At 40.4% G+C, this 288358-nt stretch overlaps 3 protein-coding genes and 1 pseudogene across 9 annotated transcripts; 3 read left to right on the top strand and 1 right to left on the bottom strand.

Moving 5' to 3' along the window:
* Positions 1 to 522: 522 nt before the first annotated feature.
* On the top strand, positions 523 to 3234 carry LOC112985167 (claudin-8-like). The gene has a single exon (XM_026103596.2). The coding sequence runs from the start codon at positions 1060 to 1062 to the stop codon at positions 1732 to 1734; it is 675 nt and encodes a 224-aa protein (XP_025959381.1). The 5' UTR covers positions 523 to 1059; the 3' UTR covers positions 1735 to 3234.
* Positions 3235 to 13836: 10602 nt separating this feature from the next.
* LOC112985171 (claudin-8-like) lies at positions 13837 to 27887 on the top strand. 2 transcript variants are annotated; one of them, XR_010392412.1, is made up of 3 exons: positions 13837 to 16182; positions 19733 to 19854; positions 20660 to 27887. XR_010392412.1 is itself a non-coding variant. In XM_064523991.1 (1 exon), exon 1 carries the CDS (start codon positions 14005 to 14007, stop codon positions 14671 to 14673), a length of 669 nt encoding a protein of 222 aa, XP_064380061.1. In that variant the 5' UTR covers positions 13837 to 14004; the 3' UTR covers positions 14674 to 18294. The 2 variants fall into 2 exon arrangements, 1 of the variants encoding a protein (XP_064380061.1); XM_064523991.1 differs by lacking the exons at positions 19733 to 19854; positions 20660 to 27887 and having other exon boundaries at positions 13837 to 18294.
* A 54404-nt stretch (positions 27888 to 82291) lies between these two features.
* LOC135327185 (tigger transposable element-derived protein 1-like) lies at positions 82292 to 84065 on the bottom strand (annotated as a pseudogene).
* An 8227-nt stretch (positions 84066 to 92292) lies between these two features.
* GRIK1 (glutamate ionotropic receptor kainate type subunit 1) lies at positions 92293 to 261203 on the top strand. Of its 6 annotated transcripts, XM_064523955.1 has the most exons (18): positions 92293 to 92472; positions 180370 to 180537; positions 182738 to 182995; positions 190541 to 190722; positions 200950 to 201003; positions 202728 to 202901; positions 205921 to 206064; positions 221296 to 221403; positions 222740 to 222784; positions 227268 to 227381; positions 228559 to 228762; positions 229372 to 229595; positions 234924 to 235042; positions 239212 to 239429; positions 245065 to 245290; positions 249712 to 249962; positions 252471 to 252636; positions 260714 to 260883. In XM_064523955.1, exons 1-17 carry the CDS (start codon positions 92346 to 92348, stop codon positions 252618 to 252620), a joined length of 2766 nt encoding a protein of 921 aa, XP_064380025.1. In that variant the 5' UTR covers positions 92293 to 92345; the 3' UTR covers positions 252621 to 252636; positions 260714 to 260883. The 6 variants fall into 6 exon arrangements, with proteins under 6 accessions (XP_064380025.1, XP_064380036.1, XP_064380014.1 ...); XM_064523966.1 differs by lacking the exon at positions 222740 to 222784 and having other exon boundaries at positions 92294 to 92472; XM_064523944.1 differs by lacking the exon at positions 252471 to 252636 and having other exon boundaries at positions 92302 to 92472; positions 260714 to 261203.
* Positions 261204 to 288358: the final 27155 nt, after the last annotated feature.

Genomic DNA, 288358 nt, shown 5'->3' with positions numbered 1-288358 from the left:
TATACTTTTCTAAAAAATGATGATTTTCTAAAATATTTGTTTGTACATATATAGCTGTAATAGGTTTTTACTTGGAGAGCCAACACTTTCCATTGCAGTAGATCATGCAGTAATTGCTGCGTTCGTTTTTGCGCAGGAAAACAACTTGCTACGTAGCTTAAATCACCATTATGTAGGTCTGATTCTGCAACCATGTGAGCCTGTGGAAATCTCCGTAAGCTTGCCTATCCCCATAATACTCAGTACAGCAAAGCATATGTAGCAGGACTGAGGTCTTTTATTGTTCCTTTCTACCTCTTAAATGGTCTTTTGCAGCTTTGATTATCCTCTGCAGAGACATCTATTTCAAGTTCAGAGTTATTTTATCTTCAACCTTTTGATTTGCTTTGTTCCTTGATCCTGTCACTGTAGTACTCTCCTTTGAGCTTCAGAACAAAAGTACTTTTGCGAGCAGAGGCCCTGTGGCAGGGAGCACAGCTCTGCTTTCCTCCTGGCAATTTGCCACCTCTCCTGCAGGAACCAGGACTGAGCAGGATTCAGTGGCAGAAAATTTTCTGCTCATTCAAGGCAACGGCTCCAGTAACCGCACCAGGGTGCACGTAAGACTCCTTACAGAGACCAGCTCATTTCCTTAGCACAGTAAAACCTGTAGAAAATAGCTGGGGTTAAGCGTAGCATAGGACTTTTTTTCTTTTTTTCCTTAAAAGAGTGACATTGATGCAAAACATTTTCCTCAGAAGGTGCATTTATCCTAGGTGGCTCTTGCCGGTTTACACACGCACCCTGTCCTGTCTCTTGCTTTGGAAAGTTGCTCCACTTGATCGCTCAGTTTGCCTCTTCGAGTCAGTGGTAGCAGGGGAATTACAAAGACAGTGAAGGCGCAGCCAAATCTCAGGTAGCGCGTGCCAGATTTAAGCAGATTTAGAGTTGTGCGGACTGACTCTGAAACTTTCCTTGCACAAGGGACAACCATTTTTGGCAGAAGCTGCTTGCTTACCACCTGTGGTGTGCGCGTGGTGCAGGAAGCCTGCTGCAGTGCACTTGCCTCGCAAAGACAACATGGCCAGCGGTGCTTTGCAGCTGGCCGGGCTGATAGTCGGCGGCATCGGCGCTGTTGGGACTTTCGCTGTTGTGGACATGCCTAAGTGGCGGGTGTCCGCCTTCATCGAGAACAACATCATTGTGTTTGAGAGCATCTGGGAGGGCCTGTGGATGCACTGCATCCGGCAAGCCAACATCAGGATACAGTGCAAGGTCTACGACTCCCCGCTGGCGCTCTTGCCTGACCTGCAGGCCTCCCGGGGGCTGATGTGTGCTGCCGCCACGCTGTCCTTCCTTGCTTTCACCCTGGCCGCCGCGGGCATGAAGTACATGCGGTGCGCACCAAGCGGCGAGCAAGCCAAGGGCCACCTCCTGCTAGCAGCTGGCCTCCTTTTCGTCCTCTCGGGTGCCGTGGAGCTCATCCCGGTGTGCTGGGTGGCCAACACCATCATCAGGGACTTCTACGACCCCGTGGTCAACGTGGCGCAGAAGCGGGAGCTGGGGGAGGCCCTCTACCTGGGCTGGGGGACCGCCTTCTGCCTCACTGCTGCCGGAGCCATGTTCTGCTGCTTTTGCTGCTGCCAGGAGAAGACCCGAAGCTACAGATCTTCCATGCCGCCCCACCACCCTGCTTATGACCAGCCTTGCCACGAGAAGGCTGAAAGCTCCTACTCCAAAAGTCAGTACGTCTAGCCGCCTCATGCCTTTTCCTTTTCTTCACACATGTGGTCTCCGTGGCTGCATTTCTGCGTCCGCACTGAGGAGCAGCTTTTTGCCTCCTGTCGTGACCACATTTCGTAGCTGCAGTCACCGCCAGCAGGCCCTGCTGCGGCCACTGCTGCAGCACGGACAATTGCCATGCATGGAAAGGTGAATGTTTAATACTACTTTAATAGCAACTTGAGATAGCTTTTGGGTGACATGGCTTTGCTTTGGGTTGCAATTTATACAGAAAATAATAATAAAGGGCTTAAAGTTCCACTGTGGCATGAAATTCTGGCCTGTTGCAAAGAAGAGGGGAGTTAACTGTCTGGTTCTTTTTTTCCTCTCCTGGGAAATAAGGGATAATAGTGAATAAGGACAAGATAATAGAGGTTTAAAAGAAAGGTATTCACTAAGAGATTGATTTACTGTAGGTTTAATGAAGGGTTGCATGAAGAATTTATTCAGCTGAGGAAGGGTAAGCTGAAATTTATGAAAAATGTCCCTTATTTCAGAGAATAAACATTGCTCTACACTTATCCTAAATATCATCTTTTTGGTGAAAGTCAATATTTCTTCTGAAATCCATATGAGGTCAAACTCATTCTTATCCTTCTTTTTAGAAGCAACAGCATTCCCTTGCAAACTCCTTGTGGCTTACAACATTTCACAGTTTTGCCTAGACCACCGCAAGAACAATGTATTGGCTAACTGCTACAGGATATTATGATATATATATATATATATATATATATATATATATATATTTAAATAAGGATATTTTGTGCAATATCAGGCCCATATTTTTGCTGATCCCACTCACACCAGTATAGCTGACTGACAGGCCTAAAGAGCAAATATGCTGATAGTATTTTCTCGCAGTTCACATGAAAACAAGCTAAAGAATATTTTAAATAAGATAATGCTCCCATGATAAAGAACATGGTAATGATATGAAGTTGACTGAGAGATAAATAGAACTCCATACAAATTAGTTTAATAAATGGCTGAAATTAATTGATAGTGGCAGTATTTTAATAGAATTTTGTAACCAATGAGTAAGGCGTAACCCCAGACCCACAGAAATCAATGGAAGTTTGTCTTTGACTTAACTGAGAACAAGATTTAATTTATAGTGTTTAATGGAGACCGCATTCTCTTTTTGGAGTTTGATTGACTGTTTTAAATATTTTATAGAAAGATTATTACGTGATCCATAATTCTCTAGTAAATTCCTTAGGCTATTTCCACTTTAAAAGTCAGAAACAAATTCTTCTCTTACTAAGATGCAACTGAAGAAGCTAAAAGAAATCAAAGTCTGTGCACTACTGCTCTAGAACTGTCTTTTCACAGTGTTTCTAAACTGCATATTAAGCTGTACCTACCTATATGTAATTTTGTTTTTCCTCCTTATTTTTAGGAAAATTTTTTCTACCTATGTACCTGTGTGATGTGCACGACACTTCTGTAATATAGCAATGTGTGGCTACATTTCCTTTGTGTTCTTTTCTTAAGGTATATACTCCAGTCCAGTCTCTTTTTTAGGGGGAGAGAGTGGAGGAGCAGCCCTGCTCTTTAAAATGCTGTGTGAATATCCTGCACAGAACTTATAGCTGGAACATCATGGTTTATAACAATGTCTATAGTAAAGTCACTTGCTTAGTTCACTCTTCTAAAATGTAGATACAAGATCTTACTCAGAAAACTACAGATATATGTATCCGTGCACCGTAGTTATCTCTGCTGTTGAGACACAGAGCGACTCATACGGGATTCATCTACGTGTCTGAGGCAAGTTTCAGTAAAAAGTGAGATAAACATGACACATCCGTAAAAGCCCTGTATATATTGTACACTACTGCTACATCTGATAGTATTATCTGTTTCTGGTAAAGCACCCAGCAGTCCAAGTTGTACAACACAAAAGAAGATACAGGAAGACTTTCAAAAGTGCCCATAGGACAAACGGGAACACCAGTCCCATGAACGGTGAGTGGGACTCAGAAGTTTCTCAAAGTTTCTCTCAGAGATCCTGTATATGCTGCAATTTTCACCTCAGTCTACATATTCATACCCCTCTCCAGTGCCTCCCAATCACATCTAGCCAGTTCCTTTAAGTTGTATCCTACCTGTATACCATATCTTCAAGAGAACTAAAAGCAAAGCTTCCATTTAAAACAGTCAGCCTCCCCCACATTTATGCATTAACTAAACTCTTAGTAGCCTGAGCAGAGGGTCCCGTACAAGGGGGAATATGCAAGCACAAATCAACTACCTACAGCAATAAATTTTCGTAGATGGTATCCTGTAATTTGGAATTTGTTTTGTTGCTTAGAGACTACAGAGATTCCTTGGAAAAAAAGGAGTTTTGTCTCCATAAATGAAACCAAGGTTTTCTAGCTTCTTCACCTTTGCCCCACACTTCGGGCACCTGTATATGTTCCTGCAATGTAAAATGGATTTGGAGCACTGCCAAATCCAGCTGGCAGCCTTTGTGTCATGTAAGTGACTCCACAGCTTGCAGGTCAGAGGAGAGTAAGGCTCCGCTTAACTCAGGTGAGTGAAGGTTCAAGAATTCAGTGAGCCTCTTCAGAAATTCTCCTACAGCTGGTGCAACTGCTGTGGAGGCCTAGAAGGCAGAGCTGCCAGCCGCATTGCCGGGCACTGCTCTGATCAGAGCTCGGCAGCGGCGGGGTGGACGCATGGGCGGCAGGGCTGCTCCTAGCAACCCAGGTCAGGTTATCACCAGCAGAGCTGCAATTTCAGGAGCTGCTTTGTGTGGGCAAGGCAATGCTGTAACAGAGCCTGAGAGCCTCTGTAAAAACAGTCTGAGCACATCTTGAGCTGCTTTGCAATTTTAATCATCTGACACAGAAGGTTATCACACATCTGTAAATCCAGTAAGACCAGCTACTTATAATGGATTTGTCTCTCTGTTTCAGGTATGGTCCTGAATAGACGCTGTACTTTCCCATGCTTTTGAATATACATGGTGCCTGTATGTGAGAGTTGATCCATAGGCTGCTTGCTTTCTGTTCAGCTCTCAGACATGACTAGTAATGAATAACGGAAAATGGAGCAGGGCAAGACTGGAAGAGGCCATCTAATCTTGGACCTCACAGCCAGTAAGGCTCATTAATGAAATGTAAGGCCTTACTGAGTCCACACAGAGACGTACGGAGATCTGCATGCATAGAGATCTACACACTGCCTCTGATGGGGCTGGTGGCAGGTGCCCGGGAAGGAGCAGGGGACCAGGACCAGTGGCCAGAGATGCTTTGGGGTACCCTCCCCACTTCCAGCCTCCTGTCCTCGGTATCTTTGTGCTTTACAAAGCAGCAGGCTGGTCTGGGATGTGAGACCTCCACCAAAGGCCACTCCTTCACCACCCAGCAGATACAGAGTGGGCTTCTGAGTGTGAGGCACGATGTGCAGTGCTTTCTTCCCGTTGAGCTAGAGGAAGGGCAGTGCTGGGTAACTCCAGCTCTGTGAAGGCCCTGGGCAGTAACTACAGTCCTGACACAGACATGTCCCCCATGACACCAGTCATGCCTGGTGGAGTGGGTTTGAGCCGCTGGACCAGCTCCTGCCTCCCTGTGGCAGTCTGGGACCCTTCCAGCCCTTGTGCTTTCCCTATGGCTCCAGCACGAACCAGTCCCCTTGCTGCTTTGCCAGCCCCGGTTCTCTATGCCCCACTGCTTTGAGGAGCTGGTAGCCGCGATACTTTTGTGCCACACCTCAGCAAGGACCTGATGCTTAAAGGCCATGGCAGTCCTAAATATGTGTCGCTTGAGAATTTTTAAGGAGGCTGACTAGCCAAACTAGTTTCCTGGGCGCAGCTGAGAGCCCCATCGACAGCATCAGTTACTTTCACTAGTAGAAGGTGGTGCTTGTAGGGCTGAAGAGGACAAATAGGAAGAGAAGGTCGTGTAAGTGCAGCTCACTCCAGAAAACATGAGAGACACTACCCAGCCTATTGCTTTGCTCCAGCACAGAAATAAAAAATTGTTCCTGAGAGATGTTTGTGCAATACATCTTCTAGAGAGAGCTCTTCTACAGTGTCCTTAGCAATCTATCCCAGTGCTTAATTATAATCTTCATTAAAAAAGGTTTTCCTAAATCTTAAGCTAAATGTCCCCACTGCAGTCCAAGGCTGCTTCATTATTCCGTCTTCCATCACAGTAGGCATAGAAAACAGATTTCTGCCTTCCTTTAAAGCAGCCATCTTTTCCATTTTTCAGGACTGTAACCATCTAACCTCTTGAACTTATCTTGCTTAGACTAATCTTCTCTCATTTTTTCCTCACTGGCATGTTTGTTAGGCTCTCTGCATTTATCTCCTCTGGCTGTCTTTGGCTGCCCTACCTCTTTCTTGAAGCTTAATGCTCAAAAAAGGAAAAAAGGTCCCTGATGAAGGCTCACCACTGCCAAGCACAGTGGATACACTTACTGCACGTTATCACAGCTTGGGGTAGATGATTCAGGAAAACAAACAAATATCTCACTTGAATACCTCAAATGCATTGCATTTCTATTATTCCAGGCCTCAAAGTCACCAGCCTTCCTGTCCTGTATTCTTAATCTCCTCTATGCTGACAGTGCATCGACCAACTGGGTGTCTAATGCAAATATCTGGGTGCAGTTCTTCCATTAATGCCAAATCCCTGAGGCAAGTAAGATGAGACCCAAGAGAAATCCTTGGTTCCACCAGCAGCAGAAAGGAACACCCAGAAATAGGAGCCTGATAGTTGTCCTTCCAGTATTGCCTTCTGCTGCTTTACTCATCCATAGATTCTGTATCCACATCACATTTTTTTTGTTGTCACTGATAATTTCAATTTGCTATGTCAGATGCTTTAATATGGTCCAAATGCATTAGACTTGCTCAACTTCTCTTTTCTGGAAAACGTTATCGAACAAAACTGAATCTATTTTTGTTTAGTTCCTCCTGCTTTTTTTTTCTAATTTTCCATTTACTTCCAGGTATTTAATTATTCTTTTCTTCATAACTGGTTTTAAATCCTCTTACTATTGAATTCTGACTAATGTATTTCTAGTTGTACACAGTACTTTCCACCTCTCCCCACTATTCCCTTAGATTCACTGTTCTCCAGGCATATGGTACTACTCCTGTTTTGACACATGTACTAACAGTCCTTACTACCAGATTTGTAATTGCATGTGCTGAATTTCCCTCTGAGGAAATTACCTTCTTTCTTCAGTTTGTGCTCATGAAAACTTTGAGAAATTTTGTCTATCTTGGTCAGTAATTCTGTCTTACACTCCTTCTTCTATATTCTTGTTGTGATTTAAATTCAAAAAAGAAGAATAAGGGCTAACTACCTTTCTTAGACTCATACTCACTGCCCAGCACTCCTCTTCCCTTGCTGTTCTATTTTACTTGTGTGTCTGTAGCATCTTTTATTATCTTACTTTTTGAACAGCCTAACCTGAACTGACTTTTATTGACTCATTTTTCCCTTACACTTCTTGACCTCTCAGATATAGTTTCTTTGCTGGTCAGCTGCCTTTTCTATTCTTTCATTTTACCAAATACCTTCTCTGCTGAGTTATTCATCCAGTTAAGTTTGAATGTTTCTCCTACAAGCCTCTCTCCTCCTTCTCTGTGGGATTCACATTTCCAGACAGTACATCCACATTCAAGTCCCTAAGCACTTCAGCCTAATTAATAGAGGAGAATATGATCAGGAACAGAAGAGTTGTTGTTCGTTACCCTTCACATACCATTTTCTGCCATACTGGACAGTGCAGTAACACTCCACTCCACAATGTGAATCCTGTTCTCACATAAAGCTATAAAGTTATCATCAGATTTGCTGAGGCCTTCTCCTGCTCCATTTTGTAGTTGCTTTTAAGTGTTGCTGCAAATGCAGCAACATTCGCAGCTGCCTTTTTCACATCACCTGATTCCTCTTTTCTGTCTTTTTTCCTCTCCCTGCCTGAACTTGCAGCCTCTAAACTCAATACATACTGGTAGTAACAGTTACTAGACGTTCCTCTTCCTTCTCCTAAAGCATCGTACTTTATGCTAAACTGCAAAGTCTGTGGACATTTCAGAACTGGAGTGAAAGCAGCCACAGCTTGACCATGGACAAACATGCTTATGTTTTGACTGAGTACATAGTGCACTGCGATTTGGGACAGCACTGGATTGTCCCTGAGTGGAAGCAGTGTGCCCAGACTGGTGAAGCATTTGTGCCTCTGCAAGAGGTGGGCTGTCACTGGGAAAAAAGGGACACATCAGCCCCAGGAACATGCATCAGTGCACAAAATCATGGTGACAGTGGTGCATCCTTGGCGCTGCTACAATTCACGATGTTGGAGAGAGCATTCTGAGAACATGCAGCAAGAATTAATTGCTTCCTGCAAAATACCCCCACTTTCGCCTCCATGCCAGCACAAATTCAAAGTGATTTATGGCTTCCAGGAAGGGATCTTTTGTATGACTGCAGGAAGAGCTGGTTTGCTGGGCAGGGCTTGCTTCTCCTTCTCATCCCCTCCTCTCCCTCTGTTTGGAGGGGACTGAGCTAGAGCAGGAATGAACAGTACCAATTATGCAGGCCCAATGGGAAGGGGCTGTGCTGCTCCTTCCTCAGGGACCTTCAGCTTGCTGGCTGGAGAAACTTAGCTGGGATGTCCTAGGAAGTGGTGAATCCCATGGGAATCTTAAGCAGGGGTGGGGGAGGAATGGGAACATCCTGGCTAGAAGGATGGAGTTTTGGGAAAGGATTTGGGTAGAGAGAGCAAGAGGAGAGCATGGGGTAGAGGATGACCCTGCTGAGGTCTGAGATATTGGGTTTGGGGGTTAATTGGGCTGGCAAGGCTGGGGTCAGAGCTTGTACTGCTACGTTTTAATTTGGAGGGTGGAAATTAACAGTGTGTCTAGTTACATTCAGGAGGTGGGGACTGGTAAAGGGCAGAAAGTGAGGGTTATATTTATATAAGACAAGACTGGACAGGGAGGATCCCAGATTAGGACTGAGAAAGAAGAAGAAGAAAATGCTGTTCTTAAAAGTTTGAGATCTGCTTGTTTAGTGTGCTGAGCTGCTTTATTACTGGAAAGCTAGTTTAAGGATGTATTATTATGTTGTGCTCTGAAAGCAATCTTTCTTCTGATTCTGAGCCTGAGAGTTTCTTTCTAACTATATCAGGTAGTCTAATAAAAGCTATTACCTCTTTCTATGAACCTTGCCTCTCATCCATCCTTAGACCATCACTGCCGTGATGTCCTTCTTCTCTTTTATTCAATCACAGTAAATCATTTAAATAAAGGAGTTCCACTGTGCTTCATGCAGTAATAGCCTAACTATGTACACTGCTGCTAACCCTTACAAAACCAGTCAATACTGCCTTGGGAATTTGTCACTGTTACACTTTCAATGGCTTAATATGAGCTGCAAACTGAGATGCCCCCCAAATTTCTAGGCTTTCTAGAGGAATCCTTTGAGGTCCTGTTGTTAAACAGTAAAGCGAGATAGCGTATTTTCTGGCATATTCTATTTCCATCAGGATGGCTGCTCCCTGTACATAGCTACAAAGGTGACAAATACCTTGTAAAAGTCTGAAGCAGTTTAGATGGATTAAATACTCAAAGGAGTATTTAATATTTTATTACTGAAGGATTTTATTACACTCAAATCAAGTTCATTCACAGATTGTCCAGAAGTCAGACTTCTTCAGACATGGAATATCATTAAGACTTTGGGAGTTTTGGCAGGCTATGAACTTCAGGCTTCCTGAGGAAGAAGACTAAAACCAAATATCATTTCTTTTAAAGTCTGTCTGTTCTTTTAAAGTCTGTCATTGGTTGTCTCAAAGCCAGAATTAGAGGTCAGCACCCCAAACTCACTATCTGCTATGTGTCTGGGAGAAATACTTCTTTAAACTAAGCTGAACAGATGTTCCTCTCACTCCAAAATGTGCCACCCTCAAAGGGAGGGGGGAAAGAGACATGGCTTCATCTTTTAGCATGAGTGCAGGCAGCAACACTAAAGTTAGCACAAAGGAAAAAGCATCGATAGGCTTCAATCTATCTTTTCTTAATCAAAACAGAATCAAAATAACCTTTTGCTTAGCCAATAGGCTCAAAATAGTCAATCATCAAAGTCACATAGAAAGTAATGGAACCATTAGCTTGTGTATGGCTTCATTGATCAACCCCTCCAGATAGTTAAAAACAGTGATCAGCATGATCATGTGATCAACATGTGATCAACAGTGATTAACAAATAGATGAAAATAGTGAAGTGATCACTCCAACACATAATGAATCATCTTGTTGCAGCCACATGCATGGAAGCACTCTTGCCATGTCCTTCAAAAACAGATGGCCTGACCTAACCCTATTTGCCATACACTTAATGCAAATTTTGCATGTAGACAATGGTTTAAGTCTGCGTGGCTTCAGCCAGCATCTCTGCCCAAGGTGACACGACGCCGAGGGGCTGCAGAACCACAGCATGCCAGGCTCCCCATTGCCAGGAATCACGGCTGCTGTTAGATAGCTTTGCGGGCTTGCGAGGTAACTACAGTCTCGGGGAGGTTAAGCAACTTAAGTGTAACCCATAATAGACATTAATCTAAAATGGGCCTTTGATAAACCTGTGTATCTGCTTGTCCCCAAAATTCTCCTGAACCTCCAGTTTCCCTCATTAGCCTCTAACATAACCAACCTATTCATTCTTGACAGGAGCTCATAATGAACTATGTGCATTATTCTTATCTATAGCTTTATCTAAAGTATATTTATCTATATATAGGGGTGTGTGCATGTCTAAGATCTGTAAGATTCAATGTATAGAGAAGGCATAGAAAGAGGAATGAATCCTGTTTTCTAGGAGGCAATGAAGTACATACATGATTGATGTCTATAATTAATTAAGCCCTGGGATTCATTGATGTGATCTGTTTATCACCTGGACTGAAGATGTTCCACTTCCTCCTTTTCAAGGAGCATCAACATTTTAAAAGCTAGGCAGGGAATACTCCTCCAGGAAAAGTTTCAAAAGAACTTCCTCATTTGAAGTGAAAGGAAGATTTAAATCTGAATATAGATCCACAGAAAGACTGACATAAAGGCTATATGCTTTCTCAGCTATCTATTTTCTTCTTTGAAGGCAAATCTTCTTGGGGAGAGCGTTTGCATACGAACAGATGTTCTAGTCACGAGGCAGGTAAGCTTCCCAACAGCTGGATGCTATGCTGAGTGAGAAGACTTCTAAAGTCTAGACAGGAACAAATGGGGTTTTCCTTTCCTTTCTGCTCAGCTGGCTCTAAAGCCATTGAATCTTTCTTGTCCATCATGTATACATTTTTTAGAATTTACTTCTACTTAAAGCACTGTCTGGTGTTCAGAGCGATTTTGAAGTAACTCAGCCAACTAAGCATTTCTTTCTTAGAGGTGGAATGAGCCTTGAAATGGAGATACAACCCAGCCCCTGGGGGACGTTCCCCCATGGGGGGAGCATGCAGGGCATGCAAAGATATTATTCAGACATGGGGCTTTTCTACAAAATAGAAACCTTTCCGTGATTAGCAAAGCCAGGGCCTCCCTGGCAGTTAGCAGGTCAATGAAGAGATTTCCCAGTTCTCATGAGTTTCTGAGATTTGGTTAGTGTTTCTGATTTTTTTCAGCCAGTTTCCCATAGCTTATTTTCTGTTCCCAAACTATCTTCAACACCGCCATTTATTGATTTTCCTTTCCTGCTTCCTTCCTTTCAGGTTTCAAGAATGAGAACCATCATACCACCACACTGTGCATGTGACAGTGAGGCCCTGGTGTTCCTGTCAAACACATACCTCCTCATGTCACTCGCTGTAGGTACTACTTGCAATTAAAGATCAAAAAAAACCCCACCACTCAACCATTTAGCACTCTCTGGAGAAAAGGCTACACCACCAGCAGGTGATGCATTTTTATAGTATCTGTGGGAGCAGTTTATCTTCTCTACCAACCACACCCTGGCTGCCACAGAGTGTAATTTTATGCATAACCTCAATGTCTGACCGTCCCAGAGTCATATAATGAAAAAACGATTTCAGAGCAATCCCATTAGATAAGGCAGTCAGATAAACAGATTCAGGGCATTAGGCATGGTCTGCTCTCCAGTGTACACATTCAAGAGCTGGCTGAAAATGTTGCACAAAGACTTTTTCTGTTGGAAAAAAATGGCATTGCAATGCTAGTTTTGAGAGTTTTTTCCATAAAATGTTGTTTTTTAAAAAATATTCTTAGACGGATTCTGATTTTTTTTGATTTTATTAAAATAACAAATCAGAAAAGACCATGTTTTAGAGTTTTTGATAATTTTGTAAAAAATTTAAAAAGTCCAATAAGCAGAATGGAGACTGGGATTCAAGTTAAATAGGACAGGTCTTGTGTGCAGACAGTCTGCTTCTAAGAAAGCAAGCTCCTGCCAGCGAAAGGAGTTTGCTTTAGACTCGGAGTCATCTATGACTCCTGAGTTTATCTCTGCCACCTCCTCCTTTGTGGGACTGAGCAAAGTGCCTTAAAAGGCTAAGGTACTTCCATGTCTGCAGAAGTGTGATGCAATACTCATGTCTCCACAAGAACAAATTTGATAGCACATTTAGTTTCTAAGGGTTACATTTCATACCTTAGCTAAGGAGCCTCTCCTTCCTCTCCCTGAGATTCCTGCTGGGGATCTTGAAGGCAAAAATGAATTGTCCAAAGCTCTTGGGAGGATTTTCCACATGGACTCATAGCATTATATTATATGACTCACATTATTTGATACTCCTTCCTTGCCCTTAGTGACTGTAGGAAGGGCAAGATTTTGCAGGCTGTGAATGGTCTGTATGGGCAATTCATTTTTCCCATGGGTTTTAGCTTTCTCTTTCAGTATGTTATACAGCACCTAAGGCTGCAAATAAATTAATATAATCAAAGACAACATCTGATTTCTCCAAACATACACAGCCCACAACACAACAATCCACAGTCAGTCTAAGAGTATGCCATTCCTGGACTAGCACTTCTGGGGGCCTTCATTGTCTTCAGTGGGCCCCACAGTGTTTTTGCCAGTCCTATAGATCAAAGAGGTGTGGTAACCAGAAACACACCACTTTTAACAATGCCCGTGAGTCTTCATCATATAGTATTATCTCAAAGTAGGAAGAAGAAAGTAAAAAAAAAAAAAAAAAAAAGCAGCAGTTATTCCTAACTTGCCCAAGGCAAATCAGTCTTTGGCGTGTGATTTTTGTCTAGGCTTGTAGTTCTCTGTGCAGGCCAAGATACGTGTTTATGGGAGGGATCTCTGACTTATTTCAAGGTGCACTGAACACTGAAAAAAGCCTCATCATTTTGTAATTGGATGATTTCCCCAAACCCTTCCTAATATTACCTTGAAAAAATTATTTGAATGGAACATAGTAACAATGCTATCTTTCTAATAGGAAGAGCATCTCATAGAGGATTATTTCCTAACAATGACTTTAATTCTGTATTCAAAGAAGAAGCTGTGAAACTCTGCCAACTATTTTCTTTGCCATCCTTGTGAATTATGCAGCTAGTAGAGTAAAGCTTTGATGTTGATTAGAATACTTGACTTTCCTGTACCTGTCTAGTATCGTGATTATACTTTCATATTTGATCAAAATGAGGAATCTACATTAAAGAACTACACTGAGTACCTCCTAGTTTGATTTTTAAAAATGACATGTTTTCTCTAGGCTATAGCATTTAGATGGTAAGCGCCACTGCAAGTCCAAGTTTAGCTTTTGTCATAACAACTATAATGACTTAGTTTACATTCTTTTTTTCTAGACAGAAGTTTAGATTTTCTGTACTAAATTTCAACATAGCTGCAATCTTGTAGTTAAGAAATGATTAGATCTGCAATTAGGTGCCTACAATTGAATCCCTGACACTTATTTAATTATAGCATCATTACAGACACAATATGAGAAGCAGTGAAATCAACTGTGACACATCCCTCCCTAGTTTCCCATTGGCTGGAAACTTGTTAGGCTTGATGGGTAAGCACTGTAGTCACAGAGGATTTCAAACCAAATAAATAGCAAGTCCTAGCCACATAGAAATGGATTTCCACCTGTCTGAACTTCAGACTGGAGCTGCCTTTAAAAGAACCCAACAACTTGCCATATGAGGAATCTACTAGACAAAGCATTCACTCTAATGTTTTATATTACTTTTAGCAAAAACTGATTTTGGAAGACTTCCTAGGCCACCTCTTTTGAGGCTCCTCTTTCAGAAGAAGCATGTCTTGCTGCGCATTACAAATCACTGGCCTAATATTCGGAGGTGTGGGCATGGTTGGGACTTTGGCAGCCACAGTTATGCCACAGTGGAGAGTTTCTGCCTTCATTGAGGGCAACATTGTAGTGTTCGAGACCATTTGGGAAGGACTATGGATGGACTGCATCAGTCAGCTCGGGATCAGGCTGCAGTGCAAATTCTATGACTCCCTCTTGGCTCTTTCCCTGTCCTTGGAGATGTTCAGAGCCCTCATGTGCATTGCCATGGGACTGTCGATCACTGCCTTTTTGATGGGCATTGCTGGTGTGAAGTACACTCACCGAACCAAGGAGGATCCCCAGGGCGTCAGCGTCTTCATGCTGGCAGCTGGAATCTCTTTTCTCCTGACAGGCATTCTCGTTCTGATCCCGGTGTCCTGGACTGGTGGTAGCATCATACGTGACTTCTATGATCCGAACGTCCCCGTGCCACTGAAGCGAGAACTAGGAGCTGCTCTCTACGTAGGCTGGGTGAGCTCTGCACTTCTTATCACTGCAGGAACAATGTATTGTAGCTTCTGGTGCTTGGCTGATACATCCCAAAAATCCAGCTATCCATCACCTTCCCATCACAGATGGCACAAACGTGACTTTGCAAGAGGGAAATCCCTAGGCATGCAGGCCTACGTGTGATCTTTCTGCTTAGCATGTTGATATGTACTGACTGACTTTCATGCCTAATTAAACTGTGAGTCTGCAATGGAGGAATAATTTTGTTCATTTGCTATTTACTATTAACTGTGTACATACATATCTACTCTCTAACATGCCTATAGAAGATGCTATTATACAGATATTATGGCAGAACTCAGTCAGAAGAAAAATCTCACCAGTTCGTAGGAGTGAAATGTGGCATGGGAACAGCAGCAGCTGGGAGTCTCTCATAGACAGACAACAAACAGAGCATGGCTGGGCTGGAGGGAAGGTGGCTACTGCGCAATAGCAGCGTTGCCCCCTCCCCACCTCCCCATAACCCATGATGTGTGAAGGCTGCAGTACCTTTTACTCTAAGCTAAAGTCTTTGTAAGGACAGCTCTAGGACGGTGGTGGGAAGCACGGAGCTGGTGGCATGGCTGATGCAATTGCTGAATGACAGGAGAAGTCACAAACAATGCTACCTCCAGTATTAGTACACCAGTGTTCATGCTCCTCCATCAGAGACCTGCACGACTGACTGTGGATTTCATAGGTGTTTGTAGGGTTGATGTATCCTTCTTATTCTTTCTGCAGGGCACAGAATCCAGTTCGTGATTTAATCACTTCACCAGACTTTGCCCTAAATATATTAGCTTTTCCATTGCTTGCTACCTCTTGTCTTTTATGGCTTCTCCTGTTCTATAGGTAGCATCTCCTGATCTTAAAATTCAGGACAGGTCATCCGTCTTTAGCCACTTTAAAGCACTGTGCTAATGTCAAGTATAACTAAACAAGCCAGGAAATGTAAATGTCTAATCCCCACATTCCCCCTGGAGGATCAAGAGTTCCTCCCCACATCTTCCATCACACCCACAAAACCCAAGCCCTAATGTTGTTCCGGCTGTTTTGTGTTTGCAAGAGTTATTGTAAAATGCAGACTGAGAAGCCTGATGCCTCTCTGTCCGTTGTGTGGAATTCAACAGTATTTGCAGCTGTGCATTTCTTTTACATCTGAAATTGTGGAGCCTGCTTCTGAAAGTATGCATGTCACAATGTTAATAAGCGAAGAACCAAAGGAGGCCAACTTCAAAACAAATTTTCTGTCCACTGGTTTGTCACACAGCAGTAATGGATTGTACCATTCATTGATAATTTTATGGCACAGGTACTCAGTTTGATCCTTTTCTGTGTCTGTGACTGGTATCTGAAAACCTAGTTTAATGACTTTTCGAGTTGTGCAGAGCAATGCCTCTATATATTCATTTGACTGTTCAATTTGAAGAGGAACATGAAAAGCTGCATTTAATTAAAAAAGTCTTTTATTAACTTGACTTCAGATGAACCTAAATGAAATAGTGCTGTCGAACGCGGATATTCATTACATATATTAGCTAATGTGCATTTACATTTAAGGCAACTAGCTCAGATCTTTTAATGGGAATTCTCTAGTCACCAGAAAACAAGTTTAATGTATCCTAATCACTACTTGAAGAGTCAAATCAGCAGGTGAGCCTTTAAGAGAATATTTTTAAGTAGATTCTTTAGTACTAGAATTTAATTTTTAATGTTGATTTATAGTTGCTGATGCCACCATATGTATGGTATACACTGTACCTGCCACACCAGCTGTCCATGGGTGGGACTGACAGCTCATATCAGTGGTATCACTCTGTTGGTTTTGATAATAACTCAGATTGTCCTGAGGCTCTCACCCTATTACTTTATTGTATTTATGTCCTATAATAGCTAATTTGTTTAATAAGTTATTATTCACTTAGTAAGCAAGAATTCCACTTTTTTGGATTCATTTAACTATTACATTTGTCATTAATCCACCAGAGGATGAAGACATTTGCAATGCAAATTTGATACATATTTATATGTAGGCACATGAATTAAAATGGTGACATATGCAATGTAATACACCTTTATGTAGATACAAGTGCTTAAGAAGTAATTAAGTGTAGCTTTCTGTAACATTAATTAAAGGATCCTGAATGCTTTCACTATCAGTGGGTTAATCTAGAAATCAAATTCGAACTGGGTGTGCCATATATAGTAGGAACTTTATTTTCAAAGAGTTAAAAGATAAAATTGATTTATCTGAAGCATTTAATATTCTTTCCAAAGAAAACCTAAGCTTTTATGTATAACATTAAAACCCGACAACTCCATGTTGCACCATCTTTCTCTTTTACCAGTTGATGCAAAGACGAGCTCAGACAAAATCCGTAAGCCCAAACAAGCTCATCCTTGTGTGTGGGTTTGGAATCTGACCTTGATTCCAACTGTACAGCCAGGCTGGGCTGCTGTTTGGCTGTCTCGCCTTTTACGGACACAAATGGCAATTTCCGGTGATGTGATTTAGCAATTTAGACTCACCCAAACACATTTAATAGATTGGGCACTAAAATTTCTGAATTTGATGCAGGAACAAATTTCTCATGAGGGGCTCACCCCCAAGTGTAGCAAGGGAAGTAACACACTGGTGGACCTTCTGCTTTTGAACAGAACAGAAATTCCTTTCTAGGGCAGGCTGGCAGGAAAATCCCTTTAAAATGATTTTACCTCTAATGGTAAATTACCTCTCTACGTGAGGAATGCGTTTGGCTGAGCAAGCTCTATAGGTGCACCTGCATCTATAAAGAATAATCTCTCTGCACAGCTTCTAACGTATTGGAGAACCACACCAGTGCCAACCTCTCTAGCCTTGCATGCTGACAAGAGGTTATCTACGAGCTGCTTTTTAAGAGCAGAGCAAATGAGCTTTTTCTTTTCCCTTTTTCCCTATTCAAAACCTGATTAGTTGGGAGCTGCAGTGTGGAGGTGTGAGAAGGAACAGGAAGATTTAAGGGCTTTAATGTAAAACTGTGAAGGAGCTTTGAAAATAAACTGCAGCTGTTTGTTAATTATCTGAGGGGATCGGTTAGGAAGAACTTTGCATGAGGGGAGCAATGAAGGTGCTTGCACAGGTCACTGGTGCCCGTGGTTGCACCTTCTGGCCTGCTCTAGAAGGGCTCCTGTCCCTTTGGGGTTATGTCCAGGCAGACCACTCTCAGGTACTCTCAAGTGCCAAAGACAGCTCTTGCTGCTGATTTAGATGGCTTATTTAGACCTTCCCTTGGCCTGTGACGTGGGCGAGGGACACGATGCTCAGGAATGTCAGTGATGCAATGAAGACATTTAGGGACAAGTGCCACCTCTCCACCCCAGGGCCCAGGGAGGCCGTGCAAACGAAGCAGCGGTTACATGCTATGTGACAGGGGACTGAGAGGAAGCAGGGCATGAATAATGCTCATTCACTGGGCTTCTCTCTCAGAAGAAAAGGTCTAGCATGTGGGTGTCATTTGCACGGATTACTAAAATGTTGCATTGGGTTTTCATGTGCTGGACTTCAGCTTTGATTGAGGAGTGGAGGTGGTAAACTTGCTCTAGAGATGCTATGTTCACATTCCTCTAGGCATAAGTGTCAGAAACTTCAGGCCTGCTGTATCTGTTATTAACAGCTGATTAAATATTGTGTTTAAATATCTAGTTTAATATCCTGATTCTATCATCTTCTTTAATAATTTGTGATTGCAGGACAGAATGGTGTTGGAAATAAAGGAGGACAGCTGAGATTTTGCTATGTATCTGAAATATGAACCCTTTTGGGTGCTCCCCCTGCCCCATTCATCATTGTTTCTTTTTTATTTTAAAGTCAATTAATGTATTTCCCCAATGCCAGGGAAAGACAGCTTCAGCCTTTTTATAATGTCCTTTCCTGTTTCAGTCTTGTCTTCTACATTATGTTTTAGGTTTTAGTAGATAATAAACAAAGTGGGTCTGATTCCTTGGGAAGTAAAATATACAAATCCAATTTAGTGCTGGCTTCCAACACTTGCTTATGAGAAGTTTCTTGAAGCAGATCAATATTTCAAGAGCTGGTCTTGATATGTATATTCATCTCAGAGATTAAAAGAAAATATTCTGGAGTAAATAATCCACCATTAAGATGCAGCCAAGGGAACATATTTATGGCAAAAATGACAGCTTAGCAAAACATTTCATTATAACAGAAAGATGAATCGGACAGGTTTTGAGACAAACAAATGCATGCAAGCATCAGTCCTGATATGCACAAAGCTCCTTGGGAGGGCCATTAAAATGAAATGAGTTTATGTTAAAAAATACTACGACTGTCCTGAAAATCAGTGGGAAAGCTCTCAAAGCCAGAAAAGGGAGCTTGTGTCCTACTGATTCATTATAGCTGTCCTTTGGAAAAAAAGCACACGATATCTTTTCATGGGAGCCCTGTGTCACCTTTGAAACATGGGACAGGGCAGACACCAAATAAACAGTCCCTCTCCTCTCTGTCTGATATGGAAATGCTCTCTGACTTACCCCTTTTGCTTTCCTGATTTGGATCTCAGAGTCTGAGTAAGACCAGCTTGAAATTTTGTGACTATTTTGAGAAACAAAGAATAAAAGAAGACAAGAAATGCCCTGGCAAGTAGAACATTTTTAGCCAAAGAGATCTGTGGCAGCGCTTATTGTGTTCTGTTGCCATTTGCAGAAAATGTTCCAGCTGTCAATGAGGGCAAACCAAAAATATTCTAAAGCACAAAGATTTCATTTTTAGCAACATCAAGGACCAGAAGTGGTTCGGGAAAGGACTGTGGGGGCAGTGCTTAACAAGCCACATCCACCCACAGAGTCGGCACCAGTGACCGGTGGTCAGGTTGGAAGGAAGCTGATGTGTCCTCAGCGACAGTGTAACCGATTACATCATTTTAAAAACAACTGCAGTGAAAAGGGAAAGTACTATATTGAGCTTAGCTGAGCTTAGCTCCAAGAAGATATGCAGAATACAAAGGCTACCTGAAATACTTATCCCTACACTTCCAGACCTTTAAAATGGAAAGTGTTGTCATTACCCATTTTATTCTTTTATCTAGTCATTTGCCTGTCCCTCCCGACAGGTTTCTCATCTGAATGTGTCACCATCTGAACAGTGCGAAATTTTGAGGCTTTGTAGAAAAGTAAACTTTGCTGTGCTTTTACTTCCTGTTGCTAGCTGGTTCGTGTAACGAGACCTACCGCGTGTGTGCACTGACACAGATATTCTTTATCAAAGTGATGCTTCTCTTCAAAATACCTCCTGCATGCGGGACCTGTAGACCTGAACAGATCTTGCTGGTAAGATGAGGTTTAAGAAGAACTGTCATTTTAATCAGGGATTCAGGATCTATCTGTTATCCCGGAGCACTCACTGCTTGAGTTGTAATGATTGCTGCTGGGACAAGGGAAGCAAAGATAGAGAATCTGGATGCGGCTAGGTGTGTTGAGGAGGGAATTGACAAAATCACCCCAAGATGTTTGAATTGATTGCCATTAATCCTAATGCATGTACACTTCTGTTGCCCCAGTGGTATCCAGCAAACACTATAGCCCCAGGAATGAATTTATCATGCAGTTCCCCCCAGCATTGCCTTTTTATTTAAACACCTCACTTCACCTAAACAACAAAAAAAGCTCACAACAATTTTACTGACAAATCCAACCTTTGTGCAAAAGAGACATTTTAAAAATAGAAACCACAAAACCATCAAGTTCTGTTCCCTCTATCAGCCAGACTGAATAATACATAAAACTTTCTAAATCTCTGCTGCCCATTTCTGCTATGGACCTTAATCTGTGGTCTTTGTCTCAGTTACTGTAAAGTAGTCCCTGATTACCAAATGACAAAGATGATGAGTAAATTAGTGTTTCAGCTTCTATCAGATGGGTCAGTGACTGACAGAATGATAAGTAATGTTTATTCATTCAGAGTTTCCCACTGTAATGCCAGATGGTGCTGGGAGGTAGAACATAATCTCTAGACCCCAATAATCATTGCCTTGCATACTGTCAAATTCATTCTGAATTTAGCAAAAATTGGCAACAAAACTTCACGTGTTGAAGAAAAGTAAGTTACTACCTAAATACTTTTTACCATGTTAAGTTTCGTAGGTAAAGCTCTAAGGTCCTGGTTTTTCAAGACCCAGCCTGCTGCCTATTGCCACATCCAGAAGTGCTGCCCAACCTGGCTGCAAGTGCACACTGCCCCAAGGAGCTCTTCTTAAAATGACCTGACCGGCTTCAACAGGTGAGCAAAAGGAGACTCTGGAAAAGCCAGTGCTGGTGCTAATCTCCTCCTTGCAGCCCTGAGACAGAAGATGCATTACAATATAATGGCCTTTCCAAGGATCTAGGGGAATAATTTTTTCCTTCTCTTGCCTGAATGTATTCACAAGCTGTGGGACCAGATATGTGCTTTCTGAAGGGGCTGACTGACAACACTGACTTGTTCTTCTGTGGGCCCCAGACTAAATGTGATCAAAATGCCAGTTTATGCTGGAGATGTGATGCTGATGACATTGTGCTGAACCTCATTACACAGGAACATGCAATGGCTCTCAGGTGAGCTGGAGGTGGGGGAGAAGGAGTGTCGATTTGCTGGGGGATGCGCATGATATGAGGAAGTGTTGGTTTGGAGTAGGTACCAAAAAAGTCTCCCAAATGTCCCTGGGCAGAGCAGCAGCAGCTTCCTCTCCTGGTGGCTGGGCTCACTGTGCCCGTTATGCAGCTGGAGCGCCGCCCAAAAAGCTCTTTGGCATCACACAGCTGGGAAACACTCCACTGCCAACAGGTAATTACACACTAACCTTTCTTTGAGTGGTGCCAGCACCAAATTATCTTTCAAGAGAGATCGAGCGTTCCCATGTAATGCAGCGTTCACAAGCCCATGACTCAGCTGGTACTGGCATGTTATTTCAGACTGGTGCCATTTCACAGGGAGTCCCAAAACACCCCTAAACCCTTCCCGAATGAAACAAAGGTTTCAAAGTGGAGATAATATCTTTTATTGAACCATTTAGTTTAGGGATGCAAGAATTTGGAGATAACGCTTCAACTGTTCAGTATACTCTTGCATGAGGAATGATGGTCCAGTTCAAACAGTGTTGAAGCCAATCGAAAGGTTCATGTATGACCAATAGAGTTTGGATAAGATTTTTTAAGCATCTGACATTTTAATATCAGCTATATTTATTCAGGCTCAGCTGTCAGTGGTCTTGGAGATGTTTGTTCAGTTGCTCAGGCTCATAGAGGGAGAATACCCTGCAATTGCTGAAACACCCTGCCTGCTGAAATCTGCTTTTTGGTATTCTTTCTCCTTCAGCATTTCTGGAATGTCTCCTCAACTCCTCGTGCATGCACATGTGCACACACACAGTGTAGCACATACACAGTGGCAGAGACTTGATGGCCATGTTCACTGTTATTTCCCATGTATTCACATGTTATTTCCTATAATTTACAATGTGTTTCTAAACTACACAATCTATTTTATCATTGGTAGAGTGGAATGCTTCTAAACATCACGTTTTTTTGAAGACTGGGAGAACATAATCAAGTACACTTTTTACTGATTGTGTGCTTACTTCCCTAATTAATACCAGAAAGTCACCACTGTTTTGCCTTTCCTTTAAGACATAGCTTGGGATTTTCTTTTAAGGATGTTGTCCTGTCAGCAGGGAAGTTAATGAATTCAGGTTCCTCCAGGCTGCTGTACTATTGCCCTGCCAGTAGCTACCCCCTTAGTGCAAGATGCCAGACATGTTTGCTGTGGCGGCCCCACTGGGTAAGAGACATGGACCTCCATGGAGATCTGCTGCCCACACCACCGGGCCACTGAGTCTCCCTGCCTCTCTCTCTGTGGCAGCATTATTTTGATCTTGACTCCCTCTGACCATTTTTCCTGAAATTTGTATTAACTTACTTATCCTTGAGGCTTTGACTCCTCTTTCAAATTTGACGGAAGTTGGCTGGCAGGTACCGGAGTTACTGCAGATGGCTGGACAGACAGATGGATAGAATAATTGCATAAAACTAGTTTTTGTGAAGAGTAAAGCTGAAAATGTGTTTTAAATGAGGTTTGACCCTGCTATATTTTCTTATTTTATTTTTGTGGTAGAATTACTGTTGATTCTAGCACTGCTGTGGGAATTGCCCTAATCAGTTAACTTTAACTGCCAAACCAGCCGGCGACAAAAAATAATCTGCACAGGATCTGGATTAGTAATGGGTATTGATGTGTTTTTTTCTCTTTCCAAGTGATTTAACAAGAATAGATTCTTTTCTAATGCCAAAGTATTGCAGAAGAATAGATTCTTTTCTAATGCCAAAGTATTGTAGAAATCTTTCCAACAACATGATCTAAAACTCTCATATCTGGTCTTTTTAATCTTCCCATCACATTTTAAATAACATTTCTCTGTATTCATTATTGAAATTTCAATTGCATTGTGTGCCTATGACTGCATGCAGTTGGCTGTGTAAAAAGATATTAGTTGACATCAGCAGAATAAAATAATGGTGTCTACATGCTGGAATAATGTAACGTTTTTACTCTGCAGCCTGTTTCATTAGCAGAGCAGTGCTGCTCCAGGAAATCAATGCAATAACACTTTAGAAATGCTTGCTAATATTGCATTCTAAGAGAAGGAAATACAGAAATAGAAATGACCAGGTTTTGTTTTATTGGACTTGATCTTTTTAGGTGAAATCTCATTGGCTTTATGGCTTTCATAAAGGCATGATTTATGTAAGACTTCAGGGCCTAGTGGTACCATTATAGAAGGAATGGTGAGAAATAAAGCTTTTTTAAAATACGTAAGAAATTTCACAAAGCTTTGCTAAAGTAGAATGCTCAAATTATTAGATGGATTAATAATTAAAATTGCAATTGGGATTTAAAAAGTTCAATAATGTGATTTTAGAACCGCTAAAATACTGTTTTTGCACTTCTCTAGAATGTTTACTTTTTTTTTCCAATTCAGTACAAAATGATTAATTGACATTTAATTAAGTGGAGTAAGCTAAGATGACCTGGGGGAAGTGTAGAAAAGCCAATTGCTTCTAACATTCATGACATTGTCCATAACATCTAACTATGAAAGGTTCTTAACTTTTGCAACAGAAAATAATTAAATTTTACTAGGACAGAGTTATTTTATTTTTCAAATTAATTGCAGGATGTGTGAGCATGCGTGTACTTGAATGAATTCAAATTGCTATTTATCTTTTCAAAAGCACTTTTAGCTGTGGCAATAATGCAATTACTAGCCACCGGAAGTGTATTTATTGATGTCTAAATCAATAAATCTTAATAATGACTGAAAACTAGTCAACTTTCATCATTATAAGATACTGGAGTTCTTGTTAAAAAAGATGAATATCCTTCCCCTTTTTAGCTAAAAAACTGCACCCATCTTTTATTTATAAGTTTATTCTTTTTTTTTTATTTACTATTAGCACTATGGCTTAATACATCTTTTCTCTCCATTGTCAAATGAAAAATCTTAGGCTCCTCAAATTCCCAGTGCAACTGTTCATTCAGGGAAACCAAATGTTCTTGGATTACTCCACACTTTTGTGACAAACTGGGTGATCAGATTAATTTCAGAGAACAATTTATTTCTGCAACCCATCTTCTAACAGAAGTATTAGAGGATGCCTTTGACTTTACTGAAATCCATACATAATAAAAGCACACTTTGAAGGCAAGGTTATCTGATACAGGTAGAAGCAATAATTATGAGTGGATAAGGACAGAGCAGGGCAAAAACCTATTTTAAAAGGATAATGACTGAGCAGAGGGAAGCTGGAAGGCTTAGAGAGTGCAGAAAAACAGCACTGGTGGCATTTGCAACACTGTAATAAGAATTACAGTACTACACTTGAAATGTCAGTGCATACATAGTGTTTCCTAGCAAATAATAGCCAGACAACTTCAAAAATGCTGCAAGCACAGACATGAGAGGAGTCTGTGCTGGGAAACATGATCATCTGGACCATAATGCTAAGTACAAGGCGAAACTACAAGAAATTAGTGCTTACTCATTGCTTTGTATCTTTAAATCACTGTCCCAATATTAGTTAAGTAATTTCTGTGTTTTCTGTAACACGGGGAAGGTTTATGATCCCAGTTCTACAAATGCAGGAAGTTATTAAGGCCCCAGTTAAGCAACGCACACAAGCTCCTGCTTGCCTCTGGTAACTTCTCGTGAGCCTGACTATGCTGACGCCACAGTGATTTCCCAAGTTTCCACAGCAGGGAAGCAGAGCGGTGTTAGCACTTGCAGGGCCAGCTGCCTTTCATGCACACTGGCAGCTCCGTCAGCCCAGCAAAGCCCAAACATTTTGTACCACGCGCAGGACTAGGCTAAGGAATATATAGTTGTCAACTGTAAGGTCAGACTACAAGGCTACGCTTCTAATGGGTAACTAGGAAAAATAAACAATATCAAAAATTAGAAGAGTGTAAGAAGAGAGAAACTATTTTGAACATGGAAATAAACTAATAGGATCTAAAAGGTCCTTTTTAACCTCCTTAAAAGATCTTCATCAACATTTTTTATTTTGCATCTTGACCAGCTGCCAATCTGATTTGGAGCTACATGTGAGTACCTGTGATGGTATGCTAGGACTACCTATGCTCATCACTAGCTTCTTGTCAGGGATTTTATCAAATGCTTTTCAAAGGAACAAATAAATCATGAGAGGCTGCCCTTCATTTACTCCTGTGTTAGTTCAACTCATTCTAATTAACTGGGAAGAGGGGGCGTACAGTCACACCATGACACAGGTTTGTCTCTAGCAGACGACATCACATACAGTGATGAGGCAACAATTTCAGCATGTAGATGGAGAGATAAATAAGTATTTCATGTCTCTCACCTTAATTACCTATTCATCAAATCTAACTGAATATGCACAAATGCTACCTGGCTTGCAGTACCCTGGATGAAGGACCACTGACTAATCTCCAGTCTTCAGGCATAGCAGATCTTTTTAGTGACAGATTAAATATTTCTGTTAGTATTCCTGCTGTTTCATTCTAAATTTGCTGCACAGCACTTAGATGAAACTTCTGGTCCCAGTGACTCGTGGCAGTTTAAATTATCGCTTCTGCTTCAGCGTCTTTTCCAACAGCTCTCTGTCTCTGACAATGCCTTATCTATACTGCCTGCAAACAGCAGCTCCAAGGCAGGTATCTCCCCTAACTGTTCTGCAGCCACAATAGATTCAATAAGTCATTTACCTTTTGCAGTGCTTTGATTCTCCTTGAATTGGGCTGTTTATTTGCTGGTAGTGGGCAGACTTTTTTACAGATTTCTGATCTTCAAGATGGATAAAGAGCTCAGCATTGTAGGCTTAGTAGCCTTCTTTGTATCCATCTTATCTTTCATATCTGCTTTGGTGCCGTGTCTTAAATGGACAGCACACACAATATCTATTTAGTCTCTGTTACTCTGAAGCCCTTCAACAGGCAGAAATACAATCTATTCCTCCTGTAGTATTATACTATGTAATGAAACTTAAATGACAATAATATTCTTTCAGAATATTCAGAGCTTGCTTTGTATATTTGATAGGATTCTTTCTATTGCTGTAATTAATTCTCTGCATCTGGCCAAAGATTGCATTTGTTATTTTCCTGAGTGGAAAAGGTCTATTAACATGTAAATTAGCAGTTCTTCATTTTTTGGAGGAGAACTTTTCAACATGTTAATGATAATTTCAAAATAGTGGTCCCTTTCACATTTAAAAAGTGTAAGTTTTGCTTATGTTTCAATAGAGGAGGCCAACTTAAAAATCAGGTTTAGTAAGAGCATGGAAGATTAATATTGGACAGCCTGGTTCACCATCAGTGGCTGTGGAGAGTTATCAGCAGAGGTAGGCATAAATGCAGGAAGAGTGTCGGAAATGAATGAATATAGGGAATGAAAACTTGAACTCTGTATAAAAAGAGTAATGTGTGTCTCAGTGAGCAGTCAGAATGATTGAAGAAGACAGAGTCACCTGCGCTGGCTATCTAATGTGTGGAAGTTGCTGCTGTGTGATTTGCAAATTGGATTTGCATGTGCAGTTGTATCTGTAGTGGGGTTCTTGGGCCTCACTAGACCACTGATGAGAGGTATACGGCCTTCAGACACAAAGAGAAAAAAATAGGCTCCATCCACGTTAGACACCTTCAGGGTGTTTGTTATTACTAGGGCCATAAGTCAGTGTAGCTTTACGGAAGTTAGTGGAGTTGAGCATATACTAGTCAAACCCCTGGGTCTTGGAGGGAACATTTTCATGAGCTGTGAAAAGGATGCTTTATAGAGGAAAAGACATCCTTTCCTTTGGCAACTCTCAAAGTAATGGAAACTTTCAAGTTTACTATGTAAGAAAGAAGCTGAAAATTCAAACAGACAGCATTGCTTAGCCTGGAAGACTATTCCCTGGAAAGCTTTACGATTTCTAAAAGAACCTATTTGACCCTGCTGCAGTATGATTTCTAACACCCTGCAAAGTCCTCACCAGTGGGGTGTGGTTTGCACTGGTATTACCTCCTCCAGTTACAAACTGGGACAAAATGTGGAAGCACTGGACTGGCAGAAACCACATCAGTGAGGTACAAGGCTGGGCACGGCATGCCTCTGCTGCAGCTCGGGAGAGGACCAAGGGCGAGGGCCCTAAGGTGGCTCCTGAATGAGGGGGGAGCCTGATGAGGCTGGTTGCAGCTCACTTTTGCCAGGTCTTTCACCGCAGCCTGACCACGGGCCCGTAGCAGAGGTGCCACCTGCCCCAGCTCAGGGCCTTACTTCCAGCAGCAGCTGTCAGGGAGGCCGGCTGGGAGACAACCTGCTAGCCAGCTCCGTTGTCACCTACTTGGCAGGGGGAGGCAGAGGTTGAGAGAAATTTCAGTTAAGATAAAATCTGCAAATGTAATTACCCTTCTGTGTTTCACCTCAATTTAACACACACTTGGTCAGGTAAGCCTGTTGCTTAAATTCTAGTAAATTCAAAGGATAGATCCTTTTGCATGTAAAACACTGTTCTCCAAACAATTTTTTCATGTTTTAAAATCTCACCAAACTCAACCTATAACTTCAGGATCTTGGCAAGAAAGAATAATTTGGCCCTTTAGGAAATTTATAACTTAGTAAGCCTGATCTAGGCCACATACACATCCAGCTTTGTCCATTCTTCATCATTCAGCTTGGTGATTGGGACAGGCTTACATAAATACTGCAGTTGTTGCACAAGCTATCATGTGAAGACACAGATTTCTTCCATTCACGGATTAATAAGCATTTTTGTTGAGTGCTTCAGTATGACTAAATTTGTACTTCTGTCTGTTTTGTGTAATGTGCAAATAAATTTGTGAAAGACACCCTTTTCTTTCGACTACTTTCCTCCTTAAAATACTCTTTCGAACTTTTAACAAGTATTTTACTCTGTCTGTGCTAAAAGCCCCGCTGCTATGATTGAGGGTTAACTATTTCTCTGAGTCTTCTCTGGGGTTTGGATGTCCCTGCATGTTGAAGAACCCATGGCAGCAACACCTGGGGTTGGGTGAAATCACCTGGGGTGAACCAGCTGGGGTCAAATCCAATCAAGCACCCCAAATCTCCCACTCCTAGATAAGGAGATTAGGTTGCAGTGTCTGGTGTACCAGGAAGGCATACACTCAGCAGGTCTTGTTATTTAGTTTGTTTCATTTGAGAGCTACGACTAGCAGTGCATGTTAGGACCAAAAGCAGCCTCATTATAATGAGTATTGTACAGTCTTAGTGGTAGGAATGCATCCTAATATGATCAAGAAATTCTCAGAGCAATGTGTATGCTGTATGGCTCCCTACTATATAGTTCTAGGGAGTGCATAACCCTGTGTTAAATGACTCTCATCTAAAGATTCAGCTAATCTATGGTATTCTGTACACTTTGACTTCTGGAGTCTTGACTTGGCATTTTCCCCAGCCCCTATTTTTCTTTAACTGTCTGATTTCATCTCCAGAGAATGTCTGACTTTCAGCCCTTCCTCAAAATTTTGTTTTCCCATGTGTAGAAATGGTCTGCCCCCTCCACACCCCTTGAGAACATTTGTTTACTTTCTGAGAGATGAAGAACCATAAAATATCTGTTTTCTCCTGTCTAGTGATGGCAAATTCCCTGGAGCCCCAGTATTCAAGCATGTGGCCCCGTGCATTGCATGCTGCACAGTTATCACTGGTCGCTGAAAGACTATTCTAAGTTTCCTGCCCCCTGTGATACCAGCTTGCCATATGGCCCCTGCAGCTGCAATGGGACACACTCTGCTACTCCTTGGATGCTCTGGAGAATGTGATGGGTAACTCCATAAATTCATAAAGTGCCCTTGTGCCCTGTGTCCTGGGATGAAAAATGCTTGTTTTTTACTCAGTTGCCTTAAAAAGAATCTTAAGCAGGAGGAATGCAGCTATGAGCATTTATTTACAATATACAATATACAACAATTACCAGCATTTATAAAGACCAAGAAAAAGAAGAAAAACATGCTCAAGACATGTCGTGATGGTGCAGATAAACCAGTCACATGGTCAGGTGCCGTCAAAAGCTCTTGTGTGGCCCTGTGACAAGCCAGTTCAGGGAGGTTATCCAGCTGAAAGCTAATGCTGAAGCTAACCTGCAAAAAAAGTACTAGCTTTCAGCCAGATCAGCTCTGTGAAATGGCTCACCCTGTGGTCATATTGACATGAATGCTGCACAAGGGAAGGGTGGAGGACTGGGAGGGCCTGAAATGCCCAGATTTCATCTGCTTAAGCTAGTGAGAATTGCATTCATGTGCCAGAGTCACTGCAAAACATATGTGTCATTTATATGAGTTTGTACATGTAACGTAGTTGAAAAAAAATCAAACTGGAGTAAAAATATGTAGTATATCACTAGCTTTTCCCTGAGAGAGTGTACAGAAGTCATTAGCTACTCTGAAAGGACTATAGATCTCGTCATTGAGCCTCAGTTTCTTTCTTTTGGGCATTCAGTAACAGAGAGATGGAGAGCAGTGTGACTCACTTTGGAGATTCTGACATTAAATTGGATTAAAGAAGCATATAGTATTGGTTAGGTTAAGTATGGTAGTCTCTGAAGTCTGTGGATCAGAAGCTGGATGGACCCTGATACAACCTTGCCAATGCCAAAATTTCCAGAACTATTTGCCAATGTCACAAAATTGATCAAATTGGCTTAAAAATCATAATATTTCAAAACAAAATGACTGCATTTGGGATTTTTAGTGTGTCTTCTGGATCTCAAAGCCATTAACTTTTTCTTCACAAACTTTACATTGAAATCATAAAAGCTGGAATTGTGTTTTAAGTTAGGAAAAACTTCAAAAGTTGGGATTCTTCCATAATCCCTTGACTCAAAGGGTTTTAAGAACATCAAACAGAGCTAGACTCCTCAACTAAATCCTAATAGTTGGCATACTAAATTCATATATATGCACATGTACTTGCGTATAGGCACATAATAAAAAGATATATTCCCTTCCTAAAAGAATTTACAGTTCTTAAGAGCTTTGATTTCTGCAGGCCATGTATGTAATCTCTCGCATAAAAAATCCATGAATATTTGAAACAAGGTCCTTTGATTAGCTCTTGATCTTTTTGTTTATTTTCCCCAGGGTTCATTTGTTTTTTGTTGTTGTTTTGTTTGACGTAACTCCTGTCTAACCAAGAAAATAAGAGCTTTAATATTAGTTAATTCTGATGTGATCCTGGAGCTGAACGAGACTTCATGGAAGAGTAGATCTACAGCTGCACTGTTGCCTGGAGAAAAAAAGATAGGAAAAATTATTATTTCCCTTGTGGTTTCTCCTTGAACCTGTTTGGGCCTGTCAGGACAATTTTTCTTAGTTAATAATTCAGATGAAATGGTATATCATTAGTTTTAAGCCGTGTCAGGAAAGTAGGTAAGAAACAGCTAACTTTGTCTGTACACTGTACAGCTAGCTCAATCCTTCCTGAGTTTTGAGAATAGAAATTCTTGGTCAAAGACCTATTTAAAACTTATTTCTGCTAGGAACTTAAAATTTTAAAGTTCTGATACCAAAAGGTGAAATATTTTGAATGCATTGAGAAGGCAGAAGGGAATGCACTAAGTCTCAGGAGAAATAATAGCTGCATTTGATACTTTTTCTTGTGACAGTGTTTGCTAATAACGCTATTTTTACAGCTGAGAAGACATCCATATTCTAAAGTTCTCACATTTGCCCAGCCCATATGTAGTTTTTCCATATTCCACATGCATGCTGCATAGGATAGTCAGTTACTAGTTTCTAGCAGGGTTTAATTCTCCATGAAAGTGTTGGCTGAAACTTGTAGCTAGGGACATGTTAACAACGCAATGAAAATAAAAAACAGGTTTGCCTTCCTTAGTGACCTCCAAAAAACACGCAGGTTCCTCTGAAATAAAAGGCTCTGCTTTATATGCAGGCTCTTTCATCTATACAAAGAATTTGAATGGTGATATGAAACAAACAAATCTGCAGTGAAGTCAAGTTACTTATGCTTAGCTGGAAAGTAAAATGTCACCTATGGTTTGGCACTAAGCTTATGTTATTAACAACTCTTTTTTTCCTTTTCAGTATGTTGACGTAAATAAGTATCCTATTTGTTGTGAAACAGGCATTTGTCAATATCTTGAGTCAAGTTTTCAGTCATGGTGAAGTGACATGGAAAGCTAGCTTCATTACCAAAAGTGATTTAGGAGAGCTTTTCAAAAGCACAAAGGGCACTTGGGAGTGAGGTGTCAGACAGATGAGCTCTCACCAGTGTGCCCAGCACCTCTGCCACAAGGCGCTGCCTTTGGGCAGTGTCCCTGGACAGGAATGTGTGTTCCCTTCTGGGCCACCTGCATTAAGATCCAGCATTGTAGCTCAAACCTGCAGAACTGGAGTGTCCGGGTGTGAGGGCACGACGTTCCGGCCTGCCCAGACCCTGCTATGGGAGTGAAGGGGGCTGGAGCCAAAGTCTCCCCAAAAGTCAGTGGATGGGAGTTTCTCTCCTACGCGAGCATCCAAGCCTTTGGAAACCATCTCTGATCCCTGGCTCATGGTTATCAGTGTAGCTGTAGCAGTGAAGCCAGCCTGAGCCAAGCCTCTGGTGAAGAAGCTGGTGGCTTATACTAGTGTTTTTAATCCACAGCTCAGAATCGCTTCTGGATGCAGATGTGCTGCTGTGGTTATCAGCACACATTTATTCTGTGAGAGATGGACTGAGATGGTGCTTTGGTGCAACTTTTTGGATCCATTCAGCTGTCACCCTGCCCTGGCTGCTGAACATTTCGGTATTCACAGAATGAATAAGTACAAATAAGGTATCGCCTGCTGAACAATCATTTGCATTTAATCCCATTTCTGCAGGTAAATGTAAGGGCTGAATCTAGACAGCATAGCAAAGCGATACACAAGAAAATTAAACAAAATCTTTGTTCTAGTTAGTAGTTCTGCAACCAAAGGCGGCTGCTGGGAATGAATGAAGAAAAAGAGTGCTTAGCTAGAGTTTCATCCTAAGGCTGGGTGTCAGGAGAGGGTAATTTGATACCTTCTGCTGACCTGACAGTAATTTGTCAGACATGTTACAGACCTGCGCTGCTGTCTTTGTTTAAGAGGAGATGTCCTACTTTCCTGATTAAAACGGACTCCTGGTTTGCAGTTCTGAACTGAGCTAATTGCTTCAGCAGCATTCCACACTGGGCTGCAGCTAGGGAGTGGGTATGCAGTACCACTGGTAATTTAATTTGTGTGTCCATTTGTTACACAAGTAAGGATTCTTTCAGCCGTTACTGTTAGTGATATTTTTGCCTCTAATACGGATTGGAGGACACATTCACAAGATATACTTGCATGAATAAAACATGAGAGAACCAATTCCTCTGTCTACTGAAACAAAGAAAACAAACATTGCCTTTGGGACACTGTACACAAACAGAGATGCAATCAGGCTTGCACAGAAATGGCTTAGCCAAGAAGGGGAGCAGAGCTGTCTGAGAAAAGTATCTCATTTCACGAGAACTGTCAGAATTCTGATGGAAAGTGTTCTTCATCATCAACTAATTGGAATAACTGCTAACCAGCTCCGAATAGGAGTTTATAATTAGCATCATAATGAAACTTACCCATGAGCCTTCCCTTTCCTCTCTTCCTCTAGTTCTTGTGCTCAAATGAAGAAATATCTGCAGTAGTCCATGGCATACATATATATTTTTTAAATAGGTGGGGATTCTTGAAGGGAATTTGAAGGAAATTTTGAGAGGAATTTCTGGTTCACTTTTACAGATAGGTAAGCAGTGATAGGTGGACATCTGTCTCCCTTAGGCTCTTTGGAACAACACAGCTATGGCTTCCAGAGCATCAGAGAGCATTGGGACACCTTATTTACTTTAAAGTAGATAACAAGACGGATACAAATTTGGGTTAATATGTTCCTGGTTTCCCTCACTAGAAAAGAACAAACATCTTGAATGGGAATGCAAAATGACAGAAACAAAGGTAGTTTCTGTTTCCCACAAACAGACAGAATGACAATTTTCAAAATTCTGTTTTATTTCTTCTGAGTATTCCAGTTCAAGCTGATTTGGTGTTTCTATGATTTCTGAGTTTCATGTTTTTTTTCACCCCAAAGTGTATTCTGACATGGTTTTGCATTAAGTGTTAAACAGAGATTTTATAATTACTTGTTTCAATGGTCTCATTTCTTGCTCTCTAGCCAGCAGATGTCATCCCACACAGACTGAGCTGAGTGTCCAGAATGAATTTAACCCTTTATCACATTGAAATTAATCTGATGTATTTCCCTTAACTACTTTGAGCTATCTAGCCTGCTAGGCACCTAATCCAGTAGCTTCTAAATGCAGTGGTAGTCTTGCATAAGAAAGCTTTTTGATTGCATTTTCTACCTGCACTTGAGTCTGATGAAGGTAACCCCTTTGAAGCCTAGGTTTTGAACTGAAGCTTCCGCTTAGACGCAATAAAATAGCCAAGGCGTTAACGACTGGCTAAGTTCCCCACTCAAGTGCCTGAAGCAATGAGTCATTAACCCAACCATGTAATTAACTTGGACAAGGGACACATTGCATTTAAACTGATTGCGGAAAAAAACCCAACCAACATATGCCAAGTAATAAAAAACTGTCAAGGATCTAAGCAAGGACACAATATGAAATAAAACAGGATGCAGTACATTTTATCCTGAAGGATACCTAAGTGCTTTGCAAGTGATATACAGGCAGCACTGATGAAATAAATCTACTTTGAGGTGAGATGCAATATTCACCTAGCAAGGAACACGTGCTATACAATATGGGAAAAAGACAGAAATAAGTATTTTAACCCCAGGATGCATGGAAAAATCCACATTCTAGAAAGGGCCCTTGGATCCTCAGAGTAGATGGAACCTCAGGTTTTGAGTACCTTTTGGGACATCCCAGTTAGAGTTAATTATATAATACCCTATATGAAGGGACAGGAACAGTACTATTACAGAGCAATACAGTCAGTCAAGGTGCCTTGTGTAGCAATACTGATAAGGATATTAGTTGGTGCTGACAGGACCATCTGCCCCACACTGCTTCTAGTCTTTTTTTCTGGCTCCATAGTTATAATCAGGGACACTTACAACCCACTGAAGTATTTCCTCTAGTAGAATATATTTACCTTTGTCAAATATTTTTTTATTTCCCAGGAAAGTACACAGGGATAATATCTTCCCTTTGATGGGAAGCTTAAAGTTATGCATCTGCAGCAAGAAGGAGACAGCATGTCAAGCCTTCATTGCCTGATTGACATAAAGAAACCACCTGTCTTATTCTAATTGGCCTTTGTGGATGTGCAGATGGACCTGAACTGAACATTTCCTACTTTTCCATCATGGCTCCCTGCAAATCTCACATTGCAGAACAGCATGAACTTCAGAGGACTGCGCTGCAGGGAAGACCCTCCGTTCCTCCTTGCAGTTGTCTGTGGATGACAGCCAGCTTGGATGGTCTCAGTCCAGGCCGTGCACATCTGTAGGAACTGTGGGCTAGTTTAACCAAGTTAGGCACATTTGGCCATTCAAGCACAGGAATGCCTTTCAGACACGCTGCGCACGACTAACATGGTGACAATTCGCGGCATGTGAGCCTATGGGCTGGGCAGATGGGCACCTGAGATAGCTTCTCAAGCTCCAAGGCTGGAGGTGACTAGCACATGCATATCTGGTTGCAGCTCACCCTCTCATGGTGCTCAGACAGCTATCAGAGACCAGGTCCTTCCTTGTCTCCTCTAGGTGCCCCAGAAGGGGCTGTTCCCTTCTCCCTTGGCAGCTGTGCAGGCCTTTGGGTAAGCCATGGAAAAAAAGACTGAATTCTAGCATCTTTGGCATTACTGTGCTGCACAGTCCCTTCTGGCCTGGGGCAATCTAAATAACTTGGCCAATGCCCCACAACAGTGAGCTTCCAGGAAGGTGAGGAACACAGCTACCATCTCATTTCTCACTGCTGTGACTCTACTGCATTTTTTTAAGAGCACCAGGAAGATAAAATGCCACAATGAAGTACAATTTCTACATACTTGTTTCTAAAACTTACTGTACTACAGTTCTTCCCAGTGTTAGGATAACTGGCTCAATTTCCCTCTTTTGGATAGGCTATCAGTCTCTTGCTTCACAATTTAGCCACTTTGAAACTGAATTATTGTCTCATTAAAGTGTAAGTATTAACACTTTAGGGAAGTACCGAAAATGAAAGTAGCCTTTATCAAAATGATCCCATTAGCTAACTGTAACAGTCTTTCTAGTACTTCCAAAATTAACCAAAATAAAATGAAGCACGATGGGCCCCTGAGCCTTCTTCAAGAGCAAATTTGTCATCTCCTTAATAAGTCTTTAGAGTAAGTTTTAGAAAATTGTTTGAAAATGGAACTTTCTAGTAACCAAGGAATTATGAAGCAAGGTAAGAATTGGGTTCATGGACAAGACCTATACGTATATATATAAAAGCGTGTACATATATATATGTATATTATATACATACACTGCATTCAGGGGGAGTTGGATATAACGGTTATGGAAGAAAGAAACACACATGGCTTGGAAGTCCAGTCTACTTTATAAGGGAAGCCAGAGTATTTTTGTGCACTTATGTTCAGTGGCCATGTAACACCCCACTTTAAGCATAGCGCTCTTGGGCAGATGGCTGAGGGCACCCTGATTTACCACTGTATCCTAGCATCTGTATTAAGAACAAACTTGGGTGAGGGGGACAGTTGATGGACCAGAATCTCCCTAAAAGGCAAATTTCTGCCAGAGAAATGATATTTGTTTTCATTGTATTCATTTAAACCTCCAGCTTTCTATCCAAAACATCTTTCAGAAGCTCTCAAGGATTGGCTTACACTGAGTCAGATACAAGGAGCAAAACCTGAGCCACATTCAGATCAGCAGCAAAACTGCCACTTGTTTCAGCAGGGCCAACATTTCTCCCTGGGATTAAGTGGGGAGGTGAAGTGCTGTCTCTTAGAAGTGCTGCTTCCAAATCCTAACCCACATACTACTCACCTTTCTCTTCCAGTGCATAACATTTACCTTTTTGCTCAAGGTCAGAACCAAAGCCCCCTGTAATCCTTCCGTCAACACCCAAGGCTTTAGACTAAGCACCCACAGTTAAAATTGTAGCATACCAAGGGAGCCAGTAACTTTGGCTGTTTGGAGCTAGCGATTAGAGCTGGAGTCAAGTAATCAAGTCGAGGCCACTGAGTGTTGTTTTGATAACATCTATTATAATTATTATAAAAACAGCTTTATTTATATTATTACTAAAATGAGCGATGAAGAGTTGAAAAAAATCTGGAAATCATGTCTGTTAAAATCATAGGCTGATTCTCAGAAAAATCTTGGAAAGCCTGTACAATTACAGTGGATAAAATAACAGACCTCTGCCAAAGAGCAAAGATATTTCTACTTGCAACAGGTACATAATGACAGCACTATTGATAATTTTTTTAGGACTGCAGTATATAACCCTGCACTTTATTTGGATCATCAAAGCAACAGTTAAAGATGACCTAGCTTCTAAATCCTCAGAATTAACAACTGTTGCAAACATTGATCCAGTGATACCTCCACTGTGTATATTATATTGTGTATATTATATCATAATATACCATATATTCCACTGCATATATCATACCAGCCTGACTGTCACAGAAGAAACCACACAGCATAACTTATGGCTATTGGTGTACTCTGATTTGGACATGCCGAGGCACTAGGGAAAAACTTATTTAGGAGATATTTGTTATGAAAACCCCAAACTAATTCAGAAATCGCTAGTCTGATGTGCTGATCAGCAGTGCATCATTCTACCACTAGATATCCTTTTCTCTGTCCAAGAAGAAATTTATGCGCTCTCCATGCAGAAATATGAGCTTCATTTTCTAAAGTCTGCATTGTACTGAAATTGTGAGGTTATAACAAAAGATCCTGAAATAAAAGCTCAGTCTGAGGAAAAAGGAGCTCAAAGGGAGAAGTGTTTTATTTTATTTCTAAGATTACACTGACCCAAAGAATTCTGACTGGAGTAGACACAATGTCTGTGAAACTGTACAGGGTAGAATTTCAGCAACGGAGACTGGTTTAGGAAAATGACTCCCAGTATCAGACTGCCTGATAAGAAGAAAGCTAACAAGCTAATCTGGGAGCAAAAGTATAGGGATATTTGATTTAGAGAGGTGTAATATCTTGTATTTCAAGGAGGTAAAAAATTCTGAAAAAAATGGAAATAAATACAGATGATTCAGGTAATCATATTCAACACAGGAATTCCCTAAGTACGTTCCTTCAGTGAGACTAATTTTACAATTATCACTGTTGCATTAGGCTGTGAACAGAAAAGTCTCAGTAATATTCAAAATCTAGAAACTCTCACAGCTCCACGCAGAGCAGAAATTCATGTTCAAGACATGTTTCAGACTTCTGCCATGTTGAGCAACTTTTCAGCTTCACCTGTTAGTTTGCAGTAAGATTATCAAAGTCACGAAGTCATTCCAGGAATATCTCTGTTTATGCAGTCAAACAGAAGTAAACATTTTTTGAGGTATGCAAATGAACAAGAAGTATTTTGGAGCTACCAACCACAATAGGTTTAAAGGCATATAATCTTACTCCAAACCATAGCGTAACCATTAGAGCCAAACTGAGGCATGTTTCACCTGCACATAACAGTACAAATCAAAGAACTCTGGGATTTTGGAAGCCTTAAAGAAGGTGTTAAAAATCAAAACAAAACAGGAAAAAAACAGCTGTCTGGATCTTTTCAGATTTTTTTAAGAAATGACTTAAATGTAATAGTTTAATGAATAATTTTACATCATCGCTAAATGTGTTTCTTTTCAATGAATGGAGATAAACAAATGCTAATTGCACAGCTGTGGGCTTATTTACTAATTAAAGCAACTCCTTAGTTGTGGAGGAAAGACTGAAGTGCCTCTACCTCTTTTGTGCCTATACCCATCTGCACTAACTACCTTCTCAAATCTTTATGTTGGTCTCATCCTTCCTGTCACACCCAACTCAGTCTGATTGTCTTCCCCTGAAAGGCCTTGCAGTGTGCCAGCCTGGGGTACACACCTTTCCTTTCCTCCCCTATCTCAGAGATTAGCCAAATTGTTGTTTTTACTTCCCAATAAAGGCAGGTAGCCTTCCAGTCTGACAGCCTCTATTTTTCCATGTAGCAGCAAATCTTGAGGTCATGTTGCCTTACTGAGCATGGACAGCCAGTTAACATAAAACCTCTGAAAGGATTTTTCTTCACTCTGGCTTGGGGAAAAAAAAAAAAAAAAAAAAAAGCTCTGCCACAGAGAACCATTCTTCGAACCACTTAATAATCCCACAGTTTGTCACCTCCAGGAGGGATTACTGTAATTCACCATATTTCAATAGCCCACAGTTCAATTTCATAGCCCACAGTTATGTCCCTTCTCTGGCTCTTCAACAGATTCATATGCCAGTTTCAAATCTTAGTCTCCCAGAATGCCTGGTGTATATGTGCCAGCAATTGAAATTCAAAGAGCAGTAGACGCTTTGGAAGATGAGGGGAATGAGCACTGGAAGAATGGGCTTGTCCTGGGCCTGGGTTGTAGCTGGAGCTGGAAGCCAGGATCCTCTGTCTCTCCCATCTGGCAGACATCAGCCATAGATGGTTTCTCAGCTAGGTAAGGACATACTTGTCTACTCAGCATTCGTAAAGGCAGACAGAACACCAAAAAAATGGCATGGCAGTGGTAACTTCTTAAGTGGTAATGTATTTCCTTGAATCTACTCCTTACTGAGTGGGTAGATGTGGACTAACAGAGAAAGCGGGAGCTCCACTAAAAAAGTGGATTTTTGATGCAGAAGTCATCATATGAGCAGATATCTGCCGGGGAAATACAGATCATGAAGTCTAGAGGTAAGTTTATGAAAGATGAGAGAGAGCATTCTCACTCCACTGGAGAAACTTCCTATGGAAGTACATGAAAAAACAGATTTTGACCAACTTTAAGCAACACTGTGTACTTTTTGTTTTCCAAAAAGTCTTTCTGCTGTAGAAAAGACAAATCAAGTATTGGCACCCTTCTGTTCCATCAGAAAAATTATCACCAAACTAAAAACACCACACAGTATTCAGAAACAAATAAAAAATACAGGCTATCTATCTATGTAGATGAGAATGGGAATCTGAAAAATCAACTCCCTCAAATTTAGCGCAAAGTGAGCTTTTACTCTAAAGTGTGAAGACTCAGAAATTTCATTATTACTATTTACTTGACATAGAAGGTGCTAGGATACGGTGGTTTTAGGTGGCAAAGTGAGAAAAATGGAGATGGAAAAAATACTGTCACTCCAGAGGTAAAAAAATGACAGTAGCAAATTACTGGTTATATTCAGTTTGCATGAAGCACTTTTGACAAAAATCTTCCCCAAACTACAGGCATCTCAAATAAAAACAAAAACAAAGCAAAGAATTGGGAATGAGAAACCAGTAATCACATTGATGGATTTACATTTTAGAATGAGTTTGATTCTTTGCCATATCCCCATCAGAAGAGAAACTCAGATTACTATTCCAAAAGCGTACATGGTTATCAAAAGCTCGACAAGGTCAGCCTTGCAAGTGATAACAGATATGTTAAAAATACTGTCTAAAAAGTGTAACAATTTTGAAAGGTTTGGATGTATAGGAGTCAATGATGGACTTCACTGAGTGTGTGGTAACCAAAATACACTAGCAGTGCAAAGTGGATGAACATATTGTCTAAGGTAAGAACCATAACTTCTAAAAACAAAAGTCTGATACTGGTTTTCAAAAGGTTATGTTAACTTACAGTGTAGGACTACATTACACTAGAACTGAGGGAAACAGTGTAATGGACACCAAAATCAGGATGTTTTCACTGATCCCTGGAATGAATGTGGTTTGGAGGCTAGTGGAAAATGTGGGATTCAGCACAGAGCAAAATGTAACCAGTGTTATGTGGATTAGCTGTTAAGCTGCCAGTTCTAGCCAAAGACTGGCAGGATTTGTGAACTGGTTGGTAGCACACGGGAACAAATTCTATGTAAGCAGAGGTTGCCTTCAAGTACAAACTTTTAACTTTTTAATCCTCCCAAACTACATTACTATGGCTTTCCCACAACAAGACAAGAGTAGAAGAAATGCTCTTGCTGCCTTTTTCTAAAAAGAAAAAAAAACTCTTGCTTTTTCTTGAAAAACAAAAGCATTAGTTTATTTAAAACACTTGTCACTTTATTTCCATTCTTACTAGGAGAATAGAGGCGTGGAAGAAGAGGAGGAACAAAACCAGCTGACTGGTTCATCGGAAGATGCTGTGAGCTGCATTAAAAAGAGAGCAAGCGAAGGATCATGTTCTCTGTCTGGAGAGGCAGATGGGGTCTAGGCTGGCGCAGAGGGAGACATCAGCTGTTGTTAATGGTGCTGGGGCCAGCTTATATGCAGTTATATTCCTGTATTACTAGCATATTATGATTTCTTAGTTGGAATGCTAAAAAAGTGCTTAGTCCTTTATAGAACAACGAACAGATAATTAGAGAAACCAGAAACATTAGCAATTAGAAAAGCTTGTTTTAAAAAGAGCTCAGCAGCACTTCTGTCAACCAGCTGGCAACCCCTGGAAATTACTAAATGGTGCCTCTCCAAAGCTACTCGCTAAAATCTAGCAATAGCCGATTTTGTTTCCTTCAGCCCTTTGCCTGACTGACAGTGCAGACTCAATTAAACCTTGATTAGACCAGAGGATGCTACTGTTTTTGTCTAGAAATCCAGGTCTTGCTAGTAGACATAGAAAAACATACTTTCTGGCATTCTGTTTCCTTAAGTACCTCTCAAAATCACAATTTTTTACTACATTATATGTGCTTGTTTTAAAGGCCATCTGAACAGCTGAAAAAGGTGCACCAAGTTCCTTACGCTCAAATGCTAGAGCATAATTTCTGGGATATAGCTTGGAACAAGCATCCATCTCTACCGCGAGCCCACATGCAACCCACATTTTTCTAGACTGTCTTTTCAACTGGAGACAAAGGGCCAATTTTTAGAAGGGATGTCTCTGACCAGAACCTTTATCTTGCTTATGCTGTGTGTTTAATTGGACATGCGCTTTAAATGGGTACAGGATATTGCATCTGACTGGAAAAAAAAACCATTAACTGAATGGAGTCATGTTCTGAAATCGCTCCTGGATTTCTCTGACTGCTATTTCACAGACAAAAGCTGTAACAATTTTTTTTTTGCATATAACCTCCTCCCCCTGCAGAAAGCTCTTATCAGCATTCTTTGTAGGAAAATGAAAAGCAGCATAGATTTCTCTCTTAGGCATTTATTGTCTTTGTTGCGCCATTTAACTTTTAAAAGAAGCTATATACAGATTGTCAGCTTGTTTTTAATTCAAGCTACTTCATCCATTGGTTTACTATATAATTGTCTCCAGCACAGGCATAGTAAATTTGACGTAAGATCAGCTTCTGTGAGGCCAGCTACACCATAAGAAAAATCAGTGTGGTGCAATTAAGTACTTTGGAGGATGTCTTTTGCATACAGAGTTAGAAAAATTAAATCTCAGCAAGAAGAGGAAGCTGAAATGACACATGGTTATAACCATCTTATGAATGATTTATGTCCCCTTTTTGCCACAGATTTCATTTTTACTTACATAGAACTTAACAAACACGATGTATAAAAACAACATTAAATGGAATGAGTCATAGGACGTTAAGGGAGGAACTTTCCCAGTCCTGTGGAAGGACTGATGAGCCTTTGGAGCTTTTTTTTAATTTATTTTGCAGCAGTGCCACTGTCTATTTTTCTGAGGACTCTGAAAGTCTAACGAATAGACAGTCTTAGCCCAAAAATCTTCACAGCTGAAGTTTCAGATGAAAGGCATTGGATACAACAGAAAGGGAGCACATGAGGTAGCGGAGGCACTTGTGTAGAATAACAAGGTCAAGGCTGTTACGGTCCGAGGCAAAACAGATGCCTAATCATTATCTATATGCTGTGACCTGAAGCAGAGGTTAAGGGACAGTGAATGAGGGAGGAAAGGCTATTGAGATGCAATTATCTTTGCACTAGTTTTAATTTACACGCTTTAATCTGCACAGACTTTCTATATAAGAAGTCCTCCATCACTGCATTGCAAGGCACAACAACTGCGGGCAGACTCAGACCTATTGGTTGAGTAGCAGAACTGAATTAGAGGAGGAATGAAAGAGCGCTTATGTCAGAGAAGAGGCAGTAGCTCACCTTCAGTAACTGTCTCTGAGGTATGATATTTTACTTTCCCTCTACCCTTGAGGATCCTGTCCATGAGAAGTAGCTTTTGGAGCCCATGGGCAGGTGCAATGCATACAGGTTACTTGCAGAGGAACAGCAAGGATGCCAGTGAACATGAACTCGTGCAGTCAGGAAGTAGGATGAGGCCATTTCAGGTAGGCCATGCAGCACAGCCAAAAGTCACGATCAGGCAGTACTTTCCAGCAGACTGGGGATGACCTGTCTGCATGAAGGTCTGGGTCTTGTGCCCGGGCTACTGTCTGATACCAAGACACCTCAGCTGGGCTTTCTGGATGCACAATGGACACGTGATGCGGAAAAAGATTTCTCCCTGTTGGAAAGTGGTGAGGGGGACAACTGAGTTACCAAACAGCTGCCAAAGTTGCCACAGGACTCATCACTCTTATTCTTTCTGTGTTCCTTTTCCTCCTATGAAACTTTTTGTTTTCTGCCTCCAACCCTGTAGAAACAAGATCTATGTGGCTATGCTATCCACATACACATGTCAGCTAGTCTACCTCCGCAAAATATTGAATCTATTGCCCAGTTTCAACCAAATTTGACAGAGGGCTCCTATCTCCAAGATGTAAAGTTTTTTTTATGGGTTTTGTAAATCTCAACAGCTGGATAGACACAACAGATCTTATTAATCCTTCTTTGGGAGAAAGGCAGCAGCACAAGCTCAATTATATTATCACACAACAGAGATTCTGTATTAAAAAAGTGGCTTTATGAATGCTCCATTGCAGGAAGCCTTTTGATGAGAGCTGTTATTTGAAGTCCCAGAAAATAAACCACTTCATAGAAATTTATCTGGAACCAGCTTTCTTTACGTTGGCTGCTTGTGGAACTGCTTATTTTCTTTGCTGACCTGCTAGTACTACTACAATGAGGAGTGCTGTGGTTTCAGAGTGCCCCGGGACAGTACAGAACAGTCTCCAAAGCGCTGGGAAGTCTTAAGCCAGATATATTAGGCATTCTGCAAAATTAACAGGTGCAAGACAGCCAGTGGCACACTGAAATAATTGTGAAGATGTGACCTAATCAGGAAAATAGAAAGGATCACAAACTTTGGCAGGTCAATACTACAAATACCATGAGCCAAAGATGAGCTCCAAGAATAACTTGCAAATAATTTCTTTTGAAACACATCAGCTGCAGGATGTATACCAGGAGATGCAGAGGACTGATAGAGAGCAAAGGCATAAATGGAATCAATGTTCAAAGAAGATAACGACAGAGCAGAGAAACGATCTGTATTAAGGGGAGACCAAATCTGGTTGCCCGAGAGAGGGGAGGCTGGTGCAGCTCCATGCGCCCAGGTCCAACCAGTAGCAAGGCTGAGGATGTATTCCCAGTTGGCACACACACCAACACACGTATAGCACCAACAGCCTCACCCTGTTCTCCTTTCTGGATGATCAGGAAGAAGATCTGTCAGTGGGACTTATATACATACATTTGCACAATGTGGGTCCCTCTAGCAGCTGGGCTTAGACACTCAGTCGACCCCATAACTGCCCCTGGTTTTGTGGTCTCTCCAGATGCCTCATCCCTAGCCACACGCACACATGCACATGAATGGGTCTCTCAGCCGACCCCAGAGCTCACAGTCCCTGTTGCAGTCAGCTGGGACTTCCCTGCTCCCGCAGGTAACTAGCAACCCTGTGGTCTTGCCCTTAGAGACACACATATGCACCTGGCTCTCAGGTCACTTCATCTCCTTGCTGGCTAGTCTGGCTTGATACTGGCTAGTGATCACTCACTGGCTTACTGCTTCAAGCACTCCATTTGCTGGCACCACAGGCACATGGGCCCTCTCACACATGATCTGACTTCTGTTGCTGGCACTTAGACTTCCACACAAACAGACAGACTAGAGAGACCCTCACCCAGGAAAACAGTTAGAAATGGAATTTAATAGATTGTAGACTGTACTGATCAGGCGCAGGGCATGGCCAGACAAACGTACCAACCGGCAACTTGTTTGCACAACACCAGCCCTTTTAATCCCCTTATCCCTCTCTTAACCTGTACTCGTTCCTCCCCAAATCACCTATATCTCTCCCTTTCCCTGCCTTTCATTCCTCCCCTGAATATCCCATAGTAAGTCTTGTGCAATCTCAAAATGCCCTTCCGCTGCACCCACAATGTGTCTCATACCCACTAGCCCTCTCAGTCTGAAAGGTCCTCCAGAGACCCACTCCCATTGACTCACTGTGCTGGGTTTCATACCTGGCCCATGGGGCTGTTGGTCTCCTGGGACAGCCCCAGAGGAGCCAGGCACCCGGCTCCTCTCCATGCTGCTTTGTGTGTGTGCAGATGAGCTCTTTATCACATAATCTAACAATGTTTTGCATCTGTGTTTTTCATGAAGAAGCTCAAGGCAGTTCCCATGCTGAAAGCCTTCCTTATGGGGGAATGCACCAGAGGTTCTGTCTCGAATAAGAGCATTGGACAAGATCAAAAATCAAATTGATGAAATGAGCAACCATGAGTCTCTTGGACTATATGGAGTTTCTAAGTAATTTAAGTATGAAATTGTGATGTGGAACTGCTTATGTGAGGCTGTCTTGATATCACAGAGCTGTAGGGTGGCTAGCAAGACCCCGTTCCAAGAAAGGAATGTGATCAGTAAGCCTGACACCTCCACCAGACAACTTGGTCAGGCTAGAATAAAAAGGGTCAGTGGGTGAATAAATAAACATGGTGCTATTGGGAAGGCTCAGTAGAGCTTTGGCAAAGGGAAATCAGGTCCCACAAATCTTTTGGACAGTGTTTCAGAAGGAGCTGATGAGCACGTACACCAGGAACAGCCTGCTGATGAGTCTGGCAAGCATTTACAAAGGGAATTCAACAAGTTTCCTTGCCAATGGCTCTTAAAGAAGCCAAGCAGCCACAGAATGGGAGGGGAAATTTGCATAGCTGGACACCCACTGAAAAATATAGAAAAAAAAGATAGGAATAAGTGGCCATTTTCACAGTGGCAGAAGGTCATCAGTGGAGCCCTTCCTAAATGAAGTGGGAAAGAAGTGAATAGGATGGTGGCAAAGCTTGCTGATGCTAGTAGTTAACATGACACTAATGATACAATTATTTGCACCTCCTGGGAAGCTGCTATGCCATATTTCCCATAACTGCTTAGTTAATGCTAGGGGTCCTTGGTTGTCCCAGGAACTAGAAATCAAAACAATGACCTCTGAGCTAAAATTTTTGCTCCTTTCTCCAAGGCAAAGCACAATCTCATGCAGAGAAGAGGAGGAGGAATACATAGCAGGAGCTATGGAAGAATAATGAGTTGCATGAAAAAGACTGAAACTAACAGCAGATTTTTCCTGTCTGATCATTTCCCTAATTAATCCAACTACAAATTTACAAAACTTTCCCATCTGCAGCAACATTAACTAAAGACCTAATGCTTCACTCTCTAGTGATTTTTAGTATGTGAGAAACCTCAAGATTATAAAAATCGTGAAGTGACTTTTATATCACTACACTATAGGAAATGTTCACTGGAAGGAACCTCTGACAGCCACCTAGTCCAGCTTCCCATTTAACACAAGATTACTGTCCAACACTAGGTCAGGTCAGGTGTGGCTTTTTTGTCCACATCTTGAAAGACAGATATTCTACAGCCTCTCTTGATAACCTATTTGAGTGCTGCCCCACTCCCATAGGGGAAAAAAATGCAAAATTAGAAGAAAGATGCCCATATCAATTTAATTCTACTCACTTTTTGGATTCTGATCTTTGAGAGATCTTATATTAAAGCATTTCTTTGCAGTGCTGCGGGCTAGAACCAGAATTCTTCTTCAGAAAAAAACTGAACTTTTCCTTCCATCAGATGACTTTAAAAGCTCAGGCTCTGAGAAGCACACCTAGGTTCAGGAGACTCATGAAAAATTGAGAGACTTCGCAACCCTACTTTTATCAAGAGTTGTTTTTATTCATTCTTAGCTGAAGCTATACAAGCTTGGCACAAAACTCCACTGTTCTGAAACAGTTTAAAGTAGAATTTCACCTTTACAGTCTCTCCAAACAGCCAGATAGTGAATGATGGATGGATATCTCATGTCACAAGTAACAGTGTCTGTATTGTATTAAAATAGTTTTACGAAATTTGAAGAGCCTTTTCCAAGCATGGAGATGGTAGTTTATAGCTAAAAATATGTCAATACAAATTAAATATTTGCATGACAAGGGTGACTTTAATTAAAAACCCTTTAGTATAATTTAAATCACATCCATAAAAATGGTCATTGAAGAATGAAACATGTTACAGCAATTGACTCCTATAGTTCAACATAATCAAAAGGGAATGTCTGGGCCATCACTCACTGTAGTGATTTTACACTTCCGTAGAAAAGCTGATTGTAAGATCCTTTTAATAAACAGTGAAGTACTTGAGCAAAAACTGAAACGTAATTCTGAAAGGTAATAAATTTGTATTTGCTTAAAACCAAAGTGATTTTGACATGGTACAGGTAGATTTTAGCACTTCAAATAAAAAGCCCTCAAGTACAGTGAAAGTTGACATATTCCTGTGAGGTTTCTGGGGTATTCAAGAGCTCAGCTAGATGAAAACTCTTGAATATGCACTAGTTCCCTTCTCTTCAGTCACTTTCCCCAAGGAAAAAGAATTTAAAGCTTCTGGGTTTCCTAACCGTCTCTTCCAGTGCTATATCCTCTCTATATTATTTCATTTATAGATGATACAGTAATGTCTTTGGTGTGTGCACACCACTTTTCTTTCCTAGAACTAATCAAGATCTGTCAGACCTACTCAAGCACATGGGCAAGGGGAACAATCCTAGATCACTTTTAGGGTCTGACCTACACCTGTTTGCGATAATGCTGTTTTATAGCTAGCAAACATCCTCATGAGAGCTGGCATATATTCTAATTTAAATCTGTGTTTTTAAAGCTGATTTTCTTCAATATAATCCCCTGCTGCCATCTGCAAAACCTCTGCAATGACTGTGTGTGGAATTGAGTAACAGTCATGAAGCTGGTGTTGTTAAAATCATTTTACACACAATTGTGAAATGTGTTAGAGATCTGAAAAGGCCCTGCTCAAGCGCAGTGTGTCCTGAGAATAAAATTAATGGCTATATATTCCTCAGACACTTGTGGGGAGAGTGTTATTTGTTCTTTCCTCCTGTCTAACAAGCTTCTGAATACTCAGGAAGAAGCAGGCTGTGGGAACATGGACCATATACCATCATTATGAAAAGATGCTTTCTCTTAATCTTCTTTTCTCCCCTGTGGCTACAGCATTATCTCACCATCTCTGGCCTCCTATAGCTTGATAAGCTTTCAGACTTGAGCTGTACATAATAGCTCAGCAGACCATGCCTCCTGTCTTTGGCGATGACAATGTACGAAGCGCTGCAATACACTGAGGTAGCAAACAAATCAAAGCACGTTGCATCCCTGGGAATAGCCTAGGCTGTTCAGGATGCAAATTAGGAAAGAAAAGGAGGATATGTTGCAGTCAAAACTCTGCCTGCAGAATGTATGTCTGCAAACATTTATAATTATTTAACATTTTGATTTTTACTTTCCTCAAATGGTAAAGCTTTTACTGTCTAGCTGGCTGACGCAGCGCCATGGCTGGTTCACAGTAGCAAGCTTCAACCCTCCTTGAGAAGGCAAAAGCTGAGAAGTCACATGGTTATCATAAATTTTATTAATCTGTTCACGAGTTTCTTCATGCACTCAGAAATATGAGCATATGGCTTATGCGGAGATTGTCAATGTAAGGGTGAATAGATGCCGCAGTTTTCCAGTGTAGGTAGAGCACAGGAACTCTATGCATGCAATTTTCAAAGGTGAGGAGCAATTCTGAATCCTGCTGGAGCTGATGGAAACTCCAGCCATTCAGGCCCTGGAGCAGAGCTCCATCCTATGCAGGGAACTGCAGTCACTTTTTAGGATGGCTGCTTTGGACTGGGGGTAAAAGGTTCAGATCCCTCTTCCGCTGCTGAGGCTCTTGGGCAATGTCAGGCAAGTTGCAGATGTCTACATCCAGACAAGGTTTCAAGCCCCAGACTTCAACAGGAGGGCCTCAGCTTTGATTTTAGAAGTGGGATGTCAATACTGTGAGGATAAAGGCATTGAAGAATATGAGGTGCTCGAGTACTGGTGTAACAGGGATCAGATACTTGAAATTGTCAGCATACTGGTATCTAAAATGGATATGGTGTCACCGAGCTCTAGTCTACAACCCTCCATGGAGAACCGGAGGGTCTAGTTTTGAAACTATGTCTGATAAGTACAAACAAGCACAGGTGGTCTCTACATTTCACACACACACACATGCACACAAAGGAGCAGCAGCAGTTGCCTGAAGCAATGAGGAAAACTGGGACAGCTTAGAAATGAAGGACTCCATCCATTTTAAGAATCAAAGAGTCAGTACTGATAGAACAGCTCACAACTACACAATCCCAGTTAGGCATTTGTGTAGCAAGTTGCTCTAGATAAGCCTTACAGCAAGCATTGGTCCATACGGCCAGTAATCTCTGTCCTGGTCTATGGTACTGTCCCTGGTTTTGCCTTAGCTCTTCTCAGACACAACATCTGATGCAAGGTACATGCAGAGTCACTAAAATCCTGTTTCCTAGAGCCTCAGGTCAAATAACCTTTCTGCCTTGTTCATAAAAGTAAAACTTGCGTTTCCCACTTCTAAGAGAGAGACCTTATCGTGTGGCCTGGGAATTCCTGGAGTAGATCTCAATCTTTCTTGGTTTTGATTTGCCATTATGGACAAATATTATAATATTAATGTGACCAGGAAGAAACAATCAGGTCTTCCAGAGCCTTGGTTGCGTTTCTGAGAGCAAATGATTTGCCTGACAATCCAAAACACAACATAGTTTTGCTCTGTTGTTTTAGAAGGTAAAATCATGTTGACATGGCTGTCTCTTTTCAGAGGTGCGGTGGCAGTTCCCAGCAGCTGAGGATGGCTCTGGCTGAGCCTCACGTGTCCTTACAGCTGAACTCCTTCAACTTTGTCCAGTAGGCAATGCAGTAGCCATAACAAAGATGCCTTCAATTTATTCTTGGCAAGGAAGGCCTTATCTTTGTCATACCAGCAACTCCATCTAATGGTTTGTAGTTGGGTCCTACAGGGGGCCCCTGAAATGTTATAGGAGCAATCCTCATACCTTGGACAGTCCAATGCCAACCTGCATATTGTTCTCTTTGATCTTCTTGTTAATTATTCTGCACCTTCCATATTACCCATGGAAAATGAAAAGAAAAAAAAAAACCCACCCAAAAAACCCAACCCAGCAGCAAATGGAAGGTTTCTTCCTCAGCTCAACTTTTTTTTCTTTCTTCCTTATTTTCCATTTTTTCCTTTCTTATTTCCTTTGCCCAGTAACTTAGCTAAGTAGACTAGGAGCGTGATTAAAAAACACAAAAATAATTGCATCTGTTGTGCATGCAGTTACTAGTGGTATTAAAGTGCTTGCTGGACTGTTCTCCCTTCACTAAGGTGATCATCTACCCTGGCACGTGCATCTTTGTTGAGTGAGTACAGCCCATTTCTGAGCATTATTCCCAGTTAGCTGAGCTGTTGTGGCTGGTCTTGTGTATGGCCCAGTTAGGGACCTGGCACTGTTATGAGGTGAATACCGTTAGGTTAAACCTGTGTGCAACAGGTTCAAGCTAACATATTTTACCACAAGTGGGACAGGCTAAGGCCACAAACACAATTACTGCTTATCAGCTGATGGGTAGCAAGTAGATAACTGTCATAACTCAATAATGTGAGAACAGCTCTAACTCTTTCAGGAGAGTTAAAGAGCTATATTCCCAGGCATATCGAAAAGCTCAATAAAATCCTGACTCCTCACACAGGCCATAACATTAACTTAATTACCTCCAGTGTGCACAAACTGCATTTCACAATGAGAGTAAACCAGTTTTCCTCGCTGAACACAGATTGTCTGTTCTCTGAGGTCCTGGGAAAGGAAGAAAAACCAGTCAGTTGACTACTGGAGAATAAGTCAGAGGTGTCACTCTCTATCCATTTAGGAAGGATCTGCTAGAGGTCAGGATTTCCCTGCTCAGCCTATCACCTTCATGTAGGGTCCACTGAAGACAGAAGGAAATTAGAAATGTAATAAGTAAATTAGCAAAAATGAGGTGATCCTGAGAGAGAAGACCCTTTGGTTTACACCTTTGCACCTTTGTAAACATGTGATTTAATGACCACTAAAACTCCATTTTTTCCTTAATCATTTTTCAGAAGGGCAAACTATTGTTCTTCCTGTAGTGACACAATATCTTGGCTACCATTTAACTACCAAATTTTCATCAGAACTCTCTGAAAAACAGGAGAGTTTTGGGAGGGCAGAAATAAAAAATGAACACAAGCTGGGACTGTTTGTGGTAGCATAACTAGCATGGACTATGGAAGGACTTTCCAGAGTTAAATAACCAAACACAGTTGGGCAACTTCAGGATAATTTTCAGATTTAGTAATAAAAGACATCCGGAAAATAGTAGAATGAATCTAAAATGGTCACGTAACAACTTCACAGATGTGGCTTTGCAGTAGGCTAACACTCACTCTGGAGCTAGGTAATTTTCATCATCGTTCAGGGCTTGAGTAAAAATCCAGGAGTAAATCACCATTTCATACAATAAAACAAATGGGAGACAGGACTAGGGAGGAAAATCTCTGCAAAAACATATCTGGAGAAGTCATTTGTTAAGCATCAAGAGAATAGATCTGCTGAGAGATCTTCCCCTTTGTCAAAACATTTAAAGGACTGCCAGCAAGATGGTCAAAACCAGAAGCTTTTATGAGTCTCCTGTAGTTCTTTTTATGTAAATGTAAATTACTTGGAAAGAGTTTAGCTACTACAGGTATGGGTACTGGGGAGTACACAAGATAGGCTGATTGAGATAAGGAGACACTAAGTGATGAAAGATGCCAAGCGGTGCTTTTTAACTATCTATCCTTTTCGGCAGACCATCTGCTGAAGGTATCATTGTACCCTTGAGACACATGATGGATTTGGGATTAAAGCATACCTCATAAGAAAGTGTTGCAGAGCCAGGACTCCTGCAACGGCTCATATGCAGTTTACTATCTTGTGGGCCACCACTGTCCTTTCATGGTATTGGCTATGGAAAGCAAAGTATCATAACACCATAATAACACAATTAATGCAATACTACAATACTACGATAATTTCGTTAACTGTTAACTGCAACTGGGGCCAGTGTTCCCTTTCCATATGTTCTCAACAGAGGGACATGTGCTTGTCATTTGGGTCATTACCGAAAGACTATTCAGCTGCAAGGCTGCTGAGTGCAGTAACCTTTAAATAGGGAGGTGGAAAATTTGATTTTTCCTTCAGAAAAGCAATTTGTTATTTCTGGCAGATAAATGGTATTTATCTATCTATCTATCTATCTATCTATCTATTTATTTATTTATTTATTTATTTATTTATGAATTTATACAGGTCCCTCGCTTCTCCTTTTGATAAAAAGAGGGTAAATCATAAAAAGAGAAATCTTCACTACTCCATAGCCATCAGCTCCCCTGGGAAACGTTTGGGAGTCTCTCTCACTCCGTGGGCTGTAGGTTACTCCCCTCCACAGATGCCAGCCACCCACCAACCCGCCCTCCCTGCTCCTTTAACCAGCACAAAGCTACCACTGCTTGACTTCAGGATGTGGAAAGATGGAGAGAGAAAATGGGGATGGGAAAAAGGATGTACTAAAAAATTGGACGTGGTTGCTGGGGGATGCCATGAAAGTAAATGCTACCAGATTTTCTTTGAAGTGAACAAAGAGAACTAATTTGCAGAAAAGGTTTCATAATACCTCTTCATTAACTGAATTTTCCCATAATTGAAAACAAAGCTTTATGGGATGATTTTTACTGTTCTGCGCCTTTAAAGCATCTGGCAAGTGGCAACCTGAGCCCCAGCTGGGGCACTGGGTGCTAGTGTAATAGAGCCAAAAATATCACCAAGGTTTCCATTCTCACACACATGATAAAAGCGCAACCAATTGACTATTTTAGGTCACTATTTTAGGAAATTTATGTCCTTTGAACAAGACAAAAAGCAGAAAACGGTGACCATTACTACTTTATCATTTACTTCTTAAAAAACAGTAGTTCCCAGATGTAGTTTATCCCTTCATTTCCCTTAACTGTCCTTTCACTTCTAAATGGACATCCTTTTGCACATCTTGTCCTGGCTGCCCTTTCTGGGCAGTAGGAAACTCCAGGTGTGGCTGCATTTCAAGAGTGGATGGTTTATAACCTATGTAGCCAATACGAACCTTACAGGCACACTGAAGACCTAATACTTCCGAGAGAAGAACAGCATATTTTTCATTTTGCTAAATGTCGAGCATCATATTTGACAAATATATCTTTTCTGAGGAAGTTGTTAGCCATTAGGAAAAATCATGTTTCTTCTCAGTGACAAGCCATTACTTAAAGAAAGCAGAATATAAATCCATATGCAGATTATGCAGTGACTCTGGCCCATGTTAGCTTCTGGATTTGCTGACCCAGGCACTCACTTATTTTAAGTGACGTCTACTCATTTAGCAAACTTTCCACTTTCTTGTCACCTGTTTAGATTTTTTTGTATTAGATGCATCCTCGAAAGCTATTACTAGACACAAGAATAACCACAGGTCAGGAAATAAAAGTGTTCCTGTTGCTGGATGAATTCTATTTTCTTCTTGCATATGCATAGATGTGCTACAGTTCTGCAACCTTGTTTATATCGAAAGGTAAATGTCTGCTTATTAACAGAAAAATGTTGCTAATTTCAAACTGAAAACTCATCATATCTCCAGATTAGCAGTATCAAACTAGTTGCCCTTGTTATAAAGAAATCATGAATATTGCTGGGGGAAGGGGGCACTGTCATGAGCCAAAGGCATGCATCGTGAGCCAGTGGAGCAGGTATTCACTAGGTAATCACAGACACACAGGTATGTGCACATTCATATGGTGTCAGGCTGCTTTGCCTCCCAGGTTGAGCTCTGGGGCAAACTCCCTGGACCTGATAACTGAAAGACCTGTAAGACCCAAGTATTTTGCCACTGCCTCCTGGTAAACTCTCCATGTGACTGGATTCGTGCAGCTCAACACTGACATCCCATGGCTGGTCCTATCAACCCCGAGTGCTCCCTCTTTCCCCGGAGAGTGACCCGCAGTGGCAATATTACCAGATAACACATAGACAACAAATGCGAGCACAGCTGATTTTTTTATGTATGCATTACAATAGAGTAACTTTTCTGTTTTGGCTGTTATTTGAGTAGGCCAGACATGCAGCAGCAGAGCAGTAGGGATTACAAATATGACACTTGAAACTTCAGCCCTGTTTAAAAGGAGGGGATTTTTGCTATTGACAGAATGAGACCAAATGACATCCTCCTTTCCACATTTCCAGTGTGGACTGCAGGTTCTGCCATATACATACACAAAGCTTTACTAAACTTGTGACCATGCCGGAATATTATAGCATTTTCTATCAGCATGACCCACATTTCCCAAATTAGGGATGCCAGGCTTGCAGAATGGATACATTTGTGAATATTTTGACAGTGATGTAGATTGTTTCATGAAGATGTTTATTTTAAATACCATCTTCAGCAATCTAAATAATAGATACAAAATGATAAAGACCGAAATAAAACAATAATCAGCCTCCGGCGGCTTCAAGCAAGAGTAGTATCATATCATGTCTTTTTTTAACTCTGATTATAGTGTATCAAAGGTTGAGGCTTATTTTAAATGGATGTGCAGTGGTGTCCAACATTTTACTTCTTTTTTATGCAATTGATTGCTCTCTGCTTTGGCTATGGAATACTGCAGTGACGTATAAGGGTAAAACGATAATAAGGAGATTTTAGCGAGAACTTCACAGATGTACCTAATTAAGAGTTTTGAAAAAAGACTGCATGCTTTTTTACTGTATGTAACATTTTAAAAAGAATTAGGAAAGCAAAAAAGTCTGACAATAGATTGGAGATCATCATCAGCTATGAAATCAGATTAATTCAATTTTTCCAGTTGTTAATTAAATATCTTCAATTTCATGGAATAGGACAAAACTTTGACTCAAGAAATAAGGAGTCAGTCTAAAAAGGACACAATGAAACAGAGATACGAGTCTGAAAGAATCAATTCACGTCTTAAGTTAGGAAACAGATATAGAAGTGGTATCTTGGGCTGATTTTAGGAATCAAATTTAGAGATTTTAACTTAATTTATGACTGTTATATTGAATAGATTTATACAAGAAGTATTGAGGGCTGTTGGGTACTGGAGTGCTTGCATTTTTGATTTTGATGGATATGGATAAACATATTAATGGAACTGTTGAGTTTGAAGCAACAAGATAGTGCACACATTTTGGGGATTCTGGTGAGAGCCTTCACTTATGTGATGTATAATATTACTTGAATCCACTAATGAAATAATAACAGCAGACCTAGATCTCTCTATTAACTGCACTTTGGCAAATTTTCTTATCCAAGTAAAACCATAGTTGACATTCGCTATTGAATATTCAGAGATGCAGTTGCAAACATATTGTCTCACAAATCAGTGCTTCTCTGTGATCTTAGAAGACAAGTTGTATGATTGCGAGTGAGCAGGCAGTCCTTTTCGCTGCAAGGGAGATTGCTTTATTTATATAGTACATACTGAAAGCAGTTAGTACAATTGGCCCCATCATACAATTGGCAATCTTAGTGAAGAGGCATTAAAGCTAGTGGGACAAAACCAGAAATTTTGGATTTCCCTGTTTTCCGTGTTTGCCTTTCAGACATGAAAGGTCAGATCTTCTGAAGCATGGGGCTCTCAAAGCTCCAGTTAATTTTGTACAGGCCATGGATTTTTTTGCATTTCTGGAAATCACATGTTGTCAAGAGATTGTAAACACAAAACTAGCCTACCTTGTTTGGAGGCCATGTTTGATGATACTGGTCTTAATAGGCAACAAATGTTGATTGCACTACCTGCCGTATTATATTTCTCTTGTAAATTAATGGAAGGCTTTTATCTTCAGGAACTTTAGGTATTAAAAACAAACTTCAAAATACATAATAGTGATGTATGATGAGCAAGGATTTGCAACCTCAGATGTTGCTGTTGGGAAGAGAATGCCATAATAGAAGTAATATGCATTTATGAGTCCCTTTATTTCTATTTCTTTTATCCTTCAGGCTGAGTTTGTTAAAAGGAGAGCAAATGACTGAGAAAATAAGATATGGGTGCCCACTTCTTTTTACTCCTTTATGAATCTCCACATCTTTATTTTTTATGTACTTAATATCTACTGTATAACACTGATATGGCAGAAAGGATTAGGAGAATATAAAACACATATCATCTAAGATACAGTCTCAGAACTTTGCCGTTTTTTCTGATAACAGCTGAAAAAAGGGAGATTCTAAAACCAAGGATAAAATCCAGAAGGCAGAGATTTTTGTGCTTTTCCTATTGAAGGGAGAAAAAATACTGGAAAAATCTGGAGGAGTTTGGCTATACTCAGTGTAAGCAATATTTGAAAAAGAAATCTGAGATGCCTAAATGGCATTCAAGGCTGCCAAAAAGGAATCGACTGTGTTAACCACTTTGAACAAGTAAATTGATTCCCATGCGCTTTAACCTTGGACTGGTCAGGAGCATGCAAGGTTGCCTCTTGCAGCAACCTCTTCTCATGGGACATGGGCATCAGCAGGCAATAGTACCAAAATTACGCATCTTACGTTGTCCCACCTCTACTGCCAGATTTTCAGTCTGTATATATGACTTAGTTGCAGTGCTCCTGCTCTTCTCTCTTCCCCACTTCTCACCCCCTGCACATGCAGAGAGCCCAATGGCGATAACAGCCCATCCCTTGCTGCCCTTGGCTTTTGTTCAGAGCCTCTGTGTCCAGCATACATCTCCTGGGCATGAGCAAGTCACACGGGAAATAGCCGTAGCTCCCTTCAAAGAGGGCTTGGGACTTTTCGGGATCAGGCTGTTCATGCCCTGGATGCACTGAGAGTTTCAATGAGACCACTGAATCCTACTGCTGGGTATCAGACTAGTGAAATGTATCTTCTTGAGTGCTTTTATTTTGTAAAGTCATACAACCTTTTTAGATCGATTTAACACTGCATGCTTCATGCCAGGGAGGACTATCTATTCTACCTGAGTAAAAAGAAGTTGAGATTATTTTTTAAAAAACTTTAAATCAAAGTAAACATTGAGTCATTAAAATGCTACAATGAATTAAGAAATTGTTTACTTAAATATATTGAATTTTGTGGTTTATTACATGAAGAGTTCTTGTAGTCTCCATGGAAAAGCAAGCTCATTTGTCAACCTTTATATTTATGTGCAAAAATATTGGAAAGGGACCAAAACATTCTCTGACTGTAATTTAAATTTTTCTCATTTTAAACTTTTACAAATGAAATACCTTATTGTGACACCTTTTGTATTTATTGTGGTAACTAGTCCTGCAAACTCTTTATGCAGTCATAAATTCAGGATACAACAGCCTTCTGCTGGAAAGCAGATATATTTCAGACAGCTGGTGCTCAGGCACCTCAGAGCTGAGACAGGCAAATTCAGAAAAGGCCGTGCTTGTGCCGTTGTCAAGGATTTTCTCACCATCAGCCTGCTTTGGGAATTTCTGCTGAAGAAAGCCACCTTTTGTCTTTGGTAGAACTTTGTAAAAGATCTGCCTGACTCAAGACATAATATCACCTGGGAAGCTTAACCATGTTCTCCCTCAGGAATATATGAGTTTTGACAAGCTGCTCATACATGCGTGGAGGGAAAATACTGTTTTGCACTGTATAATCTCTTCACCAGCAGAACTCCTGCCACTGGGACCGCAAAGGAATTTGGACTGATGTCTCATTTTAAATCATTCCATAATATTGAACACTGACTAGGGCTTTTCTTCCTCTTCTTGTTTTTTTTTAAAATTTATTTTTAGAACTCAGTCCATATATGACCAGATTTGTTGTATCAAAGCTAGTACAGAGGGGCTCCTAAGGCAGGGCCTAAGGCTATTCTTTAAAGTTTGAGTCTGCAGTCTGAAATAATGTTGCCTGCATGTACATATCAGCCTGCTCACAGGTATAGGCTGCTTGTGCATTTCAGAGCTTTATCCTTCATAACCCTACCATAAGCAGACAGCCCTCCAGAGAAACAGAGAGGCACTTAGTACCACCTTTTTTCTAATGCACTACACAGGGAAATATCCTTTAAACACAAAGAAAAAATGTGATCCAAGCATTATTTCTATCTTGGGTTGCAATGTTCCTTTCTTCTTGCACAGCACTGGTCTCTGATGACTGATTTTTTTTTTTCTATTTGCTATGAAGGCACATTGCATTCAGCACCAAGCATCGATGGAAGAGTAACTTAAAACTGTCTAATGTGCTTGCTGAGAAATTTAATGATTGCAAAGCCAGCCTATTCCTTCAATTGCCAAAGCGCATTTTTGTCTTACTGCTTTGCCTATGGGGGCATTCTCCTCATTGAAGGGGGGAGATTTTTCTAATCAGGATCAGCGATTTGTTATGCTGTAGGCTTGGTAGTCAAAATAGACTTAGAAAAAAAATAGACTTATTTCCTGCTTCTAAAAGTATTGGAAGATTTTTTGCACAGCTGGTGATGGTGCTGTAATATGGAATAAGTGCAGATATTGCTAGCCACCAGTAACTGGTGAAAATACAGAACAGAAAATGATTACAATGATACTTTCTTTGGCACAAGGCTTGTCTTTGCCTGTACATGTATATCCGGCAAGTAGCACAGAGAGCTCTCTCTTCATAAATAATAATGTATAGTTGTGAATATTTCCTGAAGTAATGTGAGATAGAAAAGAGAAAATACTGAGTGCCAAGTTCATTAGTCTAGCTAACACTTTCAAGCTAACAAGCTAGTAAATCTAAAGGTTCATATTTTAATTCTAGTTTAATGCAGGAGCCTTGGGGAGGGATAGAGATGTCTGAATTTTGAAATTATGTGCTATGACATTTGAAACACTAGAAGAAAGGTAATAGTGGGACTGCTACCTTTGGTAAGTGGAGATTGTGAAGACAGTGGTTGAACAGCAAACTGGAGTTTCAAGGGGCTTTTAGAGTAACCTGCAACCTTTGAAATCTTGGAGTTAGAATTCTTTGGAGTTCTTTTCAACACCTGGTTTGTCTGAGTTTCTCCTTCTGACAAAAAAAAAAAACACAAAGACCCCAACAAAATGCAGATCTGCAGACATCCACATACAGAATGTCTGAAAAAATGTATTAGAAGACTGGCGTGCAGGATGCTGAAAGAAATAAAATTAACCAGTTGCATTAGATCTAGCTATAAGGAAAACAAGCCACAGCAAAAGCAGAAGACTTTTTTCACACATGTTATTAAGAAGCAACTAACAGTATTTCAGCAATGATCAAAATGAACTTAAAGTGTTGAACTTACCATTTTCACATTGGCCCACAACTTCTATTATAAAAATTACTAACAGCATTAGGCTGTTCAGATTCAAATGGAAAAAGCACAGAGATGTGCTTGACTTAAGCAAACCTAGTAATGGAACAACTTCTGGCAAGACAAGAGTAGCTTGAAAGGGTGGTTATAGAAGGAAAAACACCATTTTTACAATTTTTACAAAAACTTAATGGAAACAACAAGGTAGATGGCAAGTTGCAAGTAAGTTATGGAGTAGTGCTCTGGGCAAAAGATGTCACTCAGAACTCTGGGACAAAAATATTAATATTGCTTGTAGCACTAATCACAAACAGAGAGCTGTAAATGGTAGAAATAGTGAAGTCATTAATAAGAAAGCCAAAATCTGTTTTGGAACTTAGGCTTTGCCACCTGCTAACCTTTAGAAATGTGGACATTGTGCATAAGAATACTTGAGTCAGTGCATTTTTACAAATTGTAGCTTTTATATGAGCACTTAGACAATGCATTAAAATACTTACTTTCAGTGAAGCAGCATTTAACATACTTTTCACTATTGTTTTTGTACTAGAAGAAGTCATGTAGCTCACTGAAAGCAGGTAATCAGATATCTTCATAGCATCATTTCCCTAAAAGTGTGCAATAGAGGATGAAATTATTAAGAGAAGGTAGTCAGGAGAGGAAATGCTACCCACCTTTTGTGCTCTGAGGTCCACTTCAGCAAACATTTAACTATGCTTAGCTTTAAGTACATGCTTGTGTGTGTTACTGAACAGGCACAGACTGCTTTTAGTGTGTGAAATGGAGTGGTCAGATTCTCAGCTGGGGTAAATCTGTGTTTTGCCACTGTCTGCAGTCAAGCTGAGAACCTGCAACAAGGCAGCTCGGAGCACAAAATTCCAGGTGTAAAATTCTGCCCTCAGTCATGTAACAGTACGATTCTCATTGACTTGAACAGGGCAGGAGTTTTGTCTGATGTGTCTAAACCCTAGAAGTCCCTTTTAGTCTTAGGGAGATCTCCTGCTCAGAACAATAAATAATTTTGCCCGAGTCAGGACTCATGGTAGTTTTTGGTGAGGTTTCCTTGCTTAATAAATGCATCATTAGACTATACACAAGATCCAGACCTAGCTGCACATGTGTAAAAAGAATAATTATCTTTGTTGTGAGAAGTTCAACCAAGTCAAGGTGGTAAATTGCCATCCAAATGGAAAAAGTGCAAAATACATGTTCGCACAAGGCTGCCAAGAAATTTGTCAGCTGCTTCATCAACTGGGGATTTTAGATCTTGATTAAAAACTCCAGACCATGCAGAAACATGCTTTAGGGGATTATATTTAATGAAACCTCAAGTAGAAGGCAATTCAGTTTACAAAAAACGTCAGCAGAAACAAAGCTCTGTCTATTGCCACCTGAGATCTTGCATGCTGTTTGTTTCTTCTTCCCGGGGTTATTGTTCTTGGGTTTCCTTTTTCCTTTGTTGAACTGAGAACTAACATTAATTTAAGTTTCATTACTAGCATTAAAGTGGAGCTGTAGTGGCTCTGCTACTTTATCAACAAGAAAGAAATCATGCTGGCAGTTGCAGTGCAGACTTTGGTTTGCAAATGGACACCAATGTGTGATGGGCACATCAGACCACAGTCTGAGTGTTGAGGGGAGCTAGAACACATGGCCCCCATGCACTGCTTCCCCAAAACAAGGTGCTGTCATCCTTGCAGACCTTCACTGATTGTACTCCAATGGATTTATCTGGCTGATATGCTTTTGTGCTGGGCAGTGGCAACTGACTTGGAGTCAATGGCTTCCCCTCATGTGAGCCCAGCCCAGGGTGTGCTTGGAAATGCAATTGCATGCTAGTGACTTAGCATGAAGGACTCATGCGTGTTAGCAGAGTACTGCTGAAGTTTTGCCAAACTGTTTGTGACTAGGTCCATTTAACAGTAGGTTGATCACCATTTATTGCCCTCACACTGACCATCAGTCTAGTTTTTATGACTATTTTAATAGGTTCTCCCAGTCTATTTCTGCTTGTTCCTGACTCCCTAGGGGAAGTTTCTGCCTCTCCAGCTGGGCGAAAGCACTATTTCCTCTGCTTGTTCAGCCCCACCTTAATTGGAGGGGTGGGAATCTCTGCCAGGGACTAGGAATAGAACACATTTTTTAATGTTATTCAATTTGTTTTCCCGTTTGACTTCAGTTGTGCCTTCCTAGACAAAATTAACAGCCTCTAATAGGGACCTAGTATAGTGGAAAATCAGCTAAGAGAATTTTTTATAGCCCATTTTCTCATTTCCATACTGTGGTACAGGCAACACCTGAGAAAACAAAACTATATATATATATTTAAATACAGTGTAACATTCAAGCTCCTTTATTTTATCCACAATAAAGAACCTAGCAGATGAGATTAATGCTAGCCAGAAGAGCAGCAGTTCCAACAGCTCCGGTAGCAGTGAATCTAAACAACTTGCAAGCCCTTCTCAGCTCAGAGGTGACTGGAAATATTCTATTAACCAGATTTCCTGGAGGCTGTATCTTTGTTCGGCACCATGGGGCCTTGATTCAAGGGAGTGTTTCTGTGGCAGGATAGCCACCATGTCAGTGCATTAGTAAAAGGCAGTTTTGAGTATCCATAGAAAACTAATGTCAGTAACATGGGTAAAATCCCAGATGTGGGGAATTCAAAGGAAATACTGACTTATACCAGTGGAAGGTACTGCTCAGTGTGTTCTTGCCAACTTGAGTACAGCTGTTACTTCTCAAAGAATCCAAGTTCAGAAAAGAGTAAAATAAAGCTATCTATCTTTAACATTTTCCCTTTTCAAAAGCATTATGAATGCATCTCTTTACCTTCTCACATTTCTCTAACAACGGCTGTAAAACTCATCTTCATCTTAGAATTACCCTGTTTTCTAGGTGATGTATTTCCTTTGGATATATATGTTTGTTCCATCTCACTAACTGTTTAAAGTATATTTTTAATGAGCTGGAGATGAAAAAATATGGTTTGAATGGGTGGCAGGATAGCTCTTCATCCTTGACATATTCAGGCCTGCATGTTTTCTCAATGTTCATGAACCATAAACTCAGAAATTGTCAATGGGCTCTAAGGCATGCAAAGCAGGTACAAAGACGTTCCCACAGAGAGGTAAGTAGTGTCTAGTATTATTTGATGAAGTTTGCATTGCTGGGGAGACTTTGTAGCCTCTAGACTGCTCCAGTTCCAAATAGATCATCCATACTGGTAATGACTGGAACTTGTCACTGCCACATTGTGGCCCATGGACAGGCATTGGGAGAACTCTGGCTGGGGACAATTGCTATACTTCTTCGAGGCTGATGGAGTTGTACTAGTTTACCTAAAAAGATTAGGAGTTTTTCTGATAGGTACATAAGTTGTTTTCTTTAGTCCATGTCTAGTGCTATGCCAGCATTGATGATCACATTGCATGCAAACCTAGCAGCCACAGCGGGCATGAGTAACCATTAGGAGAAGTAACCCATGATTGAAGCCTCCAAAATAATGAGAAGAGTAGCTGCTGTCCCATGAAATTCTCCTGGATTGCTGAACCTCAGTATCACCTTCCTCTTATAGTCAAACTATAATGTGTCTTAATTCCTCTCTAGTAAAGCTAAGAAACCCTTCTTGCTCTGTTCTTGAGGTATTTAGTATTCTGTAATATATTTTCAGGGTTCAGGATAACTGGTGCATAGCATATAGCTTCTCATAATTCCCTCGGCATTTGTATGTATAGTAGAAACACATTTATTCTTTGTGCAACTGCGGCAAGAGATTAGTTATGAGTATTTCAAACTCAGCTTCAGGTCAATGCTGAACCTTTGCTTTAGATATTGCAAACAAGTTCACAAAAATACTGAACAATCTTTCATGTCTGATAATATGCATTTTTTGGTATTTATGGCTACTAGAGTGAGTAGAACACATCATATTCCTTTTTGTCTAAACTACGTGTCTAACCAATACTTTTGGTAGCTGACTGCAAGTATGGTATAATCTTAAATCACTTGGTTCAACCATACAAAATTATGTCTATAGCAATGACATCTACAAGGGAAAGATTTACACATAGGATATTTCTTGTGCCTAGAATATTAAGACTCATTTCCAGATGGAAAATACTTTTGTCATGAAAGTTATAATCCATACAAACTGTTAGAAGATTATTTACTGTGTGTTCATAGAATAAAACTGTAGTATATAGAAAGCAGTAAAAATGAAAAGAGTAAAATCCAAGTGAGTGCAATCGGCCAGCAGCATAACAGAGAGTTGCCAGGAGCTGGCTTCTTATTTTCAGCATTTGTTATTCTGGATTGTTTCAGTTTTAAAGGACCTCAGAAGACCAACTGTACTGCATCAGACCAAAAACCTTCCCACTCTTTCTTCTTGTTTCTGATGTGATCAGCAGTGCATGCTTAAGGAAAGAATATTACAGCAAGTATAGAGTGGTATTTCCTGCAGTTTGTTCTCCCCGCTTTCAGCAACCTGCATTTTAGGGATTTCTTGAACCAAAAGTAATTGAAGCCTCATGTTTAACATTATTGCTGTTTACTCTCCGAGTTTGCCTAGTCACGACCTGCGAATGAGTTCCACACTTTGTGTGGTTTGTGAAAAAATGCTTCTTTTTGCTTGTCTTAGCATGCTACCTGATAACTTCCTTTAGAGAGTGTTAGTTTTTGTGTTTACAGAAGTAGGGAATAATTATCCCCTATTCACCTTCTTTTTGCTGTTCATGATTTCGTATGCCATTGTCTGATCCCTTCACTACTGTCTCTTTTCCAAACTAAAAAGTCTCAGCCCATTTAATCTACCCTTCTTCTGAGGCCATTCCTGACTCCATCCGGTTTCCCTTTATGTGAGCTTCTCCAGTCCTGTTACACACTTTTCAGGTGACAGGGATGATAGGAAGGCATACAATGTTCAAGACATCAGATGAACAGTTGATTTTCACAGTGACACAATGATGTCATATATTTTTTTCTCTCTGCTTTTTAAAATAGTTCCTGATGGCCATTTCTGAGCAGCAAACTGACTTTTTCAGTAACTTAGGCACAGCATTTCCAGGATGATTTCCTGCCTACTTTGGGTATCTCTTTGTTTCTCTGTGTTTGTTGGCATAGACATATATGAAAACACACAGAAAGAAAGAAAACATGTCTGTTCAAGCTGCTTTTGCCCATGCATTACTTTGCATTTTCATCATTTGAGCTGTCATATATCTTTTTAGCATTTGGTCTATAGCATGAAGGGTTACAGTAAAAGTGGCAGACCTTCTGAAGCACATAGCTGGTCTTTTCAGAAAGGATGGGTTTAGCTGTCAACTACACTGAGAGGGGCAGAAGATAAGTTGTGGAGAGTAAATCTAAGCTTAGGCAGGAAGAAAAATTCAGGCTTACCAGACCTACATAAAGCAACAGGCAGAGAGGCAGAGACTCAATGCCTCTTTGAGAATATGGTGGAGGGAAAAACAGTTAAGATTAAAATAACAGCTAAGATAAAGGTGAATTATTAAGCAAAGACTGGGAGAAAGCCAGTATATGTGGAAGAGCACATAGTTCAGGATGGTGCATTCCACAGGGATGGAGTACATACACATTGTATGCTCAAGTAAAGGATAGGGCAGAAATAGATAAAACTTAGGCAAGCAATGACAAAGTGCAACCTTAACACGTAAAACCCCATTTCAGCAAATTCAAAAAGAAAAAAAAATGGCAAGCAGGCTAACACCAAATATATGGGTCTATTTGTACTACTGCTAGAGTTCTAAACTGTCACTACGAAGAGAAACTGGAATGTCTGGTATAGAATTGGCATCCTGAATCACTGGATATCTCAGACACTTGGTAACAGGAACATAATCAGAACGGTTCCGATTTCAGGGAATGAAACAATAATTTAGGCAGAGGCTGGAGTCAAGTAAGGCGAGTATCCTAACTTATCAGGAATCCCCCTGGACTGATTCTTTGCCAATATGGAAGGAGCATAGTCATAGATCTATACTACTGAGCGTCCCACTAAGGTTGGACAATGACCATAACATGCCAAGGGAGACCAAGAGGCTGCATGATCAGAAATCCCGATAATAGTAGGAGATTTCATGTGTTCCAAATAGAGTAGATGCTTGTCATGACAGGACATGTTGCAGAGGACTGCTTTTTCAATTAATGGGTCAGAAAATCCACAAAGAAAAAAAAACATTTAGTTTTGAGCAGAGCACATGATCTGTTCCTGTTCAGGATGCAACCTTTGAAGTTCCCCTTGGTAAAAAAGACCATAAGGTATTCAAATTCAACATTCTTGTAGGACTGAAAAGACAAAACCAAAATCCACAATAACAGCAGTAGACTTCAGAAGTGAATCTATAATAAAGTGAAGAATTGTATTGAGAGGAACACCTAATAGGGTAAATGCTTGCAGGTAACCTGTAGCTGCTTTGGGATTCCACCATATTGCAGGCTCAGAATAAATTAAATAATAAAAGAGATTATAAATAAATTAAATAATTAAAGAGATTATCAGAAGGCCAAAAAAATCCTAAATCCAGAATGTTTAACAGTACAGTGAAAGACTTAAAAAACTATTTTTGGAAGTGGGAGTTGCACATGTATTAGGAATATACATAAGTTAATTCTTGGCATCAAAAATTATGCATTCTAGAGAAGCTTTCAGAAATTCCGGCATTGTAGCTCTTTTTAGTGGATCGTGGTATGAGAAGTCTCAGACACTGAGGGGCTTCAGCTATGAGAGAAGAGTACTAAAGGGTTTCAGATATGCAGCTGCTAACCTGCTATGGCTAGTAGCCCATTCCCTAAAGTAGCCCTCATGCCAGTGGATGAGAGAGTGATAAATGTAATGACACATTTTTGAAACATAATCCTGGGTAGGAGAAATTCAGGAATCACAAGCAAAAAACTCCAATTTCCATATTTGTAAATTAGCCAGAACAACAATAAAATACAAATTAGTACACACATAAATATATAGATAATAAAATGGGGATGTACCAATATGACTTCTGTGGAGGAAAGAAATGCCTTGTGAATATATTAGATTCTTTTCAAAGCAGCAATGAGATTAGTACCTGATTAATAAAAGATAGATGTATTTTTGTCTTTTTTTAAAATTGGCTTACAGAGAAACTGAATGTATGTACATCTCATTGATTTAATTTGGAGTTGTTTCTAAAACAGCTCAGCATTTTAGAACTGCCCAGAATACTTCAAGTTGGCAAAAAAACCCTGACATATCACAAGCAAATGTATGTCTTCTCTGAAAAACTTGGTTTGAGTGTCTCAGTGCAGCCTACATTTTCTAAAAGGCAGCACTGAAGTGATGTTAAGGTCTACTGGAAATAAAAATAATAAAAAATACATTTCAATAATTTCAATTTTTGAAGATCTTTTAGTGATAAATTCACCATTCATCACCAAATTCCACCTTGCAGTTTTTCTTACCAACTACGTTATATAATTGTTCACTTGTAGTATTCTATACTGTTGACTTTGATTATATTTTCTTTGTATGCCTGAAGAATACAGACTGTTATTCATTATTTTAATTTGCATTTTCTGTAATTCCAAATCAAACCTAACTAGACTATTTCATCAAGGAAAAACAAGAACGTTACTTAAAAAATAAAGAGAATAATGGCAAAAACAATAAATCATTTCATAAGGGGCTTTAAATGCTTATTCCAATGTATGCTGATTGTGCCTAAGAGCAAGCAAAATGTAAATTAAATTAGTACTCAAGTTTATCATTAGGAAGCAACCTTTTTTTTTAAAGGAGAAAACCCCTTAAATTAAGCCCAATGTGGGTTAGGCCCACCCGTTACATAAGCCACTAATCCACATCAAAACCCTTTTAGTAACATATGGGCCATAATAATTTCCGGGGCTCTTTACTTCTTAAACATAACAAGCTGTTAACTGATGGGGACTTCTATTTGCATTTGTAGTTACTAAAGAGATCAAAACTGGAATTTTCCCATAAGGATCATTAAAGCCTATTACAAAAAAAGCCTGAGAGTCATGGTTAAGGATATTAGTTAGCAAAGAGTAGTGTTAATGCAATCTAGAACAAGCAATCCAAATCACCATCCCCGCCAGAAATGCGATGGCAGAGGTATAGGTTATGAGCAGGATATTTTTAGGGGCCCTTGTAAGACACAAGTGAGACTGCCAGCGTAAACATCTGCCTATGAAGTTCAGTGGCGACAGAGGAATGACGATTGCACTTTCTTCTTTTTATTTTTAAAATAAGAATGCATTACATGAAAATAATTTTGTAGCATCTAATAACAAGTTTAGATTTATTTTCTTTAAACTACAAACTTTGTATTACAAACAATACTTGATGATGGAGTATCCAATTATTTGCTAGCTTTATATGCAAACTGCATATAATGAATTTACATGAGTGTAGAAAAACAGAGCAATATTCATCCTTATTGTAATCCCACTAATTATGGATGTATGTTTTGGTTTTCATCTGTTCCATTATTTAGACCACTCAATCTCCTATAATTCTTTTATACCTCTCAAACCGTCCTCTTTGGCCATGCTGTCCCTTAAAAGTAGCTCTCATTAAGAAATAGTTAACCTTGGAGGCCAGATGAATGAAGGAACCACTATTCCTCACAAATGCCTAGGATTTGTTTTAAATTGCAAGATATTTGCAAGTATGGCTTGAACAAGTCACTTTTCTCTCAAGCTGTTGAGGGCATTATATGGACGTCACTGAAACATATAATATGTCTCTGCAGGAAAGACAGTCAACGATTGCCTCTTTGCTCTGCATGGTATAATACTGGTCTGAAAATGCAGAATTGTAGCTTTAAACTTAAATGTTAAGCTCTGCAGAGAAGGAGATGGTCTTTTTATTTGCCTACAAAGGACCATGCACACCTACAGTGCTGCAGGAACCAGAATAACACCTGGACTTTAAAAAAGTACATATAGGCCAAAACCTGACGTTAACTAAACTCTAATAGCTACTGCATTGATTGTTGTCCAGATTAAAAAAGATACAAATTAGTCACCCTAGTGAAGATGGGGAGAGGCCTCCAACCAGGATGATTTTTGCCCTTTCTTGGTATTTAGCGCATTTAAAGGCAAGGCAAATATTTAAAAGTCAATTTTTATATTGAAAATGTTCCTTGTTCGTACAACAGATTCTAATTGTGTTTACTTTTATTGAGACTACATGCAAAAAAATCAGAAGGAACTCTGTGGTAGTGCTTCTCCTGCATGCAAAGAGATATCAAATGCGGTTGGTCTGTGTGTGTGCATGCCACGGAGAGGGGCTGCATTCACCTCTTTGTCCTCTTCCAGCAGAAGTGACAAGAAACTCCCATGCGTGGGTGATGTTCATGCTCTCCGAGGAGCTGCCAGCTTCCTCCAGCATCAGCATGAGCCAGGAGCTTCTACTTCTACTACAAACCCTGACCCCAGATGATTTCTAATTCTGGCTTGGAGCTCTTTATTTGCCAGACAGGACACCAAAAGCAAGGCTTTTTTGCTTTACAGCTCACCTTTAATTTGGAGCACACAATATTTCCCTCACCTCCTTTCATCACCTTAGGACTCCCCTACAGTAACCACAGTGCTGTCTGAATAAATATTGGCAGCTTATGGTATGAAAGTTCAGAAAGAAAAAAGGTTGTGTGCCATCAGGAAGCACACTCGCTTCAAAACTCCGCGTGGTGCAGCCAGGTGCTGTCAGTAACATTTGTGTCCTATGAATTCACCCACTGCTTCTATCTTGCCTTCCAAGGCGGCGCTGGTTGCTGAAGAAGGTGAATCAAACATTAAAGGCTCTTCTCTGAGTCATTTCTTGGAGCAGGCAGCATCCTTCTCCTGTCAGAAAGCATGAAGATGGATGCCCAGATTGAACTCGTTCCCACAGAATTGATGCACAGGATTTCCACGGTCCGTTTACAGGTTCTGTCATTGGTGTGGGCCAATGCATATTTCATGCAAAAGATTAGGGGTTTGAGGGTAGGAGAAAAAGCTGCTTGGCCTGCATAAACTAAAATCAATAGCGATGAAACCCACTGTTTTAACACATGGGACTTAGAGTGCAGCAATTAAACTTTACAGTTTCACAAAATGGGCCCTATCCATTAAATGCATGACCTTGATTTCTAAGGTTAAGATTACTTTAATGCAACAATCCAGCAAAACTGAGTGGAATGAATGCACTGGTGATACAAGATGAACTCACGAAATGAAAGATAAGGGGTATGAGGCTTATTTGGAAATGCAGAGGGAGAACTTTCTCTCCACATTTTACACAAAATGAAGAAAAGTCAGCCTTACAGAGGCAAGTCTAACAGAAATAATTACTTTGTTCTGAAGAAAATTAATCAAAATCAAGTTCTCCACGAGATTCATTCAGCCAGAAGGCAATCCCAAACAGCCAGTTCCTACTATTTTAGAGGGTAGTTATTGGTCTACAACAAGTCTTCCTCTCATATACACTCTCCTCAGCGTACAGAGAAAGGAAGGAAGATACAACAACACAAATATTGTCTATTCCCTGAGTACAAAGACCTGGGCAGCGCTGTTCCTAGGCTCATGTTGCTCTCAGTCCAGCTCAGGATCTAGTTATGTGTGAGGCTTTGGAGCCTGGAATAATCACTGGAGGATGTGGATGGGTTAAGAACCTTATTCTTATTTCATGTATATAATAATTAACAATCAGGGCTCATCGAAGCAGATGCATTAGCACTGTTTAGGGAATATAGCTGCTCCCAAAGGTATGTGCCTTAACAAATTAACACTAATCAGTGCTTTGAAAAGAGCTCTTCCACAAGCATTGCATCATTGTTTCTTGGTGCTGGCATGTGCCTTATCTCAAGAAAATCTCAAGAAAAGTGAGGAGCCATTTTGCCAGTATCTGCCACATTTCCATCGTGACTTCAGCTCCCAGCTCCAGAGGCTGTGGCTCTTTCTTGCCATTGGAAAACGCTGCCAGACATACAGTTAAATTGCAGAGGTTTGCCCTGTGAGGGAGCTCACAGCGGCGCTGCTCAAAATGTAACCAGAAACCAGGCTGGATTTTCTAATGTTTCGCCTCACTTTCAGTGGTAGTGGTGCCATGCTGGCCACAGTTACCCCTCTCTCTGCGATGTACCTTTCCAAATCCACTTGCCTGCAGCTACTAATGCATTATCTTGGTGTACATACGCCCCTTCTCTAATTGCTTTGGAGTGACTGAATGAAATAGGAGGTTGTAAGTGCCTCTGATACACTGGGAGCTACACATCTGGATCAGGGCCTTTTCCCTCTTATGTGCTTAAACTATTGCATAGACTGGTTTGTGATCCTGCCTTAAAAATACGTATCTATTAAACTGAACTGACTTCATTCACTATAGATTCCTGCCTAATTCAAAGCCTGACTGGCCTATTAAGCAGAAGAATTTCATTTCTTCCAGAAAGCTATTTAAAGATTATATATTGATATTATCTAGGTATATTGATGATATCTTTCCCATTTGGAAGAGCAACTGCATCGGCAGATAACTAACAAAACTTAATTACACATACCAGAATTATTCAGTTCAACTTTATCCAATTATGAAGCCCGGCAGACATATCTGACTGTGTGACGCATAGCACATCACCATACAGACCTGGAAGAAGTCAATAAAACTAATTTTATTCCGAGTCTGTTGGATTTCGGTCAAAGTCACAAGCCTAACACTGCACAGCGCACAATTGCCATTTTAATACATCAAAAGGACATTACTGAAATGAAAGCAAGTAATTATAAAATACATTTTAATGCATGCAAATCTACTGAAGTTCAATTTTAATGTATGCCACTGACTGAAACAAATTCTGGTAATATCTGACTGTAACACTACTCCCTTCTGCCCTCTCCTCCTGTCTACTACTCTTCCCTCCTCTCATTCACTTCAAATTAAGATAACCATAATGAGTAAAATACACCAAATCATTATGATAACATGATTCAGCAGGAATAAGATATTTCACTGATTTTTCTGCATGCATTGTAAAAGTCACTGTATTCAAGAATTCAGAGGAGCAGAAAACTGAAGGGCATATAATGAGGATTTTATGTACTTCAGTCACTTAGTGCATTTGCATCCTCGTAATAAAATTAAGTGACTCCTCTCACTGCCATTTTTCCACTTTTATTTCTCAACATAGCATTTAACATTTTTCAGTCTACATAAAAATACCTGGTTTCTTTCTCATCATTGAAAATGTTGAAGTCATAACAGTGAGGCTACTAACAATTCACACTTTTTTCCAGAGAAATGTTGTTTGTCTCATTATACTTGAAAAGCTTAAATTGTTTTTGAAACCTGTTTTAGGGGTGGGCTTTGAAAAAGCTATTGCTATAAATCATGTATTTTCAGAATACAGACATATGGTATGATTGTGTGAGTGCTGAGGTCAGAGGTATTTGCCTCCCCAAAGTAAAAAAACCCTTGCAATATTTAAGAGATGTCATTGCCATGATGACATCTAGTCTAGCATGAGAGAAGGGGGTTAAATTACTGAAGTGAATTGAGGAGACTGGGTTTCAGATTTTGGCTTGGCTGTTGGGTTCCTTCCAATTTCATGCTAGGTATATATACTTAAGCTCTATATGCTTTATTTTCTACTATATAAAATTAAAATAATCATACTTCCTACCATCATATGTCTTTTGTGTTCTGCTGTGAAAGCTCTTTTGGATAGGTACTGTCTGTTATTATATATATTTGTGTTGTGCCTAAACAAGGGGCTCTGAACTTGAATGATGCAGGTTAGTAACAATAAAACAACACTTTCTATCAATGGCTCTCTGTAGAGGGTGCTCCTGGCAATAAAATCTGAGGGCTTAGTCAATTCATCCTAATTCATGTCATTCTGCAAGGTTTTAGCATAACAACTTGCAGTGGCTGACTTTAAATAAACACATTCAGAGGTATTACACTGCATGTATAGCATCTTGAACACTGACTCCCACAAGGACAGATGAACATCGTGTACGCACGCTAGGACGAACATGTAACTTTAATTTGCAGCTCTGACTCTTTCATGTAAAACAGTCAAAGGCTAGTGAAGGTCTGCTGGACCAAGAGCACCTGTTTATGCCCTGCGCAGCTGCTATTTCTTCTGAATATCATTTTGATGATCGGGTGAAATAAAATCAATGATTTAACTTAAATCAGCAGGCATACTTTGTGGCTGTTTGTGTTGATTGATTGACTTTAGGTGCCTGATTACTAAGCTGATCTACTAGACTTGCTCTGTGGCAGGAAAGAGGCATCTCAGAGCACCAAAACCAGGCTCCTGCTTTAACTGTCTCCCAAAAGAATACACTTCTGTTGACTAAATATAGAGGTAACCTACTTCTTAGCTTAAACATTTTAAGGTCAACGACACAAGTTACTCAGTACAAATGCCACCTCCTGCCCCAGCTCCATGTTACTTTATTTTTTTGTTTTGTATCAGTCCAAAAATCCACCCTCAGCCAAAGACATTCCTCACAATGGATAAATTAACCGTTTATCAATGTAAGTATGAAATACAGCAATCTTTATTAGAAGACTCAAATACCGGGAGGCTTAACTAGGACAGTGTTTCTCTTCGTAATGAAAGCGCAACATCAATTTTTCTGATGCACCACAGCCTTTTTGTGCCAAACACATGACACTAAATGGCAGTTCACTGCACAGCCAAAGTCAGGATGTTCACCTGCACTGTTGCCCCAGAGTCTAAGATGCAGGTCCCTTACCGTGTCTTTCTCAGTGGCAATGGCGTACAGAAGCAGCAGTCTCGAGTTAGGGGGGCATCCTCAGCACTTTGGGAGTCCCTGGATGCTGCATCTGCATCACTCCAAGCCCTGAGGTGGAAGGGAAGGGGCTTCCTGAGGAGCACATGGCGTTGTAACTCTTCTTCTATGGCCTTCTCAGCCAAAATCAAGGTCCACAGATATCTCAGTCTCCAACCTGCATTAAGTGACCATACCTACTCACTGCTACCGTGGCTGCTGCTCTTTCATGACTCTTGCTTTTTCAGTAGGAACGTCCTGACACCATCATTGCTGCTGAGTATCACCTGGCTCTAGGGATCCTCTTCTGGATTTCAGCAAGGCTGTTTTGGTGAGTAACATGCTTTGTAGCATAGGCATGACTGTTGACCTCTGGCCCTCTAGTTTTCCTACTTTTTATACATTTTAAGATTATTATTAATTTCACTAAATGTCAAGTTAGATTCAGTTCCCTTTTGGAAGCATTTGTCAGAAGGGCCTAACATTATTTGAACATAATTCAGTATCACAAATGGCCATATGTCTTCCAGTAGAGAGAAGAGCACAGAATGAATTGCAGAATGCAATATTTTTCTCAGCTTATATGGCAAATGAAAAAGTTTCTTCATTGTCTTGATTTCTTGCGATGCTTGATGCCACATCTGTTTATTTAAATACTCTAAAGTGATATCTTGAACCTTTTCCCCCTGCAATAGGAATTTTACTTGTCTGGCAAAGCATGAATCACTTTTCATCTCTATTACTTCTATGGTACATAGCTAGTGACCATTTTTTTGAGGAATAAAATGTTTCTTTTGACATTCTAGATGAAAGTAACACATTCTGTTTTGTTCTACAGGTATTCTGCATAAGGGCAAAGTACTGTTATATTCACAAAGACAGAGTTCACTGGTGGTTTACAAGTACCTTTTATATCTGTGAAGACAGCTACTCTATTGCAATAACATCCAGATTCAAAGGGGACAATCTTGCTGCCATAAGCAAGACTTAGTTTATTTTTCGCTAGGCAGAAAGGTTGACTTTTTTATCAGTGTGGGATTAAAATAGGTGTATTTATTCGAAAAGTCACAATTTATTTTCGTTGCCAGCTTATTCAGATAAAAACATGAACTGTCCTGTGGTGTTTCTACCGAAAAAAGGAAAGGGCTAGTTTTGGGGACAAGATACCATTTTAAACCACTTTAAACTTCCCTTAGGATGGACTGCAAGAGTGAAGAATGGGGTTTATAAGTGAATCGAAGTAGAAGCTTCTAACTCCTGTGCCAATAAAAGCAGCTCTCAGGATGCTATGTGTGAATATAATGGCCTTGACATGAACTCTAAAACTCTGGGCATGCTTAGCTTTCTTGCATCAAAAAGTCATGCTGCAAATAATGTTTGACTAGTCATAAGGCCGCACCAAAAACAGTATCAGCCTGGGGGTAAATATGAAAACACTGAGTGGGTGGTGCTTGAAAAAAATAATAGAAAATAATATAAATTCTGGGCACACATTATACTCTTCAGTTCTACACAGTTGTCACCGAACTGTGAAACTGGGATTAAATTAGGATATCAGAACATTCAGAATTTAAGAAAGGAGATTAAACAGTAATACTTTCTGTTAAGAAAATGACATACTCTTAGTAGCCAGATGCAACTATTCCTAGTGACCAACTCTAGAGATGGCAGAATAATCACATACACTGCAACAGCATAGCTAGGAATACGAGTGGGGTCGTCCCCCATTACGATGGATAGGGAATGACAAAGCCTATTAACACATTTACTTGAGCTTGGTATTCATCCAGGCTCCCACATGGGTAGGCACTGGTGTCTTTGCATAGCTACATAACTTTACTACAGCCATTACCTAGCAGCATCATTTTGAATGGCTGTTGTCCGTGAGCAATGACTGGTAGAAAATAGGTCTCTAGTAAACTCAGAAAACTGGCTTATTAGCTAAGTAATTAGCAGGTACTTAATGCAATGGCTTCCCGTGAGCTTCAGTGTTAGAGTCCATGTGCTGAGCAAATGAGGTAGAAGAAGAGGGAGTTTCACACTTTCCTCAGGAAGGACTGTGGCTGTACAACACTGAATGACCTGGGAAAGTGAGGATAAGATTTAAAATGGCATAGCATCAAATTTAGTTCATGTTTTGGATGCAGTGTTCTTTGTCCTATATATGATATAGGAAGAGGAAACAGCTTCCTGAACAGCATGAACAGACTGACAGGATCCCCGATCCTTAGATGGTTATGTGAGTCAGAGAAATGTGCAGCATCTCCAGCCAATAGAGGGGGGTCTGATATGTGATAACAAAAATACACTAGACTACAGCGATGTTACCTAGTTTAAATTCTTCTCTCTTACCCTATGAGAGGGAAGAAACCAAGCACATTTAAATCTATGGCCCATCTATGTAGACAAACATAGTACATTTTCTTTTGAAAAAGAAGATTCTATAACTATTCCAACTGCCTAGCAGTTTCTGAGGTCTGTTTCTCTTCTGCTATAGGCCACCTTAGAGTGGTCCCAACATTTTCTTTTGAAATCCAATGCTCCAATACTTTTTTTTCACCTAAAACTTAAGTTATGCTCCCAGTTGTCTGCCACATGCTGGTGAAATGTTGACCGTTCAGATTCTTAAGGCTTGCCCAAAGATATTTATTTCATGGTGAGGCTGCAGACATTACAGGTAGGCATGCAGAATTAGCAACTCTCCTCTTTTTTTTCTGAAAGGTAGCATGGATGGGTATACGCGAGTAAGTTTTATTCTCAGCTCTGCACAATACGTGCTCTGAGACATGAAAGATCTCTTCAAAGGAATATTTGTGAGGTTTACTTGTTGTTTTGTAAAGTCAAGAAAAATATGTGGTTTTCACTGTTGCTAAACTTTCTAGAAATGTGAAGGAAGAAACCAGGCATGACATCTTTTCAAACTTAGCCAAGTCCTAAAAAATTAAATTTGAGGATTATTATAGAAAATATTAGTCAATATAGCTATTAGTATGACCGCTGAACCATTATTAATGAGGGAATAAACCGTCAGTGCTCACTGAATTCCTGGTTAAGTTACAGAAATTCATTTGAAAAATAAAGGCAAAGTTTAGCATAGATACTGTATAATAAATTATATATTTAAAAAGGGATAGGCCAAGTCAGGAATCTGAACAGTAATTTTTATCTTTGCCTTAATTTCAAAATAGAAGACCACCACACTACCATGAGTTTTAAACATCATGCCTCTGTCTGGAAAAAATTTTAACTGTAATTACTATAATTAGAAAAGATTAAAGGATACAAATGTTTGCCACTTATCTTGTGCATTCTACAATATTGTATACAGTATATTTCTTTGTTATGCATGTTAATTAATGGCTTTTTTCTGTTTCCTTGTCTCCCAGTCTGTTTTCCCTTTTCATGTGGTTATAAGGGGCCAAGCCTTACTCACCATGAGAAGTGCTCTTTATTCTCGAATTGTTCCACTGAAATCAGTTGTCCTCACCACCTACACAAATGAAGAGATTCTGAGATTTGCTAGACGTATGCTACATTTATTTGGGGAGAAAAGTCCAGAGACTGGTGACCCTTGAAACATAAGACTACTTCTTTGTCACATCCTTAATGAAGTGAAAGCCTGTTAATTTAGGTGAACCTCTGATGTGCTTGCAGAGGGAGGGGGATGAAAGAGGTAGCCCTCATGTTTTTTCCAGAACTAAAGTATTAAAAAGACATTTTAAAATTATGTACAATATTCAGACAGTCTAGTGCCCCAAGGCACCAAGATGTTCTTCACACGCCAATTTTTTCTAGAAAACATCACAACCCTTCAAACTCTCCTTGACCTGCTTCTGTAGCTGCACTATGAAATATGTAACACATATACAAATAGCATATATATATGGAGTATGGCAGACACTAGGCTTCACAGTGGATTAAATCAGTACAACTCCACAGAACTTGGCACAGCTACACTGAGAAGTCCCTGGGTCACAGATAGCAAGAGCTAGGATGATATCAGGGGACATGTTTCGCTCTTACGACACTTTTTGCATTCCCGCCCTACAGATCTGCTGCTGGTCTTGGTGAGAGACCAGATACTGGGCTCATGGACCTGCAGTCCCATCCCTGGCAGCTGTTCTCATAATAATTTCTTTGGTTTGCACTTCAAAAGTATGTAAAAATCTCTTAAATTCACACTCAAGATCTCTGAATTTGTGTTTGAATACCTTTGTGACAGGGAACTACTCTTCCGTGTCCTTCTCAGCTTCAGTTCACAGAGGAACTGAGATTCCTAAAAGTCAAATTTTATATGGGACACTTGCCCTGTAAAGACAGAAATAGGCATCACTCCAGTTTTAGTCTTTTAATAGAAACACTTTCCATGACGTTTTTTTTTCCTAGAGAACCAAGAGCAATAACCAACCAGTATCAATCAATGTTAATACTTTAGAAAAGAACAGAAAACAAACCATTTATGAGATGAAAGCAAATGTCACACTTTTTATGTTGAAGGAAGTACAAAGCTGAGCAATTTTATACTCTATTTTGCTGTTCCACAGAGGAAATTTTTAAAATGCCTAAAAGATTTTGGAGCACAAAGCTCTTGCCCCGTTATTAATCTGGCTTCAGACAGGGATGCTGCTCTGTTTTGAACATGGAACTAACATTGCTGAATTTATTTCAAACTTTCATTAGTCATGCAATTAAAAATACATGTTTTTGAAGGTCAAGATGAACATTAATGGAATAAAGGTGATATGCTCTTAAAATATTTCGTTTTCAATTGATTATATTGACTAACTTTTCTCTTAAGAAACTTTTTGATTAAACCCTCTGAAAATTCTGAATGTGGAAAAGAAAAAACTGATCAACTTTTACGTCCTAGAAGGGCACTCTGGATGCAAACAGCCTCATGATGAACATCTGACATCTTCTCCGGTTTGCTTGTGTCCTAGAAACACTGGAGAACTTGTAAATGCTTTCTTGGGGAGGAAATTACTCTGGGACCGAGAGGTCGCCAGTAGTCTAAGGCACCAAACATGTCCTGTATTTTGGTTTCTGGGATGGCCACAAGCGGAGAGGTTAGCCTTGTCCCATCACTCTGATACAACCCACCCAAAGCAGCTTTTTCTATTCCAAGAAATGCCAGGTGATCTTCAGAAGTGGGCACTTGGAGGTATGTTAGCTAAAATATCTTAACCATGCTATTCCTTTCTTCTTTTTTCGGTGGATTTTTTAATCAATATTTTTCCATAAAATACGTAAACATGAAATAGTCCAGCAAGGTTATCGGAAAATTAGTAAAGCTAATAAAAAGCCCTACTCTGGAGATAATGCAGTCTTAAGTAACATCAGGGGATATGTGAGTGCTAATCAGCAAATCTCAAAACAAAAACAGCTCCACTGAGAAAAAACTGAAATCAACTTCAGTAAACACCAGCTGAGGATCCTGATCATAAAAATATCAATAAGGAAATAAGGGAAGATTTCTGGCCTCTGGTTGCTTTTTGTATTATATGTAATCTGAGGAAAAATGAGATTTTTGAAAGCCAGTGTCACCAGTTTAATCCCAAATCCAGGAAGGCAAATACTTCACTGATATTGGTCTAAGAGGTATTTATCTCAGGCTGTTTTATTGCTCCACGGATACTTCAGCTAAACTTTAGTGTTATATTACAGACCTTGAAAATACTCTCTTCACTGCAACAAGGGGATAACAGTAGTTCAGTATGGCACTCTTCCAGGAAGACAGGTAGGCTTTTCTGGTCCTGGGATTGTATTGCATTTTAGGATAAGAAACTGATTGATTTCAAGTCATTATGTCTGGATTTCAAGTTGTCTGGGCTCGTAACACTAATGCCTTAAATCAAATGGGAAAACTCCATCAGTTTGTAGGATTTAATTTTCTCTTGCTGTCATTAACATAGCTCCAGGTACACTCCATTCCGAAAGGCAGTAGGGTTATAGCTTGAAATGGGCTGTGCCTCACTGGCAAAAAGTGGCATAGGTCCATGAAGGACATAGGGAATTACACTGCATTGTCCCTACCAAAGTTCTGTGTACAATTTTTAATACTGTCAATATGGATAATCAGGGAAACTTCCAAATATACCCACTTAGAGGCATGAAACAATGAACTGTTCCCTAATATTTTCTTTGATATTTTGTTTATTGTGGTGAAATACATTCCCATTCTTCTTTCCTCCTTATTCAAATAGCTAGATCCATAATTAACTGAAAAAAATTCCATCAAACATAGTGAGAAAATCAGCGTATTCACAGCAGTGTTTAGGATACACAAATAGGGAAGAATCAGGTATTAGTATGGTGGAGGAAGTCTTAAGCAATCCAAAGGAGTAAAAATAACTGTGCTGATTAATTTCTCAGCTTGTGATGGCATTTCATCCTTTCTTAAAAAACATTGCACTAAGTATCATGGTATCACAGCTATAGAGGTTGCCCTAAATCAATCAGATTATTTCAGTTACCTCTACTTCAAGCTAATTAAGAACCACAACAAGTCAGAAGGGATCTAGAAATACTGGCAGTGGATTGCTTAATGACAACAGTGCTGTTTCAGATAGGATCATCTTCTCCTGACCTTGGTTTTGATTTACATAGCTAGCTATCAGTGTCATGGCTAGAGAGGAAAAAAATATGCTAAGAGCCAATTTGAGTCTTGTTGTATATAGTGGTTTCTCCAAAGAGGCATTTTAGCAAATGCCAGCCCTAATATTCTGACACAACACAGAGAAATGAGGGATTTTGGCTGAGATATCTTATCCTCTTCTGTTTCCTACAGAAAAGGCAGTAAAGTGTTTCTACTGGGTCAAATAATGGGACAGTCATCAGCTAGTTGCAGAGAGCATTCATGCAGCAACACAATGGAGTGGACAGAATGTGAATTAGTCAAGAGTCAGGATAATATGAAAGTCCAGGCGGGGATGGAGGATATGTGGACTGTTTTCAACATACATTATAATGGCAATATCAAGGTCTTCAGCATCATTAGCCATATGAGAAGCAAAAAGCTAAACATGCAAGAAATTGGTTTACAGATGCAACAGAGCAGTTTAATTAGAATACGGCAGAGGAAAGTCGCTTTAAAAATGTATTCAAGTTACTTACAGAAATGCAATTTGTGTTGGCTTAGGCTTACTAAAGCAACCATAAAAGAATATCATATTAAGGCATAGGTTTGAGGGTAATAAAATTTCTTTGTACATGGGAACTTCAGGCTAATTCTCCAAGAACATTTGTCCTTAACTTGGTTTCATTCAATACTAGAATTGTTTTCATGTACAATTCCTTTAGTAATTATAGGAAATGTATTACATCAGAGGCTTGTTTCAAACATCAGAATATTAAAGGACGTGGTCCAATCCGCAAAGTCAACAGAATGGGCAGGCCTCCCAGGAGCTGAACACGGCTGGATGTGAACTGCTTAATCTCTATCCCAGCAAGACCAAAGTGATGTTAGTTGCAAGGGGAGAACTGGTGAAGAGCCTGCTGCAGGCACTGACTGTTCAGCTTATCACTAACATTAGGGTAAATATCTGCACTGTACAATCTACTGACATTTGGAAACACTTGGCCCAGCTCATGCACCTCTTTACCAGACACATGGATACTAGGTGTTAGATACATGTCTCTGTGCTAGCTTTTGCACCCTACCAAGAAATTGGTCAGAGCAGAGCACTGTTAGCGATGATGGATGTTAGACTGGCACAGAGGTGTCTTTACATAGCATAGCCTTGGTTACAGAGGAGCAAGAGTGGTGTCTTATCCTGCTTTCCCATGCCTCTTGCCTGGAGATGTGTCCTCCCTGTAGAGATCTGCACCTCCAGGGCATGCTGTGGGCCAAGAGGTGAAAGCATGTGAGCACTGGCTCACACGCACTAATGGCACTTTGCAATACAATGGACCAGTCACTGAAGCCATGTGATCTTTGTATTCCTCATCCTTTGCTGGCTTTAGAACCCCTTCTGTTGCCTGTTGAAAGCCACAAGTGGGTCAAGACTTTGTCACAACTGACGCCGGATCTTCACTCAACCTGCCATGGCAACTTTGATCCCCCAGCCTTGCAGAGCTGGCGAAGGGTAGGGTAAAGCATGGGCCTGGAAGGCAAGACACATTCCCTTTGGATTTGATACTTAAACAACCTTAGATTAGGATTGCTACCTGCCTTGTTTCTAATTGGCATGTATATTTTAATCTTATTGCTTGCTCTCTGATTTACTGCACTTGCTGCTTTTGTCCGAGATGGCTGGCTGATTGTACTTCTATGCATATATAAAAGTAAATGTACACAGGTACCTCCTACTCTGAACACGGAGGAGTCCAAAAATCAAAGTTCCTGCAAGTCTACCCACGACACAGTGATCTTACAGCTCTGCTATCTATAGGCAGTATGTCAGCGTGGAGATCTGGCCTTGCTGAAAACCCAGCAATGGCAGGGGTTATTTGTCAATGGGAAAGCCCCATTTTCACAGCCCAAGTAAAGAAATCCTTCCTTTCCCTCCCTGCTGTGTGCCACCTCTCTGCTCTTAATTCAGAAACTTTTTGGTTCTTGAGTTGCAATCAAAAGAGCATGCTATTTCTGAGATATGTGAATGCTAAATATTTTTGTTTGCTTATTGGTGCCTCCACTCCAGCCCCACTTGCCTGTTCCCCACATCTTTCCTTCTAGGACTCCCATTTTCCCCCTCCCGCCTTCCTTCTTAATAGGCTTCCTTCCACTTCTTTCCTTCTCTTAACACTTATATCCTAACTTACTCACCTAGTATTCCCTTTAGCTCTTATGCCCATAATAAAAATCAAACATGATCAACATCAAGAAAAAAATAGAAAGCTTCTTTTCCATGTTTGCCTTGACCATGACCTGCTCTGCTGCTCATCTGTCTGCTTTTTCTAAGACAAGCTCTCCATAGAAGGGAGAGGCTCTCCCTGTGGATAGTGATTGAAATGGACAAGAAAAAGAAGCAATCCAGTACTCAACCTATTCCTCTCACACATACAGAGAGGAGATGAAAGTCTGCTAACGCCTGATTGTGGAGTTCTGAAAAATGGGGCTATGGCACAGTGATGTATCCCACTTCATTTCCAGCACTGCCTGCATCTGTGCCCTGAGACCATGCAGCCCCTACCAGGGCTGAGAGTGCTGTACATTGCCACAGAAGAAACAATAAATATAAATAAATAAAACCCAGTAACTTAGATGATTAAAAATGCACACATATATATATATATATATATATATGCGCACATGCAAGCAATACACACATATTAAAATCTTCCAGGCTTTTTTAATTAAGTACCAACATGAATGCATCTATAAAGCTATTTTTATTTGCACAGTCAAAATCCCCTATATTGTTTTGACAGATAGCATGCCATATTTTATTATTTGTGGATATATAAAATAGATTACAGGTATACCTCAGAGATATTGCGGGTTTGGTTCCAGACCACCGCAATAAAGTGAATACCACAATAAAGTGAATCACACAAATTTTTTGGTTTCCCAGTGCATATAAAAGTTATGTTTACACTATTCTGTAGTCTATTAAATGTGCAATAGCATTATGTTTAAAAAACCAATGTACATACCTTAATTAAAAAATACTTTATTGCTAATAAATGCTAACCATCATCTGAGCCTTCACTGAGTCATAATCCTTTTGCTGATGGAGGGTCTTGCCTTTATGTTGGTGGCTGCTGACTGATCAGGGTGATGGTTGCTGAAGGCTGGGGTGGCTGTGGCAATTTCTTAAAATAAGACAACAATGAAGTTTGCCACATCGATTGGCTCTTCCTTTCACGAAGGATTTCTCTGTAGCCCACGATGCTGTTTGATAGCATTTTACCCACAACAGAACTTCTTTCAAAATTGGAATCAGTCCTCTCAAACCCTTTATCAACTGCAGCTTTGTCAACTAAGTTCATGTAATATTCTAAATCCTTTGTTGTCATTTCAGCAATGTTCCAGCATCTTCACCAGGAGTGGATTCCATCTCAAGAAACCACTTTCTTTGCTCATCCATAAGAAACAGCTCCTCATCCGTTAAAGTTTTATCATGAGGTTGCAGCAATTCAGTCACATCTTCAGGCTCCACTTCTAATTCTAGGTCTCTTGCTATTTCCACCACATCTGCAGTTACTTCCTCCACTGAAATCTCAAACCCCTCAAAGTCACCCCTGAGGATTGGAATCAACTTCTTCCAAACTCCTGTTAATGTTGATATTTTGACCTCCTCCCACGAATCACAAATGTTCTTAATGGCACCTGGTGAATCCTTTCCAGAAGGCTTTCAATTTACTTTGCCCAGATCCATCAGAGGACTCACTGTCTATGGCAGCTATAGCCTTACAAAATGTATTTCTTAGATAATAAGACTTGAAAATCGAAATTACTCCTTGATCCATGGGCTGCAGAATGGATGTTGTGTTAGCAGGCATGAAAAAAACATTAATCTCATTGTACACCTCCATCAGAGCTCTCGGGTGACCAGGTGCATTGTCAACGAGCAGTAATCTTTTGAAAGGAATCTTTTTTTCTGAGCAGTAGGTCTCAACAGTGGGCTTAAAATATTCAGTAAACCATGTTGTAAACAGATGTGCTGTCATCCAGGCTTTGTTATTCCATTTATAGAGCACAGGCAGAGTAGATTTAGCATAATTCTGAAGGGCCCAAGGATTTTCAGAATGGTAAATGAGCATTGGCTTCAACTTAGAGTCACCAGCTGCATTAGCCCCTAACAAGAGGGTCAGCTACCCTTTGCAGCTTTGGAGTCAGGCATTGACTCCTCCTCTCTAGCTATGAAAGTCCTAGATGGCATCTTCTTCCAATATAAGGCTGTTTCACCTACACTGAAAATCTGTTGTTTAGTGTAGCCACCTTCATCAATTATCTCAGCCCGATCTTCTGGGTAACTTGCTGCAGCTTCTACATCAGCACTTGCTGCTTCACCTTGCACTTTCATGTTATGGAGATGGCTTCTTTCCTTTAACCTCATGAACCAACCTCTGCTAGCTTCAAACTTCTTTTCTGCAGCTTTCTCACCTCTCTCAGCCTTCATAGAATTGAAGAGTTGGGCCTAGCTCTGGATTAAACTTTGGCTTAAGGGAATGCTGTGGCTGGCTTCATCTTCTATCCAGACCACTAAAACTTTCTCCATATCAGCAATAAGGCTGTCTTGCTTTCTTATCACTCGTGTGTTCGCTGGAGTAGCACTTTTAATTTCCTTCAAGAACTTTCCCTTTGCATTCACAACTTGGCTGTTTGGTGCAAGAACCCTAGCTTTCGGCCTGTCTCTGCTTTTGACGTGCCTTCCTCACTAAGCTTAAGCATTTCTAACTTTTGATTTAAAGTGAGAGATGTGTGACTTCTCCTTTCACTTGAACACTTAGAGGCCATTGTAGGGTTATTAATTGGCCTAATTTCAATATTGTTGTGTTTTAGGGAATAGGGAGGCCTGAGGAGAGGGAGCGAGACAGGGGAACGGCTGGTCAGTGGAGCAGTCAGAACACATGCAACATTTATCAATTATGATCGCTGTCTTATTTGAGCACAGTTCATGGTGCCCCAAAACAATTACAATAGTAACAGCAAAGATCACTGATTACAGATCACCATAACAGATATAATAATAGTGAAAAAGTTCGAAATAATGTGAGAATTACCAAAATGTAACACAGAGACACGAAGTGAGCACATGCTGTTGGAAAAATGGCGCCGATAGACTTGCTCGACACAGGGTTGCCACGAACCTTCGATTTGTGAAGACTGCAATATCTGCGAAGCACGATAAAGCGAAGCACAATAAAACAAGGTGTGCCTGTACACAAATGCCAAGTGAAAGACAAAATATCCCCAGAACAGACACAATTTCTGTGATCCTTGGGAAGCAGAGCTCAAGAAGCAAAAGCTGCAGCTCTCTGTGAATTTAATTTTATCAGGTGCAACATAAATGCTGGTGATAGCTACCAAAATATAAATTCTAAATACTTTAAATGAAACTTTCATTGTTAGAGGCAACTTATAGTATTTTTAAGCAGTGGCAATCTTTTTCCGAAGTCCTGATTCCTGTCTCTGGACAAGTGGAAAAAGGCCTATAAACGCCAGAGCTGCTCTCAGCAGTCCTGGCTATTGCGCCAGCTGCCCTGTGAGCAGGAGGCATTTTGGCCTGTGCCAGGACTGAGCTGGGCTGCCCAACGAGGGGGGCACCTGCAGGAAGGAGCAGGGCAGTTCTTCACCCCACAGGTCTGCAATAACTCCTAGGAACTGCCAAAGCAGGAAGGTGCCAAAAGCCCCACAGCTGCACCAGTGGGTGTTACGAGGTGAACAACCTGCGGAAGTCCTTCAGAGGGTGAGGAGAAGCTGTCCTCTCCATCCCTGTGTTGCCAATTGCATTAGAGCAGGGAAAATTTATTTCTGGAGAATCCAGGGAACTAATTCCCCTTCTCTTGTCAATCCATGAAGAAAAGGGCAGAAAATAAGGGGGTCATAATATCCTTTCTCCCTCAGGTCCCACTTGATTTCATCAATGCTGGGGTACTACAGTAATATATTGAAATATTCTCTTTTTGACATTTAAGCCACTCTTTTGAAATAAATGTGGAAGGAGAAAAGTGAGTCAGGACACCTGTTAACAATACTGGGCAGAGATTTGGAACTGTCATTAATTTGCCCCATCAGCTCACTCAAAATTATTAACTCAATGGCAGAAAAGAGAAATATACACTGGGGAAATAGTATATATGACACTTAATGCAATTTAATAAAAAATAGTATTAACTTCTCCCCTCTGCATTAGCTACTAAAAGTTTTCTCTGTAAGAAGGAAATGTGAAAAGATCACTTTCAAATGCTTTATAGGTCAGAATCACTGCTGTTGGTCAAATGTTGGAAACTCGCATTGACTCCACTCACTCCAGTCAAACCTTCTAGATATTTCTATTAATGTGACCAAGCAGAATTTGATAAAAGTCCCAACTTCAGTTGAAGATGTGCCAGTATGTTCTATGTATAAAGAGCAGGAGTCTTCTCTTTCAGAAAATCTCTAGTGTATCATTTATTGAAGAAAAAATGTAGTAGGTCTTTGGTGCAAAAAGGTTTTCAGTGGATTGCATTTGAGATTGCAGTTTATTTATGTCTTTTAGCTAAATAGTATGGTGGATGAAAGTATCTACTGCTCAGGGAAAAGCAGTTTTGCAGATTAATGTTAGACCCATTCAACAGATTGGATCAATGTTAGCTTGTTAGGAGATTCTCTGTAATGTTTTTAGTGAAACGAGTTTGGAAAGGGGAGAAAGGCATTTATGGGTTTAGAAATATAAATGAAGAGAGCATGTGAACTAAACAAAGCTTGCTTTTTAAAATGTGATGTTTAAAGTTTCTGTAATCAAGGTGCTATTTTCACTGAGGAAATAATTTATACTTACGTTTCTATGTATTATGATGCTTCAGTAAAAATACTTGCGTTTTAATGCCTTTAAGTTCAAAAATTAATTTAACCTCACCATTTCTGAAATTTGGGGGTGGTTTGGTGGCATGCTGTTAGGGACAAAGAAAAAAATTGTGAAAAGCATCTTTGTTGACTTCAGCAACAGCAAAATTCAGGGCATGTTAGGGTGCTATGGAATAATTCCACTTGAACAACTCTTTCCTCTCCCCTTCCAACAGCAGCACAGTATTCCATCACTTATGTCCACCAGCTCTGCTGTATAGACTAAATTTCTTGCCTCATCATGTCTCCTTTTCACATATCTCAGGAATGGCTGTCCCAGGGTGGCTGTTCTTCATGGGCAACAGCAGCTTTAGAGGCATAAAGGTGTAAGGCACCAACAGAGGGACATCGGGGATTTTTTTGGATTCTGGGGTTAGTTGCACTGGACTCAGGAGATCATCATTTGTCAAGTATGAGAATTTACTAGAGATAAGAGGTTATAACAAAGCTGAAAGTATAGCAAAGCTAGAAATATAACAAAACTGAAAATATATATACGTATAAGAGTTCTACAGTTAAATCAACGGGTGGACAGTACAACAGCTACTCTCGCCCTTTCCTTGAGAGCCACCCCTCCAGTATAGTTTTCCCCAGATTCCCAAGCAATGGGTGCATGGTATAGCAACCACTCTTGCCCTTTATGGGTCACCCTTCACCTAATTTTCTCTGGTTTCTCCTCACCACGCTGTTGACCCTGCTGATGCACGGGTCCTTGGGTTTGCAGGCCAGCTGACCATGGGTCCAAGTTCACAACAAACATGTGGCTTACTCCCTTTTATACCCAGTCACAACAATGCTAGCCCACAGCTACACCAAAGCCCTATGGCTCTAGTCAATACCAGCATACACATCAGCAGGTGACCTCCTGCTCAGCCCACAGCCCTGCTCTGTGAGTAACAACACACCCATTAACAGGTTGTTCAGCAGGGAATGGCTCCACAGCCACTGAGAGGTCTATGGTGTAGGTCTGTGGTGTCACTTCTCCTTTGTTTGCACTTGTCAATCACGGGGTTGTTAGAAGGTGTGCCCCCCAGTTACAGCAACCACACAGTGTGGTGGCACCCGCCGTGGTACACCCAGGGTTCGTTAATTCTTGGGGAACACCCCAGAGCAAACCCCACTTCTACGGGCCGCACCATCCAGAGTGCCACATTTGGAAAGCCTCCATGAGATTTTCTTCTCAAGTATAGTAGTGACATGGTGTCAGGACCAGGCTAAGATACGTGGGCCGGGAGACCCAGAACTGAATTCTGTAGAAGGGAAAAAGGGACGACTTAAAAGCAAGAATGCGAAGGATTAACAGCAAAAAGTGTTGAAGACGTCAGTGGACAGATCACAGAAGTGGTGGGTGGGAGATACCCAGTTGTTTTGTTGGTCCAAGATGGAAAGAGTGAGGAGACATATCTGAGCTCCTACACCTTTCTAAAAAGGTTCATCAGATGGATGGAGTCTGTCTTTGGAGGTGGCAGAATTTTTCAGGCATGAGGAACAATTTCATTGCAATGACAGCCCTGAAGGACCAGTGGCTCAGTGCTCGCTGAGGCAAGATATCTGTAACGTAGTAGCACTAATCCAGGCCTAATGATCAAACAGAGAAGAACATGAGAAGAGGCAAAAAAAAAAAAAAAAAAAAAAAAAAAAAAAAAAAAAAAAAAAGAGACCCTACAAAACTACCTTCTTTGGAGTGATAAGTGTTTTGCAAGTGATTTTGAAAGAAAATATTTGAGCAAATGGGAAGAGATAAGGACAAGAAAGGAGTATTTTTTTCTCCCCAGTTTCTTTCAGCTTTTTTCTAAGGTACACTCATAGTGGAAGATTTTCTGAAGATCGGGGCTATTTGTTTGAAGAGCAGAATGCTGATTTGGTGTGGTTATTTTTAGACCATCCTATCAATTTCTGCGTTATTAGGTGCTGCGTGTAGGTTATGAAAGAACTAGTGAAGTCTGATTTATTAAGTTTCCATTTGGAGTTTTTACTGCTGCAATATTCTACAATGTATTGTTGAATTTTGTACTGCATGATGTTAGAAGGGTAGTGGGAGACAAATGTGGAAAATATAGCCGTCCCAAATGAATGTTAACTGAAGTCTGTAGTCTGAACTCGCTAACCAGGTAGTTTAGACTGGCTAAGGTCTGGTTAAAATCCTGAGGATGAGTAGGACTTTAACTCAACAGAGCTAAAATTTCACAGAACTTGACCAAGAAAGTGAGAAAATTTCCAGACCCGCCTTTCCTGTGAGATTGTCACCATGCATACAGTTGTCTTCTTGGCATTTTGGCCATATTCAAACATAAAAACAGCATTCTAAGTTGGATGCGGAATGTGGGGGAGATGGTTCAGATCCTCAGATTCCATCATGAGGCCCTTGTGTCAGGCAAGGTTTTGGCTTTCAACCTACACAGCAAAGTACATAATAATCATAGTTTATACCTAACTAGAATTTGATATGAAACAAGAATAACAGCCCCCAAACTCCTGCAAAGAGGACTCTGTGCTACTATTTATAATATTAGTGTGCTGTATGATCAGAACAAATTTTGATTATACATACTACCTTTGATTCTCAAGGTATTCCAGCATATCTTTCTAATAAATTCAGCTAAATACTGGCAATGCAGTGAATGAGTAAGCAAATGCAGCAGCCAATACGAGCTGAATAGCAGCTCACATGGTGAGGCTCTGGGCATTCAAAGCTGCTTAACCGGGAGAAGAAAGATTGGCCAGAGACCTGGGGTTTTTCCTTGCTCCTTCTGAAAGATGTCCAAGAGGACACTAAAGATATGAGGAGATCAATAACTAGAGGCCAATAAGAAGAACAGTATTTGAGACACCTCGATTTAAAAGATCATCGAGAAGCGCAGTAGCTCTCCCTGTAAAGCATGGTGTGATTTTGTGGGACAGAACTTACTGGGTGATTTATTATGTTGCAAGCAACAAAAGAGCTGTATGGATTGCAACTTACTGTAAAACTAGATACCTGAGAGATGCTCCCAGCAAAATTTCAGTCAGTTTGAAACTTTTTCTGTCCTTTTGTGTTATAAAATGACCCCTTTTTAATTCTAAAATATATTTTCAGAATTATTTTGAGAAGAGGCTATGTTTTAAACCTCACAATGGGAACTCTCCCTCTCCCCCAGTTTTCCTAGTAAGAATTCTGCAAATATAAGCTACTCTGACCAATACAGGATACCGAGTGACATACACAAACAAAAAACAGAAAACTGAAAAAAAAAGGTCCTTCCCAATTAGCAAGCAGACTATTTTTCATTTTAAAGTTTGGCCGGTCTTTGCCGAATTAGAGCCAACTTGAATTCTTTCATAATTGTTGGTAGTGTCTTAAAGGTAATCCCTCTTTATGCATGAGGCTGTGGACTACAATCTATGTAACACTTAACTGCGCTTTGAAGGAGAAATTAGCATCTGTTTCCACTCTACCATGAGCGACTCCTGCCACAAGGGGTTAGCAGAGTTTGAGTCGTTCAGGTTTCTACTCCTGGTAGCAAGTGTCAGCAGAGCTCTGCCACCCCCTTGCAGGCACTATTAAACTATTTTTCTTATTCTGTTCAGTCTGTATTTGTAAGAACTGTAAAGAACCAGAGGACCAAAAGCAATGGTATTTTCAAAAGCATATAGTTTTGTTCAACTTACTATTTCACAGAAAATGAACACTGAGTTTTCTCAGACTTCTGCAGGAGCCTATTTATGTTGAGAACAACTGGTTTTGAAAATAACACCTGGTGTATTTGCTTTATGAAATCTTTTCTTTCTTCTTTCAAAACAGTACCATTTCTCACTGAAGTGGAGTTAATATGACTTGTCTTTGGAACTGGTACTTGCTTTTATATCACTGTTATTTGCCATGCTGGTGTGACTCTGAAAATAAAACTTGCCAGTCCAGTCAGTGCTACTCGTGCTGGCTGGTTTTGTGGTGGGAGAGCGTGCGCCTAAGGACTATTGTGGCTGCTGTTTCTTAGTGACTGAGATTTTCCTGGGTTGGGCCATGTATTCTCTCGTGTACAGCAACTTGAAGGGGAACGGCAAGTTATAGCTTCTCGCCAAGGTTACTGAGCTGTTCAGCACAGTCCAGGTTGGCCTGGGGGGTTTCTTTGCTGCTTCCTCCGTAGCAGTGCTCTCCATAGTTCCTAACAAGTGTGATTTAATACAGTTGTCACCTACGGATGACTACTTGGTAACTCGTGTGCCATGTGCTTGATGCAGGCTGAGCCCGTCTCTCATCCTGTGTCAGGATGCAGGTGGGCAAGGGATGAGGGGCTGCACACATGGGGCTGCAGCATGGCCATGGTCAGGGAGGAGCCATGGGGCTGAGCCCGGCCAGTGCTGCAGCAGGGCAATAGGAGATGAGGCATGAAAGCTAGCGGGAAAAGTAGCTACATCACCTTTGGGCCTGGCAGGGAGCTGGTGGATTTAGCTCTGACAAATGGTTGTCCTCTTCAACAAACAAACAAAATAAACATCAAGGGCAAAAATCTCCAAGGCGCATGTAAAATGTGCCATTAAAAATACAAAGCAGGGCACTAGCTAGTATTCTAGTCTGGAACCTCTGTAGTGAGGACAACTGACTAGTCAAGAAATTACTGGGTAAACATCAGAGGTAGGCTTCTCAGGAAATGTTTGAAGCTGATTTGGTGAGATAATGTGAAAACATTGCACGTCAGCATGTGCAGTGGCTACTCTGAAGAGTTAATTTCTGGAACACTAATTAGACAAATTGGAGAGGAATCCAAAACAAACAAATTTAAATTATTTCCATTTTGGATCTCAGTTACACAGTTTTAGTTCTGTTGCTAGGTGGGAGTCATTCTCCTATTATGTTTTTTTTCTTTCTTCAAATCAGCTGAGGACCCATATGTTTCTTTATTTTATAGTGAAGCAACTTCAGTCCCACAGAATCTTTAAAACTAGGGATTTAAAAATAATGTGAGATGGTCAAGTCACTGCTGAAAAATGATCTGGTAGCCAAGTCAAGAGCTGATTTCCATTCTTGTCCCTGTGCCCAAATGTTCAAAACTGGCCTTCAGTTTTCGTGATCTGAACTTTGCGCTCCTCATTGCAGGCAAGTGGTATGCCAGGCTCCCTGCCGAGGCTCCTGCCATGCCCGGGGAGGTACACTGGGGCGAATTGTCACCTCTGTCCCTTGCTCAGTTGCAGAGGTGCTTGGGCAGCAAGAAGGGTTGCCAGTGGGGCAAACGGCCGAAGGTGCTCCCTTCCCTTGTCCTCTGCCTCATCCTCCCTGGTTCCTCTCAGGCCTCCAGATATTTTGGGCCATCTCCTTGCCTCCAGAAGGGAGCTGTGCACCTCCTGGACCTCCTGCTCTGGCATGTTGTGTTGGGAAGGCTTTCAAACCCCATATAATCCTGAGAGGAAAAAAACCCAGGAACTGAGGGGCTGACAGGTGTGGGGAAAACCTTCCCTCACACCAAGGGGAGACCTCCAGCCACAGGCAAAGACCGTCAGGGAGCCGGCAAGAGTGCAAAGCCCACACACAGCAGACTGGGGCAGTGAGGTCCCTTCCAGGACTGGGACAGGGGCTGCAACCCTGCCCCGGCCACTGCCCCTGCCCTGTCCTGCTTCTACCCCTGTCCTGCCCTGCCATGCACTTTCCCTGCCCCATCCCTGTCCCTGCCTCCGTCCTTGCCTCAGCCCCTGCATCTGCCCCTACCCTTGCCCCAGTCCCTGCCCCAGTCCTTGTACCTGTCCTGCACCTTCACCAGTCCCTGCACCTCTCCCTGTCCCTGCCCGGCGGGGGTGGCCGTGCCGGGGCAGGGAGTGTCAGGGCAGTTGTGTGTGTGTGTGTGTGTGTGTGTGTGCGTGCGTGCGCCTGTGCATGTGTGCACGTGTGTGTGCGCGCGTGTGCGCGGGGCACCGCCGCGCCGCCCGTCCCGGCTAATCCTCCCCGGAGCCGCAGCCGCAGCCGGCGCCGCGGCGCTGCCGCCCCGCCCGGGGCCGCCCCGCGGGAGGAGCCGCCGCGCCCCGGCCCCGGCGGCGGCGGGGGGCGCGGGCAGCGGGGCCGGCGGAGCCGCGGGCGGCGGCGGCGGTGGCAGCGCGGGGCCGGGCGCGGAGCCCGCGCCATGGGCGGGCGGCGCGGAGCGGCGGCGGCGGCGCGCAGCCGGCCCCGGCGGGGGTAGCGGCCCGCGCCCGGCAGCCGCGGAGCCCCGGCATGAACTGAGGATGGCGAGCGCCCTGCGCCCGCGGCGGCCCCGGCGCCCGGCCCCGGGCGGCGGGGGGGGGCTGCTCCTCCTGCTGCTCTGCGCCGCGGCGGGCGTCCCCCGGAGCGGCCAGCAAGTGCTGCGCATCGGTGAGTGCCGCCGCCGGCCCTGCGCGCACCGCGCCGCGACTCTGGGGGGCGGCTCGCGGGGCGTGCGGGGGGCGCGGAGGATGCGGCCCCGCGGGGCTCCGCGCCGCGCACCGCCCCGGCCCGGGAGCAACTCGGGGGCAGCGGGCGGCAGCGCGGGTGCCCCCGCTGAGCGGCTCCGCGGGCGCGGATCGAGTAGGAACACGGAGCAGCCGGGCAGTCGCGGGGCCGGGGGGGCGGCGGAAGAGGGTCCGGCGACCTTAAAAAGCGTGCTCAAAAGTAGTGAGGTGCCCTCGGTGGGAGCGCGCAGCAGCGCGCTGCGTCCCCCGTCCTCCTTGCAGCCCGTGGGAAAGGTTTGCCCTCCGCTGCTCCCCCGCGTAACCCTGCCGTGGGGGGCTCTCCGCGAGTGCCGCACATACGTGTAGCCCTGGAAAACAGGATTTTTTTTCTTTTTCTTTCTTTCTTTCTTTTTTTAAATAGAAAACTCCGCACCATGGAAACAGGGCTGAGTTCACAGGAAGCCTCTCTCCCTACAGTGGGTTTCTTGTGTCAGTCAAGTGAGACAGTGAATACAAAGTATGGAAAGAGTTAGGGGTTAGGAAAAACTATGGAAAAGATGTAGGCAGAATCTGTCACACTGCTGTTTCTTTGCCTGTCCCTCTTTCGCCTGAGAAATGCTCAACATGAAGAAAAAAAAAAAAAAGAAAAAGAGAAAAGAAGACGTTTATATGACTCGGGAAGATGTATTTGTAAAGGTGTATTCCTGGGCAGAGTGAAAGATTGATGCCTTTTGACCTGGCAAACATTAAACTCCCTCACGTGAGTGCTCCCTTAAAAATCAAGGGAAGGTTATTCCTGCACTTGGAGAGCAAGGGAACTGATCGTTGATATGTTTAAATAAATTAAGTAAATCCCTCAAAGTGCCGAGCAAAGGCAAAAATAAGCTGAAGGCACTCGGCACCTTGCAGCTGAAAGTCTCGAATAGGCATGAAACTCCCCGCGCTCTGTGTGCATTCGTTTTTTTCTTTTCTCATGGGATGCACGTCAAGTTTGCTGCTTGCTCTGCTCACCACTACAGTGTGGCTGTGCCCTGATCTGAGCGGAGGGGAATGTCTGTGCATGCCTACAATGCCAGCGAAACGGGAAGCTTTGTGCTTGCACAGATCGCTGCGTTCAGGGCCAAAGAAACTTGTGGAAGACAGTAAAACACATTCAAATAAGTTAGTCACACACTACAGTAGGATGCTTTGGAAGTGCATAAGCTTGGAACATTACTAGACAGCCGTAATTTGCTTAGCTTTAGTGGGAATAGCCTCCGAATAAAATAGGACCATTTCAGGGTTTAAAGGGAAACATATTTGCTTGACCGTAATCTGAATGCTTAGCTCCTTGGAGGATCAAACCTTGGCTTCACAGCTGGCATCAGCATTGCAGAGACCCAGGCAGAGGTTTAGGGAGTGCACTCCTCCCTCTGTCAGCCTCCCCGCTGCATAACTTGCTTTGCTACTTATGTTTGGTCTAGCGAGGCACCCACATTGCTTTTCCCGAAAATTGCTCTGCCTGGTTTGTAGGCTCTCTCCTGCAAGATCTGTGTGTCTCTCTACTGGAGATTTGCTCCTTCAGTGCCTGTGACGATGGTACCCTAATACTGATTAGAGTCTGTTACTTCAAATGCGATATAAATCAATAAGAAGTATGACAACTGTTCAGCTTTCAGCCATGCTAACACACATCCAGAGAGACGCTGCTGGAGAGTAAGTGCTCCTTGTGTGTTACATGGGTGTAAATGCATAAAATATTAAATGTATTCTTATTACTATAGTTATCCTGCCTATAAAGTAATGATGTCATGAAATATTAATCCTTCACATCCATTAACAGAAGCCAGTTTCTCCATGGAATCTGTCACTCTCAGAGGTGACAAACAGAAGTAATGCAAATAAATCCTCCAACTCTCTTTGTGATAACATAATAAAATCATCCCAAAGCATTTCTGGCAGTGAGGAAAATGCTATTAAGCCATCAGATTTTCTTCCTCATGTTTTAGTTAATTAAAGAAAGGAAGGCGCTGCTATACAATGGTGCAGCAGTTTGCACCTGAATTAATACACTGGTTGTTTAATTGCATTTTCCACTGTTAGGGAGCTTTTGGATTTTTTTGGTTTTGTTGGCTTATAATATGAATGAATGGAGTCTCATGCTGATATTTAATTAGTTGAGAAAGAGTGATAGAAATTCAAGGTATTTCTCAGCAGCATCTAAATAATGATGAAGTCCTGCTTCTAGCCCTCTAAACAGGAAAATGAGTGACTACAATATGACCAGTAAAACTAACTCATTAGAATAAAAATGGTGGATTTTGAGATAAGAGATCGCTTTCAGCTTCAGGTGATATAATACTCAAACTTTAGTGTCTCCCTGAATATTTCTTTCACGTTCATTTTAAAAAGCTTTTTCCTTGATATATGAAGTAGTAGAGCTGTCCAAAGAGATACCATCTTTATCTACACATAACCCACTCAACTATATTATATAAAGGTGTATTTAAAGTTCATGATCCTAATATTTTTGGTTTAATAGCAAGGAATTTCTAGTTTTTACACTGAGCCAATCTAACCTTCTTATCTCTCCTGTTCTACTTGTATAAAATAAATGAACTCAAATAAGAGAAGGCAGAAGAGAAATTAAGACAAGCAGGCACTAAGTTGTGGAAACAGCCTCCAAAGCAGTGGAATCCCAAGAGTGGCACCGAATTATTTGTTGGTTAATAGCGGTCTCCGAGCTTTCTCATTTCTTACTCTACTTCTTTTAGGGCATTATAACTTATAACTAGGCTATGAGTATATACTTCAGTGCTATTACGCAATAATTTATAAATGGTGTTCATTTAAGCTACGGTCCAGATTAGATTTAAAGAATAGCTGAGAAAGTACAGAAGTTATTAGCATATCACTGAAGTTATTTAAAAAGAGTGTGGCAATTTTCAACAAATATTTGAAGGAAGTTATACTTGGATGAAATTTGGAATTAATCTCTAAAATTAACAAGTCCTTAAAATGTGCAAATGAGTAATTTTTAGATTTCATAGAAATTGTGTTAGGTGATGAAACAGATACACTTCAGTTGATACCAGAAGTAATTTTCAATAATAATTTGTGTTTCTGTAGTTAAATGGATTATTTAAATACAGGTTCGTACTCTGCACTGATTTATTCCTTACGTATGTGAAATTCACAATGATTTAGTCAACTGTGCTTTCAAAGATGCAGAATTAGCACCATAATTTTTAACTCTAGTTGAGAAATACAGCTTTAAAACAGACACACACAAGTCAACCTAACCTGCAAAATATGTTTTTCCTAATAAACTGGGATTTTCAATATAGATTTAAAAACATCTGTGTGTATTTCACCAAGTGGGGCTAGAGCTGTGAGGTTTTCCTTGTGTGATATTACTATTCCCACACCTTGAAAATGATAAAGACAGAAACTATTTTTGCTGCAAACTTATTACTTTTTGTCAACCTTTTTCAATATTTTGTTTGTGAAGTCAATGTATTTGAACTTTGTCAGTGTGACATGGCAAAAACTCTTTGTGTTTAGAAAGTCTGTAGCATGTTTGAACATTTTAAGAAATGTTAATTTTCTAAGGTATTTTTTACTAGGTATCTGCAAGTTACTCTCTTCCGTAACATTGTGGGAAGTGGGACTGCATTTTGTACCTTTAGATAATCAGACGTTAAGTATGTTTTGTTCAGCAGATTCCAAATATTCAGTGGTTCATCATTTTACTATAATATAATTTGCTTAAAGTTCCTCATTCCACATTTAACAGAAAACTATTTTGCTACAAATATTTCTAAAGGACTGCTTCCACAATGTCCAAACATCAGTTTTCATGCTTCTCCCTCCTCATTGGATTAGATAATACAGCACAAAGTGCAAGACAGTGCACCATTTGGCTTACATGCTCTGAAGGGTTAGTCATGTTAAAAATACTTATAAAAGGCAGATGAAAAGTGTGTTGCCAGCACATCAGGAGGGCACTCCAGCAGGTCTATACTTGGACAAGGAAAGGTCAGTGGTGCTCAGTGGCCTCAATGCGTACAGTGATCTCAGGGAAAACACTTGGCTGCACAATGATTTGTGTGGTTGCGCCTTAAATTATTAAAATCAAAACCCCATTGGTGATTTCTTTGTGTTCTGCCATTTAGGTTACATGATGGAGAGAGATGAATTACTTTGGCTTCTACGCCATTGTATTTCCAGGCTTTTATACCATGGAGGATGTTTCCCATACTAGGTTGCTCCACTGGGGAATATTAAAAAGTCATGAAGTCAGTGCTCAGCTGATGTAAATTGGCATCCTTTTATTGAACTCAAGGGAGCTCTGGTGGTTTAAATTGCCAGAAGAGCTGGCTGGACATGCGTAATATATGACCGATATGAAACTTCTGTAATTCCAGTGACTGATCTACCTCCTTATGGAGGGTAGGGTCAGAAAAAATCAGGTCCGACACGTCCTTTTGCCTTTCTTTTATGCCGGTGAGTTCTCCAGAGCATTTCTGAAACCCATTGCAGAGGCTGAGCAATGATGGTCACTGAGCACGTGCAACTTGCCGTTGTTTTGGTGACCCATTACGCCGTAGATTCTGACATCTCAGTAACAGCATTGCTGGGTGACTGTGCTGTTGCTAGAACATCATTATTACTGGGACTGTGTAAAGTGCTGGTGGGTATTTGAAGGAAATGTAGAGGAGATGTTCACTTTGCAGAAAATTGGCAGTTTGCGTCCCTGTGTCGGAATATACCTAGGTTCTAAATATCTGCTTGAGCATCAAATAGATGAGCTGTAAAGACACAGGATAGTCTTCAAATAGTCTGTAATACTCTGGCATGATGATTAAGCAACAGACAGCCAACCTCTTAGGGCTGTATTAACATAAAAACACCAAACGTTAGTTGCTTCTGTGCTGGAACACTTGTCAGGAAACTTGATGGAGAACAGCAAAGAAAAGATCCTGAGACTAGAAATGGAAATGACGTGAAGCAAGGCGGAATTTGCCTAGCGTGGACCAGAGCTAGACAGTCCAGAAAGTGCTGAGGGAGACAAAAAGCATTTAAAAAGTACGGTGTGAAGGTAGTATTACTCCTGCATTTCACATCTTGGGAGGCATGTGGTTACCTATAGCAAATTTCTTCTAGATATCTCGGTCTAAGGTCAGATTGGTTATAGGAAAATGAAATGGAAAACAAGCCAGGGCATTTATATCTGTCTCGTAATATTTTTGATTTGCTCTTAACTTATGCAAGGTGTATCTTAATGTGCTACTGTGCAACATATGCTGCTTTTTCTGCAGTGAGCTCAGTGTGGGCAGATAAATAGCATATCCTGCTGTGGTTCACCAAGGGTTCAAAGGTTTATGTAGTACACATGCATCAATTCGCACAGTGAAGACATTCGTAAAATAAAGGATGAAATATTCAAACCAGTAAAATTGATGAAATTTCGCTGAAAGATCACAATTGTTCATTAAAGTTTTGTTTGTGCAAATGACTGATACTTAGCCTAGTACTTTTTCAATTAGTAACCCATGCATAGTATAATAATCACTGCAGGAAGAACAACTCTTATAAACAAATGTTAGATTTCTTTGAACTTCCTTTCGTGCTTGATAGCCTATCTATAGTGTTCAGGTGTAATCAGTTTTTCTAAAATTCCAGCGTCTTTCCCATAACACCTAATTTCACATATTCAGAGGGCACTTGCCTCGGCATCCCTCTTGCTGTAACTATAAGCTGCTCCATATGGCCCTGTCTTCAGCTAACATTTTCTATTCATTCAGCAAGTACAATCTCACTACTGTTTTTTTCATTACAGTCTGTTTTGTATGTCCTGGTCAGTAATAAAGCTTAAATCTTTCCCCCCTCCAAGTATTTTAAACAACTGCCTCTAATCTTCTTTTCTCAGAAAGGCTTGATTTGACCAACTAGACCATAGATTGTACTGCAATAATAAAAAAAAAATCCTATCCCAGAACTGATTAGTTTTACTCCACAGCTTTGGATCTGTGACCTGGAAGCCCAGTTTGTCCTAGTTTTTGGTCAACATTAGGTTTTAGTTTGTAATAATGAGTTTATGATTTTGGGAAAGCTTTACAGTGGGAATACCCTTCCCTCTCTCTTTCCTTCTCTTTTCTGAAGGTGATACAGTATTACCTAGAAAATGATTAGCTTTCAATGGAATGATATATTTGCTTTCACTGAGCAAAATCATAAGTCAGAATTAAAACTGTTGCATATTCCAAATATGCATCTTTCTCATTTGAACCAAAGGAATCAATGTCTGGTAGGGCTGTTGGAATATCTTATTTTTTTTCCTCTGACAGTTCAGAAGGTTCATTATATTCTCTTTAGAGCTTCGCCTGTACCTAAACATGAAGGGAAAGTGGCACAAACACTGGGAAATGTGAATCAGTAATATGGCACGGCAGTATTGACACAGAGTTAGAAATGGTGCCAAAGGCTCAGTTTTGAGCTTCTCTTCTTGGATGCATCAGGCTCCTTACAATTTTACCATCTATTTGTTTGTTCATTTGGGCTTTCAGGTTGCAACACCTAAAGTTTAAAAGACGAGCATCATAAATTCTGTTAGTGTTGAAATTGTTCCCACATTCTGCCATCAGATCTGCACATGCCAACTTTGGCTATTTCAAGGAAAATTTTGTTTACAGCACATTGATTCTGGCTGGGGTTCAAGACCAGCTATCCTTCCATATTGCTGAATGGCATGGAGGTCCCAGTTAAATGCTGAGTAGGTGGAAGTGACAGTCACAGTGCAGAAATACCTCAAGAAATGCCGAGCAGAAATTGTTTTGAGTGAGCAAGAGTGTGAAACGTATTGCTCTACCTAAATATAAAGGAGCAGCAAAACTTCCCACACCTGTTATGTCCAAGGAACACATCTGCTATAAATATTACAGCAGATGCTGAGGCTTTGCTTTTGCTTTCAGATAGAGAAGGGACAGAACTCTCCCTGAAATCAGTGGTACACTGCTATGACCTTAAAATCACTGTGATTTTGCATGCCTTTCTTATAGCAAAAGCAACCTTTTTATTAAAAGAGCAGGCATACTGAAGTTGAATAAGAACCATTTCCTGCACTATAAGTAATACAGGCTTTTCGGTTCTAAATGTTTTGAATATTATAGGCAGCAAAAGACACCAGTGTATTGTAGATCAAAGTATGTGGAAAAAATACCATTTAAAAAAAACAACATTAGTTAGCTAAAAGAAAAGAAGAAAAACATGTTTAAAGATAGGAGTTTATTCCCCTGTTCCCTTGGGACAAGCAGTGGAGGAGAGTCCTGTCAGGATGTGTATATGGCCCTTGCTGCTGCACATTTCTACTGAAGATCACCTTCTCCCCTTCCCCCCCAGGGAGAGATGTGTCATTAATGTCCTCAGCATGCAAGTCAGATTCCCAGGTGAGTAATTAGGCCTGCCTAATCTGCCACTGCTGTTTCTGCAGTTAATGGCAGTCTATATGTCAGCCTAACATATCATAAGTATTACTTTAGCTCCTTATTTTTTTATGTTCTGCATCTTCTCCTGTCTGAGAGCTTTGGCCTTCATGGTCCATGACAGCACACACTGAAGCCAGTAGGTTTCTAACTGCTTTCTGACAGCAAATAGCAAGAGCAACCCATGTATCCGGGCTTATAACTACGTCTGTACACAGATAGATCAAAAAATGTTGCTTCTCTCTAAAAATTTTGCCTTGCTTGTATCTTTGGACCATTATAGCTACAATAACAGTGCTACTGTATATTGTAGTACAGTAGAACAATTAAACAATGAACAACTACTATGAATCACGCTATCCTGAGAAAAAGCTGGATTATACTAATTGGGTTTAGCGTGATTCTGCAAGACAGTGCTGAGAAGAAAAGCTGTACATACCTTACGTTCTTGTGTCGTACAGTTAGAATGGAAATCCATGGAAATTGGTGCTTATGGGACTTACTGTGCTAGGAAAGGTGAGATTGAACTAGTTTCCTTACCACCTTGCTTCATGTAGTATTAACTGTGTTGTATTTCAACAAGAAATGTAATGACTAATAATAACAATAAGATCGTATGAAGCATTTATATTCAGTAGGGCTCAGGGTACTTCACAGATCACGTACAATTGCTTCAATTTTATAGTTGGGGAAAGGTACAGGAAAGCAAAGTGCTTTGCTGGCAAACTTAGGCCAGCCTGCAGTGAGTCCAGGTCATCACCCACACCTCTGTCCAGTTTCACACAGCTTTGACACTTTCTTGTATTTTGTATATTAGGTGAAGATTTGCATAGATCCCTAGAAACTGAGGTGCTAAGTACTGTTGCTACAGAGGCCCAGTGTGTATCCAGCTAAACAGTTTATAGGTAGGAATGACAGGTAGTTTTTTGTGGCCTGAACTGTTCCCGCCTGCTTGGAGCTTGCCCCTGGATATAGCAGTGTAAAGCAGGCAAATGTGAAGATTTCCCCTGGTGCTGAAGAATTCTCCGAAGAAGTCGAGCGTGTGCCATCCTCTCCGAATTTGGGGAGCAGCCAAATATTTGTTGCTGAATCTGGGCTTAGCCAGAAAGCCCTCAGAGGGGCTTTCTAACTAACATCCATGGATCCATTCATCCATTTCTAACTAACATTCACTAACATCCATGGATCTTGTAACTCCCTGTGCTGCTTAAGCTTCTGTGGAGGTCATTTCAGTGTGGTTTGCCGTGTCCTCTTGGCCAGCTTCGCATCTGCTGAGCAGAGTAGAGTGCTGCTAAAAACTGAGCATGGGAAACCTTAGTCAGAGACAGATACCGTTAGGATACAGAAGAATTTACAGGTTTCTTTTCCATTTTGGCACTTCCACAGACTAACTCCACTGCAGAGCATGTGCCTTATATATGTTTTGAATACAGAAACACTTTGTTATTCATGCCTGTTCTGGAAGCATACTGTGTGCTTGGGCAGGGTGTCTGAGTGTTTCCCTAAGCTATAACTCCCAACCAAATATAGCAGACCCAGTGAATTGGCCTCACGTGTTCCCTTGCATAATGTTTGTTCCAACACCTTGTTTCCCTCTTTTTCTCCCTGCCTCCAGGAAAGGATCTAAGCAGTAGGAAAGAGGCTTTCACAGCATTTGAACCACATAAAGTAATGTACACTGTACCATCAAGTGTTGAAATCTTTATCAAATATTTAGGTGTCCTCATAAAATCTAGAGCCATTCTAACTGGGAATTAAATCTAGCTTCAGGAAATACACGTCTCAGTGGTTACAAGCCTTTGCTTTCACTGTCTTGGTCTCCTCCCTGACAAAGATATGGAGAACTGTAAATTAGATGCACAGAGATGTAAACATTCAGAGGAAAAAACCAAAAAATAGAATTTTTGCTTTGACAGAAATAACCCTTTCTGTGCTTATGTTCAAGAAAAATACAAGTGAGGCCAAAGCCATTTAATCCTCCTTCCTGCTATACAAACTGCTCTTTCCTAAGTGTCTTGGGGGCACTGTGCCAAAACAGTCATTTTTATAAAGGCTATGAATGGGAAGCTCAGACTTGATGGGACGTGAAGAGTAGTTTATGTGAAATAGTTACTTCATTTTCAAGGAAGAGCAAATTAATCTGTATTTCTCTGGCAGGGTCCCAAGAGATTAATCTCAAGACATCTGAGTCCATATCAAGCTTAGAGACTTCCCATCAGTAGTCAGCGGGGAGGAGCCCAGGTTGCTGCAGTAACAGCATGACATATGTAAAACTCTATTTGATTGTGTCAGTATCACAGAGAAAGCTGTTTAAAAGTTAGGTCAGGTTTTTTAGCTATGCAATACTTTTCCATAGACTGTCAGTCACTGTCAGGTTGGCCAGTGAGTTAAAATGCATGATGAATAGCTTTAGCAATCTCATGTGGAAAGCAAGTTAGCTGTTCACATATCATATACAGTAATAAGCTGCTGGAGCGCTAATAGAAGAAACTAATAATAAACCACATAAGAATCCTTCTCTGCAATTTGGAGACAAAAAAATTGTGCCTTCTGACTAAAATATGTTCATGTTTTGTTTTTGAATGTTTTTACTCATCTTAAGAGAGTTCAGGAAAAGCATAACAAATTCTTTAAAAATCGAGCAGGTGATTTTGATAGTCTACTAAAATACAGGGCACAAGAAGGATGTGCCAATTGACATGGAGTCACTGCTCTACTATTTTCCCTTATGATTGTTCAAAGTGTATTTTGTATGGTAAACAGTGTTCATGCTAAATAAAACTGCCTTGTTAATAGAATGCTATGTCCCCAATTTATTCATCCTTATTTAAAAATTTTAAATGTAAAAGACTGTCGTAAAAAAATATGGTAAATGAGGTAGAAATTCTGAAGAATAACGTACGTAGTCAGATAGCAAAAGATGGGATTTTGAGGTTGTTCAGTCAAGATTAATTCAATATTTCCTAGCCTCTGGAGTCTCACTCTATACTCTTGTATGTTTATATAGAAAGGTTTGGGGATAATTTTCTATCATTGTGCATAAAACAAGTAGAAAACACAGGGATGTTCTTGAGATGCCCTGTTGGCATGCAAGGATCACTAGCAGTACGGCAGCTTTGTGGAGCATGGCGGAGACCTGTGCTGCCCGTCACCAGTGGAAGTTGCTGTTCTCTGTATGGACCAGGCCCTAGAGAAGGACGAGATATACTTCTCTTGGTGTCTTTCCACCAGGGATTTGGTGATGGGGAGCTTGGGAATTGTGTATCTCCTTCTGAGGCCTCAGGTGGGATCTCTACTGAACAGTGACTGTTTGGCTTGTCCCCCCAAGCCTGGCCCTCTCTCCCAGGACTGTCCTGGTGCATGTCCTCGCTCCCCCACATCCCTGGCCCGTTGTCCCCACCCCAGCCTCGTCCTCCTTCATTCAGCCTGCTGGTTCTTGCTGTTGGATCAGGCCCCACCAGGCCAAGTTTCTGGTCACTGCCTGAGTCCTGCCACTCCTGCTCTTTACTGCTGGGGTAAAGCAGTCGAGGGGCTGGCTGGCAGCAGAGCAAGGACGCAGCGCCACCCCAAGCTCTTACTGCACCAGGTACCTTATCAGAGAAGAGATAAGGGCATTTGGCCAATTCCTTCAGCTCTGGGCAATGTATGCTTTGTGCAAACAGATACGGTAGGTATGTCATCTGTCCATTGATAACAAGCCTCCACGGAGTGTGTTTGCATTTCACAGCACCAGGTTATTAAGCGTTAAGTCCCTGCTCTACTATGTGAAGGTGTTCTCAGTAAAAACATTTTCAGTGAAATGGCCATCAAAATGGTTTTAAGCTGGGCCAGAAAGTGTATTTGTTACTCCCAGGAACAGCTAAAACCTCCTGTATTCAGTCTGGGATGGACAGAATGGTCGAAGTTTCAGGTCGGCTGTCAGGTTAGGGAGTAGGGAAATTGGAGGGGCAGTGGCAGAACAGCTGCTGCAATCTGCCTTGTCTGAAACACACCTTGCAGGGCAAGCCAGCAAGGGCTATTCTTTGCCTGGCATTTTACACAGTGAAATACTGCAATCTTTGCAGCAATGCGCTGTTTCCTTCGCTGGCGCTCTGTCTGCTTGAAATAAAACCGTTAACGATGGGCATTCATTCTTTCTTGAACAAGTTTCCATTTGTTTGTCTGCTAATGGCCACGCAGTGCAGAAAGGAGAAATGCAAGGTTTCCTGCTTCTCCATCTGGAAATGTTTCTGTGAACGTCCCTCTAAGGACACATAACACTCCTGTCCATAGCACACTTTCCTTGAGTCCTGTGGCAAATATCCGGGCAGGCAGGGAGCTTACTGCAAAGAAAAGCTTAGTATTCAGTGCGCATAAGCCAGCATGTAGGGGGACTCTGAAAAGAAACCATTTGGTTTGTGGCTGTGTTGGACTGCACTGGGGATGATTTGCTATTCTGTGATCTACCGTTAAGTTGTCGCAGCGGTGGTATCGGTCCGAGTTCCCTGCTCGCCCTCAGCTCGCTGCCGCACACGAAGCCCCACGGAGCAGAACAGAAGCAATCAAACATGAAGTTCAATGCGCGCATGACTAAAGGTTTTGTCCACAATGCCAAAGGAGTCTGTGGCTGTAAGGAAGCCAGATTTCACTGCAGTTCAATGCTGGCTGATTGCTTGTCTGCGGAGGAACCTTTAAACTTCCCAGCTTTGCCCCCTCTGTTTCTACATCCCCTCTCCCCGAGCACGGAGTTGTTCAGCTCGCCCCAGCCACGCGCTCTGGCATAAAATTCGATCCTGCAGCCAAGCCCACTTTCAGAATTTCGATGTAAAATGATGTCTCTCTTGCTATCTCCGATCCAACAACTTGTACACAGAAAGCTTTTTTATTCCTCCAAAGCTGCTTCCTTTTAACTGTGCCAAACCACCCCAAAAACTTATCAGTGGGGCACTGCAGCTGAAGTCAAATATGAGTTGATGCTTTTCCAGCTGTAGCTATCTTGAAAATTTTCATTTCACGTCCAAATTGTTTACTTATCGGCTAGAAACATATGTTAAGAGAAGTTAAGGCTCTGTTGCCCAAGGTGCATTTTAATACAGGGGGAGAACTGCTTCAGATATTTCACATTACATCTTCTAGCCTTATCTGGTGCTGTAAATTATAAAGCTGCTCCATTGAACTGAGTGAAGATTATATTTTTGAACACTGTTTTCTGAAGAATGAAGATTTTTCTCTTTGAAATGAACAATCTGTCCTGCATCAGAGTGGCTCACTGCATGCTTTGCTGCCCAAGCCTTTCTGTTTAATATTAGGGTGTCAGACTGTTCCCTGGGGACCATGTCCTGTCATTGATCCATGTACTGACATTAAAAAGCATCTGCAGATGGAGCAAATGTGGGATGTGCCCTGAAGAGCAAGTGGTCTCGGTAACTGTAATCCTTATCCTGCTGTCTTGAAATCAGAACAGTCATGAAGGCAAATCAGCAAGAAACATTTATCTTCTCGTCTGCATAGACCTTCTGTATATGCTCCGTGTATGTGTGATACACCAAAGTGCTTTCAAAAACCGATTGCCTGTAGTGTCCAAGTGAAATACTTAAGCGCTGCTGTTTTACTTCGACGCCCGCCTCTGTCAGACCGAATTCCTGGCTTCCAGCCCTCTTCTCTCAGCTCTCCCAATGTGGGGAGATCTCGTCCTTGCTTGTTTCCTTCTGTGCTGGACACAGACCCCTGGGAGGAAAATGAGTAGGTTCCTCCTTTAAAACAAAACGGTGACGATAGCACCAGGTGCTGCAAACAGTTCTGTTGCCTCTGTACGAGAGGATGAATTTAGTCCCGTTCCCTCCTATGAACTGTGTCCCACATATGCACGCAGTCATGCAGAAGCCAGGCATTGCAGCTGCCCCAAATGCTGCTTGCTCAAAATTGCAAAATGTTTATCCGGTGCAGACACCACTCAGGGCCGGAGGAAGTTAATCCAAGGTGGGAACAACACCAACCTCGGGGTTCCCCGTGGCCTCTGCTGTGTGTCGGCAGCGCCACCTTCACCGGGGGAGGTGGAGGGGGAGACACGGTGGCATGGGACCCCTGTTCCCCCCTAGTGGCAGCTGCGCTCTCCTTCTTTCAGGAGCAGCACTTTAGGAGCAATAGCATCTCCTTCACATTAAAGAGAAAGGAGTGGTAGCAAGCACGCCTTGCATATGTGTCCAGGTGGGTGGGTCGAGGCCGCATCAGTCTTGCCAAATCCTGTACCAACAGAGGCACTCACTGACATTCAGAATATGCTTCAGCCTTCTTGGGAGTGTTGAAATTAGCAAAAAAATCAGAGCAAGAAAAAGAAAGTGTTTTCTACTAATTAGATCACTATATGCTTTACGCCCTCTGGGTCTTTGCTTTAAATGGGAATGTTTCTGTGTGTAAGCAGATTACTTCTTCAGTGTTAATCAGGGTGTTTCATAGTTTATTTTATATAAGCAAAAGTTAGTCCAGTTTTCTGTAATGTATTGAAATGCTTTCACAGCGCAATAATGGCAAAGGCTGATGAGGGAAAGGATAATTGCTCTTTACAAATGTAAAATGTTTAATATGACAAGTACTGTTTTAAGATCATTTACGTACTAGTTTATTTCTAGAAGTCAATAAGCAAGAGGGTGGTGAGATCCCACCTTTTTTCTTCCTTTTCCCACAGGTAATTTCAGGAAGCCATTGTATGAATCTTAATTCTGAATATCTCCGTTAGTGCTAAATTGTTATTATGTGGTGTCAGTAAACAGGTGAATCTTGTTTCAGGGCAGTGCTTTTCCTCTTTCCTTTGAGAAATTTCATCAGAGATAGTCTTGGTCTGTTTTCTGGGTTACATGTTGTTTCACAAATGTCACACGTAAGAAGAGAAATAATGCTTATCAGTTATTGAAACTGTTCCCAGAAACACCCTCACCAAAAAGCTGGCTTCCCTAAGATGCAGACAATTTCAGAAGCATTCTTTCCATGAAATTTATATTGGAATTGCCCATTTTTAGCATCTTCTAACAAGAATAGTGAGGAATCATTTCTCTCCTGTGGTTTTCAGCTGATGTTGCAAGGGCTGCAGTTTGTTAGGTGGCAGACTGAGCTATTCTGCTGTTTTGGTTAAACTGCCTCTGCAGAGCAAGAGGTGTTTGGTTTTTTTTTAAATAATAATTTAACTAAGTTAGTTGGGAAGATGCAGAGCAGTCTTTGCTAGGAAACTCTAGTTAATGCTAGAATTCCTTGCTTTTGTGTTTGCAACTCCGATTTTCACAATGACAAGAGTGTTTTTATTACCACTCTTAGGATGATGCAATGAGTTATGGTATTTTATAATGAAGTAATATGAATGTACAATTCAGCTGGTAAAGTCTCTTCATTGATTGTTTGGCCCATCATTCCAAATGCATGGAAAAAATTCAAATGGAATGTAGTCATGCCAAATTGTCATTTTTGATATGTTGTTATCACTGCTGAATTAATCCATATTGCATAATTAACAAGCATCAAAGAAGCATTTTAAAAAGAATATTCAACATATTCAGTTGCTCATTTAAAAATATTCATATCCACAACTTTATTCCTTCATTACTCCTGTAAGTTAAAAAAGACAGGCAGGATAAAAAAGATGTCTGTCGGCCACACTTCTGATTTAACCCCTTGAAACCAATTAACATGTCGATGCATAGTAAGTAGAGTAATGCTGACGAGCTCCTCAGAATATATCTTACTTAAAATCACTTCTTAGTTTGGCAGGGGCCAGGCTGAAGGAAGCAGACACAGCCCTTTTTGAAGGTTCAGAATTCAGTCCTTCTTCCACAGTCATCAGTTTGCCATAAACTTCATGGAGAACAATTAAAGCCCAGTGATTACACATACAGCTTCTCCAGGAAGTTTGATTTGGCATTAGCCTTAAACTGCCTAGCATCAGCATATATAACTGCAAAATGTCATTGAAAGCCAAACCCTCAGTCATTTCTATGAGTTCTTGCGGAAAACCTGGGAGAGAACAGGGTACAAAACCAGCTCTTCTGATTCTCTGCCCTTTGTTTTAAGTGACAGACCACTTGTCCTCAGAAAAAAAAATATGACCTAAAAGCTATTTTAGTTCTCTGCCTCCTCAGGTCAATGAAGCTATGCCCATTTATACTGATGAGGTTCTGGCAAGTGTATTATTCCGGCAGAACAGAGCGGTTGGAGAAGTTGCTATGGTTCATCCAAATTGCCAGTGAAGGTTCTGGATTTCATTAGTTTAAGGAAATCAATGGTCAAAAGTCTCCCCCTTCTTCCCTTTACTCCGGCTGCTGGTTTTGTCAAGATTTCCCACATTTGTGAAGATTTCGCTCTTTGCCCTGCTTGTTCTCACCAAAGCAGAGGCATAGAAAGAATGCCAGAATTCATGGGTTTATAGTAAGACTAGATGCTGTCAGGTGTAAGTTATTGCAGCTACTGATGGTGCTGTAAACAGGCTTGAATAACAAGAGAGCTGGAATGTCTTCTAGCCACAGTTTCTAGAAATAGCATTATTATTTACATACGATCACATGGCTAGAGCTAGCACAGCAAACACTAAAAGCACAAACCTCTCTTTATACAGAAGAATGTCTTGTCAGAAAAGAATCTTCCCTTGTTTTGTGCAGCTTAGCACTGGGCCTTTGATTCAGTACACGAATATATCAAATAAGGTCAAGTATGATACAATTTTGGTGTCCTGCTGAATTCATGGTAGAGGTAATATTGTCACAGTTCTGTTGTGACTGACATAAACCTGTCACATTTTCAATAGGGTGATTCATGGAAGATACAGAAGAATCAATGGGGATAAAAATAAGTAATGCAATAGCAGCATCCATCTTTCCATAATTTTGCATGTATTATACTGAGTAGCCTGATTAAAAAGGTCATGTTTAAGTTTAATCTGGCAAAAGCATTTATAGAAATGAGTGTCAGAGAGAAGGAACCCAAACCGATGAGCTGTCTGGGTAAGCCGTGGGGTAATGTATCAGTCTCCCCAGGGGTCCTGGGGCCCTGTGGCTGTCAGCAAGCTCTCTGTGTGAACGGGGGCGCCAGGCAACCCCCACCATTTTGTAAACCTATTTTTGATTGGAGAATTGCAGGCAGCCTGGCAGATTTGTACTTGCTGAGAGCCAAAGTGAAATAAAAAGACATTGAATGGCATGCTACAAAGTCAAAAATCCCTTCTGTATTCACACAGGAGATCTTACAGGCGTCTATGGGACCCTGTGGCCTGTGACTCTGCCTGAACATTTAAGGTGAAAAGACATCATTCCTTCATTGCTATAGCTAGTAGGAGTAGTGTATTCTGTATTTTATGATGTATTTGCTTCTGCCGTTCTTTATGACATATTTCATAGACTCTGGAGTATGTTGCTCAAAAAAAGGAAAGACAAATATGAAGAAATAAAATGTTCCAACTTAGTTATGATGCATTCATTCTTTAAATTTTTCCACATTGTTGATCTATAAATCCACAGAAATACTTTGGGTGAGGTCTGGTATAAATCTGGTATAAATTTGAGCTACCTGACCTCTAAAGAGCCTCCTTGACTTGCAGCATCCAAGCGTCTGGTCAGTTTAGTTTGTTTATACTGTATAGTAAAAAATAAAATGCAACTGCCAGATCCCTTTTGCTGGATAATGGTGCTGCATTTATTCTGAGACACACTGGTGTTGACATTATAAGCTTAAAAAAAAGAAAAAGAAAAAAAGAAAGGAAAGGAAGGAGAAGATAGAAGGGTCCAAGAAACAAACAGTTTGCCAAGGGGCTGAGCTGATGAAGCCTCGTTCCCTATGGACCTGGGCTCTGCTTATCCCCACCTGACAGTTGCCTTAACTTGAGCTCACTTTCTTGTCCCCTCTTGAGATCCTCCCTGCAGCAACACCTTTAGTTCTCCTCATTCCCCAAAGTCCCCCAGCTCCTCCTCGCATCCCCAAACTAATGGCTGCCAAGAGGCAGTGGTGGTGTTTCCAAGAGACACCACGTATTCACTAGCCAGCTGGCAGACCAAATACGTAGGTAACTTGAGTGTTACCCTCTGTGAGGCCCCTTACTGCATTTCTCAAGCCAATTTTTGCAAAATTTGTAGCAATCACATGACTCTGGGACCTCCATTCTCTGTCAGCTTGGCTAATGTTGGCCAGTGGTTTAATTATTGGAGTTAACAGGACTAAGACAGATGAGCAGACAGCATGAGTTTGTAAACCTTTTTTTCTTAGAAAATCTGGCTGGAAAAGGGACCTAAATTTTCTGGCATAAGAAATCAGATGTGTCTGTTATCCCCAAACTAGATTATATCTGAGATAGCCAAAATACAGGCTTTCCCCATTCTACACTCTGTGAAGAAGTATAATCAAAATCAAATTGTAGCTGCACTTGCAATGAAGCTTGTGCTTTTGTGAAAGATTGGATCTGGGGAGATTTGTGTTCCTTGCGAGGCAAGAGAGGATTAAGATGTTATGCTAGTTCCCTTCGAGCCATACAGCATTATGCCAACAATGTCTTTCCTTCCTCTCTAGCCTGGGAGACGGTGCAATCAGGACATAGGCACACATCAAAGGGAAAAGCTTTGATAGCAATTTCGGGAATATCAAGCCCATCAGTGTAGCTCAGCTTTTTCTTCATTAGTGGGAAACATATTTCAAGAAATCAAGCAGCACAGGAAGTTCAGAAGTGCACCGACGTTTGTTATTCAAAAAGTGTGATCTGCATCCTTCACACATCTCAAAATTTAGCCCACTCTGTTATGTTGCGGATGATAAGTAAAGCACAAAATCAAAGAGAGAATTTTTCATCTCACCGTAAAAGCCCTCTACAATGCAGAATATTCACAGGTAGCTTCATAAACAGCTATGTTTGTATCAGAAGAAAGAAAAAAAAAGCCCTAACAAAGCTCGCAGAAAGCAATCGAGGGTGACGGTGTGCTCTCACAGGCAAGGCAGTGGAAGAGGAGCCGGGACTTGTGTGGTTTCTTGTCGGGGACCCAGACTGCCGCAACATGCAGAAGGGACATGGGGACCTTAGGAAAGCAGGTGGTACATTTATACAGTTGCATCTGTATATGGTGATGCAGTTTATATGCATGGCCCAGATACGATAACAGGAACAGCAGTCCTGAAGCAATGCTGTAGTTGGGCTGTTGTTGTGTTTTCCTGAGGGATTAAGGTAAGTTGCAATTGCCCAGCTTCCTGCCTGTCACTATTTTCCAGTGTGCTCTCCTCTCCCCTGCCCTCACAGCCCTGAAAAACGGGGTTGGAGACTGCTTCTGAAGCTAGCAGGCTTGCCTTAGAAAGGTGATCATTTTTAAGAGATTTGGTGATTGGAGTTCTGCTACAGGAGCTCTTTACTGCAGTCCTGCTATCTCCTGTCATCATGTATTCAAGCACCAGTACACAACAAGGATAAAGAAAAGGAAATGGAATGAAAAAATCTTAGATGAGAGCGAATTGGCAGGTTGATGGTAATCTTAAGTATGTGGAACTGTGTTTATGCATGTTTCCTCTTTAAACTGAAGCACTTTTCAGTATGCAACATGCTTAACTGATTACAGAATGGAGGATTTATTGTGAAAAACATCATGAAATTCCAAAATACACTTCTCTCAGCCTGGTATATTGCACTGTGCCCAAAACGTCAAAGAACACAGCACCACGAACTCAGAAATCTAGCAAATGGCATGAATGTGTTTATAAAACTATCAAGACAATATTTCATAGGAAGGCATTTGCAGCTAATGGAGAATAAGGGATTTATTCATTTTTCTTTCATTAGGATTGCCTTTGTATTAAGTTAAGATTTGAAGAAGTACTGCATTTCTGCCAGGATAAGAAAAATATGACCAAGTTATAAAAAAGGTAGCAAGTTTCCTGGCTTTGTAAGTCTCAAAAATTCAAATAACTGGCAGTGACAAAACAATGACAGCTCTGACTGCTGCTGACAGTCTGTTACTTTTACAGTCACCTTCTAAGCTTTATTGCTTATCATCAGATAGCACAGTTGGCCCCAATGGAAAAGACAGGTTGCTACAGATGACAGGATCTTTACAGCGGGCAATCATGATGGCATTAGTGTTTATCCACTGCAGTAAGTGTATAAATCACAGCAAATAGGCTTCCCCTTGGAGTCAGGATCTGTTGTTTTATTCTTGCCCAGGCACAAGTATTTATCCAGCAAATTGTGAAATTGTCAGGCACACTTTATTGTGCAGTCCAGTGAGCAGTTAATGTCCACAGATCGTGAAACCGATATTAGAATTCCACTTGGAAACCCAGATGTTAAATAAAAGCTAGTTTGTGGGTCTGTAAGGGAGCTCTTCCTACTGTCTGTGAGTTAGAGGTGTTTTGCAATTTATCAGGGTGAGTGAATAGGTGGTTTTTAGCAGGTGCCATTCCTCTTGTGAAGTCTTTTGGTGGGAGAGTGAGGTAATGAATATATTATGGAGAAGGTGCTGTGTACTGTCCCGAATTCATATACAAAACTCACTCTTGCCAGCAGCATGAAAACAGAAGGATAATTTTACATCAGTAAAAACAGATACACTGTTTGGGCTCCACAGTCAGACCATTTACTGCTATAGAACAGTAATGCTTTCTTCTTTTTTCCCAGAAAGTGGTACAGAAATCAGAGGAATTATGATATAAGCATGTTCTGGAGTTTTTTTGTTCCAATTTTCAGTGTCTGACACTGTCCAATGTTACAGGTTTTAAAGGAGATTATAAGAAACACTGTAATGGAGAATTATGAAAAAATATACCTCAAGGAAATTCTTTTGCAGCTTCTTACTCTCTGGTGTTTAACTTATTTCTAACATGCATCAATTCTGCATATCTTGAAATACTCTTAATCTTATCTAGTGTGTTTATAGCTGTTCTCAATCTCCATATACATGCCTCATTTTTTCTTGAATCCCCCTGAACTTTTAGTTCTCAGTATCACCTTGTAGCAACGTTTTTGATGGGTTAATTATTCTTTGCTTCCAACAGCATTTTCTTTTACCCAATTTCAAAATTGTTGCTTTCCTATTTCACTGAGTATCTGCTTGTATCCATACACATGAAAAGGATAAACAGGAGGGGATAATCTACCGTCTGTATTCCTCTTGTTATTTTCTATGTCTGCATTACATTTTCTCTGCTCAGTTCCATCTGTTAGCTGTTCCTTCCCCACAGGCAGAGCCTGAGCTGTGAGACAGTCTTTATTCCCCTCAGTATTAACAGTCAAATCCATATTTTAGTTGCAATTAGACAATGTTCTGTTTTGTTAAGGAAAAAGGAAAGAAACGGGTAAGAGAAAGGAGGGCAATTACTTTTCCCTCTGGAGGTATCCTAATGGGCAACTTTGGTCTTGCAACAAAAGTTCCCAAGGTTAAAGAACAGCAGCAGAAATTTCAGAGCTTGGAGTGTGGGTCTGTGCTTTCGCTTTTGCTCTGTCTCTTTGCCATGTCCAAATTCAGAAAAGGACACCCTTAGAAGAGCAGCATTTTCTGATCTCTCCCAAAAGCCATCCAATTCCTTTAACCAAGGAACTGCCCTGCAGAGGCGAGCTTCATCCTCTAAAACGCTGCTGTGGTGTTGTGGTTTTTTGACACGGTGCTCTGAGGTCACCTAAACATACATTTTATAGCACTGCTCCCTCTGCCCCTCGAGGGACTTCCTTGTACAGAGCAAGGCTTAACTTTTCTCCTATAGAAAGCCCATGATGTTAGCCTACAGTGACACAGATATAGATAGGTATCAGCTTGTGTGTAGGTACAGATATAAAGAAAGTGGTAATTTCTGTATGTAAATTGTATCATCAGGTATAACATCAAGCTTTCCGTTCTACATAAATTCAACTTTTCTGAAAGTGGGCTATATCCCCTGATAGGCATGGGTTTCCTTGAAAACAACCACCCACCTTTATTCAAAGCCTTATTTTCTGGAATTATCTCCATTGTCCTATTCTGTTGAAAGGTTTTGGTCACACTCTCAGAAAGAAATGTTAGAATATTGCTGGCTGTTTTTGTAAACAGGTAACACTCTACTATCTATTTTACACAAGGGCAAAATAAGCACCCATATAAAACAGTCACAGGGATATGCTCTCTGATCTTGTCTGGAAAGCTAGGATGTTTCCCTGTGGCCATGTTCAGGTTTTGAAGTAAAACATGCAGTGAACTAAATCATCCTGTGGGGTTTTAAGTAGAGACGTGACTTACTGCACCAAAAATAAAAATGCAAGGTTTTCTTAAGTTCAGGAACTGTGTGTGTGAACAAGTCAGAGGTATGCATGAGCAATCACAAAGAGCTAAGTCCATTCTTTTATTTGAAAAGATGAAAGCTGTCTAAGGAACTGACAGAGCAAAAGGTGTGCCCTTGGCATCTTAACACTTGTCATCTAATTTTAGTACTACAAAGAAAAATGGGTCTACATACAGAGGAGGCAGCCTCCTCTACTCCCATTTGTGCTATATATCACATCCCTATTGACATGGGCTTGTTTGCGGAAGCAACTGTCTTCAGCTTTTTCTTGTAAAACAGATATTATTTGTTGCATTACAAACCAAGGAGCTGCTGTGCTGGGCACGGTATAACCAAATGCTCAGATTTTCGGGTGGGATTTACAAAAGTGCTCTGATTTGGCTTGATTGCACCAAATGTTCTTGATGGTAAAACCGCAGACTTCAATGGGGTAGTGTTAGACCAATGCCAAGCACTTCTAAAATTGCTGTCTGCTGGTCCTCAGTACTTCAGTAGTTGTAAAATAAAACTCTGTCCTGGAAAAGAGAGTTTTTTCTGGGTACATATAACTTGAAAGGAAGGGAAGGATGATGGGAAAGAAGTATTTATAATCATCCATGTCTAACTTGGTGCTCGGAAATGTGTAAGAGGTCTTTCCCTGGTCGTCCAGCCCCATCTGTGTATACAGCAATATTAATATTTCCTGGTCCCATGGCTTTTCCTTCCCATGCAGGAATTCAGGCAACTACAATATTGTGGAGAATAGTTTTGTTAAGAAAAGGAGAGCAACTCCTTAAATATATAAATCTATTGAAAGCCATTTCAGGAAGAGCTAATTAGATTTGAATTTTTGGGGTTAATAACAGGAAGGAAGGGTTTACTCTGAAGGGCTCCTGAGATCATGATAATAGATTATGTGCCTACTCCCAAAGGAGAGTCACCCCTGCAGAGATGATATAGTGTATTTTTAAAATGCACTATACAGCCACAGTGAACCTGCCAATACTGTTTCTTTCTTTTGTTAAAAAGGAAAAAGTAGTAGTCAGAGATAGGCACCAGGAGCTGAGTAAGTGATATTTCTTTTTTCCCCAGAATGAGAATTATGTATTTCACCAAGAAGCAACTGTGAGGAATACAAACATATTGAAAAAAATCATTACTGTATGTCCATTAAAATAAGCCAAGATTACTTGAACTAAAATCACTTTCACTTTTCCAGCTTTTCCCTTTCCTGAAAATCTAGCTCTTCAAAATCATAAAATGAAGGCTGAAAAATATGAAGTATTTAATAATACTTTGTATTTTTGATTTACATTCGCATGTCCCCCAGAAGGCTTGTAAGGAGATACTACTTGGATGTGTACAGACAGACACAGATGGCTCAGTCCAAAGGAACTATAAATGAACTGTTGCAGAACGCAGCCCAGGATAACGTGCTATGTCAAGAGGACACTAGTATGGCTACACAGTTTCTGCACCAGTCCTTGCTTTTATTCACTCATCTTGGAATGCTGATAGAGATGTCTAATATCTGTGCAGGCATGCCCTAACAGGATGTCTGCTGGGCAAGGTGCTATGCAAACACACATCTCCCAAGGAACTAAAAATCAAATGGGAAGTGTAATACAAAAAAGGAGTGAAATCTTACAGAATCCAGTTTATATCCATTTACTATTATAAAAATTGCAAATCAGTACAGATAGAGAGGCACTATCCGTAATTGGCTGTCATAGAGTAGTCTTTTATAGGGGGAACATTGTGAAGTTGCTTAATTTACATCTTGTAGTAAATAGAAATAGGCTCTTACTACCTAGGTCAAACAGTTCGGTCTGTATTCAAAATAACTACATCCTCACACTGTTTCCATGATGAGCGTCTTGAAAACAATAGAGGCCTGAGAACATAGGCGTTTTAGTGCTACAATGTCAGCCACTCTTTAGTTATGGCGTCTACAGAAGTGTCCAGGCATGGGGCTCTTGCTGCATTAGCAGGTGGGGCTGTGGGTCCACAGAGCAAAACAGTGGATGGCCCCACTCTAGAGGTTGCAGCATTTGCGATGGACAAACTCCACTCTGTTTTTGTGAAATGCAGTCTCACTAGTGGTAGGAGAGCATTAGGTCATGCTTCTGGAGTTTATCTTCCAGTTTGGCTCCATCCAAACATGTTGCAGCTCCACAATGCAAACCAAAGTGTGGGAACTGGGGACAATCAGGAGATTCACTTCAAAAACACACTCATGATCTGAGCTAAAATACTGCATATACGTGCCCCCTGAGAAGCTTTTTACCCAACAGCTAACAGGAACTGCAGCACTGTCGCTGCTGAACAAACGATGTATATGCACTATGCACCCTATAACTCCAAAAGAACATGCTATAGGTTTGTGTGCTTCAGATTTTCACTTCATACTGTCACTCACATGCTTGCATGCCAAACATTTTATTTGGCATCTATCTGTCTCTGGTAGTCCAACAAACACCAGTTGTGCCAATAACAAAACAAAAACACTGTCAAGTGACATTTCAAAACACAGCTTTTTAATGGAAGTATGGACAAATCTTTATAGGAGAGCAAACATCATCAGCATCATCCTAACAGCTGGTCCTGCTGAAGAAGATGTGTGACTGTAAAGTGTGGACACTGACAAAAGCGAGGGAAGGAGCAGTCAAAGGAAGTGTGAAAAATTGCACACTGGCTGCGATAAAGTTTGATAAGGAAACGAGCAATTGAAAAAGCAAATACACTGTCAGGAGGGTCATGCTGTACATAGCGAAAAAGCATAGCTGGCATAAAGCAGGGATGGGCTGGAGACACAAGAAAGGGATCCTCAGGAGACTGGAGGCTAATTTAGTAGATAAGATTTAGATTTAGATTTAGTTCAGGTTTGCTGTGATAAAGAGAACTGGTAACAATAAACTGTAATTTCTTAGAAATTTCTGTCCAATCTGGTAGGAGGTAAATGAATGCCAAAGAGAAAGAAGACCCTTTTTTTTATTTTTATTTTAGATCCCTTGAGTTAATTATAATACTACATGGTAGAAGAACAATGAGCCAGAGACCAGACCTTGAATCTGAAATAACTCTTCTTTCTTTAAAATAAATATATGAGATTTATAATACTGAGATTTATCATAAATGAGTCTAAAGACACAGATATGTGCAACTTAGCTTCAGAACCAGTCTGATTCTTAACATGGTTACTGAGTCAACAGACTCAAAATTTAAGCTCTATCAGTGATATTTGAGGGTGTGGATGTGACAGGAAACTAAGATACTGCAGGCCAGAGTACATATCCCTCAAGATCACACTGAAGACACTGAACTTGCTCTTTGAGATTACTCGGATAAGGCAAACATATGGAATTAAATTAAAGCATCCAGGCCACCATGCAGCTTTAAATTATTTTTCCCCCAGCCTGTTTCTATAGGGGACACTTGGTGGAACAGGGAATATGAACCATTCTGTCAGCCTCTGTTCATGCCATCGGCTCAAGGGAGTTTCTATCGGTGTTCAAGTTTATGGAGTTATAAATGGATCCTCTTTTGTCCTTTTTTTCTCATCACAATATGACACACTGTTTTGGTCACTTCATGCCTCCTTCCCTTGTATATTTGCTAAGATATCTTCAGAACTGACTGGGAACACTAATGTATTAAAAACGTTAATATCAGGGCAGCTTTTCCCCAGGTGGCATGATCTTTATTGTCCCAGGAAGCCTATTTTAAGTGCCATTTCCTGATATGCCATTTCCTGCTCCTTATCTGTTTGCTTTAGTTTAGCCATAGAGAGGCTAAAGAAGTGGTCTAATCAGAAATTTTATTCATATCTAAAAGATTAAACACTTATTTATGGATTTCAGTCCTATGAGTTATAAAGACCTTTTATTTTTTTCCTGGCAGTTTTGATTTAATTTTGTTTTGTGGTGGAAGGCACACAGATGGAAAAACAAAGGTTTGTGTGAGATGTCAGTCCTTCAGGTTTGGAAAGATGTGCAGGAGTTGTTTGGTGTACAGGCAAAGCTGTTATGGGGAAAATAGGAGGTGATAAACTTTGGACAGAAACACGCTACCAGTGCTTCGGGAACATGCAACTACAGTTCCCAAATAAACTGTCTACATAGAGAGCAACAAAATCCTCTTTAATAATAAACAAATATATGAATAAACAAACAATCAGACAGATAAAATATTTAGCGAGGCTATGGAGATTATCCTCCTTGCCTCCTCTAATAAATTAAAAATTTCAGTGTAGTGCAGAAGAGCCATTTAAATGTTCCTTCACCACTGAAACCACAGCTTGTTAAGTCACAAGTGTGCTGAACAATGGAAGCACATGGAGAAGGGCTCCTAGGTTAAGTGGGGACTTGAGCCAGTCTTACCGAAGAATAAAAAAGGAAAGTAAATGAAGTTGTTAAGGACTGCGTGAGTAGTGCTGAGCAGAAACAGGTAACACTTAACAGAAATACTAAGTAGTTGATAAATATCTCCCAGCAGTGCTTCTGAGTCTCCTGGCTGGCCAACTTGGGAGAGGAAACATCTCTCTGCATCTCCCAAGCTACGCGGGCCCTGGGTTTCCCAAGGCACCTCGACCCCTATGAACATCGCACTGGATTGCTCAGCAACAGTGGGGCTGTCGTCATTTTAAGTACTGAAATGTTGCGTTTTTAAAAGTTGAGTGTGATGAGTTCAGTCATTCCTCAAAGGAAAGACCCATGGAGTGGAGAGGAGAATGAGCTCACGCAATGGTGGTGTGCACGAATACGATAATTTGGTGCCTGTTCCCCATTAATAGACCTGCCGTAAGGAAGAAGTGGATCACCAAACAGACTCTGCTGGTGTTCTACTATTGGCTGTCTATTTTTAAAAAGGTCCCCTAGGAACCATAAATGACTATTCGTGCCTGTTTTATGTGGGGGGAGGGTGGGGTACGGTGGTTTCCCTGAAAAATGGCAGTGAAGATGAGTCGACAACTGACATGTTGCCAGCTGCCTCAATGCTGGAGTCTGGGTGGTTATAAAAATTCACCCCACTAGATGGATTTTTTCTCTTTTTGTGTGCTTGCAGTTGAACATAAATCTACCGTCCTTCTCACATTTTAAACAATTTTTTCAGAATACAAACACTCTGCCATGGGAGCATTCATTTGATCTTTATAAAAAAAAGTCTGTTAGATGTTTTATTTACACAGGAATAAATGGTATCTTTGATAGTTAGATTTTTCATGATTTCTGTTTCATCTGATACCTTGGATTTTTGATTCTTGAATCAAAGGAAATTGAAGGATAAGCTACAGTTCTATCCGATGGGGATAAATCTTATCCGTGAGACATTTTCTTAGAGACTGGATCAGCCTCAAGAGCTAAACTGATCACAAAGGAAGTTTATGGGTAAAAAGCCAATTTGATAGGATTCATTTGTCAAGATCAATGGTGTGGAGCCCTGATGAAAAAGTAGTAATTGCGTATTGTCCGTGGGGACTTGTAGTAATTTTTCCCCTGCTCTCAAAAGAAATATGAAGAGTGCCACCAGTATACCTGTCCAGCCTGAGAGTAGCAAATATGGCTTAATTCTCCAAAGACAAAGATTTTATACACACACACACATATATGTATATATATGACTTAATACTGCAAATGCTGGAAAATGACTTCAAATTGTGTTTCATGCTTATTTTCCACTCTGGCTTTTTCTGAACAGATGTGCTATTCAAGCAGAAATTAATCTGTTTACTCTTTATTGTGTTTGATTTTTTTTGGTTACATTTTGGATATATACACTGCTACACGGAATTGGAATTTTAAAAATGGATGAAACTCCTTCTCAGATACAGAGCAAGTTTGACCACTTGAGTCCATGCAAGCCTCACAGTAGACTCAGCAGGGGAAAAAAAGCCAAGATTCTTTTTACTTCTGGTTTGGGTGAGCCGAATTTCATAGAAAAGGGAGTCTTGGTAAAATTACTGATTTCTGGATGTGTCCAAATTTGACAGGGCCAAATCCTGAGTGAAAGCAGCTGAGCTGGCCATAACAGGCCTGCCAACATCTTCGGCCGCTCAGTGGCTGAGTCTCCTCTGCCAGCCATACTTGTACTCTTTCTGGAGAGGATGTCTCTGACACATAAGGGAAGGAATGATTCCCTTATAATTGTTATCTAAGCAAAAGCTATAGTGTAATCTTGCAGATTACTGCAATAACACTCTTGAGATGCATGGTATTTATAATGCCCATTGAATGCTTGTGGCATACTCACACACGTGTTAATGTAGGATGAAGACGCTGTTTTTTTTTTCCTTTTTGGAACAGGGAGTAATACATTTCGTGGCTATGTTTGAAGCTGCCAACATCTGCTGCTGTGGGAGATGAAATTTTCTCTCATATTTGGGATTTAAATGCCCTTGGCGTCATGATGGGATTTCTAAGGGATGCATGAGAGCCAAAGTCTGCTCCAAAGAATGATTTTGCTTGGGGCTACATGGTTGCATCCTGCTTTTGTCTGCAGATGTCCAGCTAATCCATAGATAGATTCTCCCACATTGTTTGATTTCCTTTGTATGAATCTCATACTTCAGATTATGAAAGCTTCAGGCTTTCCCTAATGGGCAGCAAACACAAGTAAAATATTCTGCAAAATTATGTCTATATGTAAATAGGACATGGAAAAAAAATCCTCTCAGCACAGCATGAAAAAATTGGTCATCTCCTGGTAGAGAACTGCTCTGAGGGACTATGCCCAAACTCTTAGTGAAATACTGTGACACTCTATCGGGTAACTCCCTAGCTGCATCAGAGCCACCTCAGTAGTAGCATACTCCATGGTTTTTTTGTCTCTTCACTCCTAAACACTACTTACTATAGTTTATATATGAAATCTGATTTAACATACTTTTATCTTCAACTTAGATACCATTCCGATTTTGTCTCAAAGAATTGTATACAAAGTTTTGTCATATTTTCCTAATCTTTGCTTTTTATTAGGCACAGAGTCTCTGTAAAACTGGCAGCTTACTTTACTAGTACTGGGGGTAATGGCATCGTTGATATATCCTGTGATGTGTATCCATTTTTTTTCCAAAGATGTAATCTATTTTAAGGAATTCATTTTCCTTGGAGCCAGTCAGTAGATTTTTAGTATTACTTAATTATACTCACTTGCTGTTATATAGTGCTCTCTCATCACTGTGGCACTGCCCTTTGTGTTAGAATTAAATGTTCTGTTTAGAGAAAATTTAATATGCTTTTTCCAACTTCACTTCTGTATTTTTCTCCTCTTTGCTTTTTTTCTTCCACCTTGACTATCATGACAGTTTCATTATACTGGCTCTTCTTTGCTATGGTATCTATTTGCTCATTTTTCCATTTTTTTCTGAATTTTACTTCATCTTTCATAATCCTACTGCTCTCCCCTTCTCCATACTACAGTTCCATTTTCGCCTGTTCAGTCTGTTGGCTTCCGAGTGCCATTTAATAAAGCTCTGATCACTGAGCTAAGTGTTTGAGATAATAAATTTCCCTTACCTGCCAAAATGGTTCATGCAGAGCAGAGAGATATAGATTTAAAAAACACACTAAGCTTTCAGTCTGCAGGGCCTCTTGCCCTGCACAGCCACTTCTGCAGAACTCAGATTTTTATTCCTCTTTGTGCAAATGACTCCAAAACCACAAGGCAGAGGAGAATTGAGCTGCAAGAGGGAGTACTCCACCACCATCCTTTGCTGAAACATAAAGGCAAGACTTAGCAGGCTGATGTCCCTCTCATTCTTGAGCAAAGCATCTTGCAAAGATATTTCCTGTGATTCAGCAGTTGTTAGTATGGGGTTGGTGAACAACTGGAAAAAAGCTTGAATGCAGACTATAATTATCTAGACAAATATGTAACTTAAAAAGAAAACCCTTCTGAGAAGTCAGACTTCTCTTTGATAACAGTTTGCATGCCTGCAAACACGTGTGAAAATTAGTATATTAAAGATACATAAAACACCTTTCAGTTTTATTCCCAGAGATGTAGTATTATTAATTCAGGGGAAATTTGAATAACAACATGGCTAAGAAATAACTAAAGAGTCGATCTGCAGTGTAAAGTTACCTGTTTGTTCTGTCTTTCTTTCTACATTGTGTAAGCTTGTTTCAAAATGGGCACTTCCACCGGTTCCTGAATTTCTTTTGGGTCCCAATTCAGGAAAGTGTGTGCACTTCTATAAGGATGCAATTAAGTGCCATTAATAACAATACCACTTAAGTACTTTCTGGTACTGGGGACTTCATACAAGATTTTATGCAAGAACCTCACCTAGCCAAAGCTTAACCGTGTAGTCCAGCCTCGCTCCACTGTTACAGAGGAGCTCCCCTTCATCACTTTGCTTACATCAGGAAGCCGAGCTCCTGGTGCCCAGCAGACCCACAAAGGTATTACTGGCATAGCGAGGTGTGTATCACTGCGTGGCCCACTCCATCCATAGGGACTACCTGACTGTGCAGTCCTGTCTTCTCCATGGGAGATACCCTCCGAAATGTGGGGGGACTGTGCATTCCCTGCTCAGCAAAACCAAGATACGTGCATGTTGACTGCATGGTGTATGCACCTGACATGCCTTTTTTGGATCAAACTAACCATCTTTCTGTGGAAAGCTGGGTTTTGATTAAACTGCTGCTCCTCAGTGGAAAAATATTCCACAGAATGGCTTTCACCAGCTCTACCTGCAAGCCTGAATTGAAAATTTAATCCTCTTGGCAGGCTTCATTTGTCATTTCATTGTGTCATCTTAACAGCACCACTGCCTTTGTTTAAGTGATGACTGCTGCAAAGCACATTGACAGAATTAAAAGTTATTTTAACTGTTCCTTAACATATTATCCTGTAGTATTTTGTCATGATTGCTGCCTTACAGAGATGGAATATTCACACCCATTAACTTTAGGCACCGACATTTGGTGTCTGGGCTAGGAACCTGACAAGCGCATTGCCAATGGAGAGATTTCTCCAGAAGGTCATTCAGTGCGATCCACTCAGGTATCCACCTCTTTCCATTGACTGTGTTGGACTACTAATTTGAACACCTTAATTAGATGCCCAAAATTTGATGGTGTGAATTCTGTGCTTGCTTAATGCGATCATATTTCTGCATCTAACAATTCAGCTGACACTTTGTAGTTCTGATCTGTTTTTGTGGCATCCACCGGCAGAAATATGAAATCCCAGGGATCCTGCTCAAAATGTTTTTGAGAGAAAATGAAAATAGTGACCAAAAGATTGTTTTTCTCATATGTACTTCTTATCTGATTTTATTCCTTTCTCTAAGGAACATGAAAAAATGAAGGAGTCAGAAATTCAAGCTGTTCCTTATATTCTTATCACAGACATCTCAATGTGGTGCAGTTTTCCTCTCTTGTATTTACTATAAAAAGTGGAAAACTGAAATATATGAGTATCAGATCTGTCCATGCTCAAAATTCCATTGACGCCCAAAATACAAATTAAACCTAAAATATGCAATATTTTCTGTAGTGTCAAGCTAAGGAATATTTTTATGTTAATAAATTCATGATTTTACATCTAACTAAAAAAAAAAAAAAACAAAAAAACAAAGCAAACCAAAAAACAGTTTCCAAATTATCAGAATTAATTAAAATGTAATTGTGTGTGAACTACCCTGAATTGATGTTTCTGATGATCTGAGCTAATCCTGAGCTACTTCCAATGTGAATGGAATTGAAATGTAAAAGTCAGAACTCTAGAAAGCTGAATACTTGGGGAATTTCGAGTAGATGGAGGCACTGAAATGATTAAACATTTCCCAGAGTGTCATAGGCCTAACTGAAAGGCCATTGAAATCTTTGTACTTTATAACTCCAGTATAGTTTTTTGAACCCTTAAAAATGAAAATAATTTTTGTTCTGAAATTAAAAATGACTTTGTTAGGTGAAAAGTAACTACTTTGACATATTTCAAAAGAACTTGGGTATGAATCTAAGCCATTGCTGTGGAATCATTACTATGTTTCCATTAAAGAGTCTCTGAGGGACAGGACTTAGTAATCATTCTTTTCCATGTGTTCTTTCCTGGTGACAGTGGAAGTCTCTATGGGCACAACATATACAGAATACTCATTCCATTTCCAAAATCAGTTTGTATTTTCCTTACAATCCTGGAATGAATAGGGAGAGGTAAAGATCAGAGTCCAGGCTGAACTAATTAATTACATCCTTAAACAATGATGGATTGATTTCCTAATACAGAGGCTGCTTTTTTTCCTCTCGGTTGGAAGTCCCTTTTAAACTTTTATGTTACTTTATCCACATTTTCAGGCTGATCCATTTTTAGGTGTATTGATCCATTTTTAGGTGATTGATTATTAAACCTGGCTTATATCTCATTCAGGTATTTGTGCCAGTATGCCTGATGTGTATTTTGGATCCTCTCTTGAGTGTGAAGGTGAAGAGAGAAAAGACAGGCTTAGAAATGCAACATCCTGAGGCAAAAAATGGGCAGATTATTTTTCAGTGTCTATTCTTTTCTGAAAAACAAAGCACTGTGTTACAGGCACATAATGACGCTGCTGATATGCAACATTTCTGTTCTGATTAATTTACTGCATGGATGAGATCATTCTGTATTGCAAGAAGTCTTAAATGATGGTTCTGAATGTTTGGCAGGGCTATTATAAAACATTGTTCCGAAAAGCAGTATATTCAAAATTCACAACGTGTTTTCTCACTCTTTCTAGACCATATGCAAGCAGATAGTTTGCATCAGGCCCCCAGTGCCTGCTTCTGAATTACTTCCTAAATAGGGAATATTTTGATAAAAGCAAAAAGCTTTCTGAATACATTTCATGCCCCATTAGAAACTAGAGGGCCAATCACTAATAAGGTTATACCAAATGTGTACCTATTCATGTTCTTTTTTCTCACTGTGCAAACGTTTTCAGCCTTTGCCCATTATGAACGTTACAGTGTATGATATGCGAATCAATCCTATCTGTGCAGATGCAGCAGAATGAGAGGTATAATGATGTGGGAGTGAAGTGTCAATGCATAATTCATATCTGACAGCGCGCTGCATGGAGTGCTATCCGGCAGCCATCCACGGCAGAGAGGTCCTCACACACTTCTGAAATTCATCTGCATCAGCTCATTGTGTTTCTGCTTGGGTGGCAAACTGATCATTTAGGATGAGTGAAATGCCATTCAGCGGCACTGCTGTAGTGGAGAATAAGGGCAACGTGGCTCTGCGCTACCTGACTGGGATCTTTTAGTCCAAAAAACTCTTCTGGTGGAGAGTTTCTCCACTGGCTTGAAACTCCCACCCCTGCCAAAAATCCAGACCCTTCCACACATTAACTTAGTGTTACTAGATTATAAGTTAGTAAATACCATAACAGCTCCACCTTGCAAATGCTGGCACCCTGACCTGCTGTGGTCAAGGGGATTCCCAGTGCTCTTCAAGTGCTTATGGTCGTAGCATCTGCAGAAAGCCAAAAACTCCTGAGCTGAAATCGTTCCCTGGGTTCACCTGAGCATGTTGGTACATAAGGCTTAGGACAATAGGATTATCGGCATGTTTAAAGCAACATCACACACCGAAAGCTGAAACTGTGGCAATTAACACCTCAGAGGTGATCTCACAGGCAGTCATTGCACATTGGTGTAAGATACTCAGAGCTTGGTCTCACACTTGGAGGCAGTGGGGACAGATCCTGGTTTTGACCCAAAAGATTCAGTTACAGCTGAGTGCATTTTCTGAGTCTCTTGTTGGCTTTCAGTTGTCATTATCTGCTTTTTTTTTTAAACCTTCACTTTTTTAAATGAATGCTTTTGTGTACCCTGCTTAATGATTCCTTGCTATTCCAGTATCATAATAACAAGGTTTATTATGTTCTAACCCAGTGTGTTGTGACAATATTGCAAAATTATTGTTTTTTTCCTCCTAAACTCAAGATTTTTTGTAGTGGTAATAATAATAAAAGACATACAGGCTGATGAATTATCTACCATATCAGACTGCAGCACAATGGAATCTGAAATAACTGAGAGAGTAAAACTGAAAAATGCCTCAATTTGCAAGTGAAACACTAACACACACTAAACTTTTGACACACTAAACTTTTGGCGCAGTATTCCTCATTTGATTTTTAGTTTTGTCTTTCTCCGCAAGAAGAAAAGACACATGCTGCTCAGATGATGAATTTTAAACATGGAAGGGATATTCAGTGTGGGCTTTCTCCACAGTTACTACATTGAATGCATAAATTGCATTCTTTGTGCAGGCTTAAGCTTGGAGAAAAGCAATATTTTTCAGTCTGCTAAGAGATGTATTTCCAAACGAATAAATAATCACTATTGGTGCACAGCTAGATAATGGCTAACTTCTCATATAATATATCAGGTATAATAATTTGAAATGAAATTGCTACTGCTGACTACATGCAGTAAAAGTTTTTCAATATAAACTACTTCCAGGATTCACAATTTCAGCTGCTGAAGTTGCGGTAGCCAGAGTTTATTTCAGTTTACGCTGGCGGATAGCTGGCTCACGTGATGGTACAGCCAGAAATGTCCGCGAGTGTCTGGTCTTCACCCAAGTTAAAGTTTGTTTTGATCCTGAGACCATAGGAAGGAAGAGCAGATGCAGTGGTGTGGGCAGAGGCACAGCGCTCCAAGCCTGAAAGTGCTCTACTTCTTGCAGAGGTGGAAGCTGCCGTGCCAGGTCGACTGTGGCTGCTGTGGAGGCTACTGTTCCCTACCTGGGACCCCAGTATGGAGAGGAACCACAGCTTTGCTGTGATTCCCATAAAGAGAAACTGCCAACTCTGTGGCAGTTTTGAGGGACAACTAGCCTCAAACTGCTGACATCGTTCCTGCCAGTGCGAGGATGTAAACTTGAGTCTCCATCCCAACCTCCAGGATATAGTACACCCTCTGCCTTTCCCATCTAAAATAAATTCTTATGTACATTTTCATGGATAAGTAATAGATATTTGAAGAAATTCCTGGGAAAAGGCAGTGATATTAATTAACTTTTGCTGTAGCAGATATCTATGTCTTGTGAAGGTTGTATCTATTCTGGGAGACAGGGCATGATATTTAACGTGTTAAGCTAACTGAACTACTTCGTATTAAACTCTACATGCCCTTTAAATTTCGCTAGTTCTAGGACATACTGAAGATACGGTGCTGTATCTGCCCTAGATTCGAAGGCAGTTGGCACATTCTGGCATCCTGTGCTATCTGAAATCATATTCAGAACAAAACAAAGCCTCAAAATAGGACCCAGACAGGATTTAAGATATGCATAAGCCTTTTGCTGGCCCTCTGTGTGGACGTGAGCTCGGAGTGTGTGGTGCAGATAGTTCCTCACAAGCTGATGTGCCAATGGAGTGTGCTTTTAATAGCAGGCTTTGAATTCCACTTGCAGCAAGCTAATATACAGACAATGGGATTAAGTAATTTGTAAATGAAAAAAAAATGAAAGGATCCTGCTGTTTTTTCAAAGAAAGAGTAACATCTGAAATGATCTGTAAAGGCTGGTCATTCTGTTTTTTTATTCACCTTTGTCTGTTCAGGATACAAATTTGGGGGGTAGGAACCATTTCTCTGTATGCACTTAGATGACATAAAGGAAATGCTGATTGTGCCTGTATCTCTGATAGACCTTCAGAACTGCCCACACTTGATTGGTTTAAATGATAACAATGTTTTCATGGGAAATCAGTAAAAAAAGTGAGGATGAGTGTGCTTCAGATGTTAGACCATGGTGCAGGACCTCTGAGCTCAAAAGGGGATTTTTGAGGAGGCATCTCGAAATCACTATGGAAGCTCTTTGTAGGCCCCAAACTATCTCCTAGAGAATGACACCAATCCCCAGACTGTACTGCCTATGTACACTGGAAAACAAAATGGGAGAAGGGTGATTCCTGAGCCTAGGGAAAGCAGGTTTTAGGGGAGAGGACCAGAAGGAGTGACCTCTAGACACCTTGATGGGAGTCAGTGTCTAGACAGCAAGTGGTGTTGATGAAGTGCCCATAATGTGATTACAGTACTATTTTTAAGGGAATTTAGCCGTACACTGTTGTATACCTCTTCAGCTAGGTTGAGAGTCTTTACCTCGGAAACCTTGTCATTTCTGAGGAGTATACATTCGGAGATAGTGAGCAAATCAGCTCTACTAGCCTTTGTGGAAGCATGACTTTCCACTGGTTTGCAGCAGGCAAAATAAAGAAGAAAGAGGAACCTTAAGTAGGAAAGGAAAATAGCAGTAGAGTTGGTCATGGGACATTTTAAGAACCCTCCTCTCCTCCCAGAAGTAAATAATTTACACTATTTATCCTTCCTTATTGTTCATTGACTATATGCTCAGTATCCTTATCGTTGTTTTCGTTTCATGCTTTCACATGCACAGATTTAACACGAATCCTCATTTTGTACTGTAAAATTGTGAAGACAATTTAGCTTTGATTAATTCTAGTAGCAAGTGAATGCAAAACATGCATGAAGGACAGCTACCCTTTAATCTGTGTTAAATCCCAAACTTCCTAGGATGAAAATATTAGTCATTATCTTCTCAACTGCAGATGATGCAGCACTCACTGATTATGGGGGAAGTCATTTTATCATTTGCAATTGCGAAGGTAATGATTAATATACTTCCTGGAATGAAAAGGTAGTTTTCTTTGCAAGCACCCTTGAGGAAGTTAAGAGAAAAAGGCTAGGAAAACCTACAGGATTTCTCCCATTCATCTCCTCTCCTTTCCAGCTTATTTGATCTGGCAGATTTCCCCTTGCCAGACCCTTCCCTGCTAAAAGACATCCTTCTTGCCACTGTACCAGCACCAAGTGCTTACTGCCACTTCCACCATGCACAGGTATCTGCGGGGATATCTGCCATTCATGGGGGTCGGGCAGCTTCTTCCCATCATGAGATGCCATGGACCCTGACTCCTGCAGCATGCCCAGCTTATCCTCATGCAGAAGGATTATTTGCACCAATTTATCTGGGGCATCTCAGGTCAATGAGACAGTTGTCGGAGAAAGGTAGGCTGTTAGCAAGCATGTCTGAGCCACCTTGTAGAAGACCCTATTGCTCTTCATTAATAAGAGTGAGAAGCTAGGCCTCTAAGATAGGCATCAACATTAAATGCCTCAAATCAGAGGGAAACAAGGCTGTAGAGAGGTAGTGTCTTTCATTACACTGGCTGATATTCCTGAAAAATGATAGTCAACCCTTAGACACATAGTTCCTTCCATACGATTTCGTAGTGTGAACAGCTCTGCTGTGCCTCCACATTCATCGTTCTTGCAAGTTTGAGCAATAAGGCACCCTGCCAATGGGTTTTTCTCCTTAATAAAGATGATTGCAGTTAATATGATTATGAATTAAAATGTCATTAATTCTCTGATAAGTTATGTAAACTCCAAATGAAACTCTATCTAAAGAAGATGTGAATAAGAGTCACTGTAGGGATCTCTACTTATTGTGCCCCCCCCCCCCCCCCCCCGATTCTGTATCAGATCTACTCAAGAGTAAAACTGCATTTTCCTGCTGATTCTTGGTGGATTCTGAGACTTAAGGGGGTTTCTCAGCTCTCACTTATCATCGTTATAACTAGCCAAATTATGCCGTCAGGTCACTGTGCAACCCTATTACCTTCAAAGTGAATCCAGTGATGTACAGCCTCATTAGATTTGAGGGGGTTTGCATAGGTTTCTCCAAAGGCACAATCTGAAAGTAATGGAGTTACAGAATATTACATTACCTGCAGAATATCTTTCTGCTGATGCTGGGATGGACTCAGCTACACTGTCAGAGCCCAGATTGAACTTTGAGGTGGAAGAAAATATTTAGAAGAAAAATACAATATGAAGTAAGTGGAACAGAGTAATTATACATTATTGTTCAATTTTTACAGCTCATTTAAAACAGATTCACAGTTTCATGCCAACATTTCTATTAAACTAAGATTTCAGGAAAATAATTACTTGAGTTACCAGAACTTCTGGTGGTTTACTTTTGCGCGGTGCATCTTTCATAAGTCTCTACTAAATAAGGCATTCTGAAGCATAACATCCCAAATGATTCAGAAGCTGGATTACAGAGCTAGTCAGAAGTGCTAAGCAAAAGTAAACATCAGAAATCACATGTCACAGTCAGAGGAAAATGAAGGGTATATTAAAGGCACCTTACTTTTTAATAAGAGTTCTCATTACTTTTTCTTACGTTATGTCAACATTGCCATAAGAGATCAAATGCTTCATCACCTTACGTGTCCTTTTAAAGGGGCTTTTTGCTTTGTCTTTTCAAATGCTTTTTGGAAAGCAAATGCTGAATAACTTCCTCAAGCTGGTAATGCTGTAATCATATTCCATCACATAACTTTGAGCATCTGTTCTGAGGAGCTCCAGTTACAGCTCCGTGACCATGAGATCCAGTGGAACAGGACACTGGTCAGTGTCTCAGGGAATAAAATCTATGCCAAGCTGACTGAAACAACATTTGAATTTGGGAATATCTTGCATGTCTGGGTCTTTGGGTCTTTGTTTTGTGCCATACCTTCTACTTTTTCCCTGATTTGACTATAAATTATTTAGTTCCTCTCATACAGTTTCTGCAGCCCCTGGTGCAGTGGAGCCCTGAGGTTCAGCTGGAGCAGTGAGGTAGTAATGGTCTCCATTTCAGAGTCGAATACTGGCAAAGTTTGGACTTGACCATGGTTTTGTACATGCAACTTTAAATTTTGGTAAACGCTCATGTTATTCAACTTGATCTATTTTCTAAATAGAATTTAAATGGAAATTTCTATTTATCTTTGTCCATTTTTCTGTGGAGAGATGCAAAATACCTTATAAAAAAAGACAGTAACAGCCTGATTGCTGTTTCTCAGATTTAGGCAATGTAGAATTTAATAAGAGCTGCAAAGAAGCATTCCTCCCTTCCATGGGAATGGAGTAAATACTGATCAAGTTCAGTAAAACTTGTTGCAAAGCACGATATTGTCTTAGAATGAAACAATTTTTCCCAGTGTCTCTGTGAATTAAAATATTTGGTCTTTCTTGAGCATCAGGGAAAGAAAGATTATTGCACATTTGCCGAAAAAGGTCAGCAGGCCCAAATGAAAATGCAGAAACATCAATTGTTTCCATTCACTAATCAGATATAATTGGTCTGGTTCACCTGAACTAGAACACATTTGTTATTATAATGCATAATTAAAGTTCTTTTCGTTTTGCTGCTTTCCATTTGCAATTATCTTTCTTTCAACAAATGTATGAAAAGGAAACTTCTTGTAAAAATGAAGATACATTTGACAAATTAGGATAATTAAGAAAACGTCCCTGAAAGAGGAAGAACTTTGTAAGCATGAACATTTTCAGTTCCAAATTACCTATTGACTGTCCTCTGTGAATTCTGTGAGATGGAAGGAGTTCTGATTTTGTCTCCTATGGATGCATTCAATTTTCAGTTTAATTTTAACAAGCAGTCAGCCCTTTTGGAGAACTAACATTATGAAGTAAATCGTTAAAGGGTAGGACTGATTCTGATTTTGACTGAGCAGTTTAGTATTAAAATGACATGTAAAAACAGCAATAAACAGCTGCACAATATAAAGACATAATTCCCCTGAGTAACTTGAAGAGATATCATAAAGCAACCGAGCATTAAATGTTTTTGTGTTCCACAACATTAAAGAGGTCATTACTTAATGTGCCATGAATAGGATGTTTTATGTTGTCTGCTGCTGTGTGGTATCTTCTTGAAGCCACACATCCTCTCTTAGCAGGAAGACTTCAGAGCTTCTTTGCTGGACCTTGTTCAGTCCTTTTTTTTTTTTTTTTTCTAGTAGATAATTCTGAGAGTAAAAATTTGGAATTTTCCATGGTTTTGCTTGTTCAGCAGAGTGAAAAAATTGCAAGTGAGGGATGAAAATGTACAAATCTGAATGACAGAAACATTTACATCTTTGTTTTGATTTTCACTTTTAAATATTTCAGTGCTTTGGTTTGGCTCTGACTTAGAAAAATGGATTTCTCCCCCTCTTCCTCTCATTCCTCTTGTACTAAAATTTCCCTCACACAAAACACAAAACACTTCCTTTTCTTCTTGAGTTTTCCCAGTCTCACATCCTCCTTTCCCATTCCCTCACTGAGCTGTGTGCGCAGTACAAGGGTCTTTCTTCTTACACATAGTGCCTAGACAAAGTGTATTAAAATACAAAGATGAGGAAATTCACTTTGGGAAACCAGAGAGAAAAAAAATCCTTACAGATTGAACCTCTAAGGTGAGATAATTTTTTAAGGCAAAGCTAAAGCTATTGCTTTCAGGAGGAACACAGTGCCAGTGAGAGATACCAAAGTTTAGCCTTGGAGACACAACTCTCCTGAGCAGCCCCAGCCCACAGTATCGATGCAAGCTCCCCAGTGTGCCTCTGGGCTGGCTTAGTCTTTAGGATTAAGAAGATTAAGCCAGTCAGTGCTACAGCTTGGAGCTGGACTTTCGAGGGTATGTGAAGATGGTCAGCCTTTAGCTGTTGGTAACAACTTTTAAGCACGCTCAGCATGGGCTGGGCTTGGACCACTGAACTGGAGGCTCTTGATCCACATCGAATGCCGTGAGCTATTTAGCTCCTCTACAGACATAGCCTTCTGGACCCATCCACAGGTGCTCCAGCCCATGTGCTCAGATGAGCCAGACTGAGCCACCAATCCTGTATCACTGCAATACTATGCTAGTGAGGTATAATATCTACCAGCATGAGAATTGGAATGAAACTTTGAAAATAAGATCTTGTTTCCCAAAGGCACTCGTGTATCAGAGGTGGAAATTTGGTGAAAGTGAGTGGTTCAGGGGGGAGGGCTCTGGGATGCAGCACACTGGAATATGGACACCTCTCTTCAAAACCTGGCAATTAATTGAAGAGCAAAAATGAAGATCTCTGATTTACTGAGTCCTTACTGGCTTTGGTCTGTGAGAAGTAACTGATAAGAACTGGTACTCTCATATGTGCCATCTTGTGGTCCTTGTGCTAGTTCAGCCCCAGCCTTTCTGGGCGTGAATAACGAAGTCCCCCAATCAGAATGGCAGACGCGCTGATCCCAAGCTCTGCAATCACCTGGGCAATGTTTGTGGCTGAAGTCTTATTTTACTTTGTTTGTTTGTTTCTTACCACTGCATAATTTGAACAAACCAGCTTTTTTTAAGGTAAATCAAAAAGGAAAGCACTGCAGCTAGTCCAGTTAATCATTAGTGCAAAACAGGCATTTTATTAGTTCGAAAGTTTAAATGAAATCTTGTATTCTGAACTATATATGTTTTGTCTTTTGCTGGTCTATAGCGGCTTCTTGTATCTTAAGCTAAATCAAAAATTTTAGAAGTTATTATAGTTTTAAATAATAATGTTAAAGTTATTAATGGGTTAGAGAATTATTACTACCTTTAGGGATCTAAGATTAAAGATTACAATATTAATAAAAGGTATGCAGTCATTAATGTAATTTTGACGCATCAAGCTTGTCTAATCTGATTTACTACACTGCAGCGTGATATATAATTTAGACTAATTAAATGTCTCTAGTCTTTTTGCAGGCTGAAACTTTAATTAACTGATATTTACTTTCTCAGAAAAAGAATGCCTCAGTTTCCAAGAAAAATCTTTAAAAAATCTAGCATCCCAATTTCAATTCAAGTAATGCAGTGCAGAGCTACCAAGAGCCATTTTAGAGAATCAAAATAAATTCAATGATTGAGTACAACATTTACGTAAGGGGAACTATTAAACTGGTAAAATGAATTTAATAGAGTGGAATTTCAGGGATATATTAGGTGCAATAATTTACCAGTACTGTTTTCCAGAAAAGTAGGCTGTAGAAAAAGGAAATGGCTTTATTCTTGTCTCTTTGTGAAGCACACAAAGTAAGCTCATTAGCGAGATGCTTTAAGATTCACCTTCCATAAGGTTATGCTGCAAAATAGAATGCTTAATACCTATTTCTGTGTATAAAAGAGAAAACACTGCAGAAAGACAATGGAGCATGACTGGAGGGAAATTATTAAAATCCACAACACTATTAACTGCAGAATGACAGTTGCATTTACAAACCATTGAATGCATCAGACAAGACAAGATATAATAATGATAAAAAAACTAGAAAGCTGAAAACTTCTTAGGAGGAACAAGCAGAGGCATCACAGTGAAGCACTGTTTAGAAATGTGTCTGCTTTCAGATATTTCATGCAGCACAGCAGCAATTCATATTTAAGTCTTGTCAAATATACCTATTCTCTCTATAACAAAATACCCCCAAACCAACACAAACAATTTTTAAACAGTCACCAAAAGGAGAGGGAAGAGCCTGGAAATCATTGCCTGTCATTTTCAACTGAATGATGGGAACGTATAAACACGGTTTCTCTTCCCTGAAGAGTGGCTAAGAATTCTGAGTAGTTCATACTTTCTGCTCTCCCCCTCCCTCTCCCCTGTTTCTACCACTATTTTTTTTTTTTTTTTTTTTTTTAGGAAATGAGGGAAAAGAGAGGTTTTTTTCTTCCATTCTGTAAGAATTTGTCTTTTAATTTGTGAGCAAGAGAGAGACTGTCAGCATGGCAGGCTACTCCAGAACCTCACTCTAATTGCCATCTTTGATTTATTCATTCCCAATTTATCTCTGCTTGTCCTTGTGCTGGCTGAATTCTTCAGGTCTTCCCTCTTTGCTTTTTAGACACTTCCATGCCACCAAAAACCTGTTTTCGAAAGAGAAGCCTTATTCCTTTGCAGCCTTTACTTTGCTGTATAATCAAGCCCTACTCATCCATCCTCTGCTCAGAAGATGGATTTTCCGTCTCCTGACCATCCCGGTAAGCCATCTCTGCACATCTTTTTGAAAAATGGGTGACCAGGGCTGTATACTCTATTCCTGGTGAAATCTCACAAACACCTACCTAGTACAGTGGCACCAATATTTTAATCTTTCCAGAGGCTAGAGCTTAACAGATGCATCCAATGATTTCATTTTCCTTGGAAACACAGTCAAATAAGAAAATTAATTTCTACCTAACCCCTAGTCTACAGCGATTCTGCCACTTTATTGTGAGCCCTAGAAACTGCTCTTCATGCAAAAAGGAAAGCTCCCTTTCAGCAGCAGCTGTGGAAGTTTAGTATCACTCAGAGGTAAATCAGGCTGCTTCTTGTCCAGACACCATCTGGCTACTGATTGCATAAAACAGAATCAGAGGTTCATTTTAGAAGAGCTACAGGCAAAAGACAAGATTTTCAGGAGGAAGAAAAGGGAGGATGAATCATTTATTCATTGGAAAACAAGGTTTCAGAAAAGTCAAAATTATTGGTATGTTCAGGTCAATAGTTTTGACAGAGGAAAGGTTTGAAAATTGTTCATTCTAGTATTTCCAAAATTGGAGTAGATTCATAAATTATGACACCATACACAAATGAGGAAGGCAACTGCTCTCCCCAGGCTCTCCTAAGCTTGCAGTTGGGGCAACATGCTGGGTCAAATCCCCTCTCTGCTCCCGCGGGCAGGGTCCGACAGTGCCTCTTCTGCGTCCTGCTGCAGCATCTCCACAAGATCCTGGCAGGAGCGCCTCTCGGCTGCTCTAGCTTGTGCTGGTATGCCTCCCATTAAAAAGCAAATAAACAAACACCTCTTTTCCACCAGTTAGATCCCAGGTTTCCAAAGAGGCTTTTTGCTTTTATTTTAAAAGTGCTTGAAAATGCTCCAGACTAATTTTTTTTGTTTGCTTGTTTCAAAGAGCAGTCTTCCCAGGATTTGTTTTGCTTTGTTTTGTCTTTGTCTTTGCAAGCAGTCCCAGCCCCAACAGATAGATAGCTAGAAGCATTTAAATGCAACCTATTATGGAACAACACTTTAGTATTATGTATTCCATAGAGTTTTGACTTACAAACCAAAGTCAGGTTATGAAGCACAGCGCAGGTACAAACAAAACATAAGGTGCTGATATTTAATTTGAAAATACTGTAGTGTAAAAGCCTTTTTATAACACTTTGTAGCATAAAATGTACATTTCACGTGTGTTTACAACAATTACTTTTATTTAGCTGCCTGATTTAGTATGGTGTAACAAATGGTAACATGAAGTAGTAGACTGCCTATTTTGATCACTGCAGTGCAACATAAATGATCACATTAAATGGATATGATTGCACTAAATATTACTGTGATGGAAATAGAAGTTACAGCAATTATCGTCAAATGAAACGAAACCAGGAATAGAATAATTTCTTTAGTATAATTAAAAAAAAAAAATTCCATGAAGTAACCCATATCTTACCAAGTACTTCTGCATCATTTGCAGTGTTTGTACCTTCCTTTAAAAATGTTGTTTTCACTTCAAAGCACTTGCTAAGAAGAAATACCATTGTTCACTGCTGTATTAAAGCAATACATGTCATAGTATACAAGAGTCTTTAATAGCAGCTTAGGCCAGGGAGAGAGAAAAGGTGCTGTATCTAATAGAAATGAGATAAGAATATGTGGGTGGAGAGAATACGTCACACCTGAACTGAAGCTGGCCATGGTCTCAGGTGCAGTACTCTTTCACTTGAGGCAAGTGACAAGTGGCCTTTATTTACCTTGAATAGTCAGATGTACTGTTGTTTTATGTCTTATCCAAAAACTAGTATTACAGAAAATTGATTCGATGCTGATTCAGAACAGTCAGTTCCTGAGTCATGACCACGTTCTGGGTTTCTCTTGGAAATCTGCCAGTAAAGAAGTGGCCAGAACTGACCCTCTTCAACTTGTATGTAAGTGAAAAAGGCATTGGTGGTTTAAAGGAATATTTGGACATTGCACAGACGAAAGTTTTGCTGTTGGTGCAAATCTTACAGAAAACATACTATTGCTGATGAAACATACTTTTGGGGGAGTTATCATTTACTAATAATAATGTGTGAAGAAATACATCTCCATATCATAACGCTAGATATATTTATAAATATATTTAGAAAGCAGGTGGGGAAATAGCGAGCAATTTTTCTTCTAGACCATAAGTCAAGTATGTATTATTAAGCCTAAATAGACCAGATTAATCAAATGTCATACTGGCACTTCTAATAATGATTTTACATTGCAAATTCCATTACCTAGCTTTACCATCCAGGAGAAAAGTTACAGAAGATCAATTAAACAAACAGGAAATTACCTTTTCTCTTTATAGTGCATGACTTCCAGCACTTACAATGATGTGAAGATCCCCGAAAATTAAACTGGTATTTGCATAAGATTAATAACTCACTTGCTTTCTACCTCAATCACTGTAGCTTGTTTAGAGTTATCTAATGTCTGCTAGAGAGGCTGGAGATGATGAGAGCAAATTAAAAATGGCTTAATATGTCAGAAAGGATCACACCGTTTTAACACGAGGCTCTTATATTATTATTAATAAATGCACCTGCAGCATTCCGGAGATTAATGAATGAGATCTTGGCAGAATTAATTTAAATAAGAAGCTGCCCACATGTATTTGCTAGTAAACTTGCCTGCGATGAAGCAGATGGTAAGGTGCTATGAATGTGTGGGAATGAGCAGTTTAGAGGCAGTCACACAGACTGTAGGGCAGAAGCCTGAAATTTGGTCCCAGGGGCCACGTCTCATTTTAGGAGCCACCTGAGACTGACTGTTTTTAAAAGCAACTTATCCTGCCCCACCAGCAACAAGGTCCTATTCAAAGCCCACGCAGCCAAACTGAGCTAGCTAGTACCTTTTAATGTACAGCTAATTTTCTTAGTTATACTATGAAAGCGTTTTAAAGGACATGCTTTTAAAGGCATTTGCCTTCGCCCTTGCAATGCTGACAGCACTCAGAGGTTTCTCCCCAACCCCAGCAGCAGCTGCGCAACACAGGAGGTAGCAGCCTGGGTCAGTATTTTTGGGCTATCCAAGCTTGGAGTTTGGACAAAACTGGTTGGGGAGCGATTTCTAGGATCCCAGATGGCCTTCTTGCTTCCCCACTGCTTTTCTCTGCCCTGTGCATCTTCATGACTTACAAATCCTTGCGTTTTGAGTATGGTGGAGTGGTTTCAAGCAATACGAACCTCGTGCTGTCGTGGGCAGAGGGCCTCTTTTGTGATAACGGTGCTCATGAACCCCAGCTAAAAATAATCACTTTTCATCAATCACTTTCCATCAATCACTAGGAAAAAAAGGAAAATGAGTATGACGGTTTGATAATTGGGGGGGGGGGTGTGTGTACAAATTTTGCACAGCTTATTTGGCAGTCGTGAGTGCACGTCCATGCCTCAGATGGGGACGAGCAATCTTGCCGGACACAGGTTCGCGCAGGATGAATAAACAATTTGGTTGTTACTCTTGGAGCTGCTTAGCAACGGTTTGGGGGAATAGACTACTTCCTTCTCCTTTCAGCCACTGATTCCTAACAGGATGTTTAGCCAGATGGTGTACATAAGATTACTGGAAAATGATTTTCAGATAAACCATGAGCCTGAACAAACTAACGTAGTTCCAGGTGCATTATCTGGTAATCTACAGCAGAAGATCATTTCAGAGTAAAACACTATTGAAGCTGTCCCTGAAAAAGTTGCCTAGTTTTACAAACATATATAAATATATACATAAAACTGCAGCAACCTTACAGATTTAGAAAGGGGCTGGGAGCAAAAGTTCCTTTTAATGGTAGTTCTTTGAAAAGAAGCACAGAATATGGGAAGACAGGATATGTGGGGATGAAGGGAAGAGGGCAGCAATCCTCTTTATCCAATCTGAATGAAATTTAAGTTTCCTGGGTAGCCTCATCAAGAGAAAAAACTATTCTGTCATTCCTAGTTTTGGTACATGGAATGAATGCAATTAAAAAACAAAACAAAATAGGATTTGGCAGTTAATTCCTCCATGATTAAAGGATGCAGAAACATATGAGGCAAAAAAACAGCTTTTGTGGGTGATTAAATGCTGAAATGTATCCAAAGACATTGGATAACTACAGGAGCAATTTATTGAGAATGTTCCTCTCTATTTCTGACATTAGTCATACTCTTCATTGAAGGAAAATAGGTTCAAGAAAATAAAAAGCACAGACTATATATACATATATGTATATAGTACTTATCTCAAGTAAGAGTTTAAAATTTTGTATCACTGCTGGTGTTTATTTTTTGTTTGTATTCTGCATGTTTGCCACACTGAGATCAGACTCAACTGAGTATTTGATTGGAGCTCACCAAGTGGGTAACCCTTGAGAATAGGATTAAAAAGGCAAATAGCGTTCAGAGAGCAGTGCTGGAAATGCACAAGCAATGGTATTGGCAAGCCACATTTACAAAGGTCATTTGATCCCAGCATGTGCAAAATGTATGCACATACTAATTGAGAGGCATATCTAAAAGTCTGACAGCCTGTTATTTGTGAAAACATTGCTTGTATTTTCAGGAATAGGGGAGGTTCGGATGAGGGCAATAAAAATGGCTTTAAGCATGACAAGAAAGTGTATAGAGCCTGCATGAAAAGATGGTAACACTGAGACAGAGGTCCAGGAAACCATCAGTGCAGTGGAAATAGTGAATCAGAAATGACTTTCACTGCCTCTCTGAATACAAGGAATAAGGGGCATGAAAAGAAACTAGCTGAGGCCAAGTTCATAACACCAGCATGAAGTGGTGCAACTTGTACTTAAGCTGTGAAACTCCCTGCCACAGGGCTCCAAGGAAGCTGATAGTTTTTCATGAGTTCAAGAAAGCATTGGAAAAATCCTGGTAAAATAATCCAGTGAAGACTATTAAATGCCAAGATGCCACCTCTGGCTGTGGAAGTGAGTGAGCTAAGGACACCCAGATACTGAGTATTCAGGGAAGAACCTATTATATGCCTCCTTAATACTCACACCATTTCCTAAATATCCGTGGTCTGCCACTTTTGGAGACAAGATAGAGGAGGGTCTGTCCTTGGCTCCCACCCAGCACGGCCGTATCTTTTTAGTTTCTCATTAGCAATCTGCTAGAGGCCACTTGCAGCACAAGAGTACCAGTAGAGTAGCACCATAACTGCCTGCAACAAAATTGAATCTCACCCCCAGACTGGTCAGGTGCCCTCCACGTGTGCTGGTCACAGGAGATGAGCTCTGGAGGTGCTGGGGTGGGCTGTGTTCAGCCTCGGTGAGGACCTCCAGAGCCCCCTCATGTGGGCTCGGAGAAAGGGGAGGCAGGCAACGAAGGGGAAAGGCCAAACGGGATGTGTCTCTCACAGGAGGGAGTCCTAGCTGGAAATAAAACTGCCCTCCTTTTCCTGAACCTGGGGAGTAAGGTCAGTGGTGGTAGAGATGCCTACTCCCTCCCAGAGAGAATAACTCCCCATCATATGAGGCGCTGTGCATTTTTTAACAATTTTCTAGACATATTTCCAGGATATTTTGTTGAAGGCTAGATCAACTTAGAAAGGAGAAAAAAACAAGTTCTGGTTACTCATGTGTACCTCATGGCTATAAATGACTGACTGCAGATTCTACAGAATGGTGGCTTATATAGGTAGGAAGCAGATAGGAACTATAACTCACGACAATTTCTTGCTTTGATAGATGGACAGTAAAAAGAAAGCAAAAACAAAAAATCCAAACTAGTACACCCAAACTCAACAAACCTGAAAATTTTCCTTTAACTTATTTTTATATGTTAACTTAAACACTGGTCTTCTAAATAAGCTTGTCTCCCTGGGCTCACTCTGTATCAGTCAGTGAAAGTGTATAGATGACATTGCATACCCTCAACAAAGTTATACAGAGCTGAGATCTGTATCAGATCTCATGAATCAGTATCAGTAACATGTAAGAACACCTATCATGTAACATATAACAAAAACTTATATATGCATACCAGTAACATTTATATGTATCGATAACATGTAAGAACATCTTTACAGGCATTTATACTTCTATCAGTACTAAGCATTTGAAGCCTACTTTATGCAGAATTGAAAATGTATTCTAAAAGAATCTGAAAATGTTCATATTTGGAAATGTTCTATTAAGACATTCTAATTAACGTCTAGTCTATCTTTAAAATACTTATAGGTATGCAGAGCTTTTATGCCATCTTAATATATTGTTGTCCTAGCATTTCCTTGGTTTTATTAAAATTTTAATAACTTTGTAAGCATGGGACTTATGTCTGATATTGACTAAGTTATGGATAAATTAGAATCTAGCAGTCTACATCAATAGCTGAAATTATGCCCGCTTGACATCCTACAGTTTGTTTATTTCAAGAGTCCAGACTAGATTATCATAGATTATCTTTGTTCTCCTTAGAATCTATAAGCTTATTTTTAGGCTTGCGTATAAATCTGTAGTTGATTTTAAAAATAATAATGGATAAGAATGACATCTGATTTCAGTTGTGGTCATATTTTCAAGATCTAACACAAGCCTCAACAAAAGATCTAAAACTACCAACATATCTTTAAGTGTAGTGTGGGAATAGTGAGTGATGCTGCAGTAATTTTCAGGTTATCTTTAATAAATATTATCCTAAAAAAAGAAAGCAATGTATTGGTGAAGACAAGGAAACCAATATCATCTTTGAAGCCTCTCAGTGCTAGCAGTCTTGGCACAGTGTTTCTTTTAGAAAATCTTTGTATCTCTGTGTGAAAGTCTGAGACAATTAATTAGGAAAAAGGTGGTTGAGGACAACACTGGAAGAGATCACAAATGCACTTGTTTAGCTTCTGATGACCAGCTTATGCCAAATCATTTTAGCGCAACATCAGAAGGAATAGTGTAATGGGAGCAGATATTTAACCTCAACGCTGTCCAGGCTGCGTATTTGCATCCCAGGTGCCTTTTCGTTGACCTAAGAGATTTCTTTACTGAGCAGCAGTCAGTTAGTTTTAATGGGAGACCAAATCAATGCATTTGTTTCCTTATCACCTAGCAAAATCAAACATGCTACTGGGTAAGAGAGAGACAATTACAGATGGATGCATGGAACAAAACAACTTCTCCACTCATTACTGCAGTTCTGCTTTCTGTGTCAGGCTGTGGCTTCACATGTGCTGGTAGGTATTGCTGAAGCTAATCTCAGCCATTTCTGCCCTCTTCACCCACTGGCACCCACTGCTACACCCAGGCCAGCTCTTCAGTGCTCCAGCACTGCTGTCTGTGTGGCTCCACAGTGAACCAAAAGGGGAACTGATTTGTCCAAAAAGGATCTCAGAATGAAGAAATGGTTAGTTTTTCTGTGGGATCTACTCCCTAATTCACCACGGGGCTGCACAGCCACCTGTGCTGGGAATGGGGCAGTATGCAAATGGGAATGAGCAACAAGGGCCACTGCTTGCTCAAGCACTTAAAATTGCACGGGGATGGGAGGCGCAGTGTTTTGGACAAATAGTTTCCTATAGACCTCTTGTTGATATTTTCCCACTGCTAGCCCTGTTTTAAATCAGCATTTTCAGAAGCACCTGTTTCCCAGAGAGTTCAGAATTTCCAGAAATGCTTGTTTATCTTAGCCAGAAACAGTCAATTTTCAACTGTCTGCATAGTAGCAGGAAGGTCATAAGAGATAGAGGAGCAAAGGTCTGAAAGGTGAGATAAACACTAATAATGATTAAGTCCCGCATTTCTATGTCTTAATCAGTAAGCGACAAGATGACGGCATCCAGCACTTTTGGGTACTACAATAAATATCTCTAATAGGAAAGAAAGAGCTGGTAGAGGAAAACAAATTAGTGGGTTCACCTGACCAAGGGGAGGAGAGAGGTAGGACTGAAACAGAGACTAAGTTAGTTGGAAAATATAAGAGTGTTTGCACTGGCTGAGGAACAGAAACTTAAGGAAAAAAATGTAGCTAAAGGAGGAAAGTGAAGCGGAGGAGATGAAAACAAAAGCAAAAGCAAAATAGGAGGGGAAAAGGGTGATAGCAGAAGGATGACATGAGTTGGAAACTGGGACAAGGACTAAAGCAGTTGAATAGGGACTGGACAAGAAAGGTCATGGCAGTTATTACTACCTTTGGGGAAAATGTTTGCACTTTTTAGTACAGAAAAAATGATTTTATGCAGGTGAAAAAATGGGGGAAAATGTGAGACTCAAATGCTGGGAAGTATTGGTTGGGATGAACTGAACAAAGGAATAAAGTGATTTAGGAAGGAAAATGTTGGAAAAGAAATTGAATACAGGCACAGTGTGAGAGAGCAGAAGTGAGAGTGCTCCTCCTGGAGAATGAATAAAAGTAGGGTTGAGGAACATAAACTGTTGCACAGAAGGAACAAAACAGCTTGTCTTGGAAACATTGACTATAACACTGACAGAAATGAATGAGAGCAGCAAGAGAAACTAAACAAAAGAAACAGCCACAGAGTCAGGAATTAACTTCCTAGGGGCTGAAAAGGGAGTGGTGGGATGGAACGAAGACTGACAGAGAGCAAGAAGTGGATCAAAGGATGAGAGATCTGAAAGGAACCACTGGTAAAAGTAAAGACTACATTCACCTTCACCAAGATGACAGTGTTAAGAGAAGTGGAGAGGCATCTGTAATGTTGCTTAAGGATAACTATTAAATTCATGAGAGAACTTGGCTTCCCCCTTCCTCTGGCCTCAGGAGGACTTGACTCTGAAGACTCTTAGCAGGGAAGAGGAGGGCCATGCAGTGAGACCCAGAGAAGTGAAACAGCTAACTTGATAAATATATAGGGTGTTAGAGGAACATTGTCACTGCTCAGACATACCTGAGAGACAGCCCCAGACCCATAAAACCTTGCTACCTAATGCAAAGTAATACCTCATGGTATATCATGTCAAAGCTGCAACTAGGACTCAACTAATTGTAGGTCTACCAAAACCCCGGTAGCTGGAAAGGGTTTTCGGCTCTTGCAAGGCTAGGCGGGATCAAACTCTTGATTACGCAGGAAAGGTTCAGTAGCTCATTATCTACATGAGTGCTTATATTATACCTTTGAGAATGAGGTTTCTTTTCCAGCAAGATAAGGCTGTTAAATCCGCTTTTGACCTTCTTGAATCTTACACAGACAAGATTATCTACTGTCTGGAAGCACAGACACACAGAGAAAATCCTTATCTGCCATATCATGTGAAAGAGACAACTCCCACTAAGTGCAACTAACACTGTAGCCTTAAACACCACATTTTGGTTCACGCACACATAGAGTGTTTGGCGTGATGTGACATCCACTAATTATTCTAAGATTCCAGCATTGAATTTTGAAAGTCTTGTCTTTTTCTTCACGATATATGAAACTAACTCTCAGATTCACAAGGCAAACTTTTTTCCGTCTATATTACAGCAGTAAACTGAAGAGATGCATGCTTTGGTCCTTTATGAGCATTACTCAGTAAAGGCAGATGGAGCATGTTCAATCCAGTATTTGCCAATAGACCCCAGGATAATGCCTTTCCTACTTTCTCCTCCTGTCTGTGAAAGCAGAACATGGACTAGTAACTACAGAATATGCAGTCAAATTTACTAGCGTTCATTTGATCCCTATGTCTATAAAAACATGAGCCTCTATGGAGAGGATGAAGAGATGCTAGTGTGACCAGTCACGCATTATTCTGTGTGGCACAGTCTCTGGAGTGACACAGTGTTTCATTCTCTTCAGGTAGCTTACACAAACTTGACATTGGTCATAGGTACTTTAAAAGTGGATGAGACATTATCCTCCTATTTCAGCTCTCTTCCCAGTGCTGCCTAAAATGACCTTCCCATGCTTTTAGGACATGTCCATATTCTGGTGCAGAGACTCTCACAAAGCTTGGTCCCTGTTGCTTGTTGCACATGTCACTGCTGATAGGTTCCAATAAATATAAATGTCCTACCGTTATTTTATTAGTCAAGGGTAAAATCGATTTAGGGGTGAGATTTTATTTTATTACCATCATTCATACTGGTAACCTACTGATAGTCTAGTGGTGTTTAGTAGATTGCTAACTCCTCGGGGAAGGGACTGTCTGTGTGTTTGAAGAGTGTGTGGAAAGCAGCCAGAGATATCAGAATAAAAAAACGCCTTATTTTTACAGTAGGAACCCCTCTCTGGTAAAGGTGGATAAGAGCAATATTTCTGAGAAAATAACCAGTGGAATCAGTTAAAGTGGAAAATGCTCAGCAGAATATCATTATTGTCATGTATTTAGATATTAACATAAAAAGCACTACTCACTTTCACTGTAATTATGTAATACAGAGTCTACACTATTGCTAGTACAAAAAAAGCTTCAATTTCCTTCAGTTTTGGTTACTAGGATTTTACTGTTTGTTAATATTCCACAGTTTTCCTCAGTGTGTTTTTCCCATAACTACAGTAGCTGCCGTGTCAGGCAGTGAAAAGCAGGCACAGATTATGTGACAGCTTTAGGGTATTTGCAAAAATAAAATATTTTATGGATGCTTTCATGACCTTTTCAGGGGAAGGCTGAAGTCAGAGGAATAAAACCACTCTGTTAAAACCCTTACACCTTCCTTACCTCACAGCAGAAAGCTAGCACCTTCACGCAATGTGCTAAGACTATGCAGAAAATAGGGCAGCAACCTCATTCCAGAAAGATGTATGGCTGCCACAGGGATATTGTGGCCATACAGACTATCTGCCAGGGTAAAAACATAGGCCTGGAAGGCTGAAGAATGTCTTCCCACATATTTTCAACCAAGTATATTTCCATCAGGGACAGTGTCAAAGGGAGAAAGAGGAAGGAGTTTATTTTTGTTGTTTCCCCGTTTTGATCAGAAGTAGGCAGGACAGAATCACAGAATAAACTGGGCTATTCTGCCGGGGGGGGGGGGGGGGGGGGACACCTCCAGAATGAGGTCCAGAAAGCCTTAAATGGTCCTCCAGAGGTCTCTAGTCCAACCTCCATCTCAGAGCAAGTTCAGTTAGATGAAGTTGCTTAGATCGAGTCAAGTTTTGAATATCTCTAAGGTTGGAGACTCCACAGTCCCTCTGACTTGTTTCACATTTGACCATCCCCATAGTGAAAAAAAGTTTTTTTGCCTTATATTAAGCTGGAATTTCCTGTGTTATAGCTTGTTTCTGCTGCGTCTTGTCTGAGGCACTGTGCACCTCTGAGAAGAGACTAGCTCCATCTTATCTGCACCTTCCCATTAGGTGGCTGAAGACAGTAAGGTGGTCCCTGTCCTTAGCCTTCTCTTCTTAAGGCTGAACAAACTCACGTTGCTCAGTGTCCCCTTGTGTGCCATGCATTCAAGCCCCACAAGCACATCGGTGGCCCTCCCCTGGACTCTGTACAGTATGTCCATGTCTCTCTTTTGCTGGGGAGCCCAGGACTAGACACAGCACTCCAGGTGTGGCCTCACCCGGACTAAGTAGAGGAGAAGGATCACCTTCCTCAAACCACTGGCTGCACTCTTACAGCCCAGGATGTTGTTGTCCTGCTTCACTGCAAGGGCATACTGCTGACTCATGTTCAGCTCCAGGACCCCCAGGTCCATTTCTGCAGAGCTGTTCCCCAGACTGTTGACCACCAGTCTGTTGATATGTAGTGGCCTTGCAATAACATTGCCCAGCTCCCTCAGCATCTTCAAATGGTTCCCATCTGATCTCATGGGCCTACATATGCCCAGTTGGCTTAAGTGATCCCTAACACTTCTGTTGCAATGGGCAATGCTACATGCCCACAGACTCTGCTGTAGGCTCAGGGAACTGGGATACCAGAGGGTATACCTTACCAGTGAAAACTGAGACAAGAAAAAGCATCAGGTGTCTCAGACTTTTGCATGTCCTTTGTCACCATGTCCATCCACTAGGATGGCAGCTCATACCTCTGCAATTTCCCTATCCACAGTCAAGGATGCCAGCCCATATCCCAGATTGCAGGCAGAGTTAAACTGAATGCTTAGGAAGTAAAGGGTCCTATGCCTGGCTACATCTTTGCTTCCCTCAGCAAGTCTTGCAGTGCCCCTTGAATGAAAGTCTGATGTAGGAGCCAGGCTGCCAAGGACCTCCCTGGCAGGCAGTTAGGCTTGAAACAGGCTTGAAGGAGGGAAGTTGCAGTCAGAAGGAGATGTCATAGAAAGCATACAAGAAGTAGGCAGCTATAATTTTTGAGAGGGAAACCTGACAGATTATTGCCTCTGCCACATCTTATCTTTGCAGCTATAATTGCACCCACTCCTAGGGGAAGGAGCCAGGCTCATGCAGGTTTACTCTCTTCACCTGTCAAAATGGGAGGGAGTATCTGGCCACTACATCGGTCGACAGGACGTGACTAAGTGTAACGGTTCATGAGTTGCTCAGTGAGATTGCCATATGCTCTTTTGGGGTTATTTCAATATTGCTGTTTTTAAGCACTTTATAGTTTTGTTTGTCAACATGTGTTTCATAACACACTATTTGTTATGGTGCTTCACCTCATTGCAGTATCAAGAGGCAACTCCTGCTTTCTTTGGGCGCTCAGAACTCGTTCTGTGTTTGGGTGAATGTGTGGAAAATCAGATCCAAACTGAATTTGTGAAAAGCTGAATTTCAAAGCACAGGGTTGACATATGCCTAGCAGAACACTTTTCTTTTTCTCATTTTCTGTCCAGACTAAAATCATAACAGCTAAAAGAAGAGCATTAATTTCCAGTTAACAAGCTGACTTTGGGATGTTTTAGGATGAGCACTCTTTTCCCCAGTGACAGTCTTGTATGATGATGTCACCTCTGTGGGGTTGTCAGTTTTACCTTCATTAGTGACAGAGACCCATTTATAGCCATCAAAAAGACTAAAGACATTATCTGTCAGTCGACTCATACTGAAGTCCTATTTATTTCCTTCATCTTTTCCAGAGATGGCAATTGTGCTTCTGGACCACAAAGGAACACTATTGTTTTGCTCACAAGAATAGGCAATGTTGCAGTAGGAACTGGAACCCTCACCATATTTATGTATTTCCATACATCTTTCCCATTTGTGTTCTCAGTCAGTACTAATCTTCTGGAACTTTAACTTTGCAGAAAGTTTGGCCTGTGCTTGAAAATGATTTGTGTTATGTTTGAATAAAACATTATTTCCCTTTCCTTTCTGGATGGAATTTCTACTTATTTCACACATTTTCAATTGATTTCAGAACTGTTTTCCAGTAGTTTCTCGTGTCTGGCATTCTATAGAAGTACCAAATGGAAGACATGGTGAAAAATGTTAGCAAAGTCCCACCCCAAATATCTCAGACAGAGATTATAGTTAGAATTCATCCACTAAATCCTGCCCTATGATAACTTGTCTTAGAAAACACATGGTATATTTACAGTATGCCCCATTATGCAAGCTTGTATATATGTATATTTTATCCTCTTTATCATTAGCATGATATTTGCATTAAATTTCATGGTAGCTGCAAACTCCTCTGGAAAAATAAAAAATGAGTGGAATAAAAAATGAGTGCTTCCCAAGTGGAAAGCAATGACAGGAGCCAAATTTCAGAATGGAAGTTCAATGGGAAATGAAATTCTTATTTTCAGAAGCTGGTCCATAAAGCTGGTTCTCAATCATTATCAGTAGTTTACAGACCTCAGTAAAGGGGAGCTGTCAGAAAATACAAGATGATTTTGACCAAAGAGCGTTTTCCATATCTGAATGAAAGCTGCGTTACTTAGTCTAAGGAATGTATCAACCCTTCAGTGTTTCTTAGGAATCATCCGCTTGCTACCTTAGTAACTCATTGTCTGCACACTCACTGATCTGAATGATTAAAAATGTACATTTACATTTTTTTAAATCACCTTTCATTTTTCTCCTGTAGCTCTGCCAAGTTTTTCAGTTACAGTGACTTTGGTGGCTCCATATTGCAGGGAAGGAAAAATTAACTTCATATTTCAGTTTCCTGATTCAGTTACCGGTTAAGCCCTGCCACTCTGCAATAGGTGCAGATGGTATCTCCATGCAGGAAGAAAGAGGAAATCAGCATTTCCAGGTGAGCAGCAGAGTCACAGCCACAAGCATTGAACCTGATTGGCCTGGAGATAGGGTGAGAGGCCTTGTCACCTGGCTCCTGCAAATTTGGCCTGCCATGAAATATTCTTTCCTTACTACCAAAAAAAAAAAAAAAAACCCCAAAACCAAACACAAAAAACATATCAAAGGAGTAAAAGAATTGGAAACAGCCCAGGTAAAATGGATCATCTCCAAGAAGTCCAAATCTTGCAATTTCTTGAATCACCCTTCAGTGCTGAACTGGTCATAATTTTGGGGCAGTAATAAACGTTCTGTATCAGAAGTTCTTGACAAAATCTTTTTTGTGAGGCTTTCACGAAATTGGCATTAGTTGGCAGATGGCTCTAGTTAGAGCATTTACTAGGAAGGGGGAAGACCCAAGCTGAGGACCCTGCTCCATCTATCTGTCTTGGACAATTGAGCCTCACCATCCTTATGAATGACATAGTCTCTGGGCTGCTGGACACCCTGAGTGTTTTTCTATGTCCTGTCTTTGTCCACCTGCTATCATCCATAAAAATCTCTGTCAAAATGATTATTTTTTTCCCACTGGCACACAGGAACACATTCAGCTAGGATGGGCTTTAGATGGCGTTTCAGAGACACTTGCCAGGTTCACCAGCTTTGCGCTGCCCAGGTGTTTGCTGTGACTACTAGAGTAGAAATAGTCACTCTTTCTTTCAGCAAATATTTAATTTCCTATTCTAAATGGAACAATTTCCTCACAAAAATCATTTGAAATCTGACCAGAATTCACAATTACCATAATGGGCTTCTGGAACAACAAGTAACTACAATGTTTCTTAGCAGCTAAAGGCAGAGAAAACACACAAAGATAGCAGCAGATAGTAAAAATTAGCTGCAGGTTTTTATACATAAAACTAACAGCTTTTATTGGTTCATAAACTGTTCACAATATACCCACGTCTGACTGTGAACATCTCAGTTCAGCGGCTCACACCCATATTCCCACTGCTTCCAACAGGGACACTGCTTTAGCAATGGCTCAGTGTGAGCAGAAATGTAGAATTAATCTAAATAACCTCTTCACCCTAATACTCATGATATTTAAATGTAAGCTGTCTCAAGTCCATGGAGAGGAGAGGAAATTAAGCCTTATCCCTGATGCTTTGGCTCCTTTAACATCCTTCTTTCTTTCTTTTTTTTGCTTAATAGTAGTCCTATTTATCTTTGTCAGCCTATTATATTTTTAATTTATAAAATATATATACACTATGCTTTACAAATCCAAATGCTGGAACATGAAAATAGTTTTTATAACAACATTAAGTAAGGGCTATCTTTCTTCTGTGTACTAAAGGCATCACTCAGACACATTTAGGTGATGGACCATAAGTTTGCCAGTGTAGCAGACCCCAGGGAAATGATGATAACAATAAAGCACATCTTTAAAGAAAGATTTTAAAGATTTTTAAAGTTGTGCTCCACAAAGATAAATAGTAATCATATAATTACTTTTAACTTTGGGTTTTTCAAGGGGACTTCAACTCAGCCTCCAATTCCGTGGGAGCAATTTGCCAGAGATAGATCACTCGGGAAACACTTTACAGCACACAGACATCTTTTTGTGGGATAGCCAGGTAGTTAGAGGTCTACATATCATAAAATGTCCTTGCATCTATTTGCTATAAATTGTACCCATACTTATTTGCAGGCACAGAGTTGGAGGCTAATTCTGGAAATTGGGGCCTTAATATCTTGAATAATTTTTAGAAAATGGGTTTGGGTAATTTGCAAGTTATAGAGCATCATAAAAATCTAAGGCATTCCCTATATCCATCTGGCATATTGGTTAATATGGGCCAACTTAGTCAGGGTGTAAAAGAGATTTCAACACTAAAGAGGCAAGGGGACTTTCTCTTATTTGTATCAAAGCCGCACCAAGTCCCCTAAGTCTGCTTTTCTCCAGGACTGGATATCTGTAGCATTTAACCACTGTAATAATGGATGACATGCATAAACATTATTGAAGGTTAGTTCCTGCTTTGTGCCTAAAATGATTCCCTTGAGAGCATAACACAGCTTCAGTTTCATCATTGCTCTTGTCAGCCAGTCATGTGCAGTGGGATTTTAGATACAGTGGCTTATTATTATTAACAGAGAATATTCCATACATATGCACATAGTACCAAGACAGAGAGATACCCAGTAATTTTAAGGAGTTTAATTATGATGAATTTTAGTCATCAATATTTACATGCAACTGTAATGAACTTGAATGAAAACCAAAGTCATGTCTATTAGCAGTGCTTTAAATGCATAATGGAAATTAGCCATGAATAAGCATGAAGTGGCCATGATTATCTTTATGTAGGGTATAAGGACCTTGAAAAGCTTCTTCAACATCTTCTTCTCCAACTTCTTCCAGTCTGGGCTAGGGCAGCCCGTCTGCAGTGTGCAGATGCCTAAGAGTGCATGAGCTTTTCTGAACTCATGTACTAGTGAGAAAATAGGGCATCAGGATCCTTCTCTGCTTACATGTTCATAAAGACAACAGCCAACTTTTGCTGCAGACTGCTAGTAGTGATGTGAAAAATTAACCCAGAAGGAGCATGACAAGGTGGAGAGGGGTCCTCCATGTCAGTATGCACCAGCAAGCACCATAGGGGCTGATCTGGGACAGTTTGTTCCTATAAAAGCCCAGTTCAGCCACTGCGTGATTTTTATGTCAGCATTACATAACACAGCAAAGAACGCCTACCCTGTACACACAGTTGCACACACAGTTGGTCTGTCTCAGCAGCCACGTCCCTTATGCCCATCCAGAAACAAAACACAGAGATTGCAATTCCACACGCACACAGCTGCTTGCTTTCCCTCCACCCAAAAGTCATAGCAGTGCCTACAACTCACCCCAAATACTGGTAGCCTTATCATTTGGTGCCTTCTCTAGTAGGCTACTTTCCCCACTCTCATGGACCTAGTGTCTCCTCGCACTGCTCCTGCTGCTCACAGAGTGCTACTGATCAAGCCAGCACCAAACCACAGATCAGTGAGGCACTTCAGCACACCCGGTGCAAGGCCTCATATGTTTCGTGTCCACCCATCACAAGCTGAAAAGAAGCATTAGGCCAAACAGTGAGGAGATCCATGCATAGACCACTAATTACCAGCAGTTAAGTACTTCACAGTATAGGACTTAAATGGCTTGGCACTACAAGGCAGCACTGTCCATCTTGCTTTGCTACATTTTTATTAGCCACCCCGAAGCAGAAGTAACTGTTAGTCTTGTATGTTATGTTATTTAACACAATTTTCTGTAACCTGCATGATAGTGCAGAGTAAAAAAAGGGGCGGGGGGGCTTGCTGAGAAGAGATGATATACTAGGGTCAAATTGCGGCCACTCTGCCAGGCAGTGCTATAGTGTATCACCTGCCAGGTACTTCTGCCCTCTGTAGTTAACTGTCATATTCAGGAGCTAGGAAATCCAAAGGGATTTTTTTCTGTATGCACCACCACCCCAACACACACATTCTTCTATTGTTACTCTTGGTAACATCAACTTAAATGCAAAACTCACAAAAATGCAATGCAAATGGTTGGAACAGACAAATATGGGGGGTCAATATTTGAATCCATAAATGAAAGTGAGTCGCTGCAGTTCTGCCCAATTTTCTACATTCTTTCTGATATTATAAACGAGACTACAGGCTTTCAGGAAAATCAAAAGCTAGCCATAATGCAAAAGAAAAGAGATGGAATATATAAAATATGTAAAATACATATTCCCTTTTCAGAAATGAACTGTGCATTGAGAAAGATCCTCAAAGAATATATTTTCAAGTGACTAGCTGCAAAAACTATTATCCTCTTTCTGCTTACTTCTTACTTGCCACCAAATTGAAGGGGTGGGGAGGGGAGCTGCTGGATACTACAGAGAACTGCAGAGCCAGATTCATAACACAGGTCAGCCTAAGTTTGGTATAGATGCTCTCATACTAAAAGATCAGTCAAAGCAGCACTGTATGTGTTTTGTACCACCCAAGCGGCATGGAAGGACGTGTACGCATGCACAAATGGGAGAAGAGCATATGCAATACACTAACAGGTGGCATTGTCTGCAGTATTTCCGTTAAAGAGCACTTCTCTAACCTGTGCTGGCTAGCTTCTGTCCCGGAAGAGCTACCTGCTTGTTCATAGGATTAAGAGACGATTCAGGTGGGAAGAGACCCTAGGAGGTCTCTCCAGTCCAACCTCCTGCCCAAAGCAGGGCCGGCTCTGGGATCAGATCAGGCTGTTCAGGGCTATGTCCAGGTGGTTTTTGAAAACCCCCAAGGATGGATGTTGATGACTCTCACAGCTTTGCACTACTTGCCCATATGTGAGAGTGGGAGCTGTGGGTCTAACAGCTTGTGAGATACCCCCTATAGCAGCCCCAGGACAGCTAGGCATCGTGCTCTTTACATTTGCTAGGTAGGGACCAGGTCTCCACCCGTGTTCCCTAAACCTTGTGGAGCCCCATCCCTCTGACGCTGACCTGAGGAGCTGATACATGGTCCCATCAGGACTGTGGCAGTAGTCTTCATCTTTTTATATGAGGATTATTTAAACTAGATCCCTTCCTCCCAGGTAAAAAGAGGAGAAACCCTTGACTTAGCAATTTCCTCTTGTTCAAAAACATCCTGCATAATGTTGAATAAGCAACTAGTAAATCTTGAAATGGTTAAGAATGCTTGTATTTACACTAGACTCTGAGATGGAGGTCTGCTCCTTCATTTTTCTTTCCTTTTCTGTGCAACTCCAACAAACTTCCTGGGAGAATTTCTGAATGCCAATTTTTGACAAATTTTAACTTCAATATAATCCTCATAATCATACCTACAGGTCTTCATCCTCGTGAAATGGTTCTCTTCACTTCTGTAAATGTCCTTCCATAAAGCTTGTCCTTCTGCATTTCCCTGTATTTATTGGAGCTCAGGATTAACTAGACAAAAAGATGTCTTTAAGAATAAGAATGAACATGAAATATCAAACCCTCCAGCCACCTCAGCAATGGCTGTTGAAGATGTGTCAGATTCTTGAGTGCTGTTCCTTCTCCTGCTGTGCTCAACACGGTACTGTGTAAGGCCTTTTTCTGCAGCTTTCTTAAAAGCCCTTCTCCTATCTCTCATCTATAAACTTGGAAGGATTTTAACGCTTTTATGGAATAAATACTCCAAGACAGTTATCTTAGGGTATCAGTGACAATCAGCTGCTGCTACCTATTAAAATCTGTTAAGCACAAAAGGCCCCCTGTTGCCTTCAGCCCACTCACAGGATACTCACTAGTGGGAGGCAGAACTCAGCACATGGTGCACCATGTCTCTAAGCCATTTCAGCATTTAAAAGCTATGATTGTTTTTTTGACAGGCAGCACCCAAGGGAAATATTGTACTAGGTGGACTAGCCTGGACTTAAAAATCTTGCAATTAGTTATCACCAGGTCTGAATAACACAAAGAAACCCCTTTAAACACAAAAAGCCCCAAATGATAAAAAAATGTTCCATCTTAAAAAAAAAAAACTTTAATCAAGAAACACCAGTTGTTTCTAGCAGATGATCTGGATACAAAAAAGCCTCCAACACATGTATGGTTCAGTCATTCTTTTCAAATAAAGTCTTTTGATGGAATAAAGGAATTAAACATCAAAACAATGTTTACCAATTGCAAAAGACAGTTCTTGGTGTGACAGCTGGTCACCTGAGTAACAGAGAGTTGACAACTCTGTTACTCAGCTCACTATCCAAATGTTTCAGAATGTGAGGTAATTTTTATTAAAACAGTGATGTCAAAGAGTTATTAAGAAAAGCAGCAGAAATTGGTCCTTAAAAGAGGAAGAAGAAACTGAATACAGTTATCAGTTTGGATGGAGCCTTCAGACTCAGGCTAGCACTCCAAACGAGTGACCAGCAGGAACATATTGGTGCCAGCCACAGCAGGACACCTCAAGCATTTATAACTGACCGACACGGAAGAACACACAAGAAGAAACCAGAGGCAGCAACTCTGTCTGCTCACTATAGTCTTGCAGAGAAATTTCCACATAGCTGCTCTCCAAGCTTTGCCACCAACCAACAGGAGTGAAAAATATTGCCCAGGCACAGTGGTGCAACCCTGACGTTATCCTCCTGGAAAGTGAGCAGCAGAACTAGGGAAGACCTAGTTATCTAAAGACACTTAGTTATCTAAGGTTAGTCTTAATTATCTAAGATTTCTCTTCAAGCCCTCCTTTTCCTCACTCTTCATTCAAATAACCTCAGCTTTCGCCCTGCTCTCCCCATGGGCTGTACAAGCCGTCCAGCAGAGCCCTGGTGCCTGGTCCAGCCCCTGTGCCCTCCGTGGGGGCTTCAGTGTGGGCCTCTGCGCCTCTCCACCCACTTGCTGCTTCTCACAACATTCGCAGGATGGAAATTGCCTTTGGGAATGTGGTTGTTCAGTCAGATTTGTTTAAGAATTAGTTGCAAGGACAGATGGAGATGACGGACAGATGGACAGAAGGCTTGTTTAAGTCTTGCTTTCCTTGGAGAGACACTAAAAAGTCTTAGTTTCCTGTGGAGCACATGATGAATATAATGCCAAATGGTGTGCTGGTGAAACTAATATGACCAAGTGATTTTATGCCAGCAGGGTGTTTGGCTCACAATTATTTACTATAGCTTTTTATAGCTTTCAAGGCCTTACTGTATAAGGTGCTGGGCAGTCAAAGGGTTAAAGTGGCACCCAGTAGAGCTCTCTCCAGATAAGAGCAGAGGATGACGGTAATTTCTTTGTTTTTTACCCTTTGGAAACACTTGCGGTATTCTGTGTCCTGTATGTTTCTGAAAGCTTATATGCTATATTAGCAACAGCAAAACCAGATGAAGGGGCAGGAAAAATGGATGCAGCTTGATCCATCAGCAAAATGATCACAGTTTTGTGGTCAGCCCTGCAGACTAGGGTCTCACTTTTTTACATCTATGAGCAGTCTGCATTTGCCCCATTACTGAGAGGTGGGTTTTTTTGTTTTTTTTTTTAATTGATGTGAACTGAGCTGCATCTCAACTTATAAAGGTTTTTTTGTACCCATTAAAACCCCGACCATGCTACACACTTCCCTGCCTGCCAGGGCGCAGCCTTTCCAGGCCCATTTTCACCACACTGGCTGAGCAGTTTTTCAGACCCTTCTGCTGTCAACAGATGGGAAATCTTAAAACTCATTCTAGAAAGGCGAGAGGCGCCAGGTCCAGCAGATGCAGGCCGTGCTCGGCCACAGCTTCCCTCCTGCTGGCCCCATGAGTGCGAGGGGGGCTCCGCCCCTGGGAAGGAGGGCAAAGAGGTCCTGGGGAGAGAAAAATCAGGCATTGAATCCTGGAAGAAGGTTTCTGCTCGAAACACTGTTAAGTTACCTTTCTGGGCCATTGAGTGACCTTCCTTCTCCATTTGATGGGAAGCCTGAGTGTGAATAACCTGCTCTGCCTGCAGAGAGCGCATATAGTCTAAAACACGCATGCTCCTTGCCAGCCTTCTGCTGAGCTGAATGCATACCAAAGCGCAGGAGAGGGAAGCGTGAGGGAGTGAAAAGGAGGGTAGGGAGGGCATTTTGGTTAAAAACACAAAATAAAGGGATTAGCGAAATCTACCTGCATGCCTTTGGATGATCACTTAAAGAGATATCTATGCCCCCCAAATACAGTGCTGCACACAGAGGCTGTGCTGATGCTGGCCCTAGGAGAGGAGTTAATCTAGACCCATCTGCACTTTCTCACTCTCTCCTTTTTTTTTTTTTTTTTTTGTTGATAATAAAATTATCATAAAATAGGGGAGAAAACAGACTCACTAATATGACATCAGAGCAAACCCAGATAGCATTGTCTTTTAAATAAAAAGACAAAACAGTAGTTTCTCCATGTCTTTTTTCCTCTTTTGATACATCTTGCATCAGCAAGACCCAAAAGGTGGGAAACCTGAAAAACACTGTTTTGGCAAACCACCATAATGTTGCTGTTATGGTATGGGTAGGGAGAACATGAGACCCTCAAGCAGACTGAGCCACTGCCTGTCTTCTCAGTAGTGGTACCTTCCAGGCACAGCAAGAAACACAGCAAATCCACAGAAAGGGGCTATACCCCTTAAAAGCCCCATACAGTTTATCTCAGTGTAAAACTACCAGTACATTCTTAGTGTCCTACTCGGGTTTGTTTTTTAAAGATCTTCGTAGCAGCCTTCTTTAATGAAATGAGTTTTTATTTTGCAAAGGGGCCTTTGATCACTGAGGCATCAAGAGAACATGCACAGTCACAAATAAAAATTTTTGCTTGCAATTCTAAAAGATTTGCTATAATTTAAACACAGAAAACCAACCAAACAAATGTCCACCCTCTACATTTTCCTCCAGACAGCTGTGGCTCAAAACTGAGGCTCTGGGCAAAGTATAGATAGGTAAATGGAATTGCACATGCACATCGAAGAGGACTGTCTCCAATATAATCTATCTATCACAAAGTTTTCAGGTGTTTTGCAACTCTTCTTGCCCAGGCATCATCTATCATCTATCCTATACCTATAGTAAAGTAAGTCCAAACCTCTGATTGTCTCTTTCTCAATCTCTTTTTCCTATTTGGAATGGAGTAATTGTTTTCTTTATCAATCTTCTTCCTAATCTTAACTCTACAGTCAGTGCTCTGCAAAGTATAATTTCCTCCAGTGAGACTGCAGTTAGGTCTAACTTTCTGAATGTTCAACTTTCAAGGCCCATTATTATTTCCATTGAACTGGGAGTATCATCAGGTTCTTGCAACAGGCATTTATAAAGATTTTCTTGAGCAATTGTAACCTGTAGAACTGAAAAAAGAGTGAGCAGAGTGAGTAGAATTGAAGAAAAGTGAGAAAACTGTCTTTCTTCTGTCTAAAAAGAAGAAACTGATTTTACATATCTGTATACTTCTGAGGTTTAGAAACCCATTGTGTACATTGGTTTAGAATCTCTTATACAATGACTGGAATATTTTAGCTTTCTAACAACTACCACACAAAGAAATATGCTCTTAACTTTAACTTTACTCTCATTGAGTGTGATAGGATCAGTCACGTGCATAAATTTAGACATATACATCTTAGCATAATCAGAGACAATAAAAACATTTCTCAGAAACCACATAAAAAATTTTTATTCATTTGGCAGTCAATGACAAAAGCTCCATTAATTTGGCTGGGCCAAGACTACAACAATGACATTTAACTGCTCTGTAAAGTTTGATTTGGGCTTATTCTGTAAGCAATTTATAAATATATCATCTGTCTTGTCTTACTGAGAATTAAACCTGATAACATAAAAAAGTATTCCACAGTCTTTCAAATAGTTCTCACATCTCTCCATTTTAATGAAAAAAAGAAAAAACAATGAGTTCACTTGTGTTTGCACAGCTTGTGTGCAAAAACTGACTTTTTTATTTTTAGTTTGAAGAATCTCACAGAGGAATTTAGGTAAAATTCATGTCACCATTTCCTAAACTCATTTAGTTTTATGTAGGGCATATGGGAAGATTCCTTCCCAGACAAAACATCATGAAATTAATTTTGACATGTTTTGACACTAAAACATTTACAAACGTTATGTAGGACTTTCAGAAGAAAAGATTCTCTTTTTTATTTAATTCCCACAAAACTCCTTAAACATGGGAGCCGGTCATTCAGAGGGTACACACAGAAGAGTTAAAAAGATCGCTGCTGAAAGAAAGCATTTGCCACATTAAGCAAGAAGAAATAGGTTTTCTCACATCCTGATGAGATGGACATGATTAAACATGTGGATTCTGCACATAGCTTTCAAGATCAGCTATTTGTAGCAATCAGAAGAACTCTTAGGCAGCAACAAGTGTGATCCAATTACTCCTCAAAACGGAAAAGAGGAATAATGTAGCTTTGTCTTCTTCAAAACAGGACTCCTGAGCACACCTTGTCCCCTGACGTGCTACCTCCTCTTGTCCCTCCTGCCTCTCTGCTCCCATGGCCCTCCAGCTGCAGAGATACCGGGCGGAATAAAAGCAAACTCCCGTATAGGAAGACCCAGGTTTTCAAACCCAAGTGAGGGCTGGTGTCACTTGGAAATACCAGGCTGCTAAAATCCCTGAAGAACCCCTGTTAGGTGGAACGACTGTCCCCACTAACCAGCAGTCACTGCCATTACGCGCAGTCAATCTTGTATTAGATCTACTGGAGGCGGCTTAAGCGGGCATCCTGGAAAAATATAGCTCATTATGCCAAATGGTCTACAGAGCCGACTTCTATTACCTGAAGTCAAAAAGGAATTTTTCTTTGGTAACTAAGCGCAAAATTGTGCTTTAGATACTATAGCAGTCAGAGGGATTTTTCTTTGCTTTTGTTGATCTAGAGAGATAGGGGTATGGCATCGGGCGTAAGCATGTTCTCTCTTCTGGTCTTTATTGCCTCCCCAAAACTCTTAATGTTTGCCTTTTTTGACCTTTGCTGAGTGCTACACCAATATTTTCAGGGAGATATTCACAATAGCTTTGAGGTATCTTTTCTGAATAGTAAGTTAATGTAATTAACTTGATTTTTAAATAATCATTAAATATATATGACTCAAGTTATTTTCATCTGCCATTTTATAAGTTCTATATTTTAATTTATCATTTCAGTCAACCTTCCAAATACTGAATTTGTCAGTAACTCTCAACATCAGTCTCAAGCACTGGTTTCTAAGAACTAGTACAACAATGTCTGCTACCTTTCAGTCTTCTCATAATGATTCCCACACTAATGAGAAATTGCATATTTTGTTAGCAGCTCAGCTACTTTGCTTTTCTGCAGTTTTTCCCCCCAGACTTCTTGAATACATGCCATCTGGGCTCATTTGCTGTTTAAAAAGTGCCTATTTACCCATAGAAAAAGATTTTAAAGATATACACACCTTTAAAAAGATCCAAATTATGCTCTAAGAAATAAGCTAATGAGATCACACTTGAAGAAAATAAATAAAATATTAAAATAAGATTTTTTCACTCGGAAATTTTCAGAGACTTTTTTGTCTTTTTGCTTTTCCTCTATTTTCTCCTGTTTTTCATTTTTGCAAAAGCCCACCCAGTGAATGAAACATAGCATAGACCAACAGCAATATCTTATTATTAATAAGTTTATTCAGCTTATTGCTGAAGCATTATTGAATAAAAATGATTTTTCAATATCTAATAATACATTTTAGTTCCCTTTCTAGAATTTCAACCTTCAGTCTACCTCTGCTTGCAAACTAATATGTATGACAACATTTTTGCCACAACAGAGAGAAACCATCTGTTAGAGTTCAGGAAGGACAAATTTAAGAAATGATTTCTTGGCAAGCTAAAACTGCATGTTGAAATCCTGTCAAGATCAACCAGTATTATTTCTGGCAGGATTAACCATATGAGGGCAGAGATTAAAAAGTATAATATCCCATGATTATGGACAACGTATGTGCTATCTGAAAGAACAAGCAAGGCAACTGAATTCCTGACATGGTGATTTTGTGTGCTGCAAGTTTTGTATGGCAAACAATCTGAAGAGGAAGAATGATAAAAAATCTACTTCTCATAAAAGAAGAGTTACAACCACAGCTTTATGTCTTCTCTTCAGTCCACATCTGTACTCAGATCTGAGCTTGTAGCTGAACTCTGCTTTCAGGCAAGTCAAATATCAGAACTCCAGTATGAATAGGAGCAGTAAGATTCAGATTTTCATAGCCACATCCAAATCCAAACCTCTTGTCTATAGCTGGGGTTTGGTCTCTGTTAGTGAGCTGCATTTTGGATCCAGTATTACTGATTCACGTACATTTTTAATAATATTCTGGAGTCTAATACGATTATAGTTTATGCATTCAGCAGAATGACTGGAGAAAGAGATCTTTTATTTCAATAGAATAATCTATGCAGCTGACGCTTCAGAAATACCATTTTGCTGTATTACTTCCTGAGATTTCCATTTTCTTGATAGGCATTGGAAGTCAGTGGCTAACCCCAGAATGACAAGTTACTTTTCCAGGAATAGGCTGAGCAGAGCATCACCTACTAGACAGATGCAACCAGACCCCGCAGCAGGGATGCTTCCACAAACAACCATCCAGGAGATGCAGTCCTGGGATCTGACTCAAATCCCAGCAAGGCCAGCAAGGCTCTTCTTGCCCTCAGTGAAGTTTGAATCACAGCATGTTCACTTCTCTGCTTGTAAATCAAAACAAGCTCACTGACCTGTTATACTGCAGTTCTTCCTTCTTTGACACAGACTTATAAAAGAGCCATGCAATTCCAGTGCAGCAGTATGTCCTTGAACAGTAAAAGGAATATTTGTTTTCCACCAAAATTAAAGACCTATGTTTACAGTCAACTGATGAGGAAAGCTAATTAATTCACAAGGCAGCTTGCATTTCTTTTGATTCATAGTTAATACTATAAAACTACAGGCTGTAGTTTAGCTATCTGAAACAATTTAATGTTTCAAAGATTATATTTTCTTCAGTGAATTTAAAATCAAAAGTGTGTCTCAGAAAATACTCTGTATTTTGGGAAAGGGAAAGGGAAAGGGAAATGTCATAATCATTATGAAGAGAAGAAAAATCAAAACTGAGGTTTACCAGACCAGTTTTCCATAGACTGAGAATGATGGAACTGCCCAGGCAATGTATGCAAACTCTTCTAATTCTTCCCCTTAAAAATGCTTAGTGTTTGCTTTCCTCTTGTACTTATTTAGCTAATTTCTATTTAATACTGTTTTAAATTAGAGGTTTTCCGCAAGGGCTTTACTGAGTATTCAAATATATTTTAAATCTGCTTTAGCCAGACATACCTGCACTGCTTTTAAGAAAATGAAATATGCCCAGAAGACATGTATAATTAGTTTCAAGTCAGTAGAAGAGACATCTTAGTTCTGCATCCAGCGATTCCTGGAGCATTTATTGATACGTGGACTCAGACTCCACCAATGGCTCCAGGGTGGGGAAGTCCTAAGGGAAAATGTAGTTCTCTGAAATGGGCTGGTGCCAGGCCTGCAAACTACCTGTAGAGGGTTTATGTGACGTCCAGGGCTTAAGCTAGCCCGCCTCTCCCCTTCCTGAGGAAAAATTATGTTTTGAGTATGTTTCTAGGCTAGTAAAGGGTGACAGTCTTCTCTTTATGGATGGGCATTATAAGAAGCAGAGTCGCTGGCACAAACAGTGTGATTTAGATGCAAAGCGTTCCAGGCTTTATGGTTACTATTTGGTTAAGGTTACCTCAGGCAGTGGTTTGAATTCCTCTACTGCACAGGCCCCCAGTGCCATCACCATCCCATTAGCCCTACCTAGTCCTTTGAATACAAGCAGGCAACAGCCAGGGGTTTTTTTGCATGCATTAAGGGACTTAATAACACACACACACGTCTGCACCCGCTCCCATTAAGACATTTGGGGAGCCGGCATTGCAGAGTCTGGGAAGACTAACCCACACCCTCATAACGATCCTAGAAACCAAAGCAGAATAGCCAACTACCTGACAGATCTGAAGAGTATCAGCCCTTCAGTTTTGAAGCAATAATGAAATAACCATTTCCTCACTTGCCCACAGTCCTTTCTAAGCCAGCTGGCATTGTGCTACGGGGAAATTACACGTCCATTTTGATTATTTACTCTCATCTGCACTCTGCATTCCCCACCCTCTCCCTGGATTTAACAATCATTACTGTTAATAAGGGCCAGGGCTCAGCAGACCAGTGAGTGCTGAGGGTCTGATCCACAGGCCAGAAAAGTCAATGGAAGGCCTTTGCATTTTGGATCAAAATGACACTTCCCTGCCCAACGAACTTCAGTGAAAGCTATGCACTCAGCTCCCGTGTCATTCCAGCTAGAGATGTGCATTAGCATCCGCAAATGTTTTACCGATGGTATACAGCTGCAAAACAACACTGCTTAGTGGAATTTATCAAGATGGGGATATAATCTCACAAGGCACAGGGAAGGTCGATGGCAGATGCGTGCCTTGGATTAAGTTTTAATTGCTGCCAAGTTTGACGGTGACACTCTTGGATCTACAGGTTCCTAGAATCAGCAATTCATTGATGATCAATGATACAGACAGACAAGTGAAGACTTTAAAAGCTTCTTAAGGGGTTGGATGCTGAACTCCTGCTAACTTTAACAGGAAGTAGGCATCCAAAACCTGTTGCCAAGGGAAAGACATGGGGAGGCCTTAAAAATTTGAGGTCTTGTACCTAAACAAACAAACAAAAAAATCAAATCAGAGAATTACAAGCATTTGCCAATTTTGTTTTCACATCTGATTTTAAAATGATGTGTGACTGTGCTAAAAACTGGTTAAACAATATGTATGGAAAGAGAAAACTGTGTCAGATGCCCACAGTTTAGATTCTACAAGAGATAAATGAAATGTACTCTGAGGATGATCCTCAGCTGAACACAAGCTGCAGGGTAAAACATAAGCTTCAATCAACTCTTGCAAATAATTTGAGCCCAATGCCGTAAGTGCCTTAAATTAAATCCCTCTCAACAGGAGCCAATCTAAATCATTAAACATATGTCACACAGAGAGCTATAATCACTAGAAGTGTCATCTACACAGCATTTAATTTACATAGAAAATGTATTGCACTTGTTAATTTGACCATTTTTCAATGTTCAGTATCTCACAGAAAACATACATAGTTAGAAGAACTCTTGTTTTGTCGCTGGGTGAAAACCACACTAGCACATAATTATATTACCCAGTTTGTTGTGGCATATATTTCTGTGAAAGAAGGTTTCCTTCCACATATGAGTATCCAGCCTCTTTGAGATCTCCAACATCACTTATTACTGCCTTCAACATTTCAGGAAGTCTGATGCCAGACGAGATCATCACAGAATCCACACCTATCTTCCATCATACACAAGCAACAGAATTTCATCCCCTTACCTCAACTATGAGCCCATCAACTTATACGTGCCTCTGGCATATCTTTCAGAAAGGCACCCAGCGTTGATTTGAATAAATGACAACCTGTCAAGGAATAGCATTCCAGCTTATGGTTTTAAAACTGTCTTCGTTTTTCAAAATCATACAGCACCCTGTCAAGTGTTACATCCTTGAAAAAAGCTCCCTGTGCCGATGTGATTCATGTCGTATGAAACTTTCACTAATCTATGGGCACCCAGGTCCTTGGAGGCTTGTCCTCAGGTGGCACTCGCACTGTCAATGTTCAAGTTTTGAATACTAGGGAAAAGAAGAGCTAGAAACTTTTCCATGATTGCTATGCTTTCTGCACCAAATGCATCTTTAAAAACCATACTCCTCGAGCCTGGTTCACTTGTTATCTTTAGTGGATGTTGGAAGCAGCTCTTTTGGTATGGTGCATAGAGCTGGTCAGAGAAACTTTGGTGATACTGAGATCAGAATCATGCCCAGTAGGCACTAGGATTTTATAGGCATGAAATAACTAATCAAAGTGTAAAGGAAAGCGAGGACATGTCAACACAGTAAATCAAGGCAACCTGTTTGCCATACCTGCACCAGTCAACAGATGTTTCAATAGCAAGGTTTTGCCACATTTTCAGATACATTTCTTGAGTTACTGAAACTAATTCGACAATATACAAATGTGCATATGGAGTTAAATTGTATTCATTGAATAAAGATGCATTGAATAAAGGGGAAAGCTTGCGTTCACATCAGTGGGACAAGGTTCACATACTCTGACAGAAATAGTCTGTTACTCCCTACAGGTCCCTGCATGCATCTGTTTATATGATAATCTGCAAGAGGAAGGGTGCCTCGCTGCAGAAGGCATTTTTAGTCAGCCACTATTTTATGCACTGCTTTACTTTACTGTGCATACTCTCCCACAGTTTACAGTTCCTCTCAGAATGCCTTCTTAAATGAAATTGGGCATCTGATAACTTTAGTCCTATATTTCATTTACAGCTGCAGCTCATGCTTAACAAAAAAAAGGTGAAGTCACTCAGGTAGTTCTTCTATCTATCTCCCCAATTTCAACAGCTGCAAAACACAATAGCTTCAGCAACCTGAAACAATCTGAATTCTATTGTTATGGTAATCCACCCTGAAGTTTTTGAATGTGTCTACCTGCAGAGCTCAATTCAAACTCTGTTTGAGTTTAAGGGAAAGATTAGCATTAATATCAGTTTGAAACAGACTTAATATATAGCTTCCAAAAAAGGTAAAGCCCCTTTCAAATTTAGAAAATGTGAAGAAAATTCAAAATAATGGAAATGTATAGGAAGCTTTGCATGCAGAAAGGAAAAGTGAGTCACTTCCTGAGGAAAATAAATCTATTCTCTCCTGAGCTTAAGCTTTAATTTTATTTTGAAGCTCAAGTTTTGCTCTTCTGATTGATGGCATTACACTGAAATTATAGCTATGTGAGGGGTTTCAACCATACTCTATGCAGTATACTAATTATAAGGAATTACATTTTTTTCTTTTAGAAAGGTTACTTTATGGACATTTAATTGAAATTTCTGACAAAGAAGCTATGAGTCAAAAAAAGCCACATTATAGGTATACCTACTAGCCTCAGGTTTTACATTTTCACTATCTGAGGAATGATTTAATTACTCAGATATTTGTCTTCTGAAGCCCAGAGATGTTGCATACAGTTTTTCAATGAATAGTTTTTTTCTTTCTTTTACCTTTCTTAATCATTTAATTCGATGCTGCAGTTTTAATGTGACTAACCCACCCGTAAAATTCTCCACAACCAATTTTTTTCTTTTTTTAAAAAAATGTACATATCTATCTTTCATATCAATAACTATGATAAGTATCTATAAATATAACTAATATAACTAAATAACTATAACAACTATAATAACCAGCATCAGTAACTTCTGATGAAGACATTCCCACTTAAGTTATTTGAATGTTTAGCCACGAGAAGATACTGTGCATACTACAGCCTTAGTGGCAGTATCTAATGCCCTACCATGTCCAAACATTTTTTTTCTTGTAAACTGAGGGCTTGATCCATGGCTCGGAAAAGTCAATGGAAAGAGTTGGGCTTTAGTTGCATTGATTGTCTGTAATAACTATGGCTAGAGCAGAAAAAAAAGGAAGAAAATAATCCTGCAGAGAGAGAATGTTGGATGAAACAGATCTAAAATATAAAAGTGCTTTTTTTTAGTGCAGCACAGTTGTGAGTGAGCATTGTGCAAGTGAACATACTCATCGCATGTAAATAGCAAGTCTTTTCAAGAGTGAATTTTTTTGTGTAAATATTTTATCTTTGTGCATGAAACTGATAATGGCCAATGCACATCTCACATCTTAATGTTGTATCAGTCAAATTACTGCTACTAAAATCTTTTCTAATCCAAGGACAGAAGACCTAGGCTTTGTGGTAAAAATTCGAGGACTGACATGTACAATCATGCTACAGTAATTTCACTTGCAACCAAATAAAAGTTAGGATATGTTTTTGACTTTCACTTAATACTCACTGATGAAGAGGGGTGTGTGCAGATTTCAGGGGCTTTGTTTTTAACAATTTTAGGAGTCTTCCACAGACTCCATTCAGACAAATCACATCTGTTGCATGTAGTCCTTAGAAAATAGAAAAAAAATGCTATGTGCAAAACACTCTGGAGAAGAAACAAAGAAAAATAGATATAGCTACTACAGTCTTTTCAACTCAGTCTTGTACTAGTTTCAGCCCTGAAAAGCAGCCAGCTAGTCCCAGTGCTGGAATGTCTTAATCTGAGAATGATTACTAGGTGAAATAGACATTTCTTATGTATGCACCAAATACAAATGTTAAACATTCAGTGTTTGGGTCTTATCGGGTTGTAATGTTGCTGGCTCAGGTATTCTGAAATTTGCCTGCACAGGCTTACCTGTCCACAGAAGTCCACAGAATCATGTAAAAATGAAATGAAAAGTTCTGTTCCAAAGGACATTTAGGGATACTCAGTTTTAAGAAGTGTGATGATATAACACGGAAAGTTCCCCCAAAGCAAGAATTTTCTGAACTAAGGCTCTTACATGCCCTTTAATTTAGACCCTATTATGCACAGGAATTTCAACACCATATGCTTCTCCATCAGATGGTTTAATACTGCCGGAATTTCTTGGTTTCCTCTGTGCATTCTAAATATTTTTAAATCGCTCTTGTAAGAATATGGGTTTTTGACAAATATATGTTCTTCTGTAAAAAAATCAGTGTTCCCAGAAAACAGTGCTCCTATAGTTGTTAGTAGCTCCAGTTTGGGTTGCATTCCAAATTTCTACTGAAGTTGTGTAATTTAACACTTCATGTGAAGTTGTGATTAGAGGCAGATGCACTATGTTTACACCCGTTATGTTAGCATTCGCAAATGAAGATGTGAAGAAGATATTTTTTAGACACAAATGGCTCTCAGTCAATTGAGGAATAGAAATGTTCCAGATTGATAATTACCAAGAAAGCTTTAAATTGCAGGCACCTCAAATAAGTGTATTTTCAAGAGCCAACCATCATTATAAAGAAATATTGCAACCCAAAGCACAAGTGCTTATTAAACACTACTTGTAAGAGTGGATCAGTTGTAAAATCTGCAACCTCCTATCCTTAAAAGCATAATCTGAGATGCTTACTTAGACATTATATGTTCCAGGGTTCAAAATGTATCCTGCTGTTTTTCTTTAGAGCACTTGCTGTGCTGATGCTACAATATAAATAATATCTTGTTTAGAAAAATGTTAGCTCATTTTGTGCTTGTTCCTGTTTGATACTTGAGTGTTTAAGAATGAACCTGCATTCATGTTGATGGGAGGAGCACAATAATACACCAGGATGGAAGAAAAATGTATTTCTATAGGGTTTAAAGAATAACTCAGGTAAAACCTGAGAAAAAGCTGCTGAATTCAATTTGCTTGTATCTCACAAACCATGGGAGCCTTTGAAAGAACCCATCCCAGCTGCTGTGCTTGGAGTTTCAGGTGAAACAAAATGATTGATTCTGTGGGAAACATAGTGACATTTGTTTTTATGTCCTTCCTCTACAAGAATAAAAGACTAAGGAAGGGATTAATTTAATGAAAATCAATTCAATTCTTTCTTTCTTTCTTTAAGTTTCCTTCCATTTTTAAACCTGAGGTTTATACTTTCTTAATTAAGTACCCGCCTTTTCATTCTTCTGGACTCTAAGATCTGAAATGTGATGTTAGCAATGGCAAGCATCTTGTGACAGTTTTTGGTATTCCCTGAACTGGTCTAACTCTAGGTCTTACCTGTATTCTGTCACTCTTTCTAGAAGTCTGCCAGTCCTCCTGTCTCATTGCAACAGATTCAACTGTGCAAAAGAGCAGCAGAAGAGGCCTGGGAAAACTATTCTGCTTGGCTGGCAGCAGCATGAATATGCTCCGTTGGCAGGGAGGCTATGCAGGGCGAAGGTTCATTGGGTTTTGTTATCAGAGGAGCTCAATGGCTCTTCTGCAGAATAATCTTTTCATGATAGACATGTTACATAGTTCCCCTGCAAGCCAAGACAAGCTCAGCAAGCAATATGTCAAGCTGGCTATGTTTTATTAATGCATGTCTTCTGGGTTCTGAGCTTCTATCTTTATCTAATAGCTATAAAACATAGCTGATGCTCCCCTTCGCTGAGATGTTACAAGAAATGCCATCATTTCAGTCTGATCAGGAGGGAAGCACACTTGGCTCAAATCTCCCTCTCAGTAATGGCCATATTTAAAGGGCTGTTGGGCCAAACCCAATTTGCAGCTAAATAAAGCTGAGCAGAACTGAGGAAAAAGAGGGCAGCCAGCCCGGGTCGCACTTTGTGATGATGCAAGTGAGGGAAAGCTCTGGGGAAGGAGGAGGAGCGGGAAATAATGGCTTTCCTATGCTGATCCCCCACCTCCATATTCTGCTGTGGACCTGGATCTTCAAACATTAGAGGTCTGGCCAAAGTAAGAAGGTGCCAAGAAGTTCCCAAATATTCTCTCTGGTGTATTTTGGAAACTGAATCAGGAAGATTTCTGATTCAGTTGGTAGATGTTAGCGATACCGCACGTGATTCCCAAGGCAGGAGAGAGTCAGTGGAAGACCATGGAGGTCCTGGGCTCAAGTTGGTCAGGAAAATTTTTGTTACAGTTTTCACAGAAGTGGATCTATTCTGTTGAAATTACATTGACAGTGGATTTGGGGATATAGGCTGGCATTTCCCAATAAAGCTGGAGAGAGGAGACATACCTCAGTCCTAGCCTTTGGTTTATTTGCTGCTCTAAGCTACAGAAGTCTCTCATATTGTCTTACCAAATGAAAAAAAAAAAAGGTATGAGAGGTCTCATTTTCCCTGGATAAAGGCACCAGAACCTGAAACAGGTTTCTTGGGTTTTGGCTAGTCCTACCCCACTGACTGTCTTGTGCCAGTGGGACCAATGGGCTCCATTTGTGCCCCAGGACTTCTGCATGGTTAGTGAAGAAAGCCCTAGATGTGCTCCTAGTCACCATGGGAGAAGGAAAGGGTGCTGACTATCACAGGTGAAGTCCACTCAATTTTAGCTGAATTATTATAAATCTTGTCCAGAGCAGGGGGGCCAACTTCAAATTCAAACAAGTCTACTCGAATTGACTGTTAATGTTAGAAAAAAGGCAAAGTCAGAATTCACTATTGCTTGATCTGAAGTGTGGGCTGCAAAAGCTAATGTAGTCTTTGTCTCCTTAATGTTTAAACTCTTGATCCACTGAATATTACTTTTTTACATGCCCAAAAACATAAAGTGTCCATAGTAACCTCCAAGTGGAGATCTGTCCTGTAGCCTGCTGGCTGTTGGCCTCCTGGCGTGCCCCAGCAAAGAAAGCCTTGTCGATCATTTCCAGACCAGTAGGTAGCATTGCCACTAAGGGAATTGTTACAGCTGGATTTGAGGCAGAAAAAAGCAATTAGGTAAAGTTAGAGTCTAAAACTTCTGCCCCTACCAACTTTAACCTCCCTCCCCCACCACCTTTTTTCTGGTAAGGATATACGTTTGGATAGTCTATGATCTGAGTTTATCTGTGCTTTTTCAAGATAAGCTCAGATTTCTTCAGCTTTAATAAAGACCTTATGTTCTTAAGCATCTTACAGTTAATAGTGTTTAGTGTGCATTTACATAAAAAACATAATTTTTAAAGAAGTATTTCAGATATATAAGCATAAAAATGCTGTTTACTCAATAATGAACATTTCAAAATACAGTTTAGGATTTTTGCAATGTCTTTCTATTTCTGTCTATCAGCATGAGAAAAATGCTAATCCTGAAGTAGTTTCATATTGTATGCAAACTTACAGTTACTTTATAGCCAACCTACCTTGTCAAAGCTCAGGACTGCTCTCCAGCTACAGCAACCTCCTCAGGGTTCAGTCATATAAAAATATAGATCTTTCTATGGGTCATCTGTTGTCAGAGAGCAGAAAAAAAAAGGGAAATGGCTGCACGTACTGTCTTGACTGCTTCTTTCTGGAAAGTGCAAGATCTTGTAGCAACTGCAAAGGAATTTGGTAAAGTACCTTTTTTTTTTGCACACATATACTTCCTATTTTACACAGGCACCTCCATAAAAGTAGAAGGTAAAAAACCACAAATTCAATTTTCCTCACTAATTTTTTAGATTGTGTCTTTATTGCTTTATTTGGAGCACTTACCTCAGTTTCCTCAAAAGTACAATTACTCTGCATTGGCAACGATTCCCGTTATATTTTTCAAGCATTCTACACTTTTTGAGAAGGATCCAACTAAAATCAGTAAAAAGCTTCCAGCAATATCCACAGTTCAAGGCCATTAGTCTTTTAGCATTCACTCAAATGGCTTTTCTACCATTCTCCTCATCTGCTTTTTATTTCTGTGCAATTTTTTTTAACCTTTTCTTTATTACTTAGTTTAAACAGTTTGTTCTGTAGCTCTCTCTTCTTCTCTACTTTCATGTTGCCTTTCTATCCCTTTTCATGCTCATGACCATCTTGTCGTCCAGCACATGATCAACAATTAATATGTCAAGATATCTGGATGTTGCAAAGGGTAATCCTCTGACTCAGACAGATATGTAGGAAAAAAGTATCTGTGAACTAGTGTTCTGAAAGATTTAAAGAGATGCCAGAAAATAAGTTTCTGTTCCACTGGAACTATTTTACGTTGTTAAGACCTGATGGGAGGAATGCTCAGCCATGAGAGAATTTAATCAAAACCTACTGAAATCAGTAGAAACTTTTCTTTCTTTCTGTAAAGTCCTATTTCTCCTGAACAAAATGATGAGGGAGAAGATTAACAGCCTGCTACTTCGTTGCTGTGAGCTTTAAAAAAACGGGGGACAACACTGCTGTTCGTGTAGGGTCCTGGAGTGTTTTTGCCCTCCGGTGGTATTACTAAGCAGGACAATTGTCTTTGCAGCGACTGAGCGAAGAGCAGATCCAGTCACATAGCTACTGTCAACCACTACAGCTTGTGGTTCACAAAGTCAATGATCAAGATTATCTCATTAATTAGTGGAATGATCTTTATTACTTTATATTCCTAGGTATCATTATTAGCATCTTGCTAGTGCTCACGCTGAGGCAAAATGTTCACCTGAAGCATCATGTAACCACCGCAGGAGACTTCAAACTACCACAGTCTTGTCCTGTGTTTGGCAAGGAGTCACCCACTGTCCTGCAGTGAGTGCATGTAATGATAAAACTATTCTATTTCTGTGGGGTTACTGGGGAGCTTTGAAAAGAGCAGATCAATACATAGCATTAATCATGATTAAAATGTGGTTCTGTTGAAGGTGGAGGCTTGATTTGCCACATACTTTGACAGCATACCAGATGTGCTCAGCAAAGCAGGCCAGACTGTACATACGTGCCGTGGGAAAGCGGGGTGCCGTAACTCTGTGTATGATCTTTTAGCTCAGTGCCCTTCCAAGGTGAACTGCTCCAGCTAAAAATGTCCAAAATGAATTCCATGAGCACAGTCTCTACAAATCTCACCTGCCTAACCCTAGCTTTGAGGAGAGGTCAGGATAGAAAAGAAACAATTCTTAGCCCCTCCCACTTGCTGCAAGGCCAAGAAAGCATCAGATGACATCTAATGTTCCATGTGTAAGTGGGTAATTAGAACGAATTTTTTCTGTGTCCTGTTTTCCTCTCTCTTGAAAATTAATTCCACGATACATAGATAGCTAGTTCCAAGTAGGTATGGCTATGTGAAGGGAAGAACAGGAAACAATGTTAAAATAATATTTGTATTATCCTGCATTTTTAATGCCTCCTGGCTAGCCACTGCATCAAGTGAAAACAATAAAATACAGGCAGTAGGACAATCTTTTTTTACACTTCTCCCAAATACAGTTTGCACTTCTAAAATGATCCTTTAGTGTCTGGTTAGCGCTGCCACTGTATTTCAAGAGATACGTAAATCAGGTCAACCAATTTTTTTCCCTATAAAAAAAGAAAAAGTTCATTAGTTAGAAATTCTACAGCATGAATCATTTCAATAGAGCCTTCGGGAAATATCTCCAAACTCACAAGCTGAACTCAAATAGATCCCATTGGGAAAGGCAAATCTTTATATCTTAATAAGCCTGACTTTATATATATACATACAGACATACACATTTTTATGTCTCTGCTTTCCAGAAGAGAAAAGCATAGCAGTACCTTATTAGTGTGCAGATATTTAAAAAAAAAGCTGGCCCTGACTCTCATAGAGGATGGAGAAATGTTTTATCGTTTTCTTTCTAAGATCCTTTCTCTCTTTTGTACTCCTCATCTCAATCTTTAACTAGCTCTTGTTTGCCATGAGTTACATATTCAGACCTAGTATAAGTGGTTGCTGCTCTTCTGCAGTCAAAAAACTAGCACCTGTCTGCATCAGGGCTGAAACTGAAATGTGATTTCTACCAGGGTTTCATCATTGTATAAGTAAACGCTAACCATGTTGCATGAAAATAACATAAGGACTGAGTCTCTGTGAGAGTTCAGTCTAAATCAAGCAAATACTGAATCGGGCTGCAAAGCCTGACAAACCTTAGCCCATATCTTTTTAAAGCCAATAGCAAAGCCACCATAGAAACTAGCAAAGTACAATCAGGTCCTAAACACATACCCAGAAGTGGATTTCAGCTCTAGAGTTTTGAACCTAGGACCTTGAATTTGTCAAATATTCAACGACCCTGTTAAAAACAAATCTCATTCTCTTTAAAAAAAAGAAAAAAACCCTTTACTTTGCTGAATTTGACAGTTGAGTTCTAGCCCCTTCCACATTTCTTTGTCAAGTTTCAGGTCTTGAACCTGTCCCAAGTTTGAGTTTTCTGGTTCTACTATGCAATCTTGGAAAGGAAAGTTTAACTGTCACCCCTGTCCCCCAAAACCCAGCCCCTCTCCAAACTTTGTTTGGTTGCAGTTTTTTTTTTGTAGTCTGGAGAAGCATGTGATCTACGAAGACAGCAGAGCAAATATACACAATGATGTTGATGAGGGAGGCAGGTAATCCAGATGAGCAACAGAGCATGATATTCACCTTTCTGTGCCTGCTGTTTCTTCATTTTAGATTTGGATTGCTGAAAGCAATGAGGGTGGACTGGAGAAAGGGTATGGGCTTTGAGTTTTGTTTGAAATGAGTCCTAAAAGGAGGAGCCTACAAAAGGATGATGAGTTAGAGAGGGAAAATGTTCCAGATCCAGGATCTGGCATAAACCTGTGAGTAGGCAATAAGATGGCATTGACATTTGGCGGAATATCGCAATGAGGAATAAAATTAAAGGCATGCTGGACGGGAACCAAGCTGAGTGAGCCCATGAATGCAAAGACGACAAAGGACAGGGGCTTGAAAAAGGGCGGGAATAGGCTAAAGCAGAAAGCAATGTATGGAAGACTTCCAAAGCAGCTTTTGAACGGATTGAAGAGGGAGTGATGGCAGAAAAGTCACTCAAGCTCTCAGTTTCACTGTCTGTAAAATGAGAATGATAATAGCTGCCTAACTCAGAGGTCCCTGTTGCAAGCCTAAATTCACCCGTGCAAAGAATGCTAATGTGTTTAGTTTATATTCTGTGAGCCAAATGCAAAACCCAGGCATTTAATTCCATTAAAACCTAAGGGAATAAGCCCACTTCAGTGTGGATTTGTAAATGTAAAATGCAATTATTGTATGTTATAGGATTGTGATTGTAAATGATTCTTCCTGAGAAACCTTTTTTTTATTCATGCACATAACAAAGGAGTTTTTAAGCCATGTATAAATTAGAGGTAATAGCCAATTTCTGGACTAACCTCACACAGTCAGTGAGCTAACTTTAAAAAGAAAGATGTGGTTACACTCTCTGCTAAAGGTAAGTCTCTAAGTAATAATTCATTTGATTGATTTTTTTCCTATAAGATCAATGCTCGGACTTAGCTCCATAATGAGCACACTGGCATTGGCTCTCTGTCAGACTCCTTGTGGCACAAGAGAATATGTCCTCTGGTAAGAAGCAAGGATGGAAAAATATGCTCAGGGGTGGTGGGGGGTCCACTAACAAGTGCTTTCACTCCCAGCAGCACTGCCTTAAAAGTAACTCTGTAGGTGGACATTATCTGCAGAAATATTCTTCATAGACACTATTTCACCCTGTCCTTGTTTATTTTCTGACAAGCAGCTCTACTCCTACCAGTCTCCCAGCCCGTACAGTGTCAGAGGTGTACCTGACTGTACAGGCAGCAAAGGGGTGTGAGTCCATACCCATACAGGCAAGGAGCAAGGGCAAACACTGTGCTAATTTGGCTTTATGGATCTCCTACATTGATTTGGCATCAGCAACAGCTTCTCTTTCAGGAAGCCAATGGCACATAGCTGCATAGTCATTAGGATTTAAAATCCCATTTCTCTTCAGTGACTGACAGGTGGATTTTCAATGAGGTCTCATGGACCTCATGGCATTCAGATGGTGCTGTGGAAAGGAGGGGAGGCTTCTCAAAGCATAAATCCCTACAGGAGACAGATGTTCAGATGTTTCTGGAAATCCTGCTAGCAGATTGCCTGTATGTTGTAGTGCTGGAAGCCTTTTGAAAACCATCAGTGGCTCAAAGCTTCAGTGTTGAGATGATGACTTTCAGGGGGCCATGTGCTTCTGTGTCACTAGTGGACTATTCAGCATATCTTCCTGTGCAGCAAACATTTCCCCAATTAGACGGGATGGTGCGAGTCTCATGTTCAGACTATGCAACTAGGATATTACTTGAGCAAGAAAGGAAACCTGAGCAACAGCTAGGTAGAAATATGTCTATCCTTCACTGGAAAGAGATTGAAACCACAAAAAATCCATTTTGCACTAGTAAAAAGAAAAATACCGGTGCCCTTATAAGTAAAGCTTTAGTTGCAAATCCTAACTATATTTTTTCTCTATTATTCTTCTTAGGACATTTTAATATTTCTTACATTTTTAATGCATGTCAGCATTTTTCAGATTTTCAAATAGTATTTTTTTGAAGGGTATAACCTGAAAAAGAAATGTAAACAACATGCAGCATTTGTTAAGTTCTCCTCTTTCTCACTTCAATTTCTGTCATAATATCAAAACTTAGTTTTAGTATTAATATGCCATTTAGTATTAATATTACATGTATGAATAGCTGAGCTATTGTCTTTAAGTTACTAGAACTACTAGCTATAGGGAAAAGGTGGTAAACTAAGGGTTGAAAATCTATCAGTAAATAAAAATCCCAGAAGTACACTTTTTAAACCTCATTGTTGTGGTGGCTTGAATTATGATCCTTGAATATTTTATGCAGTATTCAGTGACTCTTCTGTATTTTAAAAGTACAGGCAAATAACTTCCCTACACTGCCAGCATGTTCCACTGATCCCAAAGTAGAAAGAATTACATTAAAGATAAAGAATGATACAGAATGTTAGTGGAAATTTTCTGGAGAAATAGCTCAATAGTTCAGTAGCTGCTATCGCTGTGGACTCTGATGGGTGACCCAGTGCCAGCTGGTCCAAGGTATAAGCGTGGACATATGCCTGCCATAGAGCTTCCTCGCACAGCAACTGAGTGAGCTGGAGAAAAATTTAATGAATTTAATTGGGAAATCTGAAGTTCATCTGCCAAGTTAATGAACACAGGAGCGTCCCAGGGCAAGGTCTAAATCTGAACAGCCACCAGCTCTGCTCTGCACTTTCAGTGCATACCTGACACAGGTGCTGGGAGCCGTTCCTTCATATCTACCCAGGCAATTCTACATATTTGTGCTGAAAGAATATACTGGATCCCTTGTATCAATGTTGCAATATGTTAGTGAGGGATATTTTGCATTGAAAAAAACCTGACCAAAAAGCCCAGGGAGACAGGTCGATAACTGCCATCGGAAAGGTCAACAATGTTTAGCTGTTGTTGTTTATGACTGGTTTTAAATTGGGGATGGAGAATTTGTCCAATAACAGTGTTTTGAGCTCTGCCTTGTCTTGAAACAAGATGCTAAGGCCCATTGAGGGGTATGGAAATTGATGCAGCCATGACCTTTTCTGAAACTCTCCACGTCCTCGATGACCCCTTTAAATGAAAACATTTGCGTGCTCAGAAGGACCAGAGCTGTTTTTTCAGGTGTGCCTACTGAGGTGTGCTTTTATGTTCTTGACATTTTACTTACTGTAGGGTTTTTTTTCTTCAAAGGATGAATGGGGCTGGTGCCTTGTTGTATTTTCAGTCTGACCAGCATCCCTCACTCCTCTCTGAAGAGCCTTCACTCACGTGGCTCAGATCTCATTTCCGTCAGAGCAGCATTAGCCAAGTAGTCATTTTCCTCTTACTTTCCACAGCTAAATTAACAGAAGGGGCATATACAGCTTTTTTCCTTAGCCTCTCAGGCATCACTTCATAGAGTAAATGGTGAAAGTGAAAGGTTTCCTCATATATGTGCACTGAAGCAGGATTATCTGTCAAATGAACATGAACGCTGGATTCTCCCAGTGATGTGGGAGCGTGTGGCTGATGTGCTAGGATCACGTAACGTGAGGCTGGCATTGCCAAACTCCACAGCCTGAGAATGACAGGGCATGCGGAACAAGAGTGCGGCACAGGCTGTTGAGCACTAGCTGGGGAAGCAGCCTCTGAGAAAGGTCAGCCACAGCTACTGTGGAGTATATGCTATCTGGGCTGCATAACTGGGAAGGAAGGGAGAGAAAAAATGGAAAAGAACAGCTCAAAAATTTAATTTGCCTCATGTACGTGTTTCTACCAGCCTACCCTGAAAGCCACCAATTGCTTTCATGCTTAGCAGTAATAGCCTCGTTCCAGGAGCATTGTTTGTATCTGGAGTTAACATTGATTTTTTTTTTTTTTTTACTTTCCCTTGTTTAATCCTTTGGTTAATTTGTTTTTAAAATGTTGTACAGTAATTACTTTCTTTAAATGAATCATCTGACAGACTCGCTCTTCATCAAACTTGTTGCTTAATCTGCTGTTTCTCTTTCAACCTGGACCTTACAATAAATTCTAAGCTTGACTGTAAGTCATCAGTAGAAGATGGGAGAAGGAAAACTATTTACTAAGTTGCTAGATTTCATTAAGTACACATGGATGAAAACATAATAGCTCAGAACAGCCTGATTTTTTCTGCTGCTTTGTTTGTGAAGTTACAGTGATGCAGATTTATAAACAAATTCAACTCATTTTACACACATAGGTTCCAAGGCAAAAATCAAGTTCAAATACATAGCAAATCAAACTTTCCACAATGCAACTCTCCCAGCTGCACTTACAGTAAGTTGCAATTTCCTCTATAAACTATCTTGTGGGCTTTGTTCATGGGCAGCATGTCACCACTCCTTGCACTTATTTTAGGGTTTAATAAGGAGAATATACAATCAAATGAACATTTTGAGACCTCTGAAGAATGACTTTAGTGGTCTCGTAACTGTTCACCAGCCTAGGGCTGGAGGAGCACTAGCTTTCAGGGACACTAAATGGTGCTCTACTCAGCATCTCTTGTTAGCTGAACTAAACTTCATATATAAAATTAAGGACCTCTTGATCACCAGTCCTGTTTTAACACAGACCTATCCAGAGTATCTCCCCAGCAAATTAAAGTATGGGGCATGTAACCAAAGTTATTTTTAAGGGCTTTATCACTATGCTAACATATACAAAAAAAATCTAGAAAATACATTGAAATGGTACCAAAATATTGATTACACAGCTGAATTTCAGAGAGAACTGTCTGAATACATTTCAAGTGTACAGGATGGTGCATAAGTAGTGTTGATTAGTTGGCTTAGCAAATACATCCACTCAAAACTTTCCCTCTTTCCATCACTTCTCTTTTCTCTCCAATCCTTCTCTCTGCTCAATGAGGTTCTACTCTTTTTATTAGGAGACCAAGTAAAATTCTGCTAATGAAGTATAAAAAGCTCCTGGATATACATCAATTAAGATTAATCTCCATTTAATAGGTAACTGATTAGAGGTCTGTAAAAAGTTCTAGTTTTAAAATGAGAAAGCACTTGTGTTTGTAGGCATGCATAGGACATGAAAACTACTTCAAGGTTGATTGAAAAAAGTTATTTTAAGTCCAAGTTTCAGAAAAACAAAAAGTAATATAGGCATAACACAATAATAGTTTCCAAGATGGAGAAGATTTTTGCCTGGATCAAAGAGTAAGAGACCCATCCTATTGGAAGTGGAGAGAGAAGGTGGTCACCCTGTCTTACTGAAGTCACCTCCAGCTATATTCAGTGGCTTTTGAATATAGGTTCTGCTAATTCTAGTAGGGAAACAAACAAAACACAACAGCTGTATCTTTCTGGCCCAAGACCAAGCCGGTATTATGGCTGACTGAAAATACTTGTCTTCCTCAGATGAAAGGCGAGAAGGTAAATTTTATTTAACCAAAAGAGAGATGAACTGCTTGATATCATCATTGTCATGAGCAATTTTAGGATCTGAACGAACTATGTAACTAAAATGCAAGTCTGAAGTACATATAGTAAATGAGCAAATTGCTAGTCATGATAAGGTATTGTTGTATATGGATTTGAGAGATAATCTAATGCAGCATATTCAAGAGTAGCTAGAGGAGTAGATTACTTTACCAGCTTGGGTTTGGTGGCTTCCAGTGTTTTCACTGCTGAGTTAAAATTCAAAACAGGTTTTAATTCCACTGTGTTTCCATTTCCTGATTGTCAGCTAATGGCTGCACTGTTCCTCCCATGTTGGTGACATCAAAATTGCAAGAAATTGCAGTACATTAGCCGAATACGTTTTGATACTTAGAAAATATAAAGCAATATGTAGAGCTTGAATTTCACATGGGGAAATGCAAAAATATGTAACTGAGAAATCCAAAGTATCCTCTAGTCACTTGCACTAAATGAGTAAATTATACTTGCAAAATCAAGTACTGAAGCTGGAGATTGCTGTTTAAAGGAGCTATTTTTTTTCAAATTAGCTGTGTTTGTTATGCATTCATCAAATCCCAGTGCTCCTAGACAGTCTGAATGTGTTGTTGGCATAATAAAGTCTCTAGAGGCTAGAGGGAGTAGACATCCCAGTATAAGTGGGACAGCCTGTTGACTTGAAACACAGCCTCCTTCCCCATCTCAAAATATGTGCCAAAGCATTTCATAATAATTCCAAAATTAAAATTGGTTCTTTACATGTCCTCTTTTGGAAAACTTGCTTCCAGGTTAAAGAAAAGCTCAGACTTGCATCATCTATTTAGAAAGGAGCAAGAAGCATATGCAATTTCAGTTTAAAAGAGCATTGCCCAGGTTTTAAATAAAAGACAAAGCCCTCCTAAGACAAAGCCCTTGAATGGAAACTTTCAGCTCATTTCTACTCTAAAGCAATCAGAAATCAAGCTGCTAAGTCACTTCTGAATGTGGAACATGTACTGCCAAGATTTGTAGAAACACTTCAGAAAACATCCCAAACACATCCAAGTTTCATCTCCAAATATAAATCAGATTTGGGAGGGGGGGAACAAGATCAATGAATATCACTAATTTTCTTACTTGGGAACTCAGTAAAAGTTTTCACAAGCATTTAAACTTCTTACTTTAAAAAGCCTGAATAATAAACATGCATCGTCTCACAGATGTTTGTCTAACCAGCATTCATAATATTGAGTTAACCTACAGTGACATTGTAGATAAAAACTAATGATCCAATATGCTTTTGCTTTAATGCTTTTAACAGCAGTTTTAAGTGTTTTCCTTTATGAACACTCAGTTTATTATTGCTCATAATTTATTCTTCTCTTTTTATGCACAGTGATGAAGAGGTGAATAGTATTTCTCATTTATCTCTGTTTCAACAGGAGGGATATTCGAAACTGTGGAAAATGAACCTGTTAATGTTGAAGAATTGGCTTTCAAGTTTGCAGTCACCAACATTAATAGAAACAGAACACTGATGCCTAATACCACATTAACCTACGACATCCAGAGAATTAACCTTTTTGATAGTTTTGAAGCCTCAAGAAGAGGTAATTTTCTCAATTACTGTTTCAGTAACATACATGTTCTATACTGCTTCTTCCCAGCCTCACATCCTGCTTTTGCTCCAGTTGTAACATGCATGTATATAAATGGTAAGCTAAAACTTACCTTTCAAAGTTATTTGAACTAAGAACCAGGTTGGACTTGGACTTATCATATAGTTTCTGATAAAACACCTACATCCTGTCTGCATGCTAAGAGCCCCAGATGGAAGGTGGCAAGTCCAACTGATTTTTCTTTCCAAAAAATAGATTTGCCACCTGGAATTCTGAGGAAAATGATCACTGACTAACAGGCAGCACGGTGGGATGTCACAACCCATAATTAGCACACACGCACAGATATCCATTATTCATAACAAATGATTTCTATTGTACTTCAAAGCACAGAGGCGAGTAGTCTCTCTGTCCCGAAATATTAACACTTCAGTGGGTTAGAGACAGAACTACAATTACTCTGTTATAAATAAATGTAAGAATTGGAGTGGACAAGACTGGAATTTTTGCCTATTCTTTTATGTTCTCCAGAGGGAAAATTATGGTCCAATTTACTTGCATCTAATTTACTTGCAGACCAAAAAAAAAAAAAAAAAAAAAAAAGAAAGAAAAAAAAAAGAAAAAAAAAAGAAAAAAAAAAAAGGAAACAGTTCACAACTATTCTCAAAGTGCAGTGTATTTTTTTATATATAGCAGTCTGGTTCCTGGGATTATGGGGTGTGCACATAATCTGACACGAACAAGTCTAGGAAAAGACCCAGAAGTCTCTAAGACATTGCAGATGTGCTTTGCAGCTCATTATAATATCCATTACTCTAAATGGTGCAAGATACGCTTGCTATAAGGCAAATGAAGGTTGGAAAATAAACATGCTTCACATCATGAATTCTGCTAGAACACTGGTGAGCTGCTGCCTTCCAAATATCTAAGTCACTAAATTTTCCTCGTAGCAAAAAAGTTTCTTACTAAAGATTGCAAAAAAAAAGAGGGACCATTTCAAACAACAATGATAGATTTTAATTATATTTACTGCACTGTTCTTCAAATATCAAATATATGCTGGAATTATATGCTATAAAAAGTCAGATAGGCTGGATTTATAATCCATATAATCCAGATTGAGACAGGATTTTAGATTTCTGTGATCCTTTAAGAAGGCTTCTGAAGTAAACCTTGAAATCCTGTGCATTTTATGCTGTCTGTAAAACACTCATTTTTAGGCTGACAACAGAAAATAATTGATTTTCTGTCACATTCTATTACTTTCACAGGGCTAAATATTAATTTTTAAAAGCTCAGTTCATTGTAAATGCTTGGATACTTAGCATTTCAGCCAATTACAATCATTTCAAGATTTCCCACAAAGAGCTATGCCACAAAGAGTACAGCATGGCAACTCAGTGCAAGGCTTTGTCTCAGTCTATAAAGACCTTATTAGAAACATTTGAAGTAGATTTTACTAATGTGCAAAAGTAATTAATATTACTTCGTCTTAGGTCAGCTAGCCTGAGAAGACCCGGGAGCAAAAGATAAATGAAATGTAACCTAAGGGAAGGAGTCTTTTGCTAGAAATATTAACTGCAATGGCTAGAGTATAGGTACAAGGAGAAAGAATACCAGTGTATGTTGGCTCTTCATTTCTCTGTGTTTTACTGAGGGCCGTAGGTTTACCCCTTGTTTTGTAAACACAGATTATGAAGTACCATGAATCACAGTGCCATTTACTGTCTAATACTTGAATAGCCTGAAATTAAAGCAACTCACATTGGTAACAGTTTGCCAGTCACGAAGGGAATCTTTTTAGTGTCTGTTGCGATTCCATGAACATATTCCCTGACATTCTGCCATGAAACTTAATTCATGTGACATCCCTTTGGCAAGCCGGTAGTCAGAAAGCTCCTGTTTTCTGCAGAATAATGCCACTCTGAGAAAGGCAATTTAGGAAGGAACAGTGTGATTTGAAGGTAATGAGCAGAGAATTTTTTTTTTTTTTTTGCAAGGTGGTTCTAAGATATAATGCTAATCAGTAAAACTATTTTCAGGAACCATTTTCAAGTCTTTCAGTAGGTTTAGGAGCAACTTGGTTACCCGTTGTCACTTTGAAATGGTGGGGATGGCTGGAGAACACATTTTTTTGGTAAACATCACAGAGGTTACTTTTGCAGACTAACAGCTTCTCTCTCTTCTCCAGCATGTGATCAGCTTGCTCTTGGTGTAGCTGCTCTGTTCGGACCTTCCCACAGCTCCTCAGTAAGCGCAGTGCAGTCCATTTGCAATGCACTTGAAGTCCCACATATACAGACCCGATGGAAACACCCTACAGTGGATAACAAAGATGCATTTTATATCAACCTATATCCAGACTATGCAGCCATCAGCAGAGCTGTTTTGGATCTTGTACTATATTACAACTGGAAAATAGTAACAGTAGTATATGAAGACAGCACAGGTATGTAATACTGGCACATTGTAAGTCATGTACTTCTATTTATGAATATGTATAAATAATTCTGTAAAAGATAGTGCATGTGACTGATAGTTCAGTTTGGCATACTTTCTGCAGTTTTACCTAGGATATGGAAAAAGATCTCTTAAGGTGCAGATATTCTTCTAACCCTATGCCTTTTGAAAAGCTGTTTGTTTATTTCATCAGAACTTTAGGAGGCACCAGGATGTAGCACCTGAATTCTTGGTATTGAATCACCTTATGCTTCCTTTCCATGGAGCCAATGACACAACTTCAAGCTGATAAACATTCTTACGTGGGGCTGATTATGGATTCCTTCTCTCATCCAGTGACTGATCTTAAAAGAACACATTTACAAAATGAAAGTTCAGACTGCAGCAGTTTTATCGTAGAGACTATCTTGTTCCTTGAAACTATCTCAGAGTCAGTCCCGTTGTCAGTTGGATACCTGAAGGTTGAGTCTGAAAGTTGCATTTCCTGTAGATGTTTCTAGCCCAAACTTTCCAGAAGCCCCAACTCTTAAAGAAGATTACTCATTCTTTGTGACAAGAACCTCCTCATGGGGTACGCAGTAGTCATAGTTGTCCAGTGACATACCATGGGCGATCAATATCAGTAGCAAATCCCTTTCTGTTCACAGAACAAAAAACTGTGAAAAACAAACTCACTCCTGGGAGCAAGTGATTTCAAAGCATATGAGAGACTAGGGCTTTTTTTTTTAACACACTGAGACTGAGGAAGAGTACTGATGTTATAAGGTGACCCAAGCCACCGTTGCATACTTTTACATACCTAGGCTTTACCACCCTTGTAGTTGATTCTATATATTGTACCAAAGCCAGTATTTCAGCCAGTGCTATTTCCCTCACTGGAGTGGAAAAAGATTCTGTTTCTGAGAAATATATTAGCCATTCTGGTCATTCATAGACTAGCATTTCTAAACCATTCTCAGAAGCAGTCCTGCCTGTTAGGATTAAATAACAAAATTTATTGTAAGCATGATTGCAGAGACCATAATCTCTCCTACAGTGAAGACTCAGCTGTGGATTAGGCATCCATAATCTGGCTTCGCAAGAAAAGGTTTGCATATAAACAATCCGTTTAAAGCTCAGAGAGATCTCTAGCTCTCCCATCAAAGCACAGAAAACTCTAAGCAAGGCTGATCAACTAATTTTTTTACAAGGCACAAAGTTACATTTAAGGGCACACTCTAAGCAGCAGAAAAGATTTTCTTGGAAGCCATGTTGTTCATTAGCAGTCCCTGCTGCAAAGTAAGCACTGTGCTGTCAGCTCTAAGACTTGTGCTGCGCTTTCTCTTCCCATTGCCCACAGAAAGACAGTGCCTTTTACAGCTCTACAGATGTACAGGTAACATTTGAATTGATCTTTTGATACTGGCATAAAACAATGCTGGATGAGCCATCAAAGCATCCGCCTAAGCCTTTAAAGAGGGTGTGTAAAACAAAGCATGTTTAATAAAAGTATGTTGTAAAAGTGTGTCTGAAAGACAGGATTCTAGTAAAAAAAATCAATCTCAGTTCTAAGATGAAAATGTTATTTTTATTTCTGCATTGTTGAGAGCAAAAAAGAAGCACAATTCTCATCTTGGATCCAAGAGACAGCTCACAGTGCCAATATTCTGATCATCTTGGACTAGCAGAATATACCAGAGGGCTGGAGGTAGAAGAAAAAGAGCAAGTCAGACTGGGTTAACTGTAGCAGTCTTCTTGCATTTCCCTTAAGATGTCTAGCTCAGCAGGATTTCTGTTGAACTGCTAGTGCTTCTTCCCCAAATATATTTGTGGATTAAACAAGTAGAAATCTTTTTCAAGTTAGCAATGTATTATCAAATTAGCATTCAAAAACACTAAGTGCTGTGAACTTACTCAGTTACAAAATGATTGATATTAAAGAGACTTCATTTGCAGAGATATTTAGAATGTAAATTAATAATCAAGCGTCTTATTAAATTGGAATATGGATAGCAAACAGCTCAACTTTGATCAATATAAGTAGGCTTTGGATTTTGGGTTAGGGTGAGACTGTTAATCTCTGAGTCTTCTTTTTATTTCTCAGCTCTCATGTTTGAAGTTGTTACAGTGTAAGAAGAAAAAAAAGACCACATTGAACTATTTTTCCCTTAGCGACTAATTTAATGTTAAGAGCAACTTCATTTTTAAATGAACAGTGAACTCATAGCTATAACAACTTCCAGTGACCCCTGCCTAGGTTATCCAGGTTGCAGATTAGTCCTGCCCCACGTGCAGGGACTACTTTGAAGATTAAAAGTGAAAATACTGCTCTCATTCTTCATGCTACAGCACTGCTCCAAGCCTGCATGCCATCGTTGTCAGCTCCAGCACAGGGGCCGCTTACTGTGCTTGTTTGCCAAGCTGAGATTCCCCACCGCCACCGTAGTTATGGCTTTCACTCCTACATGGACACATCTATGAACAGAAATGTAGTTACAGCTTTGGACTTGGCAATATTAAAAAATAAGTTCTTTTGAGTGAGTTCAGGTTTCCAAATGATCCAAAGTACTTGCACCTAGCCTTCTTATCTTGATCATTATTTACCATCCTGCCAGTTTTTGTAATCCAAACATTTTTCAGCCACAGCTTTTTTCCAGTCAATGATTTTAGAGTGAATACAGGGACAAGAGCACTGCAAATGTCTGAATGGCCTAGTGTGAATGGGCCAGCCTTCACACACCTCAGCTGTTCAATACAGTTTTCTTATTGACATCTGCTTTCTGAGGTCTGACAAATTATTATGTTACAGTTTGACATTTTTCATGAGTAGATCATATGATACATGAAGATGGACACCTTCCGGGGGCAAGTTTTTTACATCTAAGAAGTTACTTGTGTCAACTGAATTTGTAACACCAAGCATACATAAACTTCCCTTGACAGTTCAACATGTCTCTTAATTATAGTCCCAAGTCTTCATTCTTCATCATTCGACTACTATGTCAGCTGTGCTCTTAGTTCATTCAGTGCTGCCCCTGGGCAAGGTATTCCACATCATCTCACATACCTTTTTTAATATTGACAAAACATTACCACTTTCTTCTTTTAGAAAATATAAATCTGTTTTAAATCTTTTGGAATTTATTCAAAGTCCCAATATGTATCACTTTAATTTTTCAGTGATAGTAATCTGCTCAGTGGACTCTAACAGGACTCTGGATGATAAGCAAATTTTATGTGAGCAAATCGAAAAAACCTGCAAACAATAGATAGTGCTTAACACCCTCCTCAATTAAATGTAGAATAGAAAGCACTTACTTTTCCTGCATCTCATCAAATACAGACATGTTAGCAGGTTCTGTCTTTTATGCATCACGTTAAACAACTTTACTATCTTTTCCCAGTGGACCTATATCACTTCTAGAGGTTGTATTTTCTTCCTGAAATACATTAGGAAATACCTTCGTGTTTTCCTGAGCAGCCCCAATCAGATTTTTACCCTCTTGTCCCTTAGCCATCTAGATAAAAAAGAATAATAAAGCACACTATAGCCTCTACTTTTGTTTCTAATTGCTATCTTTACTGTGCCATTGAAAGACAGACTTTCAGCCAAAGTCATCTTTCTTCACTGTGCATTAATGGCTTTCTGGCTACAGAATAAATCCTTCTTTGAAGATCTCACAGACTTCTCTCTCTGAATTTCTCGTCCCACTCCTTATTGCCTATAGCTTCTTAACACTAAGGAAAAATAAGACTTCTAAATATATTCATTTTTGTGGTGGAGACTGTCCTTGATTTTTCTATATTGAATATAATCCGTGTTATGCTCAGATTCCCCGTGCCATAATCAACCTTCATTCTGTGGATTAATTCCTCTCTATATTTCTTCACAATGTTCAAAAGGAGTGAATTTATATCAAGCATAATACCTCTATTTAAGGAAAAAAAAGTCTCCTGTAGTTTTAAAGACTTTGCTAAGCCTTGCAATAGTCTGTATGACACATCCAGCGAGCATCTCCCAGACTTAAGTACCATAAACTATGCTTTATCTTTCCACCTGCTAGAACTGGATACACATCCTGTTCTTTGGTTTAATTTAGTGGTTTGTGATAGATCCTTTCCAATATCTCACTTTCACACTTTGTTATTTGGCACATTGATCTGTAACAGACACAGGACTTTGTCTCAGTTACCAACAACTGAAAAGCAATAACATTGCCTTCACGCAGTTTTGATGCTGCCTCTCATCTGCTCCATCTTCCCTGAATTCAATAATTTTAATTTAACAGATTCTGAGAAGGGCAACTTTCATCTTCTGAAATAATCTCTGACTTCCCTCACTTGTTAGCCAGCTCTCCTAGCATTTGTTTAGTAATCAGAGGAACCTAATCTTTTCTTCACATCAGTTCAATTTGTTTGCATTGTGCAGAATTTGAGTTCTTACTGAATTGGCTTTCTTGTGCCTTGCTCAATTATAAGAGACATCTAACTTTGCTAATCCTAGCCCCGTTTTCTAATAAAAAGGAGTATTTTCCCCAGTAGCAGTAGAACTATTTCTTCAATTTTTAAACTTGATCGAACTAACTATGCTTAAAAAAAAAAGTCAAATGGAGGATGGGGGAAACACCTCCTGCCCACACACACTACCACACTGTATGGTAATATGCTCACTGGAGGATTGTGTGTATGCTATCTACATATGAATTCCTAAATACAGCATACATAACGTGTAGTCATTCTAGATATTATGAAGTAATATGAAATATTCAAAGACTTTCCCATATTTAAATATTCTTCTCATGTCAAAACAAACCATTTCTCTTGCTCAAACCACTAAAAGGCAAGTTGGTGATAAAAATGCACCCCCAAATTTTGCTAAGTCACTTGAACTTAGAGTCAAGACGAAACTTTCTTGATATCACAGAAAATTCTCAACCTTGTTTCCAAAGGAAACGTGTTTAGCTGTCTGAATAAATGACAGCAGAATACAGAGAGTAGGGCAAGAAAGTTAGTGTTAAAAGTGTGGTTTCCATCCTTAAAGATTTTGCTTATGAATCTTAGACCAAGCCTCTCCTATCAATACAACAGGCTAAAGCTCTCTCCAGGCACCTCAGAGGTCCCCTCAGCCACCGCCAACGTCCACCTGGCCAGACTGAAGAACAACATTTTTCTTACCCAAGTTTTTGCTTCAGCACAGCCATGCAAAACTCCCCTTCCTGCCCTGCTGTTCCAGCCACATGAGCTCCTTTGCCGAGAGTGGGCCATGCCCAGGCCCTGCCCTCCTGAGCCCCAGCCGAGCTGCAACTTTCCAATGTCCTGGGGAGCCAGGAGCACTTCCTGCCCATCCAGCCCAGCTCTAAGTGGTCTCACTGCACAAGGGAGGGGTGACAGCTGTAAGTGCTGTGCTTGCCCAGGCCTGGTCCCCCCAGGTGGTCGGACCAAGCGCTTGGCATTTTTAAACGAAGATGGGTATCAGATCGAAACTTGGTGGTATCATATTCAAGGGGTTGTTGAGCAGGGCGAAGAGGAAGAGGAGGACACTGATGGTTATTTCCCCATGTTGCTGATCATGCTGGCAACCAGTTAGTTGAGGGTTTTGTCTAGTCCTCCAAAAAAAAAATAACTGCAGCTCCTTTCACACCTAAATGTTTCCTCAGTTTCTTCAGAGCATTATTACCAGACTTTGCCTTCGTAGGATGTGATGGGAAAGGTAGGGTTCAAGTCTCAAGAGACTGCAGTAGATGTTCTAAAATATGTGGTGTTTTCCTATCACCAAGGAGAAGTTGGGGAGGAGGAGATTTTTTCTTCACTAAATTTTGTTCATGCTCCTACAGTTCACCAACTCTTGCAGTTAACTACTTTTTCTGCAGTAAAGAGAAACCATAGTAATCAGTCTGAGCCTGGGATAAGGTATTCCCTACATGCTGGGCTCTTCTCCTCCTCTAATCCCAGTTTTTCCTCTTAGAATCACTCCTCAGTATAGTTGCTAAAGTACTGCAGTGTACAGCTGAACACCTGGATGTGTGAGACAGCCAAGTTACCATTTTACAGACAGACTACATAAACTCTCCCACTTGTTAGTCAGTGTTGGAAGAGTGTGCCCCATCCTCATAATAATGAGCTTGAATTGTTTCATATTTACACATGCTGGCTTCCAGCCAGGCTTATATCTCAAAGTGTGTGCAATTTACATTTGAATACTTATAATGCTTAATATTCTATATTGATTGTTGATACTTAAAAACCTGCAAAGAACGGATCTGGCATTGCAGGCAGAGAGAAAAATTATTTTCTTCAAAACCCATTGCCAGTACCTGAGTGAAAGCCAACAGTCCACAACATAGCAATCATTTGCTATCCTCAGAAAAAATAGGGATGCCTCCTGTTGCCTTATATGTATTGTCAGATCATTCAACCAAGGACATTCATGCACAGGACAAATATATACCCACTCCCAGCAGGAGAGCAAAGAGTTTATTCATATTAATCATTTGATCAATTTTTGTTTAATAAGTGCTTCTTGCTTGTATTCTCTCTCTCCCCTTATGCACATTTTTAAGGCAGCCTTTTACTTTCACTCAGCAGGAGATCATGAGTTTTTCTGTGGGAAAATTAAGTTTGTGGATAATGAGAGAGAGGTGTGTGTAATCACACACCTCAAAGAACTCTTAACTATCTTTCTTTGTTTTTGGAGGCAGCACAAATTACATAGGAGTGCTGAATTAGCTGGTAGAATTGCACAGTGTTTAAATACTTGGACAATTCTTCCAGTGGTTGAGCTCCACTGACTTCAAATAAGCCGTGCAGATTTGTACCAGCTGAAGACTTAGTTCTAGAAATCATGTTCTTGTGTTTACAGATATAGAATTGGATCTTAAAATATTTCAATTCTCTACTAGATCTCAGACTTACAGGGTGACCTTATGCAAGTCATTTAATTTCACTGTGCCCTAGAGCTTTTTGTTTCTAAAATGATGATAAGAAAAATCAATGCTCCCCTCTCTGGTATATTACAATGTATGCTGATATGAGGACAATGAGAGCCATATGGATGCCGATTAAGAATAATTATTGGTAAGTGCCACTCACTCTAACCACTGGCTTCAAAGTGAGCAACAGTAGACATGCTGTCCATTAAACTTTTTTCTCCCTTTGTCTCCCTTCATCTGCTTGCGCCAGAAATTTGGCAGAAGAGTTAAGGAAGTTTCCTCGATTCCAGGTTCTTGTTGTTTAACATTGAAGTAATAATTAGCTGCCAGAGAAGAAGAATTATACCTTTTCTGAAGAGTACCTTATCAATATCGCATTAATACAAACAGCTTCTGTAGACAATCAATTCAGAATGTATTTCAGTTTATTTACTTGCTCAAGCTAAATATAACCGTAGAAGGAAAACACTACAACAATACCAGTTGGTAGGCTGACAAATATGAAGTTAACAGCTTAGCCTTTAGATAGGTGAAATATATTGGGAATGGTAAGAGACTCTGTTTATGTGACAATAAATGCTCATTGCACGGAATGGTTAGTTGAATACCTGTGTACCATTTTTCAGGTCTAATTCGCCTGCAGGAGCTCATCAAAGCCCCTTCTAGATACAACATTAAGATCAAAATCCGGCAGCTGCCCTCTGGGAATAAAGACGCCAGGCCTTTACTCAAGGAGATGAAGAAGGGCAAGGAGTTCTACGTGATATTTGATTGCTCACATGAAACAGCAGCGGAAATCCTTAAGCAGGTAAGGAGGAGGGAGCAAAAAAGCTCAGGACTCATTACGTGTCCTGAAAGCTGTTAGCCTATCTGCTTGTCCCTTGCTGGGAAATGCTAACATTGAATTTGTTGATATTGGCCATAGGCCATAGACTTTTTAATATCAGGGACAGAAGTTTGAATTCATTGGCATTAGGCTACAGACTTTCTAATAACAGAAACAGTGGCTGTTACAGAACAATATGCAACTTCTGAGCACTCAACAAGGTTTCAGGGCTTTGCCAAGCTACAAGGACTGTGCTTGTACAGCAAAAGGAAATATGTAACTCTTTTGAATACTTCAGGTTATGCGTGGCTGGGAAGACTGTCACATTTATTTAAGTTGGTCCTATTTTAATCAATACAGTTTTATCTCTTCCCCCGCAAAAAGAAAGGGACCTGTTTTGTGTCCTCAGGCAGTAGTTCGCACCAAGCTATTCCCTCCACAGAGCCTACACATCCACTGCAGACAAGAGAATAGCTCTGCATTCACATCACTGTAGCAAAGCAAGATTTGGTCTGCTGGTACTACCTCATCAACTTTTAAACTCTGATGCATCAAGAAGATGGAATGATGATAGTATCAGAGGAAAGCAGTATACTTTAAAATGGGAAAAGAGGCTATTGTTCAAGACTTGACATAGCCCTGACCTACATGTGAGGCTTGGACAGTCACACAAGGCAAGGACAAATGCTACAAAGCCTGATATTAATGGGCTGGGACATTACCAGGGGCACACAAAAAGTGGTGTAAATTAGAATTTACTCTTGTCAGTTATTATATATTTCTACACAATCAAAGTCTAAAGCACTGGCTCCTGCAGTTCGTTGACCTATAAACAATATTACCAAGCAAGTAATGCACAGCGAACAGTATTTTCCTTTTTGCTGCAATTGTGTGTGTGTGTGTGTGTGTGTGGAGAGGTTGCTGATGGTGTGTTTTTCTGTTTTGTTTTTAACTGTCAAACAGTCTAACAGGAAACACTGAACACAGCCCATTAGAAGGTCCACTGATCCAAATGCACAGAAATGAGGCATCCTCAAGAGGTTAAAAGCTAATGTTCCCATCCCAGAATGTTGTGCTCAAATATTTAAGTTATGCAGAGTAGCATACTGTACTGTACTGTAAATAAGACGACTAACTGGATGCATTAGTCTGCAGAGCCTGAAACCATCCTCTCCACTCTGAAGAATCGCAGTCCTGTTAATACAGGCTTGCAGAATGGTGTCCTAAATCAGAGGCAATACAGCTGAGAGCAGGCGCACAAGCTCCCATGAGCTGGGAGGGTTAGATTTATTGCTGTCAGAAAAGTTGGCTGGTAGTAGATTTTAGGGTTTTCTCGGTGCAGGCTATACATTTAAGGTACGACAGGGCCAGCTGCAGGCATGGCATTGGGAATGTGAGGAAAGAGCAGGGGGAGGATGCACAGTCACAGCTGCTCTCTCACGTGATGGGGAGCACACTGTAAGGAACAGCACTAACAGGGGGGAGCAGGAGGGCTGCTGTCCCCTGACTCTGTTCCCGAGTAGGTCTGTCCAAAAGCGTTAAAACATGACAGCAGGAACCAGCTGTTCCAAAATGAGGTTTGCAGGGCCACAGTTAAACTGACAACGTGAATTTTCAAGGATCTGCAAGAACAAAGTGCAGATGTCTGGCACACTGCAGGAGGCACAGGGCTTCAAATATTCCAAGCCAAGTATAGCAAAAAAATAAAATAACCTTCGTGTCAAAAGAAGAAGAGGTAGTGCTAGAAGATGCACTAAGACAGGGCAAAGTGGCGGAACAGTTTGTGTGGGAAATGGATCACGGGAGACAACCGGCAAGCTGCAGATACAGAAAACGCTCTCCAACACCTTAAAAGCCCAGAGAAGGATGGTGAATAGCAGTGTGGAAGGAAATTAAGAGAAGTACACCTATGAGTCAGAGCTGCGGGAAAGGAAGCAACATAAATATACGCTAGAGAGAAAGGGAAAATGGCTTTTATATGAGATAGTCCGGTGGCTGTATCTAGATGCAGACATAGTAACTCAGGTGTTGAAGTTCCTCATTGCCAAAGGCAGCTGTGAAATTTAGAGGTGTGGGGGGCTCTGAATTTGCAGATATGACTCATCTGATTGTAGGTCAGCTACTTGAAGTACCATGGTTCATATTCTCAGCATCACATGCAGAAATTCCTATATAATTCAAGTCTGGATGAAAAGAAGACATTGAACAGAATACTACAGAAATTATTCTAAGAAAACTCTTCAATGTCAATAGAGAATATTCTTGATCTAGAGACTTTGTAAACTATCCAATAGATATTAAGGAAAAATATGAATCATTGTGAAGCTGTGTAGGACTTCTCATAGGAGCAGGAACCACAGCCAATAGTTGTATAAATCAATCCTAATAGCAACAATTTCTTATCTGCCTACTGTATTTACAATAATCTGGCAGCAGCTTAGTAGCCCATGTAGGAGAAGATAAATAAAGCAAGTAGAAATTTTTGGCAGGGGGAGGGGGGTGGCATTTTACAGATTAAAGCTACAGCGGGGTCACACAGGGGCTGCATCAGGAGCCGCATTTCCCCCTCCAAGTCGCAGGGTGCCACCTCCATACTGGGAGCTGCTCCATCTCCTGCCCCGGGAGGGCAGGTGCAGTGTCTCTCACCTCCTTCAAGGCTCACATAGGCTGGAGAAGAGGCAAAAAGACAAGTTTGACCTGCTCCCCGCACACTTTCCTGCTGCGGGGTGGCCAGGCAGCAACACTCCTGCTGGCAGCAGCCATCCTTCCTCTGAGCTGCAAGCGGAGGCAGGGCAGAAAAGCTGCCTGGCTTCTGCACATCGTATGCGCTGCCGTGTGCCGAGGCATTGGCAGCGATGGCTCTCCAAGCAGGTGCAAATCACGCCAGAGCTCAGGGGGCACCGGCTGTATCACAGCTTGGTTCCCAGGAAAGGAGGGGGGAGTTTGGGAGTACAGATCTACCCCGACCAGCTGCTTCACCAAGATGCAGGACTCGGAGAGGTGACCAGTTCACTGGCCTGCCTAGAGCTTTTGTTTACAAAACAGCACAAAAGACAGATTTTTTCTCTTAAATATCTTTTGTTTATTTATAGCTCCAAATACAGTACCACACTTCTGCCTTGTGCACAAGAAGAACAGGAAAATCAATAAGCCAATTTAAACAAAATGTAAAGCCTGCATGCAGCTGAATAACCTATTCCCTTAACTCATACATTTTATCTTCTCTGACACACTGCAGAGAGCCCAGCCTTTTGCAGTCCCCGACCAGCTTAACGAGGCCCAGCTCTCTCATCACACAGACCTGGAAAGAGTAGGAAGAAATTGTGATTATTAATTACTGCCTTTTCCAATGGTTACTTTGAGTTTTCTCTCCAATATTCCCTTAAGGGAGTTGGTAACCTCGTGGGCCTGGAGCATGAGGCAGTGAGTTCACCAGCTCTGTGGCCTGTCCCAGGCAGCTACATAACCACTTGAAACCAGCGGTTTCTGCTGGCCCAAGTGGCCTGTTCCACAGGTGTCAGGATAGTCTGAAATTATTTGAACCTAGAGGAAACACCAGCAGACCTCACAAGCACAACGTGCTGCATCGGCCAAGCTTATGCAAAAAGTTGCAGCTGGTCTGTCACTCCCATGATCTGCCTGAAAATCCCAGTCCTGTTCTCTCTAAACGCAAGAGATTTGGCTGCTGGAGTTTTATAACTCAAGACCGAACAAATCTTCGGTCAAGGAGCATGATCTAGTAGAGACTTAGATGCTAAAAGTAGGAGTTATGTACACTTGTGGCTTATTAGTGCAATCGTGTGATCTCCAAAGTCCCTGCTCAGTATCTGCTTAAGCAAGCTTTTAGGAGCCTCCCTGTTTGACTTCAGCAGAGGGTGCCTAGTGTCTTTCTCCTTTCCAAGCTTAGAAGTAGACATCCCAGTAGAGCGTGAGCTGATCAGGCACCCTCCGAACATGCCTAAAAGCAGCAGGATGGGGTCCCTTGCAGAAGGAAGCTGGAAACACTTTCTTAGGGAAAAACGTGGTGGTCACAACACTCACCTAAAATATTTGGCAGACAATGATTTAGTGCTCTGTCTAGACTGTAGGTAGTCAATTCCACAATTCAGTTGAAGTTAGTTATTGCAAATTGTAGTCAGCTTTGTGTGCAAGTCTTCCAATATATCCTTCCAACACACTGTATTTGGTCTGATACTGCCTTTTCGTATGAAGGACTTACTTGAAGAGCTTAAGTTGCAATTTATTCTTGTAGCTCACCAATGGTTGATACATATTTTACTGGTAGGCAAACTCATCTCTGATAAATTATGTAGCTACTAACCTTAAATTATCCACTGCTTTCCCCACACCGTTAAAATACTTTTTATGGAATATACAGTATTTTAATCAGATTTAGGACACTCATAAAGTATTTTGTAAAGACTTCTATGTTCACTTTCACTGTGTGACAGAAAGAGCAGCAAAATAACTAATTCTGTTCTTACAGGAGTGCTAAAATTAAGTGTCACTGTAGTATACATTCTAAGTATAGTAATAGATGTGTGAAAATAAAACATTGGTTCTTGAGTATGCTCCCTCAAGTAGCTTGATGGAGGAGGGCTGAAGCCCACTGCTAAAAAAAGACAGGATTTGCTCTGTTCTCACTACTGCTGGGGAAATTCCTGTGACAGATCCTGCCAGACCCCTGCATGCCCAAAGGTGAGAAGCAGAGAGATACTCATTTCACTGGTTCTCTTCTCTCCTCTTGAATTTATAAAGGGGTCCCACTGGGAAGATGTCCTCTTCTGGCCACCTGGTTCTTGCTGAAAGGCAGCAGGCAGCTAGGGGAAATCCTAGCCCCTGGGTTAAGGCATTGGTGAAGACAAGTGAATCACAGAAAATGAATCTTAGTACGACTCTTGCAAGAGCCCTGATGTCCTGCATCATTTCAACTGGGAAGGTATAAAGTAATGCAGCATGAGATAGCTACATCTACGTCCTTTTCTTTTTTTTTAAACCTGCATTGTGCCAGTTTCACCTCCCCAGGGGAGCAATACAGGGAGGAGGGATGAGGTGAGCAACACACACTGACTGAATGCTTAGAGAGAAACTCAGGCTGACAGGGAGTGCAGTGAAACAGCCCAGGGTGTTGGCTTCTCCGTCATCCTGATGAAGCACTTTCTGAAGTGAGCCAGGACTCCTGTTTGGCTTGTGAACACAGATTTCCTTCCCTTAAAAACAAGTGGATTGGGGCAGGGAACGCATTCCCAGATCTCAGCCCATTATGCAACCAGAGTCTAGGCACATGCACGTATTAACCCAGAAATTTGGCTATGCACTTGGGTCCCCAAATCTAAATGTAGGTCTCCATAGAAGTAAAGGTGGCCATAGCCTCAATAGCTTTATTCTGAGGTTGGAAGATACAGCAGCATAGGCTACTAGTCAGAATACAGATTTTTGGGATCCTGGTTGTATAATATCGTATCTAGTCCATGCGGAGACCTCTGCTTCTTTGCTCTTGTTACCTGTGCTGTGTAGACGAAAGCCAGAGTAGGTACATACGCTCACAGTACTTCTTGCACATATAGCTGTTCTTTGCTTCCTTTGAAGATTTGCGTAGTGGTGTAAATGCAAGCAGACTTTCAGTCTGAAAGAGTGCTTTCAGTCTTCATACTATGAGACTATGTCCATGCTGGATTTTGAAGGGCGATGCGGCTGCCCTAGCTCTGTGGGATCTCTTCAGGAAGCAGAAGGAGCCAAGCACAGCAGACTGCGGCTCTGGGCAGATAAGTTTGTCCTGTCCTGTTGCTATGGCCCTGGTTTCCAGCTGGCGTCCGACACTAGCTAAGCATTTACAGAATATATCCTGCTTTTTCAGTAGGCACATGTCCTTTTTGGAGGAACTCTCTACCAGCTAGACCACCGTTGTAATTGAGTGGGGTGCAGGCTGCGCTGAAGGCTTCCTGCGAGCTAGGTTACGCCCAGGGAAAGCTGTCTGAATGAAGTCCAGGGAAGCGCTGGAAGCACAATATAATCCTCTTCGTTTATATTGCACACTTGAGATGCAGGGAGGTGAAAGGGGTTTTATTCATTATAGCTTATCTTGCTGATCTTAGGAAACATTGGTTGTACTAATTAATTGGATAATGATATGCATTCCTTTAATGCTGATGAAATTAAATAATAGTGCAAGTGAGGAAAATGCAAAATAAAAGCAAGCAAAGGATTTGATACAGTTCCCACTAATATGTTTCACCATCATTCTACTTTCAGCCGCCTTGAGGGAAGACTGACACTAGCTCTCGATGTGGAGATAATTTTTACAAGGTGAACAAATGCAGCGTAAAAGTGAGCCAGGAATGAGGCCCCAAAGAGATTTACAGACATAAAAGATAGTATCACTGATCCACTCTCTGTCCACTTGCCATGTATATTTTGTCCACTGAAACTCATTCAGATTCACATTGATGTTCATGATCCACAGCTAAAATTTAGGTCTGCCAAAAGCAAGGCCTAAACATCTGACTTGAGCTTGTCTGAGATGGATGATTAGAGATGGAAGTCTTTTCATCTCATTCCCACGATAACCCATAACCAGCCCACAGTATCTCATATCTGGGTTTAGCTGAAGAACAGATTTTGTACGGGCCTGGATGGGTTGGAGATCAGCAAGGAGCATACAGAGTATTTCATTCTGGATCCACTAGTTTACATTCATCTAAGATCCACAGTAAGTAAAAGCTGTTATTATTTAAATAGGACATTTATATCATATGCATAATTGTTTGAACAGTTATATGCAAAGTTATTTGAATAGGAATGTGAAATGAAATCTCACTCTAGTTTCTTATGGGCAGATAAATGAATCCTGTTGCTTTCCCTTCTCTATTCTGGACTGCTATGCTCATTTTCACTTGTGGGAAGAGCCTATGCGGCTGCTTTGCTATGCACTTCAGAGCTGTTCCAGGCTGAATGGAGTCTTTTTATTGTCTATCTCTCGATAGTTCTTAGAAACTGTAGTCCCTCTAGCTGCTGTGTTGCAAACACAGAGCAGAAGATGAGGCCTTGCTGCTGAGAGCATGCAAGTGTAACTCCTCTATACTACTAGGAGCATCTGAATCATTAAGATGATGCTTTGTGGTCTTCAGCACGACATGGCAACAATTCATTTTGCTTTAACTTATCCTCCTCTCCCGTTTTTCTAATATCATTCTTCGGACTGAGTATTTGATACTGTCATCATATCCATCCCTTTGTTAGGAATTTTGCTCAGGAACCACGTAACCATAAAACAGAAATAAAAGTTACTATAACACAGTCTTTTGGAGTCATGAATAAAAAGCACCCCATTTAGGTCAATCTGCAGATCTAATTCACAAGCCACAGTGATGTCTAAATGCTGTATAACTATTAACTAATTATCATCCTTAATGACGGTTAGAGGGGAGGATGGCTAGTTAAGGCCTTTCCTGTAACCAGCGCTAAGTGAGAGGGTAGAGCTTGGTGGAAGATGAGGGCCCAGCCTGGGACAAAGCTAGCATCAACTGTTATTCCTTAGCCAGAGAAGGACATTATTACTGTGTGCTTGTTACTTAAGAGCTATCCTCCCAGCTAGCTGTAGTTTCACATCTTAATTGAATCATCATTAATACTGAAAATAAAAAAAGCGACATACTGATTAAGCGATCCTGGGCTGCTGAATACCTTCTTTGGAAGAGTTCCAGCTGGTGTCTCTCGTGCAGCCCTGGCATGCAAGGTCCATGGCAATTCCATAGCAGTCTTCCCACCCACAGCCATAGTGAACCCTGGGTCTAGGTCATGGCAGATAAATTTGCTTGCTGAACCTCACTTTCTACACCCAATTGCCCTAGGGTTTCAGGGTCTATGGTTCTGTTTTGTTTTCAGATACAACCCTCTAGCATGACTTTTGGAATTCTTACTAGTCACAGGCACATGTCCTGTCTGTTTATAGTACATTATTTGGGAATCAATATTCTCATAAAAACTTTTAATCAAAAATGTGTTCAGGAGTCAGACACTCCATTCAGGATACTACCCTTGGATCTGTGAGGAAAGTAATAACTGGACTAGCTTGGGGATTAACTAGCCAGATACCCACTAGCAGCGTAGCTGCAGCAGCACAAGCTATATAATGCTTCCCAAATGCCCAGGTTACACACTTCATAATCATTCAAATTAATGTATCTTTACACACAGTACAGTCTCAGCTCTTATTGCAATGCAGGCACATTTTCAATGACCATAGCAGCAAACACATTTGGTTTATTAGTAAAGTGATGTCTGTGCTAGTTAAAGAGGGGGTACATTTTTAAGCTTATGGTATATTTGCCAAAAAAAATGGTTCTGGTCATCCTAAAACTATTCAGTCATTCAGACTACATTTGAACAATAACAGTAGCTAGCATAAATACTAGTGTCAGGACTAGATTTATGAAAGAGTTGCCATCTCCCTTTTATTCAGAGGCCGGAGTTCACACCTGGGACATATGAGGAACAAGTTCAGTTTCTTCAGAGTTTTACCTGACTTCAAACCACATTTGTATCACTATCATCTACTGGCTGATCTGGGCTCCGAAAAAAAGTAATTGGGTTATTTCAGTACCTAAAGAAAAAGAAAACCTGTGTCATAAAAATCCTTATTGGCACCTCCTTCCTGTAGTAGGGACTTAGGCACAGAGACCCAGCTGCTTCAGGGAGCAGAACTGAGTCCAACCAAGTCACCTGTGAAACACAGCAGGCAAAAGTTTGCATTGATGCTACTATATATCATTTTCTGTGCATAAATAAGGAACATCAGTCCCTAGAATTGCTAGATTGCTCATTTTTACAGGTAATAAAATAACTCTAAGAAATGCAATAGAAGAGGACTAATAAAATAAGAAATAAAAAAGGCAATTTTGACATGCAAATTCAATGAAGTGCTTCAATGAAATACTTGTCTTCTTGCTCGATTTTTTGCTTTTGGAAATGGAGTGGTTTGTGATTAACACTGAGCTGTTTTTATTATCTACTGCAGCTTAGGAAGTTTAGGCTCCTTCCTTTTTTATGTGAGGAATTGCCCTCCACTATTCAACAACTGATTTACAGAGGCTTTTGCCACACAGAAGAATTCTGGCTGATTAAATATTATTATTTCCCCTTACCTTTCCAATAGCTCGGATGTTGATACAGGTGTTTTAAAATACTGTTTGTAACACGTGCTTATTTTACTGCGATCAAGACTGAATAACACTTCATCTTTGTCTGTGTTACTATGTTGATAATAAATTTGTCACTAGTTACCTAGCTCACAATTCCTTGTCCTGATCACAGAGTCGCAGGAAGGGCAAAATGTTCGAATCACAGCAGTGGTGCATGTAGACACGGTGACAAGGGGAGGTGATACTGATCTGAGACTAAAGAACACCCCCTTACAAACAGACAGGGGAGTTTTACACAAGCATTTCCAAGTGGTACGCCACCAATTTTCAGGTGTGCCCTGAAGGAAAAACACTTGTTTCTCTAGAAGGTCCCATAAGGCCCCCACCTAACCTGAGAGGTAGGAGGAGAACTTCTCCCCTTTCTGCCAAAAGGTGGACAAGTCAATATGTGTTTAAATATCATCCTTATGCTAGAAACACTGCCTTAACTTGCATAGCTTCAAAAGGTGTGACTCTGTGCAAGTATATTCAAGGAGATTCAAGAAATCCATTCTTATTGCTTGTTTTGACAACCTCCTGCAGAACTGAATTCCCCAGGTGGAAGAAAAGGCATTTAAAGAAGCTTTCTTCTTGCTGTTTTTTCTGGTTTACTTCAGTGAGCACTCACCAAGTGTCTTGTTATCACATGATAATGTAGAATGAAAAAAAATGTCTAAGAACTTTTCACTATAAATTCCCTTGTCTGTTAGTAAATTCCTTTTTAACACTTCTCAACTGCAGGCTAAACAATTTCACTTTTTTAAAAATCAGCTCCTCGTTATCTCTAGTCATTTTTCTTGTCCTGGAACTTTTGCAATCTTTAATCTCTTTCCTGAGCACAAGTGATAAAAACATCATTTAACTAAAATATGATATTTTTCACTCCTGAATTAAAATGTAAATTTTATTGTACTAAAGTTTTTATAACCTATAACATTGTTCCAAATTAGTCCATGCTTTTCAAAAGACTGTGCAGTAAACTGAAAGCATCCAGTGTTAAGTACATTCACATTTTAGTCTCTTTCAACAGATTCTCTCCATGGGAATGATGACAGAATACTACCACTACTTTTTTACAACACTGGTAAGAAACACTGAAGTTTGGGGGTGAATTTTCTGTGTTGCAGAAAAGACAACTAAAAACTTTCACTTCTCCTCTGAGATTTGGGTTGCCGTTATTCAGGAAAACCCCTGGAGAATGAGTAAACATTAGTGTATCAGGAGTCACTATTTTGTGAGGATGGCAAACCATTTAATACAATGAAAATCACTTGCAGTACAGCACTTAGAGAGAAGCTATTAGATTAGGTGGATCAGAATAAAACAAAATAATTAATCATTTTGAGTTCAAATGCTCTGGGCCAGGTGCCCCGTGCAGTTCTGCAGATGGTGTAGTGAGGCCCCCATCCAGCACAGTGTGTAAGCTCACACTCAGGAGTCCCTACCTGACTCCAAAAGCATCATCTAATTTTTAGCAGGTTGAAGACTGCCATGCTCCATTGCATTGACCTAGTCTCCCTAAGCTGGTTTTGTTGAGCACAACACAAAAAGAAGACAGTTGGGGTGCTTTGACAATAAGTCAGAGGCTGCTATATCTAAGATGTGTGCTTTGTAATAGTGGGTATCTGACAAATAACGTTCATAGCTAAAGTGTTTTATTTACTCATAAAACCAAAACCACATATGTGTAGCATCACTTGGGAAATTTTAAGGTGTATAGTAAAAGACAAGCTCTAAATTTTCTTTTATGGCACAAATATATGAATAACTATTTCACACACATTATTCCTGTGTATTTAAATGTATATACTATATATAACTATAGCTCAATCTATTCTTGAGATCCATTTGCATTCTGTACCAGAAAGACAGAAAAGAAGAGAAAGCCCATTTTAACATAAAGAAAAATTTTAAATTTACTGTGGGCATTACACTTTTATACAATAACAGCAAATCAACAACCATATGCATGAGGTAGTGTGGATTGTATATTAGAACAACCAGTGTTGGTTGTATCTATGCACTGTGGTATTGTAAATGTCGACATTTTGATGGTAATCGTGTTATTACACCATGACCCAAACATTTGTCATTTTACTGGCCTGCTGGGATTGGCGGAAAATTGGTTTGAAAAGAAGCCTTCTGGCTTCAAAAAATCATTATAGTATTTCCACTGCTTGACAAATACAGCTGTGGAATGTGTCATGCAATTATATCATTGAGAACATCCATTGTTTTCCTGCCCTGTAAACATCGAGCAACTAAAGCACGTGGAGTTACTGTGCACTGGGCTGACATGTCCATTAGACATCCTGGCAACAAGTTACCTGAATCAGTCAAGGCAGGAGAAAAGTCAGGATTGTAAGTAGTAAAAATGCCCCACTCTCAACATCTCTTGGAATTTCCCTTCCTAGAGTTGAGAAGTAAGCTTAACATTGCCCAACTAATCCTTCACATTGGGTTGTCAGAGCTGTAACATTATTAGAGGACTGACATAAATTAAAATCAGATCCTGTTATGCAGCTTGGTTGCAAAATAGTGTTGTTATGGGGAACCGATTTTTATATTCTGACAAAGCAGATATTTGGTTTGTCATAGATTTCCCACAGCTGTGGTTTATTCCAATTTATAACCGAAGTAGTTATGACTAGCCTTTGTGGGCAAGAGGAGGGTTCATGAGGGGAAAAAAAACACACTTAAGCTTTGGTTTGAAAACCAAATGCAATTTTTGGCTTAATTGGAACTTCCCAAAGTTTTGCTTTAAAAATGCTACATCTGGTTTTGTTTGCTTTCTTAATGATGATTTAGGATCTATTTGCATTAGACCTGGAACCCTACAGATACAGCGGAGTAAATATGACAGGGTTTCGCCTACTCAACGTCGAAAACCCACAAGTTTCATCAGTGATTGAGAAATGGTCTATGGAGCGTTTGCAGGCACCGCCGAAACCGGAGACCGGCCTCCTTGATGGCATGATGACAGTAAGTGAATAGCTGCAGCAATGCAGTGATAACTGGTGCCTACAGTGCACTTTGCAATGCCATGCCAGCACGTGTGAACTGATCCCATTACTGTTTTATTTCATTGTGCAAATGCTGAAGCAGCACACACAGACAGACTTCCTCTTACCTGCTTCTGCATACCAGTACACATGGTCCGTTAGCCTATGTCATACTTGCCTATGTGACCAAACACATGCAGCTGAAGAGATGAGTAACAAGCTTCTCTGTCAGGCTGCCGTCCAGCTAATGCTATTCATCTTTTTGTTGTCATATGTATATACTGCTGCCTTGTTTCTCTAATAATGTTCTGGATGGAGGGAAGAACATAACAGGAAATAAAAACTTCCAGAGCAGGTATAGGATTTATAACCTGCAGGGAAAGATATTGTACATGTGGACAAGTAATAGCATTTTTAAATTGGAAAAGTGCCTTTGCTCTTCATTTCCATCATCTACAGCAAATCCGGCTTTTAAGATATAATTTAAAGAAAAATGAAAGGTATCTTCAAGCCAGAAAATTAGGATTTCCTCCCCACCACTCCCCCAAGAACCAAAGGAAAGAATGGATACAATTACATGGACTGGGTGACTCCATTCAGTATTGGAGGGGTGGAGGGTTGCCATTTTTTTGCATTATAAGATAATGTGTCTTATGTACTGAATAGAGTTAGAGGTGATATGAAATAGATTTTATTGCAGATGATTGCAGGGGAAATTTTGAAACGACCTAACATCCTGAGGAGTAATGCATTATGTCTGTTATCTCTAGCATTTTGGAAAAAGTAGCTCATGTGAGCAGTCCCAGTGTACTCAGTGATAGGCAAAGCAGTGGGGGAAACTCTCTTGGGGAACTTCTCATGTAAATAACCAAGACATGCAAGGGTAGCTCTTCATACATAGCTATTCACCTTCATTCACCTGACTGTAAGACTGGGGTTTTTAGGAAGAACAAAGTTCTTACTAGACTCCTATCACCTCCTTTGCATGTCCGTGATCTCTTATTACCCTTGATGCTCTGAAACAGCATGAGCATCACGAAGACATCTTCCTGGTCAGTTCTGATCATTTAAATATTCATATTCTGCTTATTCAGTTTGATAGAGAGCTGCAATACTGCTATATTTCAGTAGACAGTAAGGCTATGACAAGCTGCACATTATCAGGAAATCAGGATAACACATCCTATTGTTAATGCAGGATCTCTCCTTCCTGGTTCATACTGTATAATTTGCCCTGGTCTCAAACTGTGGGAGACTGGCAGGGCATGACCTGTTTTGCACAACCAGAATTTTGAATTCACATCCCACTTTTTGCCCAAATCACACACAGACGTATAGCTTCTAATAAGACCTTCAGATTTCTCCACAACCGTTTAAATAGAATACCAAAATCAGAAAGAAATTCCAAAACTAACTCTTGGTGTTTTTCTTCTTAGGCTTAAACCCAGCCATAATCCTAGAGGTAGTTCACTTCAGAAAATGAGGTGACCTTTTGTTCCTCCACACAACCCCAAGCCCTAAAACAGACCCACACTGAGAGGAGAAATAAAAGGCTAAGGGAGGTAATACAGCCTCCCAATTGCTGCACAACAGGATGAGGGGAGACTGAGTTACACCAGCCCGAGATATGACCATCCTAGTGTGGCAATGCTGCTGACATATAAACAACGTTGGATGCACCATATTATCAGCTAGCAGCATTGGTGGTCCCAAATAGGAATGCAAAATGAGATCTGCCCTGAGTATTTTGACTAGATATCTCCAGAGTCTCTAAGCCTGGGATACCAGTAGGCTGGGACTCCAGTGCAACTAGTAGAATTCAGTCCTGAATGGACATGTCCCCAGTCTAACACAGAAACTGATCTGAAGTCTGTGGACATTAATGGGAAATCTTTCCACTGACTTTGAGGGATTTTGGATCAGTCACCACATCTGTTTGGAACAAGAATCTGTTTTAAGATACTTGGCACTCAGAACAGCTGTTATTGTCTTCTGCTTGTCTCACCATTTATAACATTTTCAATTTGCTCTGATTGTGGGAACATTGTTTTGTGCAGATCCTCACCAGTGTGTCAAGAGCGATTCCTTATCTGCAGTATATTAAGATTAGCTGATAAATTCAGATCACATTTGATTATCAGCAAAAACCTCCAATGCTGATAAGACTGATGCTGTTGTAATTTACTTAGGTAAATGAAACAGACAAAGAACCAAATCTATTAATTTCCCAAAGGGACTGCATGAGAAAGGAATAAAAAATGGATTAGTTTTGCAGTTCATATGAATGAATCCAGTTTCTCATCTGCTGCATTAGTACCTGTTTTATTTTAAGGAGCCAGCATACTGCTTATTCAGTAGCTTTACAAGAAATGTAAGCACTTCATTTTACAACATCCCTGTGCATTAAGTGAAACATGGCCATTCCCATCTTACGCATGAGAGCACTGAAGCACAACACAGGTAAAGGTGACATTTTCCAAAACTTCACAGTGATAAAGGGTGTGCTGTCTCTCAATATGAAGCTTATTGGGCATGGTTTTAAACAAAGAAACCCATTCCAAAAAACACGGACACACAACCAGGAGCCAGCTGAATTTTAGTAATATTTAGGTATGTTAGAACTGTATTTATCTGTCCTGCCACAGGCTACTGGAAGTTAGATATATGAGTCCATCTTGAAATAGCTACCTCGAAAGGACAAGTCACTCCTGCTACAACGGCATCCAAGGTTTGGAAGGGAGCTGCCCAAACCAAAGCCTGCTGGGGCCACCCCACCCATCTGTGCCAAAAGCCGCAGTCCTCAAGGGCAGCAGACACTTAGACATGATGAACAGGTGCTCGATGGGGTTGATTTCCTTGGAAAATAGGACCTGCCACTGGGGAGGAAAGCAATCCTGCAAGCGCCACAAGAACAGCCTGGGGATGGTTCTCAGTAGAGGAAAGCAAGGACAGGGCACAAAGATGTTCATTAAAGAAAGCCTTTCTGTTTTTTCATGCAGACTGAAGCAGCTCTGATGTACGATGCTGTTTACATGGTAGCAGTGGCCTCCCAGCGTGCCTCCCAAATGACTGTCAGCTCCCTGCAGTGCCACAGACACAAGCCGTGGCGTTTTGGACCCAGATTTATGAATCTGATCAAAGAGGCAAGTGTAGACCATCTGCTTATGGCTAGCATAACCCTTCCTTTGTTCTTTACTGCATTGGCTTGTGGTGATCCTCCCTGCTCTTTGTCATGTGCTATGCTCTGACTCTGGCACTCAAATATCCATTTTTGCCTTACCTTCCTCCTTGGTAGAGAAGCTGGTTTACAGACACAAGGCTGTGACCTTCCTGTTGGTGGTAACTTTATCTGGTCTTCCAAAAAAAAAGAAATTGTTAAACCTTAAGCATGATAAAATTTCAGATTAACAAATTTTCAGGGCTATAAGACTGCCCAAACTTTTTGCTCAACTAATGTTTGTTATGATATATGTATATAATTTCTAAATATATGAAATAAGTAGCAACAGGCATTCTAGGAAGTGAAATAAAAGTGAGTCTGTAGCTCTATACTTGTTTGACCACTTTATCCTGATTATTTTCCAAGTCATTTGATCATTACACATAACAATACAACATCAAGAAAACGTTGCAGCCGTTATTTCTAAAGTCTCAAACTGCACCAGAGTCATGCACTCTCTCCTCAGAATGCATCACTGAGATATCTTGAGCTGTACACATTCCGAAAAGTACACATTTTAGCTTAAATGCTTTCACTCTTCCAGAAATTCACTCTTTATTATGAATCTCAAATGGAACCTTTTCTCCTTTAGGCGAGAGTGTAGAAATAGAAATCAGAAATTATATGGAGTTTCCTATATATATTTCATCTTTTCCCCCAGTTCTGATCTTGTTCATGACAGTGTGATTCCTATCAAAGCCACATTTATTAGCACTTGTGTAAGTGGAACAGAATCTGTAGGCTGAGGTATAAAACAAATGGTAGCTAGTATGACAGGGCATACAGCTGAATCCAGGAATATCTTAAGGAGTAAGCTGAAAGGCAAGGGGTGCTTACATAACACGTAGAAGAGCTGTCGTCACCTTTTCCAAATTGAAGTAAATTTTTTAGAATTGCCATAGGCAATCTATGATGTGATGATTAACCTGCACTGGAAGACATTACTGAAACTGTGCTTTGTTTTTGGTTTTATCAGAATATTATTTTGCCTTTTGGGCATCTGTTCTTCTGTTTCTCCACACAGGGTATTTTATGGATTTTAAGGTTTCCTTATAAGCTTCTCCCTTTGAAAGTATAAAGAAAGACACCTGACTTACAAATTAAAAAAATTTTGATATGCTTCTCTTGCTGTAACACAGCCATGACACCACTCATAGGAAACAGAGAGGCAGCATTTGCAAATATTACTTCTCTTGCATGCATCTCAGCCAGGCTGTATCCAGCTCCCCTTCTGGGAGGAGGTAGGAATACTGTAGAAGAAACAATAAGAAGACAAGAGAAAACTATCTAAGAAGTGTTTGTAATAAGGGTGAATTTCTCCCTCTCTTCTGATTTGAACCAAATAGGAACCTTTGCTTCTGCACTTCTCAAACTCAAACTAAAATGAGGTAGCACTGCTGCTCATATCACTTCTAGTGCAGTTTAAGAACAATTGCAATGGAATTAAAAGTAGGCAAATGACTTTGTAATTGGTAAACACACTTACATAATTCTACAGTGGTGTGCTACCTATGCTGGGTGATGTTGAGTGTGTAGTACGTAGTAAAGTATAAAGGTCCTGAATTCTAAGCCAGAAATCTTTGACCAAAAAGCACTAGATGTATCTCAGCAGATCCAATTCAAAGCTTAATGTTAAACAGTTATACAGTTCACATTTATCATGTACAGCTGGCTTCTCTTGCATGGAAGGAGATATGTGAGCTAATTACTGATTGTTTCACAGATAATGTCTTTCATGGTCAGTAAAACACTGATTTAAACATTCCAAGAGTCTTATCTTCTTGTTCCTGTGCTAGCCAAAAAAGATGGTTATTAAAATTACATGATAAGCTTTAATAAGACAGTATTGCAGTTCTCAGGAAGGCTTTAACATGTGTTGGAAATTAAATAGCAAAAACAATTGGACCTCCCTAATTCATGTTAGAATCTGGTTGGCTCAGCGAGGACAGATGAATTGTATAAATTAGGAATCAAGTGAGTAGGCAGAGAAGAAGAAAAGTCAAGCAGGCAGGGTGATAGTTTAGGCCCACAAAATTACGATTTATTTTTACTGTTTGGTCATATGGTACCAGCAATCTGTGCAGCCATTTTATAGGATGATCTGAAGAGAAGCGTTCTGTACTGCAATCTGAATCAGTAATGTTCAAAGAGGTTGCATGCAATGAGTACTGCAGGTGGTAGAGCTTAGCAGGTACTTCAGTGGCTCCGCGTTTTTCTTTCCATTGTATTTTAATGGTGATAAAAACTTGTGTCATCTAATTTGCTTTGTGAGCACATCATATAAAAGGCTACACTCCTAATGGTAACAGAAAGGACCTCAGAACTCCCTCAGACCTGAGCAGAGGATAAGGTGGAAAGCCTCTGACTGGTATAGCAGCTGGTACGCCGCTTCTCTCTTCGCTCAGCAGATGGCAAATTGATTTTTTTCAGCCTGTCAATGTCCGTTAGGGAAGTCAAGGTTCAGGCCATATCTGGTCCTCAGGTACACATGAATTAGCTTCTTCCTGAAAGCGATGGACAAGTGGGTATCTGAGGGCAAATTATCACCTTTGGTTTATATTAGTCTGAATGCATGCCTGTTGGATTTGATTTCTGGATTTTCAGAGTATATAAATGCAAAAGATGGGTAGCTTAATGTAAGAATTCTCCTCCATGGGCCGTAAGACTTCAGGCATGTGTACCAGGTAATGGCGGTACCAAGGCCACTGCCCAGTTTTCTTAATGACTGGGACTTAAAAGTGCTATTGGCAGTACTGTCAGAAAAAAGCTTTAGGAAACATGTCTGAGGCTACAATAATAATCAATTATAGCAACAAAAAGAGCAACCTTCTATGTTTTAAAGAGCTCATGAGCTAATACTGATGATTGATAGAAACAATCCTGAAAATTGCAGGGAAAAGTGAGCTGACTGAAGCTCCCCCAGCCCTGTGAACTGTTTTGAGGTCAGAAAGGTCATCAGCCAGTTCCCACAAAGCAGGATATTACATAAAATACACTGTTTCGGATCAAGACTCTTCTACAGTAGCTCATGGAGATCTTTCTAATGAAAAGTAAATCCTTGTCAGAAGCTTGTCTCTCTCAGCGACCTGATGTCATTGATATCTAAATGATATTTTAAATCTTTTAGCCCTTATGGAAGAGTTTGCAGGGAATATGTCTTACTTGTGCCCAGAAGGAAAAAGGAGGTCATTCTGTTTCTTCAGACAGGCAATAAAGAGAAGAAGCATGATTCCACTCTTCCTAATAGGAAAATATGAATAAACATGAAACAGGTGTTTATAATTGAACAATCAGATTCCTTCATCATGTCCCCTTTAAATCATGAGAAAATCTCCAAAAAATGATTTCCCCATTTTTCATTTATCATCTAAAACATTGTCAGCTTCCCTCACTCAAAATCCAGTAAAAATTAAAAAAAAAAGACTGTATAGAAAAGTATTTCAGAATATAGAGAGGCACAGTTTTTGGAGTGACTTTATTAAATCCTCTCAGTCAGAATCAGAAACACATAAATATGTACAAGGATTCAAAGAAATTTGAAGCATTTACATTTAAACTTCAGTTTATATTGTGCTATGACAAGATACATTTCAAGCACATCTAGTCAGCAGAGACCTGTGTGCGAGTGCAATACATTTAGATTCTTCATCAAGTAATTGAACCCAGGCTTCCTTTGGTAGTACTGTATTATTTTAAAAAATATATTTTTAATGACCTTGAGAATCCTCCTGAGCTGAATCAATTCTTCATGTAGACTAATGACCATAGAAAGCAACAAAAAGGGTAGATATTATACAGGGACCACTATGACACTGTATCTTTCAAGCCTTTGGCTCAACCAATCTGTATTTCTTCCAGGAGAGGATGTCCCAGTCTTGCCATGGAAAGCCAATCTAGCTCAAATGCCTTCAAGCTCAACAACCTCTTCCCTTAGAATTAATAAAGAGTTTTTTCAACCCTTTGCTAGCTGATTGTAGTTAGTGAAAGTAATAAATGGGATGTCTCATAGAAAAAGTCTAGCCTGCAACAAAGACAAGGTTTAATAAAATTCAGTCCCTGAAGAAGCCTGCTTAAATTATTACCCAATTTTCATTTTTCAAAGATCTGAAAAGAGTTCATTAATTACTTGAGGTTATTTGTATAAAGAAAGACTACTGGAGAGGTTGGACACATCCTACAGTTTGTTAAGCATCTATCTTTGTGTGATTTTGGTCTTTGGATGGGACTCTACTTCAACAGTACAAGTAATAAATAACAGTAATGTATCCAATCCTTCCCTTTACAAGAGGGCAGCAACTGACTCAGCATCAAGAACTGAAATTTTGCAACAAGGCGCTCTTTATCATCTTAAGTTGTTATATGGCCTGCTTTTTGAAACCATGATGACAATTTACAGCATGGTGCTCCATATTCTGGTTAGTTATATTGGTTATAAATGTATTTATTTCCTGTTTCTTCTTTACAAAAGAAAAAAAAATCCCTTATATCATATGTGGAAGATTATCACCCAAGGAATCCTTTGTACCAAACTCAAGAAATTTAAGCAAATGATAGGCTTGCTCTGTAGAGTGAAACCTGTCCATGGGCCTAATTAGGAAGACTAGGGAACAGAAACCTGTGAATTTTCAGTACCCGCAAAAAGAGCTGGGTCACAGGCATGTAAATTATCAGGACATGCTCTTCTGAGTTAGTCACTTGCTAGCCCATACTTGCCACCAAAACCAGCTGCATATCTACCTCACCCATGCTGAGATTTTACAAGCAGTTTAGAAACTTCTGTCTTGAGATATCTGTTATATACATATTTGTTCTAGACCTGGCTGGTCCACAATAAGAAAGTAGTAGTAATCCTGTTTTCTCACATTTTAATGCTGTCTTGCAACTCTAGGATATTGGGTTTTTTTCAATAAACGAATGTTTGAAAGTTTATCTCCTTCAAATCTTTGAACTGTTTGATGTTTACTTGTCACTTTAGAGGGATGGCAACTGTGCATCATGGGGGGAAAAAAGTCCTGCTCTCTCATTCTTATCCACCAGTGCAGGTGAGATATTGTCAGTTTGTTCTTCTGTTGGTACTGAGGAAGGAAGAAACCACCCTCAGGATTAGCAGATTTCCTTGGAAGCTGGTGTGCAGGGAATAGAAGCCAGACTTGGTAAACTGAAGATGACACAGCCACTTCCAGATTGACTTTGCCCAATTGACTAACCTGTTGAAAGATGGGCAGGAATGCTAGAAATCGATTAAATGATATCATATTACAAGACGTAATTTTCAGGACATTCTTCATGATCACTAACTAAATCTAAAGCAAGCATAGAATGTCATTGGAAGAAGAAGGAACTGAAGGTTTTTCATTACATAACAGTATGAATTTAAAATAGGCTTAAAAAACGGCAGAAGAAAAAGCCATCCTTTGGGCTGATATTCCTCAAATTTTTCCATTAAAATTGGCAGTACCTCCAAACTGTGTAGTGAAGGAGCACAAAGCATTTTGTAAGAGAACAGAATATTTCTTTTGTTTGCACAGCGCTGTGTTACCACCAAAGACAACATGTTGAAATATTTTCATGGGCCCCAAAATATACAGAGTAAGACAAAAGAAGAAATAAGGAATACAAGACTGGATGTCAGAAGACCCAAGAACTGACCATATTTCCTGTCGTCTGAGTAAAGGTCTTCATGGATCAAGTCAGTCACCTGATCTTTCTGCTACCCAGAAATCTGTATATACATGACTGGGGAAGGGTGACTGTATTTCAGCTCCAAAATATAAAATAGCATCTGTTATGCTGCATCTTTGTCATTGCATTTCAGTGTTGAGCCAATGTATAGCACCTGCATAGATACTGACTGCAATTATTTTCTGGGCTCTGATGCGGCAATATTTGGTTAATTCAAAGACAAGCAGTTATTTATTTTGGTAGGGCTTGCCTTACCAGATAGTTTAATATTAGGATTTGATCCACTATCATTAAAATTAACATTTATTTTATTTTACTTTTTAAAAACTTACTTCCTGCCCATAAAGTAACACATGCATTTCTGACATAAACCTACTACTGTCTGTTGCTTTATGCTGGAAACTGTTAATTAAAAAAGCAAATGAAACAACTGCTAGACTTGCATCCTATGATGATTTATTAGAAAATAAAGGTCAGCTTTCCGTGAAGATAATGTATGGCCAGTCTTAATGCCAACAGAGATTCATATTCTGAGATCAAATATTGGCATGGAAAATCACTTAATTTGAAACTTACGCAATGATCTATGCACAATGAAATTGTAAAATAATCGTCCTAGAACTTGCACAGTAACGATAAATATGTATTGAACTGATAAAAAATATCTGTAAAGTTTTGATACTGAAATATCTAAAAATCAAAACAAGGAATCTGACTAAAAGATTATGTGTATTCTTTTGCATTTAATCTTTACTTTCTTAAGTATTACCTAGAAAGTAGATTCATTTATAAAAAGTGAGCATACATTACTGCAAACTGTTTTTATCTGGATATATGGAGAATATTTTGGTATTTGCTACACAAGAACAACTTTTTATGGTGCATGTCCCAGCATACTGAAAAGGATAATCATTTACTCCACTCTGACATTTCTATTTAAGTATAACTGCATGGCCTAAACTGGATGTATGATTCTTTATTTGCATTGGAAAAGCTCCGAGGAGCCCTAGTGCAAACACCAGTTGAGGCCTTCACTGTGTGCAGTCCTTATTCCAAAGACCTTACAAGCTATTAAATGCAGATCAGTTAGATTTTGGAGCAGTGTGCTGTCACGGAAACAGTCTGTTCCTCAGCCACTCAGCTCCCTAACTCCCTCATTCACAGATTTGCCAGCATTTTGGTCCCATTATCTCAGGTGGAAATCACACCACATAAAGCCCCCATAGGCTCCTTGTCATCCCCATTGTTCATTAAGTCAATGTTATTGTAACAGGACAATAGCTCAGTCAGGGAGGATATTTTTTTTGCTCAAAATGCCGAATGGGAACGCTGAGGTTCTTTGTTTGGTTCTTGGCTCTCTCATGGACTTTCTATGCAACCATGAACAAATCACTTCAGACCAATTTCAAAGACTTTGCCTAGGTTACCTGAGAGGGCAAAACTGGTAGACACTGTCTAGACACTGTCACCACACTGACATGGTCAAGCTGTTCCCTGACTGCACTTGTAGCTACCAGGTCACTCCAGAACATGCAGCAAGGCCTAAAATATGGCTGATGAAATCCCGTATCTGTAAATGCCGTGATTTCACTATGGATGACAGCTTTTGCTTGGTCAGTGTATTTAGGCAGGCACCTGTCAAGGTTAACCTTTCCTTCTGCTTCTTCACCCTCACTCTCTCATCTCTGGTATTGATACAAAGAATCAGGAGCAAGTTTTCAAGGAAAATCTCTTCAAAGGCATTTCAAACATGTGCTCTGAAATGAATCCACCTAAATAGTCATCCTCACGTAGTCAGGGATCATTTGTCATATTGTCACACTAAAAACCTTTCTTGACTATCCGTGAACATCATTAAGCCCAACCACTGCTCTGGAAATGAGCACTCCTGAGCAGTTCAAAGAACAGCCTGACTTTCCTAAGAAATCCCCCTTCCCTATTTATGCCCCATTTCTCCCACTTGTTTCAAAACAAGGCTATGTGCTCAGTCTTACAAAAGCTGCTGAAACTGATACTTAGAAACAAGCCTCGCCCAAACCTCCTCTTTTCCATTTCCGTACTGTTTAGTAACATGCCTGGACTGCTGCAGTCCTGGACCTCTTCCTAGCAAAGAGACTATGAAGCAGTTTTGGTGGGGTAGATAAAACCCCATAGTGATGGATGCTGAAATTCATTTTATTACACCTGTTATTTTGGATTCGAACCAGGATAATGGAAAATTCATGCACTAACTTACTATACTCCTTAATCCCTGAGAATCTCTTTTAATAAGAAGATTAATTGTAAAAGTTGATAAGTCGATGTTTGGCTCAAAGCACATTTATTATGATTTCCACTGTAACTAGAAGCAACAGCACTAGCACTTAAATCTAGCAACTGTCTCTGCAATTCTAATAAAGCAGGAATTTTCTTTTCTAGAAGAGAAGAATACCAAATGAACATTAAAGAATACCTTTCCTTGGACATTGGTATTTTGGTCAGTTTATTGTGGTATTGTTGGAAGGTTTTGTTGTAGAGAAGTGGGCATGTGGGTACAGCAGGTATGCCTACATTTTACAGATCTTTCAGATAACTGAGTTTATAGTTGAGAAGGAAAAATTTAGACTGGGTAAGCATGAGAAAATATGAGAAAAAGAGCTCCCTCTTGTCACCTGCCACCAAACAACACAATGGAGATCCTCTGTACATATGCATTAGTCATTGTCGATAATTCTGTAACCTTCAGAATTGTGCTCTGTTAATAAGTCTAGGACTCAATGGAGAAGAGATCATCGTCCAGCTCTGCATTTGGATGGCAGTTAGCACCATTGCGCTCATCAGGCATTTTTGATTATTAGTTCAAAACTAAAGTAAATGTCCATTTTCTTTCTTTATAAACAGGTAATGCTGATTAAATAGCATGGATCGGGAATAAATTTCTCACATTCTGTTAGTGAGTTGATTCTCCTTGATGAACTTGGAGAAGGGATGGGAAGGAAAAGAAAGATAAGGAAAGCGATACAATGATTAGGGAAGAGCATTATTTGACCCTACCTGGGCAGCAGTGACCGACAGCATACCTAACTCAAGTCCTGGCAGGCTGGCAGGCTGCCCACACAGGGCCCTAAAGAATGCTGCTGTCATTCCCATACACTTCATGTGCCATTTGGGATCCCCATAGGTACTCATCTGCCACCATTCTTTAAAAGATTATGAATTCTGTACCTGGAATGGCCTGGAGAGACTCCAGGATTTGCAGAGGTGACATCACTCTCAATTGCTTTAGGCTGCTAATGTTTATCTAGGGTAAAATGTGGTTGAAGGAAATAACGTAAAGTCAGTCTTTTAGACAAGACCAATTTGCTTTCAAGCTATTCTTTTTGGTAGACCAGCACAGAAACAAAACAGATTTCCTAATTTCAGTCCAAACACTTAATGCATACATTGTGGAGGACGCGTGGATCCAAAAAGTCTAAGATGCTAGTTTGTCCCTGCCATTCTGCCACAGTAAACAAGCAAACATAATTTGGCGAGTTGAATATAACTATATTTATTTCCTGAATTCCAGGGCAGATGATTGCCAATAGCTTTTATTATTTTATTAATCATATAAAAAGGAAGAGAAACAATGACCTCATGGTAGTTTAAGTTAATACCTTTTACTTCACAGTTGAGGTTAACTAGAAGTGTACAGGAAATCAGTAACTGATGTTCAGTTTTGTGTAGTAACTTCTAATAATAAATATGCAGACAATAACACCAAGATTGCAAAACACAAATATTCTTGGCCTTTCATCATCAAAAAAAGCAAAAAGTATTGCAGTCCAATTACTTGCCTTTGTAGATTACCTTTAAGATGCTTGAGAAATCAACCTAAAAAAGGCTAAGATAATCCCACTGACAAAACTGAGTAGACAGGATAATATCCACATCTTCTACTGGAATTCAATCTAGTTCTGAATGTATTTCTCCAATACTGAAAAGTCGAACTAGCCAATTTCTGTTCTAAGTCCCCATAAAACCTATAGAAAAACTCTACTGGTTGCATGCATTTAGGATAAGGTTTTAAAATGCTCGAGTTACACATAATCCACAAGAGAGGGAGAAAAAAAAAAAGAGAGAGAGAGAAGAAGGAAAAAAAGAAAAATCAATTTTGCAAAATACAGAGGCTATTTAAAAAAAAAAATGAATAAATATGGCCCATTGTCTATTTTGTGAATTTCTCAAGTCAATTGCTCCAGGCTAGATGGATGTGCAAGGCTTTTGAATGAAGAATACTATCATTTAGCATTGTGCTTATAACCAAAAATAGTATTCACGTAAGATGTTGCTTATCATCTGTTTACTGTATTTTCATATTATACAATAACTCACATTTCAGTGGCAGATGCAAAACGTCAGAACCTTTTGCACAAAGTCCAGTTTGAACCTGATATTGTACAGTTTCTTTGGAACTGAATGCCAGAACAATTCATGTTCTGCAACAGTACTATGCTAAAATAGCTTTTCTACCTGGCTTTCCACTCAGAAGTTTTATCAAATCCTCCTTTTTCCTACCTACCTTTAAAATGTGTAAATAGTTATAATAGTTTGTCCTTATACATTTTGAAGTAGATGTATTATGTACACATATTTAATAAGTGATATAGTTACAGTTTTATTAAATTTGGGGAGTGCATATGCGTGTCTCAGATGCTTTTCTCTAACATCACCTCTGGACATATCTTTGAAATGTGGGGCCTTATTTTGAGCTTGAAACTCCAAAATGAGATTGCTTGATTAATTACAGATAGAAGGTCAAAGAACGAGTTCAGAAAAACTGTTTTATTGCACAGGTTATTGGAATAAATGGAGTATTAATAGAAGAGCAGAAATGTCTAGCCATTATGAAACATTATTAAACATAATATTTTAAAAAGTTAAAATAAGAGTATGCCTTCACATTTTTAGATTGCCATGTTATTTGAACACTTTAAACAGGACCTTGAAAAAATTGAAGTTCTGTAATCTGAAACACAAGTATCCAGTGCCTGTCACTGCAATACTGGACTCAGAGGAAGAGACAATGTACTATATGAGGGAAAATATATTACAGCATATATACCATACTATATATTTACTGTAAAGTATACTAAGTAAACTGTATAGTAACAGCTAATACATTTGGATAAACTTATATTGAGCAGGAAACAATAAACACCTAATAAAAAACAACCTGTTTGTCTGAGAAACGTTGATATTGATATTTTTGTGTGCAATAGTGCAATACAGTATATACAAAATTGGCTGTGGTATATCCCATTGAGGATATATATCATAAAGCTGAATATTTATTCAATCAATGCATTATATGCACTATGCATTATGATTTCTTGATCTAGGTAATCTTGCTAATACAAATTTGAAAATAAAAATGGAGTTCGTTAGAGATAAGAGTGTGCAAAATGTACCTATTGCATTACCTTAGTAAGTATGATGACAGCTGAAATGATTGATTCTGTGATTAAGCTGTTGATTGGCTTTGGCTCAAATCAAGGCTTATATAGTAATTGATTCAGGATGATGAAGTGGAAATTGATATAAAGACTATATGACCATCAAGGGAGTAGATAGTAATGATGTGGTCGGGTGTGTTTGCTTTTAGAGGTTGAATCAGCTTCATTTTCCAGTTGTTATAATTTTCCATCAATATATCTGTATAGAAACCAGTACTGTAATTGGAATATTTAGCCTCAGACATTATTTTGTGAGTTAGTTACCCACAACCTTATGCTTTAAAAGCAGTAGAAAAATATAAAGTTTCACAGTTTTAGTTGTGCCGCTTTGAGTATTTTTGAGTTATCAGATACCTGACGATATTCAGAGATGACTGATGCCTTATTGGTCATCTGCTCTATTTATTGCCTTTTCAATGTTTAGTAAGAAAGGGTCTGAATAGCTGCTGATCCTGCGTGGTTTAATTCTCAGCTATGAGTTGAAACCAACACATTTGGTTATTTCCCCATTTTGTTTAATGAACACAAGGCAGTCATCAAATATGTAACACTTAGAAATAAAAATACTAATTATCTGATAAAACATGGTGTTGAAGACTGTCACAGATTATTTTAAAACTCGGCTAACAAACAACTGCATTGTCCTGCTGCTGCAAACCAACTTGGTGAAAGAATAATGTTTCATCGTGGGTCTGTTGCACACTATGCAGCCTGCAACCTTGCATAAATGAGAGCTAAGACATGCAAAGGACGTTACAGACAGAAGCTACTGAGGGCCACATTTTTTTAATTAAGCTGCAAGCTATATTCAAAATTATACAAACAAAATAGAAAATACATACACTTCATAAGAGTTTCAAATTGTACCCTAAGTCCTTCTAATATCAAAGCAAGAACAGAGTGCAAAAAAGCAATTTCTTTTGATGAATTACATGATTAGGTTCCGATTCAACTTTTATTATATCCTGTAACATTTAACATGGAGTGTCACTAGAGACATTAAAATTGCTATAAATCTTGCATATAAAAGCATGAAATCTCATTGCTGTGTTAAACAGTTATGTGGTTTCACACTATTCGGGAAGTTCTGCTTCATTTCTGTTTGTTAATTGCATTTGAGAATTGTGCAACTGCTGCCTATTCTGTTTGCCTGAACACGATGCCTAATAGGCACTCGCACCCTGATTTACCTGACAGGCATCTAGAAGTTATATACAGATATGATTTCTGAGCAATGATACATTTCACTTTCTTTGCATGCAGTAGGCAATTGTACTTTAGGACCCAAATCATATTAAAAGCTTGGGAGTCTTATCATAGATTTCAAAAAAGCTCAGATTTGACTGTAAGTTCTTAGCTTATTCCTCCCATTATTTTCTGAGTAAAACTCTTATCTGTGGTCAGGAAAGAAATGTCAGCTGTCTGCCTCGACATGCTATACACATGCACCATAGGTGTGTTGAGGTCAGAAATAAAATTATGATCACTGAACTTAAACCAGATGTTCATTTTTATTCAGAATAGCAATGCTATTTGAAACCTGTACCTCAGAAATTGACTCTGAAGAACATCTTCAACATTTAAGAGGAACTCTTCTGAGAAACACTCCATGAGACCTGTTCATAATTTAAGTCAAATTTGTGTCATTATTCTGTGACCTAGTTGAGACATAAGTTAGACAAAGGCTATATGCATTTCTCTACTACCTTGAAATTTAAGCCTACAAATATGCATCTTGTAACATCATTTGCTTCTATTTTTTCAGTATAGGAGATAGAAACAACAAGGCTTATTTTCAAAAGTGAGCTAGCATTTCAGCATATAAATCTTTTTGACAGGGATTGAGATTTAGGCTCCTCATACCATTTCCAAAATTAATGTATTAGTTCCTTTATTCAAGATCATATCACGTTAGCAGAGAAGCTGAGAATGTGATATGTAATCAATAAATGCGAGCATTCACGGAAGCAAATTGCCCTCTGAGGAGGGATTGAACTCTAAAGATCAAGTTTTTAAAATATTCCGTCTTTATGAATAAGACATGGGGGTCATATTGGAGTAATCAAGAGGCAGACTGACAAAGAGGTATAATATAACAAAATGTATTCATGCATGTCCCTACTGCTTTCTAAATTATACCAGCATACAAGAACATGTGTTTCATTATTTACAGCTGTGATTTTCATATGTTCCAGTATGATTTAGATAGAAAGTCTCAGAAAGTTGGTTGCATTTGTGCTTTTGTGTTCTTATGCTACTTAGACATGCTTAGAAATCCTGCTTTATTTCCACAAAATTCTAAACACACCAGATCTGCCTGAGACACATGGTGATAACAACTCAGCATCTGAGGTTAAATTCTGCCTGCAGATTCAGAGCTAGAATTTAGTTTTAACAGGAAGGTGAGATGCCATGTTGTAAATCTGTTGATCTTAAATGCAGCTTTCCTTAAGACACTTGTCTACAACAAATTAAATGGAGCGAATAATAATGCGTAGTAGAAAAGCATATTATTTTAGAATTACACAGCTGACACACATGAAGAAACTACGCCATCATTTATCATCAGCCTTTCTTGCACCTTTGAAGAATTTAATCAAATGTGGGAGTTCCCAGAAATAGATTATAAAAATCATCTGCAGTTTGAAATCCATCAAATCCTTTCCTTTATAGATAAGTTTCAGCTTTGGGGACAAGATGGGGGCTATGAGAGACAGACAGGTCTCATTTAAAATAAACCAAGCTCACTGGGAAGGACTGCAAGATACAGAAAACTTAAACTGCAGTTGTTGTTAATCCTGGATGTTCATGCTGCCACACTGAGGAGGTATACCACAACACAGGGCATCATCATGGCTAAGCAGACTGTTGTCCAAAGTGCACCAATTTAACTTATTCCTGATGCCAGTGTTTACAACAAGGAAAATGCGTTTGCCTTGCCTGGACCAAAACCGATCCAATGCAACTCCTATGCTGTACTTCAAACACATATGTAAGATTTGCTTGTACCTTCCACTACGAAGATTTTTATTAGCTCTCTGTGGCTGGGTGAATTTTTGCTGAAAGCCTGCTTTTTAGAGCCATCCCAATATCTGGGAGCACAGGCAGTGGCAGTGCTCCTATTAGGAGCAATACGCACCATTTGCTTACTTGGGCACTTGTGTTTTCTTTGCTGGTGATACAAACTGAGGAGGGATTAGTGAAACAGTTCGGCTGGGATTTGCAGTGAAGCCCAAGGATATCAGGGGTCCAGTGCTGGTGGGAGAGATGTAACCATAATCTGTCCAAGAAACCAAGCAAGAATGACAAAAGCTATTCCTATATCTATCTCTTCTAGGAAAAATCTGGATTTCTGGACTCTGAGTAGCAGAGGCAGTAGCTATCCCATGAGACTAGGAAATGCATAATAAGTATTTTAGGAAGCTTTGGTGGTTTGGGATGGTTAGCTGGCTTAGTTCATGGAAGGAGTCCCATCCCTCACCAGCTTGCATTTGTTACCCCTTTATCGTGGAAAACCTAAAGGGTGCTAGGCTGGTGTAAAACTAGGGTTTAAAACAGTGAGGTTGGTGGATTTAGGCTGTGCTACTCTGAGCCTCAGACCCAAAGCTTGGACAAAATAGATTGGTTCTTCAAGTTACTGCTTAATTGTTATGTGATGCAAAACTGCCCTGTCCTTGGCACATGCAATATGTATTTTATTGTGTCTTTCTCTGTCTTCAGTATATGTCTTTATATACAGTGTAACACATATACAAATGAACATATATACACTATCACAAACTTGTGCCTGACCTTAAAACATAAAACATATTGAAGAGAAACTATGTAATAAAGGATAATAAGATATTTTTTATCTGGGTAACGAAGCATACTTTTAAAAAGGTGTTTAGAAGAAGAGTAATTCAACGCTGTGGTTAATTTAAAGTATAATATTTGTTATGGTTTTAGGCTAGTTCCTACTAATCATTACAGGGAAGTGTGTTTTTCTGTTTACACAGGCACGGTGGGATGGCCTAACGGGGCGCATTACCTTCAACAAAACCGATGGCTTACGGAAGGATTTTGATTTGGACATTATTAGTCTCAAGGAGGAAGGAACAGAAAAGGTAACCACCTTGTATGAATGTCATCCTGCTGTGAGCAGTCAGGCAGTTCATGCTTATTTAAAATTGGATCTTTTGAAAAGCAATGACAAAAAGCTGATTTGGCAGTGGAATAGCAAAGTCCATTCTCCTCAACTTGAACTTCCTGTGGTTGGGATAAAAAACACTCTATTCCCAAGATTATGTAGTTTAAAGTTAAAAGAGAGCTACTAAGATTTATTTTATTATTATTTTACAGTGCATATCTTGCATTTGGGGATATTGGATAGGAGTCTGGGGCAGGCAATAATTACCTGAACAGTAATAATTATTTTAAGGGCAAACACATCATCTTCTCCTCTTGCCACTGTAAATTAGTGTAGTAAGTTTCTACATATATATATAAAACCTAGACTTATCTTACATGTACTGCTTTTAATGGATGTGACATAAGGGATAGAGGAAAACAGGTGCTTAGGCAGTAGCCTCAAAAAGAGTTGAGATGCTAAAAATTCGTAGTGTTTTGGAGATTAGATCTGTTCTTTTTCACTCCAATCCCTAACTGCTTATAATAAGTTGCACTGAAATGGTGAGACTATAGGAGACTAAATTAAATTACTGGCAGTGTCTCCATTTGAGAACAGACAGTTCTGTATGATACAGTTTCAGAAACCGATACCACATTCAAATGAAGGATAAAATTCACTTTTCACCAGGATATTCTGGAAAGCATGTCTTAGGGAAAAAAAAATCTGTGTGAAAAGGTCATATTTTCCTTATTTTATCATTTATAAAATATTCTGAAGATGCAGAGCTGACTGGTATTCAAGGCTCCTTTTTAGAGCTCTAAGAGACCGCCCAGCTCTTGAAGAAGCAGGGCTCAGGTGCTCTGAAGGATAAAGCAGGGAGCATTTCTTGACTCGCAGGGGTAACCAAGGGGGCCTCAAATCCCAAGATACTTCTGGCTGCAATGGCACATTGTCATTGGAAATGTGATGAGGCCAGCCATGCCTGGGCACTGCGGACTGCCAGGATGGGAGGCGGGCGATGGGTGCTCACCCTTGGGCTCCGGCAGATCCTCCGCTGGGCTCTCCGCCCAGCATGGCAGGACCTCATCTGCCTGGGAAAGTGGGATGCAGGAACCGTGGGTGTCCAAAAAGTCCCAGTGGTGGTGACATCACCTGCGGGTGCCAGCTGAAGACAACTTTGTTCATTGTTGTGTTTGCACTGGCTTGACTCCGAATGATAATTGCTGATGGGTCATTTGAGACTTTAAACATAACTGCTCCTACACAGCTCTCCAGACTGGTTCACTTTTCATTTTTAATGAAGCACTCTGTTTATTTTTCTCTGTACCAAGGCTGCTGGCGAGGTTTCTAATCATTTATATAAAGTGTGGAAGAAGGTTTGTACACAGACAGGTGATGCAAAAAACCTGTGGGTTGGGTCTTCAGACTCATCCTTTGGGTTTTGATAGTGGTTCTCAAATTGCAGTTTAGAGACAAGAGTCCACCTGAGAGGGTGAACTTTTGTGGTAGAATACATTTCATCCCTACTTAAGACTCGTAAGTCCAAATAGTAAAAAGACCTTGCAGGATTCAGCATTTTCACCAAAATCTTTTTGTTATTACTAATTTAATTCTTAGTAGTTATGCCTTTCCCCTCTTTGAGTAGAGGCTCTTGGCTGTAGCAAAAGCAGATGTTTTCTCAGCCCTTATCCTTCCTGATTCACCTAAGATTTACCAGCAGTGATAAATTTCCAGCCTTTCCAACATGTATTAGCATTAGCAGTGAGGACTGTTTGAAGCATACAGCGTTTTTTCCCCTCCCACAAAATGCATACTGTGCAGGCAGTGTTCAGGCATTGTTGACTCAAAATTTTGACTAGGGTATTACTAGCCCCTTACAGAAAATAATATAGATGATTAAGGGTATGCTCAGTCATTCACTAATATATGGAAACTGGAACTAACCTTGTATATAAATGATCTAAATTACCTCAGGACTCTCAGTCCTCTTTTATCATGAGGTGACTCTAACTGGAGGATAGGACACCAAACTGGGAGTCAGACACCCAGCTAAGACCCTCACAGCTCCATGTGTTGATCCCCACTGGAAATACAACCCACAGTTTTCTGTAATACACCAATTTCTATTCTGTATGGGGAAGATAACAACTGCATTTACCACTTTTAAAGTGTTTTTGTATTCACAAGTTAAAAAATTCTTATAATACTTAGAATTATATTTTTCTATATATTTTGTACAGATCTTGCTATTTCACAAACACACACACACACACACACACACACTTAAAAAAGGTTTTGTTTTCGTGTCGTTTTGAGAGCACTTTTAACGCTACACAATAGACTAGCTTAAAGTGTCCTGTAGGACTGTTTTCCTTTTCTTATAAAGCATTTACTTAATAACATCATTTTAATCTTCTGTGAATCAGGCTAAGGCACAGAGGATTCCATTTTCCTCATTACTGGTGAATAGATCGTCCTACCTGACACACAGAATTTTATTGAACCAATCTGGCTTTTGACTCTAGGCATTTCATGTTACGCTGAATTGATTTAAACCAAATTACAATTGGTTCAGAACACAGGCGTGCTGACAAGGGCATGTGATACCTCTCAAACTTGTCACTAAACTGCAATAAATCCCTCGGATTCACCACAGTGATGTACTACCTTGGCCTCATTCTCCCAACGCCCTTCCGACCTTTTCCATCGTCCCAACCAAGGCTGACCTGCGGTGTCATTCCTTTATTCAGGTGTAGTGTGGTCTCCTGGTGTATTTTGTATGCACTGTGACTGTGTCGTTCCATGTTCTTCATGGTTGTTCTCCTCTTCCCTACGCCAACAGCTAAAAGCGTATCAAGTCAGTAACAGTGAGCAGAACAGCTTTCAATTAATTCAGCCACCCTGGTACAAATTCAAGGACACTGGTTATTTACTATACTTCTAGCATGGGCTATCGTAATATCTGACATTTTTATTCTGTGAATACTTTCCAGATCAGTTTCCCAACCTGATCTATTTTTGGAAACAAAGGGAATGACTGATAAATGCCTGAAAAAAAAGAAGAATTGGCATTACTATATCCATTACACATACCTTGTTTGGAAAATATGTTAGTGAAAGGCTAAAGCAATGGCACCCAGGGATGCAGACCCAAAGATCATTTGAAAGGATACCGTTATTACCCCCAATCCATGCTTAGCAGGTATAAAATAATATACTGGCATCAGTACAAAAGCAAGGGCCTCTCTGCCTCACTTAACAGCTGAAAAAACAGTCCCGCTGGATCTGAAATGACTGAGCATCTGACAGCTGATAGAGACCTTCAGTGCTCAGGACAGCTCAGCAGGTTTTGTCTTAGGTTTGCTTGGCATCTTTGCTGGCCATCTCAGTGGGGAGGATCTGAGAGTTGATCCCTCGTGGATAAAGCTGAAACCTGCTGGCAGAGCAGCACGGAGGCACGGGCTGCTCTGCGGATGGACGGTGTTGGCCCCACAAGCTCTATTTCCTTTCACAAACGTTCAGCACAAACCCAACTGTCTGAGCCAGCTCCGCCACAGGCTATGTGAATCCATCTGATGGTGCATTCTCCTAGTATGAGGAGTTATTAGGTGCTGTTTTATAATGCCTGTAGTTTATATGTATTTTGCTTTCCAAACAGCGTCAATATGAAAGATATTTTGGGGTGTGGATCATTACAAAGTCTTGAGTAGATGTGAACAAGCAGTTTCATCTAGAAGGGTTTTATGCTTCTTTCTCTGTTAACTCTACTCCCAAAATTGTAAGGTGTTGATTAATTTGTTCAAGGTTAAAAGAAAATCTTTCCAGAGAGTTTAAGTAAACCTTGTGACTGGCCTTGCAAACTGTATGGTTTCTTAGTAACAAATGAGAAGGCAGAAGTAGTCAGGCTTTATTCCTTTTGTTTGATACTTAACTTGACAAGACTTTTTTCCTAGCCTTTATAAACCCTAGAGTGCTGATGCAGTGAGTTTGCTCTCCCTGTGGAGCTGCACTTTCACTTGGTTGTGGGCATGTCGGGCTTCATACATCAGCTTCTCCTAATTGCAGGGAAACATGAGGAATACTCCCCAAACAGCCCTCCCACATGTCCTTTCTATATGGCTGCTCAACAAAGGGTAGGTAAGAAAAGTTCCAGCTTGAAATTGCCCTACTCCAATGTCACTTAAGGTCCAGTCCTGTGAGATGCTCAATGCCCTCAACTGGCAGCGAAGTCAGCTCTTGTTGAAGACTCATTTCCAGGCTAATGAGAGACAAAGGCATTTAATCTCACGTACAAAACCAGACCTGTAGAAGAGCAGCCCTCAGCATGAGCCTGATCCTTCCTTGCTAGGGAACACCTCCCTTTGCCTTCAGCAGGAGGAAGGGCTCTGCAAGTTACTGTCTTACTTCTCTTGCTGCCTTTTAGCGTGGTGTCACCCACCAGGACGAGCTGCACTCTTCCCCTGCCTAGCAGGGAGCCTGCTGTGGGCAGGCTTCACATCACCAGCAGCCGTGCCCCTTCGAAAGGTCACTGTCCCTCTTCCTCCCTCCTTCCCTTGCATGGCATTTCTCATTGCTCTTCTACTCAAGATGACCAGCCTCCCAAATCACCAAGGTGAGGGGATCATCTGAGCACTTCCATATTTGCTTCAGGCAAAATCAGTGGGATTGCCCTAACCTGCTGACAGAGTGGGTGTGAGCTTCACCAGGCTGATTTTGCCTGAAGCTGTTTAAGGAAGGATCAGTGACCTTTTCTGTTGGCAGCTGGGTAAATGGTTCCTTCTCATGCCAGGACAGCGAGGCTGCTAAGGACAATAGTGGTGTCAGCTAGTGTAACTAAATCTGAAGGATGACTTATCTATGGCACATAATCATGTTACAGTACCTAAAAAGTTACCACACAACAGCTCACCTGCCAAAAACTAGTGCCTGACCAGGTACTAATGCCCATTTCATTACTGTAGAGCCATGTAAGACCTTCTTTTGAGATGATACAAACACAAATCTGAAAAGACTTTGGAAGTAAAATCTCAACATGCTTTAGGACTGAATTTATGTTAAGTCAATATTTATCTAAATAAATTACAGTTATAATTTCTGCCATCATAAGGTGTAGATCCAAATCCATGGAAATTATGAAGATCTTTCCCTTGAGGCTTCGATAGGGCATTAAATATTGGAGTTCTTTACTATCACTATCTTTGAATTAGAAAGGAATCAAAAATCCCATTTGCCTTTGACCACTTGTATTTACTGAGCAAATACTGATCAGTGGGTGAAATGGTATCACCTTGCTAGTTCTGTCATATGTTGTAGTCAAGAAATGACAGAATAATCTTTGCTAAACCTGCTGAAGGCACAGCAGAAGCAAAAGGCCAATGCATCCATCAATCTGCTTCAACATATTTATCCAAGCTTTTAATCTGTTGTATTGGAAGAGAGAGGTCTTGCCATATGTTTCAGCTCTACCATTTACAAAAATAAAAAAAATTAATAAAAATAGACATTTGACATTTTTAGCAAGAAACAAAGTCAATATGTTCCACTTCTGTAAAAAATTGGCTAATATACCACTATATTGACATGCCTTATACACCTGTAGCTAATTCATTTCAACTTGCTTTTGAAAGAGTAGATGTTCCCTGTGTTTTCTAAATGTTACAATCAACCATTTGATGTTGCTGCCTTATTCAGAACTACAGCTGTTTCACTTCTCTAGCATTTCATATTGCTGGTGTCTCTTTCTGTGGTGAGCAAAGCTAATGTACACTTTCTAGGCTGTGAGCATTTAAAGAAATGTTTCATTTCACTCAACCTGCTTGCTGACACCTGGCAGCTATTCACCTGCTTTATTCTGTGCAGATTGGGATTTGGAACTCATACAGTGGCCTTAACATGACGGACAACAATAAGGACAGATCGACCAATATCACTGATTCTTTGGCTAACCGGACACTTATTGTCACAACCATTTTGGTAAGTCTTACTGCATCGTGTTGACTTCACGAGCCATACTGTAGATTGCAAATATTGTGCTGGTTCTTTGCAGCTTTCTTTGTCACCTCCACGCTGTGCTCCATTGCTGTTTTTTGCTATACTAATGAATGTTTTGTTAAACTGCTCTGCTTCCTAGCAAATTTTTGGATATAGACTCAGAATTAATATACCTAGTCATCCATCCGTAAGATGCAATCAAAATACCCAGCTGCCAAATAAAGGCTTTCAGGAAACTGTATCTCCAAAATACTGATTATTTCTGTATTTCAAAGAGGAACTCTACATACTCTTCTGCCCAGAAGAATTAACACTTACAAATACTCAGCTTGATAGTGTGTATACATCCTTTCTTTTTACTGAAAGTGAAGGGATGTGGAAGAAAGTAGCAAACAGTAGACAGACTGGAGTAAGTCCCTATGATGATGAATGGAAAATATGGAACTAGGTATCCACCAGTTGCTGTGCCTCATACTTTCTCCCTGTCCAGTAATGTCATTTTTTTCAACTATTCTGTCTATCTGATTCCTCAGGAGGAGAAAAGAGCTCAAGGCACCTTTCACCCTCATTTTCTGTTGACACTTTAAACTGCAGAAACCTGCTTGCCCAGAACTTCGTCCATCCAAAGTCCTATGAAAAGAAAAGCAACAAAGTACTTTGCACACAAAATCAATCTACCTATGCTGTTCTTAATTCTCTCATGTGTTTACCTGCTCAGCCCACAGCTATATTACACATTAGAAGATTTTTCAGTAAAGATTTATTTCTTGCAGAATAAAAAATTTTAAGTTCACTTTATGATTCTTTTTTCTGTTATTTATTCTTCTCCTTCAATATCCTTTCCTGTCCCTTAGGGTGGGACAATGTAGAGTACAGATTCTTGGATCTGATTTGGGAGCTGCTAAGCACTGCTTTAATTAAAACTCATGGGAGCTATGAACGGTCTGTTCCACTGAAAATTAGGGCCTTTATGCTTATCACTAATTGGTTCAATCAATTTGTTAACACACCTAAAACAGCTTTTAACAGACACAATAAATTACTGGTATGCATATAATTGCAATCCATTAATAAACTATTCACATAACATTCAGAAACTGATATAATCTGAAGCAAACTTCATTTCTATTGCTATGTCTGCTATGTTTTTTTTCTACAGGAAGATCCCTACGTTATGTACAAGAAGTCTGACAAGCCTTTGTATGGAAATGACAGATTTGAGGGTTATTGCCTGGATTTACTGAAGGAGCTGTCAAATATTTTAGGCTTCATCTATGAGGTCAAACTAGTTTCTGATGGTAAATATGGAGCCCAGAATGACAAAGGAGAGTGGAATGGGATGGTCAAAGAACTCATAGACCATGTAAGATTGAATCATTCTCTCTTTATTCTGCTTTCACCTGTGGTGTTTTATATGAAGCCAGCCCAAATGAAATGTTAGATTAGTTTACATTTTTTTAGAGCCACTGGTCTCTTTTTAGTGGCACTTGTCAGAGTAGAAGATCACGTTGGTACATCTGAAGCGATGGCTCCTGGGTGTTGGGGGGAAACTCCCACCATAGCGGGGAAGCGGGTGCTAAGGTAGCACCAGTGCTGCCCACCCCCAGGCTACAGAGTCTGACGATGAAGGCTGGACCTCCAGCTCCCCCTGCCACGCAGCAACCTCTGATTCGTGAGCACAGTCCCTCGTTTGGCCCTCTGCCATTCCTTGTGCGCAGCCTGCCCTGTGGTTGAGCAGGACCTCCACGCGAGCCATGCCCTTTACGCTCACAGGACAGTCACAAGTGCCCCTCTGCCAGAAATAAAGGACATGTAGCCACTAATACCTTAGCAATGGTAAATTTTGTCACACATTTCAGATTTATCATCAAGGTTGGTTTAGTTTTTAATACTCAGGGGCAAAAAAGGAAGGAATAGTAGTGCGTTTGCTGAACATGAAAAAGCATGAGTATTCTCCCATTTGTGTTTCCAGAAAGCTGATCTGGCTGTTGCTCCTCTCACTATTACCTACGTAAGAGAAAAAGTAATTGATTTTTCCAAACCCTTCATGACGCTGGGAATCAGTATCTTGTACCGGAAGCCGAATGGCACAAACCCTGGTGTTTTCTCTTTTTTAAACCCTCTTTCTCCTGATATTTGGATGTATGTTCTCCTAGCCTGCCTTGGAGTGAGTTGTGTCCTCTTTGTCATTGCAAGGTAAGTCAAAGATGTAGTTTTAGATGCATCCATATTAATTACCTCTCATCTTATAGGTGCGGCATGGGCTCTGTGAAGCAGATATAGTATAATAATATCCCAAGCGTTTTATCCAGTCCTAAAGGATTACGCTCAAGAAAAGCTCTTGGTATTTTCATATGAGCATCATTTTTATATATTGCACTGTGAAGGGATTTTACTTTCCTTAAGGGCTGAATGGAGAAAAATATCTAGTGAAATGTGTCAGCCTCTCTTTGTCAGTTGCAATGCTTCTTCAGCTGACTACGTGTTGGAAAGCAGCTGATATTGTTTGCCTTGCTTGCACTTCTTTTTTCCACTGACAGTGCGTACAGTTAAAAGGTGAGTAAGAAGTTGTGAACGTATTTTTGCTGAAGGATGGAAATTAGCTCAGTTCATTTCCCTTTGAAAACACAAGATACCATGCCTAGGAACATGAAAGGGCAATCTGCAAGGTGATGAATACCCAAGGTGCTCTCCCAGTGCTATCCTGAGGTGCTCACTCCCTATCAGTGGCAGGTTCCAGGCTAAGTCCCTCTTCAAAAAATAGTGTGAAATAAGCATGTATTCACTGCTTTTCCAAATGAGGCCAAAGCTCATAATGTACTCAAAGGCAGGCGGGCCACAAAGTTTCTGGACCAAAGGACCACAGTCACACCTCCAGGTGGCCTGCAGAGGACTTTACTCCCTGATCATTGAACTTTACCTTAAAACCTCTAGGCAGTTGGTATGGTTTCACAGACCAGCTACAAGCCACTTACCATGGCCTCAGGGGCCATGGACCACAGTTTGGGAGTCAGTTGCTCTAGGGCTTTGAAGAAGAGCAAACCAAGCAAGAAATGAAGTGAACTTAGAAACCTGAAAGAAGAAATTGGTTATTTGAGGCATACTTTGTTATATACTATTTAATAAACCTGGACTCTGCAAGCAAGGCATAGTTATTGTTACTTTCTTCAAGCAGTGCCTTCGGAATTTTATTTCCAACTCTGTTTATTGAATGTCATCCTATCTTTCATTTTTCCCTTTTCATAATTTAAAGCAATTTTTTTAAAAAGTTTCACAGAGATTCATGTTTTGTTTCATTTTATTGAAGATCCCTAATTAAGGATCTTAGCCTTTCCCCAATTCTATTGCATATTGTTCTGCATATGCAACAGTGATATATTCCACATTAGTGAAGTACATGGGGAAATAGGCTAACAAAGCATTTGTATAATAAAATATAAGACCTGAAGTGATGTATCACTGGAATTCTACACATTCACATCACAATAAAGATAACATGGAAGTGATGCAGCTCTTATTGCTGATGATGACACTCAACTTTAAAGAGTTAGCAGTTCCAACACATACAAACCCCTCATGCAAATGTCATAGAAGAGCAGTAATCTGAATCATTAACTCTGACAATATAATACATTCTGCCTGACTTCCACCTGTGTCTGAGCCAAGTCAAATGGAGCGCTTCCTCCAATTCATTGTTTTCTTTTAATCAAGAGACACAGCCCTGCAAAACCTGTGTTCACACGGGCAGTTCTGCTGAGGGGGATCAGCCTTGTATATATATTTTTCAGTGGTCCACTGAACAACCATTGGTCCAGGTGGACAACCTACGTGAATGCCTTGTTTGTTTGCTTGTTTCTGTACCGCTACTGAAGGCAAGCTGCTGTGATGCACAGAAATCTGTGGGATTTGCTTTTTCTGTTAAATTGCTGAGGAGGTGAGGAAGGTGGAGGGGATTAGAGGAGGAGAGGTTATGGGGTAACTTATTAGGGTTGGCCCTAGGTAAAAAAGAGTGTTCATCCATCCCTGGCAGCTATGGGACAATTAGTCATGACTTCCCGCAAGCTCTTGCAGTAGCTCACTGTACCATAAATAATAACTCATACTGTACTCAAATCATGATCTCATTCATGACAAATATTAAATCTGCTTGACTGTGACAGATTGACTTTTCTGCAGTTGTGCGCCAAGACTAAAAACATCCCACAGTCCTCTCCCCCTCAGAACAAGCAGTAGGGAAAGCAAAGCCCAAGTCACCCTCAGCCCTCCTATTCTTTCAAAAAAACAGCATCAAGTCTGGAAAAATAAATAAGCATCAGGGTCCTCTGTCTGCTTGCAGAGCTGCCTATGCTCAGACATGTGGCCAAGAACAAACAAAAGAGAAACGCACAGTGCTCACAAATCATCAGCCGTGCAACCTGTTGGCTTTCCTCTCTTGGCTGTTAAATACTGCTCCAAATCACAACGTAGCCTTTTGGTAAACCTATTGCATTGGCCTATGTAACTGTGTTATGTTTTGTTTCCTAAATCTTTCTGAAAAACAGTAGTTCCGTGAGCAGCGTAACTAATGAAGCCTGATTTCCCTGCAGATTTGTGTCCTGTGGTGGACTGTGATCACCAATTGAAGTCTGTTTTTTTGTTCATTTTTTTTTCCCCGCGGCTGAAGGATTTGTAGGAGATCTTTCCCATGCGGATTATCTGATATGTAACAAGCTGTGAGCTTATCCTGCAGCTTCTCTCTTAGTGGGGTCTACTACTACAATTTTTCACAAAACTTGCAGGAGCATAATAACCCTTGAGGTCTATACCTATTTGTCAAATCTGGCTGAAATCAGCTGAAAGGCTGAAATGTTATTAGAGGTACAGACCCACACACGCTCATAATACACGGCACAAAACCCAACGGATACCAACTTAAATATTTAAAGCTTGTATATCATTCTCTTAAGGCACCAATTTTAGGAAAAGAGAATGCACTAGTTCAGCAAAACAGTTAATATACTTTCCAGTATGTTTAAATTTCCCTGACATAATTGGTTTTTTTGAACTGATGCCTAAAACCAGGGCCTAATTAGATAGCAACTGTTTAGGCTGAAGGAGTACACAAAACTGTGTTCACATGTCATTTTAATTTACTCCAGACTTTATAAATTTTAATTTCATCCATGAAGCTAAGACATTCTTAATGCCACATCTAGGCCTGTTCACGTCTTCAGATCTGTCCTGATTTCTGTGGGATTTGCCAAATATTTTGGCAAATATTGGCTAGATTGGTTTTCAGAATCATTTTGTTAGCTGGACGTGAAACTCAGGCAATGTCCACATTTTAACCCTGCCTAGTAAATTAAATAGTTAACGGCACTTTGACATCAGTTCACAGAAGGCAAATACCTGGGAATAATTTGCATGCACTCAGCTAATTTTCCTGTTATTTCCTCAGATTTTTCAGCAGCTGAATCATTCCTTATTTCTCTTTGAGCCTTACGTAGCCCTGTCATTGTTACATTATTATTACATAATTTTTAAGCTCAAGCAGTGCAGTTTTTTCACTGCTTAGAGTTAAAGACTGACATAGCTCTTTTCCCAAGCACACTGGCAGTGAACGAACAAGCCATTTGCTGCCAAAATTTTCTCTTTATTGCTAATGTCATATCAACTGTTTGGTTGGTGTCGATGCTGGTAGAGCTAGGTAGCAGAGGCAGCCATTAGTAGTATTGGGTAGACAATGTCACACAGAGTCTCTTTACCAAGGTGCTTAGGTGACCTTGAGCATCTTGTCTACACCTGAACCCTCAGCACAGCTAACGCTGAAGCTTCTAGTAGGGCAAAATCCAGGGAAAAATGGCCAGAAGACAGACGGCCTGAGCAGTGAAATAGAGCAGAATCATAACTCCAGCCCCTTCCCAGAGCTCTGCACAGAGGTAGCGACACAAGGAGAAAATGTGCTTTAATTTTAAGGTGAAAAAGAAAAGCATGTCCCAGGAACTCATTAAAATATATATCCAATGTTCTAAAAATCTTCCCGGTCTGGCAGAGTTTTGCTGCCTGAATTTCATTGCCATTTTCTAGTCACTGCCATTTTGTTGTTTCAGTGATGGACATATTTGTGTCTACCCTATTGAATGTGGTTGTTGTCTAAAATGATATGAGAGCTCGGTCTTGGGCTTCCCAATCAGACCACGTGCAGTTATCACTTTGTGCGTCCTATTACTATCCCACATTAACACTCTAATGCTCTGCAGGTGAACGCTCAGCATAAGGCATCTTTACTTTTACAGCTGTTGGAAGTTAAGGCAGTGTGCATGTCTTAATTTTGTGTCTTTTGTTAAAGGTGATTTTCCCCACGGGTGCACAAACCTAGTTAGCAACAATCTCATTACTCCAGAACAGTTGCTTTCATGATTCTAGCCCAGTTTGAAAGAGTTTCTGAAACATATAACCCAGCAATTGTTTTTCGCTAACTGATGTATGCAGAACTGTTGTGTCTTGAATCTGAAACTGCTTCTTTTGTTGCAATTTTTTAACCACTATTGTACTAGTAATGATAATACTGTTCAACTAATGGCATCCTAAGCTACATACTGTTTCAATTAGTGGGTTCATTACTAGCAGAGTTCATTACTTCAGCTTAGCAAGGCACTCTGCTTGCAAGCTTGCATAAATTCAATGCTTAATTATATTGTTGAAACAGTAATTAAAATGTATTGGCATGACATTGTCAATTAAAGCTATATTCATAAACTTCATGAGAAAGTATGTAGCATGCCATGCAGCAGTGGGAAGCAACAGCAGGCAAGGTACCTAGGGGAGGAACAGTCTTTAAAGTAACTCTGCCAAGTATTTTGCAGACCAGAGGGGTGTATTTTGCATTTGCAGCAAGGCACATAGGGAGTAGAGCAGAACTCTTCCATTAAAGGCAATTCGCTGCACACAATGTCAATGACATGGCAATGTGGCTTTCACACTGCAATGCCTTGCAATTGCACCAGGGCGCCTTCAAATTGTCATCAGCCTTTCTTTTTTTACTGCTGTTGTAGCCTCACCAAGGGGGAATGCGTTCGGTATCAAGAGGCTCAGCTATAGGCAGCTTGAAAATCACTGCCTTTCGAGTGGTTTTACTCTGCCATTGCTTTCTAAATGCTTTACCCAGGAGCAGCCATGTGGGTTCCAGTTGTCCCCCCCACCCTGGCACATGTGCGGTTGTTAGTGGTGCGGGCAGTGAAACCAGGGGGGATTGGGGGCTTTCTAGCAATCTTACCATTGAGGATTATCATCAAAGTGCAATAGGACTAAGGAAGTAGGCCGTGTGCTAGGATCAAGACTGTGAAAACCGCTCCTGACATTCAGTCCTGCTCCACAGCTGGCATAAGGCAGCTCCTAGATGTCCCGCGGACAGCCTTTCCGCTGAGGTTTCCTTTTTCCTATTTCCTTCATTAATCTTCTCATTTTGTGTGTTGTTCAGCAGGTTTGCTGGCACTGTGTGTACTCTATTTGATGTTTACAGACTGTTTCTGTTAACTGCCACAGGTTTACACCATATGAATGGTATAACCCCCACCCGTGCAACCCAGACTCAGATGTGGTGGAAAACAATTTTACTTTACTAAATAGTTTCTGGTTTGGAGTTGGAGCTCTCATGCAGCAAGGTACACCGGTTACACTTCGTTATTGCACACATCCCACAGTCTGCTCAAGGGCTTCTGTGCTGGTAAACTCCACCTCTGTAACTACAACATATACTGTAAAACCTGATCTCAGAAATTAAGGAATACAGGAAAGTAAGAAAACTACGTTTCACTGGAACTGGGAGAAGGCAGAGGAGGGGAACCTGTTAAAATCCAGAATAAGGCTACAGCAGGAAGAAGGAGGGGAAACATATGAGAGGAAGGAAAGTGAACATGGGAGTTTCTGGAGTTGAAATCTAGAATAGTAGCATGAGGAATATAAAGTTATTTTTGCTGAAGTTGAGTTTATTGGCATAAGAGGTTTGGCAATAGGAAAATGTCTTCCCAATTGGGCTTCATGCCAGTAGAAATAACAACAGCCTTAGCTACTCTAGAAAAAATATTTTAACAGCCAAACAAAAGGATGCTATTTCTTCAGAAGTATTGTGAGTTTGTTGGCACTTGTCAAGCACCTTGTTTAAAAGCAAAAACAAACTTTTTTTTATGGCTTTTCTGCAGGTATGAGTCCCATCCTTTTGTAAATGCATCCAACCTTAGAAGCATTAACTTAACACAGTCACAAGTCCCTGTTGCTGGTGATTTTGGAAACTGCTGACATTATACTCACTTGACAAGGAAGGGCAGTGAAGCTCACTCAGTATGGGAAGTCAAGCAGATATGTGTACTAAACACACATGGTTATGGCATGTATGCTCTAAGGTTTCCCATTAAATCGCTATTCACCAAAACCAGAGTCCACTGAGAGGGGTGAAAATATTTCTGACAAGCATTTCGAGTTGAATCAAAGCTGAACAAAAAACTCACCCCACAACAACAACAAAAAAAAGCAATCCAGAGGAAAGTCCAGCAGTACCTCAGTATTAAATTCCTAAACATTTAAGTAAGGAATATAAAATCATCTCTACATCCTTCCAGGTAGAGTTTATTCTTCCACTCTTTAACAGACATGAGTAGCAGTAAAATAGACAGACATTAGAAGGAGTTTTCCTAGATACGGTAGAGAATAAAGTTTGTATTGTAATGAGGATAACACGTGCACTTACTTTTATTGGTGCAGTAAGGTATTCATAGGATATAGAGCCTCCTCATAGAAATGACTTTGAAGGAGGTGGGGGGAGGAAGAGGTGTTCTGTTTTGCTTTTGGGGTTTGGGGGGGTTTTCTTCTTCTAATATATCAGTAAAAAAAAAGGCTGAGGTTTTACAGTATCAGGCAGGTGTGTGTATATAACTGTGACTGCCTTGTGTGTGAAAGTCCCCCAAGATTTTGTGTTTTAATCTACTGCCTTTTTTGGAGTTTACCATCATCCACAGCAAACTGTGGGATGCAGTGTCTGCTCGTTACCACTACCTTGGGTACATGACAGTCAGCCCCAACCAGACTCTGCTTGTCTTTCAAGAAGCTTAAAAAAAAAAAGAAAGAAAGAAAGAAAGAAAAAACATTTGTAAAGCAACACAAATGTTTACATGTACAAACTTGTGGTGCGTGTGATTGTAAGTGCATCATCATTAACATGTGGAGTTTGAACATGAGATGAATGGTTGTGAAACCCTGCATCTATTGTTATGCTCTTTCTTGTTGACAGTAGCTGCTTGTTATGCTTGATTGGAAGCCACTTGTTTATTAAATTTTAAAATGTGATGATCAGACTTTCTCTTTTCTACAGAGCGTGAGCAAAGTCTGGATCAGGATTGGCTGTCATGTCTGCCATAAAAAGGCACTAGAGAGACTTCAGCAAGTATTGTCTCTGACCCTGAATCTTGCTAGAAACATTTCCCCTTTTTCTTACCTGAAAGCTGCAGATGTGTTATGCATACTTTTAAAGCATCCAAATAGGGCACATATTTCATCAAATGCATGCAGAGAAACTATTATTTCCAGAAAGGCAAGGTATCTATCAGAGCCCCCAGTTCAGCCAGTGGGTGAAGTACCCAGTTCAGAAGAGGACTTAGGGTGAAGTCAGTGGAAAAGCAGCCTGTACTAACGCTTTTTGCTGGAATCAGGGCTTTCAAAATGGTGAACATCATTGAAATAATCATGGGACTGATCAAAAGCGATGCTGGGCCCGCTTGGGTCAACAGGGAGCAGAGTGTAGGCAGCACCTCCCAAAAGCAAAACCATAGCTTATTGCGTAGTTAATAGAATAGGGTGTCTTGAGCTTAAGTGAACTGAAGGTGTTCTGCCTCTTTTTCACAACAACTTGTTGCTAAAGGAAATCCCAGGAGGTTTGGAACCTCATCGTACAAATTCAGTAAACGGGGCTTCTCCATCTACTCTCATGTATGGCTGCAAGCCTGCACTGGCAGATTTCACGGTGGCTTGTTAAGATCTCTGCAATGTAGCTGGCTATTATGCGTTAGTTGGCTGTATACATCAGTTAGGTATTGCATCAATGTCGGAGTGCAGAATTAATATTCCTATAGCTATCTAAGCTTTTAGAAAATAGCACTTTCAAGAGGACTTGAATCAGCAGTCTTAGAAGCCAGCTTTTGCAGGCCAATGCCAGCTTAAAAGCACACAAACACACACTCTTCCTGAAAACAACAATAAAAACACCAAAAAGGTGTTGTTGTTTTAAAAATAATCTAATCTGAAAAGCCAGAAAAACACAACAGACCATAAGCATAAATCCAGACAGAGCTCAAGCTCTTGAAAAGGGTAGATTCAGGCTCTAAAAATTTAGGTGCAAGTCTTTGCTTGTAGACTGCTGGCCTAATTTGAAATCAGTACAGCAGTATGGCTGCACAGGGCTGCACAGGCAGAGCATCTGCTCTCGCAGTTTGGAAACTCTGTCAGCCTACTCCAAGCCTTGGGCTATGATTAGCTCTGACCTTTAAGAGACATGTCTATATATTTATAAAAAGCTAAGGTAAATCTATTTTCTTGTTGCTTGGAAAGTTCTTACCCTTTCATTCTTTGCCCCAGAAGTCATATTCAGAGTTTTTGCAAAATCTTAAACAATTCTCTGTAACATGTTTAAACTTCTTACATGTTTAAATTTCTTACAGAAATCATTAAATAGTTGAGGAGAGATAATATGCCAACACATTTTTCCAGTAAAAGAAATACGTTTATTAAATCAGAATTTTACATGCTGAGATCTCCATTTACAAGCACTTAAGTACTTTCTTAAGTCCATCTTTCATCAACAAAATGATTATGCAAATGCTTAACTTTGAAGTCAAAAGCTTTCAAGTAGATGTCTAAGTGTTTTGCTGAACCAGGTCCTTAAATCCCACATAATGAATTAAGTTCATAGTTCATTGGGGTGGCCCCTAGATAAGCCAGCATAAAAGTTGCATCAGATTAGAAATAGAGGTACCTATATTGCTTAAATTCAGTTTTTATGAGCTATTTACAAGCCATTTTTTAATGTGCTTAATACCTGAGCTTGGGTCATGCTGTTTGTGGGGTTTTACAACAACAGCAGATCACCTTGATATTCGTCAGGCAGATCTGCTAAAAGCCTTTCAGCAATAAACAGAGAGTTAAATATACTGTTCAAAATGTACTGTTCAAAACATTACATAGCCCTATAGAGCCCCAGAGGATACTTCCATTCACTCACTGTCTGAATTTTAAAATGTAAATCATGTGTTTGTAATAAGACATGTTCTGGGTTTTGTCCTCAGGCTCACACGGTCCTATTAAATTCACTGGAACCATATTGATTGCCCTATTTCTACTTAGGTGTGTGGATAAAACACACAGGGCAGGTTTCGCTTGTAAGGCATTTCTTCTGGGTTGCTTCTAGGTGGAACAGCATTCTACTAAAGATCTGTTGTTAAAAAACTGCTTATAGTATCTGTAAAAAGGAATTAAGGAAACAGATAATTGGCTAGTACAGCTTGCTGGGGATGTAAAAGGTTAATGTCCGAAACAGCATTAGCTCAGGGATGTAAAAGGGTTGAGACCAAAGGATAATTTCATTTGTCATGTATCATGGCATACATCCCTTTCACAGTGTGTTACCATTATCAATGTTTGCTGTGCATCTGTGAGATTATTGTTTAAATCATTTTCTTATACTATGGCTCATAAAAGCATTCTGTGCCTAAAAATAGTCTGTGGTATCAGAAGCAAGCATCTTTCAGCATCATTTTAATAAGATTGTTTTGATGATATTGTATAGGATCAGAGCTGATGCCCAAAGCTCTTTCCACGAGAATAGTTGGAGGAATATGGTGGTTTTTCACCTTAATCATAATCTCATCCTATACTGCCAACTTGGCCGCCTTCCTGACTGTAGAGAGGATGGAATCTCCCATCGACTCAGCAGACGATTTGGCAAAGCAAACCAAGATAGAGTATGGGGCTGTTAGAGATGGATCAACGATGACCTTCTTCAAGGTAAGACGGTGCCAGCCAGCTTTGTGCTCTCAGACTTGCGGCCTTCCAGCGATCAGTCACAAGACAGAATAACAACAGGCGAAAGGATTAGTGTAGTAGGTAGATAAATCATTGCCCAAATCTGTAGAGAGTCCTTAGGGAGTATTAGTGTAAAAGACAGGAGATTTTCCCCCAAGATGGACTGCAAAACAATCTGGTGCTGTGCTACTGAAGCCCGTGGAAGCCACCTTCCCTCAATGTGGAGGGCTTCAGAAGCAGCTGCAGTCTGGACTTCAAGAGTGCACCACCTATACAAGGGGATTTAAGAGCTCCAAATCAGTGGAGACCTGTGTTAATTCAGTCTCTAGTGCAAAGATCCCTTCGGAGTGAGGATTAGGCTATTATTGCCTTTGTTGAAAGGCGAAAACCCATGCTTTTGACAGGAGAATCTGAAGGGAATCAGGGCATGGACCTGGGGACATTCTTCTCCAGGTTGTTTCTCAAGGCAGATCTCAGCTTCTTACAAGCAATTGGCAAAGATTACCTCCGAAGGTCATGTTTGCACTGGAAAAATACTGCAGGCAGTCAAATTACAAGTTTGTTTGTCCTTTTTAAAAAATGTTATATGGTCAAAATTATAAAGATTGTTAGTATTAATGTACAGGCCACATACACGCATAAACACATCTGTTAAGTAAAAGAACATTTTCTGTGGCTAATTGCTTTGTAAATAACTGCATTCTTTTTTGCACTATTAGTATTAATTATGCACTGAATGGGTTACTTTCAAAAAATGTCAGTGCAAAAGCCAACAAGCTACAAATATAGGATATATGCACAAAAATCCTGTGACAATTAGAATTAATTAGCAGCTTCATGGGTAGTGTCAGCAGGGAAGTTAAGCACCGAATGGACTGGTAAGGTGCTTTCGCTGTAGCATCTAAGAATAGTGTTTATAGACAGTCAGATATGCAGAGTGCCTTTGAAGAGGATGAGGCGCCCTGATGAAGCAGTATGTGGGGCAAAATAAACTCCTGTGTGTGTGCACGCAAGTGAGCAATTTCACCTCCTGGTGCTGACAGTTTGACACCTCAACAGGTTCTTAACAAAACACGTGGGAGCCCCAGGAGCTGCTGCTCCCGCCTGAGCCCCCCTGCCCTGCACTAGCAACCAGTCCTTGTGTTTTCACATGAGATAAAGTGCTTCTACACGCATGAAAAAGATTTTGGCTTAAGTATTTGGGTCATGTCTCACAACTAGTAATGTTCATCAAGGACATTTCAATAATTAATAAAGCTGATAGTGGGCTATCCCTGATGGAGTTGTTAAGGGTGAACTTCCCATGTAGTGGCTCTCCTGTGGCTGAATAGAAATGTTTCTGTGCTGAAAGCAGAGCATAAACTACAGGGTTTTTCAGAGCCACATTAGAGTTAGTTTTTGAAATGATGAGATGACATTTCCATCATGATATGTTAGGAAACCTATCTTGAGATATTCCTAGAAACTGTATGAAGCAGGTACAGTATTTTAATAAGGAATACCTAACGGAGCAGGAAGCGGTCTGTGCTGCCTTCTGACAGACCCTAGGATATTCGCCTGGTCTAATATTTCTTCATTGGCCAAAGATTGTCACTGTAATTACTATGCCAAAGGCCAATTCTGCAATAAAAAGAAATCTTCAAAATCTGTTGTTTCCATGATCTGCCAGAGGAAATAACTTCATAATTTCAGCATGAGAAGGTCAGAACAAATTTCCAAGGCTCTTTCCAGCTTTGTGATGATTTTTTTGCACCATTAATACTTAGAGGGTAAAATTTGTAAGCTTAAAAGAATGTGAGCCTGAGCCTCTTAATATTATAATAATAATGATTCCAATAAAGTGAATAAATACTTATATGCTATACACACTAACTTACTTGTGCATGAAATACATGTGTACACAAACACAAGAGAAAGGACCCTAGTTTTTGTACAGGATGGAGATGGATTAGCTGGCAGACTGAAGGTGACATAATGAAAGATGCATGAAAAATACAATTTATCACACTTGTAAACCAGTGAGACACATAGAGTGTTATATAAAAAGTGTTATTATTTATATTACAGAAGCCCTTTAAGGTCCTCATGATTGGGATTTCTTTATGCTGGTTATCATATTCCCAAAAACTCCAAAGAAATCACAGAGTAGATCTTTGAACAATAAATACAATAGAATACTAAAAAATGAAGACTGTATTCTCTGAGGTCATAAATTTGCCTCCTTTGTATCCAAAAAGTACTATATGTACTTCTTAAGCTAAGTAATCACATGCCCCCCCCCCCCCCCCACACACACACACACCCCACCCACCCACCACTGAAAGAACCGGAGGCTGTAAAACAAAATACTTGGCTTTAGGAAATGGCAGGAGTAAGGGTTTCTGTGTAACCCTAATCCAGTTCCCTTGTTACATGTGTATTATGATACAGCTTAGGAAAAAAGAGCCTTGCTATAACAGGTCTAGAGAAGAGGCTTGAAATGTCTGATACTTTGCAGGGAGGTGCAAAGTGCTGACTTTGCTCGGCCAGTTGACTTTGCACAGCCAGTTTCTGTAGGGCTATCCCAGGACCCTGGTAGCATCCCCCTACGGAGGCATCACCCTCACCATCGTGCCCCTGGGATTAACAGGCTGGAGGAGCTAAGCTGGGGAAAAGGTGCTTTTCATGCTGCTACCGCCAGCTGTGCTGGTGGGAGAGCAGGAGCACAGCCCTGCCTCCTGGGAGTGCTGATGTGACGGGGAATGAGAAGGAAATGGAGAAATCAGTGAGGCCAGATGTAACAGCAGTGAATATGTCCTGTAGGCGTTTAGTGCAGGGTTGGATTGCACAGAAGAAAGGTCATTTTTTATAGTGCTCCCCATGTTGCAAGATCTGATTTATCTGAGAGCTACTCCTAGTATTTAAAAGAAGAAATGCCAAGAGAAACAACAGACTCTTTCAGACCAATGCTTTTTTAAGGCAGAACTACTATATTCTGGGAGTTCATCACTATGGAGGAGAGAAGAATGACTGAGTGCCTGTCATGTAGTAGGTGAGATGCAGAGACCAGATAGCTCTAATTTTCAGGTCTATGAGACACACATAGCAAAAAGATTTATGAAGACATCAAGTGCAGAAAAAGATCCTAGCAAAAAGCAGACTCTGAAGAGCTTCGGGCTAGATCTTTGTTCTTAAAATAGCAAAAGGAAGCCCCTGAAAGATAATATTACAGATGTACCTACTGGGTGGGATGCACGTTAGGAACCATGTGAAGAAAGCAAGATACTTACACCACTTTTCACCAAACTTTACTTGCATCCATTCAAATTCACATCACCCTTTTGTTTAGTCTCATTTATAATGTATATACTCACTGCTGTATTTTTTCACTAATTTTGAATGCCTTAATGCTAGTAACTATATTGTGCACCATGTTCCCAGAAAAAAACTGTTGCTAAAGAGGTAATATTTTCAAGAAAGGTTCTGCAGTGACTATGCCTTCTAGCCAGGTAGGAGAGGGAATAAAAACAAAAGCAACTGAAATTATTTGTGAAAGAAAATGGAGTCCTGACTTTGAGGGAACCTCAGAGTCAGCCTTCTCCCTGTGTCCAAATCCCAGAGTTGCTGACCTGACAGATCTGGCTATAGCAGATGAAAACAGCCTGAAAATAGGACGTAGACATCAAAGGAGCCCTCCAGGGAGGTGATGGGTTTCCAGGCAGGCCAGCCAGCAGAAACTCAGGAAGCTTTTGCCATATGTGTGCAAATTTGGGCAAAATCTAACTAAAGGTAAGATCTTTCACATCCACAGATTCTGACACACATATTTTTCTAGACTGCTGGCCATCTCTGTTTCCAACGTGCCTATAAATCTTCCACTGCTTTCTCATCGCTCTGTCATAATAGATCTTAATCTCATATTGCAACTCTTGCCGGATCCTACCTTCTGATGTGCAGACACATTTCCACTGAAATCAATGAGAATCCAAAGGTCAGAATTTAGAATAACATCTATCCTGAAAAAAATGGGAGTTGGCAAGTCAAGCAGCCGAGATGTTTCTTTCAAACTCATCTGAATAAAGAATACATCTTCCCAGTAAATCCAATATCAGATTCAATCTACTGCATAAACTGATCAACAATTTCAAAAAAGATTCCCGGCTGAGCAGTAAAAATGGCTTCTACTAGTAAAAAAAGGCTTAACTAGCCAAAAAGTTCAGTGGTATCCTGTGGCTTAACAAACTTAGGTGAAATTTAGGAGAAACTCATTTAGATATTGAATCACATATCACAGTACCACAGATATTGAATTCACAGGTAAAGCACATGAACGTTTAAAGCTCAAAGAACCAGAAAATCAATTTCTCAGAGGAATCCCACAGAGACCAGTGTTTAATAAGCACATATGGTCTCCGCACAGTGAGCCTAAAATTGGCTATGATGGCTATACACTAAAGATACACCTGTGAAGGAAGCGAGATTATACTGTCCCAGACCTGGGGTGACATAAGTGAGTGGAGGACCATGGACTCATATTTACACCAAAAAGTCAGTTTGTGGATGCCTGGCTCATGCCAGGCCGCAGCCAGAGTAGTTCAGTAACAGTTGGCTGTGCAGCCTTGATGTGCATTATTGATACGCTTGTATTAACAACTTCTAATGGTCCAGCTTTCTGTAGGTCTAACTTGATATATAATTCAGAAGTAATACTGTGTGTTTAATGTTGTTTGACAGCATACAAGGAAGAAAGAGGTTTAATCATGTCGGTACTGTGCGAGCGCTTGGTGTTTTTGTAGTCTGCAGATACCTCAGAAAGCCCCCCCTGAAAAGGTTCAGTTTTTCTTCTCTTATTCCCCAACAGAGGCAGAGGCGAGAGTGAGGCAGCACTGGCAGCTGCCTTTCCCTGCAGGGAGCCTGGCACCTGTGGGAGCACCCCCAGCACAGGGAAGGAAAGGGGGAGGAAGGGACATTCAGCGCTGCGTGGAGGTGGCTGGGGTTTCTAGCACCCCTCTCCCCTGTGCAGCTGGCCATTAGTGCAGGCCACAAGCACGCTCCTGCTGAAGTCAGTGCCAAAAATGCCGCCCTTAACTTCTGTGGGAGAAGGATTAGGTCCTTAAGTCTGATTGCGGTGGAAAGCTGAAAGCAGAAGTTTACTAAGAAGCCACTCTGTCTTTCTTTCTCAGGCTTTATCCTTGAAGTACATGACTTCTAGGCAAATGATAACAGTACAAAAGAGCCAGTACTTTATTCGTTGTCAGGCTTTTGGAATTGTGCATTTGCCCTGAAAGACAGAAGCGCTGCTTCTGAGTACAACAGCATCCAGCTGCACTAATTTAGCTGGGTTATGTGTAGTCATTTGCTGTAATCCATGTAACAGCATTAGCCCAGAAAACTTCAAAGCACTTCACGGTCATGCCAGTAATGAAGTTCCTGGCACCACAAAGAACGCAGGAAAAGACAGTCCTTAGCACAAAGCACAGTAAGAGGAGAGAAATGCTGTGGGAAGGAAAACCCTTTTACCAATTCCCTTTCATTCAAGAGGTGCTATTGGCACAATTCACAACAAAAGGCTGAGGAATATTTTACGAGTGTAATTTGGGCACTGGAGTGATTCTATGTCCTCATTTTCCCTCCTTAGAAATCCAAAATATCAACATACGAGAAGATGTGGGCGTTCATGAGCAGCCGGCAGCAGACAGCGCTGGTGAAGAACAACGACGAGGGCATCCAGCGTGTGCTCACGACGGACTATGCGCTGCTAATGGAGTCAACCAGCATAGAGTACGTGACTCAGAGAAACTGCAATCTCACCCAGATTGGAGGGCTCATCGATTCAAAAGGCTATGGTGTGGGAACCCCTATTGGTAAGATGCTTTGAAAGATTCCTTAGTCTTTCAAACCCCTTTCTTGTCAAAACAGACCCTAGGAGCCTTGTTTTAGGCAAAACATCTCTTCTTGACTCCACTCAGGAAGCCCCCTTCATGTGCAAGCAATCTCTGTAAACAAGAGGGAGTATTATGGTACAGACTACGTCTGCAGAAAGAAGTCAGGTGACTTGCTTGCTTTCTGGAGCATCCCAGTCATAACAAACTGGGTATCCTTGTATGCTACTCAAGGTTCAAGGTCTTCTATTGAAATTCAGTCGAGTTTGAGAAGTCAAGTAGTGTCTCAGGGAAAATGGAAGCAGGCAGAATAAATGTTATGTCCAACATATGCATCGCAAAGAAAGTTGCGTGAAAGGAGACCAATTTCTGTCATACTTCATGACTCCAGAGCAATGCATAAGTGTTGCACATGAGAAGTAATTGCAAGGTTCTGTGCCTGCATCAAGTATTTCAGTGTTTTGGGCTAAGTAGACTCATAAGACTCCCAGACACTGTGAACTGTTTCCAATAGACCTTTTTTAGCACAGCCAGTGTCCTTTTCAACATTTTGCTAATCATACACAATTAGAGTGCCCTTTTTTTTTTTTTTTTTTTTTTTTTTTTTTTTTTTTTTGCATTGAAGATGGGTTCTCCTTAATAATCAGTACTGGGTAGCCAGAGCTTTTCCTTGTTTAATATACTTCTCCATACTGCTCACATATGTACTTACTATGCCACGACCTTCTCTCAATTAATAGCTATGGAATTCTTCTGACTTCAGGGGAATTAACTAGTGTTTACACAGATATAACAGATGAAGTATCTGGTCGATCATTTGCTTTGTAGACCAGATCTAAATAAGGGAGGACGAATACCGCTGCACTTACAACTGTGATTCTTTATGCTACTGAGTACCTTAAACACACTGTCATACAGATAATATTTTAAATATATTTTTTCACTGCCTATGCGAGAACAGCCTTCTCTCTGTGAGGAAAATGATACAAAAGCTAAAATCTCCCCACATAAAACAAATGCATGGCAAGAGTTTTAATGCAGTTATAAAGCTGCCACACTTTAAACCAAGAACAATGAAGAAATAATTGGAACAGATGGTAATCCTCAGAGAGAGTGCATCCATTGGAAATACAGCTGTGAGATATATTTATAAGATGTTTCTTGTATGATAAATATGCCTTAATTTTTTTTTTCTTAAGGAAAACCAGCTAAATTCAGTGAAATAGATATCTTCAAGCACTTTGGAATAAATTATTTCAGTGATACCAGGCATCTTAAATTTTTTCAAGGTTGATTCTGTGAGCAAGATAAGCTACCGAGATCCTGCCACTATTCACATGGACCCCAAAGGCTCTGTTGTTTCCTGGTAGCATTCAAGACTATTACAGTGCAGAATCTGTATGGGTGGGGAAAAAAAAAAAAAAAAAAAAAAAAAAAAAGACTTGTCTGAGATCCATAAAAACAACATTTCAGCAAGTCTTTAACTGGTCTGCATTTGTTCCTTCAGGAGAATGCACAACCCCCCTGGCTATGAATTGCAGCAGCAAAGAGTATGCCTTGCACTCCAAAATTTCCAGTGAATGAGCTGAATACAATCACCACTTAGTTCCCAGAAAAACAGGACAGAGATTTTTTAAAAGTTCTTCCATGAATACGGAAAATTTATTACTTTATTTATCTGAGCAACCTCTGCAAGTTAAAAATTGCAGATATAGGCTGTCTTCCTCCTTCATTGTGCTGAGGCAGGATGAAGGGGGTTTAGGTGTTTCAACAAACATTATATTTATTATTTATGTTTGTTATTGAGCCCATGGGTCACAGAATGGAGGGTTTTGCATTAGATTATTGGCAAAGAATGTTACTATTGAAAAAATCTGCAGTGATGCTTGATCATGTGCTTGTTGTACTCTGAAAGTACTGCTGTAAAAGAGGCACCTCTAAGTAAAATCTATGCAAAATGTCACCCTGGGAGGAATCCAGTTGAAGAAAGCAACATTATTATAAGTGTCAAGACAGGTATTAATTCTATTATCACTGTTAGTGCTGATGCAAATAATTGTAACACTAATGCTGCTATCATTTACTTGGGAAACTGCTAGGAAAATGGATAGATGTATTTCTTGGCCTGAGAGGTAAGTTGTTAATAGCTCAGAGGTCATAAATGATATGTGGAATATTCAAAGAGGTGTAGAGATGGATTTGTGTGCAGTTTTAGTGTTCACCAATAAAACAAAACCAATCCGATGCTCCAGGCACACTTGACAAACTTTAAAAGTACGCATGGAAATATAGATGTACCTGTCACCCTCAAGATGAATTGTGATAATCCTGCCGGCAACATAAACATCACAAGAAAGAATGAACATCCCCACAAATCCTGCTCCGTGACTCAGGCTGCTTCACTTTACTTAACAGCTATGTTCTTTCAGACAAGGCAGAATAGATGGGTCCTACAGTCTAACAAACTCCAGTTATCAGGAGGACAAACCTCTCCTATGGTGGAAACAATTCTGCTTTTTCCTTCTAGGAGGCATTGCTGTTTTCAGTGGTAATAACTCACTTTTCTGGGTAAAGACAATTTTGGCAGTATTTCTGTTTTGTTTTCTATTGTGTTTGGTTTTGGTTCTTTAATAGCATGCGTAGAAATCATCTATTCTTACAGCAGGCATATTTTCCTTTCAAAGCTGGCTACCTAAAGCTGCTGATCGCTGGATTCCCATATGGACTTTTTATAATCTGACACATGTCTCTTGGCATCTGTGGTCACAGCATGTCCTAATGCTGGCAGTAGGATACACTGAAAAATAGCTGTGTGTTGGTTCGACAAATAGAGAACGGGAATGTTTTCCATATTGATTTTCCTGAGACAATGCTGCAGGCTAATGAAATAGAAAGCAGAGAGGGGAACTTGTATTCATGGTACAATTATTTCTAATAGCATCCTGCACAGCCACATAAGAAAGAAAAATGAAGCTGTGAGGCCAAATTTCCAAAGCTATTCAGATGCATAAAGATACAAAAGTGGTTCCTAGTGAGATTTCCCTAAGTGTCCACATCTCCGTGTACCAAGCTATCACTGAACATTCTGCCTTAAAGCTTGTTTACCTTGATCAGACTGAGAATTGTAATGGCTTTAATTTGCAGCAAAATGTGACTTTGCAGAATTACAGCTTAAGAAAGTGGTCTCATTAATGTGCTGAAGTAGAGGAAGGTAGTTAGCTACACAGAGAGAGGATTGGCCACAGTGGGGGCATTGCGGCCCAGATACTAAAAGCTTCCAACCACAGAAAGTCCAGCACAGCAGGGTTCGGGAGCACATACATGCCCCTAGTGCCATACAGCCTCTCTTGTAACCCTCTCCTGCTTGTTCTCCTAAAACCCTTGCCCCATAAAGAAAAGTCTCTCTCACAATGCCAGAAACAACTTCTGCTTGTCAATTATAATTAATAACAGGATTGCTAACTTAGGATTGCCGGATAGCTCCCGGCACTGTGGCAAAAGCTAATTGGTAGCAATTTCCTTTAGCCATGCACTGCTCCAGAAGCAGGGTGAGGGTAAAGCCTCTGCTCTGCTCCCCTTTACGGCTTCAGCCTTGTGCTTCTGCAAAAGCTGTTGGCTGAACTGAATCATAGGCAGGAGGAATTTTGGAAGAGGGACAGCCAGAACAGAGCGCGTGAGAGGCAAACCTCAGCAGATTGAACTGCCCAACCTTGACCCCACTGTTTTCCAGATACTGTACGGGCCCATTAATGCTGTTCAGCCTGAAGCTGCATCATTCAGCAAGCTATTGGTCTGAAAATAAAAAAAATAATGAGAAATAGTTGCTGTTTTCAGCTTGCAGTGCCAATGTTAATGCAAGGCACACAAAAAAAGACCAGGCTAGCTTGGATACTTACAAGCTCTAAGGTAGCCAAAGTGGAGTAGTGGGCATATGCAGGTATAAATGAGAAAAGCATGTATTTGACTCACTGTGGGTTTTCTTAGGCAACTACTCATTTTACATGCAGTAGGAAAAATAAACAGATGTTGAAGTAAATAGGGGAGATGCAAAGCTGAAGGTCTCAAAGGATGCTCAAAGCAATATTCAAACATGATGTGGAAGAGTTATTTAGCGAGAAAATCCACTGCCAAGGCTTAAGTAAACCTCAGTAGGAGACCCTAGAAATTATAATGAATTCCCAAACAAATAACCACACCAAAGGAGCCTTCTGCTTTCCAGTCCCCAGGGCAGACACCAGCAGATCTCTTCCCCCTTTCCAGCTGAATAGAAACCAAGACTTTCTAGCAGGAATAATCAGTCTTGTGGAAAGGGTGCACTTCTGCTTCAGATGTCAGCAGCACGTTCCCTCCCCAAGTTCAGTTTTCAGCAACCGACACTGAAAGGTCTCACTCTTGCCTTGCAGGGTCTCCGTACAGAGACAAAATCACCATCGCCATTCTCCAGCTCCAGGAGGAGGGAAAGCTGCACATGATGAAGGAAAAGTGGTGGCGAGGCAATGGCTGCCCTGAGGAGGACAGCAAAGAGGCCAGCGCTCTCGGGGTGGAGAATATTGGGGGCATCTTTATAGTGCTTGCTGCAGGGCTTGTTCTTTCCGTGTTTGTAGCCATTGGTGAATTTATATACAAATCAAGGAAAAACAGCGATATTGAGCAGGTGAGTCATCTGTTTCCAGCTTGCTTATGTTTCAGGGAGGCTGAGATTTGTGGATGCGGAGGTGACTGCATTATATGTCTCTTCGCCGGACTGAAGATTTTGTATTGCTGAACTCTTGCCATGAGTCCCTGGCACTAAAGACAAATAATTTATTAATAAGAATAGGGACGTACCTCATCCACAATCCAATTAGTGCTGTTTAGTATGGCAGTGCAGAACAAGACCAATTAATTTCTCAAACAGTTTCTGCTTGATCTTTATGACTTCAAATATAAATTACCTTGGAAGAGAATAAACGCAGAACTGGATTTCTCTATGTGGTTTTAGCACCAACCCTTTGAATAACAGCAGGAATATATTTCTAAATCCCCAAGTATAAATTTTCTCTTGCTCTAGAAAGCATTTCTTTCACAGCCAGGTGTTTGCACATGCTATGCTGAAGCGTGGACTTCAAAGCAGGGAGACCCACTGAAAGTTGATAGATGCTACGGTAGAATAAGATTATGGACCCAAAGAAATTGTTGATACAACTCCACTGAAGCGGAATAAACAATTTAAAAGGGCATAGGGAAAACAAAAAAAACACTATGTATAAATCATGCCCTGAATATTACAGCACTTTGTGAAATAGAGTCAATCATTAAAATAGAGTGTAAACATCAGTTTACTGAACCACTGAATACACTGTAAAAGAAACAAGACACGAGCAGTAACTCTGAGTCAGTTCATGAAGTTGTCCTCAGACCCCCTTACTCTGGCTGCCTTCCTTGGTTTTGATTCTGGCCATGTCCTGGACTCTGGTCTAGTCCTGTTTGGCTCAACTACTATATGTGCTCAGATCCTGTCCATTTTATTAGGACTTATTGTAGGGACAAGCATCCCATTTGTGCACTATGTATTGCAGGATCAGTGGCCCCTGAGTCAGTCACCAAGAGGTGGGTTTGTATCACCTACCTTCAGGTTTTTTAGTTATTAAGCATCTGCTTCTAAGCAAGTTTCTTAAGCCCACTTTACACTTAGATGGGAAAGGCAGGAGCTTTTCAGTGGGCAGTTCACTCTACCCATCTAAGCTGTAGTCCTACAAGGCTGATGACATAAATGCCAGAAATGACTGATGGAAAAAAATAACTTCAAAAAGACGGAGGGGATGAGTGAGAGGAGAAGGAGAGTATTTTGAGCTTGGTCTCAGAGATGCAGTTTACACCACACAGAGCACTGGTGCTGGCACCTGGGTAAAAGCAGGCAGCTCGGGCTGTAGGGCTTGGGAGGACAACGTCTTGCTTTTAAACTTCTCCTTTTGGATGGGATGAATCACCCTGCAGCAATCGCCTCATTGCAGGAAGGGCTCACAGTAAGTGTAGACTGCACACTCGCTGTTCGGCCCACTAAAAGGAAGTGAGGTGACTCCTAGCCAGCGTCTCCCTTTTCTGAATGTCACTTACTTTGGGAGCCCCAGGGTGCCAATGAGAGCTAATGCCAGTGTCAGTGGACTTGGCCCTCGCCGTATGCTGCAGAAGAGGCCAGCTCTTGACTGTGCAGAATCCCTCACACAGGCAGGAACTGGTGCCAGAGCAAACCATCATTTCAGTCAATGGCACCATGTACGAACAATAGACACAGCTCACGTGGAGCAATTCTGCAGGCCTTATTAATCAAGGTGTCCCTGCTTTGGAATAAGTCAGAGAGAAATGATGGATGTATTTTGCATGTATTGCTAGCTTTCCGTTCAGTACTGTAACCCTACAGAACAGTTTTAGCACTAAATGCCTAAAGAATGTATCAAGATCTTGGTTTTATTCATGACTCGGGAGTTTTTTTATTCAGATAAGTTTTGGAGACCTAATGCAGTTAACTAAAAGCTTTAGTATAAATGCTAATAGAACAGAAGGTTTTAGGAGCTCTTCAGGAGACTGGGAAGGGCAATGTATTTCTGAAATCAGCATTAAGATAGACCTAAAGCTTTATGAGGAGATTGTTAATTTACTTAGCAATTCATTGGGTGAATAATATAGTACTCAGGGATACACATAGGCAGTTTCTGTGTATGTTGACACTCCACTACTGTGTCACAGAGATATGTTGTTGATTATAGGCTGTCTCATCATAATGAAATTCTTAAGTAAGTTAATGTGGCAACATCGTACATCTCTATTGCCAAATTTTAATGTGGAAGTGATTGTATGGAAGAAAGTCATACTGGTGATGCCAATATGACTTCTTGATTTCTCTCAGTTTGTTCTATTTTTATTCAAGTGGTATAAGCAGCTTAGATGGAAAATGCTATACAGTATATATTATCACAAAGCTAATCTGAAGGCTGAGTTGAATACAGTATATAACTTATATGTTTCCATAAATAGATTTTCTTTTGATTTAAATAGCTTTTGAAACTCATTCTCATTTTTTTTTGGTTTTAATTCTTAATATTTAATTTTAATTTAATTTAATTCTTTAATTTTTACTTCTTTCATTTATTTATTTTCTCCATTTCTTTTTCTTGCATGCAAGGCCTTTTGTTTCTTTTACGGACTACAATGTAAGCAAACCCATCCGTCCAACTCCACCTCTGGCACCACCTTATCTACGGAGTTAGACTGTGGCAAGTTAATCCGAGAGGAGCGAGGGATTCGAACACAGCCCTCAATTCACACTGTATAGTCAGGAAAGAAAAAAGGTGTGTCCAATGGGAAGCATTAAACCTAAACAGTGCACCTAATGAGAAAAGTTGTACTTACCAACACATAGTTAATGACTTCAAACGGCCTCTTGCTTCAGCAGCAAATAAGATTATCTAAGATAGAGTGCAAAAGTCCTGGAAATCTGGGCAGTTTAGATACATATCACAGAAAATAATTACACCTACAGCAAAGAGTGAGTGTAATAGACTGTAATAGATTTTAAGATTTATGACAGTCTATCTACAATTGTCATCTTATCATATCATGTCGTAATTCAGCGTTTTCAGTTAAGAAAAATTATTTACCTCCTTTTCATCTTCCACCAAACCTGAGCAAAACCACAGCAGTCCTATTACTAAAAGCATGAGAGAAATATTTTCTTTGGTCTCTGCAAAAGCATTCAGCAAGTGGGCCAAGCAGTTCTTTATAAACCTCAGAAAATAACCTGCAGGGCTCCATTAACTTTCTGAACCCCTATTATAAACAGCCAGAGACTTTTATCTAGCATATCTTATTCCCAGTGTCAATATTTAATGAATTTTAATTCATCCATTTAAAATTCATTAGACAAAGCCTCCAAGTAACTATCATACCACAAAATCATATCTATCAATTAAATTTTATGCCATGTAACCATTAACATTTAAGAACCTATTCAAGAAAACCACCCTCAGGCACCCCCCACTATACACTCTACCTTTCACAACATAACTCCATAGACTTGGCTTGAGCAATTTTTGGTGTTCACTGTTAAAAGGCTTTCCAAGATAGGAACTCCTTTATGACATAACTGCCAGTAAAAATCAGAATATCAATTTATATTAAACTGTAAAGCCTTGGAATTGTTGTGCATATTAAAACACGAGGCAGCTTTTGCGTAGGAAGTTGGCATGGGGTATTTCTTATATCCTGGAGGGATATTGGTTTGATTTACTCTAGTTCTCAGCTGATCTGCGGACTGCCAGGGCAGGAGACAACAGACTGGATCCATTGTTGCCACTGGAAAATATATGACTGTAATCTGAGATGCACAAAATGTATACAAATGCCAGCTCATAGGATGTCATGAACCAAGGCAAACAAACAGCCTTGTTTTCAAAACCTGACTACCTTTTACCTGTTGCGTTTCATTACATCCCAGCTTTCCTCCAATTTCACCAATTCATTTCCCACCCTTCACACCTACTTTATGTTTTCTCGCACACCGCAGTTCCTCCTCGTGACACAAATTAATGATCTGTTTTATTGAGGAGCCATTTCTGGACTCTGCTGCAATTAGAAAACTCGTTCTAGTGGATGCCTTCACACACAATTGCTGAAGCGCTCCAGCGAGGCTCTGGTCTTCTCTTGAATTGTTTCGTTTGTACCTGACTCCTGAAAAAAGTCAGTAGGATCTTTCACATGCAGTGACCTGTGTTTTCCCTCTATTTATTTTACAATTTTTGGTCAACATCATTTAGGCTGGCAGTAATCTTGGTAGCTTTGTAGGCTTAAGTATTTTTTGTGACCAAGACGTACTGCTCACAGTTGGGCTATACCAATTCTTCCCTGCCAGTGTTCATCTGTGTACATGAGTGTTTGTGTCCCACTCCAGATACTGCGAGAAACTGTCTCGCTCAAAATGGAATTTTAGCTTGTTTGAACAGGGCCTTGAAAGCTTCAATTCTTTATGAAATGATCCTTCTTAACAACAAAGACCTGCATTAGATCTTCTTTATCCCTGACTTAAGAAAGCACTTTTGTCTGCAGTTTCCCAGTTGAAGAAACTTAAAGCTAATTAAAGCCAGCTTCTCTGAGCTCTCAGAGGAGAAGGAAAATTACTAATGTGCTTATCTTCATCATTGTTCTACTCAAGAAGTCCTCTGGGTCACAGCTTCTACCAGTTTCCTAATCACTGTTTAGATGAACACAGAATCCAGAAAGTTTCCATCACTTTTTGGACAAACATTTTCATTCCTGTCACTTTTGGGATAAACATTTTCATATATAGCCACATTCTTGGTAACAGTGATCTTTCCTTCATGCCTAGCTAACCCCAAAGACAACATCACAGGCTGCAGCTTGCCTGTGGGAATTGCAAAGCAGCTCCTAATGTTCCCTAATGGCACATCATACCTAGCTACAAAAAGGTTTATTAAAAAGTCTCATTTGCCACTTAGTAGTTATGCCAGCAGCTGATGCTGTGAAGAGCAGCCATATCACCCCAGCGCTAATACAAGTACGCTTGTAAACACAGCGACTGTTTTCACAGGGCTCACAGTGTCTCCTGGAGAAGGTAGGTGCCTTCAGGTTAACGGTGAGGCTAGGGGAAGGCACGGCCCCCAGCATGTCCCATGAAATGCTCGGCACCTCTAGTGCATAGAAGTTACAGGCTTTAGGAAGAAGTGTAAAAGCATTTAAAGTTTTTCCACTTACCAGTGCTCTAAACTTCTAAGACAGTTAAACTTGAAATTTGGCTGTAGAAGTGATTCTGTTCACAAACACAGATGGTGACCACCATGTCTTCATAACCTGCAGCCTTGCAACTAGGTCCAGGACCCAACAGACAAACCGAGTCCTTTCTCAGGGGTGTGGGACTGAGTCCTGCATTCACATGAAATGACCAACCAACACTGATGATGATGAATGAGTCGTAAGAGACTCCTTCAGGTCTGATGCTGAAGTACCCATAAAGAATAGCCACAGCTATTTGGAAGAAAAATGGTTATACACGTGGAACTCCCAGAATAATCAAATTAATAAGCGTTTGCAAAAAATGGCATATACTTTGACACAGAGAAGTCACCTTTGAAAGCGAAAGGACAACGAATAAGTTAGTCTCAAGCCATGGATGGGTTGATTCGGCTAGGGTCAGTGTGCCTGTCCTTACTCAGCAGCAGTTCCTGCCCTTGTAAGCATCTAGGAAGGAAAAGGTGCAGGGGGAAGGAGGAAGGAAGGATGAGACAAGAGAAGAGTGAGAGGAACAAAAGCAATTTCAGAAAGCCAAGATAGGGGTGGAGTAACGACATGGCTGCATGGTGGAACTAGACCAAACATGGTAATAGTGCTTTCAGGATCCAGATTAATATTTCCTCAAAGCGCTGGCATGATATTGCGTGCTCGTGTCATCACCCTTGGATCAAAGCCTTGAATAGTAAGTCCTCACATCTTGAGTTCTTTGGAAACAAAAGAGGAGGAGAAGGGCAAGGAGGAAAGAAGTTCCCTATCTCAGTGAGATTCTTGTGAAAAAAGGATTTTTTGTGAAGTTGTCAAGCCTGCAAATTTCCCCTTTTCTCTGAACGTCAAATTGAGCCCATCCATGGCAGGCCATAACCCCACCTCCAAACATGACTATGGCCATTTATGCCTTCACTGAATAGTCTCACCAGTGTTTAGATAGTTTGTGAGGCTGGCAAGTAAATTTACTGGTTTTTTTCTGGCAAACAGAAAACCGAGGAACAGTAAATGTGGATTACTGTGATACTACTTTGGCACTCACTGATCAGTTGTTCAATAGACTGACAGTTTAAAATGCTTCAATTAGTGATCTCCTCAGACACAGTTTGATATCCATTGATATCTATTCTGTTTGACAGAATACTCAAACAGATTCTTAATGTGTTGCAACAGCAGTTTGCTTACTCGGAGAAACTGTTCTGGACCTTTTATCTTCAGCATGCTAGGCACAACAAATGACTTTGCTCTCAGCAGAAGGCATATGTCAGTGTCCCAGGTATGGGTCCTATTACAGTAATGAGAGCACTGCAGAGGAAAAAATCCTGATTTCTGCAGTTCCTTGTCTGTGCCTGAGCTGGTTGGGTTTTCTTCCAGAATAAAATCTGGTTCACTGATTTTCAGTGTTCTCAGGTCCAACACAGCACACTGTTCTTTTTTGATTGATTGTTTTTTTTGCCAGGTGTTGATAAAATGCAATTGGAATTCTTGTCCTCAAAGGAAGCCTGGCAACATGAGCAACAGACTGATAAAGCCTGACCACGGATTCTCTTTTGCCTTGCCTCTGTTTTATTTTTTTGTCATTTTTCAGATTCTAAATCTATAACTATCCTAAAGTTTAACACAGTCTTCTGTATGGAGTGTAAGGAAGGATTTGAGAGGTTCATGAGCAAGCTTTTAAGGCCTGCTGAAATGATCAAAGATCAAAGAGAAGAGTCTCCAAGAGCAGACCCAAACATATTTTTAGAGGATGATGTTCCCTTTTAGCCTCACAGGACACATACTGCAGCATTTCAACACCACTAGAATGAGAAAGTCTAGATGATTAAAAGCACAATGTTAAATGTATTACTCTGTTCTTAGGTTTCATTCTCAGTGATATCTCAAAAGTGGATTTACAGCATGTTAAAAAATAACTTTTTGAAGAAACCTTTTCAGTTTGGTTATCTGAATATGATATTAAAAGAACAGTACATTATCCTTTCAAATTAAATTTTAATTTTACAATACCCTTTTTAAAGGATGTCGTAATTGTACTCCACACACATTACTGTTCAGAATTGTGTCTTGGGAGTTCCTGCAATGTATTTCTTGTCCATCATTTTTCCTGTAAGCCCTAGGTAAGTAAGCCAGCATTCTGACTGAGTTCATACTTGCTCTGTATCGCTGACAGTTTTCTACTTCTTGAAAATTTCAGGGCAGTTCCAATTTTTGCTTGGGTGTTCAGTTTCCTGATCCTGCTTTGCGTGACACACACTGGAATAACAGAGCTTTACTGAAGTGTTTTCTGTTGTTACGGGGCCTTGAACCAGTGAAGTGTGGTATACACACAAGCTTGGAGATAAATTGGTTTTTGTGTTATGTTTCTTAGGGCTCATAAGAAAGTTCTTGTGTAACTGCCCTTCTGAGTGAGTAGCCAAACCCCTGAATGTTCAAAGTATCTTCTCAGATTGCACTTTTAGACTATCTGAAGCTCTGTGTGAAGGCAGAGACAAAGACAGAGAAAGCCCCGTATCTCTCAGGATTTTAATGCCTTTTGCTACCTCCAACTGGTTTTCTCCAAAGTGTCAAATGTAGGGATATGCATAAAATGTATCATCAGAATTGTAGCTACATCCATAACCTTTGGCATATCTTTGAAGTGTCAGTCCAAGGTCTTAACTCTATATGTAATTCATTGCTTCAGATCAGCAAATCTCATGCCCGTGGTAGTTTGTCTTCCTCAAAATGCAAATGTAGCATAACCCTAGAAAAACTGCTTTCATGTTTTTATAAAGCCAGAAACTGGAGCTGTAAGACTCAGGACGTTATCATTGTAAACTCTGCTCCTTTTCCTCTCCCCAGCCATCGTTTTCTGTAGGATAGTAGAGCCCATTCTCACAGGTTTTGAGTGTGCGTTTTGATCTCTCTTTTCCATAGATCAACTCACTGGGGCTTTGCATTGCCAGGTTGGGCTAATAGATAGCTTCTAAGAGGCAGAGACCTTTTAGATTTTGAATCAGAAATATATATCTCTATATATACTTTACTGGGTGAATAAACATGATCAGTTTACAGGAAAGACCGTGAACAGAAGCAGTAATGGTTTTATGTTCAGTTTTAGATGTAAATGATTTTGATGACCAATTAGGCAAAAGTTTACTTCTGAGAGACAAGATTTAGAGATCAAAGCCATTCCTAAAAATAGCTTAAAGTTTTTTTGGTAACATTTCTTTAAAAACAGCTTACATCTAGAAACTAATGACAAAAAAAGTCAGAACAGCCTTGGAAGTGGAACCAGTTGGGCACTTCACAAATCAAGTAGTCAGATGTTAAAAACTACACATATCTAATGTCAGCAATATATTTCAAATATGATGTAAGATATATGTAAGATGATCTCCATGGGACTATTTTGTTGATATGAAATTAAGAAGACATAATGATAACTCTATAGTCTGAAAAATATGAATCACTTTGGAAAATTTAAATGCAAGCATATTAAGACAAGGCAGCAGAAGGTGCTGTTGCATCTGCAGAAGTCATCCCTACATGCACGCTGCAGTGATTGATGGCTTTTATTAAACACATACACAACATATAGGTTAGTGAAAACAACAAGGAAAGGAAATAAATATAAGCTTTACCAAGTCTATAAATGGTTAATATGGTCCTGCCCTTATTTGCCGTGGAGTTCTGGAATCACTTTGTAAACTAGATTTTAAAAGCTCCATTAAAACTAAGATAGAAGAGAGAGATTATCCCTGCTAAGTCAGCCAGTTAGAGCATATACTTTTATTAGTTTGGAAATACGTGTTGCTACTCTCTAAAAAAGCCTTGCTCAAGCAATATAGAAATAACTTCTGTATTAGGATGATACCTGCCTCACCTGCTGCTGCCAGAGGGCATGGTGCTCTAGCAGAGACCATTGATTCTCACTCCAGTAACTCTAGAATTCCTACATTACATCGTCAAAGGGTCTATTTAAATGATAATTGCACCAGAAAAGTCCTGGCTATTACTAGACAGTAACGGGGGGGATAAAGTACACTGTTCTGGCCTATATCTATTGGTTTTGTGGTCTGCCACAAATTAATAGTAATTTAATTTTTGCATGCTTAAGACTTTCAGTGTTTCATAGGACGAACAAAAATCAAGCCTCTCAAAGAAAAAGCATATTAAACTATACATTTAACATACTATAGGATCCTACTCTATGTTCAGCCCATCCCACAAATGGACATGATGACATATGCAAGACAATCTACATCATTGAAAATGCACACACACTGATTCCCTGGTCTCTTGAGGTCATTTGCAGAATCAGGGCTAAGTTCTTCATACAGATGTTTTATGCTGGACAGGAAGCAGCACAAAATGTGGAATTCAATACTCTGGAATTCATTTTCTACCTTAAACAAATGATTTAAGGTAGAAATCCTTAAATCCAGGTTACCCTCATGTTGGCTCCTGCATTTGAAAATATTTCCCTGGAATAGCTGGCTACCAGGAAAACTTGGATTTTCTCTCCTCTTCCAATAACATATCCAATTTTACTTTTTTTAGCCCTGTATCACTCTGAGATCACAGCTGACTTGGTTAAGAACTCAGTACTGCTCATCTTGCAATTTGTATCATTCTGGAAGGGAATTTGTATTCGATGTAAAGAAACACAACTGTGTACTGTTGCTGTCATTTGAAAAGACTGTTCTTTTAACCAGTTGTTTTAAAAACAGTCAGTTTTGGAATTCTAGAGAGTCTAGTAGGAAGGGCTTATTCGACATGATTAAGGTAAGGTAGTTAAAGCTGTGTTTCACACTGCTACCCTTCCTTCATTTTATATATAAATAATTTATTTATATATATTTGCATGGAACTTTTTTTCCATTGCTAGATACTTCCACTTAAAGCCTCTTTGTGTTTTTTTGTGTTAAATATAATTATTATAGCTGTAGATTTTAAAGGACTTTTCCACTTTCCTGAAATGTCTTTGTTAATGTTGTGCTCACTGGAAAAAAAGAGAAAAAAGAAAAGATTTCTGCTTTTTTTCTAAGCTATTCAACTACCTTATTCTTGTGGTAATTTCCCTCCTTTCTTAGGCACGCAATATTTGAAAAAGATTCTTTCTAAAGAATGACAAGCACTGAAGAATGTGCTATATTTTAGAAATACCTGTTAATTTCATGAGGGAAAAAGAAAAAAAGAACTAAACCCCAAAGAAATCTTCAAGAATGGTTTTGTTTTCTTTAGTATTAGCAAATTTTTGGATAAAGTACACACAGTTTAAAAATGAAGATTGTTTTTGTCTGAAGGTCAGGAGGAAACTTGCCTACTGAAAAAGGGTACGTTTTATGATTTGAAGCCACCACAAACTTCATTAATGTGTTTGGGTAGCATTTCAGAAAGATTCATAATCAGCTTTAGTTAAGCCAAAGTTAAACTGATTTCAATGGAAGGCAAGTTAGGTGAAACCACTTTTGCAAATTCCTCCTACTATACGTTAGGGGGTTGATTCAAAGCTGGCAGAATTCAACAGAGAAGCCTTCTAAAGCTGACATTAAGATTTCAGGTCCTTGCTTATTATAAAAGTCACAGTTTGTGCAGAGGGTATGGTTGAACTCTCCTAGAAAGATGTTTAATGCAATTTTCATGTTCCACCAGTGTCTTTCTTTCAATGCTATAATGGAGGAGCTGGGAATTTCACTCAAGCATCAGAAGAAGCTAAAGAAAAGGTCGAGAACAAAGGGAAGATCATCATTCACAAGTATCCTTACTTGTCACCAGAGGAGGACACTGAGGAAAGAAACCATAGCGTGAGCAAGAAAGACCCCTTTGAGGAAATATCAGGAATAAAAACAAAACAAAAACATTGCTGCCTACAAGCCGATTGTGGTGGGATTTCTGAAATATAGACATTTACCTTGTTCTTCAGAAATTCTCTGTGGTTTCTTTTTTTAATCTAGAGGTACAACAGTTTAAATGCTCACATAGACTGATGTACTACTAATCATCTGGGAAGTGTCTCACTATTTCTTTTGAAATGGATTTGTATGCTCACCTGTTTTGCATCTCTCTTCCCCTCTCCATGCATTGCTGTATGTGCTTTCTAAATAAATAAATAAACAAGAGGCAGGGTTCTTTTTTCTAATAATCTGGGAGTAGCACATTTATTTTTTTCTTTTGAAACAAAAAATGCAGTTCTACTGAGCACAGTGGTTTAGAAACTGTGATCCAGACTGCCAAAATAAAAATTCATCCAATTACTTCATAAATGATGACTACAAAATGAAGGTATTAAGCAATGAGTTATTTTTACTTACCTTCCCTTTTCCAAGATTGTAAGGAACACTTTAAGTTCTTGTCTGTGAGAAACTTGCTTTTCCTTTTCTTCTCTCTTTTTCATTTTTTTTTAAAATGAGATTCTTATGTAATAACATGGCTCCAGGTGCTAGATCTTCAAAATGAAAAATCAAAATCACAAAAGTAATGATCAGTGAATAGGGGAACACTAACATCGTCACACTGACATATCCTTCAGCTCCTGATACCAATAAAATGATTCCTGACTTCAAAATGAAAATTCCTTCAGAATTAGAGCCAAGAAAGTTCAATTTATAACAAAACTTGACCACAAAGACAACACTAGAGCACATTTGTCAAAAACAGAGCCATTGCTTTGGTGTTGAAACCTTTGCTTGCAAGTGGGGGCACAAGCAAGATGTTTTAATAACAAAGGAAGAAGTAAGTCTTTTTAATGAAGAACTCACTGTTTGAACAGTGATGCATTAGTAGATTTGCCCTGACCCCTCCTAAAAAAACCAGTTTCTTTAAATTGCAATAACATGAAGCACACATATTTATTCTGCTATGTCATCCCTATGATCAACCCTATTGTTCGTGTGGCTTTTATTAGTGCCAGCTGCTTAGTTTGGAGGCTGCCTGTGAAAGAAAACAGGTGCAATGACGGCATCTCCATGCATGCACTTCACGGGCAATGTGTGGGTGGGGGGAGCTGCCCCTGCAGAGCCCCTGGGGGTGCCCAGCATGGGGCTGCAGAGGGAGCAAGCGACCTGCCTCAGGCGGCCCCCAAGCCCAGCAGCCAGTGGGCAGCCCTGCCACCACCTCTGCCTTGGCCTCGTGGCCATTTCTTCTGCAAAAGCGGAAAGTTATGTGAAAATCTTTGAGTGGAGAAATACCTCTTTCCCCACACCACCACTCTGTGCAGCCCCCAGTGAGCTTTTACACTGCACTGCATGGCAAGGTCAATCTGAAATGAATGGTATTACTTCCAAAAGCTCTGCTTCAGAAGTGATATATTTTGGTATTATTATAGGCTAGAAGAGACCTCAATTCATTTAGCCGTTCCACAGGGGTCAAGTTTTCTAAATCTCTCACCATTACTGTTGCTTGATCCAAGGCTCTCTGTAATTGCTCTATATCTTTCTTAAAACATGATGCCCAAAACTAGGTGTGATATTTCACCTGAAGTCTTACCCATGTTGAGTTGGGCAGAAAAACTGCTTCATGTGCCTTGAAGGCAATACTGCTGTGCACGCACCCTGTTATGAAGTCTGCTATATACCTTGGCTATAATAGGAAATGTAAGTAATCCCACGTGATACAGGCAATTGATAAGTTCAGTCGACGTTTAGGGCTGTGCTCATATGGAATTGCATCTGTTTTTTTTTTCCAGAGTGTTTCTACAGTTTTTCCCCAATTGTGCTTGTTACCTTAACCAGCTTACTCATACCTGCACATTTAGTAAATGCACTCACTAAAAAACATCCATAAAGGAGACCTGGATTGTGGACAGACCCTTGTATAGATCCCCACCTCCCCCCATTTCGATAGTGATTCACTATCAGAGGACACTATCAAAAGATGTTGACAGGACAGTTTTGCACCTTCAGCTACCCTACAGCAAGCACCACCTAGCCTTTGCCCCAGCTCGTTTATGAAAATGTCACACCAGACGAAGGCTTATTAAACTCGGGATGGAGGACCCCTTTCCTCACCAACAAGGCCTGTTACACTATTATAGAAGGAAATTCATCAGATTAACAAGACCCCTTCCTGACAGATTCGTATTAGCTCTTACTCATTTCCTACCAGCTACTTACAGATAGCTAATTTATGCCGGTGTTTATTGGGCAGCAGAAGTTAAACTGGCTGGCTTGTAACTCCCTGGATTCTTCTTTTCCTTCCTTTAAAGACAGGAATTATTTTTGCTGTTTTCCAGCATTTTTTCTGGGCTGTATCTATCCTTCATGAGTTTCTCTTATAACATGCAGAGTATTGAGCCTCTGGGAAGGGAAGAAGAACAGTCTCTTTTAAAGGGACTGCAGTGGAGCGCTCTGAAACAAGTGCTCGCTTTTGGAAAGCTTGCTCCGTTACACACTGCAGTAACATGCTGTTTTGCTAAGCAATAATTAAGAAAACCAACCCCTGGCCCTGAGAGCTCGTAGAGAATCTTAGAATAAAGTGTCTTCGTTCTTCCAAGGGTGTTTCATTTATTTATGTCATCGTCAGGTTACAAACCGGCCATTCAGACCACCATTAACGTTCTAAGATTATGACAGAAAAGCAGGTGATTATTTTTCAATCTGAATAACTCTATCACTCCGTCATCCACAGCCTTCAGCTAAGATATTTTTAAATTAATAGGTTTAAAGTGATACAAGATTTATGATCAGGCCCACTCATTTTTTTTAAAGGAACACTCCTGTGTGGCTTAGAGCTTGAGGATAAAGAATTCCATGTTCATTTTTTTCAAATCTACTAATGCTTTCCTGACACTAAGAGACAGTGCTTTGTTTAGTTGCTTTTTGTATTTAAACTTTCCTGACAGTATTTACAGCCTGTCACTTATAACAAGGTGCTGGGGGAGAAAAAGCTCTCTTCACTGTCTTGGAAGAAATATGTGATAGTGGGAAAACAATAAATAAAGCATATTAGGTCCTTCTTTTAATTTCCCTTTTTTGTTGTTAGCAGCTTGAAAGAGTTGCAGTATACCAGGGAGTTTTGGTGACAAACATGGCTGGCAGCTTGACATGCTATTCTTAGTGTGAAGGAGCTAACCTGGTACGATCTCCTGACGCGACACACCGTTGAGTCTGGCTTTGCCCTTCCCTTCCAGATCCAAGAAGACAGATTGATAACAGGTTATAAAATCCCCCTTCCCCCAAAGACTGGGTGAAGCTGAGGTGTGAGCCACCCAATTAAATGTAGGTTCTCCGCAACCTCCAAGCAGTTACAGACCACTAACCTAACCCATTGCTCTGTTTTCTCCCTTGACATTTTTAGCAGTCCAGAGAGGAATTAGCCCCATCAGCCCAACCTGTACCCCCAGGCCATTTTTTTTTGTCAGTCACTATTGTATTAAGCAGTATGGCACTACTTTGGTGGCCTGTGAATCTCATGCTAACTGGTCTCCTTTAAGAAAGTACAGAAAAGATTAATATGAATCTATGAAGGAATTTAAAGGACATCCAATCTCAGTGCCACAGTGACTTTCCTCTCTGTTTTGTGACATAATTACGAGCAATTATGCCACGAGTCCAGTTAAAATGGTGATTATTTCACACCAGGTCCTCTTGCTTCTGCCTCAGGCTAGCGATGACCCACTGCCCCGTGGGTGCCATTTCCCCACTCTTGACACATCCACTAAACGTCCTCCAAACGTGAGCCATGAGCACTGCCCTGAGCACCGACAGAATGGTGTTACGCCTGCATGGAAGTTTAAGACCATTGTGTCTCCCACCTTGATTCCATAGAATATTTTGCAATATTTCAGCTAGTTAAAATAGTAGTTAAGGCAAACACTTAGGCATGCATTTAAATCCCACTGGCATTTAAGCATTCAGCCAAGCGATTTCCTGGTTCAGAGCCGTGATGTTGTCTACCCTCCAAACAACATGGTTATATCACCGGTTAGGCTGCTCATACACCACACTAGCAGAATCCAACACGTGTCCGTGCACATACAGTTCGGTGTGTCTGCTATATCCATAGTCATACTACTCTTAATATTCTGTATACGCAGATGTGTTTAAAGCAAAAAAGAGACCCTTTTCTAAAGCACCTTCCCTCCTTCAGACAAACCTGTACGACTAGAAACATTTTCCTTAGCTTTGGATGCTATTTGTAAATTCACTCCGTGACTGAGAAGCTTCATTGTCTTGAGGGAGGAGGGCCAAGCACAGGTCAATCTGACATATCGGCACGGTAGCAAATATGATTACTGTGACCTTTTCGCCGTATCCCAACAAATTTTTCTTCCTGCCTTTCTTCCTGCATGGCAACATGCAGTGCAAGTGAAGCCTGATTAAAGATTATCTATTAAGAAAGCAAATGTTCTCATTAGATCTCTATCCTGACAGCAGCGGGCATGCATTCTAATTGTTTATAAAAGAGAAATACAATATTGACTGATGCTGTTCAACGGCTTTAATGAGTTTCATTCCAGAAGCGGCCTTGTTTTAGTGTCAGGTGATCTGTCCTGTGCAGCTACCAGCCACCAGTCTGTGGGTTTAGTAAGGATTATTTACAGTCCCTTAACTTTCTTGACAAAGTGCGAAGAGCGGCTCAGTGGAAAATAGAGAATATTGGAAATATGTAAGTGACTGACTGTTTATGCCACACACACAGGGCCCAACCAGATATTATGATTGATAAGCTACTGCAAAACAAATGAGGATTAGCTTAATACCTCTTAGGTCCTTTGTCAAAGGACTGCATCTTGTGGGTCTACTCTGAACCTGTAATCCCATGGGGCAGTTACTAACTGCTGAGCTTGTCCCTTAATTACTCTCTGTCAAGCTTGCAGGAGTCAGGATTTCTCAGTGATCAAAATTTCCATTATTTAGAGATACATCACTTACAGCTGTCAAATGACTGCAATTTTTTTAGCCTCATCGATTGATAAAGATGCATTTTTTTTGCCTGCTGATTAATTTTGACTTTAGCCACGTTCCCATTTGTTGTTAAGACCTGTGTCTCCTGTAATCTCCCTCAATCCTCCCCCCAATTTTGTGCTATCTTTAGCACAGAGGTTTTATGGCTACCAGTGTTAAAAGTCCTCCCTTGTGGTTCTAGATTTTGACGGGAGTCACTCGCCCAAGGAGATGAGGCCCAAAGGCTGACAGCAATGTTTGGGGAATAATCCATCTGCGATCTCCATTTATGGCCCAGTTCTAGCGCAGGCTCATGAAGCATGAGATCTTCAGAGCCAGCAACGCAGAGCCATCCTCAACAAATGTCGGCCCCAACTCTGACCTGACCCTGAGGCATGAATGCAAAAGTTGCAAAGACCCTGAACCCCCCTAGATGCCCCTGGGGCACTGCTGAGCTGCACCACCACTTGCTGTTACCTGCAGGTTTTTAGCACATTGGGAAGCTCGCCCATGGCAAGTGGCACATGCACATAACTGTCCTACAAGCACCCCAGAGACCATTACCCCATGAGATCATTTCAGAGTCAAAAAGCAAGTAGCCAAGGCCTAGGTGCTTCTTGCTTGGTTCGTGGTCTGAAGGAAGATAAGGGAATATACAGGAAGATAAGGGAAGATATGGGAGACAAATGTGAACGCAGCAGGCAAGAACAGCGGGGAGACCACCTCGCTCCTCCATCCTCACTGGAGGCAGCCTTAGACGTTGCTTATCCATTATGCACCTTTTACAGGTGTCACCCTGTGTCAAGGCAGCTTTCCATAGTTCTCATTTCACCTCTCAATCGAGGAGGAACTGCTTCCCTGGGTAAGCCAAGCTCTGCCAGTGCAACCCGAGCCCACGTGACCCACACTGACTGCTGTGCACTGCATGGAGCATGTGGGGAACTCTGCCTTGGGAGGGTGGATAAATTTGGCACACTGATCACACCTCCAGCTCCTTTGAAGGCTGTTTGTAACTACACTTTCAATGCTGCAGAGGCCAAGAAATACCCAGAAAAGAGACTACAAAGGGGAAAAATCTTGTACTAGCCAGTGCAGCCATACGTTTCATATCACAGCTGAGAGCACTAACACCAACCCAATAAGAGCACACAGGTGCTAGTCACCCAACACTGTGAGTTGTCCTAATAAATCATAATTACAGAAAACACCTGAACTAGATAATGCTGTGCTTATCCTCTCCAAAATGCAAACAGTGTGCAGCAGCCCATAATGTTTCTCAGCTCCCTAGTGGTTTAAGATAAAGTGCTGTGTAGAAGCTGTTAGGTTTTTTTGCTTCAGAAAGACACACATTGCTTTATGCAGTACACATCTTTAGCCAAGATTTTTAAAAACAAAAAAAGGAGTATCAACATTTTACAGGATCCAGGTTTGCATGAAGTCTGGAGCTCTCCCTCCCTTGCCGCGGCTCAGGACAGGGAGCCTCTGAAAAGGCAGCACCCGGAAGAGTCACCACCTTGGGGGAAATGCAGGCAGCAAACTGGCTTTACACAAACTGCAGCTCAAAAAAAAGTGCCTGCTGGTCTCTTTTCTGGTTCTCCAACCACGAGCCCCCTCAGGGTGGAACACATTGAGTGGTCCCGGGCGAGCGCAGCTGGCTGCCAACTCATCCATGGAGTGCTGAGCCATCAGCAGTCAGGGACAGAGGCTTGTCTGCAACTCCCTTCCCATTCCCTAGGCCATCCTCCAGATCCTGTCTCCCCAGGAGCGAGAACAGGGCCAGCCTTGCCCATGGGGACTCCCGTGGAGAGAGACCTTACACGGCTTTGTGTGGCTGAGAAGATCATGGTGTCCCCCACTGGGCTGTCCTGCTGAGCAGGGATCAAGAGATGAGTGAAACACTTGGAGAAGGTGGCTCCAGCCCTGGAACCACTGGCTGTCCCACAGGTGTCCCAGCGCAGGGCCGGTAGGCAGGGGGAAGCACTGCGGGGAGTGCCTGGAGAGCTGGCACAAACCAGACTAATGGAAGTGGAGTGAAACTCAATAGAGAGGGACAAGGCTTGGCTGATTGTGGCGGTTTCCCATATTTTAGAGCAATGCACTGCCAGAAGCTGCAGGCACGCAACGCCTGAGCAGCCAAAGTTGTGATGGGAGGCTGCCATGACAGTTCTGTCTGTAACACCTCCGTCCAACAGTGCACTTGAGCATCTGTTACAGATATGGTATTTTGTTATTAGTAGCCCCAGAATACTTAAAGCAGGGAGGACTCTTCACCTTGAAAACTGTAAGGAGAGTTACTAGGGATAGGTAAAGTGCTAAAAGCCGACATGCTACTGAGCTTTGCAGAAGAACATTGTGGGGAATGTTTACAAGGTTACTGAGTCTGCCCTCTACTTCCAACTGAGATCTAGCTTGGTGAGTTGTCATTCAGAGTGGTAAACAGTTTAAATTACCCAATTAATCCTCAACTGACCCATTTTATCTCCTTTTGTGTTTTGCCCAAAAGTGACATGAGAATCTGCCAGGTATAAAAGATATAGTAAAGGAGACCTTGCAAGAGGTCTAGCTTCTTCCTCTTCTTCTTCTTCCTCTTCTTCTTCTTCCTCTTCTTCTTCTTCCTCTTCTTCTTCTCTTCATTCTTCCTTCTTCCTGCTTTTTTTCTTCCTTCTTCCCCTTTAGTACTGAGTTTTCTACAGAGGAGTAGCATGCAAAGCTGCCATGACCATTTTTTGTGCTTTTGGTGTTTAGTTATCCTACTAAAAAATGTCTTGCATGTTCTCTCAGTGAGAGCATTCCATGGTTTCTGCAAATTGTGAGAAAAAATAACTGTTGCAGCAGTGTTCAGATGTTTTCAAGTAATTTATCTGCATATCCTAAGAGAAAACACAAATTTGCATCCTAGAGCTGCCTACCATTTCTTACTGGGAACTACAACACTAAAGAAGTATTCTGATCTGAAATATCAATGAGGCAGGATCAGACAACAATACTGTGGATGGTATTTTAACCTTGTGAAGGCGTGTGACCAGAAGCAGAAAAGCCACCTGAAGTCAGATATATTCCCATTTGTTGCAGAATGACAATGCATATAGGAAAGACTTTCAAAGCTTTGTTCTAGAAAGCTGGTAGTGATCTTAGTCACTTCCTTAGTTCCCAAAGAGCAACTGTGGCAAATTTTTAGGGAATTTTCCACAGGCAGGGTTGAAGCTTACTCTCACAGGCTTTTAGTCATGCACAAAGCATCAGGCAGCTGAAAATACTGACTAGAGAAACTACTCAGTGATGTCCAGAATGCTTTAGTCACTCAGTACAAACATTAAATCCATGCAGAGGAAAATTTGACTTAGTTCCAGTGGGTTCGAGCCATGAAAGATAGTCTAGCAAAGGTCTCTTTTTGTTAAATCAAGTATGAACCACTCTGCTTAAAGAATTTAGATGCCCAAATATACAGTTAGGTCCTAGTAGAATATTCGAAAGGAGTTGCTTAAATCAGGATATTTTTTAACCCCAAAAGACACCTCTGAGTCTGATTTGATTAAACTTCATTGTAATTACATGTCTACACTTTCTCTGGAAAGGAAGCAATGTGAGCGATCATATTTAATGCTGCTTGTTAAATGTATTGTTAATATATTTCCTACAAAGTCTTTTCCTGTTCTGCATTCCCTGTTTTCATTTTTAATTGTCTTTATTCTGAGGGAAAAAAAAGAAATTGATATAAATGCATGTATCCTCAAAAGCTTTCCATTCAGTTTCTGCAAATTATTAATATTTCCCTTTCATTTGATAACTACTACATTTTCAGATTTTATGCACTTTTTTCTTTGAGCAGTAGACTGCTGAACTCTTATTTGGCACTTGGAAAATGATATAGAAATGTTTGCAAAAATATTTACAGTGTTTTGTAAGGCTTCTGCTTGTCATCTCAAAGCAAAAACTAAATATTGTTTCCATATTGAATTAAACTAACCATGTAACTAAACAGTGCCTATTAAAGTGTGTTACATATTTTAATAAATATTTTTAAAGTATAGCTTTTGCAAGAACCACAAGGGCAGACCACAGTAACCTTTAACAGCCACTGCAGATTTCCAGCATTGCAGCTCAGAAAATTGAGGGGAGCTGTTTCATTTTTACAGACACATCCTTGCTTAAGAGCAGTTGTCCCATACTTAATGAAATGATAAAACGAAGAGAGGGACTTTTGTTGCTTGTTGTAGCCTGCACTGAATTCCCTTCTCCCCAAAGGAAACAGCATCTCTTGAGAAGGCACAGCCCTACATGTCCAGAGAAAGGTGGAAGAAAAAAAGGGTTGACTAGCAAGCAAACAGCAAGAAATACTGGTACCAGTTATCTTAAGCTTCAACCACCCTTCCACAGGTCAGCACGTTTACAGTTTCCTAATTGCTAGCACAATAGTTTTTCATGGACTATCAGCTCTAAATGAAAATGGAGGCTTTACATCTGAAAGAATGTCTTTAGCAGTTAATCTCTCTAATCACAACGTTTCCTAAATGCCAATCTAGCATTTCGTTATCCAACAGGGATTTACCCTATTTCTTTCAGTCAGATTGCAGGTGAGATTAATGGCCTATTCAGAATGCAGAGGCTGGGTTTCACTCTCTCATTCAATGGGGACAGAAAGACAGGGAGAAGATCTGCACCCTGAAAATCCTCCCAGAGGATGTCCTACTCAGAGGTGTGGAGTAGACTGCCATTTATTTTCAAAAACATTGTGCACATCCATGAATTTGCATCTCAACAACAGCAGCAAAGAATTAAGTAGTTTTACTTTTTTTGAGAAGAAATAAGTAGTACAAGGATCAAGTTTCACATGCATTTGACAGATGTTTCTCTTGTCAAAAGGATGTTGCCACTTAAGTCCCCAGAAGTAACAGCTTTCCTTACAGACACACTTGTTTTCTGCTTCCAATACTGTTTAATCACTTCATTAATGACTTGTTTGGTGGGACCAAATGCACCCTCAGCAAGTTTGCAGAGCACACAAAACTGGGAGGAGTGGCTGATTACCAGATAGTTACCCTGCCCTTCAGAGGGACCTCAACAGGCTGGAGAAATGGGCAGAGAGGAACCTCATGAAATTCGACAAAGAAAGTGTAAAATCCTGCACCTGGGAGGTGCCCAGTACAGGTTGGGAGCTGACTGGCTGTAGAACAGCTCTGTAGAGAAGGTCCTGGAAGTGCTGGTGGACAACAAGTTGACCATGATCCAGCAAAGGAGGCCGACAGCATCCTGGGCTGCAGTAGGCACAGCACGGCCAGCAGGGCGAGGGAGGGATCCTTCCCCTCTACTCAGCTCTGGTGAGACATATTTGGAGCACTGGGTCCAATGCTGGGCTCCCCAGTGCGAGACATGGAGCTACTGGAGTGAGTCCAGCAAAGGGCCACAAAGATGACTGGACTATGTCTCATATGAGGAAAGGCTGAGAGAGCTGGGACTGTTCAGCCTGGAGAAAAAAAGACTGAGGAGGATCTGATCTACATGTATAAATATAAAAATCTGATGGGAGGGTGCAAAGAAGATGAGGCCAGTCTCTTCTCAGTGGTGGCCAGTGACAGGGCAATGGGCACAAACTGAAATACAAGAAATTCCATCTGAACATAAGAAAATACTTTTTTCCTGTGAGGGTGGTTGAACACTGGAACAGGTTTCCCAGAGAGGCTGTGCAGTCTCCATCCTTGGAGATATTCAAAAGCTGTCTGGACATGGTCTTGGACAACCTGCTCTAAGTGACCTTGTTGGAGCAGGAGGGCTGGACCAGATGATCCCCAGAGATGCCTTCCAACCTGAACTGTTCTGTGATTCTGTGGTTCGCTGAGTTTCCCTTCAAAGTAAATAGAAAATTACTTGAATCTGTAAAAATTAAAACCCAGGTTCATGATGGATTAAATAATCCTCCCATATTAATTAAATCAGAGTCTGAGAATCTCTAGGGGACTCTTTAAAGCTTCAGAAAAGCTTTTCCAGCATGCTATTACTATCCCTTCTCTTCACAAAGTATTACTCACCTGTCTTCACATAAAAAATTTTACCTCAGTCAGAGATGGGACCCTGCAAGGTAATCTCTGCTATCCACTAGATATCCGAATTAGCTACCCTTTTCAATATATATCTGGAGCACAGTAACTGCAATCCATTTAGAAGGCACTCAGAGAGTGGGGTGATATAAAGTCAGATATAAAGCTTTATCTGAATGAACAATTGTTTAATTAAAGTCAGCAAACTTGTCCAGTTGTTGGTGGCTAAATTACTCTCTCCACTTTCTGTTCTTAGTGTGCAAAGTAACTATATCTCCACAAACCTGCACAAAACTTGACTGTAAACCCAAGAGCTAGCACAGCAGTATTTCAAGTCAAGACTTGCTCACCTACTAAGAAAAGTGAATTGGAAGGCAATCCCTGACAGCAGCGCTTAGTGACAACTGCCATAATCAAAATAAAATCATCTTAAGGCAACACCTAATTAGCATGACCTGTTTGACAGTTATCTAAGGGCTAAATTAGGTAAATAAAACTCCTGTTGTTCTGTATTTCTTCTGTTGATTTTAATGAGACTTAATGCTAAGTAAGAGATGTTCAACAGGAGGAAAACATCAATTATTTACATTGCTTTCAGCTTTATCTCTGCAGGTAGTTACCAGTTTATCTCCAATATACCCACCTAAAACCTGATTTTTTAAAAATTTAAAAGCTAGAAAAACATGCCCACACTGGTCTACCACTACAACAAACACCATAATGAAAGCAGACACTCATAACAGAAGTGTAGAGTACTTCCCTACTGCAGGGTAGAGGGTAGTGATGCTGAACAGGCTTTTATTCTTGGAGTTTCCAGTGGCGGTATGGACCTATTAAAGCAACCTTACAGCGTTCAGTAGGGAAACTAAACAACAATGCCCATGCTACTGGAGAACAAACTCGCACCACAGTTGCCAGTACTTACACCACTGGCAGATATAATATATCTAAACTGCATGGCATTATGCAGAGGCACCAGTTTATCTTGTTCACTTCTGTATTTGACTCTATTATGCAGGATAGGCACATGCCCTCTCCGCCCAGTACTGATTTCCATCCAAGTTCAAGCAACTTTAATTACTTGAAAGACATCCATATGATTGAAATTCAATAGATTTCAGGGAGGCAGACGGTTAAGCCTGATAAGAGAAATTTAAATTTTTTCTACATTGTGCAGACTGTCTGGATGGGACGTATTAGCTGTTCTATGAAAAAGGTTGGAGACAAAGTAGCTGATAACAGATCCAAAATTTTTTATAGTGACAAGCAGTGATTGTAAGAAAGATGGTAAACTTACACCAAGAAGTGAATTTTTAAGTTCATCAGCACTATCCTAGCAAGATGACATGCATTACTGAACCACTTTAGTATGCCACAGCTGCATAGCAGGCAAAACGCTGATGGGACACATTATTTTTAGTTATTGAAGAACGAGCTCAGTCATATACCTAGAGGCTTCTATATCTTATACAAGATTGTGTGCATATCGTTTTCAGTCCCAGGGAGCTAGTTTGTTGGAAATGTGAACTAAATGTCAAAACAGATGTTCAATATTTTTGTATCAATTCACAATTTCCATAAATAATTTGAATGCTGGAAGACAATAAAATCATTGTATACCAGCTTCAGAGTAGCAACAAACACTCTGGAGTTCAAAATGATTTTATTCAAAATCCCTTCATTCGAAATGATTTTGCCAGATTGGAAAATTGTTCTGACACAGGTAGGATGCAATGCAGTAAGGACAAATGGTGAAAAGCATCACCCTAACATATGAAAAGTCAGCTGCCTACGTGCAAGACAGAGAACAAATGAGCGTGCAACAGTCCTGCAGAAGAGGATCAAAGGGTTATAACAGCCAGAATTCATACATACTGCTGTGAAAGAAAGCAAATGCACCAGGCTGGATATATGGCAGTGCCCCTGCAAGGAATGCATTGCTACGTTTCTAGTTAGTATGGTCTGAACTGGTAAGACTGCAGCTGGAGCACTGTACCCAACATTAGGTACTATACTTTAAGATTAAAGGGCACAGAATTTAGAGGAGAGCAGTGGAAACATTTGGGGGTCCAAAAGCACGACCTATGTGGCCAGATGAAAGAAGTGAAGTTATTTAGTCTAGTAATGACTGAGGGGAAACATGAAGATTTTCAAATACATAAAAGCTTGCTACAGAGAAGAAATACTAAACTGTTCTTGATCTGCTGGCACAGGAACAAGAAGGAACAGATTCAGACTACAGCAAGGAGAAAGATATTAATGACACAGGCTGTGAGGCACTGGAAAAGGTTGCCTGGAGAGGATGTAAAATGCCTTAAGCTGAACAGGTCAGACTCCTCTTAGGAATGCCTTGGACAGAGTGAATCTGCCTTGGGGAAGACAAATGGTCCCTAAACACACCTTTTTTAAAATAAATGTTTTCTGAGGTTGCAGCATGCCCTGGTATACAACTAAGACAAACTTTCCCATGGTGGCCTGCGATTGCATGAAGCCCCCTGGAGAATTGCTGCACCACATGCTCTCCCAGGCCCCTTCTGCTTCTACTTTATCTAATGTCCACTACTCTAAAGCATCATTATAGAAGTGAATTGATCATACCTAAAACACAATCACTTACACAGCACCTCAGCTCTCAGCTCAGAGCCCGGCAATAGGGTCTGCAATGGCAATGGGGCCAGTGCAAGGCCAGAGGTGCACAAAACACCTTGTCCCGGCTGTGCTCGAACATGCTTTATGCAGTTGTACACAGTGGTGCAATGCTTATAACCCACTGCAAATTCTCATGGTGAACAGAAGAACAGTATCTCAACCTACATTGACAGTTATTATGACCCTAACTTACATCACAGAGTAATGGGCTGAAGTTAAATTGGCTCCTGCTGATGATTGACTAATGATCATAAATTAAGGGTAAGAAGTGGCATGCCAAAAGCATAGTAGAAGTTCAGAGGCCATCAGTGAGGTACAAGTGTGACAGGAAAAATGGACTGAAAAGATATGATGACTCTAGAACTCAATGGAGGTCAAGAGAGTTTTCCTCAAAATTTTGAGAAATAAGGTTGCCATTAAGTGGAGAGCCAAAGCACTGGGCATAATGGTGAAGTGAAGGAAGATGTTAGGAGAGTCAGCATTACTAAGCAGAAAATCTGTCAGAAAAGAAACAAGCATCACAAGTGTACCGAGGGGAAGATGCTTTACACGTCCATCACATCAGAAACTAATATGCATTTCCAACTATAACTTAGCTTCAGGCCTACTCTTAAGCCTTTTTCTCTCTCAGAAAAAAAATGGTAAGGGGAAAAGCAATGGGATAGGAGGCATTGGATAAAGATGGCTAAACACAGTATTTTCCAGCCAACCTTCATCCTACTTCCTTGAGGCTGTTGGGTGGCTGGGTTTCACTTTACATGTCTCGCTAGCCCCCATGCAGCTGCCTCACGGGGCAGTTTGCAGCTCTAGGACCCCCCTGGGGAGCGCTGCTGCCACCAAGGTGTTATCATAGGCAGGAGCTCCTGGGGCTGCAGTGAGCTCCCCCAGGCAGGGGTGGGTGATGAGCGTGGAAGAGCCACTTCAGAAAAACAGCAGAATTGGGGTCACTGAAACAGCCAAAGAGCAGAGTCCTGGGCTGCCAACAAGGTGTGGGGAAAGAAGGAAAGAGCCAGAGAAGAAGCCATGGTCCTGACCAAACCTAAAAGGATGGTGAACGAGGGGCAAGGAGTGAAGAGACAACTTCAACAGGAGAAAGAAGGGAGAAAACAGAGGAGCGAATGGATTGTGGGGGAAGGGAAAGTCATATGTCCGCATGTAAGGGGAACTAACTACAAAAAAAGCTGACTGAATGAAAACAAAGTGACTGAGACAAAACTGGTGCAGGGAGAAAATAAAGAAGAAGCAGACATGTGCAGGAGACAGGAAAGAAGGAAAGGGGTCAGTTTGTAAAACCATTAATCTCAGCGCAAATGAGAGGAGAACTGATTTCGCTAAGAGCACAAGGTCTATATTTTGAAAGAACTGGAGAACCCGCACAATTCCTTACATGCTATTCTGCATACAAAGAAAAATGGGGGGAAATCCAGTGTTATGGTCATTACCTGAACAGTTCATTTTTAAAGGTTTCACCCTATATATTCACTAAATTAGTGGCACAGATCTGTGAAGAAACTGATTTTAAACAGCAAGGAACTATTGAGTATAGCTACAAATGGTACAGTTATGCTAATAACATCAAATATGACTTTTCAGTATAATCCACATTCTGAAATGATTTATAGCACAGCTATGCCCAGTCTAAATCAGCCAAGGCAAGAGTAGGAAGTGACTTTCCATAAAAAATATTATCTGCATATAGCTGAGGTTAACAATTTCTGCAAAGTTTACATGAGACTCTGCATGCCATTTACAATTGATTAACTATTATTTGTCAGACTATTTATGAAATGAATTGTTGGCATTTTGAAAGGAGTTATTTGGTGATTTAACATAGACTTAAAAAGTGACCTTTGATTTATCCAAAATGCATATAAAGTGAGTTAAAATGAGTTCTGAACTTACTGCATAAGTCTTATCTGATATCTATACATCCTTTCTTTTTCTGCTTTCCTCATCTCTGAGGTTCTCTGCAGAAAGATTATGGTGGATTTTTCAGGTAGAAATTGGAGCATCATTCTGCAGTGCTATTTCAAAACGTTAATAAAAGATGATGCTGCTCCAGAGCCAAAGAAGCAGCAAGACATGTCATTCTTAATAGAAGATCAATGTTTATTCAATTTTGTCAGAGTGTTTTTTTAATGAATGACTGGACTTCTTCAGTTATTTAAGAAATCCATCACCTCTGTAGGTAGCAACACACCATAATAATTAATGTCAAATATTATTTTTCATTTGAAACTAGAAATAGAAAAGAGAGGGTTTCTGAGCTTAGGTTTAGCCACTGAGTAGAAAAAACAGATGGGGACAATCTATTCTGACGTGTCTGCCAGACTGACTCCCAGCTATACCATCTGAAGAAATAACAACCCTGGTTATAAGAAGAAAAAGGTTTGCTTTGAATTTTTGTGCATTTGTCTTCTACACATTTGGGTTTATCTTTATTGACCCAAGCCTGCTATACTTACTGCAGCAGTTCCATATACTTCTAGGCAATTCCGAGCATAAATACACATTTCCTGTCTATGGAGCATTTCTGCATGGTCAGACTCTCCTTCCCTCTCTGCTGTGCAAGAGCTCAAATTTCTGCTATCAGTGAAACATCTGTCCGAGTTTCTTCATGCAACTATTGTACACCTGCTTTACTTCTTCTGTTTTTTCCTTTGTTGTGATCTTTTAGAAAAGTAGATTAATGTATCAACAGCAACATGGTAGTTAAAGGTTGCATGGGGATTTTCCGTTCAAATCTGAGCTTTTTTTTGGTGTTATTACCCCCCCACCCAAAAAAAAACAAAAAAGAAAAAAAAAGCACAGTAAGGTGATATTTATTTGCAGGATCTTTTCTGTTCTTTGAAGACATATTGTACTGTTGTGTGTGAGGGCCAGTCCCATACCAAAGAAAATGGCACTGGGAGGAGTCTGCAGAGGTCAATTAGTTCCCCTGCAGCAAAGCAGGGCTGCAGGTATCCACATATTCCTGACAGATGTTGATCCTTAACTCCTCCAGTCAAAGAGAATCCTAAATATCTGAGGGCAGTCCCTTTCTGGGGAGAAGCAGGAACATCAGGAGGTTCCTAAAGGATTTCCTTAGGATATAAAAATAAGAAAGAAATTGTGACTTTTTGTTGCTGTTGATTAGATTGATAGCAGGTGAAGGAAAAGGAATAGGGTGCTTGGATCAGAAATCTGCTCCCATAAACCACAGAAGGTCCATGAGAACAGAAGAAGAAAACAACAACTTTAGGCTGCTTATTAAAAGGAATACCTGGAGATAGCTACCTCCACTTTCCCAAACAAGAGATTTCAGCTGTAATTTTGACTGCAGAATGTATTGCAGGTACAAGGCTGGATGCATACTATAAGCTTTTGAACAGTGCAAGCCAAGAATTCTTCACCTTCACTCAAATCCTGCCCTTTCCACCTCTAGCTCCAGGTACAGAATTGATCTTTGAGCTCTTCACTATTGAACAACTGAGGAAACTAAACAAGTCTGCAACAGTATCATGCAGAAAGAAAAATGGAGGTTTTGAAGATGGGTAATATTAACATATGAGACAAAACTAGTACAAAAGTATATGATTTCACAATTAAGTAAATGAGGTAAAAAAGATCCTAAGCTATTCCTAAAACAGCAAATGAGGCACTGTGGATTTCTACAGTTACACATAAGTCTCAGACATATAAGTCCCAGTCTCTTATAGTTACTGATAGGCATGCAGTTTCCCATAACCTCTCAGAGACTGAAAAACTGGTCTACAAATTTCATGAAAGTAAGGGTCCTCCTGAGATTTCCTGTCTGATTTTGGCTAGATCAGAAGGACGGTGATTGATAACAGCCTCTTAGAAATTTGGCACTTTGAACCTGCAGACAGCTCCAGCTTGGACAGGAGCATGAATTTACAAATATTAAAATAGGTATGCAAAAAAAAATCCTTCTCAAAAAGAATTAAAATGTGGTTGTCACTCAGATTTTCAAGCACTGGTCATTTACTATGTCACTTAAACCAAACTCATCAGTCCCCAGTCATAATAGCAGTACAAGATTACCAAAGGCTTCAGCTGAAGTCAGGTCACATTATGCTAAGTGCTGCTCATGAGTAAAATATAGAACCAAATAAGCGGATGATGTTTTCCATGAAATTTAAATAGAAACAAATGAAAGCAGAGAAAAATCCATTATCACTAATTTATACAGAGTAACCCATTTCAGAGATATTAAGCAACTTGATCAAGGTCACATAAGACATCTGCAGCAGAGCCAAGAACCAAAGTTAAGAACAGCAGAGTCTCATAGGAACATCCAAACCATCAAACTCATCTGTCTTCTCCTCATTTAAATCCTCAAATAGGGACAAAAGCATAACTAGCATGCCCAAAGATAATTGTTACATGCTAAAGTCTGTATGAAGGCATAGTTATGCTGTTTCCATCAATGAAGAGTAGTCTTCTAGTTTAGATTGATGCTTCTATAAAAATTAGATGAACACCACAAGTCTGGAAAGCCATATATTGTCGCTCTTATTCACGCTAAGCAGCACCCTCTTCTTCAGGAGTGATGGAAGACATGAATCCCTCTTGAAGAATATTGCGCCCGTTAGCAGATCACCTCACTTAAAATAATTAAGCACCCATTCAGCAAGACATACTATACACACAAAGCCAGAGCGAGCATACTCGCAGAGCGCCGTGCCTGATGAATGAACGGACTTCCCCTGCCAGTAGAGAAGATGAATGACCGCAGCACGCATGGGGGCCTGCATGCTAGACGAAGATGCACCCCCAGTGCCGCAGTCCCAACAGCTCAGGGCTTTGCACCACGGGGGGACACGCCGAGCCCAGCTCGCCCGGCCCGCAGGGGCAGCTCTGCGGCAGCGGGGGCTAGGGTCACACAAGTGGCACTTGAACAAACCATCTTGTTTGAGGAAGAAATTTCGCATGAGTGTTATGATATATTCAACTACTGATAAAAGAACAGCCCTGAGAAGAGAGGGGGATGAAGATAATAACCCCAAGTGTGCATGGTATGTGTGGGAATATGGCATGAGCTTTGAGACGCATGGACATTATGGGCATACACAGTTCGAAACATTAGGGTGCTTTTCTTTGCTCTTGGTACCTTTCCTCCTCTATTTCTACTATCACAGCAGCACTAGCTTAGCTGTTAGAGACAACTTCTCCAATTAAACGTTTTTCCAGCTGTTTAAAAAAATAAATCATTTTCAAACAAAATTCATTTTAAAACTTTCCGTCTTTCCTTCTTTCAAGTTTCTCCCTTGTGCCAACACCTTTTCTGAGGATGGAGAATTTTTAAAGAGATTTAGGGAGGAAGGAGCGGGAGGGGAAGAAAACTTTTTAAAAAACTGGGGAGAACGTATAAGGCACCACTCATCTTGCTGTACCTCAAGGAGTAAGACAGAGGCGAAGGGAAAGATGAGGGAACACAGAGGAGGAATGAAGAAAAACAAATCCAAAAATGTTCTTAAAAAATCAATTTGATAACAATGAAACTCAGTAGTTCCTTGTAAAAGTATTTCATTCCTTCAGACTGTTCTACCGCTGTGATTTCAGAGAATATTATAGTGTAGCACAGTCACTTGTCAGGCCTTCCATGATCTACAAATGATAACTCCTTCCTCCTCTGTCTTCCTGAGCTGCCTTTCCTGGCACTAAAATCCCCTCTTGCCCCAGAACTCCTACTTACCTTCCCTCTCAGACAGCCTAACCATCAGCACAGCCAGTTAAACTCAAAGCAATTGTTCCCAGTTTGTATTTAGCTTTGAAATTTACTCTTTTCATTTCAGCAAAGGCCAGCGCGTGCACCAGAAAACACTTTTAGTTTTTCCCCACAGTACCATTTGGTCTAATAGAAGTTATTATCTCTGCTCCCAAACCCTCCCTCACTAATGTCCTTAGCTTGTCATAGCCAGAAAAACACCAGCTCTCCTCCCAGAGTATTAACAAGGAGTCCTTCATGTTAAAATTGAGCAGCACGTAAGAGAACATTTTACCATTTGGCATGATAAGTCTTCTGTTGATGGATACAAAGATGCTGGGAAAAGAGGAACTGATCATGTTATTCAGTGACTGAAGCTCTGCTTCCAGATTTGGAAGTCAATGTGTGTCTTAAAGACCCATCTGTCTCCATTATTTATAGGACACTCCTTATCCTATCATCTGAATTCCTTTAATGGATCACTTCTTGTTTTGGAGTGCGGAGTCTGGTCATCAAAAAGCCAATTTAGGTTCAAATGAATTCATCTCTAACTTTGGAAAATATAGGGAAGGGAATTTCAAAAATTCAGGATATTCAGACATCTTCCAAACTATTTCTTTGCCCTGTTTTTAAAATGATTTTAGAAAGGTGGCTGAAATGACTGTTGTAAAGGAGCACAAGTGTATCCCACAGCAAAGCAAAATACTTTGCTTTGTGCATAAGAAATTCTTAATTTCGTAAGAAAAAAATGAAATAAATCAAAAAGTAGAACTGGGAGCACTGGAGATTTTTTCTCCCCTGATTTGGAGTGGGGTGAGTCAGAGAGGAGTTTAAGCCCTGAACTGACTTCTGCCAAAAGCCTTCTATGAAACACAGTTTTGTTCTCCCCTTTCAGCATGCAAGGGGGCAGGAGCAGAGAGAGGCACGTGAGGCTATGCATAATCGGTCACAGGGCAGACACCCAGCCCCCCCCCCCCCCCCCCAGTCCTCTAAATCCCCCGGCATTGCCTTTGCTTTCCATTAATTTGGGGATCACTGTCACCAGGAGCTTCTGCCATGACATGCCCCCAGGCACTCAGGGTAATGACATCCTCTCACAGGTTGCCTGTTCAGTCCTTAACAGTTTGCGTGGCACCACTTAAATTTAGTGGTGCAGAGGGACCGATTTTAAGCTTGCCTAACCCATTGGGTGAAGGCCGTGTTAGATGCCTTTGGTAGCATTTGCTCCAGCTCTTCTCAACCTCAGAACCAACCTGCCCCCATCCAGAAAACTAGACTTTGCTATCCAGCAATAAGGACAACACTTTTGTGGTGGAAAAACTCCATGTTCCTGGCTCCAGTTTACGCACAAACTCTCCCTCCTGAAGGCTACAGAACAGGCCAGAAGTCTTGGATAAAAGTTGCTGCAGGCCACTTTAACTTACCTTGCAAAGTGCACTTCCCAGAACAGCTCCCATGAGTGCTGCTTACCTCTCAACTCCGACATGCAAAGGCTTTTGTGATACCCACTGTGGGTGACAGAGCTCAGATTTACAGTACATGCATCCAGGCCTGTGCAAGCCCTAATCATATTTTTGAAAACAGGAAAATCTCAGCTGACAATCTTAATAGCCAATTTTATAATTTGAGAGGGGACCTGAGGACTACAGAAAGTTGATTACGTTCTTCAGACTGGTTTTCCTCTGTGTTTTCAGAGTCCTCCTCTTCCCTGCCTTTCTTGTGGCTTTATGTCTGCAAATAATAGCATGGGTGGTAATAGCATTTCATCTCATAAAATGTGAAGAATTCTTTTTGTTAGAAAAATTGCATGTATGGTATATGACACACCCTTCAGTTTCATCAGCCCCTGTTCTCGCCAGAGCTAGCAAAAGAAAAGTCTTCCTGAACTTCAAAATAACAAAACTAGCAGAGAGCTCAAGAGCTGACCTTGGAGGAAGGCATTCTCTAAAATCCTAAAAAAAACCCGACATGCTCACTAAGTGAGCATTTATCATGCTCACTAAGTTTCTGTTTCTGACCACAGTTCTTAAGAAACGGTCTTAGTGGGACAAAACACACCAAAAACCATAATGGAGAATAGAGAGGAAGAAAGTCTTCTGAAGGCCACATACAGAGCTGCAAAATTAAATGTCATACCAATGTACATGTAGAAATTATTGAGAACTGCACTATCATACTGAAGTAGGACAAACATGTGGAGGTGATGCTCACAACACTTGCAGCAGAGCCTGCAGTTTCTGAGCCCTGGGAGCAGCAGCCAGTGCCGGGGCCTCTGCTTAGCGTGGCCCAGCAGCCCCCTGGGACAAACTACAGGCAAAACGTCCTGTACTTGCAACACAAAACACATTTATAAGCTTGCTGTCATCTAGCGGCCATCTGCAGTGCTTACACACCTCCTATATATCAAAATTGCTCAGAGGTGGATGCAGAGATACCTCCTTTCTCTTTGCGATTTCCCAGGCCAAAATGTGTGATGCGTGCATGTGTTCAGTGCAATAAGTACATTATAGATCTGATGTGACCAGGAAGGGTGAGCATCACAAACCTGTTGGGCAGTTAATTTCTGACTGATACCCGGGCGGTGCAGCTGGTGTGTTTGCAGTGAAACTCATTTAGCACGCATTTTGTGTAGAGCTGAGCCATGCAAGCTTGGAGGACACGTATGGCAATCTAACTGCCTCACGTGCAGCCTGACTGCTTGGCTCGCACAGAGGTATGGCAAGGCAGACACCCCCCAGCCAGACTGCTGGTAGCAATCCTGGGCAAATCAATTAATTTCGGGCAATTGTTCTGTAGCAAGAGCAATTGGCCAGAATTTCTGAGCATGAGAGCAGCATAGATTGCTTCTCTCCCCTTGGACAGAACTTCTTCACCCAGACTCAGGATATGTTTTCGAGTGGGTTTTGTGTATCTGCTTAGGAAAAAACATAGCCTGATTCCAGAGACGGAGTTCTTGAATGAAAGCACATTATGCACACACATATACTTGCCATTTTTATATAAACGCATATGTGTGTGTGCATATTCATGGTACAAAGAACTTAGATAACTAGAGCTGATACTTCCTTAGTCTCAAACCAGCTTTTTCACGCAATAACAAAAATTAAGAAGCAGGGCTGAACAACCCTCCCTGGCCTGAAATATTTTTTTTTCACCAGAAATAAGCAGTAGATAACAGTTTATTTCCCAATGGAAAATATTGTGTATTGTACACCAGCTCTTGCCCTTCTACCTTTTCATAAAGTTCTAGGTCCATGATCTTTCTCAGCAGCTATTAAAACTATAATGTGGTACATGCCAAATTTTTCAATGTGTACAGCAAATAGCTTGTACTTTACAGGTCCTACACCATTATAAAATAAATTGGAAATATGGTTTTCTTCTCCAGGCTCAAAACACACAGATTTCCAGCATGTGAATGGAAAACGCAAAGAAAGAAGATATTTTGAAAAGTACATAGCAGATCTGACTTCAAAAGCCAGCTCAGCCACAAGCTTTGCGTGTGACATTGGGCAAGTCATGATTTCTTCCTGCATTGTCTGATGGCGATCATATTGGATTTTGGTGTTCTGCATGTTTTTCTCCATTTGCATTTTATGTTTTTAAGAGGAATTTATCCCCCAAGATGTCTGCCTATAGCTTCTAGTGATAAAATGGAGCCTGGGAGCCTTCTACCAAAAATAAGACATGGATATTGAATCCCAGTGTAGAGTTCCAAGTAGGACAATTCAGGCAATAAATCTTCCAGATTTAGTCTGCAGCTCACAGAACAGGGCTACATGTAAGTAAAATATAAAATATCTATCAAATATAGTAGTCATTTAGAAAGATAGAAACTGATCTAGACTACATAATAGACTACATACATTTTAACCCAGCTTTCAACCTGGCCATAAACGGGCTGTGGGGCCCACAGGAGGCAGGCTTAGCATGTGTGATTGAAGAAGACTGCCAAGAGCGCTTTGGACAGCCTGAAAAGGAAAGTCTATTGATTTAGTGCAAGGTAAAATGTAGTTCAGTGACCTTGACCATTAAATCCCATTCTGTCTTTGTTGAGGTTTTCAACTCTCCTCTCTGTCTCTCGTGGGTTTTTTTTTTTTTTTTTTAAGCAGAAATACCTCTATTCTAGGCACTAGACTGAGCTGCACCCTCAGGATTTGTGACCCAGGTCTTTACAAACTGGGGGAGAAATTCCCCCAAACCTAGCCCTTTGTACTCTTTCCACCAAGAAAGGGCAGATATTAGAATAAAAAAACTGTATCCCAAATATCCATTGACTATGCATTTCATTCTAGACATACAATGTGAAATCAGATATTTGCTATACGAAACAGTATGAAAATAAAGATAATTTTGGAAAAGCAATTACAAAATATTTAGATACCAGCTTTTGGAGGTGCTCTAATGGCACTTTTGGCAAATTAAACTCTTTATTGTTCAAAATACTAAACATACCTTGGAGGAACTAAACACAGGCATCAGAAATTGAAGGAATCATTCTCCATCTCTGTTCCTTATCTTTTACTGGTCATTGTGTTATTTTACTTATGTCTTCCTGGAGGCTTAAAAAGAAAGGAAAAGAGGGAAAAAAGAAAGCTGAGAAATGCAGATGTGATTGGAATTTCTAGGGAAGTAAACCTCTCAATAAAATGCTATATGAAATCCACATAATCTTCTTTTCCTGTTACATATGGTTTCAGTGTGAGATTAAAGTTTCACATCCAATTTGAATGTTAATTTTATTTTAAAAGAATAATTAAAATATTAAGAAAAGTCATTAGAGAGATACATTTTAGGGCAACTTCTCCTATTTACAGATGTAGTAGCTGTTAAAAAACCTGACTATTCCCAGTAAAAAGACTTTACACTACAGCATATTACTGACATTTATCTAGCCATAAACAAACACCCACTGAAGAGCAGTACGTTATGGTTAATTAAACAACAACAGTCGGGTGGAGGAGGGAGGAGGAGGAAATAATAGTCATTTAATTTAACTGCAAAAATGTGAAGAGACTTGTAATGCAGTTACAAACGCAGTGAATCAAGAATACAAGCCTCTAGAGTTAGTACTCAAGGTACTACAAATAGCAAATTGCAGACTTCAGCATCCTGCAGCACAACCTTAGTTTATTGATCAGTTATCTTTCATTAGTGGCACTGGGCAGAGATTTAGTAGTGCTCGTGATGTTAAGAAAAGAGAAAATGATTATATTTAAATCGATATTGGTCTCTCCACTGAAGCTCTCCCATTTCATGATCTCCGTGCGCTGCAGGCTAGGCCAGCCTCTTAGTCCTTCAGGCCATTTCTTCTCTAACAGGGTAAGTAGCCCTACTGCAAAGAAGCCAACAAGCTGGGAGGCAAGGTGCTCAGTGGAGCTCAGGGATGTCTGCTGGTCTGTGGACGCACTGCACTGCCAAGCCTTGGGACCGGCCGCATACAGGCGGCATGACCCTGCGGTCCATGTGCAGTCAGTCCCACCCCTCCAATGCAGGGCCCTTTTCTGGGCAGGATTTAAGATGGCACCACCAGTCTACCTAGCAAACTCTAGTGTCTGGGGATGCTTTGGCTGGGAGCTCTTGTTTTCTCAGCTTCAGCCGGCTCTGAGGTAGAAAGGTAAAAGTAGGCAGAAACACAAATATTTGTGCAATGAGAAAAAATTCCTACTTAGCATTTATTCTGAGTAAATCTCTGCCCCTCTTTTTCAATATCACATTAAAGTGACGTTATATAGCAATTCAGTAATGACTCATCACTCCTAAAGTAGGTAAGTATAATTTATCAGCCCTTATACACCAATAAATGGGGACAGAGGCCAAATGCAAGCCTGTGCTGAAAAATCAGCCCAGGTTGCCCTGCCCTGAACTCTGCTTATCAGCTATGTCAGCTGCACCTGAGGAAGAACTTGCTTCAGGAGTCACCTTGTCTCTTTTTTCTACTTTGTCCCCAAACCTGGGAACCAGAGAGAAGAGCAGCAGTGCTGGCCAAGAGGCAGCAACCATTGCCTGGTGCCTGCAGCCCACAGCGCCCAGCCAGCTCTGCCCCACTGCAGGCAGGGGTGGGGACAGCCTCCACCATGGCTCAGCAAAGATCTTATAGCACCATAGATAATTCAGGTGGGGAGGAAACCCAAGGGGTCTCCAGCCCAACCTCCTGCCCAAAGCAGGGCCAGGTCTGGGATCAGACCAGGCTGCTCAGGGCTGAGTCCAGGTGGCTCTTGGAAACTTCCATGGATGAAGCCTGCACAAGGACAGCTCCGGCTGGGCTGGGCTGGGCTGGGCTGCTGTGGGGAATTGGACTTAAAGAGGTTTTCAACATAGATGCTCAGCCAGTCAATCCAAGCTATTAGAAAGGAAAAAATCTGTACTGGGAAACAGAGTAGGCAGCACTTGCTGAGAAGGGACCTAGACTATAACCCTATCCTTGCCAAAGATGCCTTGGATAATTTACCTGGTTAGGGTGCCTTGCATGCTCCCTCTGTAAAAGAGACTAAATTGTCTCTTCAGAGCAGCTATTTAATTTTGCTGCTTTAGTCATTAATATTTCTAAGGAATTTATTAGATATCACAATGGAAGGTGCCCTTAGATGAGACGCACGAATTTTATCCTGTGATAATCAAGGAGAAATTTGCATCCAGGCATTTCACTCTTCAGAGTCCCTCTGCTCCGCCGTAGCAAGCATACATTTCATTTGCAGATCTATGGAAAATGTATAGCTCACCACTTTCTCCAAAACTCATTAGCTCAATTAATTTTAATCCATTTTCTATCTTTCCTCAGGGACAAGAGAGGAGAAAAACATAGACAAAGAAAAGAAATGTAAGCAATATCCGCAGATGACATCTTCCTGCAGTAGCACTCCTAGCATCTGATAACCTCCCACTGACTGTCTTTCTTGCGGTAAAGGCTATAACAAACTGTTGCTGGGCAGAAGGAAAATGTCAAATGCATCATAAAAGTCACAGCAAATGTATACCTCAAAATGCTTGAGGATTTATTGCCAGTGTGTACTTCTCCTTTGCATCGCCACATTTGGAACTCTCTAGCTTTTCCATATACAAAAATTAAATGGAATCATATTTAAGATAAAGTATATGATTTATAACCTCTGCAATTATTCTTTTACTAACATTGTACTAAAAAGAATAGCTTCATACTCAATTAATTACCTAAAACAGTCTATCCAAGCTCAAATTCTCAATACTATGCTGCCAATTAAGGAAAATTTCAGACTCCTCTTCCCCAAGACATAAAGATAACAGAAAGCTGCTTTGTCCTTTTTTGCTTTTTTAAAGAAAAATAACATATTTCTATGATTTGTTCCTGCTAGTAAAACTATACTGCTGCTTGGATAGGAAGGAGCAATATTCAATAACTAAGACTTTTAATTGGTGTTAATATTTTTTGGTCTGTGGTACATAATGTACCTCTAATACAAGTAGCAACCTAAGGAACAAGCAAGTGCAACATGGTGTTGTATTCAGAATACAAATGAACTGGTGGTCTTTTGAAAAAGAGTAAATAAGAGACCTCTAATGCCCAATAAAGTTGTGGGCTCAGGTATACTTGAAAGAACTGAACTGACACTTTAGTTCAACAGCTGACTGTTATGTATCATATAATTATTAAAATAATAATATAATTAAGAATTTTATTATATTTTTGTAACATCAAAAGTATAGTAGTCATAAGAACTACACTTATAAATTCCTTTTTCAAAGTGCAACTTATATCACTTTTCTTTCATCACTCAACCAATGCATGGCCCACTAGCCAAGCTTATTCTCCAGAACCGTAAGCTATAACTTTTGTACCTTTGTATTCTATAATGTAGATGAAGCTTTGTGACAACCCAGTACAGCATGTAATGCTCATCCATATGAGTTTCAGAAGCATCAAAATGTATGGTTGAAAAGAGCTGTAGAAATTCTAGTAATTTTTGAATAGACAACAGAGCCATGACCCTACTTTTTTAAATTCAAAGATTTAGTCTTTAAGTTCAAACTTTAAAAAAAATAT

This window comes from Dromaius novaehollandiae, chromosome 1 (genome assembly GCF_036370855.1).
Source record: "Dromaius novaehollandiae isolate bDroNov1 chromosome 1, bDroNov1.hap1, whole genome shotgun sequence".
NCBI classification, from domain to species: Eukaryota; Metazoa; Chordata; class Aves; order Casuariiformes; family Dromaiidae; genus Dromaius; species Dromaius novaehollandiae.
This window is presented reverse-complemented; position numbering and strand designations above follow the sequence as displayed.

Excerpts from the sequence above, each read along its gene's own strand:
- GRIK1 (XM_064523944.1), top strand. The coding sequence starts at position 92,346 with ATGGCGAGCGCCCTGCGCCCGCGGCGGCCCCGGCGCCCGGCCCCGGGC. Across the intron at positions 182,996-190,540 it reads AGTATATGAAGACAGCACAG|GTCTAATTCGCCTGCAGGAG; the intron begins GTATGTAATACT and ends ACCATTTTTCAG. Across the intron at positions 202,902-205,920 it reads TCCTTGATGGCATGATGACA|ACTGAAGCAGCTCTGATGTA; the intron begins GTAAGTGAATAG and ends TTTTTCATGCAG.
- LOC112985167 (XM_026103596.2), top strand. The coding sequence starts at position 1,060 with ATGGCCAGCGGTGCTTTGCAGCTGGCCGGGCTGATAGTCGGCGGCATC.
- LOC112985171 (XM_064523991.1), top strand. The coding sequence starts at position 14,005 with ATGTCTTGCTGCGCATTACAAATCACTGGCCTAATATTCGGAGGTGTG.